We start from the raw sequence: 288,358 nt of genomic DNA, 5'->3' as shown, positions 1-288,358 counted from the left end.
GCTTTCTGTACATTCTCTTAGACATGGACTCTCTTTGTATTGCTTTTAATTAATCTGTTATTATATTTAAGGGTAGTGATATGGATGAAGGATTACCCGCAATGCAGCACAATGTAAATGTATATTATAACATTCAAAAACAAGTTCATGTTGTAAAATGTGACTTTAATAAATAAAATGTATTATGTCTGCTTTTCATTGTTTGTTTTAGCAGTTAATGGATTATAGCACTGGTCAACAAATGGCACCCCAAATGGATGAAATCATGGCATCCCTTCGTGGTAGGTATAAGCTTTCATTACACGGGTTGACATTGAAGAATAAAGTTTGTTCCACAATTGTCATAATTGCCATATTCTGATCTGAAGTCCCATAATCTCAGGTCAGCTTTTACATTGCATCAGTCTATCCTGTGTCATAATAAATGTTAATAAAATACATTTGTTTTTCATTTAAATTCACCTAGAACTTCCAGAAATGATTAAAATAATGAAGGAGTGTGTCCACTGTATAAAGTCATTGAAGCCCTCGTTTGGGGGGACCCCATCATCCACAACCTCCTCTTTTGTCACTGAAGTTGAGATGGTACGTTACAATTAAAGAATAAAAGATACATTTATCATTGTATTATTTAAGAACTACATTAAATTCATAGCTTTTGAACGTGTACATATTGTATTTTGTTTTGAACAGGGATCATCCTTAAAGTTGTAGGTTACATATATGTTACATCATGTGAATTATCTTGTTAATGGGAACCTGCACACGAGAGATCATACCACTCTTCCATCTCCCTTTTTCTCTATACAGCAACCCTTGGCTGGCAGTGAAGTTTCAGTTCCAAAGAGGGCCTTCCAGCGACTGAACCGCACACGCATGACCATCTTTGTGCAGGAGCTGGCTGTCCTGGTCTTTACAAAAGATGTACTTGCCCAGTCCACGCTAACAGGGAAATCAGGAAAAGGGGCCCCTCCTAAAACCCAGCTGGACGTTGCCAAAGTGCAGGCCATAACAGGTGTGTAATTTTATCTACTTATAAAGCAATAAAAGAACCATGAATCTTCTTGAATCATAAGTGCAAAGTCAGTATGCATTTAATACAGTATGCAGCAGAAGTTGGTTCAATAGCAAATACAGGGAAATAAAATACAACACATCACTGTATTTGCATTAGTTAAGTGGTAAAGTATAATATTTTTTTCTATGTAAAAATGTTTGTATGTAAAATCATTATGAAAGCGCATAACAAAAAAATATAGGTGCCACAGTATGACTTTGACTGGTGACGTTAGTTGTCGGCCAGTATTTTGGTCCATCATCAGTCATCTAGGGTACCAGCTATAAATGTTGCCCTCCAACACCTATAACACGTATGCAGCCCAGTATCATCGCACTACCACCACTGTGCTTTGCTGTTGAGTCTATGACTTCTTTTTCATGTCTAGTAATATATAAAACACCAGGAGCGTGTTGAGTGTCTTTTTCGCGCTGAGAGTTCGGGTGTTTTTTTTACTCCTTATCATAGCAACCAAAGCGTCTCAACTGAAAACGCTGCGCTCTCAAGCACTCGCAGCTGGACATTTTCAGCAGAGCACCTAGCATTTTCAGCTGACAAAAAACACTTTGGTATAACTGAGGCCTCATTGCTGTTAATGGAGCTCTTTTAAATGTAAACATGCAACTTGTTCCCACGGTAACTGAACAATTTACAGACAGTAAGAAATATACTCATTATGGAGGACTACCTGATATTAGTGTGCTTAAACTGCGAGAAAAAGTGACCAGTGCTGAGCATTAGTGTCATTTTTCATATAGTTTCAGCACAAAGAATTATGGGTTGGGAAAAGTTTGTAATGGTGCTGTGCTAACCCAGACTTATGTGGAAACATACCTGTAACCATTACTGTTCTTAGAAATGTTTGGCCCAGTGGTGTTAAATTTCTGTATGTCAGTATGTGTATGTAAATCAAACCTTTTATGCTGTTCATGCAATTACAGAAAGTTTCAACAACTTGTGTGAATGATCATATGTGTATCACACATTGTGGCATTGAGTGTCGATAGAGAGACTGTATTAAAAATTCAGGCCCCAAAGTATTTGTTCATGAGATAAAGTGCTATGCTGTTCAGCTATATGTTGTCTTTTCTGTTAACAGATGCAGTTCTGCTGGAGTTTCCACAGTCAACAGCATCTGATGTGCGAGCAGCTATCAGACGCAAGTGCAACAATGAACAGTTCGTCCAGAAGAAGGTCTGATGTGTAAATATGTTTTTATTTACACCTCTGTTGCTGTTCGGAAGGTTCTCTGTGGTTTCTTTCTGTTTTTGCACTGTTGTAAAACATGGTAAATTTATTCTGTTAAGTTTTGAAACCAAGTTCCTGTAAATGTAAATAAAAATGTTTTAAATAGATTTAAATAAATACTTGTTAATAAAATGTCTTTATTCATGTAATTATTGTTATTATTTTTTATTGACTTTACAACATTCTGTCACGGTTTTACGCTGCCTGAAGGAATACGGAGTCGAGGATAAACGGAATAAGGCTTTTAATATATCCAACACAGGGGATATCCAACATAGAGCACAGAGGTAGACACACGTAAGTAGCAAGTAGTCACAAGTGAGTAACAAGTGGTAATGAAGACCCGACAAAACAGAACTGAAAGGACAAGGCTTAAGTACAAAGGATAATTGGGGAAACACAGGTGGATGGAATCATTAAATTGACAGGGACATGGAACACATGAGGAATAGAATGGACACACCTGGGAACTAATCAACCAAACACGGAAAGACGGAAACTGGGTCACGGGCAAAACACATTAAATGAGTCCAGGTGTGTGACAGTACTCCCCCCTCCCGGTAGGTGCGTCCTCGCACCGTAGAAACAACAGGGGGAGGCGTAGGTGGGAACTTGGGAGGAGGTTCCGGTGGAGGACGGACTTCCAGGAGGGGGCCAGCAGACAGGGACCACAGAAGGAGGAGCCAAGGAGGAGACGACGGAGGAAGGAGCCAGGGAGGAGACAGGAGCAGGAAGAGCCAGATGGTCCACCAGAGACCAGCCAGGACGGAGATCCAAGGTGGAGTCGACGGCGGGAGGAGCCATGGTGAAGGAAGGGTCGACGACACCAGGGAGCCGACAGGCGGAGACTGCACCGGTGGGTGAGGAGCCCAAGATGGAGCAGCACAGCCGCAGAGCCAGGGTGACGACGAGGTTCCGGAGGGCCTAGGTGGAGCAGAAGGCTCAGGCGACCAAGGCGGAGGCGGGGTCCTGGCAGACCGCTGTGGAGCCGGAGCGACCGAGGATGGAGGTGGAACCGGAGGGAAGGAGGAGCCTGACAGCCGGAGGGATGGAGTGACGAGGTGGAACCAGAGGAGAGGAGTCCCGAGGTGGCGGATGGTCGACGACTGACCAAGGTGAAGCCGGAGGGACGAGGGAGCCCGGTGGAGCAGGTGGGATGACAGGCCACGGTGGAGACGAGGGAGCTAAGAGCCAAGGCGGAGCCGCTGGGTCGAAGGACCGAGGAGGAGTCCAGGGCTCGGAGGCTGGAGGCGGAGACAGGGCCTTAACGCGCCAAGGCGGAGCTGGAGACTGGCAGTCCAGCGGCGAACCATCGCGCCCCGATGGCGCGGACTGAGGGTGAGCTGCGGGACTGACTGGCACCAGCAGGGATGGCGAGGAACTGGCTGGTCTAGGAGGAGGAGAGAGGAGAAGGATGGGAGGAAGGACAGGAGGATCAGGACTGGACGGAACCAGCGAAAGAGTAGAGGGACCAGCAGGCTTGGGGAGAGGCGGGAGAGGGAGGCTGGGAGGGAATACAGGAGACACAGAAGATTCAGGGCTGGGCGGAACCAGCGGAGACACAGAAGATTCAGGGCTGGGTGGAACCAGCGGAGACACAGAAGATTCAGAGCTGGGCGGAACCAGCGGAGACACAGAAGATTCAGAGCTGGGCGGAACCAGCGGAGACACAGGAAACTCAGGGCTGGGCGGAACCAGCGGGGAAACAGAAAACTCAGGGCTGGGCGTAACCAGCGGAGAAACGGAAAACTCAGGGCTGGGCGTAACCAGCGGAGAAACAGAAAACTCAGGGCTGAGCGGAACCAGCGGAGAAACAGAAGATTCAGAGCTGGGCGGAGCTACAGGAAACTCAGGGCTGGGCGGAACCAGCGGAGAAACAGAAAACTCAGGGCTGGGCGTAACCAGCGGAGAAACAGAAAACTCAGGGCTGGGCGTAACCAGCGGAGAAACAGAAAACTCAGGGCTGGGCGGAACCAGCGGAGACACAGAAAACTCAGGGCTGGGCGGAACCAGCGGAGACACAGAAGATTCAGAGCTGGGCGGAACCAGCGGAAATGGAGCAGAGGAAATGACTGGAGGAGGTAGGAGTGGGAGACTGAGAGGGTATACAGGGGAATCAGGGCTGGACGGAACCAGCGGGGAAACAGGAAAATTAGGGATTACCTCCATAGACCAGTCCATCAGATCCAGAACTTGCTCCATATGATCTTCAGAGACTGCATACAGCTCACCCTCAGTCGCAGGAGTGTGGGCAGGGCTTTCCTCCACGCCCTCGATCTTCACGAGGACTCCCACGATGCACGGTGTTGCCGGCTCACACACCTGGTCAGTCGCGCTCTCGAGATCCTGTTCCCTGTCGGTGAATGGCTCGGGCTCTGCGGCTGCGGTGGGCTCTGGCTCCGTGTAGCGAGTTGGTGGCTGGCTGGTCTCTGGGTAGGGAGTGGGACTGGCGAGATCCTCTACGGGGCTGACGGTGAAAGATGTGCCATTTCTCGCCAGAGTCCACTCCACGAATGCGGCGAAATCCTCTCGAGGACCATCTTCGGACGACAACGCTCTGCATTTGGAGTTCAGGCTGGTGTTGTAGAAGGTGCAGAGCGCGCCGTCCGGGTAGCTGGTGGCATTAGCTAATAGGAAAAACTGTCTGGTATGGTCCTCGAGAGAACGTCCTTCCTGCTTCAGCAGGAGGATGAGGAATTCGGGACGATAGAGGGGATCCATAGACACTAAGAAAAGAAAAGACTGTGAAAAAACAAAAGCAAAACGGAGGGAAGAACACGCAGTTTTCTATTTTCTCTTTTGAGGTCGGGTCTTCTGTCACGGTTTTACGCTGCCTGAAGGAATACGGAGTCGAGGATAAACGGAATAAGGCTTTTAATATATCCAACACAGGGGATATCCAACATAGAGCACAGAGGTAGACACACGTAAGTAGCAAGTAGTCACAAGTGAGTAACAAGTGGTAATGAAGACCCGACAAAACAGAACTGAAAGGACAAGGCTTAAGTACAAAGGATAATTGGGGAAACACAGGTGGATGGAATCATTAAATTGACAGGGACATGGAACACATGAGGAATAGAATGGACACACCTGGGAACTAATCAACCAAACACGGAAAGACGGAAACTGGGTCACGGGCAAAACACATTAAATGAGTCCAGGTGTGTGACACATTCAGCTTAGAGTAAATTAAGTTAACTTTCTGCTTAAAAATCATATACAATTACCACCAAATTATGTTTGTTTTTTGTTGTACATTTCAAAGAAACTCATTATGCATTTGTAATGTACTTGAAATACAAAGAAAAAAACTTTAATTTCATTAATCACAAGTAGTCCCTATAGACATGCCTAAAGTGTACTAAGCATACTTGAAGTTGTTCCACTTTAGCACATGAAAGTACACTAAATACACTTGAAATTGTGCTTTATTACAATTAAATTATAACTTAAATATATTTAGTACAAAATTAGTATTTCCAAAATAACACTCTTTAAGTTTGCTAATCAGTAACATACTTAAATTATACTGATCATTAGTCTGACTTTAAGTACACAGAAGTATACCAAAATTTCAATTATAATGTACTTATAATAGAAATAAAGCACACTTTAATTAATTAATCAAGCACATATGTTGTCCCACAGCCTATACTTGAAGTGTACTAAGCATACTTGAAGTTGTTCCACTTTAGCACATGAAAGTACACTAAATACACTTGAAATTGTGTTTAATTACAATTAAATTATAACTTAAACATATTTAGTACAAAGTTAGCATTCGCAAAATAGCACACTTTAAGTTTGCTAATCATTAACATACTTAAATTATACTGATCATTACTCTGACTTTAAGTACACAGAAGTATACCAAAATTTAATATACTTGGCATATTATATTTTCACCAGGGTATGTATACATATAGCGCTGGAGGAGATGAATCCATAATGCACATAAAAGCTTTCACACATATTGATCTGTTCTCCTTGAGTCTAAACTGGGCTCTTATGGCACTAAAGAGAGAAACTGTGTAACTGAGACAAACGGCTGGGTTAAAAGTTTCCAGGTGATTTTCAAGTAGATCTTATTATTGTTTATCCTTACAATTCTAAAAGTCTCAAATTAAATTTAACAAACTATATTTCTTCCGGATAACGCATTATGCAGGCATGTTAATATATGTTTTAATTATTTGATGCAGTGATGTGATTAGTTTTAAAGCTGTTCACAGACAGGGAGTTCTGCACTGTTATTTGAATGGCCTTTTTTCATTCAGGTCTCCTATCATGGTATATTTGATCTCAGATTTAGCCAGCCAAAAACAACAATTTTTTTTTAGTTGTTGTATATGTCGGTCAGATATACACTTCCTGTCTTAGTAGGCTCTGGCCAGAATAAGCTTTAAAGTGGACAATTTTACACCTATTCTTAGTCCGTCTCGCAAGACTAAGGTCCTTCAATGGTGTTCAATGGCTAACAAATCACTGCACAGCACTCTTTTTGGGGCCCTGTGGTATTTAATGGTATTGACTGGGTTGTGCTGTTTGAGAGCCTCTCATAGTCTTAATTAGCCAGTGTTTAGAGGGGAGACAGTGGGCAGTGTTTTATAAGCAGATCATTTGTGTATAGATAAAACCCACACCCACAGGCTTAATGGTGTCCCTTATGGAGCTAGATGTTTTCCAGACTCTGCCGGTCTTTATTATCCTTACTAATTTTATTGTTTATAAAAAAATCTGGACAGATTAAAAGTATTAAAACAATCACAATGAGATAACACAAGAAGATAACAACAGGGTCAGAGGACAAACACAGGCTTCCTTGAAGACAATGAGTAAAGGACATGTAACCTTGGAGCTATAACTGCAGTTGTTGTGTGTGGATGAGATTCCCATGAGGAGAACTCACTTGGGTGGAACCTAACAGTCTTCAACAGGAAGTGTGTGTGTGTGTGTGTGTGTGTGTGTGTGTGTGTGTGTGCGTGCGTGCGTGTGTGTGTGTGTGTGTGTGTGTGTGTGTGTGTGTGTGCGTGTGTGTGTGTGTGTTGTATCTCTGAACTGTTGTATGGATGTGTTTGTGTGTGTTGGGTGTGGTTACAGTGCATTACTATTGCAGTTCTAATCAGAGAGCCCTTCTGCTCTCTGATGTCTTATTAACAGTCCTTCTGACTTCTGGTGCATCATGGGAACTTGGGCATCTCAGGGACTATATTTTCCCATCACCCTCCTCCAGGGCCTAACTTGCCCACCAGCTGCAAAAACTCAATTTGAACACAGACTCCTTGTAACTATGTTCACACACACACACACACACACACTAGCCAATCTTTTATATGCTCAGGTCTTTTGCTACACCCAATCAAATTGTAACAAAAGTATTATGTTATATTATACACAATCATATTCTACTTAAAGGGATAGTTCCCCCAAAAATTTACATTATTTCATGATTTACTCACCCTCAAGCCATCCTAGGTGTATATGACTTTATTTTTTCACAATAATGCACTCAGAGTCATATTAAAAAATGTCCTGGCTCTTCCAAGCTTTCTGGTGGAAGTGAATAGTGGTCAAGGTTTTAAGCAAAACAAAGTGCATGAATCCATCATAAACAGTACTCCACATGGCTCCCGGGTTTAATAAAGGCTTTCTGAGTGGAATCGATGCATTTGTGTAATAATAATATCCATATTTAAAACATTATAAACCATAATCTCTAGCTTCGTTAACTGTCATACGTGTGTTCATGAGTGGTGTTCCAGTGGATGACGAAGGATGTATGCATAACATAAGCTCTGGTGAGAAATGACGAAAAAAAATTTAACTCAATTTTTTCCTTAATTTCTTCACTGTTTATGTGACATTTCACTTTCTCTATACAAGAAAACGATGATTTTGTGGCTTTAATATTTTATTCAATATTTTACATCATTTGAAAGAAACCAATATTTTTATTTAGCAAGTATGCATTAAAAATTTAAGACATTTACTTTGGAAGAATCCTGAAAGAAATAGCACAGTTTCCAAAAACATAATATGGTGCACAGTTGTTTACAGCATTGATAATAACAATAAGAAATCTTGAGCAGCGAATCAGCTTATTGATTTCTGAAGGACTGTGTGACACTGAAGACTGGAGAAATGATGCTGACGATTCAGAATTTCCATTACAAGAATAAATTAGTTTTTGAAATATATATTTGAAATATGCAAACATTTAGAGGGATTCTGACTGAGAAAGCTTCTTCAAATGTAGGTGCCTTTACAGATGATATGCTTGTTCATTGGAGAATTAGGACTGACGTGTAGTTTAATCCACAGTGTGCACTTTCTTAAGACTTATTTAAGATTTATTTAAATATCTGCTTAGGGTAACTTGTGGCCCAACGATGATGTTTTATCAAATTATATATTATAATACTTATAATTTTATACCACATTATACTTCAGTTAGAAAAAGCAAAAACCTGTCTGATAAAAAGTCTAAACAACCTGTTTGGAATCTCCTCAGAGGAAAAGTGTGTGTGTTGTGTGCTCTCTTTAATTTGCAAGTCAGTACTAGAGGCACTTGAGGATGAAGATCAGCAGATGGATTGTTCCACACCTCCAAGCCAATTCTGTCTGCCAGAGACAATCACAGACACAACGCTGAACACACAGCTCCAGCCAAATCCGATCACAACATTGATCTGAGACAGGAACAAGGAGAATGCCTACATGCACACTAATAAATATTACCCATTTACAATAAACCGACAAACCAATGTAAAAGTCAATATATAATATAGTGTTTAATTTTTTCTATTGTCCTGGCTAACAAAATTTCCTGCATTTTGATTGTGGGGACGTTTTCATCATGAGTACATTGCTTTAATAAGTAGAACATTATTTATAATTAAACATCAATTAGTCGTCCTCATGTCGTTCCAAACCTGTTTGACTTTGTTTCTTCTAGGAATCACAAAATAAGATATTTCGAAGAATGTTGATAACCAAACCACTGGATATCATTGACCTCCACTGTACTGTATGGACGGAAGATCTTCAGTTATGTTTGAAGAAAGTCGTACAATTTTGAAACAACATGAGAAAGAGATGATGGTGACAGAAGTGTTCCCCATTAGGTGGACAAAAGCTGTTAAGTCAAGATAAAAGAGATTTTTATGGTATTAGGTTGATTCCTGCATGTTTTGTAACACGTTTTAAAAGTGAAATATCTAGTGAGAGCCGCTAATAGCATGTTCAGTTTTATAAAAATCAGATGAACATATCTATATAGTATATACATTTTATAATGGCGGTTGTTGTACATATTGTGGCATTTTGAAAATTGAATGTCCGTTGAGAGGTGCTAAAATGTCTCATTTGAAAATAACAAAACACCTATACTAAACCCTAAGGATAATTAACAACAGCTAAACACATTTGCAGAAGCAACCATGCCATTTTAATTTGCTTCTACAAGTCTTTGAGCTCTTTGAGATTCGTGTTCCATAGGATTCGTACTCAAGTGCACTACATCACTGAAAAAAAAATGTTTTATTCATCCAATTCATCCAAAAAAAATTTGGGTAATGATTCACATCTATATTTTTTTACTTAAGTCAATGAAATATAAATGTGAATCTTTACCTTAATTTTTTTTTAATTGGATGAATAAATTTTTTTTTAAGTGATGTAGCGCACTATAGTACAAATGTTTTTTCAGTGTTTATTGATTGAGTGCTGTACCAGGTTAGCTACCAAGAAATTTCACTGTGTGAGAAGTAAAAGTGTTATCTATTGCAAATGCCAAAATGTATAAGTTTATAAACCATGCACTACAATACAACTGTTTTGAGGTCTAACATATTGTTGTAGGAGAAACAGCGCAAAATAATCCGTCCTTGTGGTCACAAATTGTGTGAAAAAGAATCAAATGTGTTGGTGTTTAACTGACAATTGTGTTCATTTCAGTATGTTTCAGTTCAGTATGTGGTGAATTCAGTGGATTTAGCTTGATTGGTTTATTGTTGATCCTGTGCTCACATAATAATACTAAGCTTTATTGGAATATCAGTAACATAACAGAATAACTTCCCACTAAACAGTAAGCATAGTTTATTTCTGAACTCCTCCGCTGATCTGTTTGGATGTAGCCTACATCCTGAAATGCAAGCCTAGCTAAAATAAGATAAGGCTCCTCGATTTAAAAAAAAAATCAGGCATAAATGTGCTGTTTTTATCCAAGTAGGTGAAATGTAATCAATCTCTTTCCTGGTCCTGGTTTTAAGGCCGGCTTGGCCTGTTTTTTTTAACATCCCGCTGGTAAGCATTTCCACTCCTGGAAGGAAAGAGATGGTTCTTACTCAGGAGGTCGGCACCCTCCCTACAAAACACACTGTAACAGAAATGACTTGAAAGAAGATGAAAAGTATGTTTAAGGCAATAAATATATTCTTGGCTTTCAAACAGAACAGGGATGGCCTGCTACACTTGCTAAAATGTGCAGTATTCAGACAGAGCAAATGAATACTGTATCCCATAATATAATGCACTCCAATTGACATTTAAATTCTAATTTGTAGCACTTTTCACAATACACATCAAGCATCTCTGCAGAAAATGCCATTTCAATGTTACAATCAAATTTCACTTAATGTAGCATACGTAACAAATATGTAGCAAGGTTTTTGTTTGTTTGTTTGTTTGCTTGCTTGTTTTTAGAATAAATTAAATAAATAAATAAATAATTAAAAGAAAACAATTAGACACCCTATTAAAGTGAAGGCCTGTTTTGTTCAAATAAACATTTTAATTGAATGTTTTAATGAATGTTGATGCATCTGTTCAGACTGGCACAAACATATGCATACCGTCAGGTGTTGAGGTGAAAGGTGTTCTAATCTCATTTCCACCACACTATGAAAGCAACTGTACAACCAAAAAGTTTTGTGCCACTGCTGTAAAAAACAAAAAATAAAAAAAAATTAAAAACTGTAAGTTGGTTCATAGTTTTTCCGCTAAGCGATAACAGAAAATCTGGAACCAGTCCTATGGACTATGGACTTTGTGACTTCCTTTCTTAATTTTAATTTTGAGTTTGCTTATTCTTCAGCCCATTTGTTGCTTTTATAAAAAAAATCCAACTTAATCTTCAAGCTGAACATTCGTGCTGGTTTAAACAGACATTTAAAGAAGAAATACTGATGCTTATTTATTTAACTCTCTCACTCTCATTCTTTTTCTCTCTTTCTCCCTTTTGTATATCTCTCACCCCATACCTTGTAAATCGACCCATATCGACACCAGAATCAATTGGCAGCCCAAAGAGGCATGAAAAAAAAAGATTCTAACAAACAGCTCCTGATTCTGATAATGAGGAGTAGGAGAAGAGATGGATTGGGGAAAAGGCGATGCAAAACAGGAAGGATATATGGACATTATGGAAACTAATGTTGATTGCTCTGGCGCAATGATATTTTTATCTGCTCATATTTTTGCTTGCTCAGCTCTCCCCGTTAAGAGATTTTAAGTTCACGACAGATTCAATTTGATGCATGTTGGCTGCAGTAACAGAGAGACAAAGATGTGTGGCTGAGAATGATGAGAGGATGAATCAGCACATTGTGTGACGGCCTCTAGAGTGCACGGCGCTGTGAGATGTGACTGTCTTGTGTGATGATGAGAGAGATCAGATCTCAGATTTAAGTCAACACTGAACAGCCTGAGCCAAGGGGAGCACACGCAAGGGAGGCACCTCAAAGTAATTAAAAATCAGAGCCAGAGATGTGTGTGTGTGTGACAGAGAGAGAGAGAGAGAGAGGAGAGGGGAAATGAGGAGGCAGAAAGAGAGAGAGAGAAAGGTCATTTTGATTCTTACGGGAGTTTTGGTTAAGAGCCGAGGTGGGCAGCGGTTTGTCTAGAAACCAAATAACAATTGTCTAGTTTTCCAGAGGGTCTAATAAGGCAGTAATACAGACAATTCTGGGTTATGTGCAACCTAATGTCCATGTACCACATCCGTGTTTTGCTTTCGATTAGCACTGGCAATAATATCAAATTGCCCCTGCAACTGAACAAACAGGAAACATGTTTACAGGAACACACTTATGGAAGCTTAGCATGGAAATGGGCAGTAACTCAAATAAACAGTTCAAATGTGCAGCTATAACACTACTGTATCATACTAGTAAACAATCATATTTAATGGTTAAGTGTAAGTACCATCATTGGAGGAAATTGCAAAATAATGATTGTTTGTGCACAGGTTTCCCAAACAAAGCTCCCCCGTCTACCATTGATTTACATGTTAAGTATGTATCTAGCTAATTTTAATACATTACCTTTTAAATTCATACACTCATTTCGACCTTGCACGTCCCTTCAAGTGAAAACGCTCCATAATAAAATACTTTTATTTAAATTTTTTTAGCATATTGGGGTTGTCGGCAATTTAATGAAAATGCACTCACATTCAAGTTATCCAAGAAGTAGATGAGTTTGGAGAATTTGGAGAAATTTAGCATAACATCACTTGCTCGACAACAATGGATCCTATGCAGTGAATGGGTGCCATCAGACTAAGAATTCAAACAGATGAAGAATAAAATCACAATAATCCACAAGACGAATTAGCATCTTGTGATTTTTTTTTTCACATCAAAAAGTTTGTACTATGTTTTTGTGTATTCTAAAACACATAAAATGCTAATATTTTTGGATGCATGAAATTGACATTATTTTCCATTCACATTTATGCTTTTTAACCCAGCCAACTTGATTTATCCTTATAAAGTATACATCCTTATATAGTGTTATACAATATTTTCTGTTGCACTTTATTTTACAGTACGTGTACTTACATGTACTTATAGTGTACTTACAGTTTATCTAAGAAAGTTCTGGTAATAAAAGGTAACTACATGGGTTAGGGTTAGGTTTAGGGGTAGGTTCAGGGTTAGTACCTAGTTATTACATAGTTATTTTAATAACTATAATAAGTACATAGTATGTAGATGGGGAACAGGACTGTAAAATAAAGTGCTACCATATTTTCTTTATAAGTAAATAAGTAAATATACTGTAAACATTATCCCCCTTTGTGCACACTGAAGGAGAATGAACATGCTATATATATATGTATATATATATATATATATATATATATATATATATATATATATATATATATATATATGTATATATATATATATATATATATATATATATATATATATATATATATATATGTATATATATATATATATATATATATATATATATATATATATATATATATATATATATATATATATATATATATATGCATGTCAGAATATTACTTGAACTCCTGACAAACCCTGCGGCACAGTCAGTCAGCTCGGTTTCACAGCCACGCCGCGATTCGGCTCATCTAATGTTCATTTAATGTGGTGCACTCAGGAAGTACAACGCTCATACACAGAATCAATCATTCACTCTGATTCAGATCGGCCAGTAAAAGAGCACCATGAGTCAGAGTCTCTATGCATTACGCTCGTTTCACTCTGCAGACAGAACGAGCAGCTGCATGTTTGATGAGTGAACGGTTACTCGTGATCAATTTTGTTAGATAGCACTGGCTCCCTGATCTGTTTGTTTAACAGGAAGCTGAAGTGAGTGCATAAAAGTCTACAGGGAATATGGGGAGATGGATTGGTACAACAGACGGCCGTTGAGTGGTATATATGTAGTGAGCTTGTGTGAAGATAAGGTCCATTAATCTGTTGTATGATATCTATCTCATACCCCTGACTGACAGTAATGTTAAATTGAGAGAGGACAGAGACTGGCAAGAATGCTGTAATACAACTATATATACAGTGTATGAATTCATAAGATATTAAAGCAGTCATTTATGGTAACACTTCAGAATAAGACTTCATTTATTAACATTATAACAGTGGGTTACTTTGGAAATGTAGGCTAATTGGTTACAGATTACAAGTTATCCTATTTAAAATGTAATAGGTAGTGTAACTATTTCAATTACTTTATATTTGATTACTTCTCAAAATTTCTAACAAATGTTTTCAACTTGCAATCATTTTCAGACATTTAAACACGGCAGGGTTGATTCCTGATTCCTGTCAGACTTTCAGAATCCTTCATCTCTTGAATTAGGATAATAATAAAATTTTAATTAAGACTATAATCTATTTTTAAAGCACATGCGACACAAAATCAGATTTTACCACCTTGTTTTACTTTGAGAATGTACTGAGATTAAAAACATATTTAAAATCATGACAAAAATTAGCAAATATTATACAAGCTATTCAGACCCCTTTGTAATTGTTAATATTTTCATAAGTAACTGTAATTTATTTATAAAAATTTTCTCCGTAGCTGATTACAGTTAAATTTATTTTGTAATTAACTACGTAATTACGGTATCCTTCTAAAGCATACATTAAACTTAGTTCATATAAATGTATTTTTATTAAGCAATGTTAACAAATATTTATAAATATTGTAGCAAAAATATTGTTCATTGTTAGTTAATGGTAGTTAAAAAGGATGACTTTATATCTGAATCATACAATATGGACATATTGACAGCTTCTAAAACATAAAGTATTAATGTTTACACATCTTTAAAAATGTACAAATATTAATAAATTACTTATTTTGTATTTATTTTATAAATATATTAGCATATACATATTTTTTGAGCCATACTTGCCCCAAACACTCCTCAACAGTATAAAAAATGTAAAAGGCAGATAAATGAAGTTATATACTATTATATAGATTATTTTATGATGATTGTCTAGCAACAGATAATAATGTACATTTCAGTGTCTACATTATAAACCCAAATGTTGTCCTTACTTAAATAATTAAGTAATATTGACTAAACATAAATTAAAATGTTAAGTTTAAGGTCCATAAATCAAAAACATCAGTTCGGTCATCTTGTTTACCAACAAAATATGTAAATTTAAGATTTCAAGTGTTGTCAACTCAAAATCCTTATTCATTAAAACAGCTCACTCTGGTTTCAACTTAATGTGATTGGCTGGGCAAACAGTTAGTTGCTCTGGGCAACAAAGAGCAACTAATGCACTGATTGGTAGATAATTACAAAAGTTGGGTCACTCTTACTTTTGTCTGTTAAAAAAACTCTCAAGATCCCAGCATCTTTACTTACCACCAGTTTGACTTAATTTCATATAAAAGTTATTGTTAAGCCTTACGAAGTTTTAGATGTTAATGGTTTTGTGGAAAGCAAAAGTTTAGTATATATGTCACCGTGATAGAGATCAGTGTTTGCTTTAGTTGAGGTCTTGACCCTTGATTTCTTAAGCATTAGAATTTCTCTGGTTGCATTAATTTTGATTGTTTTAAGCACATTCCTTTAAACAACAAATTCAATAGAAAAATCTGATCCAGGTGATATTGGTTGTTGTTGATGATAGTCTTTGTGTAGTGGTCTTATTCTCCAATCTTATTAAGAGAATAACCTACATTAGCTTCAATATATGTAAGAGTGCGTGAAATTAATACATTAAAGGGCTCATATGATGCTGCTAAAAATAACATTATTTGGTGAAACAATGAAATGTTTATGCAGTTTAAGGTTTAAAAAAGACATTATTTTCCACATACTGTACATTATTGTTTCTCCTCTATGCCCCGCCTTCTGAAACACATACATTTTTACAAGGCTCATCAGTCTGAAAAGTGAGGTGGGCTCTGATTGGCTAGCTATCCAGTGCGTTGTGATTGGCCGAATACCTCAAACGTGTCAAGGAAATGTTACTACTCTTAGCATATTGTGATGCCCTGTCCAGCCGGAGCGACGAGACATAAACATAAAATCCATTATAAACATAATATAAACATGATTTCTAGTCGTGTCCTCTTTTGGAAGGTCAAACGAAGTAGTTTTACTTTTTCAATGAAACAGCGTCACACACCTCGGCCTTGAGTGAGCAGAGGCCGACTAGAGACGTTTTAGGGGTGTGTGGATGAGTCTTAACTTTTATAAAGAATATCTTTTTGGATTTGAGTCTTTAGTCTTTGCAGCTTTTACAGATCTTCTTTATGCACCAAGACCTTGTAACACTCCAAAGAGAAAGGTAAATGTTATATGACATTATATGACCCCCTTAAGTACACATAATTATCTAAGTACAATACTTGAACAACAAATCAAGTGAACCTAAAAATTAAATAGACTGTATAAGAGCACTAATCTGAAGGAACTTAAACACCAGTTTTAGGAGACCCATTACCCAAATAAACTGAGGGAATGAGTTTACTCAATCAGTTGAATTGAGTCAACTTATTATGGTTTTCAGTGTATACAAACAGGTATGTGTTTTTCGTCACTTTTTTGAAAAATGTCTACAATTACATTGGCGATTGAGATGAATGGTATCGCTAAGCTTTTTCCCAATATTATAGATCTCTTCTTCAAGGACTCCTCCAGAGGAACTGACTTCATCCTCTAACAATCATCTCAGCACTATAGCTGGTTAAAGGTATTTGCAAAAATGACTCATTAGAACTCATGTCTACTTGGCAGTGACTGCTGTGACTAATTCTGTCTGATTATATGGATTACTGGCCAAAAATATCTCTATGAATTCATCCATCACATTAGCATAAAAGCCTTATATTCAGAATCATTCTCATAAAAGACATTGTGAGTGTCCAATATAATTTGCAATGTGAATAGTGCTTTTTCTCTTCATTGGTTTCTTTTATTTTTCCAACCCAGAGTTAGCTTACATCACCTAGTATGCTTAGCAATAGCAAACTCTGCATTCCTGAAAGTATGGAACTGATTTCTCTCCTGTTTTATCTGAAATGTGGTAAAGAGATTCTAGTTGGGTGGTATTTACTTCATTTTAACTTTTTTCATGCACAGGTTTTATGGTCTCATGGGTAGCAGCTATAGAGAAAAGACAGTCACAGCAGTGTTGTTAAAAAATTCCACACATAATGTTTCAGTGATGTAAAAGAAACCAAACATTATAACAATTTATAATAAAAAGTGTCAGTATGCAATTAATTTTCAGTCAATGAGGCACTGAGTTCCGTACACTCTTGAATGTACTATTATTATCTGGTTTGTGAGTGAGTTGCATTCAGATATGTCTTGGTACTTTATGACTGTGCAGTGACCTGCAAAGCTTTGGGCTTTACTCCTTTAAAGCTATCAACATCTATCACACTACAACACTTCAAGAACCTCCTCTAAACTACTCAGAAACCTCACAAAGAGCTTCTTTCTTCCAGCAGACATTGGGGTAATAGCTCACATTAGTTGAGCAAACAGGTGTTCCTGCACCAAAATCATGCCATCATTGTAGTAATTCACTTTAGCTGCTCAGGATTCTGAGAGATGTGCAGGATCCTCATGGTTGAGAGAAGTGAACTTTAAACAAACTATCTTAAACATTCATCTTCTGTAACCTTTTATTTTTATTTTATTTTTTTTACCTGTCTCAAGGCGTAGGTCTGTGTGAAGCATGCCAGATGAATGGAACTGCATTCATAAAGCCAGAAACACTCTTACCCTGTTCTATTCTTGGCTGCAGAGCAGATAACATAAAGGCTGGTATGGTAAAAATGGACAGGCTGGGAAATTAGCAAAAGTCTAATGACTGATGCTATCTCACTGCACTTTGAGAAACTAGCAGTCAGTAATTAGAACTGGTAAATTAGACCCCATTCAGGCTTAAGAAACAGCGCCTAAGTGCATTATCTCCACTTTTGATCTCTGTCGAGACCTTTTACATTTACATTTACATTGTCCTCATTTACATTTATGTTGGTGCCAACCAACCCCCTGCATTGAAATTTCACCGTACTTCAGTCATGAAGAGATCAGTTTCAGGCTTTGTGAGCGACTGGTTTCAAATTATACTTAAACATTTTTAATCATTATAATATTAAATGTTTTTGAAAATAAGTGTCTTGTATTAATGCTGCATTTATTTATTTATTCATTGTAACCATAAATATGAATAAAACAGTAATATGGGGAAGTTGTGGCCTAATGGTTAGAGAGTCGTACTCCCAATCGAAGGGTTGTGAGTTTGAGTCTGGGGTCGGCAGGAATTGTGGGTGGGGGGAGTGCATGTACAATGCTCTCTCCACCTTCAATACCATGACTTAAGTGCCCTTGAGAAAGGCACTGAACCCCCAACTGCTCCCCGGGTGCCGCAGCATAAATGGCTGCCCACTGCTCCGGGTGTGTGCTCACAGTGTGTGTGTGTGTTCACTGCTCTGTGTGTGTGCACTTTGGATGGGTTAAATGCAGAGCACAAATTCTGAGTATGGGTCACCATACTTGGCTGAATGTCATGTCAATTTCAATATTATAAAATATTATTGTAGTTTAAAATAACAGTTTTCTTTTGTGTAAATGATTTGACTAATATGTATTCTGATTGTGAATATATCAGTTTTTCCTTGCATGTGAATTATGTTTCATGCATTTGGCTATGTGGGAATCATTTTTGTGTGAATTATTATTGACACCAGTCTGGCTCCATTTCTGATCCTTCATTGGAGCAGGATAAGACCTTTTTTTTGGACAGACCTATTGCATGCTCTGAGCCATTCAAATTGGTCATGGTTGAACAATTACAGAATTAAGTGAATTAATCTTAATTAAGTGGTAAATGTAAAGAGAGATACAGTCATTCCAAACACACTGTGGAAAGTTTGAAAATGTTGGTGGTGTTTTAAATAGACACAGGTAATTGATTCTGACCTTCAGAAAGATTTTTATAAATCACCATGTGTACACTGTATGTAAATTAGCTCTTAGCCGTATAAAATGTGACCTTTAAACCTTTTTCTGGAAAATAAATAAATAAAAATATTATTGGAAATTGTGTCATTTACAGTGACAGATCTTTGCCAGCTTGCTTTGATTTAAAAAAAGGTTGAGTCTAAAAATAGTCTTGTCGCAACTTTTGAATTTAATTTTTAAAGTTTAAATGAAATTATCAAGGCAGCACACTCAATTGATGTGTTTGGTGCAATGTTGAACTTTCAATTTATAGTAACAAATAAAGAATAACTGATATAGCGTACCATAGAATCATTCTGACACTGTACTTGATCTCTGTGTGATGTACCTCACAGACTTACGTCTCCATCACATCATAAAACCTTGAGCAATCAGTCCACCTTCATCAGAACCTGATCATGTGCTGTATCTCAGTATTTATAGATTCAGTGCTGGGCTCCGTATGCAGATTGAGCATTTGACCTGCTGTGACCTTGTTAGCATGCCCAGACTGCCCTTCCCTGAAGCTATCCTTATTCTTCTTATAACTATTCTCTTTTGTACTTCTACTCAACTGTTTCTATGCACCTTCTTTATTATAACGCCTCCTTTCTTTGTGATCATAATTCCTCTCCTCTGCTGCAACTCCTCTCTAATTGTAACACATCTACTGGACTGCCTTCAAACTAATCAACACAATTGTACTCCACCCCTCCTTCCATCTAATAATAACTTCTCATACACACTTCCTTCTCAATAGCCATGACTCAACTATACCTCCTTTTTATTATCCCCTTTCCTTAGCTGTACAGTACCTCCTATCTAATCGTAACTTAGATGCTTGACCTTCCTTTTTTAGAACAATTACTCCTCTACTGTACCTCCTTCACTTAAATGATAACTGCTTGTATGCACCTTCTTCTTTATAAACATTACACCTCCTTTCCTTTTATCACACCTCCTCTTCTGTAAATTCATCCTATTAATTCTTATGCTACGCGCCTTTCTCTATGTTCATAATGCTTCTTCTTTATTGCACCTCCTTCCTTCTAATCATATTTCTTCTACTGTCCCATTTCCTCTAATCATAACTCCTCTAATGCACCTCCTAATCTTTCATCATTCCTCTCTATTGTACTTCACCTCCTTCTCAATAATCAAAACCCTCTCACTTCTGCACCTTACTCCCTCTAATCATAACTTCCTTCACAAATCCCTCTAATCATAATTGTAACCTCCTTCCCTCTAATACACCACCTTCTTTGTAATGAACTCCTTTCATCTGCTGCACCTCCTTTCCAGTCGCATCTCCGCTGCTTCACCTCCTTCCTTAGAATGATTATTCCTCTCTGAACCTCCTTCCCTCTAAGCATAACTTGTGTATTGCTCCTCTTTCTCTTTTATCACAACTCCTCAACTGCATGTCCTTTGATCATAACTGCCCTGCTGCGCCTCCTTCCTTCTAATCCTAACTAATTTTATGCTCCTCCTCCTCTATAGCCATTACACCTCAATAACACCTTTTTTATATTCATTAACTCATCAGTTGCGCCTACTTCTCTCTAATCATAACTCAGCTGCTTCACCTCCTTCTTTAGAATGATTATTCCTCTCTGCACCTCCTTCCCTCTAAGCATAACTTGTGTATTGCTTTCTCTTTTATCACAACTCCTCAACTGCATGTCCTTTGATCATAACTGCCCTGCTGCGCCTCCTTCCTTCTAATCCTAACTAATTTTATGCTCCTCCTCCTCTATAGCCATTACACCTCAATTACACCTTTTTTATATTCATTAACTCATCAGTTGCGCCTACTTCTCTCTAATCATAACTCAGCTGCTTCACCTCCTTCTTTAGAATGATTACTCCTCTACTGCACCTCCTTCCCTCTAATCATAACTTGCATATCGTGCCTCCTTCTCTTTTATCACAACTCCTCAACAATACTTATTTTAGTCATAGCTGCTCGACTGCACATCCTTCTCTTAAAACAGAACTCCTCTTATGCTCCTCGTCCTCCTCTATGTCATTACTCCTCAATTGCACCTCCATTTTTATAATCATTGACTCTTCTCTGCTGCACCTCCTTCTAATCATAAATCAGCTACTGCACCTCCTTCTTTACAACAATTACCCCTCTGTTGCAGCTCCTTCTCTCTAATCAAAACTCATTTATTGTGCTTCCCTTCCTCAAGTTTCCTAACTCCTTTTATGCTCCTTTACGCCGTCTCCTCTTTTATAACACCTGCTGTACTGCAAATTTGTCCACTTCTTTCTCTGCTCTCTTAACTTCTCTCCTTTACAGCACATCCTTGCTACTAATTTAATTTCTACTACTGCACCCCCTTTATACATAATTCCTTTATTGCACCTCCTGCCATCTGATCATAAATGTCTTCTCTATATTCATATAATCCTCTCTTGTCTGTAAATGTAACTTCTTTACTGCACCTCTTTTCCACAAATATACACTCCTCTGTTGAACTGCCTTCCCCATAACATAAATTCTCTTCTTCACCTCCTTAGTTTAAATCATAATTTTACTGTTCCTTATCCCACAGGTCGAATCACAGAATTGCCTCCACCTTCCAGTGTTAATTTCGTTGACTAAATATTTTCGTCATTATTTTCGTCACGAATATATTTTTGCCGACGAAAACGAAACGAAAACTAAAATAGAAGGCACTGATGGAGACTAAAACTATGACTAAATTGATTGACATTATCGTCAACGAATAAAGGACGAGACGAAAATAGACTGTGACGAAAATCAAATCAGCAGACGGGAGAGATGCGAGGAATGAGCAAAAGAACCGGCAAAAAAGAACAGACTGCATGAGAGAAGAGAACCAATCAGAGCCTGACTTATTGAGACGTGAAGCGAAGGTTTTAAGTTTTTATGAGCTCCCGGGAAGTCGGCATTCGAAGAGGTGATAGGGACTTTAAGCAACAGCCTCTGGTGGAACGGCAAAGCCATTCTGGCGTTGTATTGCCTGCGCGAATTTAACTGCTACTTTGTGACGTTCTAATTTAACGGTCTACTACGGGAGAACAGCTGATTTGCCAGAGTCGCTACAACGTGAGAGGTTAGGTAAATAAATGTTATGTTTTTAGACTTATTTACATCATACAATATTAAAAACTCCTCTTCTGACAAAAGATTGTCATTTAACGCCAAAAGCAATCCTTCTCCTGCTTTTTTAAATTATATATTTTTTTGGATCTCAATAAATGAATTAATGCTGCGTTGCGCTGTTCTGTTTTACCGTTGCTTAGTGACTTTTACGTTCTTGGCTACAGCGGTGTGACGGCAAACTTCCGGTCGCTGTAGCCGTTCCATTCGCAGCTGTTGCTTAAAGTCCCTACTGTCTTAAAAGAGCGACAAAATGTCCACAGCTCACTTCACGTTTGACGACGAACAAAACAAAACAAAGTGTAAAGCACGCAGAGCGCTCATTCGTGGCAAGAACACAACCAATTTGAAAAGACATTTACAGACGAGCCACCCGGACATTTTCTCAAATGTAATTTCACAACGATGTTCTTTTGTTTATTGAGCTAAGCAAAATTGGAATAGTGCAGTGCGTAGATGTTGTAGCATTAAATATTACGAACTGAAAAGTACTGTAAAATAGCCCCTTCTTCAAATTAGATGCGAGCACAATACTAATACGTAATATCATGATAAATACATTTGATTAATACTAATGTTTAGTATATTTTATAATGTTCCACTTGTTGACAATATCACAAATATTTCTATATTAGTCATGTGAAACATGAATGTTCACATCCTATCATTATACATACAAATCTAGCAATAATGTAGTATTTAAAACATACAATATTGCTAGACAAATGAATACCTTATAAAATCTTGTTACTTTTTTTATCCACCTAGCTGCCAACTTATTAAATATTTACTTTAAATGTATGCACTTATTGTTCAGCTCAGCTGTAAGCTTTAAGGTCCTGGACCTAACATTATTTTTCTTTTATTGATGGTCAATTGGCAGCTAGTTATTGTTTACATTATCATGACAGTGTTTGTTGCTGCATAAAAGCTTTTGAATCGAAATAAAGACACAGTTGTGTTGAAATAAAGTTGAATTTGTGTTTTATATATTTTGGTTAAGTTTGTTTCCTATACCAGCTGTAAAAAATTGTCTAGTAAATCTGTTATTGATTTTAGTCTTATTTTAGTCGACTAAAATACCAAGCAATTTTAGTCGACTAAAATACCAAGCAATTTTAGTCGACTAAAATAAGACTAAAATTAAAACAAATCAGATGACTAAAACTTGACTAAAACTAAAAAGAATTATAGTCAAAAGACTAAGACTAAAACTAAATTAAAATTTCGTGTCAAAATTAACACTGCCACCTTCCTCATTCTGATTCATCTTTTCTCCACCATTCCTGTGCTCAGCTCTGCCATCTCTACTTACCTCCTCTTCTCCTCACTTCTCTACCATTCACGTCTTTCCTCTACTGTACTGCAATGCAGCAGAGCAGAACTGGGCGCAGCTCTGGGAACCTGAGAGAGCAGCCCTCTGTCAGCTCGTCTGAACTTGCAAGGATGCGTCTTAATCATGAGAGCGCTGCCTCTCTCTCCTTCACTCTCCACAACAGACATACATTATACACCAAATCAGTTTGTAAACTAAAACTTATATAGATTCATAAAGATATGTGAATCATTTGCTTCCGAAAATGATGTTTCCACAGAACTCACATACTTTTTCACAGCAGAAGAGAGAAATAGCAAATAAGGCTTCTGTATGGTAAACTAGTCAATACATTTCAAACATAGTCCCACAAGGGATTTGATTTTAGTTGCAACCTGGGTGCAAGCAACCATGAATTGCAAACTCTTTTAAGAAACTAAGAGGAAAAAGTGTCTGGAAAGAACATAAAGGTTTATGCAGCTCTATGATAAAAGGCCTTTTTAACAGGGGTCTTAAAGCACAGCACGGTTCTTATCTAAAATGTGTTTCTGGCGTTGATAAGAGGATCAGTTGATTTCATCACAGGCAAATGCTCAGAAACTAAAATCTGACCAAAGCCTCCCTGCTTGAGAAATGATGAAATGGATTGAGGTCGGCCCTGAAGCCCAGTCTCGAAACCAAAGCGAAAAGTTTCTGATTTCATGTGTGTAACAGCTGAGAAAATATGAATGTATTCATGACACAAAAAGAGAAATAATGATATTATGCTAAAATAAAAAGATTTAAAAACAAATTTTCAATCATCCTGAAATGGCTGAGTACGTCTAATGTACATCAAAACAAACTGAATTAGCAACTTGGGAATCTTGCTTCATCTGCAGACTGCTGACTAAAGCTTTGGGCTTTAGTGTTAGTGAAACAAATAATGAATGCCATCCAAGCGTACATAAAGAAAATCCTTTAATATTTTGCACATAGATATATTCATATTTTTATTATTGTTATAATAATAACTGTAAGTCAAAAATAATAGTCATTATATGCATATAAAACTATTCCATTAATTTACTATATGTACTAGGCTGTATTTCTGTATATAAAACAACATGAAGAAACACCTCATTAGCTTATATACAGGAGCTTGGAGGGAAGGAATAATAAAGCCAATAAACACACACACATACACACACAGAATCAGTGAAAACACTGATGAGGTTATTCAGTCACTGACAACATGTACTGCTTTCAATGGTGTTCATAAACCGTACACAAAGACCTTGCACTGCTGTCAGTCATTTAAAAACAATCCAAGAGATGGAAAAACTAGCAAAGGTGATACTGATACTCCATCATAGAGGCCTGGGTGAAAAACGAACGATAGAGATATTTCAGTTAGCTTTGGTTGGAAAGAAACTGCATAAATAAACATCAAGGGCAGGGAAGCACCTTCAGAGAAGCCACAGCGTTTTGTTTCATGTGTCCTATTACTACTCAACATGATACAGAGAAACAGCGATATAGAGAGAGGGACGGCTCAAGTGTTTGATTACCCAAATGCAGTACTGTTTAACATCTCAACCACAGGAAACATTTAGATTCTCATAGCTGTGTGAGGGTGTGTCTGTTTCTGTGGTTTGTGTAAGCGTCTTCTTTCATCCCAACAGTTGGGGAGGACATACTGCATCTCGCTCTAGTCCCCTTTGAAATTATTGCACCAGAGGGTCCAAAAAGCAAGCTGCTGTTATGACAACTGAAATGGAGCCTGACTGCTTGGCCCATTGTGTACACGGTGAAGGGATGGAATATCTGCCTGGTGAGAGCGGGGCTCCCTGTGCCAACCCAAACCTCCAAGCAACAGCGTGGTCAAGAAGAGCCATCAAAACTGTGGAGACAGAAATTTAGCTTTAAGAGGTGGCCATTTCAAGCAATAAAACAGTGTTTAAAGACATTAAAATAGTTTGAAACTATCTGCAATATTATATTGTACGCCTAAAATTTGGCTAAATAAACTTTTATCCCATATATGCATATGTAGTCTTAAATGAATATATGGATGTACCCCTGCTGTTAAATGGTACGTCTAAAAATAAAGAAGTTACTTTAGTGCAAACTGAATGTAAATTTTTCGGACACTTAATTGCATGTGATTTACATTTAAAATAAATTGTGTTATAATTTACATTTACATTGTGCGCAATAAGTTGAACTTAAACGTGCTTTTTTTCTGCTTAAGTAGGACTTCAGTTCATCTTTTAAGTAATTTCATAGTTATTGTCCTGTTGCAATATGGTTACAGTCCACAGCCTAAAGCATAACTAACAATATACTTTATCTGTTCCTGACTAATATTATGAGCACTTCATTGAAAAAACTTACAAACACTCACCAAAGTTTGGTGTGTGTGTATGTGTGTGTGTGTGTGTGTGTGTGTGTTGTGTCATTATTATGTCACTATTATTATTATTATTATTATTATTTATGGTAACACTTTCAATAAGGTTGTAGATTATTTAATAGAAGTTAACATGAGCTAAGCATGAACAATAATTCTACAGCATTTATTAATCTTAGTTTATGTTAATTTCAGCATTTACTAATACATTATTAAAATAAAAAGTTTTATTGGTTAACATTAGTTAATGCACTGTGAACTAATATAAACAATGAATAACTGTATTGTCATTAACTAGCATTAACAAATATTAATAAATTCTGTAACAAATGTTTGGTTCATTGTTAGTTCAAGTTACTCAATAACTTAACTAATGTTAACAAATGACCCTATTGTAAAGTGTTACCGTTAAAACTTGTAGGACGTGGATTTATTATTATTTTCTAATTATGCATTTTTAATGATAAAGTTGAATTGGAGTACATTTAAAATATAGTCATTTGTGATTTGTAATAACAATGTGATATTGAATAACACACTACAGTTCAAATTATAATGAAGTACTTTACACGTGCTTTAATATTTTACTCAACACATCAGAATGGGAAAGGATATGGTCCACTAAAAGGAAATGGTCACTCTCTTAAAGTACACTTAGTGGTCTTTTATTTCATTAATATAATGTTATCTGCAGGTACAGTTTTTTCTAATAGACTTTTAAGATTTGAAGTACACTATAAGTGCATATTCAGTATTTTGCATTACACAGATTTTTGTCCAATCAAATGCCCCTAATACCAGCAACAGGCAACCAATTAGCTTTTTACTTATTCAGTAAGACAAATAGCTTTATTTGGAATTGTATACTAGCATACTACTCTAACTACTTATGCAATATGACATACATAGTGAGATTAGATTGCTATTCCGAATTTAGCCAGAGTCAACACTGGACAGAAAACTGTGGTCTTTAAACCCATGTGTCATCATTTACTAACCTCTGTTTTGTTCCAACCCTGTATTAGTTTCTTTCTTCTGTGAAACAAAACAACAACAAAAAGAGATCTTCAGGAGGGCTTTAGGTATTCATTCAAGTAAAATGGATGGTGATTTATACAGTCAAGCTCAAAAAAGGCACCATAAAAGCATCATAAATGAAGTCAATACGACTTGAGCTGAAGGACCTCTGCCATATTTCACGCTTATCACATGCTGCGTTTTTCAAACTTTCTTGTGTTGACTGAACGCAAGCATAAATAAGATTTGAGAACTCTAGCAAAGGGTTTTTTAGTAGCTTGGAAGTATATATCATGTTTTGTTTGTGTTTTTTACAGAGGAAAGGGAACAATACAGGGGTCTGAACATGAAGGTGAGTAAGTGACGACAACATTTTCACTGACAAACTGACAAAACTGTTCCTTTAATGACAGGTTTTACAAGAGGATTACATAAATCATCCATATATGGCATGGAAGGTGATGTATTTTTAACAAAATTACCACAAACAACAACAAACTGAAAATAAAGGGGGGTGGGCGGGGGGTTTTGGGGATCAGCATTCCTGTGATCATAGTGGAAAACTGATGAAACTGGTAAGTAATCCCCTAAGGATAAACGTCTACCTTTGAGCTATTAAATATTAACAAAGCCATTTTCTGCCCCTGATGGACAACTTTACGAGATCACGGATAGACATGATCACCTTTGCAGCTGCATTCATACACATATGAGTGCATGCATGCATGGATCATGGGGACATTTAGGCTCTGTTTTAGTAAGCTGCCTTCACTGTGTAGCGTGTACATTGGAAACGCTCTTCTTTGATAGCCCCCTAAATGAAGTAAAGATAAAAATGCTCTATCCAGGCAGCAACCCCATTAGTCTCGGCCTCGGTCATGCATACTGCACACCAAACTGGAAATCACTTGTGGAGATCAGATCAGGAAAAACTCTGACTGATTAACATTCTCTAGGAGTCTGAGTGAAGAGATCAGTCTGAAAGGAAACAAAATCATGTTTAAAAGGAACTTGGTTAATATAACGAGCACTTTGGTGGAAGAACTAGATTTGTTTAGTTGGTTAGGTATCAGATTTTTTGAAAGATTCTCTTTCTCTGCAACTTGATGTTTTCTGTAGATCTGAAGAACAATTCGAAGGAGTTTGTCGGCCTGTCATTGTGGCAACACAGATTTCCTTTGCCAAATTATGTGGTTGGTCATTTTAGATATCTGTCAGACAGATTCTTTTTTTCTTAGTGGGTGGTTCTTGGCCTCAGTGAACTTCAAAATGGACCTGAATGTTATTTTAGTGTTATTTATGTACTATTAGTATTTATTAGTATATTGATTTGTGTGTTTTTTTTTAAGTTTTAGTATTTATGTGTTTTTGTATTTATTTTGAATCATTCTGTTTAGCTTTAAAAAAATGCAGTTAGTCATTTTAGTACTTCAAATTATACTTTTAAGGCAACAGTTTGAATATATACATTTACACATCTATTTTCTTTTGTTTCAGCTTTATTTCAATGAACAAACATATAATTTAAGTTTTAGTTAACAATAACATTGTCTCAAATAAAATCACATACAATGCACAGATTTGGTAGGCTAGTTTAATCACTTAGCACTTTTTATTGATAATTTAAATGCATTCTATTAACAATTGCCATTTAGTGTATTTATTGAAAATCTGCATGTAATGTAATGTTGCAATGCACACAGTGTACACTGCTGTCTTAGATGTTGGTCAAAATAAGGTTTCTAATTTAGCAGCATAATTTAGCTGCCTACTGTTTTGGAATAGCCTTCACATCAGGGGCAGACGAGTGATGCCTAAAAATGCTGTCTATGTAGGCAGCTCACTAGGGTTTGGAACAGAGCCGGAGTCATTTGAGCAGAACTCACCTGTCCCAGAGCTTCACGTTCCTGCAGTTGTTGCTGCAACATCCTGCTGATATCAAAGCTGTGGAAGAAAAAAAAAAAAGATTTTTGTGAAGATTTTGTGCACAGCAGTCAGAAAAATAATGATAATTAATTTTCTTCATAGAGAAATACATATTATATATTAATGTGTGTGTGTGTGTGTGTGTGTGTGTATATATATGTATGTATGTATCCATGACAGAGTTTCAGTTGAATAGTTTTACATTGTTACCTGCATTTCTGTTAGATCATTTGTAGAATCCCTCATAAAAGACTCATTCTTTACTCATTCTTAGTTTTCATAAGCCTACTTTTTTTGCTATCAATCAAAGTTTGTAATATCATGATTTGTCTTGGAGTTGGGTGTTTTTTTTTCTATCCTCTTAAAAAATAAAGCTTCCGAATTTTGTTGTTGTTGTTGTTGTTTCAGCAGTGCCATTAAAGAACCATTTTGGGTCCCCAAAGAACCTTACAGTGAACAGTTCTTAATAGAACCATTTTTTCCTAGTGTCAAGAACTTTTTGATAATCTGAAGAATCTTTTTTTTTCCATTATAAATAATGCTTTACTCAATGGAAAGTTTCCATGGATGTTTAAGATTATTCATAGAATGCCAATGTTCGTAAAAGTGTATTAAGAAAATGAGGGGTGAAAAAAACTTCTGGAACGAAGGCGACTTAAATAGTGGGTGATTGCTGTTGTCCTTGAGATGAATTATAGCTGCTTATTGCCACAATACAGCGCTCAACAGTAGACTGTACATAAAGCATTAGGATTTGTCTTTTCCACAGAGATGTTGGGAAATTTCGATGTGGTTTGTGCACATTAAGGTTGACATTGAGGGTGGTCTGTAAGAAATAAGAGTCTTCTGACATAATTTGTTGCCCTCATAGCACATGAGCAGTTATTTTCTCTTTTTAAGGTTTAATTGCACACAGGAGGCCACAGGCAAACCCTGTTGTTTACCTGCTTTCCTGAGCCTGGAAATAACATTTTCTCCTGCATGTGTGCCCAGACTAAACCAACTGTGAACCTGTCTGCTTTTCCCATATGCTACTGCATCAAACACATATACGCAAGCAGACATAGTGACAGTCCTGTGGGCTGAGAAACCTCATGCTGCGGAGGGTGTAATTTACCAGAGTAAGAACATACGGTAAGATACTATTCACAGTGTTACAGACTGCTCTGACATACAACAAGCAGAACAGAAGCGAACCCTTCATTGGCAGGCTAATCGGAGGTTAGACAGCTTTTCCTGCACTCTAACCATTCAAAGTCATTCGATATTCATTCACAGAGAGTGATGGCACATCCATTCTGAATGAGCTCGCCTCCATTTAGCCCGCATCAATAGTGCTCTATGTTTCATTCACCGCTTCAGTTTTTTTTATCTGGTTATCATATTTGCTGCAGGCATGTTCATGCTGTCAGCCATTAAAGATTCATTCCAGTCTGTGGACTTCTAAGAAACACTTTAGGAGGCTTTAGCAGACGTCCTGGTCAGTTTATCCGCCAACATTCACAACGTGAAAGCAGATAAACACAGGAACGACCGGGAACGCAAACCAAAACTGATGTCCTGGAGAGAGATAAAAATAAAGAACATTATAAAAAGTATGAATTCTTTCATTTGGGTTATTTCATTCTTAGATCATTTATGTAAACCTGGCAGGAGATCCAAATCTCTTGTTGTATCCTACCATTAACATTAACAATCTTTATACAACATTATATTAGTACCCTAAGCATGCATTTACTTCTCGAGCTCGAATATTGTAATTGCATTGTGTGGGCTTTTATAATGTCGCTGCGCTTCTCGGCTGGAAGCTTATAACGTTCAGTCTGCCCTGAGAGCTCATGGACAGATCTGTCAGATAGAGACTATCCTGAGAGAGGCAGCGCTGAGGTCAAGATGTGTGATTTCATATTTGTACAAGTTCAAAACTTTTCTCAAGATGAGTATCTCTTTCACATTCTATCTCTATAGCAGACACACACACTAACACAGCACCACAAATGCAAAAAGACTTACAGAGTTCCATCATCGTGAAACAGGGATTATGGGAGAATGTCCTATATTTTTAGAAATCATGGGAACACTTAAGCTCTGACAGCGGGAGGGGGGTCACAAAATTCACTTTTCGCTGAGACGAGCAGCTACATACTTGCTCTCCTCACAATTGTTTATAAATAGATGCAGGCATCATTGGGTACATTTTCACATTAACCACACACTTTTTTAACAAATTATTGTTTTAATCACTGCTGTCATACAAGGACATCTGCTGCATCATATTTGTAGTGTAATTTTATCATTCAAAGGCGTAATACCAAGTACTTTCATAAGTACTTGCCTATAAAACACAGATATTGTAGTTCAGCATTTTCACACATCTGCACTCCTATGATCATAGTTGTAGATTCTGCATGTACTATAAAAATACAGCTTAGCCCCGCTCCAAATATCAGCCTTGGGCTCTGTTCACACTGCAGAGGAAATATAAATTATATGCTGGCAGTCGCTTTTACACCAGTCTTGAGACTTTAGTGATAGATGTAGCAAAAATGCATGAAAAATGACAATGTGTGCTGTATGCTTTCATTTCCTGTCACTACATACGGTAACAATTTCTGAGATTTTTACTGCCAGTCTGAACAAGATTTTAGACTCTGTTAACAGCAAAAAAAAAATTAAAAATTATAATAATAATAATAATTCTGCACCCATGCTGAAAAATAGCTATTTTTAAATTCTCTTTGAATGTTAATTATTTTGTCTGTTCATGTTAAAATAGCTGAAATTGCTTACAGCACATGTAAACACACTAGTGTCATACTGTATTATCCAAAGAATACCCACAATGCCCCTGACAGAGCATGCAAACTGAAGGTTATTGCCTAATAAAGCTCACTGCACATTCATGCATCTCATGACTGTGTTAAACCATATCCCTAAAGGGAAATTCACGTTCAGTTCTGCTGGCTCCACTATAGTGCAGATTTTGTTGTCTTAATTACACGCATAACATATTATTTTCATATTTAACAAAATAAAAAATAAAAAAAACAACTGGATTTTGCTGTGTGCTACTGCTGAAATACAAGGAAACATAGTCGAAATATTTCACATTCTCACTGCAATACTGCAAGTGCCGTGTTTCGGAAACCTGTTGGAAAACAGTTGTTTTTGCAGTTACATACTGCTAGTAGTGCAAAAACATGTGGTGATAGAGATGCAAGTAGAGTTGTTGTTTTGTTTTGTTTTGTGAGACGCACAATCCTCACACATGACTCAACAATCTGCTCTGAGCCTGTCGTGACTAAGAGCTCACTGTAATATTCTTTTCCAGGGAAATAAAAATACTCAAATACGGTGCACAGGGCAAGAATTATAGGACGTTTTCTCACTTAACAGATCCTGTTTTTGTTCACTTCATCTGCTTAAACCAGATCACTGCTGAAATGTTTAAACTTTAATAACAATTTGTTACTGTACATAAAATCTAATTAAATTTACTAAAATAAAATAAATAAAATAAAATAAAGCTAAAATGTAAAAAATCACTCTACAAAAATATTCTAAACTTAACTAAAAAATTAATAAAATAAAATAAAATGTAACCACTATACAATAATCTTTAAAACGTGTAAACTGTACTAAAATGATGTAATCTTTATGTAATTATAAAATAGTTTGTTAAATAGTTTCAACTTAAATTTGAACAAAATAAAATAACAAAAAAAAAAGTAACCTTTACCATACAATAATTTTGTAAACTTCTCTAAAAATAAAATATATATTAAAAATAAAATAATAAAATAAACTTAAAAAGTAAAATATAACTACTGCCTATAAATAATTTGTTAAAAGGTGTCAATTTATCTAATATAAATAAAATTAGATAAAAAATATATATAAAATATAATTATTAAATAAAAAAAAAAATTATAATTACATTATACAATAATTCATTAAAGGGTGTAGGCTAAACTAAGATAAAATTAAATTGAGCAAGGACTTGAGTTTCTACCTGATTATTGAAAAAAAGAATAAGACTGTGTAAGTAGAAGTGGGGGAAAGGTCTTTGCCTACTGTATGTGTGGAGGTAAACACTGAGAAAACCATCAGCTTCAGGGCTAAATTTAGAGCTGGAGTCAGAGGGGGGTATCTCCCAAGGTCACAGAGAAGCACACACAACACACCGTTCACGCTCACACTAACACACACCCACACACAGCAATTGAAATACTGTACAGGTCTGCCTAAACCACAGGCCTCCCTGGGGAATGAGAGTTTGAGTCTGAAGAGGTCTGACTTCTGTATTATCAGGACTTTTTTCAGGAGTTGTGTAATGGCCGCTTTGTCTCTTCTTTAAATGTCTCACTCTTATCTGTGGCATTAGGAAGGTCCCAGATTTTCCATGGTTTAAACTGAAGTGAAAGTAGCTGCGAAAGAAATCTCACATGCATAAGAGTCTCAAGAGTTTTGAAGCAAAAAAAGCTTAGATGAGCATGCTGAACATGTAACTTAACAGGCTAGAAAACATGATCATTTCACTGAGTTTATAAGACAAGAAGCAATGTCAGCTTCAAAGACAATTCAGAATCAGTTCCTGAAATTAGGAAACTGATTTGGCTCATGAGCTCACTGACTTACTGTTACTCAGTGAATAATATCCATTCAAATTAATTTCACAATCACACAATGCTATTGTAAGGCTTCAGTGTCACATGGACTACTTTTATGTTTTTGTTTTGTTATTTGAAGTGTCATTAGAAGTTTGAAAGCTCATGGCAGTTGCATTTGGTCTTCCCATCTGCGGGGTCAGCAAAAAACAAAAAGTACAAATATGAGCCAAGAGATAGAGCACCCATTTTTCTCTGCCCATAAAACAATGCCCTCATTTTTAATGTTCAGACTTTTCAAGACAAGTTTTCTTCAGCATAAAGCTGGCTATTGACAGATGTTGTCAGCTCAGTGTAGCCACATACTGTACTGAAAACAGCTTTCATGTGAAATCCAAAACCGGGAACCAAATTTCCGGCATGAGCTGACAGCATCAGCTACTGTACAACGTGATTCCCATGCAAAGTCCAAATAAAGCCGCCCTGCATCTTAACCAGAAAAGAAATGCTAGCAGCATGATGGCATAACGATTAGTTTAGAGGAGGTCAAGAGGTGCTTGTTTTCATGCAGGATTTCGGCGAAAAATGCTGAGGGATTGTCTTGTGACGCTGTTATTTAGATGCTCATTTAGATTGTTGGCTAAAGTCACTGTGATGTTTATAATCATGTGATTTGGCTTTTTGAATAAGAGCCACACGCTAAGAATGCAGAAAAATAATAATTCTCTCAAAACCTCTTTCAGGATTATCCAGAGCTTCAACATCACTACATCCGTACATCTATGCACAACAAATACTGCGTTTATGATTTGTAGTGATGCACATACTGCAACACACTCCATTAGAATGGATTTTTTTAATAACTACACAATGCAATGTCAATGCGATAATGACTTCCATCATGCCGGTCTGAAAAAAGACAACTAAAGCTCTTATGTCACGAATTGTGATATAATCCTGCTTAAACTGTGATATAACTTCAAAATGCCGTTTAAATTCACTACAGTTGAGTGAATAAAATAAATAAATTATATTTGCAGTCTGGGCACCGTGACTGCAACAGTAAATGCTGACAATGCTGATAGATTCTCTATAAAAATGGTCACTGGACAGGCATATCAATAAAAACAGATGTCAGAAAAATATCTTTGCTAAAGTAAACTGGTTCATTTTAAAGGGATGGTTCATTCAAAAATGAAAAATTCTGTTATTCACCCTCATGTAATGTTTTTATAGATATTTTGAAGACAAAACTACATTTGACCGCTCTGACTTTTTTACATTTATTTTTATATATATCGTGTTCTACGGAAGATTTTAAACAAAATAAGGGTGAAAAAAATGTTTCTAGATTTTGATTTTTGGATTGTACTCCCCTTTAATACCCAATACTTTACACACTACACTCTTACACTGCAAAGCATTTCAGAGTAGCATTAAGGTCGTTCAGGGGAAGACCTGGATGATCTGGTAGTGTTCAGGGTTTGTGGATGGGCAGTTTTCCCTTTGGGACCAACATCAGAGCAGGCTGTGACAGTGACAAATGTCTTCAGCAGCATTACAGACACGTAGGACAATGCTGAAACCACAGCATCCAACACCAACAGTCATCTTGTTAGCAATTACATTATTATTGTTAGTGCTTAGCTAAAAGCCATTCTATTAAATATCTTTGGTTTCATTTTGACCTTGTCAAGTGAGAGAACATTATTTCAAGAAGGTTCCATCTTAAACGTAACAAATAAATCTTATCTGAAAAGATTAGGAAGCTAATTCAACCCCCTCAAAAATCAGCTAAAGAAGTTCTTCTGTATTTTGAGTATTTTAAATGAGGACATCAATCTGATCTTTCTTGGCTCTTATTTCTTCTTAAGGGGGCATTTCTTGAAGCTAATGAAGTGAGTCACATCTTTCACCTTGAGGTGAGTGTTTTATGGGCAGCGTGAACTACAGGCTACTCAGCATGTTCTCTTGTAGAAATTGTTATTCTGCAGCTGTAGGATATGCATGTTAAGTCACATGACATAGCCAATATGGCGGATATAACATACTGCACACACACAGCAAAGAACATACTTTTTTAACAGAATCAAAGTTCTTCATCAAATGTAGTACCTACTCAGAAAGTATGCAATTACATATATATATATATATATATATATATATATATATATATATATATATATATATATATATATATATATATATGTTTTTTAGGACATAAACCATGGTATTTCCATAAAATTTTTGTACTATGGGGGTATATATCTTCTGAACTTTGCACAGAAATTTGCATGTCATAAATTAGGCAAAATAGGACAATGTCTGAATAGGGAAGTCTTTCACACTGTGTCCACTTGTGTGGTGATTCTCAATTATACCAGGCATAGATCTGGTATCTCTGGAGAAATAATTAACTGTTTCAAGGAGGCTGAGCCAATCATGAGTAACTTTAGCAGAGTCTGTGGCAATCTGACTGTGGGTGGCAGGCTAGTCTGAAGGAAACGGCAAAGACCTCGACAACAGCAACGTGAGAAAAAAAAAGTGTTTCGCTGCCTTTATGTGCTGTCAGAGTTATTGCAAATACGAGTTACCTAGACGGAAATTGGACCTGAATGGACTTGCAAAGCCATATTTACAACTGGAAAACCACTGGATTTTGATATCCAAGTTTCAAAGTTTAGTGGGCCATAAACTCCATGGAGGAAGAGAGAACCAACTATTTGTCCAATCCTGCTTCTAGAGGTCTGATGTACTGCAGGGTTTAGATCCAGCCTGTCCTAACACACCAGATGTGTCTAGAAATTTTTATTAGCTGTTTCTGGCTGTTTTGGAGGTAAACATAAGACAGGATTGGACACACCTGATCTAGATTGTGTTTATATGGTTGCCAACAAATGGGATGCACCATTTTAATCAAATTCTGTTGAATACTGACTAAAAATCTTGTATTTGTAATATGTAATCCTGTAATTTGTCTTTAATACATTTCTTTAAGAAATAGGCAAAGGTGAACTTGCCATTCTCCATGATTCCTATTATTTCTGACAACAAAGAGCTTGAACGTGACAAACCCATAATTACAACTTTAGAAGTGGAAAGTAGGACATAAAAACATGCACAATTTTTGATTAGACTCCTGAATGTTCTGTTTCTAATTTTACCACTTGCCAGATCATATGTTTGACTTATTCGCTAATACTAAATTGGTGACAGTGGGATAAAAATACAGCAAATATAAATATTTCTCAGGCATAAAAGCACACCTTTTCATATATGTGTCATTTTGGAAGTCAGACCCACCATTCACACCGTTGTAAAGGCTCCGATGGTGTGGTGACAGTTCGTCTCCTGCCAGTCTCCGCGGTGACGTCTCTCTACCAGGGCTGCCAAACTTCCCATGTTCAGGGCTCATGCTGTACTGGTGCCTCAACATCTCTGGACTACTTCCTCCCAGTTTGCATTTTTCATGGTGGAGATCTGATGTTCCTAGCAGCAGGTGTCTAGCTTCTGGACTCCCAGGCCCACTTCCTAAGCTCCCCCTATGCCTGTGGATGTAGAGCTCAGGACTCATTGGCTGTCCTGGAGCCAGATGATGCTTAGGATGAGTCTCTGGACTCCGGTGGCCCAGGGATCGACCATACTTTTCTGGACTCAGCCCTCTAATCAGCCGATGGTCAGTCACAGATATGGAACCACAGCGTGGTCGGCAGGGCTGTGGCAGTACGAAGGGATACTCCAGGCTGGTGCTTCTGTGCCGGACAGGAGGGTCAGGGCTGGAGATCTCCACCCGATCTCCTTCCCCTCTTTTCCCAGGACGAGACTTCTGGATCTCCGGGCTTTTATTCCCAGTTCCTCTGCTAGACGGCGGCTGTGGCTGCTTGTGGTGTGGATGCTCAGAGCTGTCTGCACTTCCTGCACTAGAAGTGCTGCTTCCGTCCCCCACGTCCCGCATCAAGCCAGGTACCAGGAGCCCACTCTGGCTATCAATGGAGTTACGACACCCAATGGACCCCGTCGCACTGTGGCCTCCTTCTCCTCCACTGCCTCCTTTCTCCTCATCCATCAGCAGACAAAGATCCCTTAGCTCCAGGTTCTCCCGAATGACCTCTTCCTGCTTGTGCTCCAGTTCTGTTAGCTTCTGAAGGTACAGTGCCACCTCCTTACGCATAACGCTGGCACTGAAGTGACCCAGACGCTGCCACTCAAGCGACACTCGCTTACCCTTTTGCCGGTCATCATCCAGGAAACAGCACAGGTCTCGCAGTTCCCGATTATCATCCTGCAGCTTCTGGTTAACCTCCTTCATCAGGATAGAGAACACACACACACACACAATAATTGTGTTTACAAAACGTTTTTACATATTTTAAATGTTGCTAAGACATGGGTATTCTGAGGCTACTCTAACTATATGACATTTATTTGATTTAATAATTCATTAATTAAATTAACTGATTCAATTAATCACTGACATAAATGATACCTATGATCAATGAAACCAAACTTTGCATTACATATAATGACTATTGCATGGCTTTAAAAGACTAATATAGTGCAAGTATCATGGATTTTTTAAATTAAGCTTGACAGATTTGGTCACTGGGAATTGTCTTTGTATGGAATAAAGCTGGAAACAAAATGTATTTTTATGTATTTTTTTAATAATATGTTTCTATAAAGGGTACATTGTGCATTTTTACCTCGTCTTATTTATATGCAACATTAATTTAAACAATTGGGGAATGCGCATATTCAAACACAACATATGTTTAACGTTAGTTCAAATTTCAAAAATATGATTCTTGACTGGTATGAAAAACAAAACTAATAATTGCTAAAGCTATATCAGTGCTTTTTTTCACAAGCTTTTTGTTTTAATCAGAAGATAAGCATGTATACAGAAAGGAAATATTCAAGGCGTTATATATTCCAACAGGAAGAATGATGTGCACAAGTGCTTCTGGCGCATCCTCAGAGAGCGCAGGTGTGCTCCAGACACCCATGATCTCATCTGCTCACCTTCAGCCCCCGGATCTCGTTCAGATGCAGCTGGAGGCTGCGGTTCACCTCCCGAATCAGATTACTGTGATCCAGAATGGCGCTCATTTTATCGGCTTCAGTTTTTCGGAGTCGCTGCACCAGCTCCTCTTTGCTCCACTGGAGGAGCTCTTCATCCGTAAGGTTGGAGATGTTTTCTGCTGGACTTTCTGGCGCCTTGGATCCAGGCTGTGCATGTAGAGATTGCGCTTTCTCCATCAGGAGAGGCGAGCGGCTGCTGTGATACCAGGTGCTGATCAAATATTAATGAGACAGGCAGCATCCGCTGTATTAGGAGGAGTCAGGGAGACGGAGGACGCATCGCTGAGTGATGCCCGTATCCGATGCCCTCAGAGTGGGAGTCGCCTCGACTTTTCCCAAAAGCAACAGCTGATGCTGCTGACGAGTGACGAAGGGCGGCATACAGCAGAAGTACGCCCAGATTATTCAGCATCGACTCCCATTCATAGTTCTTGTAAGTTTGGAAAAGTGACGGTAATGGTCAGCCGGTGAGATATGGGTGGTTTCAGGAGGCCCGATGCGCTCGCCTCCGTCCGCCTCTGCGCGCTCCAGCATCCTCGTGGAGATGAACGAGGAGAGACGACAGCATCCTCAGACACAGCTCGGGAGAAATGAGCGTGACTGCAGACTGAGTAAATTTTCTCTCTCTCTCTCTCTGTGTGTGTGTGTGTGTGTGTGCTTGTGTGTCGTGCATGTTTATGTGTGAGTTGCCAAGTGGAGATGCTGTTCAGAAAGCAATTAAATTTGCGCCATCTATGGACATATTGAGGTACTACAGATGAATAGGCTAACTTTTTTCCTTGTTGAAACGGTATGTGTCAAGCATTGACTTACGGTAAAGTATTTATGTAATTAGAGTATAATGTAGACCCTTCACTGTATGCATATAGGCTACATTTTATTATAGCTGTAAACTGTCCACCTTCATTGTACATTTTGATGTAAACCCTTTATGTTACGTGCCTGCATTTAATTTTTCATTGAAAAGAAAAGTGTTCATATTGGCCTCTGAAACAGAAAACCTTGAAATATCAATATAGTAGTGACAAATACAAAAAATTAAATACTTTTTTGACATTTAAAATTCTTTAGCACGTTATTGAAAGTATGTGAGAAATTTGGGGTCACGTGTTTACGTAGAACTTATTTGCATCAGATGCTGCTGCTATAGAAACCGCGCAGCGCAACTACGCACAAAATTTCGACACTGCGGGGTCACGTTTCCTTGACGTCATACTGACGCAGCCAATCCAAGGGGCAAGGAACTCGACCGGAAGTTGAAGTCGGGTGGGGGCTGCCATCTTTTAGCAGAACTTCACTTGCGTTAGCATTCCCATTGACTCCCATTCATTTTGGCGTCACTTTGACAGCGAATAACTTTACATCTGAGGCGTTTAAAGACTCTGTTTGTCCATTATTTATTTCTAAAGATACACGACAATGTATAAAGTGCTCCATTACCTTCTATGTTACATTATGGCCCCGTATAAACAGTTTTTGTAAAAAATAGGCTAACGATTGCGTCATAACCACTCGGCTCTCTGTCGCATTACCGTACAGACAGGTGGAGAAGCTCGCAGGCAATTAACTAAATATGGCGTACTGGCGTTACATTTTAAAATACTATACAAAATAATTAATCAGAATACTTACTCCTGCTCACTCACGACAAAGAACTCCCCGCTTAAGCTCGACGTCTCTGCAAGATTAACGATGGCAGTTTTCACGCACAGCCACTTAGAAGATTTACATCTGGCAGACAGGTTGCTGACGTCGTCAAGCTTCGTTTGAGTCTGCGCGTCAGAAACGGAAGTGCTAAAAAACGCTAAAACTGGGCTTCATTTAGCTAAATTGAGTTCCAATGGGGTCGCTGTGTCCATTTCTTTTACTGTCTATGAGCCAATCGAGGCGCGCGGAGTGTGTAGTAACACGTCACTCTTCGGAGCTTCAGGAACCGGCTGGAGACGAATCCTGGTCGACGAAGTCATTTTCACTTCTCGATGGTCGTGTGACCGCGGTCATCATATTTAATTTACTGAAGCCTCGTCGATTAAAGAAGGTACGTCTATCGCTGTGTTCTAGTAATCAAGTCGTGGTTCGTTGATGTGTTAGATTTAAACCCCCAGACCCCGGATAAGGTCGGCGGAAGTCAGGAAGATTGCTGTGGGTGAACGGGCTACACGGGTGTACTTAGTAGTATGTTTTTGTATTAATGTTTGAGATCTTTAAATAATATAACTGCCTTACATCTTGCTTTCTTATTCTGTGGTATATTGAGAGTGTGTTGGTTTTAGCAAGCGCGAGCTTGACCAGTATAATTTAGATGTACGCGTGACGTCACGGAGATGCTCTTATTTTGACTAAAACATGTAAATAATGTAAAGTAATATATCGATACCAATATGTGTAATATCTTTAAGAACCTTCTATCAGTTGTTATCAAGCTGTGTAGCGTGCTGATCATATCTTAACAATTTGTTGGTATCATTTAATGTTATGTTTGAGGTTTTTGTTATTGTGGCTTTTGACATGTACAGTCTGTCCAGAGTCGTTTGGAACAGTTAGTTCATGTCTGTCCGGGAACTCTTATCGTTGTGCAACCAAACAGTCAACACAGGCATTGGACCATGGTTTAGTGTTTAGGACAGGCATGTCCAGGGATCCCTCTGATTCAGGGTTATCAGAGGCCAAAGTCTCGTCTCATACTTCGAAGTGCTTTGTGTTTAGTCAGCAAACCTGGATACTGGAGTTGAGTAGGAATTGTAGGACAGGTGTGTCTCAGCAGTGGTACATTCAGCCTTAAAAATAGCATCTGGATTTGCTCCTTGACACATCTACGCACATCTCTAATCAACAAATTCTTAATGACGTTTTGGGCTTGGCAAGGGTAACCGCTCATGTCAAGTGACAGTTGCGCAAAAGAATTCCTTCTGTCACAGAAAATATAAAAGAATGCAATATCCGCCCGCATTGCTGACATGGGCGAAATTGTTCTTGTCACTCTGGTATTTGCTGTTAATTTTAGGCTCTTCTATCCTGCTTGTCCAGTTCAGAAACACAACCCATTAGGTGTGGTTTAGGGTTAAAAAGACTTGGCAGCTCGCTGTTTACTCATTTTGCTGTTTCTGGTCGTTCACAGTACACACTGTAATGTCGACCTTCCAAGAGTTCATCCAACAGAACGAAGATCGTGATGGAGTACGCTGCAGCTGGAACCTCTGGCCTTCCAGCCGCCTGGAGGCCACACGGCTAGTGGTTCCTGTTTCCTGCCTCTACACCCCCCTCAAAGAGAGACCGGACCTGCCTCCGGTCCAGTACGAGCCGGTACTGTGCAGCCGGGCCAACTGCAAAGCCGTACTCAACCCACTCTGGTAAGGACTGAATCACTTTTCCAGAAAGCATGTTTCTGTTTGTTTTTTCAGTATAGATAAATATCATGATGACATTGATTTCTGAATTATTTATTAATTGGTGGACTGGAGTTGGAATGGAATTTGAGTAACAACTTGCAGTCACTGGAAAGACAGTTAAATTAAACATTGGTGCCGTATTTCTGTTGCAGTCCATTTAATCGTTTATCGTATTTCTGTTGCAGTCCATTTAAAAACACAGTAAAGCTCATGGTTTAGGGTTTTATGTGAACCAAATTTTGCCCGAATTGGATGTACTTTGGTGTTGACCTTTTATTTTAGGGTTAGTAAAATCATGTTTTACTTAGGTGGAGGTTTGGGGTTTTCCTCTAGTTTCCAACAGACTCGCTAATTAAATTATTTCAGAGCTTTTTAAATGTAGAAAGAATCTGTTTTCCAACATTGTCATTGTGTTAACTGGATCAGGTTAGTTAACAGCTAATTGTTTCCTTTAACCGCTGTGACCTAGAGAAAGATAATTGTTGTGCTGATGACTTACATTTTAAAAGGTTTTTTATAGACAAGTTTAGCACCTTTAATGCTTGATTTCCTTTTGTAGTCAAGTGGACTTCAGAGCTAAGATATGGGCCTGCAACTTCTGCTTCCAGAGGAACTCTGTGAGTATACATTACTGAAACTCGTTTTCATTCCTGGCTTTGCTCCATGTGCTTCTTTAACGTCAATCACACCTGTCACTGTGAGTAAATATTCATCTGTTTCTTCACAGTTTCCTCCATCATACGCTGGCATTTCAGAAGTGAATCAGCCCGCAGAACTAATGTCTCAGTTCTCCACCATTGAGTACATAGTGCAGGTAAATTTACTTTTACTCTGTACTGTACAAAGGCATATTTTACTCTACAAACATATAGATTAACTACAACTCCTTTAGCTCACAGATAGCTGCTCATCAAAAGCCACGTTGTCATTCTGTCATGAAACAAGTGTATTTAAACCGTTTAAATAAATAGTTTTCCTTGCAATTTAAAGTTTGTAATTTCTGTTTATATACACTTCCATTCAAAAGAAGTATTTGCTCACCAAGGCTACACTTATTTAAGTAGCAATACAGTAAAATGGTAATATTGTGAAATGTTTTTTAATATTAAAGATACATTTTGTAACATCATTGCTCTAGTCTTCAGGTCACATGATCTTTCCAAAATAATTATAATTTGCTGATTTAGTCCTCAATAAACATTTCTTATTATACTTAATATTTTTTCAGTATATTTTTAATGAATAAATAGTTAAAAAGAACATAATTTATTTGAAATGCAAAATATTTAAAAGCATTTCTTTTAAAGAAAAAAATCTAACTCCAAACTTTTGAACCATAATCTATATATGTTTTAAAAAAAATACAATTATTAAATTAATCAAAGTATTTATTAATGAAAAACAGTGTGTAATATTTTAATTAGCGTTATGTAACCTGATTTATTTCTCTTCAGCGTGGACCTCCAACCCCTCTCATCTTCCTGTATGTGGTGGACACATGTCTCGAAGAGGAAGACCTGCAGGCTCTGAAAGAATCCCTTCAGATGTCTCTGAGTCTCTTGCCGCCCAATGCCCTGGTGGGTCTCATTACCTTCGGCCGCATGGTTCAGATCCATGAGCTCAGCTGCGAAGGTATCGCCAAGAGCTTCGTCTTCCGTGGCACAAAAGAGCTCACGCCCAAACAGATACAGGTCAGTGATCTATATTTATTGTTTGATTTAACATTCAAAGAACTATAAAATAGCTTCTAAGTGACCGGTTAACGCCAGAATTGTCAGTGAAATTGATCTGGCGTGTCATCTGTTCGCAGGAGATGCTGGGACTGATGAAGCCAGCCACCTCTGGACACCAAGGCAAACCACTGGCCCCTCATGACGCTGCTGCTTCCTGCAGGTATGAGATGGTCATCTCTCCTTAGCATGCACATACAAAAGCTTTTACAGAAGATGATGATGTACATGAAGCCAGCTGTGCTCATTTTATTTGCACCTGTTTTAGATTTTTGCAGCCTGTGCAAGCAGTAGACATGAACCTGACCGACCTTCTGGGGGAGTTGCAGAGAGACCCGTGGCCTGTTCCTCAGGGGAAAAGACCTCTCCGTTCCACGGGCATTGCTCTTTCTATTGCTATTGGCCTACTGGAGGTACAGGACATTATTCATTTAAAAGCCCATCTTGTATGGAATTATAAAATCTCTGTATGACCAGGGAGAGATAGGAGAGAATGTAAAAAGCTGGATGTATAAGTAAAATTTCGGGAAACGCTTGGTTTTAGATGATTATATTTAGTAATACATCCTTAGAGCTTTTGCACATCTCCCTTTCCAGTTTTTCACTACACTGTGGAAGAGAATTCTTGAAGAGATTGTTTTCCTTTCATTATAGTGAATGGCAACGTGTCCATAAAGCTGGCTGTGAGATTCAAAGTCCACTTCAGTTGTCATGTCATATCAGAAGAGCTGTACCTAGTCCTTGACCCAGTCAATGTTCTTACATAACTCTATAGATAAGAGTCAGATTACCTACTGGACTCTTGAGTTTGTTTGATAATAAGTCTAGCATGACTGATTTAATTGTAGCGTACATTATTCCCTGTAAAAGTAAAGTTCATAGTATGTGGAAAAAGCTACCTTATTTCATTTAGACTGGAATCCATGCTGTAATCATTAACTAAATCTACTTCAATTCAGTTTGGAAAATATTTAATACTAATTGGACTTTCATTCATTCAGTTTCTCTCTGTCATTCTGCTTGTAGGGCACTTTCCCTAACACAGGGGCCCGTGTGATGCTGTTCACCGGTGGCCCCCCAACACAGGGGCCCGGCATGGTGGTGGGAGATGAACTGAAGACCCCCATCCGCTCCTGGCACGATATTCAGAAAGACAACGCTCGCCATCTGAAGAAGGCCACTAAGGTGATTACAGATTTTAAGGATCTGGTGATAAACTCGTTGTTTTTATGGTTTTCCATAAACATTATGTTCCTTTCCTGAAAAGCTAACTAAGAATCTCTGTTGACATCTATGTAGTATTACGAGGCTCTGGCAAACCGTGCAGCAGTGAACGGACACAGCGTCGACATCTACGCCTGTGCACTGGATCAGACGGGACTGCTGGAGATGAAATGTCTGTCCAACCTCACAGGGTGAGCACTGATTGAAGATCATTGATCTTAATATATCTTACATGCCATTCAATGTCCTTAAAATCAACAAGTTATTTCTTGTTTTGTTCTAGGGGCCACATTGTCATGGGCGATTCCTTCAACACGTCTCTGTTCAAGCAGACCTTCCAAAGAGTCTTCAGCAAAGACTACAATGGAGAGTTCCGCATGGCTTTTGGTGGCACTTTGGAAGTGAAGGTAACATATTTTGACTTGAACTAAAAGTTTAGGGAATGAAATTAATAGTTTTCTTCTGCAAGGCTGCATTAAATTGATCAAAAGTGACAGTAAAGATATTATAATGTTACAGAATAATTCTTTATTTGTGTTCTTCATTTAAATAAATGTAAAAGCATTATAATAAGCAGCACAATTCTTTTCAACAGAGATGATATTAAGAATGATTCTTGAGCACCGTATCAAAATAATAGAATGATTTCTAAAGTGATCATGTGACACTGGAGTAATGGGTGCTGGAAATTCAACTTTACATTACAAGAATGGAAAACAATAGTATATTACAATATTACTGTTTTTATGTATTTTTAATCCAATATATATTCTAAAACAAAGAAAAATCTTGCAAACCCCCAATCTTTTGATCCGTAGTGTATGTCATATTCAACCCTCTAAACCTATTTGCCTTTTTCTTCTCAGACCTCAAGAGAGCTGAAGATATCTGGTGCGATCGGGCCGTGTGTGTCCCTCAAAACCAAAGGACCCTGTGTTTCAGACAATGTAAGTCACAATCATGTAACTTCCCATTGCATGCCAGCTTTTGCAATGGAATCCAATAGGACTTTAGACGTGTACACATATGTGAGGTTTTTTTTTTTTCTCCAGGAAATGGGTGTTGGAGGAACATCTCAGTGGAAGATTTGTAGTCTCACGCCTGCCACCACCCTGGCCCTGTACTTTGAAGTAGTAAATCAGGTATATTATTATATAATTATCAGTTCTTTGAGTGCTTATGTTTATGCTGATGTATCAATAACACTGGTATGTTATACATTTTTGTAGCACAACGCCCCGATTCCTCAGGGTGGAAGAGGAGCTATTCAGTTTGTTACACAATACCAGCATTCAAATACACAGCGGCGGATCCGTGTCACCACCATTGCCAGGAAGTGAGTCTTAGTTTCAGCTTTCAACCTCACGGAATTCTGTGATGAGTAGATATTATATTGAAGTCAAGGTCTTAGTAGTTTCTTTGATTTATAAGATTGTACCATTTATTGATATCAACTTTTATATTGTACAAAAAGGTTATCTAAAGTCAACATGTCTCATGTTTCCATGTGCTATTTGTGTTTGCTGTAGCTCAAAATAGATCTATTTGCGTAAATATGCATAGCTCTGAATAGCTCTTCAGTAGCTCAAATTCTTGAGTGTTCAAATTGTGCGTCATTTTTTCTTGACAAACCGGTTCTTTCTTTTGTCACACCTAGTTGGGCTGACGCACAGTCCCAGGTCCAGCATATTGAGTCGTCATTTGATCAGGAGGCCTCTGCCGTTCTCATGGCCCGGCTCGGCGTTTTCAAAGCAGAGTCAGAGGAGGGGCCAGACATTCTCCGCTGGCTAGACCGGCAGCTCATTCGCTTGGTGAGTATCACAGCTATGTAGAAGGAAATGGAGGTCATTGTTTCCATTCATAAGAGCCTATATGACAAATCATTGAACCATTATTATAATAATGAAAGCAGAAGTTGCATCACACTCATGTTTTGTGTGTTTGTTTGGTTTCAGTGTCAGAAGTTTGGCCAGTTCAATAAAGAAGATCCAAGCTCCTTCAGATTGTCTGAATCTCTCTCGCTGTACCCACAGGTAAAAAACACGGACTCCTTCAGATAAATGCTGACACTTGTGACTGGACTGGGTCCGTAAAAAAATCTCTTTAAACACGTTTTTAAATAACTCCTAATTTGCATTTATTGATATATAAGTACATAAATCAAAGTCAGTACATATGTATATATTGAATAAATCATGTCTTGGGTATTTTAAACATTTGCAGTTGAGCGTGTGCCTGTTTAAATACCGATTGATACATGAAAGATGCATGATTTATTTTTAGATTGTATTGTATGGACAAAGAGTATTAATTTGTGCAGGTCTTGGTTGATAAAAACTCTGCAGCTGCCCTGTTTGAGAACAACACATTTCTAATATTAATACTTGTCTATTTTTTTGACAGTTCATGTTCCACTTGAGGAGATCCCCATTCCTGCAGGTGTTCAATAACAGTCCGGATGAGTCGTCCTACTACAGGCATCATTTTGTGCGTCAGGATCTGACACAGTCGCTCATAATGATACAACCCATCCTCTACTCCTACTCTTTCTATGGCCCTCCAGAGGTGATTTGAATCCCATTCATGCAACATTATAGTGCAGAATGCTGTGTAATTCTGCTCGAACTCATCTCACATCTGTCTGGTTTTGTAGCCTGTTCTTCTGGACAGCAGCAGCATCCTTTCTGATCGCATTCTGTTGATGGACACCTTCTTCCAGTTGGTGATTTACCATGGAGAGGTACGGATCAAATGCTTGTACTATGTACAGTTTCTTAAGATAATGATTTCTAAGGAAGATCTTACCAATAAAATATTCATGCTACCTTAAAATCTATCCAAAATGACACTGAAAGCTAATTCTGCACTTATGATGCCAAAAAAATTTAACTAGGCAGGCAGCTCACTAGATTTTGAACTCAAGCTGTTATTTTCAGGAGGTTCCTCAAATGTTAAATAATGTTTCTCAGAGCATAATGTTCAGTTTACTGATGGTGTTATTCTCATCTGCACAGACGATCGCTCAGTGGAGGAAGGCTGGATACCAGGAGATGGCAGAGTATGAGAACTTCAAGCAGCTCCTTCAGGCTCCTCTGGATGACGCTCAGGAGATCTTGCAGACACGCTTCCCCATGCCCAGATACATCGACACCGAGCACGGAGGTTCACAGGCACGCTTCCTCCTCTCCAAAGTCAATCCCTCCCAGACCCACAACAACCTGTACGCCTGGGGCCAGGTACACACCTTTAGATCTGACCGAGCGTTATGTGTTCTTAGGTGCTTGAAATGAATTCAGTGTTGACCGGAGTGTCTGATCTCTAATATTATATCTTTTCCTTGTAGGAGTCAGGAGCTCCAATCCTCACCGACGACGTCAGTCTGCAAGTTTTTATGGACCATCTCAAGAAACTGGCTGTTTCAAGTGCAGCATAAACTTTCTGCAGAAGATCAGTGAAGGATGTACATTTACAGAGTTGAAGGAAATAAAAAAAAGAATGAACTTTAGACAATCTTCTGAAAAACCTCCATATCCAACCTTGACACAACAAGGTGATCTCGATGTTTGTTTAGGTGGTCTTCCAGAAAAAGGTTATTGGATGTTTTCTAATTCTCATCTACCCAAGTAATTATAATTTGTCTGTCTTGTTTGTTTGTTTGCTTATTTAATTAGTTTAGTTTGGTTTGTGTCTAACAGAAAGTGTTACGTGTTAAACTTTAATAACATGACATCTGATTTCCCAGAGAGAGAATGTTTTCTGCCATCATGTTGCTTGTCGCTCTTTCCCAAGCATGTTTAGACTGAAATTCCTGTTAATGCTTATTTGCAAGAATCCTCTTGTCTGTTTGTTCTTTTTTGCGTATGTTTTTGTTTTGCACAGATTGATAGTCTTCTCACTTTCATGAACTGTACCTGTGATCTGCTTCACTTGCGGGGAGAAACAGTAGTTTATAGTCCTGTTCCTCCAGTCCTGTAATTAAATGAAATGAATATTGTATGTAAAGAATTTGAATGTGACTTGTGACCCACATTCCAGTTTTATCTTGATCTACAATTATGAACTAATGCTATGAATAATATTTATATTGAAAATATCTTATAGGTTTACTTCATTTCAAAGGTAAAGACGAAGTTGAGCACCTTGAAAGTGCAAACTCTGGTCTTGCTCTAAAATAAAACATTACAAAATAACAAGACTGAAACATCTGTACCTATTTATGTCTGATGAAATGTGGAATAATTAAAAATAAAAAACACTTTGTACTTAAGCACATTATCATTATTTAACTAGATTTTACTATATAATGTTATGTGACTACCATACAATGATTTACAATTTATTATAAATATAACGGGAACACTTTTGTGAGTAATTTAGTTTATTTTCTGAACAAGGTCTATCTATATATCTCTGTCATATTACATTTAATAACTTTGTATTATTATTATAGAACATCATTACAATATCATTAGATATTAATTAAAATTACAGGTGAGTATAGCTTGCGTAATATAATATTACAGGATACAGCAGAAACATAAAGAAAATAATGGACAAGTAAACATTCTTTGCTATTTATCAAACTTAAAATGTATGGAATCTGGCGTTCTCTAGTGGACATTAAAAAACTGACTGACAGAAACAAAATTCTGGCGCCTTGAGGGGGTTTGTCAAATATAATATTAGACTCGCATTTAAATGTAATGTTTTGGTAATTGAACTCTACATTTCTATTAAATGTATTAATAGCAATGATTGTTAAATGATATTCAAATAAATATTTATGAAATGTTTAAATAAAATCCATTAATCTAATCACAAACAGCTGCGATTAGAGTCTATTAGCCAGCGCTGAGAAAAGTAACAGAAACCAAGTGACCGTGCTTTTATTTACTACTTAATCAAAGGCTTGGACAATTATATATTTTTTCTTGAATAATTACATATTTAGTAGTATTTGAAATAATTTTAATTAATAACATTTTGATTAATTCAATAAAAATGTCAGCAAGCGGAAGTATTTAACTCCTAACTCGTTCTGATTGGTCACTTTTCTAACAAGGAAGTGACACCACGAGCAGCCGCGTCCTTGTGAATGCTGCCAGCTACTTTATTTAATATCCTAATCTTTTGACATAATATTGCAGATATGAAGATAGATCCTGTAAAATGGAACCGAAATGCGTCAATGGCCTATGCTGTTGGTGTATGGACCATGCTTGGTTACGCATATTACAAATACACGCTCGGAAGCGACAAAGGTGAATTATAACAGGACATGTCATAGCAGCCGAAAAAATCACAGTGGGATTTTTTAATTCTAAATAAATGACAATGTCTCATAATTAGAAAACTGCATGAAATGTATTATTGCATATAATATAACGTTACCGTTTTTGTTTGTTTTGTTTTTAGTTGAAAAGGTCGTCGAAGACATCAGACCTAATGTGAAGATATATGAAACAAAACACACTCGAACTACAATTATCTACAAGGACCCGGAGGATTCTGTGCCATACACCACAATGCTTTTAAACTTCTTCAGAGGTACATCTGGGAGTCCTCAAGAGAGGGAAAAACAAGAAGAAGAGAAATGAGCAGACTGTTTGTTTGTTTTCCGACAAAAAAAGTACTGTCATTTTAAAATGGAATCAGAAAACGAAATGAATGTTTTGGGACACTGAACTCAGTTGCAGTTTAAATGAGGCAAGAAAGCTCACTGGCAACATTAATATAATATTTTGATAATTGCCTTATGAGTTAAGCAACTTTTCAAAAAATAAAAATAAATGTGCTGAATGGTTTACTCACCTTCAAGCCGTCCAAAATGTAGATGAGTTGCTTCTGGTGAGCATTACATCACTTACTCATCAATGGATCCTCTGCAGTGAATGGGTGCCGTCAGAATGAGAGTCCAAACAGCTGATACAAACATCACAATAATCCACATGACTAATTCGTCAATTAATATAATGTAGACTGAAAAGCTGTCTGTTTGTAATAAATAGTTTGTAGCTATACCTCTAATACTGTGGTTTTTATTTGAAAAAGAGCTGGAAATACAATTTTGGAAAAAAATTATAGAGGATTCGTATGCAGTTTGGAATTTGATTTGAGTAATTTCCAGATGTATGTAAAAAATAAGGCCGAGTATAATTTTTTTTTTGCATTTACATACCTTTGCCCCTATTAAGTTTTCTGTAATAGAAAATCAAGAATTTAATTTAAAAAATGTGTGTTTTCCTGGCAGCTGTTTAAAGGTTCTTTAGTGATTGTCAAACACAACTGAATGAATTCAAGATGCACTTTTACATTATAAAAAAATGCAGGTTATAAGAATTTTGGGTTTCTTCTCACAATATTCATAGCACAGTATGACAGAGCCTCTAAAAGGATCTTTGCAAAAAATGTAATAGCCAAATTTGAACTTGGCAAGTAAAACAACTTGTTGTGTGTTGGTGTGTTTTATTGAAATGTATTTTTTAATGGTTATGTAATATTATTAGGATTTTTTAATTATGTTGATTTGCACTAACTAACAGAAACCCAAAACAGGCTTATAAGTAAGGTGGTGTTGTGGTTTTAACATTTACAGTACCAGTCTAATGTTTGGCCTCGCCTCACATACAATTACTACTTTACACATTTGAGAATAATAGTAAGGTGCTTAAAACTAAAAACACTCATTTAATACAAACTTTCAATGTTTTTTTCAGTACCCAATTAAATTAATTATAGTCAGGAATATATTTCAAGGGAGTTAATCATTCTAAATAATAAAAAAAAAATGCTTTATTTTCGTCCACCAGGGGGTGGAAGCGTCGGTGTGCGTGGTTGTGCGCAGGCGCTCGGAGGGGCGGGGCTTCGTAGAACCCGGAATCATAAAGTGTTTGAGTGTTACACGTGATTGCAGACAAAAACAATGAAGGCGATCGTTCAAAGAGTTACAGCGGCAAGCGTAATGGGTACTGCACAAATCTCATCATTTCACAGAGAATCTTGCTGTCAGCTGGACGCTCATTGTAATACTGTCAGTTTATTTGTTTACACGATAATGAAAGCGGCTGACAGGCTTGATACACTGCTGTCATGCGCGCTCCATGCTGTAACACCTTCACTCTGCTGACTTGTTAGCCACATTTGAAATGTGCGATTTAAAATATTCACAGATGATGAAGCCTATGCGTCAGACTTAACTGTTCAGATCAATACTAAGTATCCCTCACACTCTCTCTGAATCAGTTGGGGAGGAACAGATCAGTTCCATAGGCAGAGGACTCTGCGTCTTATTTGGCATCTCAGTGGTGGACACGCAGAAGGATGTTGACTACATGTAAGTAATGTTCTGTTCCAAAACGAGTTAGCAGTGAGCTCATATGTGATATAATAACATATATAAAAATAACTATTATAATTATTAATAATAATACATTTCTTTCGTTACAATTTATAATAAATACAATTTATTAATTCGTATTTCAAATATTAATATTATAAAACCAGTTTCTGATTTTGGAAATCAGATACTTCATTCATAAAACTATCCTGAAAAAATTACATGGATCTTAGAAAAGTATTGTCATGTGTGATCTTTCTGTTATATCCAAAGATGTTGCACTGAAGCTTATGCCCAGATACTTGTAACCTGAAATAATTTTCAAAACTAATTTTTACAGTTTTCAGTTCTATACTGTTGTTTATATAATAGACAGCTGTGTTGCCTTCATAGCTGTTATCCATCTTCAGCAATGACGATAATTAAAGTGCTCATATGACACTGTTAATAAGAACATTATTTGGTGTAATGTAATATGTTTATGCGGTTTAAGGTTAAAAAACACATTATTTTAAACACACTGTACATTATTGTTCTCCTCTATGCCCCTTTCTGAAGCTCATCGATTTTTACAAAGCTCATCGTTCTGAAAAGCGAGGTGTGCTCTTATTGGCCAACTATCCAGTGCATTGTGATTAGCCGAATGCCAATCAGAACACCTAAGCAATGAGACAAAAACAATACAAGGCATTTGTTGCATGCAGTGGGAACGTAACTACTGATTATTGTGACAAGAGGAGAGGGGCCGAAAGCCGTAGGAACAAAGCGAGGCTGGTGGAGTTAATGAAGATGCATCTTGAGTCCCACGGAGGAGCTCAGGAAGGATAAGACGAGATGAAGTATATTGCTTCAGATCAGAAACTGTGTTGTTGTGATTGGATTTGACATCGCTTGGATGAGCGGCCACAGTTCAAATACAGTTTAGACTGAAATAGATGTAATTTATAATTTGATCGGCATGAAATTTCAGTTAAATTGGTGAAAAGAGACAAGATCACATTAACTTGAAGGTCTGGCTGAAAGTATTTGTGAGTATTTGTTTTTGAAAGAAGTCTTACTGGAGCTACATTTATTTAATCAAAAATGGAATGTGAACTGTAAATACAATTTTAAATCACTGTTTTCTTTTTAAATATATTTTATATTTAATTTATCATTACTCCAGTTTTCAGTCTGACATGATCATTCAGAAATCATTCTGATATACTTATTAGAATTCATTCACACAAAAATGATGAAAATGTATTTCCTTATTTGATGGAACACAAAATGAGATTTTCGTTTTCATGCTGCTCACAGTGACTATCTCAAATATTTTCTCAGGGTACGTAAGATTCTTAACTTGCGTCTGTTTGAGGATGAGAACGGCCGTGCCTGGAGCAGCAGTGTGATGGACCGAGAGCTGGAGGTGCTGTGTGTGAGTCAGTTCACTCTGCAGTGTATCCTCAAGGGAAATAAGCCTGATTTCCACTCTGCCATGCCGGCTGAACTGGCCCAGCCCTTCTACAACAACATACTGGAGCAGCTGAGGGAAGCCTATAAACCAGAACTCATCAAAGGTGAGGCTAGACCAGCCGACTGTTGATGCTTTGATTCGTCTGATTGGGATTTGCTCATCGTTTAAGATATTTGCTGCATTAAATGGATCGTTTATCCAAAAATTATTTTTTCTTGCTCGTTATTTACTCGCTTATGTCATTCCAAACCTGTAGAACTAAAGTATTCTACTTTAAATTAAACTTTTTCTGACAATTTAGTTAAATAATCGAATACCTGATGACAGACAAAACTGAATGCCAGTAAAATATATATATATTTTTTTTTTTTTACATGACTTATAGGTCATATGTTTACTTGAAATTACTAAATTAACATATAATGAAAAATATTTTATATGCTGAAAATGTTTATTATATCCTATACTCATATATTTATTTCACAAGGCTAGAGTGTTGTTTTTAATTCAAACAGCTTGTATTGTGTTATAGATGGGCAGTTTGGTGCAAAAATGCAGGTACACATACAAAACGATGGCCCTGTGACCATTCATCTGGAGTCTCCTGCTGGCCCTACAGACCCTAAACTGGTATCCAGCTTTGATTTGCAAGGAAATACATGCCTTAAAATGATCTTCTGCAGAAACTGTAGATTCGTTAGTTCTTATTACTGCATGAATTGTTTTGGGACTCTATAAACCCATTAATCTGTTTGCCTCTCTTCATTTTTTGTTGATTTTTTACTCCAGCTGTCTAAACAAGAGAAGCAACAGCAGAGGAAAGAAAAAACAAGGTCAAAAGGCCCTTCGGAGTCCAGCAGAGAAAAGGCAGCGCTGCGCTCGAAAGCAGCTCCCAGCGCCAGCAGCGGAGCAGAGGGAGATGTGTCCTCTGAACGGGATTCATAGAGTACCTCACTGTGAACTTACAACCACAGTCATTCCTCTAGTATCTTATTTATCATAATTCAATGATTGAATGAATCAAGCTCCAGGGGTTATTCTTTGGAGACTGACACCAAATAGCACAGTTTGCTCATTGTATTTCTTTGTTTTTGTTTTGTTTTTTTAAAGGTTTTTTTCAACTTGCAGATGAGTCCAGCTTCCAGTGGAATGCTGCTGTCTTCAGGGATGTCTCTCAGTGCAGCTCACAGTCCCTCGCTTATTACAGTCCCTGTCGAATGTCTAGTTTGTAAGTTAACACAAGAACAAGTGGCAGCTCCACAGTTACCAGTTAAAAAAGACTCGGGCACATGTCAGTGGTATTTTACCACCACTTTAAACACAATATCTGAATATTTGCCATGCTATCTAATTTATTTAAATGTATTCATCTCTGTGATGTGTTTTAATAAAAAAGGAAAGGAAAAATGCATGTAATTGATACTTATTGCATAGCTGGAAAATAGTGTTGATCTTTTTATATAATGCCATCGCATTTGAAGATGCTGTTTAGATCTACCAATCTGAATCATTATTTGCAAGTATATTTTCTATTGCTTCAGAACTAGTGCCAGTCATTAGGGTCATTAGGGATTATTATTAATGCCACATCAGTAATACCTCAGTCCTTTGTCCACTTCATTTTACTGGTTTGTTTACAAATAAAGCACAATTCGACACTTCAGAAATATTGAAACTAAAAGATGATGCTGTAGCTATTTGATTATATTGGATGGATCTGAAAGAAATGTGGCACCATACAAGAGTGAGTTGTTTTTATTATATGGTCACTATTGCTTTGTTATTACAGATCGGCTGATATGTACTATCTATGCGTTTTTAACCTAAATCACAACAGCGTCCATCTGTGAAGGATGAATGCTGTCAAAAAAACGCAACTGGTAGCCAATCAAAGCAGTGGGCGTTTACATCTGAGTCTACAATCTGCATCTGGAGCATTCTGATGAGGGGGTCCAAACAGGATAGAAAATAGCCTATTCTAATCTTATTATGTTTTTTAGGTTGATAAAATTGTACGTGGTCCTCAGAAAACAGTTCCAAATAATAATAATAAAAAGTTAATGACCCCTTTAAGAACAGCACAGTCTGAATAAGGGCTATTTTATCATAGCAAGTCAATGTTTGCTTAAGCAACCGAGGGAGTTGCACGAAGTTTAGCCCTTTTATTATTCTTTTCAACTTATACCCCCAGTGTAGTTACCATATTTAGCAATTATTCTATTAAATTATTTTGGATGCCTATACCACCCATGACGTGCAGCGTCGGTCACGTGATCATGTGACCGCGGATTGTTGGTGTGACGCGCATGTTAAACTGTCAGAGAGTAGTAGAATCCCTGGACTGTCATCACTGCAGACGCATGTGCTGATGTGCTGGCGGGACTCAGAGGTAGGTTTATGTGATATCAATTTTCTATTATAATATTATTGCATATTTAGTTAAGTTTTGAATGAAGTTGTTTCTGTTCGCATTGGGCTTGCTATTTTGTTCTGTTGAAACGCTATTTTGTTTCTGTTTCTCTGATTTTATTGACGCATTAAGCTCTTTTTTTCAACACTGTAATTTATTCCAAGTGTTTAGACTTTCAAGCTGCTACTTATTCATATTCGTCATATTTACTTATTGTTTACATGCATAACACGATATGCAATCAAACATTACGGAGAGTTGATGGAGGAAGATGTGTTCGGCATGTGGCGGATGATAATTGTGTTATAATAGAAATAAATAAAACATTTTGCTAATTACTTGTCAGCAAATGTTAAATATATTCCTCTCTAGGTTAGTAAATGCACACACAATATATATATATATATATATATATATATGTATGTATGTATGTATGTATGTATGTATGTGTGTGTGTGTGTGTGTGTGTATATATATATATATATATATATATATATATATATATATATATATATATATATATATATATATAGTCTTATTAAATTATATTTTCTATTCTATTTTTTTTAATGCCTATAATATTTATGAAGAGAGCTTTTCAAAATAAATACAGTGCATGATATGAACTCCGTAATCTTTGCAAGCTTGCTTTACACTCAACTATTACAAAATGATTTGTGCGTTTTAATGTTCCACTAGTCAATAACACGGTTACAGTGAGTACAATCATGGTTCTAGTTTGATTGTGGGATCTCCAGCGCTGGTGGTGCCAGCATGTACTTGGTTTGCACTGAGGGCTGATGCAATGATGTGGCCCATCTTTGTCAGGAATTTTTCAGCATGTATCACATCAGATTGCTTCTATGCACTGTAGTGACAGAAACAAACATGAAGAAATGTGTGCTTGTGCACAGAAAGAGGGTTAAAGAGGGTAGGGAGCTGTAGAGCATTCACCCTCCTGCAGAAAACAGACTTTTAGCCTCAGACCTCACTGCCTTTTGATAAATGTTTCTATGAAATATGCATGTGTATTTCTGTGGTTTGGGTTATTAAGAATTATGTTTTTACACGGGATATGGGAACATCTTTAAAATCCTCTGGTCTAAATGTCACTGGTGTGTGAAATGGATTACAGTATGTGTAAGACATGCTTCCTTTTTCTGTGTGTTGGTATTATTAGCATACTGGCTGTTTATTTGTACTTATAAATCATCATTAGTCTGCATGACCATATTTTAGGTCCCTTAATCCTTACCCAAATTTAAACTTAACTACCTTAAAAACTATTAATAAGCAGTAAATTTTGAGTTTATTTAGGGAAAACTCTTAATTAATAGTGAATGTGTTCCCTATTGTAAAGTGCCACCGTATTTTTTTTTATAACTGAGTGTATTTTTATTGACATAATAAAAATGTATATACTCTATATATTCAATTATCCATTCATCTATTCAAAATATATTTCTGAAAAATACATAAATGAATTCTATATATTATTTATATAACGTTAACTTTCCAAAACAATATTTAAGTTATGTAAATTATTAATAATAATTTAGATAATATTATTAATAACATACAGTCTTTCTTTTTCAGTGTCAAAGCCTTGTGTATGTATTGTGTCCAGCACACATGGCAAGTTTTTCAGTGTTAAAAAAAATTAAGTTGTTTGAGAGAATGTCCACTTGTGTATGTGACAGAGGGGATTTTATATACTCTTTAAAAACCCTCTAACTGTTTTTTTCAAAGCCAGTATATTGGTCATATCACATGTGTCTTTGTCTGATTGCAGCTGTGTTACACACTCACACACACACACACTAGTTTCAGTTCAAACTCTCGCCTGACTATGTATGCCCCAAAAGACAGAATCAATACTGTGAAAAACACAATGCTCCATTGTTATTGCAATGCAGAAAGCGAGAGGCATGAGTTAACACCTGCTGCTTTCATAAACAGGATAACTTCCCTGATCTGTAATTAAGAGTCCAGTCTGTTCAATAAAGCTATTTTGCAGGTGACCTGGAGTGTGTAGAATATGATTATACTGTATTTTATATATAGTGCCTGTACTAACCACACAGTGTTGCTCAAGCTCAAACTAAGCTGTGTTACTGATCTGACCACTGACTTCACTGTGTATGTTCCTATGAATAACTTCTGCAAATTGTGTTTTAAACAGCTTTGAGGAAATGATCTGTTTAAGATATTGTGCTTGCATCTGTCTGTATATGTGTGTGTGACTATATTTCTGTGTACTTCTCTTAGTGTTGTATAAAATAGTTAAATCATCTGAACCAACAGCATGTATGTTAGACCCTATGTTAGACCATCTAAGTTCCTAAAAGAGGTATTTTCCAGAAGTCATAGATCCTCTTCTATTATTAATTCCTCATTGTCATTAGGATATGTCCCCAAAACCTTCAAACTGGCTGTTATTAAGCCTCTCATCAAAAAACCACAACTTGACCCCAAAGAACTAGTTGATTATAGACCAATCTCAAATCTCCATTTTCTGTCCAACATAGTAGAAAAGGTGGTATCCTCCCAGTTATATTCCTTCTTAAAGAAAAATGGTATATGTGAGGATTTCCAGTCAGGATTTAGAACTTATCATAGTACTGAGACTGCTCTCCTTAGAGTTACAAATAACCTGCTCTTATCATCTGTTTATGGTTGTAACTCTCTATTAGTTCTATTGGATCTTAGTGCTGCATTTGACAAAATTGACCACAACATTCTTTTTGCATAGACTTGAACACTTTGTTCGCATTAACGGAAGTGCATTAGCATGGTTTAAATCATATTTATATGACCGCCATCAGTTCGTAGCAGTGAATGAAGATGTATCATATCGATCACAAGTGCAGTATGGAGTACCTCAAGGCTCAGTACTAGGGTCGCTACTCTTCACGCTTTATATGTTACCCTTGGGAGATATCATCAGGAAACATGGTGTTAGCTTTCACTGTTATGCTGATGATACTCAGCTCTATATTTCTTTGTGGCCCGGTGAAACACACCAATTTGAAAAACTAATGGAATGCATAGTCGATATAAAAAACTGGATGACGAGTAATTTCTTACTGCTAAATTCTGAAAAACAGAGGTGCTAATTATAGGACCGAAAAACTGCATTTAATAACCTAGATTATTGTCTAAGTCTTGATGGCTGCTCTGTCAATTCTTCGTCATCAGTTAGGAACCTAGGTGTGTTATTTGATCGCAATCTTTCCATAGAAAGCCATGTTTCTAGTGGAAACTGCATTTTTCCATCTCAAAAATATATCTAAATTACGGCCTATGCTCTCAATGTCAAATGCAGAAATGTTAATCCATGCATTTATGACCTCAAGGTTAGATTATAGTAATGCTTTATTGGGTGGTTGTTCTGCCTGGTTAGTAAACAAACTACAGCTAGTCCAAAATGCAGCAGCAAGAGTTCTTACTAGAACCAGGAAGTATGACCATATTAGCCCGTCCTGGCATCGCTGCACTGGCTCCCTATCAATCATTGTATAGATTTTAAAATATTGCTTATTACTTATAAAGCCCTGAATGGTTTAGCACCTCAGTATTTGAATGAGCTCCTTTAACATTATAATCCTCTACGTCCGCTACGTTCTCAAAACTCAGGCAATTTTATAATACCTAGAATATCAAAACCAACTGCAGGCGGAAGATCCTTTTCCTGTTTGGCGCCTAAACTCTGGAATAACCTACCTAACATTGTTCGGGAGGCAGACACACTCTTGCAGTTTAAATCAAGATTTAAGACCCATCTCTTTAACCTGGCTTACACATAACATATTAATATGCTTTTAATATCCAAATCCGTTAAAGGATTTTTAGGCTGCATTAATTAGGTAAACTGGAACCGGAAACACTTCACATAACACCCGATGTACTTGCTACATCACTAGAAGAATGGCATCTACGCTAATATTAGTCTGTTTCTCTATTATTCCGAGGTCACCGTAGCCACCAGATCCAGTCTGTATCCAGATCAGATGGTGGATCAGCACCAAGAAAAGACATCTACATTCCTGAAAGACAGCGGAGACCAGGACAATTAAAGCCCCAGATACAGATCCCCTGTAAAGACCACCAGGACAAGACCACAAGAAACAGATGATTCTTCTGCACAATCTGACTTTGCTGCAGCCTGGAATTGAACTACAGGTTTCGTCTGGTCAGAGGAGAACTGGCCCCCCAAATGAGCCTGGTTTCTCCCAAGGTTTTTTTCTCCATTCTGTCACCGATGGAGTTTCGGTTCCTTGCCGCTATCACCTCTGGCTTGCTTAGTTGGGGTCACTTCATCTACAGCGATATCGTTGACTTGATTGCAAATAAATGCACAGACACTATTTAAACTGAACAGAGATGACATCACTGAATTCAATGATGAACTGCCTTTAACTGTCATTTTGCATAACTGACACACTGTTTTCCTAATTAATGTTGTTCAGTGGCTTTGAAGCAATGTATTTTGTTTAAAGCGCCATATAAATAAAGGTGATTTGACTTGACTTGACTTGCTGTGTATACTAATTAAACATATCGCTTCAGAAAATAACTGTTTAATAATTTCAAGAAGTGTCAAGCAGACAGGGTCTTCGGTGTGTAATTGTCTCTTTGAGGAAAAAATTACAGCTTCTAGACACTAATCTCAGGCTTACAGACAAACCATTCATCCGTTATCATAATAACAGACATTTCAGAGTATGACTGAATATGAAGGGAGACAAGTGTGCAGCAAATACAGTAGGAATGAATGCATCAGTCATACTGAAAACAGATTTTACAACAACAATTTTATATCAGAGTCATCTTATTTAGTGATCCCCATGCCTCTTATGACTTGCAGGACTTTAAAACAACAAGAGCAACATGGAAATGAAATCGTTATCACAACCCAGCCGGATGGACAGAAGTGGTAGCTTTCTTCAGGTAAGATGATCTTTCTGTGAACATTTCTATATCTGCACTTAAAATTGAGCAGGATCCTGACAAATCAAGGGAAGCATTTGAAACTTTGAACATTTTGTTTTCCACTGCGTACATTCACTGGCTGTATATAACAGTGTGTGTGTGTGTGTTTGTGTGTGTGTGTGTGTGTGTGAGACTGGACCAGGACTTGTTGCCCAAACAGGACCATTCAAGCGTCCCATAATAGATGTTTCATTTTTGCAGCATATCACTCAACATTAAAAACACAAGAAGTTGTCAGGGTGATTCAGAATATTTAATTGGAGTCAACATATTGCAGTCACCAAAGTGGCATATTGCATAAGTATTGGAAACATTTCTTCTTTTTGAAAGTAGTTTTGTTCAGAATGCCACTAACAGACTGCCAGGCACAGCTCATTTTATGTTATTTATCTAAAAACTGGACAGTTGTTTATACTATGCAGAATCTTTAAATGTATATAATGTAAAATAGAGGCTTAAGTAATCCATATGAAAATAATCCTGCTCCATTTGTGTAGTGGACATAAATGTTACACCAAAGCGTGCACTTTGTTGAAAAGAGATGTGCTATTACTTTTTAAAATGTGATCCTATTAACTTTTCGCCCGTTAGGACAATTAAATGTGCCCAAAAATCCAATAAACTTACTTCACATGCATATGGAAGCTTCTTTCCGGATAATATAGGTAAATTAAAAAAATTACAAGAAACTTTTTATCTCACAATTTTGACTTTAGTTTTTTCCTCACACTTCAGGTTTTTTTTTCAGAATGAGATATAAACTCAGAATTGCAAGAAAAAAGTCAGACCTGTGAGTCAAAAAGTAGCAATTACCTTTTTTAATTTGTTTTACTTTAAAATGGGAGAAAAAACTACTGTGAGATGTAAAAAGAAAGAAAAAAAAGTAAGATTTGTGATATTGAAACTCAGAATTATGAGTTTATAACTTGCAGTTAAAACACTTTTCTTATGTCTGTAATGGAGTTTATTTGCATATCTACTGTCGTCATTGAAGATCACATGTAAATACTTGCATAAAGTAATGCTCAGATGGTTGGGTTGGGTTGTGTTGCCATGGTAAATCCCATTTCCTGTTGGGGGAAATAGATTAAGAACACAGGAAACTTTCTTCCTGCTCATGGATGGATGTCCAGCGAGGCTGAAGCGGTTTCTCTTGTTTTGGTCTCAAATAAGCCTCTCTCTGCTTGTTGTTGTTGTTGTTGTTTTCTTTCAGCTTCCGTTTTTCCTTCACTGTTCTCTGCAGGTTTCCTGGCAGTTTCCCTTTTTTTCAGATTCTATAATATCTAAAGGAATATTGCTAAAGTGGATTTAAAAAGACCACTACATTAATTCACCGAGATGTTTTCTGCTGGGACAAGTAATATTTGACTTTTTCTGTCCATGTGTAGCTTGTCGATGCATTTGCATTGTCACTGGGTGCATTGGAACAGCAAATGGTTCGTGCTGCGCAGAAAAAAGACAGAGATCCAGACAGAGATCCAGACATGTCTGTGCTCATAGAGTGAGTACACATTAATATACAAATATCAAGAATGCATTAAGACCATCATTGTGCAGTAAGCTAAATAACAGAGCATTTGAATTCAACAATAACTATATTATCTGTACTTTTAATAGATGCATTGCTGTTTATGTACTGTAATATTAAAGAACCTCTGTATGTTTTGTAGTAGAGTCCAGTAGAGGACGCCAGTGTCTAGTCAGTCTTTCTAATGCCTTTTCTTCCTTTAAAGGACATAAAAGACATCTCTATCAAAACAAAGACAACCCACTACACCAATTTTGTTCTCTGTAGGATAGAGGGAGAGATGAGCGCTTTGTGTCTGCATTATCCTGCAGATGATGGGGATGGTACGAGTATAAGTGTCTGTGTCTTGGACAAACTGATACACACACACCCCATCTGGCTTCTGCTTTCAATCGACCAGCAAGAGGCCACTGGCATCCTACTGCAGCAACCAGCTGGGGTAAAATATGTTAGGGAGCAGCGAACACAAAGACACCAAGTTTTTTTTATTTTTTATTTAAGAAATAGTCTAAGAAATTAAAACGATAACATACTTTTTGGTGAACTGTCCTTTTATTAACTACTGCATAAGCATTTTTTTTCTTTCCTTTCCAGGTGTTTTTAGTGTGGAAATCATCTGTCCTCCAAAAGAAGGTCCTGTCATTCCACATGGATGGTAGCTCAGACTCCACCGTCATTCACATCCCTGTAAAGGAGAGTCAGTACAGTACGTCAGATCCCTTATATCATATTAAGCCATAACTGTTGTTGACAGCTCACATCTAGCCGTATTTATTTCTGTGTTCTATATCACCATCAGCTCAGGATGTTTGCCTGTGAAAGATATGTGGGGTTTACTTTTATTGGGTGTCTATCTTTTTTTATTGTTTCTTGATACCAAGCAGCATGTTACTTTCACGTGCATGCAGTGGTGAGGTCAAAGACCACTTGGGAGTGACTCTACACTCATGCACTTTTGATATCATTTTATAAATCTATGTTTTGAGTCAGAATGGGAAGTTTTCCCCTGGTTTCACAGGTAGTTTTAATCAGTCTTCAGTTACTTTAACCTGAGCAGCTATGTGCAACTTGCTTGGTTTGAAACAGAGGCACCATATTTGCAGCTAAACATCACAATAGTAGCCTGGCAGCATTTCAGGTATTCAGCAGCTCCAAGAAATTCTGCATGTGAAATATCAGACACACCCTAGCGTTTTTGGCCCGGGCACAATCCAGCTGTGAATTTCCTCTGTGCCTTGGAGCTGGATGTGGTCTGAAAGGCACTGAAGGTTTGTGAGCACTTTCCCTGCCAAGTTCAGAATCAGTTCAGAAATTTCCCAAAACATTTTCAGAAAATTCCCAAAAAATGAAGAATCTAGAGCAACACTCAGTGCTATTATGCTGAATGAAATTGTGAAATTTGCTTGGAGATTATAAATTCTTATTGTATTGCTCTTTTTTTCCTAGCATTTTCTCTACAGGGCTCAGGAATCAGTTTTGCTGACCTCTTTCGTCTTGTGGCCTTTTATTGTATCAGCAGGTAACACTTTTGTAATGACTGATAATTTAATTATTTAACTTGTCAATTATTAGACTGCTAAGACAAGATTGTTAAGACAAGCATCATTATTGCTATTGCTAATACATATAACTAGGAAGATGAACAAATCCCTAACCCTAAGCACTGTGGTTTTACGCATAACACTCAACCGCTCTCACTCTCACATTTGTAGCATATAGAAACAATCCACTATGAACAATTTGATCATCTTTGGAATGGATGAAATCTTTTATTGCTATCTTGCCATCCTTACTAGGGGTGCTCCGATCACGATCGGCCGATCGTTAATGCGCATCTCGTCAGTAAAGCCGGTTCTCTAATCAGCGGTTAATTCCATCAGGTGCGTGATTTCACATAGAGCAGCTGTTACTACACAGAGCCGTTGTTAACTGAGAAGATGCGCAAATCCACTTCATTTTCAGCGTTTTTTGTCGCATCTTCTCAGTTAACAACGGCTCTGTGTAGTAACAGCTGCTCTATGTGAAATCACGCACCTGATGGAATTAACCGCTGATTAGAGAACCGGCTTTACTGACGAGATGCGCATTAACGATCGGCCGATCGTGATCGGAGCACCCCTAATCCTTACCTTCTCTACGGTGCTAAAGTGTGATAAATGAGTAAAGAAACTATGAATGATTGTGAAGAAATTAAACCAACGCTCATTTAACACAATGATATCCATCACCTTATCAGCAACAGGATAATATATGGCCCTAAGTAAAAATGATTGATTTGATATCATCCATAAATCAGTTCTCCATATGATGCTTGTTTTTTTTCAAGCCTAAATGTGATGTATAATTTGACCTGTCACCATTAATGTAGGAAAACAGTGAATCTCTCCTCTTTTCATCCTCTTTTTTACCCTCTTTCACGCCCTATTTGTCTGTCTGACTCTATTTGTTTCATATTAGAGACATTCTGCCGTTTACCCTGAAGTTTCCTGATGCTATCCACTCAGCTGAGACCCTGTCAGATCTAGATGAAGTGGCTCAGCAAGGAGCAGGTACTGGCCTAACTAGTCTAATCCACTTAGAATAATGATAAATATTTAATTTAATATAGACACAATTATATATATGTGTGTGTGTGTGTGTGTGTGTGTGTGTATATATATATAGTATTATCAGAAATGTAAAATGGCCCTTTTTCATACTGTACAAATTATCAATATCAAATTTGCTTCGTTTTATTAAAAAAAAAATAACATAAAAGTTTTTAGGATTAGAACCCTGGTCCCCATGCACACTAAATGAAAACAGCAGTAGCACAAACAGATTAACACTTCTGACATTTGTTAAAATTTCTGTCTTTTTTTTCCTTCTTGCTTATGTCTCTGACCTAGGGCACCAAGTGAGTCAGGTCTGCCACTGGTGCACTCTTAAAACAGCAGGGGTGATGTGATGTTAAGTGTGTCAGGAAACCAGAGCTTTTTTCAGTATACTCAAGCATGTTGCATGTACAAGTAATAATTAGTAATTCAATATTTTTGTATGTTCTTACATGCTTCAGACTATCTTGAACAAGTGTCAAACATTCTTTGTCACATAATGAAGAAATATTCCAATGTTCATAGAGAAGAAGGAACCTTTGCTGTGACTGTCTTGTGAGTAACTATGTGTTTGAATCTCTCCATCCACCACAGCTGTGAATAAGCTGGCCTACTATTCAGTTCCATGTTATTACTAGTCCAGCTGACATTCCAGATAATGTGTGAGACTATGTGAGCTAATCAGAGCATAGAGGTCACTGAGGGAAAGAGTGTGTGTGTGTGTGTGTGTGTGTTTGTATTTGTATTTGTGTTTGTAGCGACACGTGTCTTCCTTTGTTCCTTAACAGTGATAGTTCCATTCTTCCTTAAAGACAGCATTTTTGAGAAGTTAGCAATAAGCTAAAACAACAACAACAACAAAAACACTTGTATCACCATAGCAACACCCATCCAAAACACCCTATATATATGTACACTAAAGTTGCCACAGAAAAACTATAACTTTGAATCATTAATTTAAGTCTCTTTTTAAATAATATAATATCTATTCTTAATAGAAACTGGTAACATAAGTAGAAACCATACTGAAATGAGTGGGGAGAGAGACAGAAAGCATGGGGAGGAGAAAGAGGAGGGCTTTGGTGTGGTCTGTGAAATCAGCCTCCCGATACACACTGTCTGTTTGGATAAATGACTCAGTTTTTGGCCGGCTCTTTGTTGGGAGTGTTTGAATGGCGTTTGTGAATCAGGTTTCTGAAATGCACGACTGAGCTTGCTTAATTTCTCCAAGAACTTCAGTGGGCCTGAGAACAACAGAAGAGAACAGACGCTTTTGCCTGGCTGTAACTAGGTATAGCCACACACACTCAAATTCACATGTGTGCTGACAATGTGTGGTGGTCTATGGTAGGAAGCAGGAGTGGGTGTGTTTGTTGCTTTTGTGGTTGTGTCGGTATGAAGTTTGTACTTGTGAGTTGTTAACCATTAATCAGATTCTCTCTTTTATTCCAGCATTCTGGGAATCTTCTTTCAACAAACAACAAGGGACAATCTTTGCCCAAGAAAGGTCTCTGGTTCAGGACAACTGCTATGATGTCTTACAGATAAAGGATCAAACCTCCACACCAAATGGGAAGCTAAATGTCCCACTACCACTGACTAACACCTGCCCTAATACCTCAGAGGTTGTAAGAAGTTGCTTCAGCAGTGCTTTGTCTTTTATCAACCCTGTCTTTCTCAAGACACAGCAAGATGTCACAGGAAATTCAGAAACAGTGATCTCAAAGGACCCAACAGCAGAAAACGGAAAATCTCGTCCCCCTCCTCCACCAAGACCACCTCCTCCTCGTATTTTAGTTCATAGTCCTACTGCATCCCCAGGTCCGAGGACTATGCCTTTGAGTGCTGGCATTACCAGAATGAGTCAGAGACGCAATCCTCTACCACGACAAGCACCAGACATTGACAGCTACCGCTGCTCTATTGCGTTAGATGACGAGACCATCTCTAGAGCCCTTTCTCAAGCCAATCGGAACCATACAACGCCTTTTAACCCGACCAGCAGCACCATCCTGCAGCAATGGACTGGACCCGAAGAGAAAGGGCGAAGCTCAAGTGGTCAAAGCTTGTCCACTTCCTCATTGGATTCTTTGGATTCTCCTCCTCATCCTCTCCCTATGGGACTATCCCAAAGTGTTGGCAAAGGCCTCTCCACGGATGACAGCAGTGATGAATATGACGACGAAGAGGACAACTACGGTGTGGGACTTGAACGGGATCTGCATCTTCGCCTTCGTGCTTCCCGCATGTCAAAGAAACTCCTGACGGTCGAACTAGTGGGGGCTCAACCGAGGTCTCTTGTTATCCCACGAGCACTAAAGGGACACTTTCGTAAGGTCCAAGGTGTTTTCAGTGTGCTGGCTACACCTGAAAAACGCATCTTGCTCCGGATTATTGAGTTGTCTCAAGACAAAACTTCCTACTTTGGGTGCCTGGTGCAGGACTATGTGAGCTTTGTGCAGGAGAATAAAAACTGCCCCTCGTCCAGCCAGGATCTTCTGCAGACCATCCGGCAGTTCATGACCCAGATGAAAGCTTACCTCAAACAGAGCTCAGAAATGGACCCACCTATAGAGTCGTGCATACCTGAGGATCTGATAGGTGAGTAGATTTCAGTACTACTCTTTTTAGAGCCATGTTGAACCAGAGTCATTTTAAAAGCACTTTTCTGTGAGATCAACCTATGAACGGCTTGCTTTGAGGGAAATCTAATCCTGTTCCCTGGTGGGTCACTTTCCTGCAGAGTTTAGCTCCAACACTTATGCCTGGAATTTCAAGTAATCTTAAAGACCTTAATCAGGCTGGTTTAGGTCTGTTTAATTAGGGACAGAGCTAAACTCTGCTGGTGACTTTCCAGGAGAAAGAATGGGCTTACTTAAGCCCCTTTCACACTGCGATTCCGGCAAATACACGGGTAAAGTGTTCCGGCAATAGTTCCCAGGTATTTAGATTTTGCACTCTCACACTGCCAGTGATTGCTTTCACACACAACCCTCAAAGGTCCCGTAACGACACGTGACGCATGACATCAGCGCGTGATGTGTAATGTTCGAGTTGAAAACGTTAGGCACGTTATACTTTCACTGAAGCTGGCAAACGATGTCGTTGTCAGCACGGTAAGTGAGGAACAAACTGATCTCTGCTTCATTACAGTTTGCACATATTTTTTTGTCGCGAACGTTGATCTTCCTTCAAAACAGCCGGTAAAAGAGTCGCGCGATAACGTGCATCATCACTACGACACGGCATTACATCTGGCTTTTGTTCACAAAGCGCTCGTCCTGGGATTGAACCCGGCAATGTTACTAGGTCCCCGACCCGGGTTCAATGCCGGAATCAATCTTGGGATGTGTTTGCTTTCACACAAAAGGCGACCCGGCAATGTTCCGGCAATTTGCTGGGTATGACGTGCAGTGTAAAAGGGGCTTTATAGTTAAGGTCCTGTGCCCGGTTGCATGAAACTCCTTAAGTGAGGGTTTGCAATACAAAAGAACCATTCCATAATCAGTCCTTTATGGGAAGTCTGAATGGCTCATGGATAAATTATAACACCTTTTTATATTGTATGTGTTGTCATGATTTACTTTTGATAAAAACAAAGGTTTATTATTATACTGTATTCGTTTTTTTCATTTCATTTACTGTATAACGTTACCCTTTAAATTGGCTTATTTGAAGCACAACCACAGCAGCAGCAGTAGCAGCAGTATGGTGTAACATTTATTTAAAACACATGTATTTTGTATTTGCTACCTGTACTCTTTCCTTTCATTCTTTTCGTGTCTTTGGAAAACTTGTCTCGGATGTTTCTCTACGTCATTTTTGCCTAACTCTGGGTCGTCAACATGCAATTTCTTTCTAGGAATTAAATGCTTTCTCTCAATCTTTAAAGTTTCTCTGCGAGCGATCGTACAGGTGCAGATATATTTGTGCCAGCTCAGCTATTCGACACTCAAGTGTATTCAGGAGATGTTGCTCTACTGTAGCACCTCTGCAAAATGAGGAACGAACAGGGGGGAAAAAATCACACTTCAAAGAAGTGTAACTGCCACGTACCAATGAAAACTCAAAGGTGTTTAGGAACCAAAGAGAACTCCCCCAGAAAGCTCACTTTGGTGAGCTGTTTCGAACTGCTGAAACCAACTCAAAACTTTGTTTCAGCCTTATTTTATTAGAAATTACACCATATCAGTTCGTTCTTCGATTTTGTTTGAAGTATACTGGGGCCTTAATTGTGTTGTGCTGATTGGGTGGGTAGGTTTGATCCACTGTTCATTTTACAAGTGTCTGGAAACTATTAGTTGTTGCATTTTGAAATGTTATCTTCTGTGTCTCCCAGATGTAACCTTAGCTTGCCTTTTTGTTTCCTAGTCTGTGCAAACTCATTGACATACATAAATTCATGGGGCCCTATTTTAACTATCTAAGTGCATGGTCTAAAGCGCACAGAGTAGATGCACTCAGGGCATGTCTGAATCCACTTTTGCTAGTTTAACTAAGGAGACATGTAGGGATGTTTATATTCATGTAGCCTACACAATAATAATTTTTTACATTTGAATCTTTTATTGTTTCATATTTAAAAATGTTTGTGTGCTGCTGCGCACCCCTCTGCATAATAAGCAAAGTCATCATGCATTATGGACCCGCCAAGGGGTGCATTTTCTTCTAATGTGCTCTTTAAATAACAAACAAATATTGCCCCATTGACTTTAGACTTTAGACCAGGTTTGAGTTGGTCTATGGTGCAGTCTATTTTCAGTTCCTCAAAATAACAACGCGCCAACAATGCGCCTTTTATAGACCAGCACGCCCATGAGCGCACAAATGGGCGAAAATGCATTTGCGATTTAAACAACACATCTCAGGACGGGAAAATGAAAACTGTGTAGGGATGAAACTAGCAAAAACACTTGCCCTGCGCCTTGCCCTACATATTGCCAGGTGTATGATAATTACTTTGACTTACCTGAAAGTTCAATAGTATATTATGTATAGTCATAAAAAGAGGAGCTATGTTTTGATATGCAATTAAGCCACTGTTATACAGTATACTGACATTTGAAAAATATTTTGTTTTAAATGTGAGTTTAGTCACCTGCTTTTGTTATACATTGGTAATGCAGGCAAAAGGTTGTTGATAGTGTGGTGGGAATAGCCACAATAGGAAACAAGAGCAACTGAGCAGTGAAAAGCAAGCACTATATCTGAAATACCTTTCGAGTTCAGCTTTCGTCTCTGCAGTTGCATTAAAAAGTGTATGAGGTTACAGTGCAAGGCTAACAATATCATATTAACTAGTCTGATTTGCATAAAAATGACAGTCCCATACTAGACTGCTATGGAAATGGTTGAAATTAGGTGCACATTTCACAATTCACACAAAGTAGCAGTCAATTTAATAGCAGAATATTGATTTAGTGCATTGTAAGACAAATATGCTATAATCCTGTTTTATAGTTCCTAATATATTAAGGATGTTAAAAAAAATTGTAAATCAGTTTAAAAAAAAGTTTTGTTTAGTGTTTTAGGACCAATAAAGAGAGCTTGAAGGCAGACATTTCATGAATACTTTAATCATACCAAAAATAATTCTTGCATATCAAACCTAAGGCAAGTAAGAACGTGTTCAAAGAGTATAAATTCTTCATAAGTGGAGCACTTAAAATTCAGCAGTTATCCCAGCAATAAGTTGTTGGTTTAGCTTAAAGAAATGCTTTCCACATTAATGGTTAATGTTTTCCAAAGGGCAGACTTTTCTTTGTTTGTTTAACTGTCATGTTATTACCTTTGAAGCTGTGTTGTGATACCATGGTTTCACAACAGTACATAAGGAACATAACTATAAATACAAATGAAAAAGGATTCCTTAAAAATAGGTTCCTTAATTCATACACTTTTGTATCTTTCAAATGTTTAGCATGCCACCTTGAAGAACAAAGCCTTTGTATGTACTCTTAAGCATTTTGGGTGGTTTTGTTTTTTACTGGTGCAGATATTTGTGCTGTTCCTCACTTTGGATAAAAGTGTCAGTTTGTATTATTCATCATAACTGTTCATTGGGTTTCTGGCACAACAAAGATATACAACTGCATTAAAGTTGATGTGAGATGGCAATCAATGTAAAGTGCTCTGGCTGTTGAAAATGCACCACAAATGCAATGATTGACAAGGTTGAGGTTTAAAGGATTAGTTCACCCAAAAAAAAGGAAAATTCTGTCATAATTTGTTGCTTATGCTTGTGATGCTCCAAACTTGTATCACTGATCTTCTGCTCTTTTCCATATAATTAAAATGAATAAAGTAATTAAATGTTTTATATATTTTTCTTTTTAGTTTGTTTTTATTTTATTTTTATTTTATTTTTTTGGTGCTCGCGTGCGAGCAAATAGGAAGCCTAATTCTGATACATGCAATGGCTATCCATTATGACATGTAGTAAATTTTATATTCATGTAGCCTACACAATAATAATTTATTACATTTTAATCTTTTATTGTTTCATATTTAAAAATGTTTGTGTTCTGCTGCGCATCCCTCTGCATAATAAGCAAAGTCAACGTGCATTATGGACCCGCCAAGGGGCGCATTTTCTTCTAATGTGCTCTTTAAATAACAAACAAATATTGCGCCATAGACTTTAGACCAGGTTTGAGTTGGTCTATGGCACAGTCTATTTTCAGTTCCTCAAAATAACACACGCCAACAATGCGCCTTTTTTTAGACCACCACACCCAAGAGCGTAAAAATGGGCGAAAATGCATTTGCAATTTAAACAACACATCTCAGGACGGGAAAATGAAAACTGTGTCTCTTCAAATCTCCGTCACTTTCACAGATCCAGTGTTGGAGAAAGCCATGCATAAGTGTGTGCTGAAACCTCTGTACGGCTGCTTGCAGTCTGTGTTGCGTGACTTCCAGGAGGCCGGTGGAGTGTGGCAGAGGCTGCGGGAGAATCTGGCCCTGGCCAAGGCCAAACATCCTCACGAGCTAGGTGTGAATGGAACCCGGCCACCAGACGCCCACGCCATCCACAGGATCCACCGAAAACTCCGAGCCATGTGCCAGATGTACTCACCTGAGAGGAAGATTATGGTGCTGTTAAAAGTCTGCAAACTCATCTACAACATTATGCAAGACCATGAAGGTGTGTACACGTGGAGTTATATCTTGAGGGTTTATTTAAAGGCTTTATATGTGATTTATGTTTTAGGTGTGTATGAGATCAGTAATTGAAAGACAATCTAGTGGAAGGTACTTGCTGGAATGGATAATTAATCAATGTTTCCTCTGTGTGCGTCAGTGCGGATGTTTGGAGCAGATGATTTCCTACCCATGTTGACATATGTGTTGGTCCAGTGTGACATGCCTCAGCTGGACACTGAGATCCTGTATATGATGGAGCTGATAGATCCCACATTACTGCATGGAGAAGGTGTGTTAACATGTTCTCATGCTTATGTGATAATGATACATAAGCAGGAATTATTTAAGAAAAATGCAAAAAATTAAATGATTCACTGTATCAAGAGGAAAAATTGAAGAGCTTCAAAACTAAAACAGGATTAGTTTCACCTTTCCAACATTTAATGTGAATTCTCTTTCATTGTTCATAATGACAGAGTAATGTTAACAAAGTTAATAACTGTGCAGTATTCTAGTATCCAAACTGTGCGAGGAGTTTCAGAACGGACAAGCATTTTCCATGTGTGACGAAGTTCTGTTCCCCACAGAGTAATTTCCTCCTGGGTGTGTCTCTTATACTCAGTGAGCTCATTGTGGCAGTACACACACAGTCAGGTCACAAATCTAATGTGACAGATAGGATGATCCTCATTATAGTGCTGATTTCCCCTTTTTTGTCACTTTAAAAATTCCAGTACTTCCAGTCTGGTCAGTAAATAATGCATGTTTTGAGAACCTAGTGAACTGCATTGCTGTCTGGTGTTGCCTATAGAGGGCAACAGTCAGGTTCTGGACGTGAAAATGCCATTCATTTTCTCCATAGAGAAATTAACTGAACTGATAAAACTTTTAAAAAAGACCTGTTAAGAGCTCAGAGATTGTTAATTGATTTCATATACTTTTGTTGAACCCAATTATTTGTGTTAATTCAACTGACTTTTAAAATTATTGCTTAATAGCAGAATTTGTGATGAAAAACTATACCTAAGATTCTGTAGAGACAATTTCACCAGTCAGAGTTCTTTAACTCCGCCTACTCCCATAAAAATACATACCAACACATTTAAATGCTTTTATATTTCTCAGTTGTTTGAATGTTAACAAAAGATTTATATTTCAAATAAATACAGTTCTCCCTGCAGATATCACAGTAAAAAAAAAAAGATTAAGCAGTACAACTGTTTTCAACATTGACAATAAGAACAAATGTTTCTTGAGCAGCAAATCTGCAGACGGGAAAAATTCAGTTTTAAAATACATGAAATTGGAAAATTACAATTGTAATAATAGTTCACAATATTAATGTTTTTACTGTATTTTTATCAAAAAAATGCATCCTTGGTAGCTTATTTTTAAAAACATTTAAAAAATAATAATAATCTTACCGACAACAAAACTTTGAATGGTAGTGTATGTTTTTCCAAGCAGATTTTTTATAGCAATATTTTATGGAACTAAACAAGTTTTTATTTAGGTTTTGGATGGTTCCCTGGGTGTTTGAACTGTTTATTAAGGTGCTCTTTTTCTCTTGATCCTGTACAGGAGGATATTACCTCACCAGTGCATACGGAGCAATGTCACTGATTAAGAATTTTCAGGAAGAGCAGGCATCACGAATACTGAGCTCTACAACACGCGACACACTCCACCAGTGGCACCGGCGTCACACACTACAGAGAAACCTGCCCTCAGTGGACGACTTCCAGGTAAAATCCTGACCTCCAAACAGGCTCCAGTCAGCTTTTGAATAGTTTCAGACTGTATTTTATTGATATGGACTATTTTCATCCATACAGTTTCTTGAGTGGTAAAACAAAACTCACTATAATTTCTGTCTGTCTGTTTGTTTGTTGGTGTGAAGAACTACATGCGAGTGGCTCTGCAGAAGGCAGATAGCGGCTGCACGGCTAAAACCCTCCAGGTGCAGCCCAATGCCACGACGGAAGAGGTGTGCCGCCTTTGTGCGCTCAAATTCCACGTGTCTGATCCAGAAAACTACGGCCTCTTTCTCTACACAGATGACAGCAGCCAGCAGTTGGCCGCAGACACACACCCACAGTGGATAAAGGCAGAGATACATAGTCGACCGAACCGTCAACACTTTTACTTTGTCTACAAGTCGATACCCAACATGAACTGTTCGACTCCTTCGTCTTGAGTGCTGGACATTTCCTGAACACTCAGTAACTGGAAAATGTTTAATGAAGGTGTGACTTTAAGGAATGTGTATAAAGATAGTAAAATGTAAAAGTCTCATGTACTCAGTGGCTCAAGAAAAAATGATGTAATTGCCACTTTACATGAATAGAAACATTCCACTGAATGACTGCAGTCAATCTGAGTAAAAATTAGAATTCACAATGGTTCTTTTCTTATTTTTATAATTACCGTATTTTTCTGACTATAAGTCGCACCTGAGTATAAGTCCCATCAGTCCAAATATACGTCATGATGAGGAAAAAAACATATATAAGTCGCATTTATTTAGAACCAAGAGAAAACATAACCATCTACAGCCACGAGAGGGCGATCTATGCTGCTCAGTGTAGACTACAGGAAAATGAGCAGCATAGAGCACCCTCTCGTGGCTGTAGACGGTTATGATTTCTATTGGTTCATTTATCTTGGTTCATTTCACTCGGTTCATGTCAAATTAATTTTGATAAATAAGTCACACCTGACTATAAGTCGCAAGACCAGCCAAACTATGAAAAAAAGTGCGACTTATAGTCCGGAAAATATGGTATTTACCTATCTTTCCCATTAAAGGGGTCCAAATGATGTTATTTATTGGGTATCAGAATTTTTGGAAATATTGTTTGTTAGTTGTTGTATTTGTATTTTTTTTAATGTGGGAGAATTAAGTAGCAACAGGCTTTCATGCGAAATTCCAAAGACTGCTAAATTTTATTTTGGTTTGAATAATGACAAATATTCTTAGTTTCACAGATTCAAATTGTAACGTTAATTCGTAATTGTATGATAATATAAATACAGTTGTTCATATTACAAATCTGAAAATATATATTTTTATATACGAATTGTGAGACCGAAGTGTGCTATATTTTTAGAAAATCACCTATATGCATATTACATTATGTAAAATAATGTTTATTCACATTAAGTTTTAATTTGAATAGAAATGTTTACTATAAAGGGCATTTATTGGGTATTGTAAGTTACATGGTATTGAACATGTCAGTATATATATTCTTTCCTTTGATTCAATATGAATTCAATGTAGCATATTTCCCCAAAAAAGCCAAGACTGCAATGAAAGCCATATTATGCCACTTTTCTGCATGTACAGAGGTGTCAGGGATTCTCTAGTTAACCTATAGAGTTCTGTATAGAATCTTTAAGCTATTTTTGCATTCAGTCGAGTGTGTGTTGAAGTATGCATCAGAAAATTGTCTCCTCTGCCATCAAGAGACTCAATCAACACATCAGTGTGAAAATTCTTTGAAGGAAGACGCTTTCATAATGTGAGCTTCAGAAGAGATGATGCTTGATCACGTGGTTGCTTTTTCTTTAGCACAATAGAGATGTGTCAGTGTGACCTTGCACACTGTTCAGTTGGCTAGAGAAGCTTTTTTCCTCACTTTGTTCTTCTGAAATAAGAACACTTTGCTGTTTATACTTCAGCCAATGTCTAAATGTGCTACACTGTAAATGTTATATATTTTTTTGTACCATAACATGTACAATGTACAGAGAATGTTTCCAGAACACTGAACTTGTGCATGTTTTATTCCCTTTGTGATTATGTATAAATAAAATCTTTATTCTTTTTATTAACTCAAACAGTTTAATGTTTTTTATGTTAGACTGTAAAACTGTTTTTTTGAGCAACCTAAAATATACTTCATACAGGTATTATTACTTTTTTGTGAAATATTATTAAATATTAGTATTTTAAATAATTATATTATTCATTTATTTGCACCTTTTTTTATATTTCAAAAATTCTTAAACATTATTTTCCATAAATAAATCAACTATACTACATTACACCACAAATTGTATTAATATAAGCATTTTAGATAGTTATATAATTTATTTGTTTGTTTTTAAGATATTTAATAATTATTTAAATGAATATTGCAATATATTAGGTAAATTATATGAATTTTGCTATTGATAGGTAAAATAGAAACTTTAAATTTCATTATTTTAATGAATTATTAATGAATTATTAAATATTAGTTTAAAAAAGTCTTGAGTATTATTTAACAAGAATGAATCAACCAGACTACATTACGTTACACCAAAAGTTATTAATTTAGCATTTTTAAATAAATCAATTCATTATTAATTAATTATTTTTTTCATTTAGTGATTATATTAATGTTGCAATATATTTGGTAAATTATATTAATATTGCTATGTAGAAGGTAGGTTGTTAAAGATAAGGTCAGGCAGAAATGGCAAACAACTGTTGTTTTCCCTTTTTACAGTACAGTCAGCGCCCTGCGTCTCTCTCCCGTCAGTGTCTCGCCCGGAGAGGAGGACAAGACGCCTGACAGCATCTGGATGCAGCATCTGCGCTGACTGCGTGCCCGTCACCATGGTGACAGTGCAGCATCAGCACCTCCGCTGTCATCCATAAAACCTTCATTTTAGCCGGATCTTATTTCTTCCTTTTCATTACCAGCCTCCCACTGCCTTTTTTTCCCAAGTATGACAATAACGTTATTTGATTTTAAGCTTCACCAGCATACGATCTAAACCCAATAATGAATGCCTCACTGTTCTGAACGTGACTTGTTCTTCGTGTCAGTGTGTGCAGTCACGCTTATAAACGTTCGTCGTGCGTGGACGTGGTGACGATGAGTCCACGCCACCGAGCCGGGGAGGGGCGCGAGCCCTGATGCTGATGCGCCCGAGTCGACGAGATCCGCGATCCGCGACGCATTCTCACCGGTCGAGCCGAAGATGGTAGCGGTGCACGCCTCTGCGCACTCCGTGGCCTCCTCAGAGTGGATCATCTGCCTGGACAAGAGGTGAGAGACACCAGATCACGTCCGAAAGCGATCTTTACATCCGTTCATTAAATGACCGGAGGAGGAGCTGCAACAAGGTGAAAGCAGCAGAACGCGCGTTTGTCTGTCCTGCGTCCCCGATGCATCACCTGCGTTTGAATCCTCATCATGTGTAAAGTGCATTTTGTTTTCTGCAAGGATTTTGTTGTGAAATTGTGTGGAAGCTGCTCTGTTTATCCGTCAGCGTCAGCGAGAGTGAATGGCATGCTTCTGCTGGTGTCACACCATGTGAATTTCTTGCGTGCATCCTATTTTTGAATGTCATATTTTAATCAATTTCTTTAAAAGGTATGCTGCAGCATTAAATCTGCCTGTTTATGACTGTGTAAGAACAATATGCTGCGGGCTATTTAAAACAGAGTTAATAATTAGGCTGCTTTTGGAAGCTCACTTTTTGGTTCTGAACTTTAAGGTGCATGAACATATTGAACATTACTAAGAATATTTACCTTCTCCCAGCCCCTCCTAGTCCAGACACAGCCCTGCAGGTTACCATGGCGATGGGAGGGAAAAGTGAGATCACCTTAATGGGTGTGATGGGATTTCAGAGGCTGATGTTTTTTAATGGACTCTTCAAACATGGTCGAGCACATCGTCTTCACACTGATCAATGTAATGGTTCTTAAAGATATCCATGGTCTCATTAACATCCGGCAACAGGATGCATTGTAGAGATCAATAAATGTGCCACACATAAAGAACAAAACAGACTTGACTGTTGGATGATACTGTAGTGCACTGTGCTGCTCTGGCAGTTTCTACAGATCACTGACACCATGAATAGACCATACTGACTGAAATGACTCTCTGTCGTGTCATTTAAAATTAGGAGCAGGTGGTTGTCTGGTGCTCTATTCTGTTTAATATGCTTGATGATGAAGGGGTTAAATTTTGCAGGGAAGACAGAAAGAGTTAAACTTTCTGTTGCCTATTACCTTCCCTTCCATTGATGTTTATACTATGCAAAAATATGAAGTCAGAATAATGATCCCCCACTGAACTGATGCTGTGAGAAAGTGTTATTTTAGAATTATTTATATAATATTCTATTATTTACTCATATGTTGCATTCGTTTTTGCGTTCATATGCACAGTTTAATTTAAATTGTAGTTTAAGTTTATGTTTTTGCCATTTTATTTTAGTTCTACTTAGCTTTCATTTATTTGTTATTTCAGTTGTTTTAGTACTTCAGTTCAAATTTATTTTATTTCACCAAGGCAACATTTCAATGTTTCATCTAACATTTATATTTTATTTCAGTTTTATTTAAATGAATAAAAAATAATAATTTTTATTAGTCTTTGAAATGGTCACATACTGATTCATGTCAGATTTTCATGTTTAATTCTGAGCATTAAATATCTATACTGTAAGAATAAATCTGTAGAAAAGGGTTAGGGTTAGGTGAGCTATGCATCTAAACTGAAGCCTAAACCTGATGCAAAATTAATAATCTGTGACTCTTCCAACATTGTCAAATTTAACACCTGACATCATTTATTGTATTTTTATCTCCTCCAAAAGCAGCAAGAAAGCCAGATGCATTGATTCTGACAGGGTCTAGCATTTAAAAAACTGCAGTTTTAGAGGAACTAATGCCTCTAAAACTGCATCTCTATTGCCTACTGCAAAACCTCTGGAAACTGGTAAGGCAAAAAAAAAAAAAAAAATCAGATACAGAGAGACACAAAGGGAGAGGAAAGTGCTTTTTCAAAAGACTCTTTAGAGAGCTGAAGAAATCTTCACAGTGTGCTGGAGCTATATGAGAAAAAGAAAGAAACATGGGTGAAAAGAGCGTGGACGAGACTTTGCTGTGCACCGGCGGCCTCTGTGATGCAGTGTCCATTCTGTGCCCAGCAGATGTATGCTGGTAGTGTTTTTTCCACTCCACTGAGTCTCTGCACATAAAAGTCAACAGCACTTTCATCCTCTCACATCCACAGAAGCACAGGCGGACTAGTCCGGATCACACGAGATCGACCTGGCGCTGCTCAGCATAACCTGCGGGCTAATAATAAATATAGAACTAGTTAATGTAAATGAAGCTCATCTGGTCTAACTGGATCTGAGTGATGCTCTGAATACACACACACATATATATATATATTAGGGGTGTAACGGTTCACAAAATTCACGGTTCGGTTCGATACGATACACTGATGTCACGGTTCGGTTCGATACGTTTTAGATACAGCAAAATGTAAAAACATCTCAACTTTTCAGAATGCCGCAAGCGCACCGCGGGTCATGTGACAAGAACCAACCAATCAGCTTCATCCTTTCCCGTAACAAGGTTGAGAGCTCAGCCAAGATGAAGGAACAGCTGATCATAGTTGTATATGGATTGCGATTTTGAAATAAATTTAGTAGCAGAGCTACTGCAAGCGATTTTTAGAGCTGCAAATCCATTTATCCTTCGCTGAAATTTCCGCGTCTCATAAGTCATTGTTGCTTAGCAAAGACAGACGCCTCATGAGCGCTTCTGCCCGAGCGCTTTGGAAAGGAGGAGAAAGACGCGCTTAGCGTTTTCCACGCGTTTTTAGGAGCGATATGTGGTCTCGCTCACTCAGCACGCGCTGAAGGCTCGTTGCAAAATGTCTAATGCATTTAACAGACCAGAAATATAAGATCCTAAAATAACCAACAGGTCTGGTGTTTGGGTTGGATTCCCTGTAAGCTATAGTGTCTAAATGCTGCAGGGATAGTTTGCTGCGTGCATGTTTCTCCTTTTTTTCGTCTTTTCCCAGATAGTACTGACGCATATATCCCAGATATTCCCGCTGGTGTTTTTTTTTTTTTTTTTTTTTTTTTTTTGTATTCCCGCTGGTGTACCCTGTCATGTTGCAGATGCGACATACCGTTGTTTTTTTATCCACCACTCTCTTGCCATCACCATTATAGCTTAAAGGGAATCCAAAGTGCACCCAAACACCAGACCTGTTGGTTATTGGAGGATCTTCTCATTTCTAGTCTGTTAAACGCATTGGCCATTTTGCAACGAGCCTTCAGCGCGTACTGAGTGAGCGAGCGCCTGCTGAGTAGCCTAACATAAACATATAAGATGGTGTTTTTTTCTTCTTCGGGGGTGTCAGGGGCGTTGCCTGTTACGTTGTTTGGGTTATTGGGCTACCTTGTTGAATGCATATCATTATATTTCTATCTCTCTCTTTTTTTTTTTTTTTTTCCAAATATAATTAATTACTCCAACGAACCGTTCGGTATACATAATGCGTACCGCGTACGAACCGAAAGCGTCGTACCGAACGGTTCAATACGAATACGCGTATCGTTACACCTCTAATATATATATATATATATATTTGTGTGTGTGTGTGTGTGTGTGTGTGTGTGTGTGTGTGTGTGTACATATATATTTATTTATTTATATATTGTATATTTCCATATATTTTTGTTTCATAAGGGATTACTTAATGTCAGAAATATCTTGTCAGTATATAGTCAGTGGTACAGATATTTTTATGTGTTGTTATTTAGCATCTTGAGAATCTGATAATCATAATAAAAATATTTAGAAAAAAAATAATCAGCTTTTTTAAAAAAGGTTTTGGTGATCTTGGTTTGTTGAAGTTTCGAGACCTGTACTAACAGAGCAGGTTTATTTATTCATTTGATATCTCCTGTGCAACTTCATTTGCTTGATTAGTCTCCATGTGATATTTGTCCCACTGCCCTCGGTTTGAAAACAAACAAGCAAACAAAACAGGTCTGTGAAGTCTTAATTTCCTCATGCTGTAATCTCCATAGCAACAAGGCATTTCTGTGTAAAAGGGTCTGAATTACAGCATGCTGTTATTGTTAAGAGAGGCACCTTGTTCACTCAAGTGTGCAACACACACACACTCACACATGTACCTGTCACTTAATGAGCTGAGAGGTGAGAGCATTGCTATATTTGAGCAAAATGTGAAGAGGATCTTTATATGCTTGTCATACAGACAGACTGTCATAGACAGTCTTTCAATCCCTCATACACCATTGGAGAAAAACGCTGCATGACTGAACATATAACTCATATAAAGATGATATACTTCTGTTTACTCGGGTATGATCAGAAACCAATGCAAATACTTCAACAGTTCAAAAGCTGCAAATAATTATACCAGTTTCTCTTCAAAGATCAATTATTAGTTCAAATCAAGCAACTGTAGTTCTACATTATTTTGGGAAACACTTGTTTTATTAATGTGTGCGTGATTCATAGCTTGTATTTTGACAGGGCAGATGACAAAAACATTCATCTTGATCACGTTAACACACAAGACAGCACAATGTGCTTATAGTAATGGACACAACTTCGTCTGTCCTTGTTATTGTCACATGCATCGCTGCAGGTCAGGATTTTCTTGTTGGTCGCTTTGATAAGAGAGCGTCTACCCAGACCGTAATGTCTATTTGTCTGTTTTTGTAGACCAGCAGAACGCTCTGGTGAAGATGTGGATATAATTCTGGCTCGGATGAAGGGTGTGAAGGCCTTCGAGAAGTTTCATCCCAACCTGCTGCAGCAGATCTGCATGTGTGGCTTCTATGAATACCTGGAGAAAGGCATCACCTGTAAGAAGCACATTTAGAGCTGCATTTTTAGCATGATGCTTCCAGATTTGATTCCATTATAAGGTTTTTTTTTTTTTTTTTTTTTTTTGAGACCAGTTAGAAAAAGTGTTTTCAGGTGGCTATAGGAAATAAATTAATTAAAATTATAGGGTTCTTAATATGTCTATATGATTATTTAGAGATTAAATAGATATTTGATAGTACACTACCATTCAAAAGCTTATTTTCTCCAAATAAATGAATACTTTTATTTAGCAAGGAGACAGCAAAAATAATTATAATGGTACAAAAGATTTCTAATTTCAGGGAAATGCTGTGCTTTTAAACATTCTATTCATCAAAGAATTCTATATTCACAGTTTTTAACACTAAGAATAGTAAGAAATGTTTCTTCAGCACCAAATCAGCATATGAATGATTTCTAATGACTTTAGTATAAAGGCTTGTTTCACAGGAATAAATAACATTTTAAAAGATATTAAAATAGAAAACAGTTATATTAAATTGTAATAATATCTTACAATATTACATTTTTTACTTTATTTTTGATCATAAATGCAGACTTGGTGCACATATGAGATATTTTGAAAACCTAAAAAAAAAATCTTACCAACTACAAAATTTTTAAAGGTTGAGTACATTATAGGTTCTTCATTGGATTCTGGGTAATGTAAAGCATACATAGATGGTTTACCTAATAACTAAAAATGAAATATTCTCTCTGGAACCTGAAAATGTTCTCCTATGGTTTCAGGCTATAAAACATTTTTATGTTCTAATCGATGCTATTGTTAAGCATGTGGTCCTGAAAGTTGAATTTGCCACCTAATGAGACAATAAGAAGCACATGTTATATCAAGGAAAATAAGTAGTTTTCCTGCTGACATCACAATGAAGAATTCCTCTGCAATTTGTGGATAAGTATTCATAGACTCTGTGTTTGCCTGCAGTGTATCGGCAGGGTGACATCGGTACCAGCTGGTACGCGGTTCTGTCTGGATCTCTGGACGTGAAAGTGTCTGAGACAGCCAACCATCAGGTAAGAGAGAAGCCTCAATCTGCTAGGAGCCCGCTGATATAAGTAGTAGCTTAGCCTACGACCATCATACAGAAACTGCTACAAAGATCCCTGCTGTGAGCAGGCGAATGGTCCGCGGCTGGCCTTGATAATAGTCTGATATATGAGGACGCTGATGCAGTGCTCCTGGGGTAGGAAGCATCTCTCTGTGAATCCACTGGGAACACAATGAGTCACACTGTCAGATGTGTTTACTGGCCCTAAAGCATGCATCAATCCCACACAACTGAAGAGGGATTTCCAAAGATTCCAGAAGCTCAAAATCCAAGCTCTCATAAACTCAAACCTTTCTCATCAATTCTTCCAAAATCTCTTCTACCCATATTCACATTTGACAGCTTCTGACAGTATGTCAGCAATCATAAGATTTGTTTCTATTTGTATATTTTTTCAGGAATTGACTTAAAACAAAAAAATGAATGTTCTCCTGTACTATGAATGAGTAACCTCTGAATAATATTTCCCCCTTTGAGTCTGTATGTATTGTAGCATTCATATGTAAAGCATTCTAGTTGTACTTGATTACATGCACAGAACTGACACAAGGCATCACGTTATGCTTCTCCTTCACACTTCTGCTGTTGCCCTGCAGCTATGAATGTCCTGTGTGCAGCTGAATGTGTGTGTGTGGTTTTGTCTGCATACAGTATGTGCCTGTGAGAATCCCTGTTTCATTGATGCAATATTAACGGCTTGTGTGTTGCTCCAGATTCATGGAGGGATCCGTTGGGCAATAAGCTATTATCACGCTGCTCTGATTAAATGAATGTAAAACGCGAGAAGAAGTGTATTTGTGGATGTAATATGATTCAGTTATGAGTATGTGAGCTTGTGTTTTACTGATCTCAAATCACTTGTTATGTGCAACAACCTTTTTGAACCTCACTAAGCGTATTCCCTTAAGGTGTGCATATATTTACATAAATTACATTAATTTGAACAGTATTTAAAGGAATAGTTCACCCAAAAATTACAATTAGTTTCAATGCTATAACAATATAACAATAAAGATTTAGGGGTATTTTACAGCCATGTAGAACTTTGAATTTTAAGGAATAGTTGACACACAAATAAAGATATGCTGAAAATATATTCATACTCAGGCCCATCCAAGTTAGAAGAGTTTGTTTGTTCAACTGAACAGATTTGGAGAAAATTAACATTACATCAATTGCTCACCAATGGATCCTCTGCAGTGAATGGGTGCCGTCAGACTAAGAGTCCAAACAGCTGATAGGAACATCACAAATAATCCACACGAATCCAGTACACCAATTAACATCTTGTGAAGTGAAAATCTGCATATTTGTAAGAAACAAGTGTATTTTTAAATGGTCATTTCTGGACAAAATACTGGACAAAAGTCAGTAATCTATTTCTTCCTATTTTGAACGGTTTTTAATTGTTTCTGCTTGTAAACTGTAATTGATCTGTGCAGATTTCTCTCCTGATTCAGATCGGATGACTTTTTCAGAAAGCAGATTTATGGGACTCATATTTTAGCCAGATGTAATAGTTCATTACATTCATTTCATAAGACATTAATTGATGGACTGGAGTCCTTGTGGACTCTGACGGCACCCATTGACTGCAGAGTGATGATGGCACAGATTTAATTTTGGACAAATCAACATATCTATTCCTGAAAGATCTTTATAATTACCTTGCAAATATGTTATGGTCTTTCTCTCTGTTTGTTTTGCACTCTTCTTAATATATTCTTCTTTTTTCTGTAGGATGCTGTAACGATCTGTACTTTGGGAGTGGGGACAGCATTTGGAGAATCAATTCTGGATAACACTCCTCGACATGCCACGATTGTCAGCCGAGAGAACAGTGAACTTCTGCGCATCGAGCAGAGGGAGTTCAAAACCCTGTGGGAGGTATGTGTGTGTGCAGGTGTTACTGCTACAGCTACAACTAAAATAACATCTGTAAAAAGCTCAAAAGAATCTGCCTATGGGCAGCTGAAACTGAGTTTCCAGTCTTTGGAAGGCAGGGTTTCGGAGAGAGGCTGCATAATGTTGATGTAATTCAGTGGCTAAGTGTGGCAGAGAGTAGCAGTATGACTAATACTGGCATCTTGAGTTTTGAATATTTTGAATGGCATATGACCATACTATATTTGCAGTTTTTTTTTATTTGTGCAATGGATAGATATTTTACAGTTGCCAAATTATGAAGTATACAACAGTACACAATTTGTATAGATTTCTTTTAAGTGTATCAATTTTAAATACATATTTATTTTTGTTTAGGATGCCTATTTATTTATATTATTTGTTTTATTATTATTATTATTATTATTATTTGCATAATGCATACTATTCTACATAATCATACTATTCTACTCATTACTTTTTTAGGCTGCGTAATATTTTAATATGTAAAATACAAAATGAATTAATTAATTAACCATTTAATTTCATATAACATATCCAAGTCCTGTGACAAAATGTAAAATGCTACTGTTTTTCATTGCACACTGCATATTACTTTACATTGCCATACCATTCTATTCATGACTTTTTTAGGCTGCCTAATATTTTAGTATGGTCATGTGACAAAAATGTTGGATCCTATTTGCATGCGCATGCTGCCTAATATTTTTTATTATTTATTTATTTTAGTAAAATTGGATGTAAATATATTTAATTAAACATGATGTAACCGTAAGATCATGTGACAAAAATGTTGCATGCTATTATTTATCATTGCATACTCTTCTATTCATATTGTTCTACATATATTATTCTACTCATTAATATTTTAAGCTGCCTGGTATAAGTCGTGTGATAAAAATGTATGCAACTTAATTATTGCATCATGCATAGGATTCTACTTATTTTGTGTGTTGTTTTCTTTCTTTCTATTTTAAGTAGTCAATAGGCTATACACATAAAGTGTAGCATTGTGCAACTATTCGATTCTGAACATATCCATTGTGATTGGAACAAGGCACTTTTTCAGTAGTAATCACTGAGCATCAGTAACACGAGGGGGCGCTCTCTGATCTGCGAACAGCTTGGTTGGCTCCTCTTGTCTGTTCAGTACAATAAGACAGTGGTATGCATGGGGGAGGGGGTACTCGAACCCCTGTCCCTTTAATCACAGATGATAAAGTGCATTTTTCGTTTGATCTAGATGCCCCCATTTCTATTTCTATAGAGAGCACCTGGAGGGCACGCAGATCCACCCCCACACACACACCATGAAATTTTTACCTGTATTAATGTGTATGTGTGTGTGAAAATCAATTCAGTAGTCATGTGTTAGTCTTTGAAGTTTGACTCATTAACCTAGCAGAGAATTGGGAGAAAATGTATTGAGATAATGTAAAAAAGGCAAGATATCCGTATTCATCTCCTTAAACAGATTTAACATGGTTGTTAATTCCCAGTCAGAAGCTTCTGAGTGTGTTTAGGACTGTATGGATGAAACGCATTACACACACACTTTGATAAAGTAGTTTATGCGTGTCCTCATGCATGCTTGAATCTTTCCAGCATGAGGAAAAAAGACATTGTATCAAATACAAAATTGGTTTCAATCACTTATCTATAATATAGATCAGTGGTTTCAATCCCTCCCTCATAAAGCCTTTTTCTTGATATGAATGAAATCTCATATCCTTCAGCATTCAGTAATGCCTCAGAGGAGTCTTAGACTCTCTTATTGGCTGTTATTGAAGGTGTTAACATGAATTATAAAAAACAACAACATGATAACATAAAAGAATATAAATATATAAATATAAATATTTATCAGCCTCTGTATATGCTTCTGCTTATTATGCATCTTCATAAGCAATAGTTACATTTATAAAAGTGAATATTCTGCATTTACCTCATATATCATTCCCAACACTTTTCTTTAAATATTTTTGGCTGCCCTTTTTTTTAAAAACAATTGTATGGGGACAGAGGCTGGTGAGGTTCAAAATTGTAAAATTATTGTAAAATAAATACAGTAATATAGTCCATATTACTCTTTCACTATATCAAGTCTTCTAAACAAATACAAAGACCATATTTCATTGAAAATCTTCCTCCAGCTTTCAGCTCTCATCTATGTTCATGTACATTTAAATAAGGGACAACTTGACAGGTCAAACTTAGCAGTTATGAACTTGTTATTTATGGTATAGATTTCAGAGTTATTGATGGTTTCAGAATTCATATAATCTGCACATGTAGACTCTGTAATATATATATAACAGCTGAGTATTCAGCTTTGCCAACATGGTTAGAGTTACTATATCTGTGAACTCCTGCTTCTTCTGAAGAATCTGTCTTCAGTGCTATTGTATTATGACTGATGTATTGATCTAAACATTAATAATGAAGGGATGTGTGACTCAGTGTGTGAGAGACACAGAGGCTGTCAGGCTTCTGTCATTAGCGCTGCATGCGTGTGTAGATAGTATCACCCGTGACTCAAAGCTCGCTAGTGACCATATGTGCATTATTTTTGTTTCATATCTCACACATGCAGCTGAACAGTCAAACATACAGTATGAATTATATATCATCCCTCTGTCTCTCTCTACGATATTCCTCCTCTCTCTCTCGTAAACCTCCTCTCATTCAGGCGAGTGCTCATAACACACTTTTTTGTTTGTATATGAGTAGTGTGTGTGTGTGTGTGTGTGTGTGTGTGTGTGTGTGTGTGTCAATGAGGGAAAGGGTGATAGAGTTCAGATTTGTGTACATTGTGTCATCCACCACTTCAAACCCTTTCAAACTCCTCAGCCACAATCACAATATGTGTACTGAACTCTCATCAATACAAATGGCATAAAAAATGTTCTTATAAACTCATATACATTTAATAACAACCCAATCCATCTACAGACTTTAAACCTCATTAAAAGTTGAAAAGTATGTGCCAAGTAAACAACATTTATTTGTTGTGCTGGTTAAGTATTAAATGATTAAAATCCTGGAATTAAACGTGTTGTGATCATGCTGCAATAAATATAATACAATTAAAAAACAAATACATTTTAAAAACAAGCATAATATATTTAATGTAACAAACTTGTAAGAAGATGATTGAGAGATAATAATTATAATATATCTGTTTTTTAGCAAAGGTGAAGAGAAATCATATACTGTACAATTTGAGGAGGGCTGAGATAAAACACAAAAATAGACTCTAGAGAATCAGTACATAAAATTTACTTCAGTAACTTACTGACTGCTTGCTTGACAAGTGTGTTTTTTTTTCCTTTTTTTTTCTGAACAACAAAACTGATCACATGATGTTTATAAGTTGGACTTACAGTGTTGTATTTGTTAACTAAAACTAAATCTATTTTAAAAACCCTTTTTGTAAAGAAAATAAAATAAAATAAAATTAAATTAAAACTTAACTCAAATGGACATTATAAATGTTGCCTTGGTAACTAATTAAACAAATAAGTTAAAAGTAAAATTACTTTTTAAATAAAATAATAAAAAACAGAATAATTAAAATAAAGAACAATTTATTTTTAAAATTATAAAAAGAACAAAAGCACATTTCTAAGCACAAAATTACTAAAAGTTATTAAAGTAAACTTAAATTCAAATGAAAACTGAAAAAAGATAAATTAACATTTAAAAATATATATACTATAATACTAAAATGACACTAGACTGACAGACACAGTTCAAATGGATTGGACTTGACTGGAATATGCAACAAAACCGTGTCCTCTTAATGTCATAAAACAATATTAGTGTATACCTGACTGGAAAAGGGCTGAACTAACTGATACTCAAAGACTGTCTACCTTCCTCTCTAATGTGATAACGGTGACTTCACTACAACTGCAGGACACACACACACACACACACACACACACACACACACACACACACACTCACACAGCTGTCTGTTTAGTGTGAATATAATTTAATACTCTAAATAATTGATAAAGCCACAAGCTTTTGAGAGCCTTTTAACAGCCCATAGTTCCCTCTCTCTTACTCATGTGTAATGCTGTGATACAGGGTGAATTGAGTGAATGCAGCTCTCTGATTGGCTGCAGCTATTGCCTGGCAACGACGACTGAAGTCCAGTCAGATGCTCAGACAGGAAGATCTGAATCACATTATCCATACGTGTGTATCTGGAGCGTCAGGGTGTGCGGGTTTGAGTTCATGTCTTTGAGCATCTGACTGGGAAGCACTGGAGATTTTGCTTGATGATGCTGGGAAGCATCCCTGTCAGTCTACACTCCACAAACTCTTACCAGGGTGAGTCACGTTGGATCAGTGTCTTTAATTGTACCACATGCACAAAGATTTTATGCTAATTTCATAGTTTATAATCAAAGAACTCACACGTATAGATATATTAGTACCTGTTCAGAACAGTATTAATATCAATGTGGGTTTTGAGGTTAATGATCTCAGAGGTGTTTCTTTGGAGGAGATAAAGAACAGAATTGATTCTCACTGGTTCTTTTCTTCTGTACCTTCCTAACATCTGATGTTTGAGAATGTAGTATTTCTGAAAGGATGGTCATGACTTGATAAAGAGGCCAGCGGTGTGAGGTGAATATCAGCTGCTGAAAGCCGAGGAGGTGCGCTGAATGTCGAGGGGCTTCTGTCTCTCCAGGTCAGCTCTGTGCCAGGCTGCAGGGGGCACCGCCTGACCGGTCAATGAGGGAGGAAGTACTCTTGTTTTGGTTGCTTATGTGCTGTTAATTGCATAATCCTGGCTGAATTACTTAACCTATGTGAAGGCAGCCAGCTGGAAAGAGCAACAATGTATTATATTGTTGTGTGTGAGACCCCTAATCTCGCCGTATGTGGTGAAGGATCCTGTGGAGCTGCAAAAACCCTGCCAGACATCATTTATTTTCAGCCTTTAAGATGCTTTTATATTATGGCTTAGTTTGTATTCTGGAAAATACATCATGTTCTATTCTATTCTATTGCCTAATAGCATTGTGGCAGCAGCTAAACATAAACTACCCAATTTTTTAATGTACACATTGCATAAACACTAATGTTCAAAGTTTGGGAGCCGGTAAGTTGATTTGCTTGTTTATAATTAATTTACCTGTATTTATTATTTCTAAAGAAATTAATGCTCTTTATCAAATTAATGTATAGCCTTACGAAACACTAAAACTCAAAACATTAAAAAACTCTTTTCAGTCCCAAACTTTTCAATGGTGGTGTATGTGAATGTGTTATTAGATACACATATTTCTATATAAGATTTGTGATCTCATTCATGTTTATGCAGAATGTTATGGATGGTGTGAAAGTGTCATCATATTCGTACTTTATAATAATAAGTGATGATTCTGTAGAATCCTTTAGACTGATGATTGATTGAGAACTCACTTGTAGTTGAGGAAGTGAGAGAGACAAATCAATTGCTGAAAGGTTTAAAAACCCAATAATTAAGCTTAAGTAGTAATTTAAAAACTTCCTAATAATTTATTTATATCACTATTTTTAAAATATCAAAAAAAAATTAAAACAAAATGTGTTTACATTTTTAAGTTTACAAGATAACGTTAAAAATTGTGTAAAAATATTAATACTATATTTAGGATGAAGTGTATCTTGAAATTTGTTTTTATTTAAAAAAAAAATACTAGATTGTTGAATTATTTTTTAAGAAGCATAAACCTCACACAATTTTGGGTTGCACTTTATTTTACAGTACGTGTACTAACATGTACTTATAGTGTACTTACAGTGTATTTATCTAAGAAAGTTCTGGTAATACAAGGTAAATACATGGGGTAGGGTTAGGTTTAGGGGTAGGTTCAGGGTTAGTACCTAGTTATTACATAGTTATTGTAATTACTATAATAAGTACATAGTATGTACATGAGGAACAGGACTGTAAAATAAAGTGCTACCCAATTTTGTTTAGATTTAGTTTCACTTTTTTTTCTTCACTTTTATGGGTGGTTGGAAATATTATTTTAAAAACAACAAAAATACTGATTAAGAAAATATTTTTTTGCAATGTGGTGCAAGTGTGGTGAACTCAGGCCTTCTCAACTTCTCAGTCATTTTGAGAATATCTACACAGATTTCCATCAGGTGCAGTATAATGTGTGCGTGTTCGGGCCAGTATCAGGGTCTCATTCATTGCCTGCTGTTCCTCAGCTGCATGTGCCACCTCGTCACCATGGTGACAGGGAGAGGAAAAGAATGAAAACATCTGAATATTCATAGTGATCGTTGCCAAGCCACAAAAGGCTTTGATCTGATTGGTGGAGTTCAATGTTCTTACCACACAGCTTTCACTTTAATGATGTGAAGGAAAATGAAAATGACCCTTTTTGAAAATGTCTCAGTGCACGTCTGAGATTTTGAGGTCTTAGAACACATTTTCATTGTGTTATTCTGTGTTTTGCAGAAATACAGGCAGTGCATGGCAGGGCTTCTCGCCCCGCCGTATGGAGTGATGGACAGCGGGGCTACAAATGATAGTGAGTATCACTCATAAACATACACACTCACATAACACATCAGTCATTATTTCTCAGCAATTTTCTGTTTGATGCAGGAATGCCGGACAAAGAGAGCCTCAACAGTGACCCTCTCAATTTTATGTCAAAACACCTGAATAAGGTACGAATGATTTAATATCTATTTACTTACACCTCATATAGTGAAAGTTGCATCATGTCCCCATTCATCACAGTTTAATGCGTTGTATAGATATAATAAACGTACAGTAAAACAGTAAAATTATTTTTATTACAATTTATACAAATACCTGTTTTCTATTATAACATATTTTAAAATGTTTGGCATTTTTTTTTGTGATTGCCAAGCTGTATTTTCAGCATCATTACTCCAGTCTTCAGTGTCACATGATCCTTCAGAAATTATTATAACGTGCTAATTTGCTGTTCAAGAAATGTTTCTTATTATTATCAATGGTGATCAATGTTAAAAACAGTTGTGCTGCTCAGTAGTTTTATTTTTACATTTTTATTTTTATTTGAATTATTTGATGAATAGAAAGTTTAAAAGAACATAATTTATTTAAAAAAAATGTGTGTATGTATATATATATATATATATATGAATTATATTTATTTGAATTTGTTGAAACCTCTGTAATTTGGACTTGCCGTGTTCAAAAATCAATATCAGTGTTCATAAATCAATATTTTAATTATTTAATTTTTGACTAATTATTTAAAGTGACTCAAAAACTGTTTTTGGTGATTAATTTGACAGTAATTCCCATTACCATGCACATAATTCAAGACCGCAGGCACCACTTTTAGACAGATTTATGCTAATTATGTGTAATTAATTGAATTTAAAACACCATCTGCGAACAGATGCCATTTACACTAGCAAATTGAGTGCAGGCCATTGAATGTTCTGCTTCGCAGATCAGAAAATAGGATGTGCAGGAATGTTTTTCTGTGCCTCACTCTTAACTTCCTCTCTCTCTGTCCCGGATTTTGATTCAGGTCCCATCAGAGAAGATTTTAAGGGCAGAAAAAGTCTTACGTAATGCTATACTGGCCAGAGCTCCCCACATGATCAGAGATAGAAAATATCATCTGAAAACCTACAGGTGTGTGTGTGTGTGTGTGTTGCCTATGAAAAATGTCATATGGCACAACTTATGCATGGTTTATTCAATTTGGTCATTACTAATATATGTAGAAACAAGTACAGTGCATGTGTTGAGCGTGATCTGTGTATGTGTGTGTGTGTGTGTGTGTGTGTGTGTTTACAGGCAGTGTTGTGTGGGCACTGAGCTGGTCGACTGGCTGCTTCAGCAGAGCTCGTGTGTTCACAGTCGGGCTCACGCTGTGGGAATGTGGCAGGTGCTGCTGGAGGAAGGGGTCCTGAATCACGGTACACCAGCTTAACAGACGGGTCATTCCTGCTATGCAGTACCTTTTCACATCTCAAATTAAACTACTTAAATTGGAAATTATATTACTTAGATTTATTTTATGACAATTAAATGATCATATTGATTGTTTTATTTTTTAAGTTCACTACACTGGTTTGAGTATTTAATTTATTTTAAGTATTGTAGATATTTCTTTTTTTTTCTCTCTGATTCTCTCTGAGATTTATTATATTATTTTAACCTGTGTTGGTTTAGTATTATTTAAATACTGTTATAGTATTATGAGTATTTTTAATTATATTTAATTTTTATATTTTCATATATATATATATATATATATATATATATATATATATATATATATATATATATATATATATATTTTATATATTTTTAAAATTAACATTTTTTGTGTGTGTAGATTTCAGGTTTAGTCATTTTTTTATGTGCTTTTGTCATTTTTATTAGTTTTTTTTTGTTAGTTTTTTTTAGCTTCAATTATTTTTTATTTAATTTGACTAGCTTTAGTACATAAACTTAGACTTTTTTCAGTCAGTTGCCAATGCAATATTTAATTCTTAGGTTTTTCAGTTTAATTTTGTATGTAATATTTATATTTGATTTTATTTTAGCTTTATTTCAATAACAAATGTAAAAATATAAAAAATGTACTTACAGGCTGTGAGTCAGGTGCTTTCACAACGACACACACAGCATCTCCATGACATGGCAAGGGCAGCAGCATACTACAACGAGAATAAAAGTTATGCCTTATTTCTTTGAGTAAACATCTGGGCGGTGTTATGCAAATCTTCCCACATAGTGAAGTAGACGTGGGGGCGTGTTTAAATGAGGCATTTTAAGGGGATGTCTTAACTTTGATAAAGAATATCTCTTTGGATTTGAGACTAGTCTTTGCAACCTTACAGATCTTCTTTATGCACCAAGAGTTTGTAACACTCCAAAGAGAAAGAAATTTTTTAAATTGCATCGAATGACCCCTTTAAAGAAACGACTCGGCTACTAAAACCCAGTAATAGCTTGATATTTTTGTTTAAATGACTTTAATTAGAGCTTCTGAAAAGATTCATGCACCAGAACACGCTGTATTTTATGTCTGTTCTTTCTTTTTGTTGATTTGACAGTTGACCATGAGCTCAACTTTCAAGATAAGTACCTCTTTTACCGCTTCCTTGATGACGAGGAAGAAGATGCGGTGTTGCCTAGCGACGATGACAAACGTGAAGCTGAGGAAGAGCTTCAAGAGATCCTGCTCTTTCTTTCCCAGATCGGCCCTGACGCACACATGCGAATGATCCTCAGGAAACCGTGAGTGGCCAACAGTGCTCCCTGCAGTATTTATTCATATGAAATGTGCATTTGGGTCCATCAGGACATAGTGCTGTTACCGTATACTTCTTAAGCAATGCGTTCATATACAATTCTGTTATTGTCTGTTTTTACTCCTCCTGAACTATTTTTATGCGTCTATCTTTTTCCTTTTTTTTCTTTATAGGCCAGGTCAAAGAACAACTGAAGACCTGGAGATTATTTATGATGAGCTGCTGCATATCAAAGCTCTCTCTCATCTGTCTAACACTGTAAGTCGTCTGTGCCTCATTTCCACAGTAATGCCTGATATCCTCAGCACTGGTCTGAACTGTGCTGTGCTGTGCTCTGCAGGTGAAGAGAGAGCTCGCCAGTGTCCTCATCTTCGAGTCACATGCCAAAGCAGGCACTGTCTGTGAGTTTCAGTGTCTCTCTACTGCTCTTTAAGTTCTGATAGCTAAATTATACACACTTGGTACAGCTAAAAGATATATAATCATAGATACACTATTGTTCAAAATTTTGGTTTCAGTAAGATTTTTTTTTTTAAAGCGCACCAAAACTCACTTGTGCTTTCCGAAGCTGTATTTAACTATTTATTATTTAAACTATTAACTATTTAAAATCTCCACAATTAAAAGAACCAAAGACAGTCTGTGTGCATTACATTTATTTAATACACATTTCACAATTTGAGTTGAATTACTGAAATAAATGAACTTTTCCATGACATTCAAATTTATCGAGAGACACCTGTATCTGTATATATATATATATATATCAGGAAAACCACTTAATATTGCAAAATATTATTACAATTTAAAATTACAGTTTTCTATTTTTATATATTTTAAAATGTAATTTATTCCTCTGACAAAGACGCTGAATTTCCAGCAAACATTACTCCAGTCTTCAGTGTCACATGATCCTTCAGAAATCATTCTAATATGCAGATTTTCTGCTTTAGAAAGCTTTGTAACATTTTTTACTGAAAGTATGTCTGCTGCTTAATATTTTGTGGAAAACATGATACATATTTTGTAACATTATAAATGGTATTAATGTCACTTTTGTTCAATTTAATGCGTACTTGCTGAAAAAAGTATTATTTTCTTCAAAAAAGCCTAACTGTTCCCAAACTTTTGAGTGGCTATGTTTGTCTATGCTAGTTTCAACCACTGTACTTGGGTCTTAGGACCCTATTACGAAAATACAGAATAAAAAAATATAAATATTTTTAAAATTGCTATTATTTAATTATTTAATTTATTTAATTAATAAATAAAAAAAACATTTTTCTGGCACTCGCTGCCTCCAAACTTTTGAACAGTAGTGTAAACACTCATAGGTTGGCTCAGTCATGTTCTCTGTGTGTTTGCGTTCTATATTTCAGTGTTTAATCAAGGGGAGGAAGGCACTTCTTGGTATATTATCCAGAAGGGATCAGTAAATGTTGTTATCTATGGCAAGGTAATGTCAACTTACATGAATTCTGTTTATTCATGTTAATGTGAAATGGCATACAGTTTCATTTCTTTACACATTTAGATGATTTCAGACTGAGTCCTGTGTGTGTTTAGGGTGTGGTGTGTACGCTGCATGAAGGAGATGATTTTGGCAAACTGGCCTTGGTGAACGATGCCCCCCGCGCTGCTTCCATCGTACTCAGAGAGGACAACTGCCACTTCCTGAGAGTGGACAAAGAGGACTTCAACCGTATACTCAGGGTACACGGACATCTATCAGTCATCGTTAAGACGCACAAGCACCAGGAGAATGAGTAGTTAGTCGATCTATGAACCTAGTGTCAAAATGAAATCATTGCATGTATTTTGGTCTGTGTGTGTAGGACGTTGAAGCAAACACTGTGCGTCTAAAAGAGCATGACCAGGATGTTCTGGTACTACAGAAGAGTCTCCGGCCCTCCAGCCATGGAAACATCCCAGCCCACTTCAAGTATATGATCACATCCATCAGTCTTGATCCATTAACCATAAATGAATCCATCCATGCATTTATTTACACAAATTACATTTGCTATGTCTGGGTTTGCTGAACAGATACACTGTGATGTCAGGCAGCCCAGAGAAGATTCTGGAGCATCTGCTGGAGACGATGCGTCTGGACATTCATTTCTCTGACCCAGGTACTGTACCATCTCATTCATCGCAAAATTAAATTAATAACCTAAAACTTCCTATCGAAGGAACAGTTCACCCCAAAATAAAAATTGGTCAAGAATTTACTCGGGCCATCCCAGATTTTGGCGGAATTTAGTAGTACATCAGTTGCACATCTTAGGATCCTCTTCGGTGAATGGGTGCCGTTAGAGTCCAAACAGCTGATAAAAACACTACAGTAATCCACAAATAATCCTCACCACTTCAGTCAATCAATTAATGTCTTGTAAAGGAAAAAGATGTGTGTTTTTATAAAACGAATCCATAATTACAGCATTTTTACTTTAAACCGTTCTTTCTAGTGGAAATTTGAGTCCATGATCTATAATAACGCCTCCTCCAGTCAAACGTGTCCATCCCCTGTTGTCCTGTTTAGAATTATTTTGGACTGTTTTTTCTTTTAAACGGTGCTTGATCTGTGCATACAGTATTTCTCTCCTGATTTAGACGCGATTACTTTTTATCACTGGAAAAAGCAATATACCGTATTTTTCGGACTATAAGTCGCACCTGAGTATAAGTCGCATCAGTCCAAAAATACATCATGATGAGGAAAAAAACATATATAAGTCGCACTGGACTATAAATCGCATTTATTTAGAACCAAGAACCAAGAGAAAACATTACCGTCTACAGCCGCGAGAGGGCGCTCTATGCTGCTCTGTGGTAGACTACAGGAGCAATGAGCAGCATAGAGCGCCCTCTCGCGGCTGGAGATGGTAATCTTTTCTCTTGGTTCATGTCTCTTAGTTCATTTCTCGTGGTTCATGTAAAATTAATTTTGATAAATAAGTCGCACCTGACTATAAGTTGCAGGACCTGCCAAACTATGAAAAAAAGTGTGACTTATAGTCCGGAAAATACGGTAATGGTTAGAGGGCTGTTTGAGGTTAAAAATGTATTTTTAATGGATTTTTCATACAAACACACAGATTGGTACATTACAAGATCTTATTTGATGGACTGGAGTGGTGTGGATCATTGTGATGTTTTATTCATCTGTTTGGACTCTCATTCTGACGGCACCCATTCACTGCAGAGGATCCACTGGTGAGCAAGTGATGGAATGATACGTTTCTTAAAATTTGTTCTGATGAAGAAACTCATCTGCATCTTGAATGGCCTGAGGAAGAGTAAATTCTAAGCAAATTTAATTGTTTTAATAAATTATTATAATTTATTTTTTAACTAATTGAAAAAAAATTATAATTTCACCCACAGACCCAGCTCTGGATGATTTTGTGCTTATGCACTGTGTCTTCATGCCCATCAGCCAGCTGTGCCCTGCCTTTCTGGCCCAATATCCTTCTAGTGGAATCAATAAACTTCTATCTATCTATCTATCTATCTATCTATCTATATGTCTGTCCGTCTGTCTGTAAGAACACCATGCTGTTTTCATAAGTATGCATATGTACCTTAGCGCGTGTGTACCTATCACTCTCAGGCCTCTCAGGGCTCAGAGCAGGAGTGTCTAGACTACTCTGTTGCCAGCAAGAGACGGGTGTTCAGCTTGGCTCTGCGCTGGGCTACCCTGCAGGGCCACCATCTGTTGGAGGATGACACGGCGCTCAGCTTTCTGGGGGTTAGAAGCATAGACAAACAAACATACACATGCTGGCGTAGAATCACTTCCCACCATTCTGCATGGAGGTTTGATAGTCTAATGAGTGCATGAAACCAAACTGACTATTATGCATGCTGAATGTGTTTCGTGTGCATTCAGGAGCTGCACGGGTACGTATCTAATGATGCAAGAGTTTTGCGTCCGCTGAAGGAGCTACTGCCTGAGCTGGAGAGGATCTTGAAACAGTAGTATGTTTTTAGTCTGTTGTGTATAGGTCTTTTGGGCTGTTAGTATTAGCATAATCTGCCTGGTTAATGTTACTGATGTCCACCTGTGTCTGTTCCTTTTGTGGTCTCAGTCCAGATGATGCACGAACCTCTCAAAAAAAGGTAATAGTTTCAGATCTACTTTATATATGTTCTATATTGGATTGTTTTTTAAAAAAAATATATACATATTTTGCCATGTTCTTATGCATTTTTTTTTCTCAGCATAAAGTCCTCCTGCGACAGTTCAGCTCTGGAGAAGAGAGGCTTACAAAAAAGCAGCCAATAAGGAGCTTTGATGACAGTGAGTATACGTATATAACTATATGAAACGTTAAGAATTTGGGGAATTATTTTTTTTTATTAAAATAAAGAAGTTAAGTACTGCTGTTAATAAAAAATAAAAAAAAAATGGGGACCAAATACTAATAAATAAGGTATTCAGACATGCATGTTAATTTATAAATTCGAAATTTTTATTTTTATTATGTTAACATTTCACTTTTTCTTGTGACAATTTCAAGGAAAAAAAAAAAAAAAAAAAAAAATATATATATATATATATATATATATATATATATATATATATATATATATATATATTTTTTTTTTTTTTTTTTTTTTTTTTTTTTAAAGCATGTAGTCTCAGACATTAAGACAATCCCAGCTAACTATAAAATATGTTTCTAAGAATGTTATGAAAATTCAAAAATTTATATTCTCGGAACAATCAAAACATCCAGGTTTTTAAATGTTTTAAAAATGTCTATTAAGGTTAAGGGAAACTACTGTTTTATCCATTATCATTTTTATCATCACGGGAATGTTACTTTTGAATGCTCTCTGAACATTGTGAAACAAATTTTATTTTACATCAAACTAAAATTTTTACGATAAAGGATTCCATGAACAATGTATAAATAATCTTTTTCTGCTAATATTTTGAAAAAAATGAATCAATATGATTGAACATTCTGTTGATGAATGTAAGAATGTTTCTTCATATCTTTGAGATTCTTTACAGAGTGTTTCTGAGAACATTCCCTGTGGTTGGGATATAAAATATAAAATCTGTTTAATTTTTGGAATGACTAAGCATTCATCATACAATCAGACAGTCAGTCAGTCAGTCAATCAAATGTCCTCTCTCTTCTTTGTCTTTCTATGTGTGTCTAGTTCTCCTGAAGGTGTACTGCAGCGATCACACTTACACCACTGTTCGTGTTCCTGTGCTGGCCACGGGAAGAGAAGTGACCGCAGCTGTAGCAGATAAACTAGGATCCACTCAAGAGCTGCTTTTGATAAACCTCAGCGCATCTGGAGGTGATCCACATACACATTAATACATAATGAACAATAAGTTGCTCTTGGAGATGTGACAAACAAATACACACGAGACATTATAGATATTCAGCCCTTTTGTTGCTCTAGCAACATTCTGTATTGAGGCACTCTCTGTATTAGATAATCCACATCTAGATCAATTTCATACTAAACTTTTCAGAAGTATTAGCATGACTGTAAATCCGTAGTCTAAATATTAATGATAGGAAATGTAGTGCATTAAATCTATCATAAAATGTATTCGGTGTTGATTGTAGAGCTGAAAAGGTGTTCAAAATGTGGTTTGTGTTCTGGCTAATTCTAGGCTTTATTTCTGTGTAGAGAAGCAGATTTTAAAGCCCAATGATGTATCAGTGTTCCAGTCGCTGGGAGTGAACGGCCGGTTGTTTGTCTGCTCCAGAGAACAGCTTGATTCACTGGTGAGACTAAATGTGAAATATTCAGACACTTAAAGGAAAAGTTCATCCAAAAATGAAAATTTGCTGAAAACTTTACTAAACTTCAGGCTATCCAAGATGTAGATTACTTTGTTTCTTCATCAGAACAGATTCGGAGAAATGTAGCAATGCATCACTTGTTCACTAATGGTTCTTCTTCAGTGAATGGGTGCCGTCAGAAAGAGAGTCCTAACAACTTATAAAAACATCAGAATGATCCACAAGTTATCCACACCACTCCAGTCCATCAATTAATGTCTTGTGAAACAAAAAGCTGTGTGTTTGTATGAAACAAATTTATTAAGGCCATTTTAAACTTTAAACTGTCCATAATAACACTAACACAAAACAACATAAAATCCACCTGGACTGTTTTTGCTCGTAAACAGTGCTTTACCTGTGCATATTTTATTTCTCTCTCGATTCAGATGAGACAATTTTTTGCAAGAAGCTGTGGTTTAAAGTTAATGACGGATTTGTTTCCTATAAACACACAGCTTCTCATTTCTCAGGACATGAACTTATGGACTGGAGTGGTGTGAATTACGTGTGGATTATTGTGACGTTTTTATCAGATGTTTGGACTCTCATTCTGACGGCACCCATTCACTACAGAGGAACCATTGGTGAGCAAGTGATCTAAGTCTACATTTCTTGATGAGTTTCTTCTTCATAAAATGTCCTGATGAAGAAGCACACTCTTCTACAACTTGGATGGCCAGAGAGGGTGAGTAAATTTTCACCCAATATTTTTCTTGTGAAGTTAGTCTTGGTGAGCATAAAAGATCTTTAAAAAACGTCTTAATTATTCAGAAGTGTGAAAATATTTTTGTTGACTGGATATGTAAATAGTTTTGGGGTTTGTATTTGTGTGTATTTGGTAATGACTGTGTATGTGTGTGTAGAATCCGCTTGCAGAGCAGGAAGGTCCCTCCACTGGCTCTATGTCCAGTTTTGAGCTGATGAGCTCTAAAGATCTGGCCTTCCAGATGACCCAATATGACTGGGAGCTTTTCAGCTGTGTACATGAGGTAAAGATGCAAATACAGTGATACACACACACAACTGACACTTTTAACCCACAAAATGTGCAGTTTGACTGTGTGTGTGTGTGTGTGTGTGTGTGTGCAGTATGAACTGGTCTATCATACGTTTGGACGGCAGGCGTACAGACGCTCTACAGCAAATCTGGAGCTGTTTCTGAAGCGCTTTAATCAGGTGCAGCTGTGGGTGGTCACAGAGGTCTGTCTGTGTGGGACGCTCAGTAAACGTGTACAGCTACTCAAGAAGTTCATCAAGATTGCCGCCCAGTGAGTTCTTCAGCACACACATATAAATTCACCAGAACTCATCATGAAACCTATAATGTGTTATATAATGTGTTATATTGAATGGATAAGCACTTTATATATGTGTGCTGTGCATCTTATTCCCTCAGCTGTAGAGAGTTTAAGAATCTAAACTCTTTCTTCGCTATTATAATGGGCATGTGCAACCCAGCCGTCAGCAGACTCAGCCAGACATGGGAGAAACTGCCTAGTAAATTCAAGAAGTTCTACACAGAGTTTGAGAGTTTACTAGTGAGTCTATTTCTTCTAGCTCTCTTTGTTTAAAGTTGTTATTTTGTGATTGAAGCTAATTGCTTGTTGATTTATGTGTTTCTATCAGGATCCATCCAGGAATCACCGTGCATACCGCCTCACTGTGGCTAAGATGGAGCCGCCAATCATTCCCTTTATGCCCCTCCTCATTAAAGGTGTGGGCGGGGCCTAGCCCCTATATTCTGGATATGAAGTACTTGCTGTCACAAATTTCTTTTCTACAGCATGAAATATTTCTTGTATTTCAGACATGACATTCACTCATGAGGGGAATAAAACTTTTATTGATGGACTGGTGAACTTTGAGAAGATGGTGAGGATCTCACTTTTATCAGTGCAGTGTTGTTGTTGTAGTAAATACTATCGTAGTCTTTATTAATATTTTGAATTTACTTTTATTTTGATACTATATATATATATATATATATATATATATATATATATATAAACATTGCAGCTGTATTTCAACAACAACACTGAATCTGTGACTTATCTGTACCATTATCTTACTAACTAGAACATATATACTTACACTTCATTCTCTCCTCAGCGGCTGATCGCTAACACAATCCGAGCGGTGAGGCACTGCAGGAGCCAGTTGTTCAGTGAGTCATCTACACTCCAAATCTTTACAGCCCTAATTCATTTCTCATGATCTGCCCGTTTGTGCTGCCTAGTTAAAAAACAAAAAGCTACATCCCAGAGTTCAGTCAGTCATATCATATTCATAACAATCTGAGGTTAGATAATCAGGAAAACTGGTCGTGTCTAGAAGTAAAAGAGCATGAACGGGCATTAAATCACAACAATTTTAAAATGTCTAAATGTATGTTTAAAAATATTGTAAATAAAATCCCATAAAATTTACAGTAAAAAAATTTTTAATTCTGTGACAGTGTTTCTGGACAAAAATGGTATACTGGTACCTGTATATTTTACAAATTCTAACTTTATATTTCATCAATTGATATAATGTTGTATTCCAAAAATAAATACCATAATAAAACAGGTGCACTAAAAAAGCCATGTGATGAACAAGAGTTCAACGTGATTGGTTTGTCCATAAACATAACCAATGGTCTTATACATAGATGATGCATACACACAAAAACAAAACGTCATCAGGGTAACACACATGACTCTAAAATAATGCAATAAACACTTATGATATGTAACATAAACCTCCTGATGAACATAACTGATAACATACTGTAAATAAAAAAAGTAAACGATTTGATTAAAAGGTAATTATACAGCATTACATATGTCATGCATGGACACAGTTTTCACTGTTTTCTGCAATTGGTGTCATCTAGAAAATAAAAAAGGGTTATTTAGTATTCAGTACAGTGTTATTTTTTTATACGCAGTCCATTTAAATAATTTTTAAAGAGCAAAAATAGCAGCTTTAATCACAACAGGTTGATTTGTAGAAGGTCAAGTCAAACATTGTGGTTTAAAATATTCCACACAGTGTACTGAAGCACTGGTTGTTTTAACACTGTTCCCACCTCCATCAGATGCTGAGGTGTCTCCAGCTAGCAAGAACCCACAGGAAGTGAGGAATTATGTGCGTCAATTGAATGTGATTGACAACCAGAGAACCTTATCCCAGCTGTCCTTCAGACTGGAGCCGAGGCGAGGCTAAAAACAATGCTCAGACTTTTTCTCTCGCTTTTCCCTCTCCACTGTATATCCAGTTTACAACAGTACAACTCAATTTCACGTCTATCAGCTGCTAGAGCAGCTGAATGCTGACTGTATGTTCTATCACTGCCAACTGAACTACATGTGCAAGATGCATTCTCTTATTTATGATTGTTTGTGTGCGTGTTTGTGAGTTGCTGTTAATGCCTTCAGTCATGAAAACCACCCTGGTTGACTGTGTGTGTTTGTGTGTGTGTGTAAGCAGAATGCACTTGGTAAAAGTATTCATCCGTCATGTGAGGCTCTAGTTCATTCCCATGATACGACCGTGTAAACCTGCTGCCTGTGCTCAAGCCTGCATTTCTATGATCCTATGAAATATTCAGAACAATCCTAAAAATTAGAGTTTAATGCAAGCTACATATCATGCATACAAATAACAGTGCGACTATATGATCCTTTGCCAGCCACAAAAAAATGAATTATTGGTCTCCATAAAACCTTCAAAGGCCTCATTGTCTTATGGTATGTTGTTTTAAGTCTTATAAATGAAAGTATTCTGGCTCAAGGACTATTTTTTACCACTGGTTAAATTGTATGCTAGTAACTTACCTCTCGCCATAGCCTGTAGCATTATTGATGTCATTTTGTACATTGAGTTATATTTATATATTATTGGGTCAGACCCATTTTGCTAAGTTATCATTATCGGTCTGAGAAGGCCTTTGTTTGTTCTCATCCTGCCTTTTGGAAAGTGAGACACTGTGTGTAGGGCACTTATTTTCTTTTAGGAAAATGTCTATGCCTACCTTGTACATAGTATAATCTAAATAAATGTGTCATTAAACATTTGGTGTTGGTGTGATTGGACTTTTCCCTCAAAACAAGTGTTTTCCTCCACTTGTTCCTCGATTTTATTGCCTTCTGTCTCTGCTCTGTTTAGCTCGTATTTGTTCTCTTCAACAATAAAGGCTTGGTTTACCCCAAATGAAAATCCTGTCATTATTTACTCATATGTTTCAAAACCTGTTCAAATTTATTTCATAAGAAGAACACAGAAAGACGTAAATTAGTTACTTTCATTTTTAGGTAAACTAATGCTTTTATATTTGACGCATAACAGAACAATATTCAAATATTATATTGAAATGATAAATTAATATATAATAAATTAATATATATAAAAAAATATAAATTAATTCCATACGAAAATCCAATAGAGTATTGCAACTGGTAAGTACAGGTAAATAAAGGAGATTTCAATGCGGTATTTATACATTTTCAAGGCAATGATATGTGCATGTGAATATGCGTCATCAATATATATTATTTTATATATATTTTCGATCCATTTCTAACTCTCTTGAATGTAGGCCTACATAAAATGTGAGACATTTAGTGATTAATTATTTTATGAATATAATTAGTAACAAACATTAATTTATCTATTTAGTTACTTTTTAAACCCTTTCATTGCCTGCCTGTGTCCGTGTAGAGGCGCTGTTGTCATTACATTTGTAATGCTTGGCTAATTAATATTAATTACGTAAAACGTCTAGCTCATTGGCGCTGGGGTTTGAATCATGAATATTAATTCGGTTACGTATTGGCCTCTCCGTTTGGTTTCCGCTTAACGTCAGATTGTCGTAATTCATATTCATAATTCAAGCCTTTACCGTAGTAGGATTCATAATTCGTCCAGCCGTCCCAACTTCGAAGTGTCCTGTTATGGAAGTGCGGTAACACGAGACATGGGGCTCCGCATATTATTTTATGACTGGGATTGTTCAGAGTGCGACAGGCAAACGCGTTTCACCGGACCGCACGGAAAACACGACTAGCAGGTAAGAAACCATGCTTTTAAATGTTTATCAGAACACACATTATGCTATGTATGTGTTAATAGTAACATTATTTGCTATATCATTGCGTGGGATGAGTTTTAACTCTGCAGCTGATTCTTCAGGAGAGTGTGAGATAATGTTTGTCATTTATGTTTTTTGCTTTTTACAGAATCTTTTATACAGAAGTATAATATATTGCACGTTTGTACAAAAGTTTTCCAGACTATTCCAAAGTATTTAACCTCAAATGGAGGGGACCTAAAAATATTAGCAAATCATAAAGAACAACACTGTTTACAAATTCCTTTACAAAGAACATAAATATGTGCACATATAAGAACGTGTGATGTGGAAATACTGCAAATGAATGATTTAATTTAAAACTTTATATTCATATAGCCTCCTATTTGCTGTTTATTTACACAATAGATAGATAGATATTTAGATAGATAGATATTTAGATAGATGGATAGATATGTTAGGATGTTTTTTGGCAATGAATCAAGTCCGATGTATGAATGAGCGGTTTCTAAGAATAGTTAACTGTGTGACACACTTGACTCCTGTTGGCCCCTGATGTGACAGCCATCGGGCCCCAGTGTCAGTGATGATATGAGGGTTGTTTTTAGAGACCGAGCGCTCTTTATGTGATAGACTGTGGACATACAGGACATAGGTTGGTCACTCTAAACTAGGAAAGCCAATCTGAGTTGAGGTCATAGATTTCAGGGAAGAGTGACGCATGTGCTAGTAATGTATAAGAAACCAGACCCCATTAACAACTACAACAGCATCAACATTTACTACATTAGAGGTGAAAGCTAACATGAGCCTGGGCTGAAAGATAAGTATTCAGAAGTACACTCTTGGATTTGGAAATACTGGCAAATTCAACTTGTGTTTGTTGCGACTGGTTTCGTCACACTTAATGGTTAGTTGAGGTCAAGCAGTAACTGCAATGTCCTGCAGTGTGAGTAAGTTATACTTCATTTATAACAACATTATTCTAATTCTTGTACATGCATTTTTATAATCTAATTGAGAGACAATGGAAACTATATATATATATATATATATATATATATATATATATATATATATATATATATATATATATATATATATATATATAAACTTTAATTATTAATTTATTAATCAAAATATATTATTCTAAAAAAACATTGTCACATGGAAGTACTTTTAAGTTTAATTTAAGCTAATACACACTTATTTTTTTATTTCTAAACAGTTCTAGTTTAGTATTCTCCGGTTTGTGACAATAATTGAACCCTTTTTGGTGCTGAACCCTTTTTTTATTCCATAAAAACAAATACATGATTTGAAAGTAAAACTTATCGGTGAACTTTAATGGTGTAATAAAGAACCTTTTTGATAATTGTTCATTGTTAACAATTTTCAATGATAGAAAATGATTTTGAGTTGTAAAAAAAGATTACTAGAGTAAATAAAAAATCTCTACCTTTCTAATTCAAAATATATTGTTTAATTCAATGTGTGTAATTGCCATTATGAATTTTCTTAACACTTTCTGTTTCTAAGTAAATCTCACAAGCCTAAACCATATTTATATAAATGTGTGTGTTTGTGTGTTTGTGTGTGTGTGTGTGTGTGTGTGTATATATATATATATATATATATATATATATATATATATATATATATATATATATATATATATATATATATACATATATATATACATATATATATACATATATATATATATATATATATAGATATATATAGATATATATATATAGATATATAGATATATAGATATATATATATATATATCATGTACACAAGCAATCATACTTGCATCTTTTGCTTGGCAAACTATGAAATAGTGAAAATGTCCTTACAGCCCTCATGACCTCAGCCATATCTAGGTGACAGAAAATGCTAGAGACATAAGGGTGGGCTCTTTTGAGGCAATGTACAGAACCCCGTGTGGGGCCTCCAGCCATATCAGAATATCATAGAGACCTGGGAAATCATGGGAGAATAATCAGACCAACTCCAACATTGTGACAACATGTTCTGGACAAGCAAGGGACAGGTTATAAATATCTGGTTCATTGACATGAGTTCAAACAAACCCATTAACATGTGCATAGTCATATCAGTGCTGAACTTTGTTTAATCCTCTGCACCCAGTTCAATAAAAAGATTTAGTGTAGTTTAGTGTAGACAAAAGTGGCAGGAGTCCAATTACAGATGTAGCAGAGCACACCAAAGGCACATGTACTGTAAGTTGTTCTGCAGTTATGTGAACATGCAGAGGGCAGAAGTTTCAAATAGACCCCCACCCAACTCAACTCCTCTCATGCTCTGATTGAATAAGAATCATCATAATTCATCATTCTTACAGTTGTGCATGACTGTGTAGCATTCTGCTTTAGAGGTGTTTTAATTGTTCTACATACAGTGCAGCAGGAATAAATCTTAAAGCTTGAAAACATGTTATCAGTTTTACACTTCTGGTTCCATCGTTCCAAAGTAAATGTGTTGTTTTTCTCATTGAGTCATTGGGTGGTTAAATGCCTGAAATAAAATTTGTCCTAAAACAAAAATTCATGATATTTTCATGTTTTATTCTACAACATTAAAATACAACAGTAATAATTCACTTTTGACTTTAATAAACTTTTACTAGTAAATAAGTGGCTAGATGGGAGTACAGAGATTGTCAGGAACATTAAACGTTGTCATGCCAAACAGGAAAACTCTGTTCTTGTTGTGTTTATACTGGCATCCTGAAAACTATTCTAATTCAAAAGTTTCCAACTTGTAGAGTTTAAATAAAGATTGGTGGCACTGAAGTCATGCGTCCCTGGTGTAGTTTAGAGCATCTAAAGCTTGACTATTTTGAATTACTTTTTATTTTTATATTTTCAGTGCCATTTTAAGACTGGTCATTTTGTTATGTGCTTTAAAATTATATATTATTATTTTCAATTTAGTGTTGGTTTAGTATTTTAGTTATCCAGCTTGACAAGGCAACTAAGTTTTTTTAAGTGTAACTTTTTCATGTAATATTTATCATTAATTTAAAGTTGTTTAAATTTTTAATTGTATTCTACTTTACAGGAGTCAAGAAACTCACTCACTAACCAAAGAAAACCTTTCCCCAAGGCCCATCCACACAAGAGGTTTGTATCTGCAAAACTGAACAAAACAAAAAGAAAACTTGGGGGAAACTCTTGCAGCACAAATCCTGATCAGCAAAAAAAAGATATTAGAAATTGAAAAAAATTGATATGATTGACATGTCCTCCAAGTTGTTCATGTAATTCTTTCTTCAGTTGAAAAGTGATTTAAGGTTTTTGAGGAAAACATTCCAGGATTTTTCTTCATAGTGGCCTACAAATGTGACCCAACGGGTTGAACAACCAAATTGCAGTTTCACTGAAGCTTCGAAGGGCTCTACACGATCCCAGCCGACGATTAAGGGGCTTATCTAGCATTGTACAAATTTTTTTTAATGTAATTATACTTTTTAACCACAAATGCTCATCTTGTCCCAGCTCAATCTCACACATAACGTCATCACATTGGAAAGGTCATGCGTGACATAGGTGAAATCATTTACGCATTTACGCACAGACGATTTAATCCAAAGCAATTTACAGTTCATTCAGGCTATACATTTTTTAACCTAATATGTGTTCCCTGGGAATCAAACCCACAACCTTTTGCACTTTTAACACAATGCTCTACCACTGAGCCACAGGAACACATCAAAGCAAGTCAAATGATCCCCAATATCTTGCTTTTATGCTCAGCACCAAAAAAATCTATAATACAGGTTTGGGACAACATGAGAGTGAGTAAAAAAATTACAGAATTTTAATTTTCCTTAAAAATATTTTGTTTAGCTGTTTACTGAGTTTATATTTTTGTTGCAACTTTTATTTCTATTATGTTTTTATTATTAATAATATTATAAAATATATAATTTGTCACATTATACTGATCACTTCATTGGCCTAATATGTTTATATATATTAATCTGCTTTGTCTCTCTCTTTCCTCAGCAACAGTGAATGTCAGTATGAGATGTCGTCCCTCAGCGCTAGCTTCGTTCAGATCCGTTTCGATGACGTCCGCTTCTATGAGAACTGCGGCGGCGGGAGTTTTGGGAGCGTGTACCGGGCACACTGGATCTCACAGGACAAAGAAGTGGCTGTCAAAAAACTGCTGAAGATTGACGCTGAGGTTTGTTAGACTCACAGTTTATTTAGTGTTTATGAATGTATTGTTATTTCGGGAGTTTAAGTGAGCCAAGTCAAATATTCTTTTACAGTGCATATTGTTTCAAAGCAGCTGTACAGAAAATCATGATGTGTATGTTTATAATATGTTATTCATGCCTTATATACATATAATGCTAAATGCAATTTATGCAAATAGAGTTTTATAATCAAATTTAGTACATAATCTAAATGCTGAGAAAGCTGGACACAGTATGTGTGTACATAGCCAGTGTTGTATCATTTCCTGTATTCCATCCATCCATTAAAACTTGTTTATTGTCAGGACTGAGGGGGAGTGTAAGGATGCACAGTTTCCCATGACCATCTCTTTCCCTTCATATCTCCCCCGCCTTTCTCTATTTCTCTTTGTCTAAAGCAAATTTGATATACTGTAAGTGTAAAATGTAGCATCTTAATGTTGGTTTGCAGGCGGTGTGTGTTGCTGTCAGTATTAATGAACGCTCAGCAGCACTGACACAGTCTGTCCTACAGAGTTTAGCAGCTTTCCTGGCTGAAGCCATTCAGAGTCCCAGCGGACATGTCCCACAATACTGTTAATAGCTCCATGTTCGCGCACATTTCTAGCATAGTATCTGACCTTGACATACTGTAATGAAAAAATAGTTTGATGACATTGATGCAGCACTCATTTGAGTCTGAGTGTTTGACCGCAGTCTGTGACTTTCACCTCGGCATCTGTTTTTGTTTTTTTCCTTCGCCTCATCCAGGCTGAGATTCTGAGTGTCCTGAGCCACAAAAATATTATTCAGTTCTACGGAGCCATTCTGGAGGCGCCTAACTATGGCATTGTCACAGGTAATAATACAATGTGCTCTGTTTCTGTTTCATAACCAGTTATATGTTTTATTGCTTTAATAAGACAAAAAAAAGTGATGTTTCTCAGTTATTGTTGAGATCTCAGAACTAGGGTTCTTATGCAGCATGTAACTCAGAGTTTATATGATACCTCCTCTTGTATCCCTCTCTTAAAATGCCATGTTGTTGTGACTGTAAAAAGCTTTGTGGGTAATCAGGGGGTGAGGATAATTCATCAAGAGGACAGATGCACATTTACACGCTTTACATGCTTACACAGTTGTCTTGCTATTTTTTAAACATCCTATTGTGATCTTTTTCTCCAGGGATGGAAATGCGCTTATGAGCAGATTAATGTGGCCTAATCATTTCTCGAGAGCATGTCTGTCAGTGGCTTTGTCAGCTGTATATTCAGTAAATTCCCTGACTGTTGCCAGCATCTGCTCCCTGTGTGTCTGTAGATGTGTGTGTGTGTGTGTGTGTGTGTGTGTAAATGGGAAGCCCTGAGTGTGCTAAGCTGTGTCTGACTTCACTCGAGGGTTGGTGATAGATGATCTCATGTGTTGATTGACATCTCGACATGAGACAAACTTTTTGCTGGTTCAGCTATTCTCTCTCACTCCTTTCTGCTTCTCTGTATGTAAACTGGTTACAATGACAAGCAATACACAAAAATGAGTACTTTTAATACATCCGACAATAATGTATTGAATTGACTTTTATAATGTTACTAAAGATTTCTATTTCAGATAAATGCTGTTCGTTTGAACTTTCTATTCGTCCCAGAATGAAAAAAGAATAATTGGTTTCCACAAAGATATCATGCAGCACATCAGTTTTCAACATTGCTACTAATAAAAATGTTCCTTGAGCAGCAAATCAGCATATTAGAATGATTTGTAATGTATCGTGTGACACTGTTAACTGGAGTTTGCATCAAAGGAATGAATTACATTTTAAAATCTATTAAATTCGAAAACATATAGTTGAATAATATTTCCCAACATTACTTTTTTTTACTTTATCTTTGATCAAATAAATGCAACCTAAAAGACTTAAAAAAACATGCAAATATCTTACCGACCCCCAAGTACTGTATATATGTTCCAAACAAATGAAGCTATCATCTTAAGGATATATCAGCTCCACAACATTTAGTTGAGACATGTGGTGATATGTATATGGTTTGTGTGTTTGTATTGTAGAATATGCCAGCAGAGGATCACTGTATGAATATTTGTCCAGTGTTGACAGTGAGGAGATGGATATGGATCAAGTAATGACCTGGGCGATGGATATTGCTAAAGGTGTGTGCCTGTATGAATACATGTTTTTATGGAATGAGCTCAGTCGCATTTCCTTATGAGCTAATGGCTGGTTCTGTGATTTGTTTCTCTGTAGGAATGCATTATTTACACGCCGAGGCTCCTGTGAAAGTCATTCACAGAGACCTGAAGTCAAGAAATGGTGAGCTGTGAGCAATTTCACAAGCAAAAAATTCAAAAATTATGATTATACACCAATAACTATTTATTTTCTCTCCATTAGTTGTGTTAACTGCAGACAATGTATTAAAGGTATGTTTCCTTCGTAATTAAATCTTAGGATTTAAACTGTGCTAATTAATATCAATTTAACTGTCCCTGTTTGTTGGTGTCAGATCTGTGATTTTGGAGCATCTAAGTTGGTTTCTCACACAACGCACATGTCTCTGGTGGGCACCTTCCCTTGGATGGCCCCTGAAGTGATCCAGAGTCTGCCCGTCTCAGAAACATGTGACACCTACTCGTACGGCGTGGTAAGTACTTATATTTTTATGACTTACATTTGTAGTATAAATGTGCTGTGATCACGTTTTTCTATCTCTGTGTCCCTGGATTAATAATAATAAAATAAAAAAAAAGAGTTCATAAAATGGGATAGTTTAAGAATTCAAATTCTGCCAGATTCAAATGGACTTTCTTCACATTTCTGGGTTTCTCAGCTGCGGAAATCGTCATAGTTGGGTTAACTTGAAGAGAGCGAATGGGAGAGTACCGCAAACATATTTTTGCATTTGCTCAAATCAGTGTTAATTTCGTTGACTAAATATTTTCGTTATTATTTTCGTCACGAATATATTTTTGCGAAAGAAAACGAAACGAAAACTAAAAAAGAAGGCACTGATGGAGACTAAAACTATGACTAAATTGATTGACATTATCGTCAACTAAATAAAGGACGAGACGAAAATAGACTGTGACGAAAATCAAATCAGCAGACGGGAGAGATGCGAGGAATGAGCAAAAGAACCGGCAAAACGGAACAGGCAGACTGCATGAGAGAAGAGAACCAATCCGAGCCTGACTTATTGAGACGTGAAGCGAAGGTTTTCAGTTTTTAAATGAGCTCCCGGGAAGACGACATTCGAAGAGGTGATGTCTAAAAGAGCGACAAAATGTCCACAGCTCACTTCACGTTTGACGACGAACAAAACAAAACAAAGTGTAAAGCACGCGGAGCGCTCATTCGTGCCAAGAACACAACTAATTTGAAAAGACATTTACAGACGAGCCACCTGGACATTTTCTCAAATGTAATTTCACAACGATGTTCTTTTGTTTATTGAGCTAAGCAAAATTGGAAGACTGCAGTGCGTGGATGTTGTAGCATTAAATATTACGAACTGAAAGTACTTTAAATTAGCCCCTATCAAGTTAGATGAGAGCACCATACTAATACGTAATATTATGATACATACATTTGATTAATACTAATGTTTAGTATATTTTATAATGTTCTACTTGTTGACAATATCACAAATATTTCTATATAAGTCATGTGAAACGTGAATGTTCACATCCTATCATTATACATACTAATCTAGCAATATTGTAGTATTTAAAACATACAATATTGCTAGACAAATGAATACCTTATAAAATCTTGTTACTTTTTTTATCCACCCAACTTATTAAATATTTACTTTAAATGTATGCAGTTATTGTTCAGCTCAGCTGTAAGCTTTAAGGTCCTGGACCTAACTTTATTTTTCTTTTATTGATGGTCAATTGGCAGCTAGTTATTGTTTACATTATCATGACAGTGTTTGTTGCTGCATAAAAGCTTTTGAATCAAAATAAAGACACAGTTGTGTTGAAATAAAGTTGAATTTGTGTTTTATATATTTTGGTTAAGTTTGTTTCCTATACCAGCTGTAAAAAATTGTCTAGTAAATCTGTTACTGATTTTAGTCTTATTTTAGTCGACTAAAATACCAAGCAATTTTAGTCGACTAAAATACCAAGCAATTGTAGTCGACTAAAATAAGACTAAAATTAAAACAAATCAGATGACTAAAACTTGACTAAAACTAAAAAGAATTATAGTCAAAAGACTAAGACTAAAACTAAATTAAAATTTCGTGTCAAAATTAACACTGGCTCAAATAGCAAAAGAAAAACTCCACGATAGTGTTTTCATGACTTTCAATAAAAGGAAAAAAATTGAGAGAGACTGATAACAGCAGTCAGAAGAGAGAACGATGTCAAATTAAACCTTCTCTCCCGCAGACATTAGAAACACCCTCGCTTTAGCGTTAACAGTTTTTTTGTAATTTAAAGCATAGGTGATATAATACGAAGAATATTGTTATAAATGTACATACATTTTTTTAATATGCAAATACGAAAAACTTTCAAGGAATTTCGATGCTGCTGACCGTTAAAGCTGCAGTAGGGAACTTTTGTAAAAATATATTTTTTACATATTTATTAAACCTGTCATTATGTCCTGACAGTAGTATATGAGACAGACAATCTGTGGAAAAATCAAGCTCCTCTGGCTCCTCCCAGTGTCCTATTGCCATTTGCAGAAACTCCATCGCTCCCGGTAAAAAACAACCAATCAGAGCTGCTGTCCGTAACTTTGTTTGTGTTCAAAATGTAGAAAAATTTATATAATAAGCGAGTACACCATGAATCCGTTTTCCAAACCGTGTTTTTAGCTTGTCCTGAATCACTAGGGTGCACCTATAATAAGTGTTTATATTCGGACTATTTTAGATTGCTTCGGGGGTACCGCGGCGGAGTAACCCAGTACCTTTGTGATTCTTCATAGACATAAACAGAGAGAAGTAGTTCCGGCTACGATGTTCTTCCGCAAGACACAAGCAGTTCTGTTTATTAACCGCTAGAGCGTTTTGTTTTTTCACGAGCGTTTTGAAGAATTTTGACGTACACGATTTGTATACTTTTATTTGGCAAGGATGCATTATACTAATTAATCAAAAAGGACATACAAAAAGACTTTTACATTGTCACAAAAAAAAAGTATTGTGGTTTCCGTTTCATTGTATAGAACAGAGCAGCCAGGACATTTCTATAGATATCTGCTGTTGTATCCCATGGAAAAAAGAAAGGCAAATGCTGAGGCTTGTATTTTTAGTAAAAAAAAATAATAATTGTTTGTTCATACAAGTATGTTTATTCATATAAGCAATGATTGTTCATACTAGGGTGTGTGTGTGTGTGTGTGTGTGTGTGTGTGTGTCTGCGTAAACTGCATTCCAAGTGTTGTTCAACCCATATATGTTTGTGTTTGTGGAATAGGCCAGATTTGTTGTAGAGAGCAATGCCAGGACATATGCACATTTATTGTCTGATTTGTGCTTTGTCCTGCAGGTATTGTGGGAGATGCTAACCAGAGAAGTGCCATTTAAAGGTTTTGAGGGTTTGCAGGTGGCCTGGTTGGTGGTGGAAAAACATGAGGTACTACACAGTATCCCACAATCCCTCAGTGTTCTTAAGAGAGGAATGCTAATACTGTAAAACCACCGAATGAATGTAATTTTAGTATAGTCACATTACTGTTTAAGTTTTAAAGTCAGTTCAGCAGTGAATATGTCTTTCATACATTGTCAGTAGTGTAATAGTTAACTTTGGCAGACTCTTTTCCTGGCTTTGTTCCAGAACTTAGTGAACTGCCTTCTGTCCTACATAGACAGCTGCATCCTCACTAGACTGGAACCTCTGTTTAACCTCTGTTTCCCACATAGAATCTGTGCCAACAAAACTCATTTGTGTTTTCATTTATCACATTTTGGTGGAGTTTATCATGCTTTCAGCTACGAATGAGAGTGTTAGATCCATCCAGAGAGTGACATAATTGTACATAAGCAACAAATAGCGAACCTTAATTAGATTGAACTTTTTAAGCAATACTTTTAAATACCGAATGCATTTGTGAATTCTGATGTGTATAGAATCACTAGCTTTCTCTCACTAGCTTTGTTTACATGCACTCATTTTCTTCAGTTTGACTGAATCCAATTGGATTTCAGATTCTGAAAGTCTTGTTTATTTGAACCCTAAACTTTGCAATCCAATTCACATATTTGCATTTACATGTGCATTGCATGTATTCTCAACAAAACGCATGTGTTATGCCCAGTTGCCATTCAGAACTGGACATTTTGCCTGACACATGTTAAAAGAATGCTGACATAAAAGATGGAAGCTAAGATGTAAACAAGCAGTGCTTCCTAAAAATTTGACCTAAAGAAATTAAAAGTAATGATGGGGATTAACATTTGGAACAGACTTTGCATGGATCACACCTGATCATAATCTTTTTGAACAGTTATGTTTCTCGTTCTTTCTGTGGGACGGAACGGAGCAGTATGATAATGGATTCCATTGCTTGCTTTAGCTGGTTATTTATAGCGGGCTGATCCAGAAGCTTCCCTCTATATGTGTACAAGACCCTCTGCAACTTTCATTGAGCACTAGCACACATTACAGAGATTTAAGATATATTGTAGATCTCTTGTATGCGTCTGCAGAGAAGCCATCAAGTGAAGACCACAGGGGTTTTAGTGCTGTAGGGGGTTGTCATGAAACCTTTTTAGATAAACATCCCAGCCTGAGACAGAGAGAAAGGGAGCAAGTACTGTTAAGAGAAAATGTTGGCAAAGGGGAAGTGGGAGAGGTCAAAAGATGAATGAAAAGATATTTTGGTTTTATGTTAAATTCCCAGTGGGAAGGAGCAGTTTCCATTCTCTCGTGGACTCATGATTATGTGGTGTGCCATTGCTGTTTGTCAGATCTAATACTGTGCCGCTATAGCTACTTGGACAGTATTAGGTTCCTACATGTGTGGCTTATCAAATGAGATTCGACAAGTCTCCATTACAGCATCTCTCCTCACATGCTCTTAAAGTTCCTTTATCTTGAGTGAGAACTCCGTTTTATCACTTAGCCGTGTAAACAGCACCCATGTAAAAGCTCTTTGTTAATCCTTATATGCTGGTTATTATATATCAGACTCTTTGAAAATGGAGATATACACTCTATTTGATTTGTGATGTAAACTTAACCCAGAGGAACGCTTTGCAGCCGTTGCTTTTGAGAGTTTAAACCAGACTAAAGTGCTAAAATTAGAATTTTATGCAATGGCTGCTATAATGGGTTTTCGAACTGGATTCTAATGCGTGTGCTTGTGTCTGTGGTATTTGTATGGGTCATGTGTTACAGAGGCCGACCATTCCCAGCAGCTGCCCCGCTAGCTTTGCAGACCTGATGAGACGCTGCTGGATTGCAGAGCCCAAGGTACGTGGTGGGATAGAAAGGAAATTCAGCTCATGATGTTCAGGATCACTGGAATCCTAATGACTGTCTACATTTAGTCATTCAGCAGATGAGCCTTGCAAATGAAGGAACATCACAAGCAGCTGTTCTGTTCAAATGAAGTCAAGATTTGAAACTATGAAACTATGCATGTTTGTGAACATCTTCAGATTGAGTCCGAAATAACTGCAATAATCATTTTAGATTGTTCTCTTTTGTCAGCAAGTGGAGAATTAGTGTATCATTATTATTTTTTGCAGAGAATGGTGATTCATAATCAAATTCAATGTGAACGGTGTAAAAAATTAGGGCAAATTATGCCATTTATTCTTACTGACCTCAGTGTGAAGTTTTCATGAGTTCTCAAATTTGTTGGTAGGTATGTGTGTAGAAGGTTTATGAGCTAACATTTTAAGAGCTAAATGAGAAAGCAACCAAAAAAAGAGAGTGGATGAGGTTTTTATCATTTTAATGAATGCTTGAACAAAAACTGAAGAATGGCCATAATAAACATAATAAAACTTTCATCTCCAGGAAAGGCCACAGTTCAAACAGATCCTGAGCACCCTTGAGACCATGAAAAACGACAGCAAACTGCCCGGCCAGTGCAACTCCTTCTTACATAACAAAGCAGAGTGGAGGTACGTCCAGTCCAGAACCTTCTAGTGTTCGCAAGTGTTAAATTAAATAAAGAAGTTATAAGCATGCTCTTCAGTTCAAACTAAAAATTGCCAACATATTGAAGGGTTTTGTATTCATTTGTACAAATGACAAGTGTGATTCATATGGACACATATAACCGAATCGTAAAAAGTGTATACTTTAGAAACAGGAACTTACAAGAATTAAAAACACATAAAGCATACGTTAAAAACCCAGATATGAAACAGGAAGTAACTGTATGTAAGAGCCATGAACAATGTGGAAATTACTGCAAAAAATTATTTCAGTTTGTCTGTTGATTTATCAAAACTAGCAAAACATGCATGTGCGTTAAAGTACACCATGATAAATATATATAAACTTATTTTCTGTTAAGTTTATCTTGCTTTGAAATTTTGTGGGTATCATGTTTTTGAGGAACTATAATAGAAGTAAAAAGTGTGTAGACTAGGTTTTGACTAGATTACAACACAGAAGTACGAGTAAGGAAACAAACACAATGAATGCTTGACTTCGGCAGAGCTGCAGTGCATGAAGAGAGATATGTCAGAGGAATGGAAAAAGAGCGTGGAGCAGAAGGGGGAGGAAGAGGGAGGGTGAGACATTCTGGAAACGCTCCTCATGAGAGTGGTAGAGAAATCAATTCTAGCAGGAGGGCCGTTTTGAGAATGTGTGTGGAGAGATTTTGGCAGGGGCTGATATGGCTTTTGAGGGCGGAGGGGGGCATTCTGGCCTTCCTTCACATACCTGTTAAAAATAGCCAAAGGAAGGGCTTGGAGTGGAGGGTTGTATGGTTTAGCATACAGTACCACCTACTGGCACAGACAGGAATTGCAGATAGCTGGCTTTTTTTTTAGGTCAAAGGTGCATTTCGGTTTGGAGAGAATGATACACTGTGTTAATCAAACTTCTTGTGTCTTTTCTCTGTAAGGTGTGAGATTGAGGAGACGCTGGAACGCTTAAAGCAGTTGGAGATGGAGTTGAGCTGTAAGGAGCAGGAGCTGGCAGAAAGAGAGAGACGACTGACAGAGTGGGAAAACAGACTTATGGAAAGATCCAGATCCTGCACTCCTGTGAGTCCTCATTTGTGCTCTGCTTTTAACCCATCCTAGTGCACACACACACACACACACACACACAGTAATGAACACATACCCCAAAGTGGGCAGCCCTCCCCAGGATCCAGGGAGCAGATGGGGGTTCAGTTGCTCAATGGGTCTCACCTTAGTCATGGTATTGAGGGTGGAAGAGAGCACTGGTTATTCATCCTCCCCACCAACAACTCCTATACCAGACCTGAGACTCAAACCCACAACCTTCAGATTACAAGTCCAACTCTCTAACCTCTAGGCCACGACTCCCCTTACTGTATTACAGTTCGGTTTGATGCCATTAGTGGACCCTACACTTTTTTTGAGCATGTCAATTTTGCTCCACTAGTGGGATCTATTGTAATATGATGACTATAAAGAGTATTCTCAAACTCCCCTGGTCTGAAATTGGACAGAAACACAGATAAACATTTTCAACAAAAACTCTGAGCTAAAATTGCTGTGTTGGGCTGGTCTTGATAGTTTTGATAGTGTCACTGTGTTTATACTTTCTGCTGCAAATCCACCTATGAATGGTTTACTTATAAGTTGGCTTATGTTTACTTACTTATAATGCATGTGAAGCTGAGATACTGGAGGAGAAAGAAGGAAGTATACACTATGGGCCTAATTCACGAGCAGAATTAATTTGTGTGTGTGTGTGTGTGTGTGTGTGTGTGTGTTTGTGTAAATCATCTGTAAAGCCACTGGATTTACTTATCTTTTTGGATTGATGACAATGTTCATATTTTCAAAATGTTAGATGGAACACGAAAAATATACGCCTGCTCCAAACCATGTGTAAATGATGCGTAAAACCGTTTGCGTTTCTGATGCGTTTTCCGCTTTCCTTCAGACACTGAGTTTTGATAGCTCCAAGTTTGTTTGCCAAAATAGCTAGGTCAACTTTAAGACATTGAGGTTAAACATAGTTGGGTTACTGTGGAGTGTCTTTTTTGGGGTTTTGGGGAAGTTCCATTTTACATGCCTGCTATTCCCAATTTATTCATTTATGAAATTTTAAGACCTATTAAACTATTTTTAATCAATTTAATTAAATGAGACACCAATGCACAGCTTTTTTAAGTTGCAGAATGCGGACATTGTCATGTTTTCATGTTTTCATGTGACATGCATTATTCAGATAAAGTAGGAAGTCACTCAAAGGAGAAGTGAAACTTCAACAAAGTGTGGTCTAAAACAAACCTTTGAACTGTGTGCAACATTACTGGTTGTGTGCCTTAATTGTGTCAGGCAAATTTTGGATAGCATAGAAGGTTATTACATTTGCATAGAGAAAATCTGCAATAATACAGTGTACACAGTAACATGAGCTCATGGTGAAGTGTGAGAAAGAAGTATACATGAGCATACTTTTAAGTATTTATTTTATATTTGTAATAAAAAAAACTGTAATGAAGTTGCAGCTTAGTATTACATACAGTAGGCTATATTAAATGTAATACTGAATACCACACTACAGTTAAAATATCATAAAGTACTTGTGCTTTTAGTCAACACATCAAAATAAGTCTCTTCATTAAAGCATGGCTAAAATAATTAAACCTAATGATTTAAAATGCACTTTAAAGTTTAAGTTTTGATTTGATATTATTACAAAGTGCACTTAGTGCAGTCATTTTCAAAAGTGTTAAGAAACTAATAATAATGTACTCTCATTAATTACACTGAGGCCTTTATTTCATTAATATTATATTATCTGCAACTTTTTTTAAAGAACACTACAAGTGTTACATTACATTATACATTATAATACTTATATATTCATTGTTACACCTTTAGAAAGTATTAGAAAACATTTAAACATAAACAAGCCTTTAAATATTAAAATGCATTTTATTTTCAACTAATGTTACAATTATTTATGAAAATATACAGTGCATTATACCATACATTTATGAGTACCTATATAATGCATTTTAGATAAAAGCTTTAAGTGCCAAAGTATTTTTAAAAATCTTAGAAAATCATGCAGATTTGCAGGCCAGAAGGAATAGGACTGCTGTAGTTTCCATTTAACGTAATTGTAGTGTAAATGTGAATGTACATTTCCACCTCTAATTCAAATAACTATCTACTAACTTTCAGTTGACTTTGTTCTTTCCGCAGCTGTTTTCACATATTTCCCCCTTGGCAGCTACTCTCAGTGCTGAGTCCTTCTATGAGGCTCATATAGAGGAGAGCAAAAGCTCGGAGGTCAGCTGTCAGATTTCATCAACCTGCAGTAACGGGGATCTGGGCCAGGCCAGCCTACAGAAGCTCATGCTGGGGTTCGGGAGCGTCTTTGACATGGATATGAACATTCCCAGTGGCAACCTCATCAGCCAGTCAGGGATACAGTTGAATATGCAAGCAAAGAAGAATTCCTCCAAGTCCTGCAGTGTTCGTGAGGGACGCAAACTGAACATGGCCATCACCATGAACCACTTTGGCTGGTCTGACGACGACAGCGATTAGTGGAGGGCAGCACGGTATGATAGGGTGGGGTTAGATGGGGTCAGAGCCGGTTCAAGCAAGGTCAAATGATTAGAGTCAGAGCTAGCAAAATCAGGAATCAATAGTTGAAACTGTAACGATTGATCTGAATATTTGAAAAAAATAGTTGAACTCATTTGTGGTATGTTTCAGTGCGAAAAAAACCCAAAACAAAACATGCATTACTTTATCCAGAGCAGAGTATTACGCTAACCCTTTAGCGGTAGGGCTGCAGGTCTGAATATACCGGCTAACCAGTATTAATACCTTTTGATAAACAGCAAGCACGATGAATGACACTGCGGTCTAATTGGGAAGATACGGGGTACTGCATATATGCCCATAAATGGAAGCATTTACCATTGGTGGGAGGGGTTTATCTCTGCCTGCTCTGAGGGAGATACCAGATCATGCTGAGATTTCCCCTGTGAGACACATTTACAGTATTTATAAAGTGTGATGTGAGATTTAATGGGATTTCTGAAGCTCTTTTTGTAAAGCCCTGAAGTTTTTATAAAATAAAGGAAATACTGTACAACTTGTGTGAAATGGGAAAAAACTACAAGGGAACATTTCCAATATTTATATTTTTAAAAATATATGTCAAACAAAATATTATAATTCACTCACTGGAGTTCTTTCTAAGCCTCCATCATTGATTTATGTCTTTAGTTTTATCCTAAAACCACTTAATACGTGGGGCTTGCTAAGGCTAGACTATTACTATTGCTCAAACATGGGTTTATGGATTTTAACAAACTTCTTACCCCAAGTATTAATTTTCAGCACTGAAGTTGTTCTGCATTGTTTGTGGTATTGGCATAAATTATACATCATATTATGTGATAGATGACAAAACAGGTAAACTTGTTTCTAATGTTTTATTAACATAAATTGAGAAACAAACAGATTATTATTTAGGGGGGGGGGGGGTAATTAATTATTATTATTTCTTAAATATTTTTAAGATTGTTTTTTAGAACAGATTTAAGAACTTTTTTATTTTGTTTATAATAGCATTAATATTAATTGTATTACTATTTGTTTGAATATTTTAAGTCATCCTGCACACTCCTGAATGCTCATAAGAGTTAAAAACCACTCAGAACAGCTTAGCAATCTAAAAGCAACTCCCTGACGTTGTGGATGTAACTTTTGCATTTAAACTTGTTTAAATCTTACATATAGCCCATGCTTGTGGTAAGAATAAGGAGTTCTTTCACTTGTTTGCAGGGGATCTGAACCACTGTTTCAGCCTCTTCACTGAACTGTGTGTGACAGATAAGCTGAGTGCCAACTGCAGTCAGAGCAGAGGCCACTTTGTAGCATACACACTTTTGCACTCCATCCCTACGTCAAAAAGGCACAGGAAGAAAATAGGCTTTTAAAAAGGGATATTTGTCTGCTAATTCTGCTAATTATAATTCATATACAGTATTGTATAAACATTGCTTGTTCTGGTAGAACACAGTTGTATATTTAGCTGTGTGTGTGTGTGTGTGGCCACTGTGACTCACTGGAGGTTGAGATGTTTGGGTGTGTTTGTTCCCTATAGAGATCCGGCTCCGCTGTTTCACACGCAAGACAAACACATAACCCTATTCATCATGAGTGCATGTTTAATCTGTAAACTATATCCAAAGCAGGAGACTGGATAAGAAGATTAGCCTGTGTCGAAAATATGATGTAGTTTGGTTACATGGCTTATAATACAGAGCAGTATGAGTCAAATGCCTGGACATGTTTGACATTGTAGTTTTCTCATGATATTATTTCCAATGATTTGGTTTAAATGCTTCAAATTAGTTTTGCAGATAAATATAATCATGGGAGGCTTTTGAAATACTGTAGTAAAAGTCTGACAGTGACACCACAAAAAAAAAAAAATGGTTGTTTGTGCAGAGATGAAATATAGGAGATGTGTCTTTAATGTGCTTCAAATTGAATATTTTAGTCACTTTATAAAAGCCAAAAGGTCAAGCATTTCAGAAAAAAAGGATAATTACCAAGTCCTACTTTTTTTTTTTTTAAAGTTGACAACTTCACAATTAAAAAATTTTTTTTTAGATTAGGTTTCTTAAAAGTAAAATACCTGTATTATAAGCTTTTTCGGTCTAGTTTCCAAAATAGGTTTAAAATCCTTCACAGTATAGCGTGTTAATTTATCAGCATTTTAAAAGCACAAACAATACTGCTCTATTTTTGCATGCCTGTGAAAACCCTTCTTCCTTTTTCTCTTACACTAGTGAACACAACATGGTTTCTAACATGGACACAGTAATACACGTCAGCTACTTTAAGCTGTGAGACTTTGGCAAGACTCAGTGTCTAGTCTAGCCCGATTTCGTTTTGCTCCTTTGACAAAATCATACAAACATATTCTAAATTTTATAGAGAGAAAAATAAAGACAATGGTAGCAGATTATTTTTGCATTTTTATTTGCCCCCATAAAAGGAACATTTTTATTTCATGGAATGTGGTTTCATAACAGAACATTTAACATTTTAGGTCAGGCATGAGGTGCCTTGCTTGGTTGTGCAAGGGTCAGCAAGCCATCAACTTAATACTCCTCTCCTTCTTCATCCTCTTCTCCAACGCTGTCTGTTCCCACCTCTTCGTAATCCTTCTCCAGAGCAGCCATGTCTTCTCTGGCCTCTGAGAACTCACCCTCCTCCATTCCTTCACCCACATACCAATGAACAAAAGCTCTCTTGGCGTACATCAGGTCGAACTTGTGATCCAGACGAGCCCAGGCTTCAGCGATGGCTGTGGTGTTGCTCAGCATACATACAGCTCTCTGCACCTTAGCCAGGTCTCCTCCAGGAACCACGGTCGGTGGCTGGTAGTTGATGCCAACCTTGAATCCAGTGGGACACCAGTCCACAAACTGGATGCTACGCTTGGTCTTGATTGTGGCGATGGCAGAGTTGACGTCTTTGGGAACAACATCTCCACGGTAAAGCAGACAACAAGCCATGTACTTGCCGTGACGAGGGTCACATTTCACCATCTGATTGGCTGGCTCGAAGCAAGCATTGGTGATGTCAGCAACAGAAAGCTGCTCGTGGTAGGCTTTCTCTGCAGAGATTACTGGGGCGTAGGTGGCCAGAGGGAAGTGGATACGTGGATAAGGGACCAAGTTGGTTTGGAACTCAGTCAGATCTACATTCAGGGCTCCATCGAAGCGCAGGGATGCTGTGATGGAGGAAACGATCTGCCCGATCAGCCTGTTGAGGTTTGTGTAGGTGGGACGCTCAATATCGAGGTTTCTACGGCAGATATCGTAGATGGCCTCATTGTCTACCATGAAGGCACAGTCGGAGTGCTCGAGAGTGGTGTGGGTGGTAAGAATGGAGTTGTAGGGCTCCACCACTGCGGTGGACACTTGAGGAGCTGGATAGACCGCAAACTCAAGTTTTGACTTCTTTCCATAATCAACAGAGAGGCGTTCCATTAGAAGAGAGGTGAATCCAGAGCCTGTGCCACCACCAAAACTGTGGAAGATCAGAAAGCCCTGGAGCCCAGTGCACTGATCAGCCTGCAAGCAAAAGATAACATTAAGATGGGAGATATATAACGACAACATAGTAATTATAACTAAATTAACCATTTGATTGTCTTGTGAGTAGCAGTTTTAAGGCAAACTTGTAAGTTCTGTGATCTTCCTAACTAATATCTAGTTTATAGGTAAGATTGTGGCAGTATGTGCATCTTTTACCAGTTTGCGAGTCCTGTCCAGCACCAGGTCAATGATCTCCTTGCCAATGGTGTAGTGCCCACGGGCGTAGTTGTTGGCAGCATCTTCCTTGCCAGTGATCAACTGTTCAGGGTGGAACAGCTGGCGGTAGGTACCTGTGCGCACCTCATCTGGAAAAGAGAGGAACTTCTTTTAACTACAAGTTAAAACAACTAAAGTTGCTCCAAAGCTCAATTTAAAAGCTGGGGACAGAAAATTTTTTTTATAAAAAATTATTACCAATGACAGTGGGCTCCAGATCGACAAAGACTGCTCTAGGAACATGTTTTCCAGCTCCAGTCTCACTGAAGAAGGTGTTGAAGGAGTCATCTCCACCCCCAATGGTTTTGTCACTGGGCATCTGACCATCTGGCTGGATCCCATGCTCCAGGCAATACAGCTCCCAGCATGCATTGCCCATCTGGGCTCCGGCTTGGCCGACGTGCATTGAAATACATTCACGCTATAGCAAGAAAAAAAAGAAAAAAAAAATTAAGGTTAGGTTAGCATCATACTTGGAAAATTGAAGAAAATTTGTGTGCTCATGTAAAGAAATGTTATTCAATCTATTAAAATCTATAAAAAATGGAAACATTACTGTACAAATTTTTGTTCAACCCAGAAAACGACGTGACTGCAGCTAACAAACACATTACATCCTTACAGGAAACAAAGCAGAACGCGCAGGATGTTTACTCTTTTCATATGGAAAGCTGTTGAATGGTGCCTCTGAATGCAGTGACAATATACGTTTTTTCACTGCATCATTACACATTCCTAATATTACAGACGAGGTATGTGACCGGTAGGGACTTTCCTTCAACTCAAATGATGTCATATGTCAGAAACCTGCTCAGTGCCCAGTAACGGAGAGTAATGCCTAAGATGACCGGTTTCCGAAGATCAGTTTCTCTGAATGTGGATCAATACCCATTACCAGCTCCGAACCAGCCACACTGCAGCGGTTCCAGTCATTTTTTATTTGCAAGAAAGTATTCAGGCTTGAATGCTGACTTGGCCCAACATTTAGGAAGAGTAAAATACACCCATTTTGCTCCCTTATTTTCATTTTCAAAATGTGAAGTACTTATTCTTATATATGAAGCATAGAACTCGTGACTTATTACCAGGGCTGCACACTGGTACTCACAATGAGCGTAGTGGGATTCATTAAATATAAATATTTTAAAAAATCATTAATAGTGATAACAGTATAACGGCATTTATTTATTTTGTATTTTAATAAAATAAGCAGTGTGATAATACGATTGTTAAAAATTAAATGGAGTATAAAATTAAAAAGGCACTTTATAATACAATGAAGTCAATTTATTTACTTTTTTTTATTATTATTTTCATTTTCGTATCTAAAATCAGCAAGCTTTTATTTTGGCGGGATGCCGAGATGCGAGTGTTTTCTCTGCCGGGTTTAGCTCCGTCGAGTGTAGCGGTGAATGAAACAGCAGTTTTGCATTTTGCCTTCAACCGGCAGCGCGTAGCTTTGATTGATTGTGAATTGTAAACAGTATTAGTTCGTCGATCTTAAACAGGAACTAAATGTGCATTAGCAGCGGTCAAGAATGTCCGTATACAAATGAGCGGTCTGAACACATCCCATTGTTATATTTTGGTCGCGCATGCGCACCGGTTTTGCGCACCCCTGCTTATAGCTGTAGAGAGCCAAAGGGCAGGGCTGGTCCCTTCCCCCACCCACCGGTACCACCTAGTTTTCGATATTTTTTTATCAGAGGATCAAGAAAAGGCGCGATATCTGTCGCGAAATAACAAAAGACTTTTATGCGCGTCTTTGAAATTCTGACCTGTCTGCTCCTCCGCCCCGTCGCGAATCTAGCAAAAAAACATAACCTATAGATTTATAATTTTAATACTATTCATGAATAACTAATACATGTACCTTAGGATGACGTTTATCAATTTTCTACATGAATCAGTTCGGCTTTGCCGTTTTCTCTTTGTTCGGCGTGTCGTTCGAAAGTGCGCCACATCCCAAGGCTCCTGCGCGTGCGTGCGTTCGCGCGCTTTTGTCTTGCGCCCGCCCAAAATGCGTTAACGTTAAATGCTTTTAAACACTGCTACACTCTAAGATTAAACGAACGAACATTGTCTTATATTTTAAGACAGGGCGGTAATTCAGATTTAATAAAAAATTATAATAATTAAAGTCATTTCCACTAAACGAGAAACATCTCGGGCTGTAAAATAACGTTTAACATACAAAAAACAGTCGTTTAGTGCCATTTACTGAAAATCGACGTGAAAATAAGACTCACCATTTTAACGGATTTTCCTTCAGACCGAGGTTAAGGGTTCGGAGAACGAAGGCGGAATTGCGGCGGAAGGGACCAGGCTAAAGAATATATAGCGGCGCGCGACCGGATGCAGGAGAGGCGGGGCTCTGGCGGGAGCGACAGTTAGCGAGCCGCCAAATAAAAACCACCGAAGAAGAAGACGACTGCCTGCTCATGCTGGAGTGGAAGGAAGTGAGGAGCTAGACAAGATAGTGAAACACAAATACTGACATACATACATATACACTTGAGTAAATCAGAAATTAAAGGTTTCATTAAAGTAGCTGTCAGAAAGACATTGCAAAAGAGATGCTATAAAGGTAACATAAGGCTATATTTGTATATTAGGCTATATATAAACAAGTAGGCCATGTAAGAACTGCTTCATAGAAGGGATGATAGAGTTATATCTCGACTGAGAATTGCACACTCTTAATAAATCACTCCAGAATATAGGAAAACATGAATCTGGTCTGTTTAATCATTGTGGACTTCCAGAAACTAAGTCATATGAAAGGGAAAGAATACAGTTAAAAGGGAAATAAAAATATGCTGGCATTAATTAATATGACGACATTACAAAATCTGTTAAACAGTTTTCATTAAAGTTATAAAGCTTTTATTAATTTTATGAAAAGAACAAATGTATATCATAAAATATAGGCAGATGTTATATATATAGAGAGAGAGAGAGAGAGAGAGAGAGAGAGAGCGAGCTATATATATATATATATATATATATATATATATATATATATATATATATATATATATATATATATATATATATATATTATCATTTCCCTTGACATCACTGCCTCACACTCCATCCCAGTTGGTGGCGGAATATGCATCAAAAGATGGCGCCAACGCCGTAAAACATCAAAAAAAAAAAAAAAAAAGAAGGAAAAACGTATTAGCTAAATATATTTTAAAGAATTGTATTATTATTATTATTAAGTCTTTGATATAATTGTTATTGTATTTGATTCTTATTTTGGTTATGTTGTTATATCTTGATACTTTTTTTTTTTTTTTACTTATTCTAAATCCCTCTTAACAGATTGTTGATCGTTGCTAAAGGCAACTTTTTTTAATAGAATACTAACTTTTTTTAATAGAATATAACACTATGTTTTCAAATGTCAAATGTTACTGGCAAAATGTTAAAACAGGGTTTACAGGAGTATGAATATAATAATAAAATATCCATAACTAAAAGATTAGCATCTAAATTGTCCATATATGTTGTTGAAATTGTTGCTGTAATAATAGGACTAACAAGAGGAAGTAAGACCAGACAGATTAGTGCTCTGGCTCTGCTTCTGTTTTAACTTCATTGATTACTCGGGATGATTACTTCTAGAGAAATCTATTCCAGATCTGCTCTGCAGGAAGCCTCAGCAGATGTTCTCTAAACTGGAAGACAATTTTGTACAATATGTTCACATTCAGCAGACTGAATGCAATGATGCTCTCTCACTCTTTATGTTCTAAATGTTCAGAGAAGGGATCAGAGAACAATGTCTGGAATGCCTGGTATAGCTGGGTGCTGTTTAAGTGGAGGGCAGGGCATTTGTGTCAGCATGAGAGGAAAGAAGCTATGAAAGTGTCAAATTAAAATTGTGTGATATGTATTATGCTTCCAAATGTGAGAGACCATAAAAAGTCATCTGGTCTATTGGAAAGTCTGGAAAATGTTTATTGTCCTCCTGCGTCAGACGGGTGGGGGCAGATTTGTTGAAAAAAGTTGAATGAAAGGACCTGTAATGAACTGTAAACTGCTTGCTTTGAATCCAAATAAATTCTCTTCAGTGTAAATTAGAGCATTGTTTGTGGAATTTAACCTTGTGGAACTACTGGCAATCTCACCTCACATTAAAAAAAACCTTCTTAAAAAGAATTAAGTGTTAAAAATATTTAAAATATGTACAAATAAAATTAAATATTAGACAGAAAGTCTTAAGTCCATTTTTACCAATTCATTTACTTCTTTTTATACACTCTAAAACTTATATGATCAGGAAATCATAAATTTTTTACATTAACTTATCAAAAAAAATAGAGCTATTTCTTTATATTTTTTAAATGTAATTTACATTAAGATCAAGTTGATTATACTTAAATTTAAGGTAGCAAATGATGTGAACTTTTTATGTTGAAATAGGTGGAAGTTTTTACAGCTTAGTTTTGGAAAGGCATTTGAGTTTTGTCTAAAAATTTTGTAAAAATTTAATTTATCCCAACAACTGATATGTTTCAAATTTCACTAGAATTTGGTATAACATGATTTTAAACTTCAAGTCTGAGCAAGGACATCTCAGGCATGCTGAAACAGACTTGACTGACTCATGATCTAAAGGCATAACAAATTGTGATAGAATATAAAACTTTTGTTGATTGCTACCATGGCACCCTTTCAGTGTGTTCTCAATTTGCATTCTTTCAGTCTTTAGGCTTCGTTCGACACCATAGATCATGACATACTACTAGATAGATTACAAAACTATACAGGTATTCAAGGAAAGGCTCTAAGATGGTTTAGATCCTACCTGTCCGATCGCTACCATTTTGTTTACTTAAATGGTGTGTCATCTCATTTATCATCAGTAAAATATGGAGTGCCACAAGGATCCGTCCTAGGTCCCCTTCTATTTTCAATATACATGTTGCCCCTTGGTAATATTATTAGAAAATACGGAATTAGCTTCCACTGTTATGCTGATGATACTCAGCTATATATCTCAACGAGACCAGATGAAACTTCTCAATTATCTAAGCTAACAGAGTGTGTTAAAAATGTAAAAGATTGGATGACAAATAATTTTCTCCAATTAAATTCGGATAAGATGGAGATATTAATTATTGGACCAAAAAACACTACACAGATTCTTGTAGATTACAATTTGCAATTAGACGGATGTACAGTTACTTCCTCTACAGTCAAAAATGTTATATTAGACAGCAATTTGTCTTTTGAAAATCATATTTCCAATGTTACAAAAACTGCATTCTTCCATCTCAGAAACATTGACAAGCTACGAAACATGTTATCTGTTTCTGATGCAGAAAAGCTAGTTCATGCATTCATGACCTCTAGACTGGACTATTGTAATGCACTTCTAGGTGGTTGTCCTGCTTCTTCAATAAACAAGCTACAGGTAGTCCAAAATGCAGCAGCTAGAGTCCTTACCAGGTCAAGAAAATATGATCATATTACCCCAATTTTACAGTCTCTGCACTGTCTACCTATTAAGTTCCGTATCAGTTACAAATTATCATTACATACCTATAAGGCCCTAAATGGTTTAGCTCCTGCGTACCTAACTAGCCTTCTACCACGCTACAACCCATCACACACCCTAAGGTCACAAAACGCTGGACTTTTGGTAGTTCCTAGGATAGCAAAGTCCACTAAAGGAGGTAGAGCTTTCTCACATTTGGCTCCCAAACTCTGGAATAGCCTTCCTGATAATGTTCGTGGTTCAGACACACTCTCTCTGTTTAAATCTAGATTCAAAACGCATCTCTTTCATCAAGCATTCGAATAATGTTTCTTTTTAATTGTGAGTGTAGTTGCATCTGATCAAAGGTGCATTTTTATTCATTAGCTTGGGTTAAACTAATTTTACTTTGTTGGATCAGCAGCTATGCTAATGATGTCTATTTTGTTTCTATGTTTTGCCACAGGATTTACATCCCGTGGTAACTAGGATTTACACAAGCTCCAGTCTGGCTGACTACGTCTTGTATTAATTTTTTTCTAAAAATCCTGTCAAACGTGCACAAACTGACAGTCACCACCATAAGCTACTACTAAATATTGTAGAAACATTATTTTCTGTAAAGTTGCTTTGTAACAATTTGTATTGTAAAAAGCGCTATACAAATAAACTTGAATTGAATTGAATTGAATAGGCAATAGAATTACAAAGACAATACACACGCAGTCTATAGGTGGCACAGTACTGCACAAATGTTTTATTCTTACCCCAAGAAAACAAAAGTGGTCAGCACTAATACTCCTCTCCTTCTTCTTCTCCTTCTTCTCCAACGCTGTCTGTTCCCACCTCTTCGTAATCCTTCTCCAGAGCAGCCATGTCTTCTCTGGCCTCTGAGAACTCACCCTCCTCCATTCCTTCACCCACATACCAATGAACAAAAGCTCTCTTGGCATACATCAGGTCGAACTTGTGATCCAGACGAGCCCAGGCTTCAGCGATGGCTGTGGTGTTGCTCAGCATACATACAGCTCTCTGCACCTTAGCCAGGTCTCCTCCAGGAACCACGGTCGGTGGCTGGTAGTTGATGCCAACCTTGAATCCAGTGGGACACCAGTCCACAAACTGGATGCTACGCTTGGTTTTGATGGTGGCGATGGCAGAGTTGACGTCTTTGGGAACCACATCTCCACGGTAAAGCAGACAACAAGCCATGTACTTGCCGTGACGAGGGTCACATTTAACCATCTGATTGGCTGGCTCGAAGCAAGCATTGGTGATGTCAGCAACAGAAAGCAGCTCATGGTAGGCTTTCTCTGCAGAGATTACTGGGGCGTAGGTGGCCAGAGGGAAGTGGATACGTGGATAAGGGACCAAGTTGGTTTGGAACTCAGTCAGATCTACATTCAGGGCTCCATCGAAGCGCAGGGATGCTGTGATGGAGGAAACGATCTGCCCGATCAGCCTGTTGAGGTTTGTGTAGGTGGGACGCTCAATATCGAGGTTTCTACGGCAGATATCGTAGATGGCCTCATTGTCTACCATGAAGGCACAGTCGGAGTGCTCGAGAGTGGTGTGGGTGGTAAGAATGGCGTTGTAGGGCTCCACTACAGCGGTGGACACTTGAGGAGCTGGATAAATGGCAAATTCCAGTTTTGACTTCTTTCCGTAATCAACAGAGAGCCGTTCCATTAGGAGAGAGGTGAATCCAGAGCCGGTGCCACCACCAAAACTGTGGAAGATCAGGAAGCCCTGGAGCCCAGTGCACTGATCAGCCTGCAAGATTAAAGGAGTTATTTCTACAATCACTGGCCAGGATTTTTCAGTTGTTCTTCTGTTGACCCTAATGCAACACTGAAGATAAAGCCAACTTTTGACTCCAAGATTGTCTTACCAGTTTGCGAGTCCTGTCCAGCACCAGGTCAATGATCTCCTTGCCAATGGTGTAGTGCCCACGAGCATAATTATTGGCAGCATCTTCTTTACCTGTGATCAGTTGTTCAGGGTGGAACAGCTGGCGGTAGGTACCTGTGCGCACCTCATCTGGAAAATCAGTCCATGTACTTTATTTTTTATTAATTATATTTTTGTATTTTATATAAGTCATTTATTTGCATCATATTTTTATCAGATTAATCTTTATACAATGTGCAACAAGTACAAGTTAGTAATTTTCTTAATTCGAGAAAAAAACGAAGACACTTTAATTATACACTTTTGAATTATACAAAGAGAATCAGTTTAATTACCAATGACAGTGGGCTCCAGATCGACAAAGACTGCTCTAGGAACATGTTTTCCAGCTCCAGTCTCACTAAAGAAGGTGTTAGAGGAGTCGTCGCCCCCACCAATCGATTTATCACTTGGCATCTGACCATCTGGCTGGATCCCGTGCTCCAGGCAATACAGCTCCCAGCATGCATTGCCCATTTGCACACCTGCCTGGCCAACATGGACTGAGATGCACTCACGCTAGGGTACAATGAGATGCATATTTAAAATTGTAGAAGTCAAAGCCATTTAAATTCTACTTAGGAAAAATACCTTTCTCTTTACATTTTTTATATAAACTCTAAAACTTACAATCATTATCAAGACAATCAAAATCTTAAAAATAAAACAAACTAATTATTGACAAATGTATTCATAAAGACTAAGACTGTTCTATAAAAGTCAAAATATCGTTAAGTGTTACAAATAATGCATCAGACAAATAAATAATTTGAAACATCCTACCATTGTAGAACTTTCCTCTGGCCGACGTTAAGAGTTCAGTTGAGAAATGTTGTGAATGTTCTCTGTGACAACATCATCACTATTTAAAGAGCAAGCTGATGCCATGGTAACATGGTTTGTTGTTGGCAACTTAAAGGGATAGGTACAGTTACGTGAATGTCAATCATAGATGACCACAGTACACTGAACAAACAGGCTTAGTCACATCCCAGTGTTTCTTGTTTCCTGCAAAAGACACACTCTAACAGGTCACACTCGTCCACTCACCCACAGCCATTAATATTTAACCCTGCACTGGTGGATCACATCTTCGGTGGGGTTCATAACTCCAGTGAAAGAACAATCTAATGTGAACTTAATCTTCGTTCCATCATTGATCTACAATATTGTTATTATAGTTGTAGTGTGCATGGACTGTTCTCTTGGAATTAGAGCTGTTTTAAAGCATTGTGGTTGTATTTGTTTAAATATGACATGTAAACTGGTATGTGGTATAGGCATTAATGTCATGCATCTTGTTGTGGAGATTAATATGATCATATAAATCAGACTTATGTTTTTCATTCTCTACATTTTTCCAATCATTTTGTCTTCTCCATGTGTTTTAGCATTCTTAACAGCCAAATCTACTTTTCACTTCATTTCTGTCTCTACATAAGCAGTGCAAACTGACCATGACACTCACCCGAAGCACTTATTATGTCATATCTGAATACTAATTAAGCCTGTAAACTATTGTTAACCATCTGGGTGGCCAGGGAGCCCAGGAACAAACATTTCTCGTCTGTTCCCATGACAATAAATGCACAACAAGTCAGATAGGGGAAGCTGGAGCTTTGTTTCAATTTCTAATAGCTGTTATATCCTGTGTTATATATTCTGAAACTCACTGGCTTACATTTTTGTTGTGCACGGAATAAGATGGCTTTCGAAGTGCTGTCAGTTTAGTGTTTAGTGTTTTGTAATATCACATTAAAAGTAGTATAGGAAACAAGTGAGGCTTAGCTTTAAGGCCCTTTAAATGGATCCCATTACAAAGCATATTTAGGAAATGAATGAGAGGAAGCTATACACAAGTTCTGTATGATTTTAATTTAAATATGCTTCTCGACAGGGTGTTTCTGTTAAGACAGAACATCCTAAGCTACTTTAGGATGAATTTTATATATAGTTAATGAGATACAGCTCAGTTTTCCACAGGCTAGTTTTAAATATCAGGACCTTTTTAATTCAGATATTTGGAGTAACTTTCAACATTCACACATTTTTGTTAGAAGGAACCGTGAAAAGACTAGACATCTTGCAGGTTACTGTTTGTTCAATTGCCTGATAAATATTTTAATATTCAATACTGATCTGAAGAGATTACTAGGTAAGAGATAACAGCTGAGCTCTGATATCTAAACAGGTCAGAGAGAGCTATATAAACTCTAGATTTACACAGTAAACAGACTGACAATGTCAGAGTCGAAAATACTTGAGAATAACAGTTCACAAATTAGCAGCTACTTGGAAGATTCTACGCTGTTTTGGCAAAAGCAGGATCCCTGTTTATTTGATATCTGTTTATGTATTAGGTATTAAAACAGAGGGCCGAATTAGTTGCAACACCTATGCAACTTTTCAACCAGTCCATTTTATTCAGACGCTAAATGTGCTGAAATACTGAATGTAAGTCATTTAACAATACAGTATAATTTCTTACCTGATGAAATTAACATTTGAAGAAGACTTAAAAGAGATTTCTATCGAGCATGGCAGTGGTAATTCATCAAATGACAAGTTTTATTAAGTCCACAGTGGTAGAGTAATACTGTACAATCTCAGTAAAGTGTGTGAATAAACCCAGCTCAATTCATTCAGTGTTTCCACCTTAACGTTGCTTGTCATCATAGTATCAGTGCATCACAGACTACATTTTCCAGATCGATATGAAAATTAAAATCTGTATTTTTGACATTATTTTCTATTTTATTTTCATGATTTGTCTGAAGCTCTCCAGTTCTTTAAAGAATAAATCCTTTGTGCACCCGTCTAAAAGAAACTATAACACATTCATGCAACATGACAAATGATTAAACTCTTTGATTTTAAAATACATTGCAAAAAGTGTTTCAAACTGATGTTCATATATTAGCCTACAACACAGTGGTTTATCCCTTTGCATAATTTTCATAATCTTTGGTGGCATATACCTGAAGATCTCAATAAAAATACAAAGAAAACATAAATATGAAGTTTTTGATCATAAAGTATTGAGATGAGCCTTTCACATGCAGTGCTAGAAACATCTAAGGAACATGTTAAAATATTGTTGCCATAAAGGGTTTCACAGGAGAATCTAGAGATAATAAAACCAGCAAAATAATAATTTTTAATATCCCTGCCCACAAGATATTTTATCTTTAGAACAAATAGTGTATTACTTCTATTTACACTTCATGTATCACTCGCTGTACTTGTAAACAAGATGCTATTTGTTTCTATTTATACTTGGTGGAAAATAGTCTCTAGCTGAATTGACTGTATGTGGAACAAGCACTGAAGAATTGTGAACCGCAAGCATGTTAAGAATTTTGTATTTCATGATGACTTTAAGCAAAAGAGTTAAAAATGTCATGCATGAAAAAAACTGATGCTTTGGTACTAAAGAAACTTCCCAAATGATCCCAGTGACAAACACCAATCAGATCGGCCCCAGTCATCCCTATTAGGGACTTTTTAATTGTCTCATGGCCAATGTATGTGTACAGATCAGGATTAAGCACTAAAAGGTGAATTGACAAGCTAGTTTAGCTGCAAGGGTGGCCCATATTACTTCATGAAGTTTGGTGTAAAGCATACTGCTGCAAATACAAGTGAGCACAATAAGTAGAATAGAGCTGTTTTGTGCTCGAGAAGCCCTTATTTTCTAAGTTTTCTTATAAAAATGTTATCACAGTAAAGTGGTGAGAAAACAAAGGTTAAAAACAGGTGATTCTGAGAGGGCTGTTCTGTTACAGTTTCTGGGTGAAGTTTTCAGGGAAGACTCCTTTAGCTAGGAGGTTTTTATTCTGAAGCCAGTGTGACTCTTTTACACCCATTAACCAGCCATCATCCTGCGCACACAAACAAAAAGACAATGAGTTGTTGTCCGGTTGTATGCGTGTGTATATTTGTATAAACATGGGTCCCATGAGTCACCTGATCATCTGGGTTGGCAAAGGGAAGCACGAGCACAATGTCACCAGCCTTTAGATCAAGCTCATCGCTGTCTGTTGCTCCGTAGTCATGCAATGCTTTCACCTGCCAAAAATCATTTGAGTGAATTCTATTTATACACATAAATGATTATTCAAAAATTTGGGCATAGCAAAAGTGACAGTAAAGACTTTTACATTGCTACAAAATTTTTTTAATTTCAATTTCAAATAAATGTTGCTCTTTTGAACTTTCTATCAAACGTTTTTCATCAAAGAATCCTGAAAAAAATATACCATTGTTTCCAACTTGTGAAAGGGGTCATTTTTATCTCTTGTTAAATGTTTTTTATGTGAAATATCTTATTCAGGTCAGTAATAAATAAAAAATAACATGCATTTTGTATGATCCCTTGTATTTTGGTAAAATAATTAACATCTTGCAAGGTTCATGTAAACTTTTGACCACAACTGTATTACTGATTGGTCAATGTTTTTGAAAGAAGTCTCTTTATTATTTTTTTTAAAATCAAAATACAGAATTTTTTAATAAATAATATTGTATGATAAAGTAAATGCTACCATGTTAAAACTCAGAGATCTTGGGTTCCTATAGTGCAACTTGCCTTATAGAGAACAGATGGAGGAAGCTCTGCATCTGATGAGCCATTTGTCACTGTTGGCGTTTCATTCTAAATACAAAGAATAAAGAAAACAGTTCATTACACCTGAGCAACTCCACATAATAAAACAAAATCCTGCTATACTTTAGGGACATTTAACATGACCACTATGGAAACCATCCACACCCACAGAACAATATGATCTGAACCATCGTAACTCTATGACATCACTCCACATTACAATCACGATTAATCTCGTTCCTCTTACACTTTGAAGCTCCTCCCACTGAGGCAGCTCTGACTCCGCCTCCCAAGCCTGAGCTGTAACATGGCCCCAGTTTGTATCTGCGTCTTGCTTTTGCCCTACCTGGGACCCTTCCTCGCCCCAGTGCTCCACACCATCGCCCTCCCAGTGTGGCTGCACAGGCGTAGCTGTTTCATTGCTCCAGCCTGACTGTGCAGACACACTGTCCTGCTCATCCCAGCGGGGAGCTTCAAACGGCTGAACAGCAGGAGTGACCTCGTCCTCCCATTGAGGAGACTCATATGTCTGCTGGCTGTAAGGCTGAGCAGCAGCTTCTTCATCCTGGTCCCACTGCTGGGAGGGGTCTGCAGCAGGGCTCTGACCAGGCTGGGATGGGATGGGATGGGGAGGAAGGGTCGCCAGGATATTTTGTTGGATTTTGGGAAGTAAAATAAATGCCGGGAGAAAAGGGCAGGCAATACGGCAAAAGCCGCAAATAATTAGCAAAAAAAGGGAATAAATGAATGAAAAGATGATGAGATGTGAATTATTAATTCTAAATTGCTATTTTAGACTTATTTATAGTTTTTTATTAATATTTTGAATTTACTTTTATCTTTAAACTTTCAGTTTAATATTTACATTTTATAAAAAAAGTCATTTCTATGTTTTAGTTTATTTACAAATTAGTATTATTTGTAGTTTTTCATTTTTCATTAATATTTTGAATTAACTTTTAAACTTTCAGTTTACAATTTACATTTTATTAGATTTTTTTTTTACAAATTTTCCTTTATTTTTTACTCCAGTTTTATGTTCAGTTTTTACTTTATTTTCAGTTAGTAATTTTACTGCTTCAACTCAAACTAAACGAAAGCCTTGGCAAATAACTGATATAAATGTACGTTTTTCATCTAAATTTCTATTATACTTTAGGTTTATTTCTATTAACAAAAATTGTAATAGCTTTATCTTTATTTTAGTTAGGGTTAGGATTAGGATAATAACATTGACAATTACAATACATTATTTATTTAATTTAATTAATTACATTTTACAGTGTAAATCTTGTTAGTCCAACTATATGGCCGAAAACATGAATGAAATCTGTTATTATATAATTCACCACATAGCAAGATTTACACACACACAAACCCAAGAGGTGCATGTGAACCCCTGAGCAAAGTAAACTGTGCATGGTATTTTCTTTTCTTGTCTATATTAAGATCTAACGTCTTTTTCTTGTTTTTGTAACGGACTTCTGTTTTCAGCTCACAAATCAACTGAGTAAATAATTTGGCTGAACTACTGAATATGGTTTAACTTTTGCTAAATCTCTGTTAGTTTGTGTGTGGTTTTGTTTCTAATTTGTCAATCCAAAGACTGTAGAAGACTTTCATCCAAAAGCCCTGTCAAATGGTTCTGCCATGATCAATCAAGACCACAAAAATCACTGATTATATCAAGAGAGTACCAACTGCAAGAGTACAAACACAGCACAAGATCTTACCTCCCATGAATCCCATGAAGCCTCCTTCCATGAGGCAGCACAGGATGACAGAGTGAGATAAATGCTAAGTACGACTATCACCATGTCAACAGTGAGAAGAGAGCTCTCATAAAGCCCTCTTACAGGAGCTTGTGCTCAGAACAGTGTTCAGAGATTTATTATTGCAGAAACAGGAGAGGAAAACATTTATTAAAGGTGAAGTGATCTAATAGTCGATACTGGAACACCATGCAGAGGAGTAGAAAAAAAATAAAAATAATAATAATATATATATAAATATATATATATATATATATATATATATATATATATATATATATATATATATATATATATATATATATATGTAAATAATCACAATGAATGAGCCCAGACAGAATTATTTTTGGGGAATATTTATGGAATTCTATAGAGTGAATACATTTGTTCAAACAAATTTTACTGACCTCAAATTTTTGAAAGGCAGTGTATGTTTTATTTATTTATTTGTCTGTTTTTTTTTCCGTTCTGAGTATGTCCCTGGGCCTTGTATTGGAAGCTAGTAGAAAGCATCATCACATGCATGCAGTTAATGCATTACATTCTGAACCAAAGTGGCATTTCAGTTCCCCAAAACACAAAGGGGAAACATGCAGAAATTTAATTTCACTTCAAAACTCAAGAGGCTGACCTTTTGCATGCATGACCTTTAGTGCTGAATTCAGAATTGCATACTAGCATACTACTATTACTACTTTTACCATATATTTCTATAGCATAATTAGCAAAGCAGTATGCAGTCTTTGAAATTCAGCAAAGTTTTTTCTTGTCTCTGAGCCCTGACCTTTACCCTTTGCCATCCTTGCCCTTCGTGTCCTCTGACACCCAGCTGGTGGGCTGAAGCTTTGCTGATTGCCTGCCAAGCATCCAGATCTAAATCCTGCAGCCTAGACACTACTGGACCATTACACCACTGAGCACAGTATAAAACACCAGCTGTACTACAGCGATGACATTATTTAGTGGGATCACTGGTTTGCATAAAGAGAAGATGGTAATGTTGACAAACTCAAAAGCCAGTGATATATTGCTATGTGCTGAAGCACAGTGATACTTCAGCTGAATAAGCAGAAAGAGAGTTAATAATAGAGTGGCAACGGAAGGTGGAAATGGAGGATGAATGTACTAATTAAGAATGAAGATAATGAATAACTGAAATTGAGATGAAGCCAAGAAGAGATTGGTATGAGTGCTAAGAGGAGCATGGGAAGCAGTCATTTGACCTCTGACCTGTGGCTGGGTTGAAATGTTAATGTCAGGCACCACTGCATCCTCAAACAGGTTAATGATGTTCTCCTGTTTCACCTCCTGAGATGAAGCCGGCCTGGGCGACTGTGAGACCGGCGGTTTTTCTCTGGACTCAGTGGACTGCCACACCAACACACACATGCAGATGCACACAAAGACACACAGCACACTCAGGGTTAATAAAACACCAACTCATAACTGCTCATGATTAGATTTTGATAACAGTTTGCTTACACACACTCATGCTTACCTGCTTATCTATAAATCACAGACTCTATTGTAAGGCAGTGTTGTTGTTAAACTAAAACTACAACTAATCATTTTCATTAATAGAAATAAAATTGAAATTAAATAGAATATAAATATTAGATGACAAATATAATATGCAACACTTTTTCATCAGAGGTGAGCTATCACTATGATGATTCACAGTACAAAAACTCACTGCAATGTATGCCGTATAAATGCATTAAAAAAAAGCATTTAGTTTGTTTATTTATTTATTTTGCTTTTTTAGTTTCATACATACTGTAAGACAAACATTACATAGAGCACATAAAAACATCAGCTTTCTCAAAATACCTTGGCTGGTGATTTAGGGGCATCTGACCCAGACTCTGAGAGGTTGTGATTGGCTGCTTCTTCACTGAATGAGAAACGCACATTGGTAAATGCATTGTACAGTCATGAGTTTCCTGACTGAAAGTGCTCACTAGGTGGAAGTAGAGATCAGTGTTAATGACTGCAGGCAGATCGGTTTAAATCACTACCATGCACAATTACTGCATTTCAAAGACATTCCAGACATGCAGTTATATTTTTCATGTACACGTGGTCCCATGCAAGCAGCAATTTTCCATAGCAAACAAGTGTTAGTGAATCTTTAATAATTCAGTTTTTTTGTTAGTTTTTTCACATGGAGAAAAAAACTTTTTTCAGCTGAAAGAAAATAAATTGCATATGTTTCTTCAGGAGAAGGCTTGAGAGACGAAAAAGTGTTTTTACTCCATGTGTTAATTTTTTTTTCAAATCTTGAGTGCAAATTTCTGAAGTCATTAAAAAAGATTCACACCAAAACAAGATATTATATGAGACAAGAGTGTGTGGTTTAAATAACCTTGTTGAAGTGCATCTTTAATGCAATGAATGTTGCATGAACACACACATAAAACATGGGAGTTGTTACCTCTTCCCAGTGCTTGCTGTCGTGACACCTTTTCTGTGGGTTATTTGGGGGAGGGTTGGTTTAATTTACAGGGAAAACAAGAACTCACACATCCGTGAGCTAAACTACAGGAAACCAGAAGTGTCTCTACAGACAGGAAATATCCCAGGATAAAAGCACTCACTTGGCTAGACGCTGCTCATCCAGTTTGGTCATAATATCACTCAGATTCTGGTTCAGCTGTGAGTGAGAGAGTGCAACATACCCTGGTAACCAACAACAATAATCTCATTTATCTCTTGTTAATAAGTCTCTTATTATTGCTCACTTTGCCCATGTCCCTGTGAAATTTTTCCTCCAGGCCGGCAACGCTCTGAAATGTGTTAACATACAAGCCAACACGACTGCAGAGAGAGAGAACAGTCAACATCAGTTCTTTTTAAAGAAGAAATACACCAAAAAGTTATATTCTCACTAAAACATACCAAATATGTATATTCTCTTATTTACTTGTTGTCATGTTATTAAAATCATTCTCCTTTTTTTTTAACATAAAGAAGATCATTTGCATAGCTTTTCATATAAAGACAGTTCATTATGATCTCTCAAGCTCACAAAAGGACTAATAACAACATTAAATATCATAAAAATAGGACTCATGCTATATTGCAAGTCTTAAGCCATACAAGTCCACAGTTTAGGGTCAATAAGATTTTTTTATTTTAATTATTTAGCAAGGATGCATTAAAGACTTTTGGAATAAAGAATCTTAAACAAAATGCATCACCGTTTCCACAAAAACATTTAACTGTTTAGATAATAAAAAAGTACTGGAATGATTTCTGAAGAATCATGTGACTTTGAAGACTGGAGTAATGATGCTGAAAATATATTGAAATAGTAAACAGTTCTTTTAATTTGTAATAATATTTCACTATATAACTGGTTTCACTGCATTTTTGATAAAACAAAGGCAGTTTTGTGTTAGTGACAGAAATTTAAGACAAAAATGTAAGTCTTCCTCTCTGTCGTAACTGTTGAATGGCTTTTATGTTGCAATATTTGTCCTTTTTGGAGCTTGTCAGATGTGATCACTGTGAACTTTTATTATATGGAAAAGAGCTATGTGAAGATCCTACAAAATTAACCTTTTGTTCCCTTTCGAAGGGAACTTCGACAATACGTCAACGACGCTATGGGGAACGCCTCAGGTGTGACAGGTGTCTGAAATCAAATATCAACTCACAGCAATCATGCTGACCGGCGACAGCCGTGAATCATCAGCTTGAATGATGAGCGTGCGACCTGGATATAAAAAGGGCGCCTTGAAACCATGACAATATCCTTTTCGTCTTCAGGGACTGTTTTGTCTGATTTAAACGTCTGCTTACAGCGAAAATGAAACGCACATCTAAGGCAAGTCCTAAAAGTTTTGTGAAATGTGCTGACCCGTGCCCAAGATATTTGTCGCCGGGTGACACTCACGAGATGTGTGTGTACTGTTTGGGTGAAGAGCACGCACGGGATGCTCTTGAGGGAGCGTCCTGTGCAAATTGTGAGCGTTTTCCTATGAGAACGCTCCGCTCTCGTCTGGCTCTCTTCTCGAGGGAAGAGAGTTCAGCGTCTGGTCCTCGCGGATCGGGTTATGATTTAGATCCTCAACCTCGTCAGCCATCCTGCCCTGTGTACGCAGAGTTGGTGGAAGTTATGGAGCGCGCCACTGACAAACTTCAGTTGCCATGGCGGCGCGCTCAGGGAGAGATCGTTCGCGGTCGTTTGGATGATCGGTTTCTCCCTGAACATAGACCACCAGCTCAGCAGAGCCTTCCATTCCTTCCTGATCTCCATTCAGAGATCGAGAGGGCATGGAAGAAACCGTACTCTGCCCGTATTCATCGACATCAGCGGGGTAACTTCGCTGATGTTGAGGGGATCGGTGAGTAAGGTTATGTGTCGATGCCGCCCGTTGACGAGACGTTTGCGAACTATCTCGTTTCTGGGCGGGTGTCGACACTAAAAGCTCCGACTCTGCCATCCAAGCCCCTTAAAACCACGGCTCGCTTGAATGGCAGAGCGTACACGGCAGCAGGTCAGGCTGGTGCTGCCCTTCATACCATGGCAGTGCTCCAAGCCTACCAAGCTGACCTGCTGCAGGATCTCGACCAGGGGGCAGGGCTGTCCCCTGAGGCGGTCGCTGAGTTGCGCCGGACCACAGATTTGTCCCTCCGGGCCACTAAACAGACTGCTGCCGCGATCGGCCGATCGATGGCGGCGATGGTGGCCACAGAGAGGCATCTGTGGCTCAACTTGGCTGATATCGGGGAGAAAGAAAAGTCCCTTCTCCTTGATTCACCAGTTTCGCCTGCTAAACTTTTTGGCACCTCCGTTGAGGCGGTGGTTGGGAAGTTTAGGGAGGCGAAGGCGCGCTCGGCTGCATTTAAGACCTGTATACCGCTGAGATCCGGGCCCCAGCCCAGGCAGGCGGGAGGACCTGGTCCGTCTTGGTCTGAGGACCGTAGGCAGGACCAGAGGTCTAGTGTCGCCTCTCGTGCCCCCCCTCCATGGAGGAGTAGGACACAGAGGAGGCGAGCCTCCCGCAAAAAGAGGGACTTAAGGGAGGTCATTCAGCACAAGCGCTGCAACGCTCAGCGGAAGTAGGGTCTGATCTCCCTGGAGGGCTTTTTCTACCAGCCCTCTCCCTCTTCTTGACTCCCCAGGCGTTTACGTTACACCAGCCCTGGGGATGGGCCTTATGATGAGAACTATGTTCTGATGGGCCGCCGTAGCAACTGGTTGATGTGAGCGCCTCTTTTAGGCATGTAAAAGTGGTGGACCCCAGATTCATTGAGAACTCTCTGGCGAGTCTTCACTCCGCACGCCGCAGGTGAACTTTTGGTTTGTAAAATTCTGTGTGTATAACTAACACTGATTGTATTTCTCTACAGACCCTGTTCCCTGTATAGACCTAGGGGGTCATTCTTAGAGGAGCAATTAAAGTATGGACTTTAGGGCCCTGAAGCCTCCCCCAGTTGGTGGCTAGAACGAATTAGGAAGAAGCTCAAAGAAGATTTGGCTTCTGTGCTGAGTATGTGATGGCCTTCCTGTCATAACATTTTATATGCGTGGTGGGCCACCGCTCATTTCTGTTTAGCCTCAGGGCTATTAGCCACTCAGAGGGTAGAGTAGTTGGTCTTCCTAGAGAAAAAAAAAAAAAACTTTTTTGCTTTAGGTTTAGACTGACGCTGGCGCTTCAGATAGATCTTCAGATAGATGTCCTGCCTATCGGTTTGTGACATTGGTATCCTGAGTACTCACTCCCCTGAGCTCTGTTGGGTTTCAGTAGGTTGAGTGTTTTCACGGCCTCTCAATCAAGTAGGCTGTGGCTCCTCCGAGCCCTCAGGTAGATCTATGCTTGTAGGTCGGCCCTCATCCGGGCCGCCTCTGTAGCTGGCCTAGGCTATGCTAGGGATGTTGGAGGCGTGTTGCTAAGTATAGCTGCCACATTCATTATGTGTTAGGCTTCCTCCCCTTGATTTCAGCCTCCTCCCTTAAATGGGAGTTGTTGGCCAAGGCCCGCCCCTTTCTCTGCATTCAGGGGTGATAGAGTAATGCAGGGTGGTAGCTGAGGTAGGATCAGTCTGGCAGGGTTAGGCCATCTTTCGCTCTGCGAAGTGAGAGTTTGTCAGACCCTGCCGAACAGATATGTTTTTGGGCCTCTAGAGCTGGCTCCACTCAGCCCGTTGAGCTAATCGCTCGACCGATGGGTTGAAGTGGGTTGGCTTGCAATTTAGCCCCCCCGCTCCCCTAGGCTGGGCGCAGGACAAATCCCTGTCACCCTTTGGAGCCACTTGCAGGCCTGTTCCCTGTCTAACATTGCAGGGGCATATGGTTGTTACTCCCCCGCTAACTCAGGGTAGTTTTGAGTAGTCCATTCTCAGCTCTGTGTGTATCTACCTCACACCACGATGGCTCCGGTTGAGCAGGGAGTTCTAAACTACATTCCATTCCGGTTTTTGGACTCCGCTCCCTTTGAAGCCAGAGCATTGCCATGGGCTGATGCCTATGCATTTAGTAGGTAGGCCCCTAATGGGGCCTCCACTAGGCAGAATGGCGTATGTTGTACTCCCCTGCTATAAGGGTATTGCTCTTTGCTGAGTACACTGCCTCTGGCAATGTGATTAGGTACCAGGATGCTGTAGCAACAGATTTCTGCCGCGAAGGCTGCAGTTGGGTAGTAGGCCCCAGCAGGCCTCCTTGACGGAATAGCCCCCAATAGGGCTCCTAGGCCAGCTCACCTTCGATGGTTGGCCCTGGTAGTTCGGGCAGAAGGCTCACTGCTGATTAGTAGGCCTTAACAGGCCTCCTCTGAGGTGGGTCGCAACATTGTGGAACATACACTTGGACAAAACTATAGGAAAAGTTTTTAATAGTATGGTTCCAGCAGTGTTCGGTAAAGTAGCAGAATAGACTCGCTATCAGCTAGCAGGCTCGCCCAGGCCTCCCTGTTAGGCGAGTCCCCAGCAGCAGTTACATCCAGCTGATTAGACTGTTTCAGGTAGTAGGCCTCTTCAGGCCTCCCTGAAGGTGGGCTCCCACATTTTGTGGTGGTCAGGTAGTAGGCTTTACTAGGCCTCCCTGAGGGTTTGATCCCACATACTGTGGTTACTAGGTGGCAGGCCCCACAGGCCTCCCTGGAGTTGAATTCCCGCTTCTTTGAACTGTCAGGCAGTAGGCCTCATAAGGCCTCCCTGAAGGCAAAGCCCCAAAGACAGTCAACTGGACTGCCAGTCTGGCTCCCTATCAGCTATGGTTTTCAGGTAGTAGGCCTCTCCAGGCCTCCCTGAAAGTAAGCTTTCCTGCACTGTGTTTATCAGGTAGTAGGCCTCACTAGGCCTCCCTGAAGTTGAGCTCCCACATACTGTGGTTGTCAGGTGGTAGGCCTCACCAGGCCTCCCTGGAGTTGAGTTCCAAATGACTTTCAGTTTCCACTTAAGGTGGTTATCTGGTAACAGGTAGTAGGCCTCTCTAGGCCTCTCTGTAGGTGAACTCCCACATATTGTGGTTATCAGATAGCAGGCCTCACCAGGCCTCTCTGAAGGTGAGCTCCCACATACTGTGGTTGTCAGGTAGTAGGCTTCTCCAGGTCTCCCTGGGAGTAGTTTCACGGTGATGCTGGGTTTCGTAAGCTAGTGGCCACTTACTTTCAGTTTAGCAGTCCTTATCAGGCAGCTACTGGAGGTGAGTTTGCGCCCTGGCTCGGCTCAAGTTTTTATTCTCTGCTACGGGTTCCCTCCTGGAACCTTTTTATCCTGCTACAGCCTGGTTGCCTACCAGGTAGATCTTATGCTCCCCTCACTGAGGGTCAATGTGAGTATGTGGTCTCCTGAGTCTGGTCCGGCGGTCGTAGGCCTCTCATGAGGCCTCCCAGTTAGATCAGTCCTAAGGCCCTCACAGGCCTCCTCAGTGTTTTTGAAACACAAACACTGGGTAGATCCGTGGATCGAGTAGAGAAACTCCCCTCGCTGGCAAGGGTTGTAAAGCACTACGCTGAGTCATACTCTCCAGGATATCCCGTCTCTGAGATCCGGGCCGAGTGGTTCACTGCCTGCTCCGCAGTTTCTCGGGCTGGATGCCTTCCTAAAGGCAAGTGTCCAGAGGCTCTGTCTTCGGACAGACAGGAAGTGGCCAGTCTGTAGTGTCTTATGTAGTGACACCAGGTCAGGCCTGCCTGGTGGCTTTTCAGGTGGTACATTCCCCTGAATAGTGACTGGCTGGGGTTCCCTCGGGTTCCCTAGCCACATTCCCTAGAAGGGACCCCTTCTAAGAAGTTGAAGTTGTGGTCCTAGGCCCTTGAGCAGGCCCAGGTAGACCTTTCACTAAACTATGTTTATGGAGGTTTTCTGTGGTATCATATAGCTTGGGCTATGACCGTAGGGAGTGCTGTCACTGACAGCCCTGTGTGACCTGAGGGTGAGTGGTTCTAGCGTTCACTGAATGCTGGTTCTGACAGTTGTCACTGCCATTGGGCATGCACTCCCTTTAGCATGGCGGCGTGGGTATTTCGTTCCCCATAGCGTCGTTGACGTATTGTCGAAGTTCCCTTCGAAAGGGAACGTCTCAGGTTACAAATGTAACCTTGGTTCCCTGAGAACAGGGAACGAGACAATACGTCTCCCAGCCATGCCTCAGGGTCTGCCTGCCAAACAGTCCCTTCAGACGAAAGGATATTGTCATGGTTTCAAGGCGCCCTTTTTATATCCAGGTCGCACGCTCATCATTCAAGCTGATGATTCACGGCTGTCGCCGGTCAGCATGATTGCTGTGAGTTGATATTTGATTTCAGACACCTGTCACACCTGAGGCGTTCCCCATAGCGTCGTTGACGTATTGTCTCGTTCCCTGTTCTCAGGGAACCAAGGTTACATTTGTAACCTGAGACGTTTTCCACAGAAAAAAACAAAACAAAACAAAAAAAACATTTGTTTAGAACAATGATGGTTATTGATTTTTAGGTGAACTATTCCTTTAAGATGACAGAAAGGGGAAGGAATAAGAGAGATACATAGAGAGATCATGAATAAGTGGTTATTACCTGTCCCACAGGGTGTTAAGTTCCTCCTGGAGTTCATAATTGATCTCCTCAAATACCTTCTGAGCTCTGCCCAAATCTTCCTCGGCCTAATCACACACACAAACACACACGGTCATTAGGCAAAAGACACCATAATTTATGAAAATGAATATGCAAAGAATTTCACATTCAACCCTGTACTGACTGCGGACAAATTAACCAAAAAAAATGTTTTCAACATTAGCAATAATAAGAAATGTTTCTTAAGCAGCAAATCAGCATATAAGAAAGATTTCTAAAGGATCATGTGACACTAAAGACTGGAGTTATGATGATTCAGCTTTGCATCACAGGAATTCATTTAAAAATATATTCAAATAGAAAACAGTTAATTAAAATTGTAATAATAAATGCAGCCTTGGTGAGCATAAGAGACTTATTTCAAAAACATAAAAAAATCTTCCTGACTCCAAACTTTAAAACAGTGTTCTTTTAAACAAACATAAAAAGCATGAAGTGAATACACCTGAGGAACACAGCACGCTGTGAGTGGGTGTGGACTGTGAGTAGATGGGTGGGGTTATGCAGATTAAGGGCGGGTTTACAAGCTGAGTCACCTGGTTTCTCGAGAGGTTAGTTTGAGCGATCTGATGTGCTGTGATTATTCCCTGAGCCCAGCCGGGAGCAGCCATCTCCATCAGAGACAGAGGCTAGACATGCAGCAAAGACAGATTGACACACACAAAGAAGAGAGAACAGCGACAAACACACTCAAGTGCTGTTGTTAGCTCACAAAATCCCAGCAGGCAAGATAAAAGCTTGTGTAAACACACACATACACTCACTCAGACATTTAAACTGACTGCAATACATGAATTAGTTAACAAGGTTTAAAGACAAAAAGCTAGACAGTACAGCATCAGCATTAACATGCCTCTGGTACCTTGGCAATTTTGGCTTCATCCTTTTTCTTGCCTTTCTGTATAGAGGCAAAATGATGTCTGGCACTGTCAAAATCTACCAGCTTCCTCTCACGTTTAGCGATGCGAGCCTGCAGAGGGAGTCAGAGTCACAAGTCCATCTAACATACTGTAAATAGACAATGGCCATAAATGGTTGCTAGGGAGTTGTTATAAGCTTGTGAGGGTTGCTAGGGGGTTCTTGCCATGTGATGCTCCTGCACATCCTGATTATATTCTGGTGTTTAGATGTGGCGGGAACCCTTCTTCTGTGTAAAGCCCTATTTGGGCACTAATTGTTTCTGATGGTGGCGTTGGTAATAATATATTTTCATGGCACATTGGTGATAGAAGTCATGCATTGGTACAGCGATTTACACAAGCTCCTGCAGCTGCTCTGGGGAAACTGCGGTGGCTGAGTCAGCTGAATGCCCTCGAATCACACTCGTGGTAAAGTTAAATGTTTTTTTTTTTTACAGTGTGTAACTTAATAGCTTATAATAAATATTTTACAAATGTATTGCATACCATAATAATGACTCATTTCAAAATTGTACATGATTTTGTTCTTTTTTTTTTTCTTCTTAACAGCTCCTACTTATTGTAGTGGAACTGTGACAGAATATTATTCTTATAAACATTTTCCAGCATTTTAGTAATGAACATGTCCATATTTCAAATGGGTGCACATTTACCACAAAGCACAGCCATTACTGTACGGTGCTTGGCAGTGGTCAAAAGACATTTACGAAACCACTTTTCGATAGATCTCTTCTTGTAAACTCAGAGATGTGGATTCACACGGCAATTCAATTACCATGCAACCTTGGTGTTTGTCAAAAACAGTATGTAGTTTAGCTGGGGATTTTACGCGGGTGGAAAAACACAGACATTCTGGAATCGGACAGCAATAAAATAACTAACTAGCTCCTGTAAATGTTGAAATGCTTACATGTATCACTAGTTAAAGCAAAAACAAACCTTTATGTCTGGAAATTGAGCCAAATATGTGTCCATGGAAATGAGGGCATTGTCCACAAGATTCTGGTGGAAATCTTGCCACAGGAGGTCAGTGTCCTGTAAAACAAATGTGATCAGACATGCACAGCAAGACACATATTCTCAGGCTGTCTCTCTCACACACATATGTGCACAGAACTATTCTAGAATAGAGTTCACCGCAGTAGCATACTCTAGCATCACCAGCAGCCGCAGCCGCTCTAGACTAGACCTGTGGTCTGGAGATATCATCGATCATGTTTACCTCCAGATTATTATCCATTTCTTTCTCTATCATCTCCTTTACTCACAGAGGGATGCGTGAGTGGAATCAAAGAAATGTAGAAAACAAAATCAATTTGCAGAATAATGAGAAAACATTTTTCACTTGCATACAGTCTTAAAGGGATAGATCACCCAAAAAGTATGAGAATACTTTTTGTGAAATTGTTGAATAGTCATTATTGTGGTTTTCTTCGTACACAAAAAGTATTCTCATAGCTCAATAAAATTAAGGTTGAACCACTACTGTCACATGGACCATTTTAACGATGTCCTGACTAACTTTCTGGGCCTTGAACGTGGTAGTTGTGTTGCTGTCTACGCAAGGTCAGAAAACTCACGGATTTCATCAAAAATATCTTAATTTGTGTTCTGTAGATGAGCCGAGGTCTAACGGGTTTGGAACGACATGAGGGTGAGTAATTAATGACAGAATTTTTTTATTTTTGCGTGAACTGGCCCTGTAAAATAAAAGTTCACCCAAAAATGAAAATGTGCTGAAAATAGACTCACCCTCAGACCATCCAAGATGTAATTTAGCATTAAATCACATGCTCTCCAAAGGATCCTTTGCAGTGAATGGGTGCCGTCAGAATGAGAGTCAAAACAACTGACAAAAACAATAATCCACACTTCTATGTTGTTTTTATCAGATGTTTGGACCCTCATTCTGAAGAAAGAAACTCATCTATGTCTTAGATGGCCTGAGGGTGAGTACAAACTTAGCAAATTTTCATTTTTGGGATTTAGAATTATAATATACACTTTTGTTTGGGGTCGGTAAGATTTCTTAAAAACTTTTTTTTAATCTCTTATGTTGACCAAGGCTGATTTATCTCATCGGTAAAAACATCTATATTGTGTAATGTTATTATAATTTAAAATAAAATGTTTATAGTTTAATATATTTAAAAATGCAATTCATTCTCGTGACACAAAGCTGAATTTTCAGCATCATTACTCCAGTCTTCAGTGCAATTTAATCCTTCACACATCATTCTAATATGCTGATTTGGTGCTCAATAAATGTTATTTTATTATTAGCAATGTTAAAAACAGCAATTCTGCTGTTACTTGTGGAAACAGCGATGATTCTTTTCATGAACATTGTACATTTCTTTACTGTCACTTTTGATCTATTAAATGTGTCCTTGCTGAATGAAAGCATTTTTTCTTTAAAAAAAAACCCCAAAAGAAATTACTGGCCCCAAACTTTCGAATGTTAGTGTATATTTAAATACTGGCAGATTTTGGTTCCTTAGTACATCTGAAAAAATATGAGACTTGATTCAATTGAATCTAGTCTCCTCTGATCATTTACATTTTCCTCTTGTTTGGCAGTTGGTTTGAGATATTACTGAGATCTCAAGAGACACATTTGATATTACTGCGGCCCTTTTTCAGGAGGCACTGGTGAGAATCAAGAAACAACTGACATATTAAAGAGATTTTCCTTTCCTATGAGATTTTTCACATTGAAATCACTAATGTCACACAATCCAGACAGAGTATTTTGCTCTGCCAGTGACATCCTTACACACCTCTGCGATGGAGTCCACCTCCTCTTTGCCAAACCACTCAGGGTCGTACATTTCTGCCAGACAGTCCTGCAGACGCTTCGAACACTCGTGCATTGCTGCGGAAACAACAAAACGGGTCAGCTAGGAGACAGGCATTGACACAGATGACGGAAAAGGCTCGATCACTCCACCAAACACGCATGCATACTATTTCTCTTTGTGTCTTTCAGAGAAGTGAAAACTGCTGTGGGCACAGGGGAGGAAGCTGAGGGGAAGGTGTTCTGCGTTAGAGCAGCACTCTTACAGTCTGCTGTAAAAGGAAGAAGGCCGTCTGCTTACTTTGCATTTCTTTTATGTACTACCACTCACCGAGGGTTAAGGTGGTAGTTCATCCATAAAAAAAGTGACAAAGATTTGGAATATAGTGTACGGACTGTTTTTATGGTGCTTTTGGAGCTTGACAGATCTAATCCCCATTCACTTTTAATGAAAAAAAAAATGCACCAACATTTTGTCAAAATTTTATGTTCCAAGAAAAAAATTTAAAAAAGAAAAAAACATGGGGAGAGTAAGTGATGACAGGATGAGGGTGTGTAAATGATGAGACTGTTTAATTTTTCAGTGAACTATCCCTTTAAGAGGAAATTAATATGGCTGAAAACACTTTCCACATGTTTACAACCTATGAAGAATTTGTGACTCCCTTATCTCCCTTAACTACCTTTTTACACATGGAGGCAGTAGAGCTATAGATACAGGACTGAGAATGTTCAGTGAAAATCATCTTTTGCTTCCTGTATTTCGTCTGAGAAAAGGCTGCATTTGAATACAAAGAAGCATGAGAGCAGGATACTTTTGCCTTTATGACCATACTGAGCAGGTGTTTTTAAAGTTTTTGCACATGATTGTGTTTGCATTTTCTTTAAAATTTACTAGATTAGCTTTCAGTTTGCTTTAAATAATGTCATATGCCACTAAAATGCATTAAAATCATAGCTCATCCGACCATAAAAAGAAAATACCGTCATCATTTACTCACCTTCAAGTCGTGTAAGAAAAATGTTGTGACTTTCTTTCTTCTATGAAACATAAAAATATATTCATTTCGAATAATGTCACAGTGTTTTTGTTCCAACAATGAAAGTCAGTGGTTACCAAAACCATTTGGTTACAAAAATATATTCTTTTGGGTTCCACAGTAGAAAGAAAGTCAAATAGGTGATGACTGAATGTTCATTTTTGGTGAACTATCCCTTTAAAACTCTCCTTGTTCTCTTTCATTTAGATACATACGCAGACACACAGTAAAGGCCTGTTCACACCAAGAATGATAACTATAAACAACAATTAAGATATAGTTATATTTAAGCAAAGCAGAGCTCGCACCACAGCTATAACAATGACAGCACAGAGAAACAATATCTTTGGAATCACTTATTGTTCCATTAGAGTCTTACTTTTGACTGCCGCCAAATATGCCTTGAAGTCTTTCTGCAGTTTGCTGCCATCAGCCTGCGGATAGAGATCAGAGAGAGAAGAAACTATCACTAGATATTTAAGAATTACAAAAAGGGTCAAAGGTCAAACGATAAGTCCAGCACTATATTGGGGGGGGGGGGGGGGTGGGGGGGGTTAGAGAGGATGAAGGTTTTAGGCTCTTACCAACTGCTTGTTGAATTTGGCCACTTCCTCCTCAAATGCTGTGTCTTTCGTTTCATCCGCCTTTCCCAACTTCTGCAACACCTATCGGAAAGAAACGCAAAACAGCCAAAATCTTACATACTGTAACATAGAAACACATACTGGTACAAAACTTCTGCAGAAATAGGGTCTTAGATCCCCGGCCACCACAAATGGTGCTTTCAGTATCGGTTCCATGTTCCTCTTCCCCATGAAGAACGCTGACATACAGTAACTGTTCATCAAAAATGAAACTTATTCAAGAAGGGCTCATGACGAGTTCTCATGAACTTGTCTTGCCACACACACATATACAAACACCTGGCAAAAGTTCAAAGCACAGTGTCCTTTTATTCCATAGGGTGTTTCCATTATACAAGACATAACAATTTCCGAGCAGATTTAATTATGCACATTTCCTTTAGTTCAGTTTGGCCTACTTCCTGTCCAACATGTATGAGGTGGTGCTTGAATCTGGTTCTATTTATTCAGAGGTCATTTCCTTTTCCTTCTGCTCCCCCACATCACTTCTCGCAGCATGTTAAACATGCCGTGCCATTTGTGACACAGAGATACTGGTTTCCTTCAGACTGATACAGGCAACAGAATAGCACTTTCATAATGTCAAAAGGATTCAAGATGGAAGGATGAAGTTTATAGAATGGTGCATCCCTGAAGGGTCTCACATTTTGTCCTTGTTAAAACACTTTATAACAAGTTTGGAATTGGACAGTTTGGCTGACCAATGGAAGACAGAACACTCACTTCTCTACAAATAAAAATTTCCTAGGATTAAAAAAGGCTACACATAACAGGACACTTTGTGCATTGTGTTTTAATACATTTCAGATATAACTAAATGATAAATACAGTAAGTTCCACTGGTCTAATAGAGCAAAGGAATTCAATAATGCTCAAGGGGAAATCACAGTAACCCTTTAATCTCCCACTGGCTGTGTCAGCTGTGCTCTTCTTGAAGAATGTATGAATGTGTTTTACTGTAGAGTGAGTGTTTGAAAGCTGATCCTGAATGGATTGCAGCAGGACCCCTCCCTCGAGCCCCCCGACATCTTAAAATACAGCGACCAGGATCTGTGCCATGATGACCTGTGCTCCCTGTGCAGTCGAGCAGAGCTGGGGTGAAGGCATTCTCTCTGACTCAGAGGTCTTTCAGGAACACTGGATATGACTGTACATCCACTGTCAGGCACTGAGATAGTGGTCGAATTCAATGGCTGAGGAAATATCTAGAGAGCAGGTGGATGATGAACGATATGATAAAATAATACAGAATTTATTTCACTCACTACTCGAAAGTCACTTTAAAAGATCTGAAACAGAGCAATTTCCACAAATATGACTTTTAGTAAATTTTGGAATGAGTTTATACTTTTGTATATCAGTCAAGCAGGTGTGGTTATTGATCAATAAAAAAAAATGATTATTCAATTAATCAGGCTGGCTTGTATATCAGTTTTTTAAACAAACAGTGCTATTATTCATTAGTGTGGAGGCTAGCATACGTACTGTTATAGTTATTGTTCTTGGTGTGAACGGGCTTTAAGAGTGCCACCCAAGCTACTGGGTCTGCATTTACTTTATTAGGTTTTTGGCTTTTTACAGTGCCTATAGCAGCTCTCTGTTCGTGCGCATGTAGAATTAATCAATAACACAAATTAATCAATACAAAAATGCATTCAAATATTCATATTTATTACGTTTAATGCATATTTGTCAATGTTAAATATTCCTAATTTATCCTTAATGTAAATAAGTTGTTATTAAAATTGTTATTTCTACAGTGATGCTGTCATTCAGTGTAATGGATGACACTGTAGTGTTACAGAGAATTTGCATTACATCACATGACAAAAACATTATCCTGAGTGATGAAACTTCTACTTCAGCTTATAATCAACTGGCCACCTGTATCGAACAGTGATCTTGGCCAGGAAATGTAATCACAATGATTTACAACATCATTACAACGTTCTTTTTTTTTTTTTTTTGGCATTTCACTGATTGGCGTGGTTTTGTAACTTTGGATACCACACCATGAAAAGGTGAAATTAATTAAATATTCAAGAAAAAAAAAAAAAAACAGACAGTCAAATGAATATCAGTTTTTATATGATTTCAGAATGGCTTCTTGTTCCTGTTACAGTGAATGACCTCTGACAAAGTGCATTTTCGGGACAAAAGTCCCTTGGTTGTTTCATCACTCAAAAAACCCAAGACATAGTACTTTTAATATAATACACCCAACAATTTATTTTTCTTTCTTTCTTTTTATTTTTTGAAAATGCCAAGACAACAAATGTATTTTTTAACTTGGTATTTTATGCTTATTTAAAGATGTAGCTAAAGATAAAATCAAAGTTCCGATCACTACATTGAATGACAATTTTTTATTTTATTTGATTTATTGGTAACACTTTAGAATAAGGTTCCATTAGTTAATGTTAGTTAACTACTTTTGTTAACATGAACTAAGCAAGAACAATCCTTCTACAGCATTTATAAGTCTTAGTTCATGTTAATTTCAACATTTACTAATGCATTATTTAAATCAAAAGTTGTGCTTGTTAACATTAGTTAATGCACTGTGAATTACCATGAACTAACAATGAATAACTGTATTTTCATTAACTAACATTAACGAAGATGAATAAATACAGTAATAAATGTATTATTCATTGTTTGTTCATGTTAATTAATACATAACTAACATTAACTAATGGAACCTTATTCTAAAGTGTTACCGATTTATTTTTTACATTATTTCCCCCATATTTTGACATTAAGTTGTTTTAAAGTAAACTTTTTACTTGCATTTAACATCCTTTTATGTATATCAAATTACTTTTGTGAACTTAATTTGATGTGGAGACAAAATAATCTTATCTTTGGTTTACTAATTGCATACTATATATACTAATGTGCTTATTGTATGCCAGAAACCAACAGTTATCATCACTTGCCCACCAATTAAAAATGCTTACTCCTGCATGTTGAAATAAACAGGAAAAAAAGAGATTGATGACTGAATGAGTTTTAATAGACTAACAAATTTTAATGGTAGCAATAACTAAATCAGCCTTGAAATTAATTTTCTACACATTTCAAATTAAGAAATCGTTATAATGCAGCTGAAGGCAAGTTATGAGAAACATAATTGATAAGTTCACCGCCAGAGACACAAGTCTTTCATTCATTGGTCATTTAATAGCCATAAAATAAACTAATCATTCATGAATGACCATCCAATCACAAGAATAAACTCTGTACCACACGGATGCACTCTACTGAAACTTCTATTCTGAGAGCACCATTAAAAAATATTTTAAAAAATCCGGACTTTCTCAACTTCTCTGCACTTACACTTCTGTTCTAACTGCTTTACTCTTCTGATTTACTATCGAAACTCAGTATTGAAGTACTTCTAATTGTATCATCCTGTATGTTTCCTCATTGGAAACCGGCCTTGCACAATGTGTTAATTTCCTAAAAACTGCTTTAATTATATGGCTTTAAAAGACTAATATAGTGCACAAGTCGTACGACTTCTTTTTGGAATCCCTAGACATTGTATGCTTTAATTTTGCATATGAGCAGCAGGAACATTTTACAAGTTTCGTCCTCTGTTTCACAGACAAAGAGTAATATGGGTTTTGAATGACATGAGTAAAAGATGACAAACTTTTTATTTATGGGTGAACAATTTCTGAATCAGCATGTTTAATTTATACAACCCTGAGCAGACCAGCACAGACCATTTGCCTGGCAGCTGAGAGATTCCTCAGTGTGTGTGTGTGTGTGTGTTTGTGTGTGTGTGTGAGTGAAACATTCGAGCAACTGAGAGGCAAGTTTATACTAATTGATGCAGTTATCGAAATTAATACACTTACATGATCTGACGATGTACAAATGCAAATTAATTCTCTCTTTCCTATACAACAGCATAGACTTCTATTGATTTATATACTTTAAAAGAAGGTCTTTTGGATTTTTAGGATGAAAAAGGACGTTCCTACATGTACCCAAATGTTTTGTCAGACTGAGCTATATTTGGGTCAAATCTGTCTAAAGTAAATGCACACCCACACTTGTGGCGTGGCAAGTGGATGGGCTTAATTAGTGCGTCTGAGGAGCTTTAACTAACAGGTTAAAGGAGCTTACAATGAGAGAGATTTGGAAGTAGCATGTAAGTGTGTGTGCAAAATTATGACCGCATTCTCCCAGGTATAAGCCAAATGTATCTTCATCTGTGTTTTATAAAGGCCCCTGGTCTTTACTTCTGGTCGACGTGTGCTGGTGTTCAGTTACAGCCCCAAAAATACCCCAGACCACGGCCATTGGCATTCACACACACCAGGGTTTGTCGCACAAGGGGTTTCTGGGGATTAGCTCACAGCTACAGCCTGTCTGCTATTCATAGCCCAGTCCACACACTGCTCTGTAGCTCTATGAGGACGGACAGGTGTGTGGGTGGAGTGCGGAAGAGGGGTGTGGCTCATGCTTGAACTTCTGCTTTTGAGTGACAGATTGCCTGTCCAATCAGAGCAGAGGTCAGGAGAAGACGGAGGACACCTCCTTAGGTTTTCAAATGTGAGTAAAGGAGATTTTTGTAACTGTGCACCCATCTCTTCTCCTCCAGGGTCGTTATCACCGGCACACTGCTGGAATGTTTCTACAGAAAAAAAAACGGGTGACTCAAGAATAACCTGCCTTGATGATCCAAATTAGTGACAAACATCATCTAATGAATGACAGACAGATGGATGAGGGAGAAGTGGGGAGTGGGAAAATAATGCAGAGATGTGTGTCGTATGCCACTAAAGGATCATGGTTAACTTTCCTCTACTTGACTGAGTTTCAGGGGGGAAGAGAGAACTGCGAATATATTTCAAGGGTTTCATGCTGATGGCCAGAATATAAGGAGTGCACACACACGCATACAGATACTTTTGAAGTGAGTCAAGCTTTTTACACTCCTAAAGAGGGAGAGACAGCTGAGGACTTAAGCCACCATGAAGTACAACTAAATGTAACTAAAACAAGTGCTGACAAATTATATTCAGGCCTATTGTAAAGTCCACAGAAAAAATCACTCATTCCAAAAATGTGTTTAAGGAATAAATAAAATTCAGGTGATGGAGACATTGGGGTAGTATGTTCATTCTGCACTTTTCCATACAGGTGCCAAATATGACTAAAGCAACATAAGAAACAGTAGCAAAGACTTTAGATATACAGAGACTATTACTTATGAAGACCAGCTCTCTGAGTCTATCATCCAGGACAAAAGAGGTAGAGAACATCTATATGATTACAAAGTAATGAGCCAGCTTGGTTTATAGAAGCAGGAAATGCTAGAACTGTCTTTCCTAGAAATCTCCTATCCAAGTCATCTAAGCCACTTATACTTCCACAATATGAAAGAATTAGACTGTGAGACAATATTAAGGATGAAACGACTGAAAAACTAAAATGACCAACATTCTAAAAGACTAAAATGAATTGATTTCTGATGTTTCTTAAGCAGCCTCTCAAGTGAACAAACTGTTCCTATAGTGCTAGTGCCACTGACTCCAACTAACCAAGTCTCAGACCCCAAGGCTCTGGCGTCCAGCTGAGTGCTCTGAGAGGCAAGCAGTCATTTGGAGTGTTTAGCGTGGAAACGACACTTCCTGTGTAGAAGCTCCTGCTTTCAGCTGTGGGTCTGTTTGTGTTGATGCACCACTTACACTCTGACTGAGACTTGAACTCTGCCACAACATCACCATATTCCAACCTGCTTCAAATATTCCTGAGAGCCAATGATTCATTCATACTGCATTTCGTTGCCTTGTACCTACATGTGCAGTGACAATAAAATTGAATCTAATCTAATGTAATTCTGCAGTTGTTTGAGAATATCTCTGATCCATATATGTCACAGTTTTAAGTCCTGGTGTATGTTAAAGAGGACATTCTAGGCTTTTCTGTGATACAAAACACTATGGGAGAGAGCAAAAGTTGGGGTATGAAGAGGTTGTCATAAGGATTCTGTTGTCAAGTTGTCACATGTGTAAATTTATAATTATGTGTCATTTTTTCTGTTTTATGAATTGTTTCAGAATAATTTTACTGTTTACATTGTAAACAATAAAAACATTACATTAATAAACAAAACATACAATGTATGATGAGAAGGCCTTTTCTAAAGTATTTTTTATAATTATTTCAAATCAGTGTTAACTGCAGCTTCTATACAAACATACATACATACATACATACATATATATATATATATATATATATATATATATATATATATATATATATATATATATATATATATATACACACACACACAAATTTATTTTATATAAATATACTTTAAATAAATATACTTTTGTATATTTAAACTGTTTTTGGGTTGTGATTAATCACGATTAATCATATGATAGCACTTTAACTTGATCAATGACAGTGGAAATGTTCAGTTGTTCAAATTTATTTTATTCATTCATTCAGTCAAGCCTGACTTTCAAATTAAACATTACCCAAAAAATATTCAGTGGAGTACAAAGTATGACAAATAGCCCCAGTTTCCACTATAATATAATATAATATATATTAACAAGAAAAAGCCAAATGTCAAAAGAGCTGTGGTCTCTACCAGCTGCTGTTTAATGCACTTCATCTCAAATGACCAAATCAGTTTCAAACTTAGCTCCAACTGGAACTGCTCTTGGAATGAGAAATAAAACCATCATTTCCAATGCAAAAGAGCATGACAAACACATGAGCGAGTATTGCATGAAGCGTTTCAATGTGGTTCAGCTGTTGTTATTTTTTTTTTACATTTCCCTCGTACAGTAAACAGTGTCAGACTATTAGACACTTTTAGAACACCTATTCAGCCGGTCGCAGTCGAATGTGGGCTTTATATATAACAATACCACAAACAACAAATAGATACATGCTCACATCAAAATAGTATTTGTAAGCACGCTTACCTTCTCTTGTGCTCGGGTTATCCTCTTCTGTACATTACTGGCCAGTTTCCCGGCGTTGACACCTTTCCCTACCTCTGCCATGTTTGAGTTTCCACTAGAAGTTTCCAAAGTGAATAAATAAATAAATAAACCGTTATGAATGAAGTTACGCGCAGAGAGACAGGCAGGAGATACAGAAGAACAGTTACGTTATGTCTGTGGGTAAATCTTCTTAAAGAGAAAGGGCGCGAGTTTAGAGTCCTAAATGTGGACACGGAGATTTATTATTAGACTAAACCCTTATAAACTACACTATCAAAAAGTTTAAACTTAAAACTGTCAAACAATACGGTCTAACGGGGTCCGTTAATCGCCTCTGGTGACAAGCGACTGGAGAGAGAGAGAGAGAGAGAGAGAGAGAGAGAGAGAGAGAGAGAGAGAGAGAGAGAGCACGCGCAAGCGAGCGAGCACTGGATTACGTTTCCACTACTTATTATAGACACTCTCTTAAAGGCACAGTTAAAAACGATCACGACATAATGCTATTTAATTTTATTTTTTTCGAGGAAAGTTATAAAATGTCTTATCGTATAGTTATATCACGGGTTTTCAAACTCCTAGGAGTTGCAAGAAAGTGCTAGAAAGTGCTAAAAAGTAAAAATAAATAAATAAATAAATAAATAAATAAATAAATTAGCTAAAATGGATTTAAATAAATAGAAATACATCTAACAGTACAGAAGTAGTCGGTATAAAACATAGTAATGCAACATAATAGTTACTAAATATTAAACTAAATATATTTATTAAAACTAAATATTTACCAAATAAGATTTGACACTTTTTAGTATTAATTGTTTACAGAATAAGTTTGTTCTTTATACATGAAAATATACTGTTAACTTTTAAATCTTAGAATGTGGAGCCCTTGCAACATGATTAAATCTTACACCTAGAAAGGACCTCTACTGCCCTGAAAGACAGCGGAGACCAGGACAACTAGAGCCCCAGATAAAGATCCCCTGTAAAGACCTTGTCTCAGAGGAGCACCAGGACAAGACCACAGGAAACAGATGATTCTTCTGCACAATCTGACTTTGCTGCAGCCTGGAATTGAACTACTGGTTTCGTCTGGTCAGAGGAGAACTGGCCCCCCAACTGAGCCTGGTTTCTCCCAAGGTTTTTTTCTCCATTCTGTCACCGATGGAGTTTCGGTTCCTTGCCGCTGTCGCCTCTGGCTTGCTTAGTTGGGGTCACTTCATCTACAGCGATATCATTGACTTGATTGCAAATTAAAACAGACACTATTTCAACTGAACAGAGATGACATCACTGAATTCAATGATGAACTGCCTTTAACTATCATTTTGCATTATTGAGACACTGTTTTCAAAATGAATGTTGTTCAGTGCTTTGGCGCAATGTATTTTGTTTAAAGCACTATATAAATAAAGGTGATTGATTATTATTGGGGGTCCGTGGCATCTGAAGCAAAATATTTCCAAAAGTTGGTTACACCGGTGCCATTTTAACTGGCATTTAGCAGATGCTTTTCACCAGTAAAGTGTGGAATAATAACACAACACAAAAGGTTCATCATGAAAAGTCAATAACATTCGAAGTACATTTCTATAAGATGACAACAATAAAGCTTGTGATATGTCATCCCATTCAACCTAAGGTTTTGATGTCTTGAGAATTTGAAAGATGAGACTAGTTTAAATGCCATGTTTGGATGGTCTGATTGGTAAGAGGAGAGTTTATCCATTCACTGGTGTCATATCACATGCTGGGTGGGATTCCTGTTACATTAAACCCATCTGAGTTCTCTTTCACTCTGTACTGTTCATTTCACCAGCAGGGAACAATTACATAGACTGGTTCTAAACAAGTTTTTTATTACAACAGAGGTCAAAATCAGCTTAGACAGATGGGCCTTCCAATAATGTCTTGGTCAAATGGGGGATCTGGAGTCAAGAAGGCTGAGAACTACTGACACACACAAAACATCCAACAGATGACAAATGAATGAATTAAATAAACTGTAATAGCCAGCAAAGAGCAAATACGAGACAAAATAAATAATTTGTGTGAAGTTTAATTTAAAAAATAGATTTTTAAATACTTTACCCGAATACCTTACATTATCTTAATGATATTACAAAAAACATTTTTTTTCAATATTTTAACAGACTGTCTTAAGACTAATGACAAAAGAGACCGGAATAGCAAACAAACATAAGGCACAGAAAATGGTTGGTCTCTCCATTTTTTTCTCCAAGTTTTTCAATGTGAAATACTTTATTATTATTGTTATTCATCTTCTTAGCTTATGCAGAGACAGCTATAAGTATAATGATTCTCCCGAAAAGTGTATTCACTGATTTGCATGAACACAGCATGTCTGTAAAAGTGGGCTGGTGAGTAGATGAGTTTTCCTGTTTGCCGTGATATCTCCCATTTAGACTCTTGTTAGAAATCACCTTTTTCAAAACAAACAAAAGACATGTATTACTGAATGCCAGAGAATAAGATGTGGAAATATCTTGAACTTGTATTAACTACAGATCTAATTTCAGGCTTTAACCAATAAACCATCTAAAAAAAAAACATTGACTGGAAGATGGACCTGGAAGTGCTAAAATGCTAACTCGTTTCCGGGTTTTGACCTACAAAAGTAGGTAATCTCGCAGCACTTTATAGAAGTGTATGTTTTCTGCTTCAATTTGAAAAAGAGTTTGGGTAAATGGGCAAATTATTTTTGCAATTCTGCTTGGTGTCACTTTTTGCACACTTTAGTCATTTAAAAACTCTGCTTTCGGCACATATTTCGCCTAACTTTTTATGGGTGTTGAGACTTGGTCTTGTAACCTGAAGGTTGCAGGTTTGAGTCTCGGTGCTGGCAGGAGTTGTAGGTGGGGGGGGAGTGAATGAACAGTGCTCTTCCACCCTCAATACCCATGGCTGAAGTGCCCTTGAGCAAGCACTGGACCCCCAGTTGCTCCCCGGGAGTTGGATCTATAGCTGCCCACTGCTCCGGGGGTGTGTTCACTACTCACTGCTGTGTGTGTGTGCACTTGGATGTGTTAAATGCAGAGCACCAATTCCGAGGTCTGGTTTACCATACTTGACAAATGTCATGACTTTCACTTTCACTTAGCGCTATCCCTTTAAGTCATAAACCCTGAGCGTTCAGTCGTTTACATCTGTCAGTCTTCCCACCCTTCGCTCATCTCTGAGTTTGTTTCAATCCATCATCTTTCATGATCTTCTAAAGCCCAAGGGTGGAAGAGTTCTGAGTCTAGCAGTAGTGTTCCCACACTGAGTAGGACCTGAGAGTACCAGTGTCGGCCGTTCTTAAGGATCTGATCTGGTCCGGTCCAGCTGTACAAAAGGCGTAGAGGTGCAAATGCCCGGTGAGCTAGCTGCGGTTCATTCACCGCTGCGTAGCATGAGGTCATCACACCATTCACCAACAAAGTCCCATGGGCAGTAAGTGGGGCGTAAGCCCCCTGGTCCTCCCGCACCTCCACTTGAGAGATCTGTGAAACACGCATCCTGAGTTCGCCTTCATTGACGATCAGCACACACTGCCCTGGCTGGGCATCACTGGCAAATATTGTCCGGAGCGATCCACGCTTTGTCTGGCCACCGTTGGAGCAGTTTCCAACCCAGACAAACAGTAAATGAGCTGCCGTTAAGGAGATGCTGGCCCCATCCTCAGTGCTGATCACATAAAAGTGCTTCTGAGTAATGGGGCTACGGTCCAGGAAGGTGAGGACCTTGCTGTAGACGAGCTCACCAGTCCCGTCACTTCCCATCGAGGCCAGAACAAGGTCTCCTGCTCGTAAGTCTCGGATTGGTCTTCGAGTGCCATCCTTCATTGTCACCAAAGCCCCTCCAGGAAAACAGCCACCCGTCTTTGCTGCTACTGAGTGCTCTGAAGAAAAGTTTGAGGAAGGAACGGAATAGAGAAATGGGAAGATGGAGAAAGAAAGGAACATGAAAGGAATTGTTTTGTTAAGGAAATAAAGAATGGATTCCATGCCCAAGCCCCTGTTTCTAATCTTCATTTATGATTAATATACCTCTAGTCTTTTGACCCTTCATTCATTGGTTGATCCTATGATGTTTCCCTCAGTGATTGGTTGAGTTGGTAAATATCAGTGTGGTGTGCTTAAAGTGGGACTTTTACATCTTCATTGAGACCTTGGTGTAGGAGCTCCTCCTAGTGGACCGATTCTGATTTGACTGGCACTGCCAGCAATCTTGCCTCTTTAGACTAAGTTTTTGTAAAAATTACAATATATACATAAGGATATACAATATATATATATAAGCTATATTTAAAAACTCAGTTTTATTATGTCAGGGTCATCTGACTTGCATAACGATCTGGGCAGGAAGGACAGGAGAAAAAGGAATAAAGAGAAATAAATAGTGGGAAAAACAGATAATGAATATTAGAGATTTTATTATGAAATTCAATGTAAGAGACACAATTGTTCATCACACCTTTATAAGTGGTCGGCAAAGAAAATAAACTAATAGCTCGGCTTTTAAGCTATCTCCAGACTTTTTTTTTTTTCATTTCATTTCTGTGATGTTTTGGAAGAAAATCTGCAGAATGCATTTAAACATGGTGAAATGCTTTAAACATAAGTACTTATTCATATCTTAATTAATGGTTAAAATATTTAATAAATGAGCATGCAGAGCTTTCTCAATGACAAATGTTCCAGTTCTGCCAAATCTGTGGTGTTTTCTGAGGGTTCTGTGCGCACAGATTACATTTACATTTATGAACTGAGCAGACGATTGTTTGTGGGCCTGCTAATGGCCTATGCATTTCACAATATTATGTTGCATTGAAGTCTAAAAGGGAGAATGACTTTAGTCTTACTTTGTTGCTATATTATTACCTAAAAAAATGTAAATAAATAAATAAATAGCATATTGGCTATAGATGCTAAATGGTAGATGCTAAAGTTAAATGAAGCTTGTGTTGACTTAAAAAATAAAGATCAAGGTAAAGCATAGCTGGAAAAAGTAAGAAAGGTGAAGTAAATGTTAGAAATTGTGTGAAAAGAAGTGTGCATTCATCAGACGGCCCAGTGCTGCAAGACAGTGCTGTTTTAATCTAATTATGTGAAGCAAACAAATTACATCTGATACCCAAGATGACTCAAACATGGCTCTCTACATCAGACAGCTCATCAGTCCACGGTGTGTCTAGTGTGTGTAGAAACAGGAATCTAATGGGATTCCCTCTGTGTCCACAGACATGCTCTTGCCCTCTTCTTCTCACATTACATGGCTGTCAGAAGCTTTGTTAGTTATAGTTAGATTTAAAAAATAAATAAATACAGTTGCATTTACTTGATCAAAAATAAAGTGAAAAGGTTAAAAGGGGAGATTAAATAAAATAAATTAATCATAATAACATTGTGAAATGTTAATTCAGTTTAAAATAACTCTTTGTAATTGTAACTCATGTAATATTGACTCTAATCTTCAGTGTCACATGATCCTTCAGAAATAATTCGAATATGCTGATTTTGTGCTTTAGAAACATTACCTTTTAGTTTAATAATGAAAACAGTTAAAAGAGTAATGCATTTTTAAGGATTCTTAAAGGATATTTTATAACATCATAAATGTATTTACAGTCAATTTTGAACAGTTTAATGCATCCTATCTGAAAAAAAAGCATTATGTTATGTTATTTTCTTTTTTAAATCTTCCTAACCTCTAATTTTTTCACAGTAGTTTGTCATGCCCACTTGTCTAAATTCAATGAAATTAGTCTCGCCCTACTGTTTTCTCATTGAATATCCTGTTTCACTAAGAAATACATCCGATTGCAGAAATACAGAAATGCAAATGATGTTTCATGTTGACTTGCTAAAATGTTTGTTTCCCTTTCCTTTTCCACCTTTTATTCTTAAGGACTAGTCTGTTTCTCGCTTGACCTCTTTCCCCCACACAACCTCAGCACAAACACACACAGCTGCTCTCACCTGATTTGACACTGCAGTGTATGTGGCCTTTGGATTCGTAGTAGACCCAGTCAAAGCCGGCCTCCACTGCCAGACGAGCCAGCATGGCGTACTTGTTCCGGTCGCGGTCCGAGGTAGTGATGTCAACCGCCCTGCCCTCATAATGCAGAGACTCTTCAGAGTGATGGCCGTCTTCATCCCAGCCCTCCGTCACACGCAGACGCACGCCAGGCCACAGATTCATCACTGAGATGGCCAGGGAGTTCAGCTTATCCTTACAGCGCTGCAAAAAAATTACGAATGAGAAAGACTTACCAGAATTCACAAGTGTGAAAAGTGATTAAATGTTTAACAGGTAGCAGGGTTATTATCATTAACTTAAACTAAAACCATTAACAAAACATTGGTATTGTTTTCACATTTATAAATAACAAAGATTATTACTGTTTTATGAGAAAATATTTCAGGGTTTCTACCTAAAATTTTCATGCTGTTCTTGCTGTTATTTTGTAATAAAATGTAAAATTTCTTAGCTATTTTTGAGTGAAAATTATTTCTCAAATTATATATATATATATATATATATATATATATATATATATATATATATATATATATATTATAGTAATATAAATAAAAATATTAATTAAAAACTATAATAGTGCATCAGTGATAATAAAATAACATTAGCAACTAAAGCAGCAAGTGCAAGTGTTTTATGATCTGTTGTTCTTCAAGGCTAATGAACATGCATTTCATGTGAAATATCAAGGTAATTTGTCATGTCAAATATTGCAGTAACCATGATTATAGTGAGAACTTTTTACATTGGGGAAAAAAAGAAACTTAACAACATGAGTACAAAGCAAGTTTGTCACAATGTCTCACAATGAAACAAATGTACTTCTGGTGGTTTATGTAGCGTTAATGGCCATACTGTGACAGTATTTAAACCCAACTGAATGTTGCGCTCCGATACATAAGTTACCAATTAAACAAACAGAAGGAGGCTTTGCGTGCCTGAGTGAGAAAGGACACACGGCCATTGTCTTGACTTTGTGAATTTCCTGCAAGAAATATGGATTTTAGTGGGCTCATGTCAAAAGCCTGTGGCAAGCAGTTGCTAGGTGAGAAACGCGGTGAGCAATGGCAAATATAATCCTGACAGCCATCTGTAGAACTGACGCATTTGTGGTTAGCACAAACACACTCAGCCCATGGGCTGATAAATCCCTGTCTCAACCAAAGGCCACGAGACATGCAAGGTCACTGGATAACCACCAACTAAGTGGTCACAAATTGCTTACTGAGTGACGGCAGAGATTCTTTGATGTCGCCATCCTAAGTCCTCACTACATAGTTGTGCCATCAAACCAGCTATTTCTGTTCTCCGAATTGGAGACCTACCTTTCCACTCAATAGCTACTCTACAAAGCTCTGCGGACTGTCTGTTTAAATCTCAGTTCAGTGATTCAATGTCTCTGTGCTATTAGGATCCATCTCTCAGAGCTGAGTTTGTTCTGTACAATCAGCATCCAGAGGCGGGTATGGGAGAGGAAAAGTGATTTGAAAATACAGTGCCAGTGAGTTTTGTTACTCTGTTGAGTCTCTGAGGGTCACTGAATCCAAAACATGTACAGCAAATGCTTAGACTACAGTCAAAGTCTCAGCAATGATAATACACTCTCCCACACTCAAATACACTTATTTGTATGCAAACCCCTATACATGCAAACCCTGAGCTTGCTTTCCTCCATGGAACCCAAAGGGAGATGTTTTGAAGAATGTTCACACTGCTCTTTCTCAAATAATTAGAATGAAAATGTAAGAATAGCAGATACCAAATAAATCATCATAGAATGTATCATAAATATGGTACATATCATTCATGCACTATATTTCAAGTCTTCTAAAGACAAACAGTACAATGGCTCTAATAGCACAGAGACATTGTGGGAAGATCAAAAATGAAGTTGTTATTCACTGCAAGACTCCTAAAACCTGGACATGACTTTATGGTTCCATTGTCCTAAAGTCAGTGAGTTTTATGAATGGGTTTTTGGTTAAATGCCTGGAATAAGGTCTGTATTTAACACAAACTCAGTGTATTTTCACCTTTTTATCTACAAAATAAAATTCTAAAAATTACCACTGTGATTTTTTAAAACTCTTTTCATGTTTTGAAAGGTGGTTGCTAATATGTGGCTAAATGGGACTACAAAGGTTGTTGTGGATTTTAATTGTCATTGTGCCGAGCAGAAACATTCATTTACTCACTAAAGTCCACTTTCATGGCCTCCTGGTGTTTGTACATGCTCTGGCTAACTTGTTGAACTCAAACTTCACAACTTGTAGATTTTAAATTAAGACTAAAAGAGGTGTTGTATGTTTAATGGTGGTGACATTGAACTCAAGTGACTGTGGTGTACTTTGCTTATAATTTAACTTTAGCTTTTCACTTCTGGAGATGCTTCTGCTGCTAACTTCTGGGTTGGAGAAAAAAAATATATTAGCATCAATGCAGAACTCTATAGATTTAATTTTCGTTTGTACACATTTAAACTTGTAGGATAAGACAATGCACACCAGGTTTAACATCAGATGCCAAACTCTGGATTTCACACGTCTCATAACTGATTAGGATAAGTTTGAATATGCAGACAAGCAAATTATATTTGAATTCTACAGCAAAGGCCAAGATTTTTTGTGAATGATTCCATTATATGGAATAAAGCAGTGTTAACTTTTTCTAATATATCTCCTTTGAAAATCACATTGGTTTGGAATAACAGAATGACAGAATTTTCATTTCTGGGTAAATCTTTCTTTGAAGAACAAAACCCTTAGTGTCTCCTGTAAAATGTAAGGGAACGAATAGATGCATTTATCCCACTCCACATAAGAGCGGAGCTAACTGACATTTAAAAATGTCAAGTCTTCCCCATTTCAAAAGTTAAAACAGCGAGCTCCTGGACCTTGAAGAGTTTCCAAAAGACCAAAATCGATAACCTCCGAGACTGTAGAAACCAGTTTATGGTGACCTTCAGTAGTTTATGGTTAACTAGAAATATGTGCATTTGGCATGATTTCAGAAACGCCATTCTGAATGGAAAACTATGTGTTTTTAGTTTTAGAATACAAATATATATATTTATTATGAAGACATATTTTTGAGCACGTCTCCGGATTGGACGATAAGAATAGCGACGCGGCGAGCTGTAATAGATGCCTATTCACATAGCAGTGTGGACTTCAGCTTTTTTCGTTGTGGTTGCAAAAGTGAACTGGACTTCATAAATCAGCCCGTGAACTCTGTTAGCTTTGCTTTCAAAGCGGAGATCGACGGGTTTTCAGGAGGAGAGCCTTCACACTAACCGCGGCCTACACAAACATTCACCCCGCGTGCACCGACGGCGCGGGGCCCTGAACACTCGCGCCTGTATGAGAGCGCCGAGGCCACTCGCCGCTGAATCAAAAATAAGGTGAAGAAAAATGTGTGTGTAATTAAGGCTTAAATGCATGTGAAGCCCACTATTTTTACACACGTATGCCACAAAAACAAACAAAAAAATAACAGGATAAAAAGGAAAAACAGACCAGAGGTTGTCTCCAGCAGTCGCCACAGTTTGGCCCTCATAAATCGCGTGAAGGTCAGGTAAACGAGCGCGGCGCTCGCCGACGAGGTGACAGGTAAAGACGGGGTGAGATCTACGAGCCCCTCCTCAGTTCCCACACGGCTCTCCTGGATATTAACATGTGGGCATTCAGGGGAAAAGAGCTGATATAAATACTTTTAGGTGAGGGGGAGATTGGAGTCAAATAAATTCCACTCGGTACCACATCAACGTCGTAAAAAATATCTGACTATTCGAAAAGGGGGTGAATGCCGTTAATCACCAGCGGTCGTGTTTAAGCATACGGGTAAACATTAAAACAGTCACAGGTCATGCTCAATCTGCAAGGGCAGTTTTAATGTTTTCTTTTCCAATCGCGCTTAAAACAGCAACTGCACTGTTTTAATTAAACGTTTCAGGTTTCCCTTCCCTTCCACTTTATTGACAGTCACCCCTTTTTGCGTTCATTCATTCACATAAATTGAGCAAGAGCCCCGTGGGAGAAAGTTCAAATATGCGGTTATAAAATAACCCGACGACTACTGTGTCTTTAATTTGATAAAACCTGCCCCCATATTATGTTATGAAGACTGAAAGACATGAAACCTTGAATGAACTCAAGGATCTTTTGGTGAAAATAAACTGTGGTCTATTTCCTCGCATTCATCAGCGTCCACAAGCATTTTTCATCTATGAGACAGTAGGCTAGTAGAAGAAAAGTGACATGAACAAAGGGTCCTCCATTGATAGGTAACTGCACAAGTAATGCAATCTTGTCTGCAAAAGTCTGGGAAGGTAACTTAAGGGTTGTAGGTTTGAACCCCAGTTACTGAGTCATAAACTCAGTATACAACTGACACTGAAGCACATGTTATTCCAGGAGGTCTTTCTCTGTCGTAAGTGAAGTTACTTTACTGTAGATGAAAGTCTCAACTTTGCAATGAATTAAAAAATTTGCATATGTTTTTAACTATATCTTCAGAATTATCTCAAGTACTTTCCAAACCAAATCCCTGACATTTATTGATCTCCACAACAAATTTGACAATGTAATAGTACACTGATTTATTGGGCAAAGACAAAGGACACAGTATGGTAAATAAAGAAGCATTAGAAATATTAAACTAATGACTGTCTGTGTTGAAGATCTGGGTTGGTAACTGTAGGTTCAAACGTCACTCATCTTCATTCTGTCACTGATAAAAACCATTATCCACATGCTGAACCAGATGTTATGAGTGATGTTAGTTTGAATTCATTTTTTAGCTAATAATTTACAGACCTTCTTAACCATATTTTCTGAATTATTTCAAGGATGCCTATTTTTACTGGTGTGCACTACAATTTTTTAGCCTAAGTGACCGTACCCTGAACTAATGCACTTGATCTTGAAAAAGACAATTTTGCTATAAAATTATATAGTAGGAGTAGTAATAGTAATCCACTGCATGCAAGTTTTAGTTACTAGTGACTTCATTTGAATAGAGAGAAAAACAAAGGCTTTTCAAAATATATTGTTTTATGTTCAACAGAAAAAGGAAAGCCGCACAGGTCAGAAACAACATAGGGTGGGTAAAGAATTGTCATTTTTGGATGAACTAATCACATATTACACTTTCAGAAAGGTACACAACTATTACGTTTTGTACATTTGAGTATACTGCTGTTATAACCTTTGTGAGTGTATTGCAGGTAGCTATAAGTCATTTTGGATAGAAACTTCTACTAATAAGTAATAAATTAACCATTAGCCGAACGAACTGCTCGAGGAAACATTTCCGCGCGTGTCTGCCTCACCTGCGTCATCATGCGGTCCGCACCTGTGTTCTCCTCATCCTTGAAGATGATGTCTGGGTTGTAGTTGGGCGTGAGCTCTTTAAAGCGCTCGGAGTTGCGGGTTATCTTCCCCTCATATCTCCCACTGGCTCCCAGCGTTTTTTCGGCAACGTTTGGACTGAACTGCTTATAGGCGAGAGGCGTGAGTTTTCTCGGAGTCCGTCTCTTGCCGTGACCTCTGCCCGGTCCACAGCTGTCGTACGCCGGCGAGAAAGCCAAGATGAAGCCGGTGAGGAGCGCCGTCGCTGTGGAGAGTCTCATGCCAACCGGTGCCAGCGGGCACTCCAAAAGATGGAGTGTCAAAGATGCTGAAGATGATGGTAAAGCGACCCTCCTCCCCCCAATCTCAGCTTCAGTCCCCGCGCAGGATCACCGGAGGGGGAGGAGGATCAATCTATTAGGACACCTGGCGCTCACCATCCTTTTACGCACAGAAAGACACCCCGGCAAACGTAGGGTTCCTCAAGCGGCGAAATTGGTGCCAGCTCGTCGGTTCACCTCTCGGGTCTGCAAAACTGTCTTTCTCTCAGTCCAAGCGGAGACAGGGGGAATAAATAGAGAAGTTCCGTTTATCTTGGCACGCGTGTTTAGAGTCGCCTGCAGGCGGGTCCTGGTTGCGCAGAGCCGCGGTCAGAGTGCGCGTCCCCGCAGCGGTTTCTGGCTCCCGGCTCGGCTGTTTGACTACTGCGCTGTGGCGCGCGGCTCTCAGTTGAGATGGAAATGGAAGTGACCCGAGCTCAGATGCTACTGAAGCAGCCGCACCCTGCCAGTCCTGCCCTCTGCCTGTCTCTGCCCTCCTCTCCACCCCTCCGGGCAGACGCGCTTTATCAGCCGCTCTCCCCCTGTACCGCACCCGGCCGCGCATTACAGAGGCGCATTACAGAGGTCTGGACTCTCGGACCCTGATGTGTCCATTCATTTGAACCTCAGCAGTAATGATCCGCTGCCTGTCCACTGTACGTCAGCACACGTACAGTAAACACACACACACACACACACACAATCATTTGAAGACGTTTGCTATAATTCTAAGTTTTTATTACTAAAATATAACTTTTTTTAATATATATATATATATATATATATATATATATATATATATATATATATATTTATCAATGCCAATTATTAATCCACAATAATGCAATTATTATATTAGTTATTCAGTTTATCTCCAAATTTTAATCCCCCACTTTTTTTTTTAGCTTTTTTTTCTAATTATTTTTCTTTTTATATATTTGTGATGGGACACTTTATATTATATATATATATATATATATATATATATATATATATATATATATATATATATATATATTGAAGTGATGAAGGTGTTTGGAACTGGGCAGATGGTTTATTACTGGTGCAAAGTGGTCTTGAGGAAGGTCCAGCAGGTCATCTGTGGCGCCACAAGCTTGTAGTCTAGCTGATCCATCATCTAAATCAGCTTTGACCAGTTGCACACCATAAATGACCAGCTTGGTGTATGCAAGAAGTCACTTTAAACCAATCACTGCAATATGGCTGTCAAGAAATAGCCAGGCTCTAGTATTGGATGACATGTTTTATTTTATTTTATGTTAGCTCATAAAACTGTGATGATTGATGATCAAAATCCATCAGAACAATTTTCAGTCCCACTTTTCTGGATGTCAAAGATCATTGTGCCAATTATCAGCTGACTGTTAACTGCTTATTTGCTTCATGTTATTTAAAAGATGATCAAATATGATATTCATATGTCCCACTATTTCTGAAAGCATTTTTTTCCAATCACTGGCTTCAGCAATTGTGTTCAACTGTTTAATACTGTAAAATAAAACAAAATTAAATTGGTGGTCAGGTTTAGTTTCACTGACAGACACTGGAGACAAGACATGAAGTGGCGTCCCTCCCAGGAACTCTAATGTCTTTAAAATAACACTAATGGCTTCTCCACTGAAGACGAATCACCAGTTAAATGCCAGAACTATTACCGAATTATACTGGTAGGAAAATTATGACAGTTCTGTGTCTCCTTCAGTGGCGCAGACATTTTTTCTAGTCCGCTGTGACCGCACTCTTGACAGCTTGAAGATGTTACTGTATTGCTGAATACATTTTAATTAGAGAGTGTTTTGGCCAGGCATCAGAAAATAATCTGTGGACAGCAGAAATACTAGAGAGAGAAGGGATTAACCAGAGCCTTCGACCAGTCTACAACTAGATTTAAAGCATCATGCACTTCATATTTAATTCAGCAGTTTTTAGAGTAGTTTCACAGAGTCAGACTGTTGACTATTTGCATGCCGTCTCCTCCACTTTCCGGTTTATTCTAGCCTGAATTAGATAAGAAGCAGGCATATGGCTAATAGGTAAAGCTAAAGCTAAAGCTTGAATGTCATGCTTAGTGATGGATAAATCAATAATTCTAGGATAACAGAATGACATGAGACAAAGTGGTAGCTAATTCTAACAAAGCCTAAGCCAAAACCAAAGAAATTAGTGGAATATGGATGTTGGGTTTGTGGTCAGAATTTCCGTCCATTCAAAAGTCCGATGATTTTACCGAACATGACCAGGAAAATGAAGCGGAACCGACATTTGTGCTTAAGCATATCACATTTACTTGCTAGTAATGGCCTCAAACTAAACTCTGGATATCTAATGCCACAAACCTTACAAACTTTCTTGTCAGACTTTCATCTGGCCTTCTATTTGTAGCAGTCAGTATCCTGTAAAACACAGTGTTATGCCCCCAACAGACTGACAAAAAAATATGTAAAAGTAGATTTGAATTTGCAACTTACAAAACACATATTATGAATTATTAGCCATCATTCTCTGTGCTTCTGTACTTTTTTCACAAGCTGCCGGTTGGGGTGCAGAGAACTTGTATTAAAAGGAATGCAATATTTTATTAATTTCTTTTAAAACACGAAACTTTAAGATGGGCATACAGACTAAAAACCAATAATAAAATGTCCACAATCACTTAAAATCCAACCTAAGAAAAATACAAATATTTTTTAAGCATTCAGAAAATTAAAGGGTTCATATGTGCACTATTCTGATTCAGAGGCATCAATTGTCACCGAAAAAGCCCCACTACTTTCTTCTTCTTTGGCCGTGAGGTGGAACGCTCCTCAGAACCTGCAGCAGTAGTTGATGGTAACAGGACAGTCTGAAAGAAACATTCAGAAGTGGTTTTAGTTCCCTTAAAGGAATAATCTGGGTCCAAAACCACTCATAATAGAAACTTTAATCTTTAGCATTTCTGTTAATTGCCACATTAAATGATTTTGACTCTTAGCTCAATCTGTATCTGCAAGTCGATTTGTAGCCCCATATACTTCCATTGTAGGCAAATATTTGCACATGCTAGCTTAGTTTATATTCAACCCAGAATGTTACTTTAATTACATGAAGGCGAGCAACATTTTGTAGCCTGTTGTTTAAAGTCATTTTCAGTTTTTGGAGGTTGTCAAACACAGGTCAAACTCTAGCAAGGCTCAGCAATGGTGGGTTTATTGTAGACTGAAGATTAGAAAAGAGCAGTTGAAAAGATTAGCTAAACCAATGGGTTCATGGCATGATCGTTCTCTGAACGAATGAATCAAATATTTATTTTGTTAAATGAAAAGAAATCTAAAGAGCGAACCTGTTTGCTGTGTGCCACCTGAGGTCTTCCTGATGATCCTTTGACATCATTCTGTTCTTGAGAAGCCAGTGAAGAACCCACATCTGCACAGAAGAACAGTCATTATTTATTCACGCTCATGTTATTCCAAACTGTGAAATTGACAGAAAGCTTGTTGTGCATTTTATGCCTAATGTGAAATTTTATGTGAATGTGAAACAACACCAGTTCACTCGCTCATTCTATGGAAAAGAGCAACCAGGACATTCTGCAAATCATTCCTTTTGTGTTCTACAGAAGAAACAGAGACATACAGGTATGTAATGATTGAAGCAGTAACCTGTGAGGACATCAGTGCCGTGTTTGTGATGTTCAGAGACGAGGTCGTGTTCTGCCACAGGGCTGCTGTCAGGAGAGCGTTTACGTTTCGGACCCGTTTTCCCTGAGCTCACGGCCACGTACAGCGCCTGCAACTCTGAGTCAAAGCCCAAACTGTCCAGCGTCACACCCATCTGTGGAACAATCTAGTAGACAGAAAAGAGAAAATGACCACACCATAAAGAAAGTGGGGACATTTAATTACTTATTAGTTCCACAGAGGAACTGTCTAGGACTATTAGTTTTCTGAGTACTATTAATTTCTTCAGATGGAAAATGTTTTAAATGGAAAAAATTACTTTTGTGATATTATATTTTTGGGCATGTACAGTATGTGATGGCAAACATGAATTTTCAGCAGTCATTACTCTAGTTTTCAGTGTCACATGATCCATCAGAAATCATTCTAATATGCTGATTTTCTGCTCAATCGTTTCTAAAAGTTATTTTTATCATGCGTGCAAAAAAACTGTTATTATACACATATATAAATGCATATGCATATATATATATATATATATATATATATATATATATATATATATATATATATATATATATATACACATACATATACATATATATATACATACATATACATATATATATATATATATATACATACATATACATATATATATATATATATATATATATATATATATATATATATATATATATATATATACACACCAATACAATATAATGAAAAATATAAATAAATAACTATGATTACAGTGCAGCATTACCAATCCCAACTTGTAGGCCTGCTCATATTTAAAAAATATATTTAACTTTTCCAAAGTGTAATGTGCAGCATCAACATTTTCAGTTTTTAGACCTGCTCAGATTTAGTTATTGCGTTGGACCGATGGGAATTAAGAGCAAAGGTCTGTTTAAATGCCGACGGGAGCTGCGTTTGAATTACAATCGTTTCTTTCCTAGTTGTAGTGATGTTCACACTGGCGTGATGCCTTTTGAAAACCTTAGGCCGGTGACACTGGCATATTGCATCTATCAAACATAGTCTATTTTGCTGTCAATACTGTTGACAGTGTCCTTTATCAGTATGCTTTATATTTATGCTCAACATGAAGTACAGATATTGTTGTCGTCAAGACAAGATCCTGGTCTGTCGGCGGTCTCCCTCTATTTCACCTACAGTAATAGCAGTGTCAGGCACAGTTCTTGTGTGTAAATTACACAGAAAACGCGAAGCAACCGTCACGCAACTGACATGCAGCAGAAACGCCACACTCACGCCATGCAGCCAGTGTGTCACCGGCCTGAGAATCAGCTGCAGGGAGGGATTAGCGCTGAACGCGGAGACTTCCGCCACTTAATATGTTCGTTGGGAAACACGAAAATGTACCTATGTTCCGCACACAAAATATTGCACTCGGTACACACGTGCACCGTACCGAAAGCCCTGTACCGAAACGGTCCGGTACGAATACCTTTACACCCCTAATATATATCTAGGGGTGTAACGATACGCGTATTCGTATTGAACCGTTCGGTACGACGCTTTCGGTTCGGTACGCGGTACGCATTATGTATACCGAACGGTTCGTTGGAGTAATTAATTATATTTGAAAAAAAAAAAAAAAGAGAGAGAAAGAAATATAATGATATGCGTTCAACAAGGTAGCCCAATAACCCAAACAACGTAACAGGCAACGCCCCTGACACTCCCGAAGAAGAAAAAAACACCATCTTATATGTTTATGTTAGGCTACTCAGCAGGCGCTCGCTCACTCAGTACGCGCTGAAGGCTCGTTGCAAAATAGCCAATGCGTTTAACAGACTAGAAATGAGAAGATCCTCCAATAACCAACAGGTCTGGTGTTTGGGTGCACTTTGGATTCCCTTTAAGCTATAATGGTGATGGCAAGAGAGTGGTGGATAAAAAAACAACGGTATGTCGCATCTGCAACATGACAGGGTACCAGCGGGATTACAAAAAAAAAAAAAAAAAAAAAACCAGCGGGGATATATGGGTCAGTACTATCTGGGAAAAGACGAAAAAAAGGAGAAACATGCACGCAGCAAACTATCCCTGCAGCATTTAGACACTATAGCTTACAGGGAATCCAACCCAAACACCAGACCTGTTGGTTATTTTAGGATCTTATATTTCTGGTCTGTTAAATGCATTAGACATTTTGCAACGAGCCTTCAGCGCGTGCTGAGTGAGCGAGCGCCTTAGGGGCCGTTCACATATCGTGCCTAAAAACGCATGGAAAACGCTAAGCGCGTCTTTCTCCTCCTTTCCAAAGCGCTCGGGCAGAAGCGCTCATGAGGCGTCTGTCTTTGCTAAGCAACAATGACGTGCTCTCTCCATGAGACGCGGAAATTTCAGCGAAGGATAAATGGATTTGCAGCTCTAAAAATCGCTTGCAGTAGCTCTGCTACTGAATTTATTTCAAAATTGCAATCCATATACAACTATGATCAGCTGTTCCTTCATCTTGGCTGAGCTCTCAACGTTGTTACGGGAAAGGATGAAGCTGATTGGTTGGTTCTTGTCACATGACCCGCGGTGCGCTTGCGGCATTCTGAAAAGTTGAGATGTTTTTACATTTTGCTGTATCTAAAACGTATCGAACCGAACCGAACCGAACCGTGACATCAGTGTATCGTATCGAACCGAACCGTGAATTTTGTGAACCGTTACACCCCTAATATATATATATATATATATATATATATATATATATATATATATATATATATATATATATATATATATATTAATTTATTATAAATTAAAAGTAATCATTAAGATATACATAAAGACGTAAGATGCAACAAGAGATGAAGATTCCAGTCATATCAGTTCCCTGACAGAAGCTGTTTAACTCTACATAAGGGTGGCGACCATATTAAGATCACATGACCTGTCAAACACCAATCACTTTATCTCCATTAGCTGCAGAATAAATGAATCATAGTTATGCCTGAGATAAGGGTGTTTCTACATCGGCACTGGTAACCAGAAACATTTACATTGCATGCTGCTGTAGTCACATTGATCGGTGCCAGTATAAAGTCCACTGCTGTTATAAAAATAATAATAATAATAAATATTTAAATTAAAGTACATAGTATTCAGATTAAATTTTGCTTTAAGAAAATTAAGCCTTTTTAAAAACAAGACATTAAAAGTATGCATTATGTCAATTTAGAATTTTGGCAGTGAAATGTTCTTAATTGTAATGAAAAACTGTGACAACAAAGTCTTGGTAAACGCTGGGTGACAACAGGGTGATGGTAAAGATGACTGCATTCACACATTTCCCAAAACACATTCTCTTTCACAACAGAGAGGACAAAGTCTCAAAATTAGCTTGCCAAATATTGACCTGGCGAGATTGGTGACCACTGGATGAATGAAGGGCCCCTAAATATACCTGTAGACATTTGGGGTTTACATTGATTTATTTTTATTATTTGTTTGTTGAAATCTCATAAAAATAAATGAAAGCTTTGAGTTCCTCTTTGGGGACAGAGAGGGCAATGTGAGGAGAGAAGCCACAGTTCATGAGTGTGCACTTCCTGTCTCCCCTCAAATCATTTCTCCGCTCCCCATCCTTTCATTTTTTTTCCATCTTCTTGTCATATCAGTTGAGCAGTTAATTATTCTTCTTAAACTTGTGGGATTTAAAACGGAAATTGATTACCAGGTCAGATGATCTCCAGGTATCATCCATCATCATCATCAGTGTGTGTCAAAGAGGGAAGTGTCAGGAAAAGCGGTTCATGTGTTAGTGCATCATGTTGATGCATCTATTCATAGCTGGTAAACATCTATTCATAGCTGGTTTGTGGAGAACCTATGAACCAATGGACTCTAATGGAAGATTCCAGAGAGTGTCCTGATTCTTGTTCTGTGTTCAGCACAGGGCAAGCATGTACTTTTGAGTGTGTACTAAGATATTGAGACATACTACCGCATCACAAAACTGTGACTAGTTCATTACCTGTGAAACGTACCGTTACTTACTAATTCATTCTCTAGGTTTATACATTTAAAAAATGTGGCAGTTATCTATTACAATCTCATATGTGTAGTGGTTCATTATTTTTATTGCCATGTCAGCATATAACGTTATCTTCATGCAAAAAAATAAAATAAAAATGCACGAGTAACATAAACACAAAATACAAGCCAAATGAACCCAAAACTACAGCAGTTAATTATTTTATTTATTATTATATATAAAAAAAAAAAATTAATGAACATATGATAAAAATATATTTTCTGGTAAAATCTAACTAAACAAGTCCCGATTGAGTGTATTTGATAAAAAGTGGTTGGTACACCCTACAAAACTATGGCCCAAAGACAGATCAGTGCCAATTAATGAATTTGACATCAAAGCAGCGTGATTCTTTGTGAAAATTAGTTACAAGTATTAATATTGTGAAATATTATTATATTTTAGGATAACTATTTTGTATTTTAATATATTTTAGAATTTTTTTATCTATATTTTATAAGAAACTACATTTAATAATTCACCAAAAGAAACATACATTGTAAGGAAATATCAAAAAAAAAAAACATTGGCAGAATCACTAACATTAAATATGAATAAACTGTGCATATTTTCCTTATTACCTGATTTTAAGTACACACACACTGCAACAGTCTCACACACACAATCTATAGGGAAACAAATAAAGGCAGGTGAAGTCTTAAAAAGGCGTCATGCATTAAACCCAGAGAAGAGCTTCATTTTACAGTCCTCTATAAATCTATCCTCACTCTCATTCAGGCAAACCCCCTCCTAAAAATATCTATTACCTCTTCCTCTCAGTTCACCCTCTGTCTCACACTCCCTAGATGTCTTTATTAGTGGTGCGTGCAGTTAAAAACGGGTAAAACCTCCCATAGATGTACAATGAAGGAGGGACTGAACCATATTTCACAGAACACCCTAGCAACTGCATAGCAACACGCCAAATACCACATCACAACACTTTGTTAAATGTTATCAGCTGCTTCCTTTAAAAAGTATTCAAATGTAGCGGTTATCTCTTTTTGCTTTCTATTTGTATATTTTCTAAGATGTTTTCATTCCATCTATGACATTTACGAGAGGGACTGGTGTTTGACGGGATGTTACTCTTGTTCTGGCTGCCAGGGCAGCTCTTTTCAGGGCTTCAAAGTAGGCAGAGTAAACCACAGCCCAGCTACAGCTAACTAATTACAGATCAGAGCTCACCCGGTGGAAAACTGGACCAGAGCTACGGAGGGAAAGAGAGAGAGAAGCAATAACAGAAAGAGAGACATCTGACCTCGAGAAGCAGTGTTGAATGGGTTTCATGGTTATCAGATTGAGGTGATTATAAAGGCCAGAAGCCAAGAGCTTCAGTTACGTCTTGAGCTTTAGCTGGAATTAAGGCATGAACACCTGACAGATCTTGGTGTCTAACAATAAAACACACACTCATTGGGACACGTTTGCCCTACTTTACCCCATGAATTTGACTTTACAAAGCTGAATTATTTTTGCTTAATAGAGATGCAACTATTTGAAAATCTAGACTCTTTGAGGGTGCAAAAAAAATCTAAATATTGAGAAAATCACCTTTGATGTTGTCCAAATGAAGTTCTTAGCAATGGATATTACTAATCAAAAATTGTTTTGATATATTTACAGTAGGAAATTTACAATATAGCTTCATGGAACATGATCTTTACCTCAATATCCTAATGATTTTTGGCATAAAAGAAAAATCAATCATTTTGACACAAACAATTTATTTTTGGCTATTGCTACAAATATACCCCAGCGATTTAAGAATGGTTTTGTGGTCCATGGTCACATTTCAGTTCTTCTGCTTTAAAATTTCATGTTTAATTGCCATTTCTTTGCAGTTATTTGTGAAATTCTTCTGTCGTTTTGATCAAATAAATGCAGCCTTGGTAAGAATAAGAGACCCCAAACTCTTGAACATTAGTGTGTGTGTCTAGATTTGCCCATACTTTAACTTGGACTAAAGATATGTCTCAGATAGAGGATGGTTTGGGGTGTTTGTAATGGTCTTTCAGTGTGGCAATGGGAAGGGTCACTCCATCAGTGCCAAACCCAAACTGGTTTCTCAACTCACCCAGTCAAATTTTCTCTAAGGCCTCAACTCTAAAAAACCAACAGTTTGCGTCAGAGAAACACTTTCACACATAAATACATTCAACCCCAAAAGATCTGCTAAGAGGACAACATGCCCACTAATACGGACCCTAAAACAAGTCTTTGTGTTAATCAAGCAAAGTACACACACCCACTCAAAACACAAAGTAAACGTTCACCCTCTTCTCTCCCCTCAAAAAAAACCTAAGCATGTCCCACCAGTCTGAGGTAGACATTTTCAATCTTTCAACCTCAACTTTACAAACTCACAGAACATGGGGCCAACAGACATCACTTCAAACAGTTCTATCCATCTATCCATCAAACAAACTCTCATCACGGCTTCTACCAATCAGGAATCTCAAGAACGGACTCCATTTTTCCAGAGACTTGCTATGTTTGTTTGACAGTTCACTGAGACATTTTTCCAAACACACCTTCATTTTAATTCTGACTTGAGTCTTAAATGATTCTTCAGTGTGGAGTGGAATTTCCCATTGTATTGTGAGACAGTGGCAGTCAAATGACTTCGATATGTCCAAATAAATCAAATAATGTGCAAGCTCACATTTCAATAGGCACAACAAGTATTGAAAAAAAATCTGGAGGCCTTTCAAAATCATGGCCTAGGAGGTAGCAAATGTTGTCCTTTTTAAAGGGGTCATATGATGCGATTTCAGTTTTTCCTTTCTCTTTGGAGTGTTACAAGCTCTTGGTGCAAAAGAAGATCTGTAAAGTTGCAAAGACTAAAGTCTCAAATCCAAAGAGATATTCTTTATAAAAGTGAAGTCTACCACACCCTTCTGAAACGGCTCATTCTAACATACCCCCACATGTCTGTGTAACGATGAGGGAAGATCTGCATAGCGCCGCCCAGATGTCGCAAAGTAAGGCGGCGTACCTTTTATTCTCAATGTTGCCGTCACCGCCACCATGTCGTGGAGATGCTGTGTGTTTCATTGTGGAAGTGGAACTACTTTATTTGGTCTTCCAAAAGAGAACACAACTAGAAATCAGCGTTTAAGTTGTATTTCAACACTGTTCCAGAACCCAAATATTCAGATGTGTGCAATGCATTTTACGGAGGACAAGGAATGTTTCCTGGGAGAGTAGCCTAGAATGCCATCTGTGTTTCTATAAAGTAGGGCAATTCCAACTTTGCGAGGACAGTCTGGTGCTTTTGACTCACAGTCTGTAAGTACGTTTTCATATTTAAAGAATTTTCCACTGATGATTCAAACGTGAGTTTTGAACAGTGTAGTGTAGCGCTTGCTGTTTGTCATTTTTCCGATCACAATTGCAGACATAATTTAATTGTTGCGCAGTGCGATACACAAAACAATGTGTAAAAAGACAGGACAAGTCATTAGAAGCAGTAATTATGTCCCCACTGGATGCAACAAATGCTTCGTTTATAAAATGTTTTAATGGTTTTGTCACGGCATCACAGTATGTTAAGGGGCGTAACATTTCCGTCACATGCTCGAGGCATTCAGCCAATCACAATGCACTGGAAAGTTGGCCAATCAGAGCACAACTCACTTTCCAGAACGATGAGCTTTGTAAAAATCGATGCATTTCAGAAAGGCAGGGCACAGAGGAACAATAAAGTACAGGCTGGAAAATAAAGTTTAAATTTTTTTTTTAACCTTAAACTGCATAAACACCTTTCATTATACCAAATAATGTTCTTTTTAGCAACGTCATATGACCCCTTTAAAAAGTTTCTCCCTTTCTGCTATAGAAAATAATAATAAAACAAATATAAAAATATGCGTAGACACAGAATGTGTGTAGAATGACCTTGAATATCAAATTGAAAAAACCCATGCATGTTACTCAGTCTTGTAAAAAGCTTTTTATTTAAACCTCTGAAAATGCAGATCCTGTTGTAAATAATAGTGAAAAATCACTTTTTAAAATTGCTGTTCCATTATTCTCCTTGGAATATTTTATCTCCCTCTAACTCTATATATTAGTTATGTATTAGTCCATGGTATTCACAGCTGATTGATGTCTGATGATCAGATAATATAATTAATGACATTATCTGATCATCAGACATCAATCAGCTGTGAATACCATGGAGTAACACATCTAAAACTGGTGTCACTGTGGGATGGAATTCCTTCAGTTTAAGGGGCGACTAGTATATCAGTGATTGGTACGGTGGGCGGGTGGGCGACTAGACTCATATCCTTTTCTCATACCACCAAGTCAAGCCACACATATCTGCCTGCACATTCACCAGGCCAGTGAGAAATACTGCTGGATTCACACATACACACGGACAGAGATCAAACCCAGGCCTATCAAAGGACTCACCTCACGCAGAAAACACGGCTGCCAGCACTGAAATTAAAGCTCATGCCTGAATCCAATAAATATCTCACAGCCACAAGAACATTACTCATCGACAGAACAAAAAGTGGCCCATGAACACACAGTTCTGGTCTAAATTATGAATGTGGGTTTGTCTCCTCCCACTGTGGTTAGTGTAATGACCGTAAGGCAGAGCGGTCAGAAGCGTGACTGACTGGCATTCTTGCTTAGGGATGGTGGTACAACCAAAACCCTGGTATGAGTATGAGAGTATGTCATGATAAAGCTATGGTTTTGTTCAATATTCTGTGAAAAAAAGGCTTTAAAAATAACTTAAAATATGGTGACCATCAGGTAATTAATTAAATACTTTACAACTGAAATCGCTTGATGTTTGAAAATGAAAAGATCAGAATATTCTAAGAAACTGAATCATACGTCTGGCGTTAATGCTAAAACAGCTTCAGATTGCTTCAGACACTTGACTCAAAAGTGCAAATTCAAAAATATCAAATAGGTAGACCAGAATGAGCCATATTCAAAGACAGTGAATTGTTTTCCATTTGTTAAGTCCAACACTGTTCACACTGAAAATTTGGGATCAAAAATCTAAACAACATGAAAATAAAATGTAAATTTATCAGTAAAGTTTAGAAATGTTAAATATTGTAAACTACATGACAAAATGTACAAGAAATATTTAAGATTCTTAATTATTTCTACACTAAGTTTGCATACCCCTTTAAGAATATGCAGAAAAGAGGGATCATTAAAATTGCATGGTATGGTACGGTCTTGAAAAAGCTATTTCACATAACAGTTGTATATATATATGTGTATATATATGTTTTTATGTTTTGTGATGGTTGTTCATGAGTCCCTTGTTTGTCCTGAACAGTTAAACTGCTAGCTGTTCTTCAGAAAAACTCCTGCACATTCTTTGGTTTTCCTGCATCTTCTGCATATTTGACCGCTTTCCAGCAGTGACTATGTTTTTGAGATCCATCTTTTGAGGACCACTGAGGGCCTCGTACATAACAATTACAAAAGGAGAAAACATCTGATGATGCTCCAGAAGGCAACACGATGCATTAAGAGACAGGGGTGTCATGAACAACTATATTAAGAGTCACAACCATCACAAAACATAAAAACAGTCATGGATCATCCAGGAAAAGACACACGGTTTAATATTCAAGGGGGTCATTTTTATAAATTCAGTTATTATTTTGTCTTGTGGAGTATATATAATCATCCGTTATGTGAAAAAGCTTATTTTAGACCGTACTAAATAAATACAATAAGATGCCATTTTCATGATTCCTCTTATTTATTTATTTTTGTATTATTTACATTTTGCATATTCTTCTTCATATTCTTCTGTAAACTTATGAGCACAACTTTAAGTACATTAGTAACATTGATCACTAATACATATTTGTATCAATGCAATTTAAGTACTATATTGAGATACTTTTAATTTTAATTTTAAAGTTTTAGAAATGTGTGTGTGTGTTTTTAGGGGTTTTACTGTTGGATCCACATTTAGACAATATAAAAATCAATATTGTTACATTAAAAATCAGATTTAGTCAAGGTTTACCACTTCATTAATACAGACATATCAAACTTTTTACAATTATGCCAAATTATGATACATTTTATATACATTTCCAGGATTCACTGTAATCATAATCTGGCATAATAGCTATACAATTATGCCTGATTATGATTACAGTGAAACCTAAATATTTTTTTATAAATTGTTAAAAAGAGAATACTCGCTGTCAGCATTTTGTTACCTATAATTTACTTCAAATATGTATATCTGCAGCAAAATCAGTGTGTGTGTCTGTGCACGCATGTTTAATGAATACTGATATAATAGTTTAACCATTTCATTTCTGTTTGTGTGTCTGTGAGAGCATTCTCCACTGTGGATGTCTTTTAGTATCAGTCATACATTTCTGGTTGGCATAGACCCTAAAGCTTAAAAAGGCCTTAAAGCACTCGAACCCCGATAATCACTGCTTGCAGATATATAGACATTTTTATTACTCTTTTTTTATTTTTTTTTATTTAAATATTTATTCATTTTACCTCAGTTTAAGCCATTTTAGTACATGAAGTTAAATTATTTTAAAATATTTTGTTTCATTTCTGTTGACATTTTATTTTGCGTTGCGGAAATGTTTTTATGGTTTGAGCTTTAGTTAACTATAATTACCCTGCTTTGTTCAAAAGGTCAGAATTCATTGCTTCCATTAAAGCACAGATCCAGTCATGTGAAAAAATAAGTCATGTGAAATTCTAGATTCTAGAACTTTATTGAAAATGTAAAATTCAACATTTGACTCCAAATGTTAAACTGATAACATATTTTGTAATTGAAAAATAATAATAATAATTTAATTAGAAAAATGTCAAATCCTTCAAAACAATTGCAAACTTAAAAATCTATCATGGTATAATTAAATGGTATAGTTTTATCATCCCACTCATTACTAAAAAAGCAGGAAATACTCCCTAAAACATTATCCAGTCAACAGACAGTTGAGTGTGAAGCAACGCTACAACTGAGCTGTCACTGCAAACAAACCACAGCCTAATTATACACTGTGTGTGTATGCATGTGTGTGGTGACCTAGAGTCAAACAGCGATCCAGTCTCTCTTCCTGTCTAGCTTTCGCAGTTCTCTCTCCCGTAACAGCAGAAGCAGCACCGGGGCCTGGCCTCTGAACATACATCTGACTGAATCATGTCTCACATGCATGCTAGTCCTGACGGAGCTTGTTAACACTGGGTAAATTTAGCAGGAGACTGAATGTAAAAATGTATCGCACCTTTGTGAAGAAGTTCTCCTTGTATTTGTGCACCTCAAACGGCTCCGTCTGTAGTCTGGCTGTGTTGGCAGAGTTTTAGATGAGAGTGAGCTAAAAACAGACACAAGAAAGTATGCAAGTAAAACTGCACATGCGATTGTTACCTCTAGTTAGCACAGCTCCGTTCTCCTGATAGTCCTGTATCTCTGCATCCTTCCGAGCCAAAAGTGCTGCTAGATCCTCCCCTTGCAGCTGCAGGACTCTAGTCACCGCCAGCAGGGGGCGCACCAGCTGCCTGCACACCTGATTTACAAGCAGAAACATACTGTATATGTATATGACACATGAATTTATAAGGCCTGGAGATCATCAACATGATCCAAATTGTACACAATCTACTACATGCCTTCTGCACTTTGGTTGTTAGTTTGTACCTTTTTAAAAAAAATTAAAAGCCCTTTTTATTATTCTTCAAAACTTTTGAAGTTGAAAACTTGAAGTTGTCTTTTTGATGAGAAATATTTATATTGATTTAACTTAGATGAAGAATAACTTTCATATTAGTAGTAAAATTACACTTACTGGACTGAAGCAAATTATGATAATCAACACATTTGTTTAGTTATTTTTTTTATCTGATTAAAATTCGAGTTACCCATCATGCTTTTGAGGAATGTTTATTATATCTGATATCATTGTACTGCACTGCACTATATGTTTTGACCTTGCAATAATAACTACACAACTTTGATAAAACTAAGCTTTTAAATATCATCTTACTAAAACATTAGTAAAGAGTGATAAAGAGTGACAACTGATATTTAGATGCATTTTATGTACGTAGTCTATTATACTGATTAAAAAATACAAAAAAAAAATCTCATTGTTTTACATTACAAGGTACCAGATTTTTATATTTTTGGCCATATCAATATCAGGGCCTCTGAATAAATGAGAGATGTTTTTCCTTCCTCAAGTAGCTCCATATTCTACTATATCATATTATATGAGCCATAAAAGTCTGATGTTTAAAATACGAGTCAACAAAAACACATCAACAAACATTACATCCATCCATCCGTCAACAGATACTGTCTAAAGATTGATGTTCCATTTTGAAACAATTACTGACTATTATTTCACGTGTTGGGCTTTACAGGGTTAAAAGCATAGGTTAAACTCTTTTTAAAACCACGTGACATCACAGTTGCAGATATGATTTTATGAGATCAGGTTCATACCACGCCAACAGGTGCTGCGGTGCAGCGAAACTCCCAGTAGAACGGCAACCCAGCCAGCTCACTCTTGAGTTTGACCGTCAGATTGTCACCACACTGTTCAAGAACAACGTGTGCTGCAGAGGTCTGACCATCATTTCGACTGGAGAAACAAGGCTTTGCCACAGAACAAAGATGAGAGAAAAAAGCCTGTGTAGGAGCCCTCAGACGCTTATTCAGATCCTTGCACACAGAGACAGAGAAACGAGATTAAAATAAAAATACATTTAATTCTCATAGGTTTTGGCATAATTATATAATTCAGAGTGACTTAAATTTGCCATATGGTTTGCCACTTCACAGCAATTTATTTAATGCTAAAGAAAGATATAAGAGCTAATACAGCTCCCATGTAAAATCAATTCAACTAGACCTGTGCTCGACTCTGGATGTCATCTGCACTCATGTCTTCTTCCCACACAGTGTTCAGGTCACTCAGCAGAAGCCGGTACTTTGTGTCACCGAACCAGGCTTTAGCCAGAAGATCAGAACCACCGATATTCACTGGCACCCATGGGAGAGTAAACAGGTCTGCTTCCATTTCCCCACAGCACACTTTACACAATCTACTTCATATGAACAACAATAACATTACACTCAGCAACCATAGACTGGATAAAAACAGGACAGCAACCATTGGTTAATGCATGTGTGGTTTCTCGCCGCCTTTCATTCTTATATTAATGTGAGCATGCTTCTTATAAACAGATTATGTTTTTTTTAGGATAAAATATATTATTTTAAAATTTTAGAAATGAGATAAAGCAGTTTTTAGCGGTCCCAAAACACTTTTTGTATCAGCTCACCAAACAAGGGGCCGTTTCGACTGACGCACACTCACCGGAAAAACAAACGACGATTAAAACGTTCCGTGAGGAAGAGTTCCGGGTACTAGGTGCCTCGGGTATTAAGAGTACTGTAGAAGTAAAAAAGAAAATACTCATTATCCAACGTCTTTATTGAGACATTCATAAGCAAACCATTGACATGCTTTTAAATGTTATGTGCTCTTATGTATAAGAGATCAAAAACTGCTCTTAACACCACATATTTGTATAATCATCTCTCTTATTCTTTCTGTGGAAGAATGTGTCATAAGTTTCTCTTTAAGGTGAAGTTTCTTTCTGTGAAGTATAGGAGTCATGGGTTTAAAACTCAGTGATTACATCTGAACAAGAACTTTAATTTGTGTGTTTACAGGGCTCCATCTACATGTTTGCACTCGCGCTGTGGTTGGTTTTCTGATTCCTGGTTGTTGTTTTTTCAGAGGTGATTGAGGCTCTTGTCTCATGACCAGTTTCTACAGAAACTGAACAACATCTTGCTCTTTCACAACTTTTTAATTATTTTTTATATACAGTTTGCACAGCCTGGGGGGCATCAACAGGGTGATCTGAAGAATCTGTGCACAGCTCTTTTCAATATAAAAACGAGAATTAATAAGGGGTCTTTTTTACCCCTATATCTTAAAATGAATATTTTACGTGGCATCATTTTTCAGAAATTAATGGAGTAAAAAGACCCCTGCTGATAAGGAATATTAAAAAAAAAATATATATATATATATATTCTTTAAGTGAATAATTATTAATTGTTATGCACACACACACACAAAATGCATGCATATATATATATATATATATATATATATATATATATATATATATATATATATATATATATATATATATGAAATGTCATCATCAGCTCACTTACATTTACATTTAATTATTTAGCAGATGCTTTTATTCGAAGTGACTTACAGATGAGGATAATGGAAGCAATCAAAACAAATCACTTCAGTTCTTATCCAATAAAATATAGTGTCCCCAAATATTGTGCAATTCGTTTTTATTTACTCATGTATTGTTTTGCACTAGATATAGGATAGGCTTAGGAATTTATTATTGATTTATTTTTCCACTTGTTCCTCCACAGTCCTTTCAGGATGCTTCACCTTAAGAAAAGCCACAATGGCATTATGACTGGTTAATCATTCCAAAATGCTTATGGCCAACTGATCATAAATAGATCATATATAGAACATTACAGTGATCTTAGGTAATATCAATGACTTGATGAGAATATCCAGAACTAAATGACCCATATGTTATGGCCATCTCAACATCTAACCTGCAAACGACCTACAATCAAACAGAAAATAATATTTTCTCTTTCACACATGAATCCAACAAGGCACTTTCTAAGACCAGAGCCCACTTGGGTAATTTTATGACACTTTTTAAATCATTAGATATCGTGCTTTTGTAGTGAGAACTATTTGATGTTAGATAAACAATTATTTAACATAAATTTTACATATCATGAAAAGGTACCAATTACATAGTTATGATTTATACTTTTATTTAGGTTAATTCAATGTTGATTGCTAGAAAATGCATTAAATAGTAGAATTGTAATAGTAAATATACAGTATATATACAGTACAGACCAAAAGTTTGGACACACCTTCTCATTCAAAGAGTTTTCTTTATTTTCATGACTATGAAAATTGTAGAGTCACACTGAAGGCATCAAAACTATGAATTTACACATGTGCAATATATATATATATATATATATATATATATATAACAAAAAAAGTGTGAAACAACTGAAAATATGTCATATTCTAGGTTCTTTTGCTTTGATTACTGCTTTGCACACTCTTGGCATTCTCTCGATGAGCTTCAAGAGGTAGTCACCTGAAATGGTCTTCCAACATCTTGAAGGAGTTCCCCGAGAGATGCCTAGCACTTGTTGGCCCTTTTGCCTTCAGTCTGCGGTCCAGCTCACCCCTAAACCATCTCGATTGGGTTCAGGTCCGGTGACTGTGGAGGCCAGGTCATCTGGCACAGCACCCCATCACTCTCCTTCTTGCTCAAATAGTCCTTGATGACTGCAGTGTGACTCTACAATTTTCATAGTCATGAAAATAAAGAAAACTCTTTGAATGAGAAGAGAAGGTGTGTCCAAACTTTTGGTCTGTATTGTGTGTGTGTATGTATGTATATATATATATATATATATATATATATATATATATATATATATATATACACACACACACACACACACTTTATGCTTAATAACATTTTCTGAAGGTTTAGCACTTCCTTTCAATGATTAAATGAAAAATGTATTCAAATTATTAAGTAAAAAAATTATTATTTTTTGAAATGTTGCCCCTCCAGGGTTATTTTCAAAACTATACAGTTTTGCTACAGAAATAGAAATTTCTCCAGCCCCAGAGTATTGAATACAAATATTTGCTGAGAGCCAAATAAACAAGAGCATAATGAGTTTTCAAGGTAGCATTAAAATGTAATATGCATAGAATTTCCTTCAAGATACTACACATACATATATTCATGATAAATTGGTATATTTATCTTTGGACAGAAAACACACCATAAGCTTTTTCAGCAGGTTCAAAGCCCAGGTTTCATCTTCTCTTCCTCCTGTAGAAGTTAAAATCCACACTTACAATAACTTTTATATGTATCGATTGTATAGCTTTTGACTTTTGGATTGTGAATACATTTTACCACAACAATGGTCTGGATTCAAGACATGGATTCCAACATTCAAAGAACAATGTGTTGCTGGTTCCCACTGACTTCCATACTATGGAGAAAAAAAAAAACACTACGGAAGTCAGTGGGGACCAGCAATGCAGGTGAACTATCCCTTTAAGACAAGCTGGCAAGTAAGTAGACATGTCCAACACCAGACAAAATGATTCTGATCATACAAACAACACCCCACATATCTGACAGACATTTTTATTTGCCATTAAAACAAGAGAACGTCTTGTTATATGAAACATAGTTTTTTTTCTTTTAAACGTAAATAGAAAATAAAACACTTTTACTTTCAGGATAGCATTAAGAGAAAAAGCTGAAGAATAGTCAGAAAAACTGGATTTATATGTGTGTGGCTAACCATCAGATTCCCCAGATCTCTTCCCAGGCATTTCATAGAACATTCCCAGCATCTTTCCAGGACACGGTCTCTTTTGAGTTTTATATCGTCTCTGCTTCCTCAACGCAGTTACAATACTTGTTGTCATAGTTGTGGTCGTAACAGTAAGTTACATGGTGAAATGCCTTGTGTAATCATATTCTATTGTAGGAATGACAGCTTGCACAAATTTCAGGAAAATCAGAAGATACCTGGAGTTAGGAAAGTTAAAGGAGTGTTTTTTTTTTTTTTTTTTTAAGTTACTCATGAAACAACATAAACATCAAGAATAAATCTACAAGCTGCTTGTAGTTTAAGCATACTATGAACCATACTTTTCTGAATTTATGTTTCCTATGATTTTAAAATCCTTTTGACCAAAAAGAGTCCAGCATACATGGGGAATTCTTCATTAGAGTTTAAAAACCCTCCCAGGATGCAGGGTACACCAGTAGCCAAGAACATTTAAGATAATTTTTTTAATTTTAATTAAAAATTTCTTTAACGCATATAAAAAAAAAAAAATTCTTGAACACCAAATCAGCATATTAGAATGATTTCTGAAGGATCATGCGACACTGAAGACTGGAGTAATGATGCCGAAAATTTAATTTTGCATCACAGGTGCATAATATATATTAAAATAGAAAGCGTTTTTTTTAAATTGTAATAATATTTCACAAAATTACAGATTTTACTATATTTTTGATCAAATAAATGCAGCTTGTGTGAGCATTTAGATTTCTTAAATTTAAACTTGAAAAAAAAAAATCTTACAGACATCAGACTTGAACAATAGTATATGTGCGGATGCATATAATACTGTACTACAACCCACTTCTTTTTAAAGAAAGGATACATATGGACCCCAAGCTCTCCTCCTCCTTCCGCTACGGTTTCAATAATCTTTTTCATAACCTCTGCATGTCTGACAAATGAAACCAAGAAAGCATCTTTTTAGTTCACTGACTGTAAATGAGAGGTAAATGCATGTAAAATTTGTATTTACCTGCATGGATGCACAGAGCACATAGCAGGTGGAGGCAGGTGGGGATGATTCTCAATGGTGACGGTCTTTTTAACATGATCCTGGCTGATATCTTCATACATCTGATCCACCGTTAGAGGCTGTCTGTCCTAAAAACAAATGAGCACAACATGCAGGGTTCAATCAAAATGTGTTTTAAGTAATGGGAGTAATTCAGGAAAGATATGGCCACAATATTACATCCTAAAGCAAGATCACCTCATCATATCCAAACAGCCATAGTCTTGGGGTCTGGTAATATTTATCATATGTGATGTAAAGATCATAAGTTCTTGTCTGTAGAATGGCATCTTCCCCTCCAGCTTCTGTCTTGGTTTTACTTAAATCTGCCATTTTACTTGTGTCAAGAGTGGCCTAAACAAAAAAATTGAAATTTTATTTTTCCAAATCAAAACATGTTGTTGAATAACTTGTGTTGAGCATATTTTCTTACTTCATCAGTCTCCAAAAGTCCACTTTCTTCATATTCTGCAATATGAATATACAATATCCAGTTACCAGAGGTGACTGTTATTACCAACTGATAATGGGTCATGAAAACTAAAACAAACATGCAGAGCTACCTTCCATGTCTGCTGCATCTCCTTCATCATCATCGTCATCACCGTTTCCACTTGCACCCGTCTGCACGTTCATATTCATATTGTCCTTCACATGCATACAAAACTATATATACACTCACATTTATATACACCTAATATGATTAAAAGAACAGTTAACCAACAAATAAACATTTACTCATCCTCAGGGCATCCAAGATGTAGATTAGATGCACAACAGATCTGGAGAAAGTAAGCATTACATCACTTGCCCACCAACGGATCCTCTGCAGTGAATGGGTGCCGTCAGAATGGGAGTCCAAACTGCTGATTAAAAACATCACAATAATCCACCAGTCCATCCCCTGTTGTGCTCTCACATCAAAATCCACCGGCCTATTTGTTTAGAACTGTTTTTTTTTTCTTTTGTAAAGAGTGCTTGATCTGTGCATATTTCGCTCCAGATTCAAAGATGGAACGGTTTCTTTCAAACACACTGTCAATCTAACGGCACCCATTCACTGCAGAGGATTTATTGGTTAGCAAGTGATGTAATGCTAAACTTCCCCTAATCTGTTCGAATTAGTGGTTTACCGATATATCGGCCGATATTTGGTATTTTTTTTCAGAAATATCTGCCAATATTTTCCATTTTACAAATATCGGCATCGGCTGATAAGTTTTTCTGCTTTGCCTATGTGTTTGAGGCGGGACTTTTATTATGACAGCACTGAGAACTGTTTCTTTAACAACTTTAAACCAAGTAATTCATCATTCCATTCTTGAAGTGGTCAACACAATGCTGCCTACCTTATTATCCAATGAGATTTCCTGAACTGCTTCTGTCACCCCTGTAACACCTAGCAACACAAAAAACAAAAAACATAAGCGTAGAAAAAAAACATGCTTTTTAGAGCCACCCGATACTGTTCGTTCAGATTGGGTTTAATACCAGAGTTGTGATAGGTATCCACCCATCCCCCATCTCCATCATCCTCTTCTATAATGACCTCCAGCTCATCGGAGTACTCCATCTGTTTACAGCGCTTGTAACATGGAACTGAGCACCAAAACAACCATATTGTGAGCACAATCATCAAAGCTCCACGCAACGCAGCACAGCTGATTTATACTACATTTCAGAAACTGACTAAGGTTCTCAATTCCTTTACCATTTCGGGTAAATAGAAACTGCTTGTCTTTGGGCAGATAGGGCTTCACCTTTGCTTCTTCTCCAGACGACCTTAAAATAAAGAAAACATTCTTACTCTAAAAAGCCACAAGAGAGTATGTGCATAAAGAAGTAAGCTCATATGAAGTCCTTCAAAAAAGCACTGTGAAGCTCAATTTTTAAAAGTATTCTAAAAAAAATTACTTTTCCAGAGCTAGAAATTAAACTTGTAAAATCCCCTCATATATCAATGTTTTCCAACACAATGGGAATTCTGGTGCTTAACTAAAAGCTAATTGAGAGAGCAAAATTAATTAGGAAATATAACAGTTTACATTCAGATGTGTGTGTTTTAGCTTAGTTTAATGCTTGTAATGTCTTATTTTAAAACATTTCAAGTGATCTTGCACCCCCATTCTCCCAATGGCCAAGCTGTGAAGCCTTTACAATTATTTTAAGATGTCTAAAATATTTATAGTAATAAGGGAAGAGTGCATTACAATATATTGCAAACTTCTGATTGGTCCTGAATACTCTTTTGCGTGTGTACATACCAAGCCATATTTTGGAGACAAATTTGTAGCCAAAAGTAAGCTAAATATGATAAAACCTCCCTTTGCAGACATTTGTAAAAACAAAAACAAAAACAAAAAACACAAAAACAACAACGATGTTTGCACATGTGTTTGTGTTCTTGCCATTTCCATGTGGGGCAGTGATGAACCAGATGATCTCCTGCTGCAACAAACTGCACAGAACACAAAACATGGTTGTGCTTGAATCATTGTGTGTAAATCCTACTAAATTGATAATTTCACACCATAACAAAATCAAAATGCACACTCACCTCCTCTGGAGTTATAACCCCAGTTTCTTTAAATTTAGATTCCTGGAAAAGGGGGACACATGATAAGATGTTATATTTTCTAAGTAGTTTTAATATCAGGGTTCAACAATGAAGATGGTCTGGGTGTCAGTGAGCTTTGCCATCTCAAATGCCAGCTGACAAACCACACCTTCCTTTTTTGATAATTTAAATCGGTCCCCAAACTGAAGTTGTGTGAATTTATAGCAGTCATGGGGTAACGGAAAATGGTAGCAATGCATTCACATTTGATTTACATTTATGCAGTTTGCAGACGCTTTTATCCAAAGCAACATGCATTGCGTTAGCAGTAGCGTCTACTGAACTGTGGCTCATCTGACAGGTTTCATGTGTCGTGACATGCATACATGGCTGGGACTGATCTCTAATGACATCAACAGCATTGGTTGAGTAGTTCCTGCTTACGGGTCAATGCAGCTAAAATTTTACGCCGTTATTAAACCCCACATTTAATATTTAATGCTGCAGCTACTGGATACAGACCACAAATAATGCTAACACTCATCGCCTTACCTTCAAAACTGGCGTTAAAAACTCGGCCACTCCCAGAGCAGTGCCTTTCACCGAGTTAATGACGTTCTGCATGCTGGAACAAGACTCTCCGAGATAGATTAATTCGCGAAGAGATTCAAACGAATTATGCTTGAGACACACTACATACAGAGTCTGTTTAAATAACGTTTTTTATCGGGCTACGCCACATGACCTACATCAGCTGACAAACACTTCCGCATCCCAAATATCACGAGATTACCTGACACCTATTGGCCATTGCAAGCAAAACGTATAAAAACTTCTGTACGGTTAAAGCTTGCAATTTATTGTATTTCTGTAGACGTTTGATTTTATGCATATAGAAAGCCTTGAGAAGAGCTTTGGTCTAACAAACAATGAGACAAAAATATAAACGGTTTAGATCGAAATGCAATCTGTTTTTAATTTACAAAAAATTTGTAATCATACAAAAAACATTTATTCGACCATTTCATAATGCAAATAAATATTTCGACTTGAAAATTTAAATTAGTTTTCACCATAGGTTTTCACATATCGTGAGGGACAGGAGACGACATTATGGTGTAATTACCATAGACTGTATAAAAACAAGTATTTAACGAGATATATATATGCCATGTTTTATAAACCAAGCTTCAGAAGACTTGGGATCAGGGCTGCAACTACTGTTATAATAATTGACTAATGTATCTGTTTTCTTCTTCAATTGATTAAAAAAAAGCCAAATTCATTTTCAGTATTTTTTTTAAAAGTTATTCTACATCCTGATTTCACTCCACAAAAATTTCCTCTAAATTGAATGTTATTCAGAACAGAACGAGGAAGAAAAATGTAAGAATAAAGCAAACATGTCATAAAATAGCTTTTTTTTTTTTTTTTTTCTCATTTCTGAGATTGACAACTTCACTCCCCAATTCAGTTTTACTGAATGGACAGGCACTACTCAGACATTCTGCAAAATATCTCTATGTTCCACAGAAGTCACGAGAAGTCCAACAGCCATAACCAGCTATTTGTGTTTTTAAAACATCTTTGTGAGATGATCAAGCAATGGATCTGCTGCCTCTTCAAACATATCTCTGGTCTGGATTTGGATGACTTGCCTGTGCGACCGGAGTCTACCATTAAAGTTTGCAAATGGATTCTCACTCCGTTGACCCCTCATTACAGCCAGCATGCTGACGCTGGGAGCCATTGACAGGTAAGGAGTATTATAAAGAGAACACATTTGTATCATGCAAACTCAATGAGCCAAACACTTCCCAACAACTCTTATTGTTCTATAAATCAGTTTTATATTCAGGAGTCTAGACGTTAAACTCTGCATCCTGTAGCTGAAGTACTATTGAATGGTTGCTTTGTTGTCTGGTTGTTTGGCCCTTGCTGCATTGATTTTTAGGCTTGGATGGTGTGGATATCTACAAACCATTAGAAAACAGACTAAAACAGGTTTTTGAAAGTATGCATGGCATCTTGATCTAATGCTTTTGTATATTGTAAGGACTTGCAGTTACGTTATTTATTTAATTGCATGTTGTTCCAAACCTAAATGATATGAACAAAATGAGATATTTTGAATAAATATAGTGTTAATAATATAGTGGTATAATAATATAGAAAAAATAGAATAAAGAGTGTTCATTTATAACTAATGAATTAAATTGAATACATGTGATCTTAATCATTATTTCCAAATAAATTTGTAAATATATTTTTCGAAGTATTTTATTTTTTTTTACAAATATCAAATAATACATATAAAATATTCATTCGTATATATCATGTTAACTGTTATTGACCAGTCGCACCTCATGATATATCCCGAACTAACATGATCTTGCCATAAAAACTTAAATTAGCTGAATTCTGAAGTCATCTGAAGTCATGTGATAGCAAACCAGGTCAGATCAAAATTTAAGTAATTAATCAGTAAAAATGTTGCTCTTTAGGTGCCTTAAGATCATTATTAAATAATTAATTTGAATAAGATTGGTTTACAATTAATTGAATGTCCTTAATGTAACTTTACATACAGAACATACAGTTCTTGAAATGTCCAGAATCATAAAAATTATTTTGGTTCATTTTCAACAATCCCAGAGTCTGTTAATCGAGGCAAGACACCAAAGGTGAGTGGGGGAAAAATATAAAAGATATTACCATACTACAAAATTTAATATGCACTCAAAAACATATGTTTCCAAAGCAACAATTCGAGCAAATTCAAAGCCACTGAGGGTTTTCTGGATATTTGTTTTTTATCATGTTATAACTTTGAAAATATTGTCAACAACCAGGAAAATTTAGATTTTCACCATGTTTTTAGGAATAACATTAAATAATGTAAATTATAATCTTAATAATCCTCTGTAAAAAAAACCCTTCAGAATAAATACTGGAATAAAACTAGAAAAACTTAGAAGCAGAGATTGCAGTTTACTTGGTGCAAAAGAAAACACTCATTTTGAGAAAATGGCCTTTAAATAAATAAATGGTAATGTTTTTTGGGGTTTTCATTCAATTAGTATAAAACAACACATCAAGAAAATACAAAATTACATGAGTTTGCGTGAAATAAATTTGTTTAAAAACCACTGCTGTAGATACAACCGCTGTCAGGTGTGATATCATTGACACTGTTCACAACACATGCAAAAGCTATTTGAGTTTATTGACAAAATTGTTCCTTTTAGGTCAGAGTTAAAACAAATCGATATCTAAAACTAGGTTTTGTGTTCTGTCAGGTACTATTGCTGTGCTGTTCTTGACATTCTACCCTATCAAGATCAAGGGGAAAAGAGGTATGTATTAGTAGAAACTTAATTTTCTGTCAAGCTGCTTTGCAACAATTTGTAACATGAAAAGCGCTATACAAATGGTTTAAACCAAAAAAATTATATATATATATATATATATATATATATATATATATACACACACACACTCAAAACAAGTCATTTTAGCTCTTCAAGGGAAATAGCTCTTTTTTCAGTTACATTTCCAACTAATTCAAACAAATTACGTATATACTCGAACAGGTGAATATTTCTCAGAATAGTTTTATTAAATAAATTCTGTCTAGGAACATACCATAAAGTCTTATCCACAAAAAAAGTATATTCTCAGGAAACATTTCCGGGCATCTTATAACACTACATTGGGTAAGTTGTCACAATGAGAACCTGCCATTAAATAACATTTAAACAGTTTAATAACAATTACCATTAATGAGCCGTTTTAAAATATTATTTTTTGCAAACAGACAATAAAATGAATACAAATGGATTAACTACATTCATAACATGCACATGACAAATTGCCCCTTTTTTTAACCCCCAAAAAGTTCAAGTTCAGTTTTGTTTTTAGCATTGTTTACATATTTCTCTGCTTTTAAAAAACTGTGTATCACTTTGTCACATTTTTGTGTCATATTTACTAAGTCACACATGGCCAATCGTGCCTGATTGAATACAACTATGAATAGTGCAGGTTTAGACCTGCAAAAAAAACACTATCCATTATGAGTGCAAAGTGGTGCTGTTTCAAGCACAGAGCTAATAACATTGTAAAACTACATTGACAATATTTAGCCTTCTATACGAGTCACATGGGGTCATGATACTTATATAAAATATATATATATTATTTAAATTCCACATGCAGGTGGACATTTTATTATCTTTTTTAATATAGCTGTATCCTATATTGCATTTCAAGGTGTAAACGTTTAGTATTCTTTTTTTCAACCATTTAAATTATTGATTTAAAAAACACTCATTGCTCATTTCCTTTTATATCTTAAATGTCTTTCTGATAATAAACAGCACTTGTATTTCTAAATCTGTTTCTCACAGTGGTCTGTATGTAAAGATGTCTAATGATTAGTGTCTGCTGAACATACAGTAATTTGTATGATCTTTCATTTGGATATTTTTACATGACTGCTAGACAAAACTTTTTTTTCTCCATTTTTTGACTTTCATATGCGTACTCCGAGGAAAAATAAGTATAATATATAAAATATTGACAAACACCCTTTAGATAAAACTTTTAGATAGGCTTCCATAGAATAGTTCCAAACATAATACTGTCTCAATCAAGGAATAAAAAAAGGTTTACATCTTGTAACTGAGTTTAAAAAGATAAAAAGGTAATATATATATACTCAGAATAAAAAAAAGAAAAAAAAAAAGAAAAGCAATATTCCATACTATATATATGCAGTCTTTCTGATGCTGGTACTAAACTCATTCATTCATCATTCTCCTGTCCAGAGCTGTCTGATCGATCTCCTTCAAAACGATCTGTAAACAGTACAAAAATATATATCTGTAAACATGCATATAACATAATCTGAGACTGTTATGGGGTTTAATCAGACCTGTTCTGACGTGGCGGAGAGACGCCAGCATTCTCAGCATGAAGGACACTGGGACTGTGATGGTATTTCTGGTCTCTTCAAACATCCGCTCATTGCAGAGAATTACCTGCAGAGGGAGACAACTTACTCAGAGCAAATCACGGTGCACTAACGCCAGGATTACGTCCTTGCCTGAATGTAGATCATTTATGATCTTTAACTGCATGCAGCCAGATTGGCAGACAGAATTAGAGAAGAATAGGGTAATGAATGAACAAACTAAGATTGCACTCACCTCTTCTGCCAACACTCTGTTAAATGATGGAGACTTCTGCGTGGGCGACCAGATTTTAATATCGTAATCAATTCCAGAGGAGGCAAGTACTATGATAGACAAACTAAAATTATGAATTCATTATGCAATCAGAGAAAATGCATTGTAACAAACTAAAGCATGTAAAATGCATTTTCAACTAAAAAAATGGAAAGGATTTAAACTTATGATCTTTTTAAAACCTTCCTCAATCCATTACAACATGCCTGCTTGGCAAAATGTCTGAAAGCCCAATTTCAATTTCTTGTTAGGACAAAAACCCTGGATAAACTCACATGGCTCATATGGGTGAGGCTGCAGACAGTTGACGACATGATTGTCAGCTTCCATCAGCATCACATGCTCTCCTGTGTGTCTGTCCCATATAAAGATATGGCCACAGTCTGATCCGCTCAACACAAAGTTATTACCCCAAAAACATGCCTCTTTGGTCTAAAGAAAAACAGAAAATCAGTGTGCAATCCAGAACATCTGAGATGCCTTAAAGGGGTCATATGATGATGCGATTTCAAGTTTTCCTTTCTCTTTGGAGTGTTACAAGCTGTTTGTGAATCGATAGGATCCCTAAACTTGCAAAGACTGAAGTTTCAAACCCAAAAAGATATCCTTTATAAAAGTTAAGACTCGTCCACGCCCCCTAAAACGCCTCGCTTAAACACGCCCCCACATGTCTATGTCACAATGTGGGAAGATTTGCATAACACCACCCAAATGTTCCTGCAAAGAAAGGAAGAGTAACTTTTATTCTCACTGTTGCTGCCGGCACCATGTTGTGAAGACGCTGTTCATTGTGAAATCGAAAATACTTTGTCCTTCCATAAGTTGACACAACTAGAAATCAGTGGTTAAGTTGTCTTTACAAAACTGTTCCAGAATAGTTCAACCCAAATATTCAGATGTGTGAAACATTTTATGGAGGACTGTTTCCTGAGAGAGAAGACTACAATGCCGGCTGTTCTGACTTACAGTCTGTAAGTACGTTTTCATATGTAAAGGATTTGTACGCTGGCCGAGAGAGCTCAATGCGCTGCAACTTCAGAAAACAAATGCAAATAGAAAAAGCACCAGCAAATCAAGAAAATTGACAACACGCGCTGCAAATGCTCACAACACATCCAAATAAAAAACACAAGCAAATAGAAAAAACACCTCTAAATTAAGAAAACAACTTCATCAATTTGACAACACATGCACTGTATTTTGCAGTGCTTTATTTGGTTGTTGTGAGCATTTGCAGTGCATGTGCTGTCAAATTGATGAAGATGTTTCCTTTTTTTGCAGGTGTTTTTTCTGTTTGCAACGTGTTGAGCTCTCGCTGCCACTGTAGATTCAAACGCGAGTTTTGAGCAGTGTAGAGCTTATTTTTTGTCTTTTCTCCGATTACAAACGCAGACATGGTTTTATGTATGCAACGCGTAAAAACAGTTTAAGTCTTTATAATCTGTAATTATGTCCCCACTGGATGCAACAAATGGCTTGTTTGTAATGGTTTTATTGTTTTAGTCTTGTCGCGCCTCTCTTTTCATAGTAATAATAATACAATTAAGAAAACAAATTATTAAAGTTATAGTTCACCCAACCAAAAATGAAAATTCTGTCATCATTTACTCACATGGTCCAAAAGAGTATGTGGAGTAACTTGATGACCAAAAATATTTAAGAGAGCTAAATATTATATGTGATAGAATATGAGAATGTTTTCATGAAAAAGATCAAAATTAAATTATTGACTTCACCATTGTCCTTGAGTTACGGTGGCCTTCATAGGTCATTTTTACAACAGGTCTCTTGATATTGAGTGCCTCGACCTCTGCCATCTCTTCCCGCTCTTTTCTTCGCCGGAAAATATCCTGTATCCGAACAGCTGCTGTTCGCCTACCAGAAAGATGTGCATATATAAGTTTATGCTTATGTTAAATATTATGAATATTATGACTAAGAACTGCTTTCTATGATATTATATTTTAAAATGTAATCTATTTCTGTGATCAAAGCAGAATTTTCAGCATAATTACTTCAGTCTTCAGTGTCACATGATCCTTCAGAAATCATTCTTATATAATGACTTTCTGCTCAAGAAACATTATTATTATTATTATCAATGTTAAAAACAGTTGTGCTACTTAACATTTTAGTGGAAACGGTCTTAAATGATTCAGGATTCTTTGATGAATAGACATTTAAAAAAGACAGCATTTATTTGAAATAAAAATCTTTATTAAAATAAAAATGTCTTTACTGTCACTTTTGATCAATTTAATGCAGCCTTACTGAATAAAAGAATCCCCCAAAGTTTTGAACGTTAGTGTATATATTATACATCACAAAAAGATTTATTGCCATCTAATGACAGATTCAGCTTTGCATCACAGAAAAAAAGGCATTTTAAAATATATTAAAATAGACAGTTATTTTAAATTGTATTAATATTACATAATATAAACGTTTTTGCTGTATTTTACAATTATTATATATTTTTGTATATACATGTATTATATTTTAATCGCTTTATTGTTTTAAATGATTACATATTTGTTTAATAATATTCTTTCAAAAACTTTTGAGTAGTAGTGTATGTACAATATATTTTTCACCTCAGAACTCGTTCACCGATCACTGATTCCCTGAAATTTAATCTGAAAGCAGCAGACCAAAAAATTAAAAAGTGAGTGGTAAATTACAACAGCATTGTGTTATTAATGTGATAATGACAGGCTTACTGTACAAAATAAAACCTGACAGGATGATCACAAGGCTAGTATCCCCCTGAAGGAGTTTATTTGCTGTCTGAAACATTAATAAGATGAACCTCTGTGTGAGTGGAGGCTGGTTGTTTGTTGAGGACGTGTGGTTGGTCTCCTCACTGTTGTCGTCCTGATCTTCTGTTGGCTCTCCAGATGTGCTGTTTTGTCTGTTTGTGTCTTCAGCTGTTGACAAGTTCACAAACTTGATTGTAAAGTTCACAGCAGTGCGACATGCATGCTTTTCATTTCCACAAGGCCTAACCTGGATCCGCCTGTCCTGAGCCTGGTTCTCCAGAGCTGCCTTCCTGTCCACTGATACCTGTGCTATTGGGACGTCCACACCTCGGCCCAGCATCAGTCCTGTCAGAAACGAGCGGTACAGACACAATGAAAGACCACCAGTCAAAAATGGAGAAAGCAGATGCAGTGAATACACTAACCAATGACTGGTGAAGTCCAGTGTGATGGTGCTGGTAGAGGTGCCTTCTGGACTGTAGTGCAGACTAAGAACAGGCTCTGCTGAGGCACTGCTGACAGACACAGAGGAAGCGCCCCTGTCTGGATATCATGGGTTAAATCAAGTTAAATCATGGTTCCTACACATTTTCCATTTTAAAATGCCATACTTTTCCAGACCCCTCAGTAGATCTTTGTAGAGCCTGACCGATATATCGTTTTGCCGATATTATTGGCCGATATAAGCCCGTTGCAGATATATCGGTATCAGTGAATATGCCACCGATCTGAAAAGTATTTATTTTTATTTTTATTTTTTTTACAGAAGAGCACGCTCCATTGTTTGCTGCTGGTGACCCTGGTCAGTATAGAGATGTGCGGATGAGCTCAAACTTCACCCGAGTCTGCTGCTTCAAATATATTGTCCGCCAACCGCCTGCCACCATCCGCACCTATATTTAATCATCACATTACAATGATTCTAATCCTTAGTTTTGCATGATGATACGATGAAAGGATGGCTCATTTTTAACAGCAGATTCAGTGGCGCTAGAGCTGATCTGCGCATCACGGCATGCTTCTGCGGCGCATACGGCTCCACAGCCACCAGAGCTGATCGCGGGAAATCAGTCAATGCTTATGTTTATACCGGCCGCGCACAGAACTCGTGCTTATCACATCAGTCACATCACATTTCCTAACTAGGTGTCTACACAAGACATAAGCAGCGCAACAAAATACAATAGAACCCATTATAAACAGTGTTCTCTCTACACTGGATGCGGCCTGACACGGCAATAAATCCTGTCAGTAAACTGATGCCTCGTTCTATTTATAACGTACTGACACAAAGGAATAATTATTTTCACCAGTCACTTTGTCACGTCCGGTGTAGACATGGTGTGTCAGCATAGTTTGTCAGTACAGTCACATTTACTAGACTCAAGTAACTTATTTGCATATCTAGACTTTCTATCTTTTTCTTTCTTTTATTCAAAATGAAAAAAAAAAAAAAAAGTTAAAATATAATTATCGAATATGATCCATCAGACTTTTGAGGAATGTTTATTATATCTCCTCATCATAGTACTGCATTGCATTACGTGTTTTGCCCTCACAATAAAAACTATTGTGTTGATCATAAAACTAAGACATATTATTGGGAGATATAGAGTGACTGATATTTATATGCATTTTCTGTAAGTGGTCTGCTATACTGATCTTCATTTACATTACAAGCTATCAGAATTTCATCTTACTTTTAGGACATATAAATATCAGCACCTGCACCAAATTGTGTATTTTTGCTCAATTTGCGTCTCTGAATATATCTGAGATGGTTTTTCCTCCTTGAATATGGTATGAGCTCCATATTCTCCTATATCATACTAAATTGCACAGCCTGATGCATCAAATATGATCCTCTCTATCTCTATATATTATATATATATTTTTTTTTTTTTGTTTTTTTTTTTTTTTTTGTTTAAAGGTTCAATAACATTTAAAAATGTAAGGTTTTACAGGGGTTAAGAATGTGAGCTTATCTGTAAAGATGCTATTGTAAAAACACATGAGGTTAAGGATGTACCTTGTGGAGTAGATGACCTGGGATCTGCTGTGTCTTGTGCGTGGGTCAGTGTCTCTGCACTAGGCTCAACTTGTGCTAGTTCAGAAGTGGTACTTCCTGACAAAAAAAAAAAGAATTAACATAATATGTTTGACCTCAGATTTTAAAAATGATACTTTATAACAATGAGAATTCAAGGAAGATGAAAGCAGCTTTAATCTCACTTCTTGTGCGCGAGTGGGGTTGATCTCTGTTACTCTGCACTTCCTCGTACCACCTGGAAAACATGTCTGACATTCTCTGCATCAGTGAAGCACTGGAGCTGGTCTCTCCTGATCAAGACAAAGAAACAGTTCTGTTTCCACCACTAAATAAAAAGTTCTCACAATTCTGACTTTATTTCTCAGAACTGTCAAGATATAAACTCCCAGTTACCTTGCTTTATTTTTTTAAACCGTGTTTAAAACTTGAGAATTAAAAAGTCAGAATTATGAGTTTATGCCACACAATTCTTAGAAAAATAAAGTCAGAATTGTGAGATAAAAAGTAGCAATTACCTAATTTTTTTTTTTTTTTTTTTTTAGTGGTGGAAACAGGCTTCCATAGCGAGGGGTGTTTTGACCAATCACAGAACACATTATTGTCACTAGAGATGTGAATCGCCTCACAATTCAATTTGATTATGATTCAGAGGGTAACGATTTGATTCTAAAACAAATATTCTGATGCATCACAACACATATTTTCCTCCAATTCTTTTATTAATAATATTTACTATGTAAATCATAATATAGCTATTTTTGTTATTTTATCTTTGTTATTTAAAATAAAAGCAAAGATGGAAAAAACTGTAGAATCATTCAAGTAAGAAAAACAATAATCAATAGTCTTTAGCGTATTCATTACAAATAAATTAGTGATTCCCTCTTTTCTTTTATTGCTTCTTAACATTGAGACAGACGGCCTATTTATTAAGATAACTATAATGCACAGATCTAATATGGGCATCATATGTTGTCTCCCAACAGTTAACCAAATGTTCACTTAAGACATAACAGATTATGTTTATGTGAATCCTCACCAAGACAGATATTTTGAAATACTGTAATTCTTTGTGCTTGGGTATATCATGATCACATGCTGTCAGAGAAGCGTCTTTGTGCACACGCTTCAGATGTATCAGTACTTTCCTTTTCATGGCTTATTGCTCTTAATAACTCTTTTTTAAACATCAATAAAGTCCGTAAATCCCCACAAATTCAATTAATTTACTTGAGTGATCAAATCGCAGTGGTTACCAGCTCACTGGAGGTGAAGACTAACACTGAAATAATAATTCAGTTTGTTGCATTAGATTTCAGAACACTTGAAATATACAGTAGCACAAAAGTCTTATGAACCCTGTTAATTCTACTTTTATGGTGCTTTATGCAAGCTCCAATTTATAAATTTTAAGTGCATGGTGAGTAGAACGACTAGCAATTATTCAAACTGTTCCACAGAAGAAAGCATGTCATAGATAAATAAATATTAGAGAATTACATTTTTGTATCACCTGATATCCAATCTTCCATACAGTTTACCATGTTTAGTTTTGATATTGGTATGGTTAGGGTTGGTATTCCAAACATGTATCATGAGTTAATATGCCTCTTACCATCTCGCTCCCTCTCGCTCTCTGGGCGTGCACGAGGTCCCGTGTCTGACCAATCACCTCTTATTCTGAGACGCTTCACAGGAGGGTGTAGCAGCTGAAGGTGACATCAACAGTCAGTCAGTCAACACACAGCAACTGCAACACTGACAATGACCCTCTAACTGGATTAACACCGCAGAGTTAAGGCTCTTCTGAAAAATTCTAAATTCACTGTAAAGACATGACAGCGCATTAAAAGCCAGACCAAATTATGCCTGCTCTGAGACATCTCAGCCGCTATTAGTATACAATTGTAACTGCTGTGTAAATGCCTTTGTGCCACCACTGAGTAGCATTAAACAGCCATTGAGTAGCAGCGGTTCTCAAACTTGTTTGACCACGCCCCCTTTTAAAACTACATGAAAAATTGATATCTCTGTGGAAGATTGTTTTTCTGCCACAGAATAAAAACAACAAGGTAACTGCTGTTTTTATTTCACAAGTCTGATGTTTTTCTTAAAATTTCTCGCAAATGCAAGTTTACATCTCAGACTCAAGTGCAGTACTGCAGTTTATTCCCTGAACAAATACAACCAGATAAAGCTAGACTATGGACAACGAAACATGAGGGATATTTTTACACACAGACACTTATCCCTAACAAGAGACACCTGGAACAATCAAGAAAAGGGCCCAATGAGAACATAGGACACATGAATACAACAACCAATCACAACATGACACACTGACTAGGGGAGCACATGACAAGAAACATGAAGGCAAGGAATCAGATGATAAACCAGTAAACATAACCACGGCTAAACCACTAAATAAAATACATGAAAACATGAGCATGAAACAAAAACCATCGTGACACAATTCTCTGCCTTTTTTTTTTTTTCTTTGTCTCAAAATTCTGTTTACGTCTTGAGATATTGACTTTTTACAGTGAATAATCAGTTTACATCTCACAGTTAATTTTTGTTTCTGCCACAAAATAAAAAACAAAAAAAAATTTTCACAACTGAAAATTTTCATTTCACAACTGCAAGTTTATATCTTAGAATTAAGAAAAAAGTCAGAATTGTGGGATAAAAATACAAAAATGTAAAAACAAACAACAAAAAAGTTAGAATACCGAGATAAAAATCTGCAATGACCTTTTTATTATTATTTATCCTGTGGTATTGCACTTCTGGTTTATTTGTGTCTACAGTAGACGGTCATGTAACTTCTAATGCTGTTTTAGGAAAGGCATGCAAGCTCTGCCCAGCCTGAGTTACACAGCTGAGAACACGCTAGGCATTCTGGGAAAACATAAGGATAAGCCCCTGGTACAGTATGTTCTTTACACAGAACCCCTGTTATCATGTGTGTTGAGTAATATGGTGTTCAAGATGGTTTCAACACTATTTGACTTGAGCAATTAAATTGCTTCATTTAATTTATTACTCAACACCAGCAAATACACCAGATTTAGACCACATAAAAATGTTTCTCAGACTCACCCCCTCCCGCTTGTTTTTTGGCAATTCGTTTAATTTAGCTGCCTTGTCATCTTTAGGGTCAAACAGGTAGATGTAGTCTGAAGAGAAGCTGGCGAGTATTTCTCGGCCATCAGAGCTGTAACACAGTGAGGTCACACGGCACGACTGTCCAGTCAGGTGAGGAGGCACAAAACGAACACAGAAACCCGTAGCTCCACTGCTAGAATGGCATCCTGGGGAAGATAATAGTATCATTAAAAGAAAGATCTACCTGATTTATAAAATTATAAAAAAAAAAAAAAAAAAAAAAAGATTAAACAAAATGCAAAATCAAGCATTTTAAACAAATAAAAAAAATGCTATTCTTATGCAGATGGTCAGATGTGTTTTTCATGCGTAAAACATTCTTATGCTGCTATTAAAAACATAGAGAAGAGACTGTTAAGACAAAAGAATTGGCATCTACAAATTATTTCACTTTTATAATATTATGCACTTACAAGAAAAAAAAGTACTTAATTTTATCCATTAATAACTGATTAGATTAGAAGGAAAAGGGGTTGGTGAAATCCATCGAGACATGACAAATAATATTTTGTGTGTATATATGCATTTGATTAAAGATTACAAAGACATCTTTGTCTTAGAATAACATGCACTGATAAATCAGACACATGAGAACTCGAATCTGAATTAGGAAACTAAACAGGGTTTATTATGATTTCACGTTGACTTTATGCCAGAATACCTGTAAATATGGTTCCCAGCATCCTCCTGTCATATATGCGGACTGAACTATCCGAGCAGCCCAGGGCGAGATAATATGGCTCAGTGGGCGAAACAGCCATAGAACTGACCGCCCTGCGACAGTTAACCAAAATGTCCTGGTTCAACCCAATAACAAAAAACAGAGACAGCAGAAATAAATCAAATTGAATGTGTCCCAGCAGAGCATGACCTTTCTTGCTATTTACAAAAAGAGCTCAGTCCGTACATCTTTGCAGCTGCTTTTGCCACAGCCAGTTTTTACTCTGACATCAAACCATCGAACTGTTCCATCTTCTCCACATGAGAGGAAAGAGTTTGGGTCGCTGGGTATTGTGAGAACCTGTAAATAACAACAACAACAACACCAATAATAATAATAATAATAATAATAATGTAAAATCCTGATAGTGAAGTGGAAAAGTAAAAAAAGTTCCAAATTAATAAGTTAAATATTTATATATTTATTTATAATGTAAGAAATATTTTAAAATAATATAGAAATAAAATGTATTGAGCGATAGAGAAATAGGAATATATAGAAATAATTAATATTTTACACATATTTATAATCTTTTCACTTTTTTGTGAGAAAATGGGGATATATATATATAGGATAATGTATTGCTGATGTTATATTTTAGTAAGGGACTCCCTAGCAAGCGGATCATCATATTTGGGGGTCCATGCCATCAAAAAGTCTAAAAACACTTGCTAAAACATTAAGAGTCAATGGTCGTGATGCCCTTGTACCTGATAGGCTGTCCCGTGGTGGCAGGTATATTTGTACTGGATGAGCTCAGGGCTGCGGGAGATGTTGGTGTAATGAATATTTCCATCTCCTGCTGCAGAAACAATCCAGTGATCGCTGGACCCAGGCATAAACCTGGCACTGTTGATGCTGGCACTATGGTTAGATGGGACCGTTACAAGCACCTACAGAGTCCAGAAGAGACAGAAGAGACCATGAGGTTACATGTGATTTCGTACGGAATGAGTGTCAGAATAAAAAGAATAAGTAGGTTAACTCACCTTCCTGCTGTAAGGATCTGTGATGATTAAATTGCAGTCATCTGATCCAGATAAAATATATTCACCTGTGTCATTCCAACATATAGTATTTACCTGAGAGAGAAAAAAAGAGAGTATTATTAGTATTATGTAGCCTACACTGTACTTTAGGATTACAAGTATACTCACACAGCCATTATGCACATCAAGTGAAGCTTCAAGTTTCAGTCTCTGGACAAACTCCAATCTGTCTAAGAACAAAAACAACAACTAAAAAGTAGTAGTTCTAGTCATCTAGTGATTTAGGTCCTGATTAAAAAATATAGTATATATATATATATATATATATATATATATATATATATATATATATATATGTATATATATATATATATATATATATATATATATATATATATATATATATATATATATATATATATATATATATATATATATATTCTCTAAATAATACAGCAAGTATTACGATATAGTTGTCTTACCTAAATAGTTTGTTCGTATAAAGTTGGTTCTTTCATCGACACCGATAGAGCGTTTTCTTATGTCCCAAATAAGTTTATTCTTCCGAAACATAGTCAAACAGTTCTTTCAAAACTGTTATACAGCCTGTTGCTTTGTTTACGCTCGTCTAACTCTTGTCTAGTAAAACCCAGACAGCTGTATTCTCGTATATTACGCAAAACCTACTGGCGTAACGATATAGCCTGCAGACTGACTGGTGAATAAATCTTTTGAGTGAACTGTTTCAAAAGATTCGAGTCACTGAGAGAATCAACATTAACCATTAACTGTCCAATATCTATAGCTGAAAAAGCCAAAACCTTCAATTGCCATTTTCAAGATGCTTACACTGTTGTGCACTAAGAATGTATACAACAAAATTTTTATCTTTTACCGCAAGCAACCTCTTTAAAATAATCTCATGTTCCGGTAATCGCAAACGATTGTTATTAGTCCATCTACAACAGCGCTGAGAAAAGTAACATGAACCACTTAAACTTCCCCCAGCGGTCTACTAATTTATCTGAATTAATAACAGAAATAATAATCTTATTCATTAATGTAATATCTTGGAATAATGGTTTACTTTAGCAGCTATTAAGTGAAATCATTTATTAATTGTTCATGCCTGCCACCTTGATTTCTTGAAAGGCAGGCCTACTCAATAATCATCTAACTATCCATAATCATTGCTTTATATTTATTTTACACTATATATTTCATTATGCATTATATGTTTATTTATTATTACATGTCATACCCTCATATTTAAAAATTCTCATGCAGTGATTGTTATGGATTATGTTCTTAATATCACTAGGCTACTTTATCATAGACAGATTTCAGGAGGCTTGGACCCGATCCAGCCAGCTAAAGTGTTCCTTTTAAAGCTAAACATACATCAGCTGCCATCATTGTTTAAAGGGCTCTTCCCATTTCCCCTTCCTGGAATACTCATTATCTGGCCCTTATTTAATAAAATACAGCTTTAAAATGTTAACATGAAGCTGCCCATACTGCTCCCCAGCACTCCAATCCCTGTTACACTGACATTTACACACCATTTACTCACAGCACATGCTGCTCCTCGGCCACATTCAGGCCTTCATTTAAGGCCATTTCCTCTTTAAAGGCTGTGAGAACCTTCTTTCTGAAGCAATTTTTGTGGAAAAGAAACATTGTCCATTATGTTCATTGTGATGACAGAATGAATTAAACACAATGAAGGAATCAGGATGGTGAAGTCAGTGAAGAAACAATTAGAACTAACTAGTCTGGTCTTTATTTTTTCTTGGATCATCTCAGGCATCAAGACAAACTTTGTTCTCATTCCATTCTGAGGTTTCTGAGAAATTCAAGGTGCTTCTATGCTGGATGAGATGACAAGGAGACATGCAGAAATAGAAGCACACACAGTTACACACATATTCAACTGTTTCTTTGCAAAAGAGCAGTTTTAGTGAAGGAGCTTCATTTGGAGGAATGAAACGCTTCAGCAATCACATCACAGTTCACCTGCTCGGTTTGACAGCTACACACACACACACACACACACCTTTTATTAAGGATGACTGTTCTCGTCAAACAAGAAAAGAAGAAATATGGACAGAACAAACCTCTAGTTTAACAGAAACCTTTTAATTTTCGTCAGCACCTACTACTTAAACTGCTCTTAAATGAATAAATGGGAAACTTTCATCCTACATATCTCAGAGTGAGTTATGATGAGGATGAAGTTTTTAATATCCATGTGACAACAGCAGTCGATATTTCATTAAGATGAACGTAAGCAACAGTCCTGAGATGTCCCGTGACACACGGGTGTCTGTGAAATAAAACAAGATGTGCAGACGGACACTGAATGACCCGCTCTGCCTCACAGCACTGATGAGAGAAATAATATCCAGATCAGTCAAGATTATATCAGAGCTGACACTCGCACAGAGGACACAAGTGATGATGTTGAGATTTCTGTGACTCTGAGGCTGTTTTTGAAGAGTTTTTCTCTGTCTGTGTGTGTGGCGAGTGACCTGAAGTCACTGAGAAGAGAAGATGCAGCGGTGTGGAGCTTCTGCTGCTGTCAGAAATGAGAAATGCTCTGTCTGTCCTTCTCAATCCATTATGTCATGTCCATTCTCCTTATGTGTCTTACCTTCAAGTAGAGACACGGCACAAACACATTTTAGAAGATCACTCTTGTCAGAGCAAACTGAGGGGAGATGAACAGTTTTATTGCACTGATCTTCACTTAAGAGAGAAACAGTGTTTTTATTTGTGTTTCTAAATCTCTGGAGAATTTGTCTTATTTTTAACTTTTTCTGCTGGAGGCATCATGAAGCATCAGTTTGATATGAAGAAAAAAAATGAAATATGCTTTGCATGATTCTTGAGACTCTAAAGCCATCAACATATGTCTAAAATGTGAAATAAATACCACAACAAACATAATAAATGCATTAGTGGTCCTGATTGGTGTCTTTAGATGGAGTTTGATTTGCATAATCAATAGAGTCGGTCATGTCAGATCAGATTGGTCTAATCAATCTTGAATTAAACACTACTGAGAATCTCATCCCATAATCCCAAAAGGGAGACTCTTACACAATATATCGAAATAGTACTGAGCCCTCTCTTGTTGAATATTATTAAAAAACACAACTGGTTATTATAGAAATGATCAAGGTTCACATACAGAAAATACCTTAGGTTTGTCTTCAGGAATATCTGAACATTTTTGTAACTCTAAGTGTTTCCTCAGTAATTGAGCATTTGCAGTCTTTGATGTACGGTTGAAGTAAGCAATGCAAGGCTGACATAACGAGCTTTTTCATTCTCAGAGATACACTCCAGAACGCTCTGCCTCATGAATGTGAGTCTGGGCTCAGTGAAAAGGTTTCTCTTTGAAGAATTCCCTCAGGAAAGGAAACGCCAATGTGTTTTTCACCGATAATTATTTATAGGGATTCATTCTCAACCTTCTGGCAGCTCACCTTGTCTGCTGTGGCCTTTGTAATCTTCTAAAACTCCTGTAAACTCAAAACTGTTTAGAGTTTGGAGCTCGTTGAGGACAGTGTGTTATTATTTTTTACTGGTGATCAAACTTGTCAGTTTTGTGTGGTCCATGATAACATTTCAGTTCTCAGTTTATCGTTCTATCATTCTTTCTATCTATCTATCTATCTATCTATCTATCTATCTATCTATCTATCTATCTATCTATCTATCTATCTATCTATCTATCTATCTATCTATCTATCTATCTATCTATCTATCTATGACACAGGTCTGTTGTTTTGAGCAAATGTTTGACAGGTTGACAGTTGGAAATGTACAAAAGTTGTACAATGTACAAAAGTTTATATTGTCAGCATTTAAAAAAAAAGAGAACTATCATAGATTAATGGATGATTCCATATGTATGTAATTCAAGACTGAAATGAAACAACTGTCTTGTTGCACTGTAGCAAACTGCCACCTTGAGCATATGTCTGAAAAAATCTTGTTTGTTCTTTAATTCCACAGCAGGTGGAAAAGAAAAAGAAACGTTTGTGCATATATTTACATATTCTATGAACTGGATATGTTTTTTTTTTGTTTTGTTTTTTGTTAATATACAATTTACAGAATAAGAATGCTATTGTATACCTATTTGTTTTTCTTGTCATCAAATTTTTAATTTGTAACACCCCTAACCTATGTTTTTCATTCTTCTATTTTGTCAGATGTTTACTCCATTTGTTTTCTTATTCTATTATAAATATAATGCCATAACATTTTGTAGCTGGTTTCTTGGTTAAGCAGCACCGTCCAGTTGTATTTTTTTCTGGTTCCAATTTGAAGATTAAAATTTCCAGCTCTTCATTTGATGCTCAGATTTATTACATTTCTAATTTTAATGATTTTCCCCTTGGGCCTATTCTTTTTATCATGATTATTTATTTAAATAAACGATTAAACATATAGTCTTACATTTTTCATTGGTATTCCCAGTTTATTAATAAGCAAGTTCCAACTTCTAACATTAAATTTGTAATGTTTTTTAATCACTGTGTTTAATTTGCATGTTTCTTTCTGATGGGATTACTCTGTTATGTCATTACACACAGCAGCTGAAAATTAGTGTAATTGGGGTCCTGCCAAGTACAGCAAATTGTAAAGTCGACATGTACATGAAAACAAAATAGACACTTACATACTTAATCATGTTATTATTGAGCAAGACACGTCAGTGCAAACTATTATCAAAATAAAAAATAGTTTTCATTAAAAATAATTATCAAATTTGCTTTGAAATGACTTTTCAACTGCTGTCAGATATTCTGCTTTATCCCACTGTGAGACAGTCAGGTATTGGTTGAGGTAGTAAGTGAGGCAGGCACTCGGACAGACAGACCAGAGCAGTCAGTGTCAGTAGCCTGAGGCAGACAGAAGGTGGCGCCACTGTCGCGCTGTTCCTGGATCAGATGAGCGACACGACACGGCCCTGCGGGAGTCATTAGACTGTCGCAAAAGAGGAGAGCACGAGTTGTTTATTTAAACACCACCGAGCCACGAGCATTGTGCAAGTCAATATTTTTAAAGCATATTTCATTAGATTTGTCTTCATGACTTTCTTATGAACTCAGCAGAGATGTAATATAAGGAATTTGCCTTGGATTATTTAGGAAATTATTGATTACCCTGATTCATTTCCTAAATAAGCCACTACACGTTTTTTTTTTTTCATCCAACTTTCCTGAGGTTTCACCATCTTCTGACTCAGAGAATCACACGAGCTTCCCACATTGTGCCGGGGAAAGCAGAGAGGGAGCAAATTAGGTGGCTATTTCAGTCCTCTGTAGCTGGAAAGGCGATATCTTCTGCATCCATCTTTCTGAGCAGGTGAAAAATTAATTAGGGAGACTTGTCTGGTGTTGCTGGAAGCAAACGGTACAATGCATAAGTCAAGGGATAGACTGCTGCCTGTCACTTGCACAAAAAGTCACAGTGCGAGGCTCATTAATGGCATTTATAGATTTGCCAGGGGAAAATACCAAAGTGTGTGAGGATGACAGTCTGGACATGCTATTCCCACTCACTGTCTGAAACTGGCTGTTGTTTTTCTGTTCCTCACACACAAGCAGCGGTGGACTGCTGTCGCTGCCCCATATCCACCTCCTCTGCCGAGAACAACACGATAGATATCAGGGTTATTATCGCATCTAAACATTTTCAGCACAAATAAATAAGGTACATAATTAATGGTGTATTACATCAAATTACTCTGTATGTATTTATATATTATGTAGTATGACAAGTAGCTTGTGTTGTTTTATTGTCACTGGGATAATATTATAATTTTTTATAATATTTTGAATCTGTTCTTATTTTTATATTTTCCATAGTCATTTTAATTTTCTTTAAAGTTTTAGTCATTTTTAGTAGTGTTAAAATTTATATAATTTTTATAAAAATTATAATAATTATTGTTTTAGTACACCTAATTAAAATGAAGAATCTTACTTTGGCAAATCGTTGAACCCCCCCACACCCCCCACCCCCACCCCCCCAAAAAAACCAACAAATATATATATTGTTTTATAATATATATATTTATTTGTATATTGAATTAAAAAAAAAAAAAAAATCCGTAAAATATTAGGTTAAAAAACAGCAGCAGTGGTTGCAGGAATTCTACCAAAAAAAAAATATTGTATGGTAACAATATTTTAGGTTTTACAGTTTTAATTTAAGTTTACTGTTAAATACTGTAATTGTATTAACTGATATAATGTTAATAAAACAACTAAATGAAGTATCAAAGTCTATTTTGTACCTTTGTAATACACAGATAATCATCAAATGCAGGAGGTGATGAGAAAGTCACGTGCTCAACCAAAGCCAATCACATGCAATATTTAAATAATAACACTTATAGAAGGTGCAAATCGTTTAATATGTCTCACCATCATGGTGAGACACATTAAACTGAAATATGTAATAAACATTAATTTAATATACACTATATTTAACATACAATCCTAATAAACATAACAGATAAGAAAAAAACTAAGAAGAAATAGTTATTTCAAAGAAAAAACATAAAATTCAAACTAAATTTGAAATGCAATGCAGTGAATTCTGGGAACATCAGTCTACGGGTTTACCCTGTAAATTTTACAGGAACTTAATTTCATTAAGTGCCTGCAATTTAACAACTAAACATTAACAATTTAACAGGTTTGTATTGTAGCTTTTTCAGTTTTTTACTGTTAAAATCAGTTTTTTTTATAGTGTACACTCAGAAAAAAAGGTACAAAATCTGTCACTGTGGCAGTACCTTTACAAGTCAAGTCAAGTCACCTTTATTTATATAGCGCTTTAAACAAAATACATTGTGTCAAAGAAACTGAACAACATTAATTAGGAAAACAGTGTGTCAGTTATGCAAAATGACAGTTAAAGGCAGTTCATCATTGAATTCAGTGATGTCATCTCTGTTCAGTTTAAATAGTGTCTGTGCATTTATTTGCAATCAAGTCAATGATATCGCTGTAGATGAAGTGACCCCAATTAAGCAAGCCAGAGGTGACAGCGGCAAGGAACCGAAACTCCATCGGTGACAGAATGGAGAAAAAAACCTTGGGAGAAACCAGGCTCAGTTGGGGGGCCAGTTCTCCTCTGACCAGACGAAACCTGTAGTTCAATTCCAGGCTGCAGCAAAGTCAGATTGTGCAGAAGAATCATCTGTTTCTTGGGGTCTTGTCCTGGTGGTCTTTACAGGGGATCTGTATCTGGGGCTCTAGTTGTCCTGGTCTCCGCTGTCTTTCAGGGATGTAGAGGTCCTTTCTAGGTGCTGATCCACCATCTGGTCTGGATACGTACTGAATCCAGGTGACTGCTGTGACCCTCTGATCTGGATACAGACTGGATCTGGTGCCTACGGTGACCTCGGTATAAGAGAGAAACAGACTAAAATTAGCATAGATGCCATTCTTCTAGTGATGTAGCAAGTACATCGGGTGTTATGGGAAGTGTTCCCGGTTCCGGTTTACCTAATTAATGCAGCCTTAAAATCCTTTAACGGATTTGGATATTAAAAGCATATTAGTATGTTATGTGTAAGCCAGGTTAAAGAGATGGGTCTTTAATCTAGATTTAAACTGCAAGAGTGTGTCTGCCTCCCGAACAATGTTACAAAAGGAACACCTTTGTCAAACAGTCCATATTGGTACCTTAAAGGTACATATAAGTACCTAAAAGCTACAAAAGTGTACCTTTAGAAAAGGTACTCCCTCTTTGACTGCTTTTGTACCTTTTATTTCTGAGAGTGTAAAGATATCACACACACTGCTGTTGAATAGACAAGACCTGGATTTCCTCATTCAGAATTTCATTTTCCTTTCATCAGCCTTAATTTTGTTTCCGAGCTCACTTCTGTAGTCTATTTTGGGAGCCCATTTCTGGAGGTTTCAGGAGATTAGAGCTGTGAGGATTGAAGCTCATAACAGCTCATCTGTGCATTACCACATACAGCTCACCAGAGACCACACACGTCTGCATGCACAGACCCCTGCCTGTCCACACACATAGGTTCTGTCATCTGGAATGTTTCAAGAGAAACCACATCAGAGATCAGACAACATTTTTCTTTTAGCAACATATCACTGTAATGACAAGCTGTAGACAATTCTATTGGAAACCTAAACTGTGTTGACATGGCTGCTATTCAATCATTTATTTTAAATGGTCCTGCGGTGCGACAAATGAATATTTACAATAAAAAAAAATATCCCATGTAGTCTTTAAACGAATACAAGAGCATGAAGCATAATTACATAAAAGAAAATTACCAAAAAGCTGTTTAAAATAGTTTAGATTGAATCAGCACTTCAATACATTGTCACCTATGTCTATATAGATCACTGGCTGTCAAGTACAGATATAATTTGATATAATGTTATAGCCTAATAATTATGTACACTGTAAAAAATGACTGTGATTTTAATGGTAAAAAACTGTGAAAATGCAACAGTACAAACCTGTTAAATGGTTAATGGTAAAACCGTAAACTGACGTTCACAGAATTCTCTGCGTTTCATTTCAAATATTGTTTGAATTTGATGTTTTTTCTTCGAAAAAACTGTTTCAGCTAAAAAATTTTCTTATCTGTTATGTTTATTAGGATTGTATGTTACATATACAGTAATGCATATTTTAGTTTAATGTGTCTCACCATGATGGTGTTTAGCGCTTGTGTGAATATGACTGTGCACCTTTTATGTATCTTATTGTTTATAAGCTGCTTGTGATGGGCTTTGTTTCATCATGTGACTTTCTCATCACCACCTGCTTTTGGGGGTTACCAGTGTATTAGAAAGGTACAAAACAGATTTCAGTACTTCAATAAGTTGGTATATTAATATTATATCAGTTAAATTACGGTATTAAACTGTAAATTTAAGGTAAAACCGTCAAACCTAAAATAGTGTTACTGTATTTTGTACGGTATAAAACCGTTAAACCTAAAAGAGTGTTACCGTATTTTTTATGCTATAAATCTGGCAACCACAGCTGCCATTTTTTTTTTACCATATAATTACAAATTATTTTTTACAGTGTACACACACACATATTTAATCATCATACATTTGAACTGCATGGAAAAGAGCCTCTTTAACATTCTGATAAAACATCATGCTTGGAGCAAAATGAACTGGTGCTAATTTTTGTCAGATATATAATACTTCTTTATTTGACTCAATAAGTACACTTGGAAAACAAATCAATTTACACCTGTAGTTGTGACCATGCAAACATCATTCTCATTCTATTAATTTCATTTTTAATATCTCACAATCTCACACACTTTACAAACCGAGAAAATCAAGCAAACATAAAAAGATTCAAGTAGAGAAACTGGTCAAGTCAGACTTTGTGTATGTACACATGTCCCTTATTTTAACATTTTCCAAAACAGAAGAACAAACAGAGCTGTAAAAACTGGATCAACCATAATTTTCAGTCAAATAACATTCAGCTGTTGCTCCTCTTAGATCGCATTGACTATTATAGTGGTATTTAGTCCAATCAGTAATCATTAATGATCTTTTGGTCTCCAGTGAAGAACGATATCTTCCACATTAAGGCTTTCAACTGCTTTAGATAGCCATATTGTGATGTGCAGAATAGACAATAAAGCTGTAGGGGGAAACAAGTTTTCAGTTTCTTCAGAATGTATTAAAACTTTACTGTTGCATTCAAGTTTTTTTATGGTCTTAAATGAGCCTGGGTTCACTGACCATCAGACACAAGAGGAGGAGGAGGAGACCTTTTAGAGAGGATGAAGATGAATGAAAATAGACTGAGGCTATGTTCAGAACAGAATCTTGCTTAATGCCTATATTCTGCAAAGTACAATAGTAAATGATACAGTATGCATTATGTACAATAAAAGTTTCAGTAGTATGCTACATTGCTGTCATATGACAGTAATTAATTTAGAACCAGAAATATTATTTTGCAGTTTATGTTTAATTGTGTGCAAAAACGTTGTAACTTTTGGCAAACCAACAACAACACAATGAGTCAAGAACTAGATGTTTAAATTTAAGATTGCTAGATTGCTATTGCTGTTAGATAATGATAAGGCAATAATTGTAATCATATTATGGATGATATTAAAGTGCGATACAATTTTACCTAAATTATATGAAAATAATGCAACAAGTGAATTTGAAGGCGCAGTCTGAAATATTCGAAGTACTGGAAATCATTGATTCTTCTCAGACTTGATGCTAACGCAGGTTGACAGATTTAAGACATGCAACAGGAACGAGCACAATTGACAATTTATCTGTGTTAATTTATCTGCATTTTAATATGCCTCTGGTCATAGAGCTGTTTAGATGGATGCCAAAGCTTTTTAGGTCGAGTAGAATCTGTGATCTCTCTCCCAGTTTGTTTGCTGGCTTCCATAGCTTTAGAACGTTTTTTTCCACCAACTGGCAACCCATGTTGTCAAAATACTGTTACAACAAATGTATTTTTTTTGCGCTCCCAAAAAATGTACAATAATGTTTCTATGACTTTCTATTTTTTTTTTTAAGTGATAGATTGATTATGTTGGCCAGAAGAAAGAAACATTTCAAAATCGATGTCACTCCCTCAAAAATTACACAGCAGTGTTAAGTTTTCTAAATTGTATTGGTAATCTAAATATAAAAGCCAAGGAAATGTATTGTTAAAAACCCTAAACGATTCGGCAGTGGACAAAATCACACAGACCAAAACAAAAACAGACTTTCTGACAGGGATTGCACATTTGAAAGAAAAACTGGCTGTTTTTCTGTGAAACATTTAAATGAACTTAGCATGTTTCTTATACATCTGTAAACATATTATGGTATTTTTTGGCTTTAGTATAGTCAAAATTACATAAAGCACCTTTAAGCATCACAACATTATAGCACACAATAGGAAAATGGATATTAATTTTGAAATTTGTAAATTATTACATTTAACAGTGCTAAGGAGCCTTTTTCACATTTCTGTGGTTCTGGTCATCATAGTTGGGTACACTTCTGAATGGAAACTACAACAAAATTGTTTTTGCACTCCCAAAAATCCTACAATAATGACTTTCCAAAAAAATAATTATATATATATATATATATATATATATATATATATATATATATATATATATATATATATATATATATATATATATATATATATATATATATATATGTATATAGAGAGAGAGAAAGAGAGAGAGAGATTATGTTGGTCAGATAAGAGAAAAATGCCAAATTTGATGTCACTCCCTTAACACTTAATCAGTTTTCTAAAATGTAATGGTAATTTAAATGTTCAAACCTAGGAAATTAAATGTAAAACATCCTCAACATTGGCTACCCATTATGGTACCGATATATTGTGCATACCAACTTAAAGTCACAGCGAATCTTCTGTTTTATTGATCACTCTGGGAAAGGTTGAGCGCGAGCGTGATTTCACCAAGTACAACATGTTCCTGGATCAACATCCTTGTTGATTCTGGAACAACATTCCAATCAACCAATCAGAACTGAGATATAACATTTCAGAAAATATCTGTTTTAGGCTTACAACCAGAGTTAGGTGCTTCTAAGCCCTTTTTAATCCGCTGTTATTTCCCACTGATTTTAGAAATAAATTATAGGTAGGGATTGGGTTAAGTCTATATTTTTGGACAGTAATGTTGATCCAGGATCATGTCTTACTTTGCAAAATCTCGGTGACTGTGAGCACATTGCACTCTATTTGCTTGCAGTTGTTCTCTACTGATGGGTTGCAATCCTAGGGTGCTCATGTAGAGTTGTGGACACAATGCTAAATACAAATACTAACACTATAAAGCCTACTGTATCATATTGGATATGCAAAAAGCCATTAATTGAAATATTTATTATCTATACATTATATATATAGCTTTTTTATTTTTTAGAAAAATCATATTAAACCTGTTCCATAAATAAACTTTTTCATTTAAAAAATTTTAATTTTCTGACTATTTCATCTTTGCAGGGTTAAATTGCAATTATTTAATGATGCATGGTTAGGACAGAAAAATAAATAGTCTAATAAAGTTTTAATTTAGAGTGACAAACAAGCACACATCATTGCCAAGTGAATAGTAAGTGGAAAGTATATGCAGGTGAAGCATATACTGCTTTGAGCCATTCACACAATGTGTTATTGTGCTCCATCTGTGCTATTTTTAATGGACTGAGCTATGTAAACATGCATCAGATGGACATATTTGGCCATTGCACAACATTTGTCAAGTAAAAAAAAAAAAAAAACTCCTTCTGCATTTGTTTTGCTCCATCTAGCTGGATCTTCCTGTTAATAATTTTACACACTCGTACAGGTTCCAAAAGAGGCTTTTAGTAACAATGCAGTAGAAGAACCAATTTTGGTTCCCCAAAGAACCTTTCACTTAACCTTTTCTTTAAAAAAAATGTTTTTCTTAGTGTAAAGAACATTTTAAAATCCAAATCACTTTTTTTCCACTAAAAAGAACCTTTTGTGGAATGTAAAGATTCCAAAGATGTTAAAGGTTCTTCACGGAACCATCAATGCTAATGTAGAACTTTTCTTTTTAAGAGTGTACATTGATGGTTAATGCAGGTATATTAACAAAAAGGACATTTCTGCTTCAATACAGTACACAATTTTGTTTCTGTTGTAAGGCTGGAAGAACCTCAGACCCTTTGAGATATGGACAGTACAAATAAAGTGTATTAACATAAAAGCATCTGTTTTCACAGCTCACTGACAGAGAATGCAGGACAGTTTTTTTTACATTTGTTCTTTTTCCCCTACTTCCTTCCCTTCACTCAGCTCGCTCAGAATGGTCAATAGCATAATCTAATGTTCTTTGTGAATGCAAGTGATATTCACATTCATGTTTGGCATGCCTCAGTGTGACTGGTACAATGATCTTAATCTTACAAGTAAACTAAAAGGTAATAAAGATCCTAAAAGTTTAGATGTGTTTTGCTTATTGTACATGGTGTGCCATTAGTGACTTCCATGCAAATTACCATCTGTCCCCAAACGGTGTAAAATCTCCACGTCTAGGCCTTGATCAATGCAAATTCCACATTTTTAGTTCCTGTCTCCATTTGGAGGCTGTTTGTCTTGGTCTGAGTACTTAAGGAAATGTTTCAAGAAGATCAGGGTGATTATGGTTCTTTTAAGAACTGTTCACTGAGAGGTTCATTGGGGAACCAATGGTTCTTCTATGGCATCATTGTGAAAACCACCTTTTTGGAAAACCAATTTTAAGTGTGTAAGTTAGTAAGCGCAGTGCGTAATATGAACAATATGCCTACTACATACTACCACGATAGTAAGAGTAATGTTAGTCTGAACACAGCCAGAGAGCACAGCATCACCACCGCACCACCTGGCTGCTGTAGTCCTCCGTCACTCCAGTTAACTCCATATTTTCCTGCTCCAAGTCTTTTTGTTCGTCATCCTCCTGTTGTTGAATCTGCGATGCTTTCTGTTCCTTCATTCTCCTGCGTTGTTGTCGTTTCCTCTCTCTCTCCTCCTGCCGCTCCTGATGGTGGCAGTACTGCACGCGCTGTGAGAAAAGCTCCCGCGCGTATTCATACAACTGCATGTCTAGTGCGTTCAACTCCTCTATGCGCCTCCGGGTAGACGTCCCAACCGTGACCCCGGCCGCCCGCGTCCCGTTAATCTGAGTGAAGGCGGTGATGAAGTGCAAGCCGAACGTCCTCTCAAAAAGGAATTGTGTTTTACGCTGGAACTCAGTTAGGCCGAAGAAAGCCATGTGAAGCAGGTTGCGCTTGGCGCTGCTGAGGAGCAGCTCGGCGCGCCGCTCTTCGCTCATGGAGGACAGGTTGTAGCAGCCCACCAGGCTGAGATCAGCCAGCATGCGAGTCTGCCGGTTGTTGGCCAGGTTTGAAGGACAGGCCATGAACTCCTCCAGAGACACGCCGGTCCAGTCTTCACTGCTGTAGCAGGCCGGCAGCTCGTCTGGAGTGGGAGGACGTCCGTCACACATGTGAAGCGCTGTCTTCCATGTGGCGCCGCGCTGCACGTGCTTCCACTCGCTCAGGTAGCGTGACACGGGGTCCCGCAAGAGCGAGATGTAGTAGAAGTTCCTATGAACAGAACACAGGAGGTCAGAAATCTAGAATTTAAAAAAACTCCCCGACAACATTAATTTTTTTTCTCATAGAACAACAAAAATGTATCAGTCACCTTACTGTCATTTTATGGAAAAGAGTAGCCAAGATATTCTTTAGAATTAAAATTCTGCGACCCTGTTACATATTTTCATATACTACTGTTCAAAAGTTTAATAACTGTTACCCCGTCCCGTATACGGGACGCCTACATTTACTTCACTATATTACAATTAAATCTAATCTAATCTTGACAAACTATATATTGTTGGAAAGGTCTAAGACTCCCAAATATATATTTTATCAATGTTTTTTTGTTAAAAATTATGTAGGAAAAGTAATAGATCAATTTCTGACAAGAGTGCACCCTCAAAAATCTACATTATAACATGAGTTTTGACTTTTGTTGCCTCTTTCTCTAACACACTTTAGAAATCTTCAGAAATTAAATATCAATTGAAAACTTAAAATCTCAAAATTCATCCTTTAAAACTCATTTTAAAATCAGACATTGCATTACCATGTAAATGGTACATCAATATCATGTTACAAAATGTTTTCATTCATGAATTATAAAAATTTAAGTTTGACTCGTGCACTATAAAGTCTATGTTCAAAAACGTGAGTTACAGTTAAAACTGAAATAATAATTAAAAATGATAAAATTAAGACATTTTTTGTCTTTTTTTCATGGAACTCATATTCAAACAAAGCAAAGAATAAAAAATGCATGACAAAAAGTATAAATTATAATAATTGTTAAATGTGTGTAAAATATTATCATGAAAATATTTAGTTTCTATTAGGTTGAACTTGACCCTGTATCCTTGACCCTTTTCTAATCACCATTAGAGTACTTCTATGTAAAATAAACCTGAAGATAAATATAAAATTATGACTGTAAATAGAAAAAAATGTCATTAATCTCATAATTTCCCAGTGTATAGAAAACAATTCTGTACATTTTAACATTTATTTTATCAATTCACATTTCCACAGACCTCAAACCCTTGTTTCATGATGCTTAAACATTATATATTTTTTGGCGTAACACTTAATTTGGATAGTCCACTTTAGAAATTCAAATACCTATAAATAACTTTGCAACCACATGTCAACTAGCAGTCATGAGAGTATTAATAGACTGTTTGCTAAATATCTACTATCACTTTATTTTGATGGTCGCTCAACAAACATTTTACCGACTATAAGTAACTTTGCAAGTACGGCAACCTGTTCTACAAACCCTAACCTGACAGTCTACAAATGCTCTAATGAGAGTTAGTTAATATGCAGTTTCAAAGTTACTTAAAGTTAGTAGAATGTTAAAAGTGGACTATCGAAATAAAGTGTAAACTTATTGGCTGGCTTTTTAAATAAAGCAACATGGAGAAAAACAGAAGACCAAGACATGACCCAAAGGTCCCCATGAGCACAACTGTGCAGCAGATCAACACACAACCCTCTGCGACAGAGCTCCGACAATGTGCATTTTACTGAAAAACAAGACATAAACACTTGATTATAAAAAGTATTTTTGGCAGTGTTCCTCATTAAAATGAGCATGCAGGACTTTATGAGCACTTCTTGTTAATTACACTAGTATAATTTAGTGATAGACGACAGCTAATGATTCAGACAGAGAGAGAGGACAGATATGGTTGAGGACAGAGTTCATGTCGACAGCCTGCTTTAACCACACTATATTCACACAGTCTGAATGCAGCAGAGAAACCATACAGATGATAGAAACTTCTGCCATTAATACTTTCCCAGCCTCAAAGAGAAAACAAGCTTCCAAATGATATTTATCAGAAAATGAGAAAAACAACCCCAATAAAACAACCAATTTTCTCGCTCGGCAATGAAATCGCTCAGCGCTCAAAATAGCGTGCTCATGCTGGAGATGTGGTCTGCGTATTGTCACAGAGTTCCTCATCATTTGTTTCATTTACTCTTTTTGGGATTGTTACCTCCTGCGGCAGGAGAGCATTATTCCCAATCAGTTCATTAAGAGCTGAGCCTATCTCTACTGACACATGGACACGAGTCATCCAAGAGATTACTGAACTCAACTTGCAACAGATGTGACGTGCAAAAGCAAATGCTAAAAATAAAGTGTCTTGGGCATGAATCTCATATTTTAGCTTGTAGGAAACTGTTAAAATTTCTGGGTAAAAGGATACGTTGTCATGCCTGGAAACTTGTCCAAGATCTATTGAGTTTTCTGCCACATCACGGTCAAATTACGGCCCAGAATGTCATACTGGCTATGGCATTATAATGCAATGAAATCAATAACGCTCCACTATGGTAATCCATCTGCTCTTCAGCACTGACCTATTGGAGAAACACTGTCAAATGTTAACCCGCTCAATACAGTCAAGCCGGGCAAGTTATGATTTGATAATGAAGGTCAGATCGCTGATCACAGGCTGCACAGAGGACAGTCTGTTACTGCATAACACATCCATGAAGCATTCAAAGTGTTTTAGAAGTAGGCTATACATATTTTATATACATTCTGAAGAAATGTTTTCGTTGCAATTAAGCCTTTTCAACCAAAATAACCTTTTTAAATGAATTTGGTTTAGTCTTTCCAAACTTTAAATTAATTTGGTTATTTCTAGATGCAATTAAAATCTGAAGGACTGAGCGAGATTCAAACTCAGTTCGATGGCACGCATGAACCATTCATTACTATATGTTCATTATCTGTGTTGGTCCTCTGAAAAAGTCACTGTATTAATACTGTATTAAAAATAGGTTTGGAAAATAGATTTCACTAAAATATTAGAATTCAGATAATTGTTAACTAGGTTGATTATTATTTATTATAGCTACATCAAATGGGTCCTAGATGTAGTGGAGTTTCATCACTTCCTCACTCTGCAGTGAATGGGTGCCGTCAGAATGAGAGTCCAAACAGCTGATCAAAACATCACAATAATCCACAAGTATTTCACATGACTCCAGTTTATCAATTAATGTCTTGTGAAGTGAAAAGATGAGTTTGATTTGTGTAAAAGATTACTTATGGATTATTGTGATGTATTTCTCAGCTGTTTGGACTCTCATTCTGACGGCACCCATTCACTGCAGTGGATCCACTGAACAAGTTATGAAATTATAAATTATTGCAAATCTGTTCAGATGAAGAAGAAAACTCATCTACATCTTGGATAGCCTGAAGCTGAGTAAATTTTCAGAAAAATTTTCATTAATATGTCAAGAGCAACACAAAATCCGCTCTACCCCACAGCTCAAAGCCTGAAGCCGATCACATCTAGAAAGGTGTATACATTTCAAATAGAAATTTCCATCCATGACTTCTAACTCTAATTTCCATTTATTTTCCAGGCCTTGAAGTTTTCCAGCACTGCGGGAACCCTGTAAAAGCATGACTGAGCGAGAAAGACAGATTTCCAATCTATTGCGACAGAGTAAAAGCTTCCTCCCTGACTCCGTGGAGGTGTGCTAATTAATCTCATGAAATTGTTTTTTAAGCACACCATTTAATTAGTCAACTCAAAGTCTATTAGTGTTGCTCAGAGGAAGGCAGTCTCTTCTCATTACTGATATACAATCAGTGACAGTAATACTTTCTCTCAGGATAGCAGTCCAGCAGATTACAGAAATGAATCACTATAATGAACTTCATCAATTCATTGAACATTCACTGATAAACTTACACTTTTATAAAGTAAACACACATATATATGAGATTGGTGCTAGTTGTCACACATTTAGCTGTGAATATTTTTCAGGGTAGCTTAATCTTTTAAAGTCACTTTCTGTTTGTACAGTTCATTGAACACACCGGGGCATGTTGTCACATGGTGGGGTAGTTTGTTAAATCACAAAAATTATTATAAAATAAAACAATTCATGCAAATTGTGAAGGGTATACAAATATGAAACCAAAAAAAATAAAACTGCTGTTCAAAACGTTGGGAGTTAAAATAAAAATAAAAAACTGAACCAGGATGTTACATCATTGATCAAAATGGACAGTAAATACACTAAACGACACAATATATATATGTGATATATATATATATATATATATATATATATATATATATATATATATATATATATATATATATATATATATATATATATATATATATAGCTTTTTTTTTTATAAATGCTGTTCTTTTAAACTTTCCATTCATTTAATAATTCTGAAAAAAGTATCACGTGTGTGTGTGTGTTTGTATATATATATATATATATATATTTATATACCGTTATTTTTAGCAAGCATAATCAGAACTAGAATAGACAGTTCAAAAACAAAAAGATAGTGAGATCCAAACACAATATAATAGAAAATCTTTTTTCTTGTAGAAAATATAAATGTGTGTGTGTGCATGAGGTGACTGCTTCACGACAAATCATATTTATTCCAAATACTGTATATATTCAAAATGGAGTGATCTCATGGTCGCTATGGATTGACGCTGCATAATTCAGAGTGATTGCAAACTGACAGGGAAAGAAAATTTCAGAAGTCCATTAGTTTCTGTGGGCCTAAGTGAGTGGTTTAGCGCAGATGCTAATTTAGTTAGCGAGAAAAAGGGTCTGTATGTGGTGGCTGACAGAGTGGCTAGCACATTAGACCACTTACTTAAATGACCAGAGGAGTGAGGGATAATGTGTTCTCTGCCTCCTGGAAAGCTGAAATACCTACTAATATCAATTGAATTGAATTACTGAGGAGGCAATGTGCTAGAATGCCAACTCAGTTTCTGTGCTAATGCTAACTGAAATTCCTTTCAACATAAAGTGCCAACAATGCAAATTAGTGTGAGAGCACAATCCCATAAAAGCACCAAGGGGAGTGGAAAGTTCTGTGGCTGATCTACTGAAAATGTGCATATTAAAGAACACAGATGCAGCCAGCGCATTTCCATAATGATCAACGTGGTCTACCAAAAGCAATGCAAATTAGTGTAGGGTCGCAAACAAGCAGAGCTGACGATAATCAGGTGTACACGGCCGCAAATAGGTTAAGCCATGTTTTTTGCAATGGTGCTATAGAATAATCAGCACTGAAAACCTGCAAGAAACATATCAGAATCTTTTACTGTAGCGTTCTCCTTGTGTAACATCAAAGGAGTGTTAATGGAAACAAAGATACTAAAGAAACAGGAGGCATTTAAAAATAAAAAATGTAATTGTTCTGAACAAGGAGTGATTCTCTGGTCCAGATAGGCTACAGATAGTAAACTGAAACCTTTAATAAATATTTCATATGGTTCTAATCTTCACTGTACTGTGCTGATGTCATCGCACATGGGAGCTCTGTCATTCTGTAGATACATTTATCTTGAGAACCCAGTTACCTGACACAGAACACAAGACGCCCCTGCAACCTCTGGCATTTGAAAATATTTGATATCTGTGTGTCAGAATGATTCATAGGACAGATAATATATCAGAAAAACCACAGTACATATGAATATTTCTGAGGGGTTATAATACAGGTCAAAAAATGTCATTAACAGTTCCTCTGTGAGGTTTATAGATCAATCAGTCGTATTAAATAAGTATTCTGCTTGAACCAGATGAACCAGAACAGAGAATTACTTGTATATATTTTCATTAAAGTTTACAAAATTTTTTTTTATATAATAATTATTATTTAGAATTACATGTATTATACTTTATCAGACAAAAACATGGGTATTTAAATATTACACTGTAGCTAAATAAAACATTTAGACTACAAGCTGATTTAAAATCAAGTTGTGCACCACTGTGAACTGAATTGAGAGTGACATAAATTCAATGACTGAATTTGAAATATAGTAAATAAGAGCAGAATTTTAAGATGAAAAAAAGTGAAATTCAAAGTTGTTTATTTCACTGAAGCAAAGTGAAATTAACAATTTGAAAAGCAAAGTTAGTCAAGACATGGATATATGGATAAGCCATTTCCTTTTGAGGGACTAGTTACCACAAATGGTCGGTTGACCTAATCAGCCTTTCACTTCAGTCAGATGCACACTCCGGTTTTATCGATTAGGACGAGTGTCCACTAAACTCGATGCTTAATCTCCTTATATCAGGAGGGGAGCCCCACAGAAAATCAATATGATCCAAAACTCTATTTTATTTCATTAACATTAAGGCCACCAGCGTAATTAAAGAGCAGGTTTGATGTGCTTACGTTAGCATGCTTTCAAAATTGCTTTCTAAAACAATGAGTATTCCTGAGAAAAGCAGCCACATTTAAGACAGCAGAAGCAGCATCTGCTCTGGTGCTTCATGCTCTACTGGTTAACATTAACTGATGATTTTAAAACCTTCTGTTTCACTAAGCAGGGTGTCTGCTTGAATGGAAAGCCATTTCACAGCACATTTAAACTGCTCTGATAAAGGACAGCAAAGCTGAGAGTCCACTTCAGGACATTGCAAGAACGAGAGCTTTAAGGGTTAGTTGACCTAAAAAAAAATAAAAGTTACACTTTAAATTTTTTTTTCAAAGTTATGTATAAAACGGGAGATTCAGATTACAAGAAAATATATATATATTTTTATTTATACATCAAACTTTTAATGTTTAATTCATTGGGTTCCTTGCCATTTCTTTGTATTTATTTGTGAAATGTACTAGCAATTCCTCAGTAAAAACTGTTTCATTTTTTTTTTAAGTATCAAAGGCAGTCCATTTGACTTATCCTAGGGCCCTATGAAATTTGTTTAAATTAAGTCTTATTTTCCCCCAAATTTCTTGTTTTCTATTTACATTTTTTGGTTTTTAATAATTGTTTTATTGGTTTAATAAACATGTTATAATTTTTTTAAATAATTTAATAATTCTGTTTTATGTTTAATTAAATTCTATTTGATTTCTAATCAACTAAACTTTTAGCGGGTTGTAGTGAAGACCTTTGAGATTCTATGTGTATCATTAAGTGTCCTCGTATAGTGAGACGACAGACGCTGAAAACACCACAAGCTCAGTTGAAGTCAACAGCTTTGAGAGTAGAACAGACAAATTTAAGTCATTGTTCTCTGAAAATCCTGACATGCAATGTCTGAATCATAAGCAAAACATTCTTTTGAGGTAGATCTTTTCCATGAATTGGTTGAATCTGAAAGATCTATTAATAGAACCAAGGAATCAAAAAGTCCTACAGGTTTGTAACAACATGTCTTTGTAATCTTTGAGTAAACTAGGCCTATTCCTTTAAGGTTATCCACTGGTTGGCTCGCCACGCCAGGCTCAGGAATACTTAAACAGATGGCAGATTTTGCAGTCATCAGGCATGCGGCGGCTCTAGTCATATCATCAATTGCAGAGGCTGTGGCAGGAACAGCTTGCCATTTCCATACAGACAGCAAAGCATGAACGCCCCATAGGCCGTTTCTGTCTGGATGTGCTGAGTCATCGGCCGCAGTTATCGCCAGTTACAGCTCCAGGCTCTTACACAAATGAGATTGGGTATAGATGGAGAAAAAATATAAAAGGATAAAAACCAAAGCTATAGAGAACTCTGTCATACTAGATTCACTTAATGCTCTGTGAAATCAGTGAGGAAATTTTAAATCCTCTAGTGGTGATTATGCATGACAACATTTTACACCTATCGACCTAATCGAATTGATGGTGACTTTTTACTTCATGACCACCATATGTCAGGACTGCATATTATAATTTGAGTATGCAAAATGGAGTTAGAGACAGAAAGACTATTAAATAAGCCTGCCAAGAGAGAGCACATCCTTACCAAATTTCACAATGATGGCAACAGGAGTGGGCAAATTTGCTCTTTTTTTTTTTAATTCAGGAGCTGGAAATGGAATTGCCCGAAACCCACAGGGTGCTGAATTGGAATTTCATTTGGAATGACAGGAAGAACAATTTACTGAACTGAAATTCAATGAAAGTAAATTGCATTAAAATATGTAAAGGTTAGACATTTCACTAAACTTAGATAAAAATACAGTCAAAACAATTAACATGATTAACTGAATTGAACTGAATTGTGTGTAATTATTTTTGCCATCCAGTACACACACACAGACACAGAACAAAATTATAAATGCAACACTTTTTTTTTTTTTACCCCAATTTTTTCATGAGCTGAATTAAAAAAACTAAGACTTTTTCTATGTACACAAAAGGCCTATTTCTCTCAAATACTGTCCACAAATCAGGTCTAATTCTGTGTTTGTGAGCACTTCTCCTTTTTCGAGATAATCCATCCCCCTCACAGGTGTGGCATATCAAGATGCTGATTAGACAGCATGATTATTGCACAGGTGTGTCTTAGACTGGTCACTCTAAAATGTGCAGTTTTATCACACAGCACAATGCCACGGATGTTGCGTGCAATTGGCATCCAGACTGCATGAATGTCCAAGAGAGCTGTTAACCGTGAACTGAATGTTCATTTCTCTACCATAAGCCATCTCCAAAGGCGTTTCAGAGAATTTGAATTATATCCAACCGACCTCACAACAGCAGACCACGTGTAACCACATCAGCCCAGGACCTCCACATCCAGCATCTTCACCTCCAAGATCGTCTGAGACCAGCCACCCGGTTTTCATAACCAAATAATTTCTGCACAAACTGTCAGAAACTGTCTCAGGGAAGCATCTGGATGCGGCAACTTCGCACAGCCATTGAAGAGGAGTGGACCAACATCCCACAGGCCACAATCAACAACCTGATCAACTCTATGGGAAGAAGATGTGTTGCACTGTCTGAGGCAAATGGTGTTCACACCAGAAACTGACTGGTTTCCATACTAAACAATTACATGCATTATTACAGTCAGCAGCTTTATATATTCCATTCCATTTTATTGATTTAAAATGAATACAATTGTGCATTCTGTTTGTCATCTCATCCTGTTTGTTAGCCAGCTATAAGAAGTTCTCTTTCCAAAGTAGTATGATGAGAATGTATGTTTTTGTTGCCATTAATTAGTCTGAATCTGTTTCAAAGTGTGTTCGTCATCTGACAACTGGTGTTCATTTCTAGATCCATTCTCTGTGTCATCATCTTGTTAAAAATTGGTTCTCATGTAATTACAGTTGTCTGCGGCATCCTTTGACAAAACCACCATAAATCAAATGCATTTCCATTATGAAAACCCAACAAACCAAAGATCAGTTTCCACTACACAGCTAATCATTTTCATTTTCCCTCAAAACTGCACGGAGGACAAGATGATTGTTAATTACAGCATTGTAAATCAAACTTGCCACCCTGTCATCTGTTCACGTACAGATGTTGCTAAGTAGCCTACAGAAGTCATGCTGACTCGATAGCATGATATATACTTTACTGCCACACTGTAAACATTTCATTTGACCATATCAGTTTAGAGCTAATTATTTTCTGCAATAAAAATGTTGTCGTCAAACTCACCCTCATGTCCAGAGCCTGACAGACATCACTATTAACTGACTGTAAGGAAAAACATTCAATGAACATTCTTCTCTTCTGTGGTGTATCATGGAATATAACAGTATATGGTTCAGAACTACATGAGGATGAATAAAGCATGACAGAATTATAATTTTGGGCTGAAAAAAAATCTCTTTAAGTAATGTTTATCTAACTTTTGTCAGCTAACCGACTAGAATGTATTTAACAAACCGCAGAAAACACTCAAACCCAAATCTTTGTGTTTATTCCTAATAAATTATGTACTGAAGTCGTGTACATTTATTTTTATTTTTTGTTTAGGTTGCATAGTACAATTGTCAGTACACAAACACCTGCAGAAAAAAAAACCTTGCACTAAAAGTGTCATTCAACTAGTAAAACACCAAGACAGACACCAAGAACCAACAGACTATCATGGCAGCATAACGGCTCTGCCACTTTTTCTCTGACTTTCTTGCTAGTTCCTAATCCTTACTAAAAGTTATCTGAAACAGGCCAAAAGCCAATAAAACTGCCAGGAATCAGGGCTAAACAAAATTGATCCTGTAGCCCCAACAACACAATGTAGGAAGGCAGAGGTGGAGAAATCTTTTACAGCCAAAGCAGCAACAACAGATTTGTAATTTGATGTGAGTTCACAGACTTCATGGAATGCTCCTGAAAACACAATATTTCCACAGTCGCACAGATCTGATGGTCCTGAAAAGCTGAAGGAAAGACTGCATGAGGATTCATAATAGCGGAAATTGTCAGGAAACTGTTGTTGGTTTTGCTATGACACATATAATTATAGCAGTATCTGACAACTGACATTCAGCTTAGTGTTTAATGCAAAGGAAATATTATTATATTATAACATATATTATGAATGTGTTATAATATTGATTCTGAAGGGTCATGTGACACTGAAGACTGGAGTAACGATGCTCAAAATTTAGCTTTACATCACAGGAACAAATTAAATTGTAAAATACATACAAATAGAAAACGGTTAACTCAGTAATAATACTATTCTGTTTGTTTGTTTTAACTGTATTTTTGATTAAATGAATACAGTCTTAATCAGCAAACATCTTTCAAAAACAGAAAAATATCTTACTTTTATCTACACTTTTTGAATGGTAGTCTGATTTTTTTCCCATCTACATAAGGCTTACACTGAGATGAAAATATCATTAAATATCATTATATTTTTTGACAGAAATGTTGCCTGGTCTTTCTCCCTGTGCTTTCTGTTTCCTAATACTAATTAAATAATTGTTTGCCATGTTTGCATTAATCCACAACCCTGTAATTTTCAATCCTGAAGCATTTTAATTTTAAAATGTCCAGTCTTTGATGATTTCACCTCCATTACTTTGGGCCTAAAATAAATAATAATAATAATAATAATAATAATAATAATATATATATATATATATATATATATATTCAGCAGTGTACTTTATAAATGAAAATAACCCAATAACACTGTGCCAATTATCTTTATTGTTTAAATGCATATGCATGTTTTACATATTTAGTTGCATTTTTTTAGTTTATGATTGGTAGTTTGTGACGTGAAATACAGCCAAGTATGGTGACCCATACAAATGCTCTGCATTTAACCAATCCGAAGTGCACACACACACAGCAGTGAACACACACACACACACCTGGAGCAGTGGGCAGCCATTTATGCTGCGGCGCCCGGGGAGCAGTTGGGGGTTCGATGCTTTGCTCAAGGGCACCTAAGTCATGGTATTGAAGGTGGAGAGAGCACTGTACATGCACTACCCCCACCCACAATTCCTGCCGGCCTGAGACTCGAACTCACAACCCTTCGATTGCGAGTCCGACTCTCTAACCATTAGGCCACGTAAGAATGAAAATGTGCTGAAAATATGCTGAAAATGTACTCAACCTCAGGGCATCCAAGATGTAGATGAGTTTGTTTCTTCACTGGAAGAGATTTGGAGAAATGTAGCATTACATTACTTACTCGGCAATGGATCCTCTGCAGTGAATGGGTGCCGTCAGAAATAAGAGCCTGATAAAAACATCACAATAATACACAAATAATCCATATGACTTAATGTCTTGTGAAGTAAAAAGATGTCTTTGTAATAAACAAATAGTCCATAAATCCATAATCCATAAAACTTCACCAAGTGAAAAAGTCCACCTCCTATTGTCCTCCAGTCTGTGGGAAATCCACCCACACATTTGTTTAGAACAATTTTTGGCTGTTTTCACATGTAACACTGCTTGATCTGTGTATATTTCTCTCCTGATTCAGACGAGGTGATTTTTAACTGAAGAAAGCAATAATATTTAATAATAATAATATTCTCATATTTTACCTGGAAGCAACATAAATTAAAAACAAACCTAAGGATGGTTTATTATAAATATGCAACTTTTCACTTCAACTTAATTGACGGACTGGAGTGGTGTGAACTACTTGTGGATTATTGTGATGTTTTTATCAGCTGTTTGGACTCTCATTCTGACGGCACCCATTCACTGCAGAGTGAGCAAGTGATGAAACTCATCTACATCTAATAGATTACCTGAGGGTGTTTTGTGAACTATTCCTTTAATGTAGATATAATAAATAATAATTAACTTTTTAGTTTACAATTATCTGAATTCTAATATTTTTGGGAAATCAATTTTCCAAACATATTTTTAATACAGTATTTATTCAGTATCTTTTCAGAGGATTGTGAACATGGTACTGAATGGTTCATGCGTGCCATACTATGTGTCAAACAGACTTTCAGATGATAAGGGAACATAAAAAGCTGTAGAAGAAAAATGTGCCTACACACATACTAAAATAGAGTACAAAGAGAAGATAAGGGTAGTGTTCGTTCACTCATTTAGCTCATTTGTGTAACAAAAGGCTTTGATGGAAGGAGGTTTGCTTTGATCTGTTATCATAACATGTGAGCTGCAGACAAGACGTACTGCTGTGATCCCCAGTGGTGCATGGGAAAATAGTCGTCAGTTCATTGCTAATGTGTGTCCCGGTAGTGTTTGGAAAATATCTGCATGTGTCAGCATTTTAGCCACAGAGGTACTCATTTTCCCTCATTGGCCCTTAACAGCGAACAGGTTTCCTGAGAGTACAATAACAAATAAAAATAGTATTTGAGAATAGTGCAACGAGGGGGAAAAAACAATTCTGACTTTTCTCTTAGTATTTTGTTATATAAACTCACTTTTTCAAGTTATAAAATCATAACTGCCTAATATAAACTCCCAACTGCAAGAAGTCAGAATTGTGAAATCCAAACTTGCAATTGCGAGTTCTAGAGTTAGAATTGCAGGATAGACAATTCTGACATTTTTTCTTGCAATTCTGACTTTTTTTTCCTCACAATTGTGTGACATAAACTTGCAATTCTGACCTCTTTTTTCAGAATAATGAGATTTAAACTGGCAATTGCAAGTTATAGAGTCAAATTCTGAGGAAAAACATTTGCAAGTTTTTGTCTCAGTTAGGACTTTATTTCTCAGAATTGTGAGATTATATCTCAGCAATAAATGTTTTGAATTGTGAATGAATGAATTGTGGCATACAAACTCGCAATTATGAATTTTTTTCTCTGAGATATAAACTCACAGTTGCGAGTTATAAAGTCCAGTTCAGAGGAAAATATTTTTATTTCCTTACAATTGCATTTTATATTTCACAGTTCTGACTTCATAATTCACAATTACAAGTTTTTATCTCACAATTCTGGTGAGGGGGGGGGGGGGGGGTCAATATCGATGTTGCAAGAAACAAGTCGATGTTGCAAGACGTAAAATATATATATTTTTTTTTATTTAGTGGCGGAAACAATCTTCCATAGTGCAAAGCCCAAGCAAAATGAGCAAAAAAGCAATAAATGTCTGATTCATCCCTTCAATGTTAGTGATGGATCATTTCTATACATTGTGCAAATCACTGCTGACGTTTATACATGTCTTTAGTGAAGTAAATAACTGTCTGGATGAATTATTATGGCTCAGGTTGTCGTGAGACTCTGTGCTGTACTGAAGTGCTTGTCACGCTGTGACAGATGAAATGCTCATGTTCAGTGCCACCAGGGCCCCAAAGTAAACAGTCTGTGCTCGAATTTAAATTTCCACTCAGACGTTTGACACTTCAAACTTTCATGACCTTGTTTGGTTTAATAATGTCTTGCTTATTTATTTACTTGTGTTTTGAAATAGTAATCACTGCAGGACTTCAGCATTCGCTCACAAGGGAGCTGTCACAATCAAAACACAAGTGCCCACACAAGAGCACTCAAATGTAAAAATTATTCAGGTATGAAAGAAAGGGACAGCGATTAAAAGTCTGGTTAGTTTGAATAACAAAACCTAATTATGAATTATTATTTATTAATCCCCATAAGTATGTATTTTATTTATTTGTTCAAAAGTTTGGGTCAGTAATATATTTTTTGTTTTTGTATATATTCCTTTATTCTTAGCCAGGCTGCATTTATTTGATAAAAAATACAGTAAAATCAGAAATACCCTGAAATATTGTTACAATTTAAAATAATCACACTATCATGTTCTCTGTCTCCCTCCTTCACTCTCTCCATCTTTCTCCTGTCCACCTACACTCATAGAAACCCATGTCTTTCTGTCTCTCTGATAAAGAGGTCTGCAAAGAAGTGATTTCTCAGGGCTGATGCCAACTGGTTGGCACTGGATTCCCGTCTAAAACTCATATAAAAGTTGCACAAAGATGCTGACACTCTCAATGCTGCCCAATTTGATCTGTGCTACTATTAGAAAAATGAGCCTGAGCCAAAGCCTCACTCAGAGATTCCTGCTCCACCTGGCACTGACGCTAAACTAGCGTTATAGACGGCAAATCATATCGTTCATATGCACACAGTGAGAGGTACTTGTGTTTTATGTGCTTTATTTGATTATCTATCAAGGAGATTCATATACAGTATCGTCAGATTAAAAAACGTAATACAGATATACTGTGCATTCCCAATATGATAAGGAAGCGTTCATATAAAATATTTAAATTAGCTTAAATAAATAAATAAAAATACATACCTTCCTGTGTCAAGTGGATAAAAATCTTAAATATACTCATGCATGTGTGTGTATTTATATATACATAATAAATCTATATAGAATACACATATATTATGTAAACACAAACTTTTATTTTGGATGCAATTAATCATGGTTAATCGATTTGACAGCAAAAAAGTACACACGTATCAGTTGCACTGCAGTCTGTACAGTGTGCCTTTACTGCTGATCCCAGACCAGAGTGCAGTCTATTCTTGGAAGAGGTTGGAAACCCCAGGAGATGCAAGACTGGAAATGGAGTAAAAGGAGAATATAACAAAGACAGTGTGTCTGCGTGTGCGTGTTTGTGTGTGTGTGTGTAAATGTGTGCAGTGTTTTCATGCATAAATCTGCTCCTGACTTTGCATAAGGACTCTGAAACTAGAGAGCATTTAAAAGCTCCAGTACCAAACCCCAAAGGCTCTTGGACCAGATTCAGCACCCCTGGCATCAGGCGCTCTGTGCTGCACTCTCTGCATAGGCTCTTAAGTTGATTGGTGGCCACATTACAGTGTGTCTCAAAGTTTATAATATATGATCCCTCCTGAAGTGTTTAAATGTATGCTGTGCCACCGGCCAACGTTATTTTATTGCCACATGTGATAGAGGCACAATCATTCAGACTGGTCTGATGATATTTGTGTCTGGTCACTGAAATATAATACATGATACATTCCCAGTTTTGTTTTCACCAAATGAAAAGGCCCTTTTAACATTGAAATTTTAAAATGATTATGAGTATAGCTGAATCAAAGTGAAATCGCTGTACTAACGTGAATTATTCTTGCTAGACAGCACTGATATGATTTATATTGTAGCTTTACATTCTTACTGTAAATAAACAACAGTTTTTTTCCTGTTTATATACAACAGTTTTTTATTTTAAAGAAATTAATACTTTTATTCAGTGAGTAGTTTATTCTAATTATCAAAGAATCCTGAAAAAAAGTGTCACAGTTTCCACACAAGCAGATAACAGTCTTGAAAATTATAATAGTTCACAATATTACTGTTTTTTTTTTTTCACAATTTAGTTTTTTCTCACAACTTTATACCTCACAATTCGTTTCTCATAAATCTGTTTTTTTTTTCCTTATAATTGCGAGATATAAATTCAGAATTCTTTCTTTCTTAAGATTCAAATTTTGCAATTCTTAAAAAAGAGTTGGGAGAAATAAAATACTTTTCCCTCTGAATTCTCAGTTTGCATCTCAAAGTTTTTTTATGTTATCATAAATGATAATTCACAATTCTGAGTAAATATATATATATATATATATATATATATATATATATATATATATATATATATATATATATATATATATATATACATACATACATACATATATATAAGCCGAAAATGTTAACTTTATTTATTTATTTTTTATCCCGTGGCAGAAACAAGTCTTCATATATATCTCATAAGGAATCTTGAGAGAAACATCTAAGACAAAGTTTGATACTTCAAGGAAACACAACTGAGAACTGATTGAAATAAATGTGCTTTTCAGATTTATAGCAAAATAACATTTTCAGCTGGATAAAGCTGGGAAGTATTACACATTGATGTGTTTGCATATTGTGCTGGTGCCAGTGATGGGTACCATCAACCTGAAAAAAAAAAACTCCATGCTCTGAATTCTCAAGGAGTGAAAGGCTACGATATATATAAAAAAAATATTTAGAATAAACCCACAGGAGCTAATGGCAGCAGGAGGACACACAGCTGGCATTAAGACAGAGACTTTTGCATAAATCTGGATGGTAATCTCTCACTCAGATGATTAGATTGACGCTCTCGCTTGCACTAATCCTCCTAAAGGAATCAGAAGATTACAAGCATCTCGAGAAAAACTTGCTGGAAGAGACTGATGTCTCTCTGATTAGTGTCTGATGGCAACTTGGGCTTAAACACAAGTTTGGTTTGTACAATGGGATTTATCTACACAAATGGAAGTAAGGGCGGGAGAGACAGAGAGATGGTGGCATTCATTTGGTTAAAATAAACAAGCCTTTCCTGACCCTTTTTTTTTTTTAGAAAAATCTCAACAAAACTATCCATTTAGCAACTACACATTTTGCACATGCATTCCTTCCTTCTGTGGAACTCAAAATCAGAATCAGAAAGAGCTTTATTGGCAAGTATTCTTGCGCATACAAGGAATTTGTTTTAGTGAAATAAGCTTCCAGTGCACAGAGACAACAACACACAGACAAAAATAAATAAATGCAAATAAATTGTATAAACAGTTATGCTATAGATGATAATGGAATAGAATTGAGTAAGACAGAGGGGTAACAAATAAATATAAGGATTTTGCACATTTTTATTGCGTAAGTGTGGAACATATAACTGTTCTTGGATGGGAGGGATCCAGAGTGATTTTCTGAGCCTTTTTCCTCACTCTGGATGTATACAGTTCCTGAAGGGTGGGCAGGGGTGCACCAGTAATCCTTTCTGCTGGCCAAACCGTTCTCTGTAGTCTTCTGATGTCCGATTTTGTAGCTGAACCAAACCAGACTAAAGTACGCAGGACAGACTCAGTGACGGCTCAATAGAACTGTTTCAGCAGCAGCAAGTACGAAGGAAGTACAACCTTTGTCTGGCCTTTTTAACAATGGAGTCAATGTGATTGTGACGAGTGGGGCGGGGCCGAGGGCCGTGGGCCGTGGGAACGGGTGAGTCCCATGGAGGAGATGGAAGGATATAAAACTGGAGGGACGACAGTGAAGGACGAGAGAGAACCAGGCCTGGGCTTTTAGTTGTGTTTTAGTTTTTATTTGTTGACAATCAAAATTAAACTTTAATAATTCAAAATAAACACAAAACAGCACATCAGCCCCTCACGGACGACTGATTCGCACAAATAAAAACCAAAACACAACTAAAAGCCCAGGCCTGGTCCTCTCTCGTCCTTCACTGTCGTCGCTCCAGTTTTATATCCTTCCATCTCCTCCGTGGGACTCGAGACCGGTGGGTCGAGCAGGTGTCGCTCATCTCCAATCACTCCACCGGCCTCGCCCGTTCCCACGGCCCTTGGCCCCGCCCCACTCGTCACAGTGATTGTCCCACTTCAGGTCCTGAGAGATGGTGGTTCCCAGGAATCTGAATGACTCTATGATGGTGAGTGGGGGGAGTTCAGGGGGGTTTCAACTGAAGTCCACTATCATCTCCACTGTTTTGTGCATGTTCAGCTTCAGGTTGTTAAGAATGCACCAGACCGCCAGCTGCTCAACTTCTGGTCTGTAAGCAGACTCATCACCGTCCTGGATGAGACAGGTGACCGTAGTGTCGTCTGCAAACTTCAGGAGCTTGACAGAGGGGTCTTTAGAGGTGCAGTTGTTGGTGTACAGGGAGAAGAGCAGAGGGGAGAGAACACATCCCTGAGGGGCACCAGTGTTGGTGGAGCAACTGTTGGACATTAATTTCCCCAGTCTCACTAGCTGTTGCCTATCTGTCAGAAAGCTGGTGATCCACTGACAGATAGAGCTAGGAACAGAGAGCTGGGTCAGTTTGGTCTGGAGGGCTGTTGGGATGATGGTGTTGAAAGCCGAACTAAAGTCCACAAACAGGATCCTCACATAAGTCCCTGTTTTGTCCAGATGTTGCAGGATGAAGTGCAATCCCATGTTGATTGCATCATCCACAGACCTGTTTGCTCGGTAAGCAAACTCCAGGGGGTCTAGTGATGTCCTTTAGATAAGCCAGGATCAGTTTTTCTAATTACTTGATGTTAGAGCCACAGGTCTGTAGTTGTTAAGTCCTGTTATCTTGGGTTTCTTTGGAACGGGGATTATGGTGGAGCGTTTGGAGCAGGAAGGCACTTCACGGAACTCCAGAGATCTGTTGAAGATCTGTGAAAAGATGGGGGCCAGCTGGTCAGCACATCATCCTCAAAGATTTGAAGAGCAGGAGGGGGGGGGATTGGAGGAGGTGTTATTGGTTGTATAGGGAGATGAACAGAATGGGTGTGGGGGGTTTCAAATCTTCAATAAAACTCTTTCAGGTCGTTAAAAAAGTCGTTGATCTGTCTCAGTGCAGGGGGGTGGTGTCTTGTAGTATGTGGTGGCTCTCAGCCCTTTCCACACTGAAGCTAAATCATTGGAAGTAAACTGGTCTTCCAACTTTTTATCGTAGGTCCTTTTAGCCACTCTAATCTCTTTGTTCAGTGTGTTCCTGGCCTGATTGTACAAAACACTCTCCCCATTTCTGTAGACATCCTCTTTGGCCTGACGAAGAGTTTTGCTGTAAACCATGGCTTATCATTGTTGAATGTTAAATAAATCCTGGTAGGAATGCATATATCCTCACAAAAACTAATATAGGATGTCACAGTCTCTATGAGTTCGTCCAGATCGGTGGTAGCAGGTTCAAAAACACTCCAATCAGTGATGTCAAAACAAGCTTGTAAATCCTGTTCTGTTTCGCTGGTCCATCTCTTCACATTCCTTACTACAGGTTTAACAGATTTAAGTTTCTTGCTTGTAAGTTGGTATAAGATGAACCAGGCAGTGATCGGAGAGCCCCACAGCTGCTCGTGGAACAGAGTGATATGCATCCTTTATTGTGGTGTAACAGTGATCCAATATATTACTGTCTCTGGTGGGACATGTAACATGCTGTCTGTATTTTGGCAGTTCATGGGAGAGATTGGCTTTATTAAAGTCCCCAAGAATGATTAAAACAGAGTCCTGGTCTTGTTGTTCTGTCTATGTGATCTGATCAGCCAGTTTCTGTAAAGCCAGGCTTACGTGCGCTTGTGAAGGAATGTAAACACTGACCAGAATGAACGAGTGAAACTCCCGCGGGGAATAGAACTGCTTGCAGTTAACAAAGAGTAATTCTAGATCTGAACAGTACATCTTCTTTAACATAGTTACATCTGTACACCACCGTTCATTGATGTAAAAGAATGTCCCGCCGGCGTGTGATTTCCCAGTTGATTCTGCGTCGCTTTTTTAAACAGCTGAAAGTCCGGCAGATAGAGCGCGTTGTCTGGATTGGTGTCATTCAACCAGGTTTCCGTGAAACACAGAGCAGCAGAGTGTGAGAAATCCAATTGTCCAAGAGAGCAGAAGGATTTTGTCCATTATGCTGGGTATAGAATGAAGATTTGCCAGATGGATGCTAGGCAACGGCATTCAAAATCTGCGCATCCTGAGGCTGACTAGGGCCGGTTCACTTTCCCCGTCTGTGCATTCTGAAGCGTTTGATCAGCATCACTGCTTTGCTGACAACAACGTTCAGTAACACATCCGTATAATTGAAATCACAAAAAAAAGATTTTGTGGTGTGTTCTGCCAAATGTTCAGCAGTTCATCCCTGGTGAAACTGATCATGTTTGTTAAACAAAAAAACTGGAAAAACAAACAAAAACAGTACAGAAGATATCCTGAAAATTTTTATTAACTATTAGGGCTGTCACTTTTAGTTCGAAAATCGATTGCACAATCGATCGGACCAACCAAAAAAAGTTTCGAAAATGAAAACAGGGAATCGATTTTGACCAAATATGTACAGTATTAATTTTTAAATAATTAAACAATTAAAAAAAATAGAGGTAACAAAACTCACAACCAAGCAGAAAAAGAAAAATAATTCCGAGAGTGTAGTATGCGTTGCAAAAGCTAGACAGAAAATACCAGCAATTTTACGCGCCTACAACACCCAGTGACGTCGAAAGCGACCTCTTATGCTGTGTTCACACGCGAATAGAGCGTATGGCGCGAATGATCTCAATGTTAAGTCAATGTAAAGATGCGTTTACGCGCGTCTAGAGGTCTCGCGGCGCGGTAGATGCGAATTCACCTCATCCACGCATCTAGTTACAGGATATTCTGAGTTATGAGAAGGACCATTGAAAGCTGACAGCGATACCCCACATTGCGCAGCTGTACCTGAGTGTACCTGGGACATCAGTGCGGTCGGAGCACGTCTTCTCAACAGCTGGACATACAGTGAATAAAAAACGCTCTGCTCTGGACCCCGAAATGTTGATCGACATGTTTTCCTGTCCAATACATTTTTGTGCGTTTCATGCCTGCCTAGTGCTGCCTAGACTAAGTGTCGGTTACGTTCAATAAAAAATGGACTGTTCTCAAGTCCATTTAAAGTTTAATTTTTTGAACAATTGTTTGAAAAGGATTGAATCATTGTTTTAAATAATCTTGGAGATTTTTGAATTTCCTAAATCATGAATGCAGCTGGGATGAAGCCTGCAGTGATATTCAGGAAGGAATAAATAAATTGGCAATGCAGCAAGCCTTCTAAATATCCCAGAAGCAGCTGGATTAATGACAGACACAAACAGAAAGCACTTCTATTGTGAGAATGACACACAGTGTATATAAAGGATTGTTATTCTATCGCTGCACTCCTTCATGCATTGCTAATGTAATGCCTGTAGTGCTCCATTTCCAAACATGTTTGATGCCTTATGCTGCCTTATGCATGCAAACACACACACACACACACACACACTCGCTCATATCACATGCATACTCATCATAGGTCATCTCTTCTCCAATGCACACATGAACAACTTTTCAAAGTCTTGCATCTTTACTTACAACACAACATCTCAAATGCCAACAAAATATACAAGATTATATGGATGTGCTTTGCAGAAGCACTTGTTTTCAAGAAGCACCCAATAAAAGCTGTTTATGTGTCTTAAGTTGGATCTCAGAGCTTGGTCTATAACATCTTGTTCTGCCTTTATCTGCTTAAATGCTGTAGTGCCTGCTTGACGAGGCATCGTGAACGAACAGAGGATTTAGAAGATGAGAGATCTGATGTGTGTGTGTGTGTATGTGGGGAGGGGATTAATATCCTGAATCGTGGCAGCAGATGGGATTTTTTTCACTATTGTCTGCCAAAGACCTCTGAACGTAACACGATCATGTAAATGAAACCACATCCATTGTTACATGTGGAAAAGTGAGAAGCTGTCGTGCAATACATACAGTGTTCCACTGCGTTTTGTGTTGCAACATTTCTGCATGCACATTTCTTTACACTCTTAAAATAAAGGTTCCAATAGAGAACCAAAAATATAGGAACTATTTTGGGTTCCCCAAAGAACCTTTAATAAGTGAACAGTTATTCACGCAGTGATTCTCAATTCCAGTCCTTGTGACCCCCTGCTCTGCACACTTTGTATCTCTTTTCACTTCAGATGTTTGTTCTATTGGACCGTAAATGCCCTGCAAAGTGGACTTCACAGGATATTCCAGCATTATTCCATTCCAGGACTGGAATTGAAAACCACTGCTTAAAAGAACCATTTTTCTTAGTGTGAAGGACATTTTAAAAATCTAAAGAATCTTTTTCTACAAATAACCATTTGTACAATGGAAAGATTCCATGGATGTTAAAGGTTCTTCATTGAACCATGGATGCCATTAAAGAACCTTTATTTTTAAGAGTGTAGATGCCCAGCCTTAATTATGTAGCAGCCGTTTTTGCATCACACTTTGACTATTTTGTCAAATTAATGAACAATGAGACTCAAATCAAAACTAACAAAAAAAGCTGTTTTACTGTTGTCTCAGTAATTTAACATGACTTAACAGGATGTTTACAGTTGTAGTACTTTGTCTATACTTGCCCATAATAACATTATAATGATAGAGTGTACAAGCCCTGTGCAGTGGATCAACACCTCTGACTCAGTCAGCTGAGAGTATTGATTTATGTTCTGTGGTAAAGAGGAGGATCATAAACATGCTCGAAGAAGCTCTGCAAGGCCACCTGAGACGAGGAGGGTAATGAGAGGGAATATTCATGTGGCTGCAAAGTGCAAACACATTTTCAAGAGGTGTGTATTTTATAGCTCATAAGAGACCTGGTAGCTTAAAGGTTTACTGGCACTGTCCATCAAGATGAATGCATCTCACTGTAATCACTGAACTGAAGTCTTAAATGGATAGTTCACCCAAATCCATCAAACCTGTATGACTTTCTTGAAACACAATAGAATATATATCAAAGAATGTTGTGGTATAAGCAACAATAGACCCCACTAACTTGCATTGTGCCTCAAAATATGTTCTTTAATAAAGCAAATGGCAACAGAATTTTCATTTTTGGGTGAACTATCCCTTTAAATCTCATTAGAGTAAAATCATACTGCATACATTCCATTCCTTTTAGCTTAGTTTGACATAAGCACTTGTGCAACATATTTACAGCTGTCTAAAGCTGTCTCACACATATTCAAAACTGCATGACTCAGAATGGCCCTCAGCAGGGAACTGATATTCACAGATGTGGATCATTTTAGACACAGACAGTGAAGAATCCAAACACATGACACCAGCAAAAATACTGCAAAGCACTAGGGGGAAATGTGTTGCTGCCAACACATATAGTTTCCACTCTATGCCAATGCATATATAATAAAAGGTAACAACTTATATTTTTACAAATGCATAGGCTTTACAAATCAGCTACTTATATGTCTTTCAAAGAACATTTGTTTGAGTATATGGGGTGAAATCACTATCATGTATGACCACAATCCTTCTGAACTGACTGTATATAGGTATCTGGTACATCAACTGTATAATGATTACTTTAAGCACATTCCATTACCTCACACAGTAAATGCATTTACAAAATTTCAAACATCTTTGTTTTTTATTGGTGTTACAGTAATACAGTTTAGTAATAAGTTCGTAGTAGGTTTTAAAACTACTATAATGTGTAGCAGACAAACATGTGAATGTGTTATAAAAGTTTGAAACGCAAAATCATTGGAGTTAGAGATGGTGAAACAAGGGATACACCCCTTACACGTTCTCCCCAACGTGAACTTTTGATGTATATTATATAATTGTGCTTAATGTATTATTAACTGCTGAAAGTTATTCTAAAGTCTCACCAAATTAACTTTTGATCAATTTTATTAGGAGCCACGCACACTTACCGCCTGTTCGATGGCGCATCTTTCTTTAGCTTTTTATTCATCACAGCAGGCACACAGTTCGTGAGCTCGGTCCAGTCCGCGTGCAAACCGCAACTCCAGCCCGTGGAGAACCGCGAGAAGAGCCACGACTCCGCTTTACCGGGTCGGTGACACGTGCATTTCTTCTGGCCGGAGCGGCAGTCGCACGGTCGCTCCAGGTGGATGTTCCGCACCAGGTGCTTCCCGAACGTCGTTCCTCCGGTCTTCTGGATGTGGAGGAACACGATCACGTCGTTCCCCTTGATGTCGAAATCCACGTGGCGTTCGAGGTCCTCGCGCGTGAAGTTGAATTTAGACGGGAATCTAAACGGAGCGTCCTCGTCCGGATCCGGAGACTTTCTCTTGACGTCTGCTGGATATTTGGAGAACGGAAAACTCTCTCCATTACCAAACCGACAGGACGTGCTCCCCGCAGGACAGACGTACTGATAGCCGATCATGACAAATAAAACGGTCAAAACAGGCACTAAAAGGAGTTTGTTGGATTTATCATCCATTGCAAAGACAATGAATCGTATGATCACGCCATTGGTGATGCTGTCGCCGCTGAATGAGCGATTTCCACGGATGATGCTCGCAGGCAAAGTCTGATCACAGCAAAGCGCCTTCAGTTAGATCATAGTTAAATAAACGACATTGTCGAATCCCAGGCAGAAAGGAAAAATTAGCCTTGCCTTTCCACATTGTACTAAACTTTGAACATCCATTTGCAGTGCAGATCGTCTCAATGTTTAAAGTTAATTTTAGCCGTCCTCTTCCGATAGATTATAACGTGAGGCTTTGCTGTGGAGATGAGATCCAGACCCGTTGTAAACACATCCAAAGATCCGCTCCGTTCATGCAGGTTTCCGAGATGAGCTTTAAGAAGTTGAGTTCCCGTTGTAACTTGCTTATCGCGTGAGGAGAGAGAGAGAGAGAGGTGGGATAGGTAGAGTTGATCCCCATTAGTACAGTAGGTGGGAAAGAACACATCCAATATACAAAATACCATCCAATTCTTGAGAAAAATCTGCTGCCTTCTGTTGTCAATGGGAAGAAGATTTACCTTCAAACATGACAATGACCCAAAGAACACTGCAAAACTGAACACACAGTGATTGAAGGAGAAAAGTTGAATGTACTTGCATAGTCAGAGTCCAGACTTAAAGCCCACTGAAAATCTATGGAATGACTTGAATGGTCACCATCAAATTTAACTGAACTTGAGCAGTTCTGCAAAGAGGAGTGGGCAAATATTTCAAAATGTGAAATGTTAGCAGAGACAAAAACCAACAAACTAAATACTGTTATTAAAGTAAAAGGTGGCTCAACAAAATACAGACACAATAGGGTGATTCTTTTTTTACAAAACGTTTTATTTATTTATTTATTTTACTTTTTTCTGACATGGTGTTATATCTTTCACTTGGATGCTATAAGTTGCATTGAGTAAATACAGCTGGATTAAAAGAAAAACATGTCTTCATTTCAGGCTGCAAAGTAACAAAATGTGATTATTTGAAGGGGGGGGGGGGGGTTATTATCTATATACAGTGTCAAGTCAATATATAACCAAATCAATTCTAAATGTACCCAAATGTGAAGGGATATTTTGCCTTTGGGGTCCCAAATCAATGGAGTGCCAGAACTCAATTGATGGGAAAACACTGGTGAAGAAAATGACGGAAATCTAAGGTAAAACCTAAAAATTTAAAATGAACCAAAAACAAGGAAAGATGGTTTAGAAAATGAATAAGATATTTTATGGAGTAACATATGGAAATGTTTAATCTTAATGGATATTTTAGCGAGAATTACCTACTTATTTTTCATTCAAGCTGAGTTAATAAATGGATATTTAAACCTTTATGTAAGCCTATGTTGGCAAAAAATAAAAAAACAGTCAGGTACAAGTAGCCTACTGCATACTAGTATTGGCTGAGAAAAAAAACTCCTGGGTCTGGTCAGAAGAGGGTTCTTAATGTTCTTCTTTCCAGTGTTTGGAAGTTCTTAAATTTTTCTTTCCATAAATGTATAATGTCAGGCTATATGGCATTTGTATTTTAATTGAAAGTGCAAGGAAATGTAAAATTTCCATTTCTTTTCAAATTGATTCTAGTAAACCCATTACAATACTCCCTGGGGTCTCTTACCCCAAATAGCCTCTCAGTCAGAGCTGTGGTGCAGAGAGTAGTGCATTGCTCCTGACATATGAAGCACTGTTGAGGCTTGTGGGAATCTGTCATGGAGCCTGGCCTGGGTCACGTCCCGGTTCTGTTCACCCTCTTTCTTCCGGTACTCTTCTGTTGCATCTTAACTGAGCTACTAAATAAAAGGCAAAAGGCTGATAAACAAAGTAAAACAAAAAAACACTTAAATCAGTATTAAAATCAACATTTAGGCATAACAGTGACTATTCAATAAGACTTGGATATCTTAAAGTGAAGAGATGACGTTATGTGCAAATAGCAACTTAGAAACTCATCATGATATTAGTGCTATCAAATGATTAATCGCAATTAATCGCATCCAAAATAAAAGTTTTTGGTTACATAATTTATGCATGTGTACTTGTTTGTATATGTACATGTAAAAAAAAATGATGTATACATGATATATACATAGTAAATATACACAGTTCACACATTAGATTAACAAAATTATATATTTTGGATGAGATTAATTGCGATTAATTGTTTGACAGCACTACTTAATATCAATCAATCCACTGTTGTCATAATACACTATGACTGTACTTTGAATACAATACAGAATTATTCTGGAGAGACTGATGGTTTTTCCACTTAAAAAAGTCCATGTTTAATTAAATGTGTTACTTGCTGTTTCTGTATAACTGTGTGTTAAATTTATTAGCAGATTTTGAGTGAAAGATTCACTGCTTTGCCATAATTATTTTTTTTATGGCATAGCAATGATGCAATCCTCCATTCATCCATAGCACATTTATTTTTGATAATGATTAAAAATGAAAAGATCGGTGTAAAAATTTTATATATTTTTTCTACCTGGCAACCTGGCAACATTTCAGAACCATGGACAGCTCTGAATAATAGACCTATATTTGCAGATACTTTCCAATGTCATCAAATCTGTATCAATATATTGTGATTTTCAAGACAATCTATTATTTAATCATGTATTAGATAATAATTTGAAAGATTTACCTGTCAAAGATAAGACAACAAAGCAATAATTCAACCATTTGGGTTTTGTTTAACTTAATTGAATGTCTATTTTTATCACAGGGCTCATGTTATGTAGAGCCTGTGGGGGTGGAAAAAACACTCCAACCATTTAAATGGAAGTTCATAACCTTTTATAACAACAATCAATAATAACCGGATAACTTCATAGTAACTCCACCTCAAAATGACCCCCGCTCCATTTCATAACAAAGAGACAAATCCTGAGCTAAAATGCAATCTTTTTGATGATGTTGGGTGAATGGTCAGAAGATCTGAGTCGAAAAGATTCTAGTTGGAATTACTTCAGTTCTTTTAGTTTGTGGAGAAATGGAGGGTATATTATTAGTTATATTCCACTACAGTTTTCTTCATATTGTGTAATACACAAGCACAGATAATTTATCCCAGGATAATTAGAGATGCATCTGGCTTTGACAAGCTTAGGATTATTAGAGAGTGTATGGCTATGTCTGTGTTCAAAGAAGAGGCTATCTTTGGAACTGCAAACATCTCATGAACACAGAGCTGGAAATGTATCTTTCTCTTGAGTGTATTTACATACATTAATCAACAAGCACCACAGGAGCCTTGACAACAAGATGGGGACAGTTATTTTCTCTTTTTTAATTTTAAAGGTACAACACTCTGGAAGCTATTATTGGTATAAGCTGCCTTAAGTGTCACTGTTGTCTTCTTGTGTTACAAAATGCAACATTATTTTTTCTTTTTTTTTAAATGTAAAATAAATTGATTAAGGTTTGAATACCTGCTCCCAACCACAGAACAGTGTTATTTTCATATAATATATACAATTATAGTTTTCCTTAAGATTTTGAATTAGATTTTATTTTTATATTTTATAGTTCAAGTTTTAGTAATTATGTTGTGTTTTTCTCCTATTGATTGTTTTTAAAATGCATAGATTTTTTTTTTTTATAAATGTTTTAGTTTTAGTTGTTTTATTTCTAGTTATTTTAGTACTTAAATGCATTGGAAACTAGCTAAAAAAATCTATATATAACATTCATATTCAGTTAGTTGTCTTATTATTATCTTCTTATTATTAAAACTTAATATTTACATTTTGCATCAAGTAAATTTATCTTAAAATTTGCACTGGAAAACAGAACAAAACTACTAAGGATTTTTATTTTATATTTTTATTTTTTGCAATGTATTGCATGCTACTTTCAATGTCGTGGTTTTGTACATTTAAAACATTCTGCCACAGTTAAATACTTTTTAAGGCCTTAATTTGTTGAGGAGAAAATAAAGAATTATTAAAAACCTGAGAAACCAACTGAAACGTATTAGAAAAGCAATGAAAATGATAAATTGTACAAGCCAAACTAACTGAATATATTTGTGAGACAATAATAGATGATTTTTCCTTGAAAATTGGTGAAAATTAAGCATTTACGTACAGTGTGTTACTGGCGAATAATACACAGTAGCTGTAAGAATGGATATGTGTGACTCACAGTATGAATTGATATCATAATAAAGCAAGAAGCATCAACACTGACAACATAAATGCTCCCATGCTCACAGTATGCTCTCCTGCTGAAGCAGTACCGTGCAAATGTTTAGGCCTGTGGTTTTGAGAGAGATCCATACAGGACTTTGATTAATGCAGCAGCTATGAGCTTTAGACCTGCATTCTCCCAGCTGAGAGAAGTAATCAGTGTTCTTGTTCTGCCCGCACAGAAAGACAAAGAAAAGAGACTACAGAGGCCAGTATACATAATCATGATGCTTTCCTTGTTTGTTTGATTATGTGGTTTGTAATGTCGACTATTAGACTTCCCAGGAGGCCTCAGAGAAAGTGATTGAAAATGGGAGGTTGCTCAGAGGGGGCTTTACTGACTTACTGCAACAGTGGAGCTCTTAACACTTCTGTGCCTCTGCTGCTTTTGAGGTTCAGAACCTTGTCATTTTGTCTTTTTGGAGACCACTACTCTAGATTACTTGTCTGACATTACAATAGCCAAGAAGATGTTTTTTTATCGACTGTTTATACTGACCTTGACAGTATTGGTATTATGAACTAAAACTAAAATAAAAACATTTATGTTAATAAAATAGCATTAAAAAGTTAAATTAATTAAATAAAATATTGAAAAAGGTAAAAAAAAGAAGAAGAAAAAAACTAACTGTTTACTTAGATTTTCAGTCACCATGGGACATTTTTATTTCTAAAATGAAAATGAAAAAAAAAAAAAATATATATATATATATATATATATATATATATACTGTATATATATAAATTGGGACAATAGTGAGTAAAAAAATGACAATTTTCTGAACTGTTCCTTTAAGAGGTGCTAGATATTACCCACTGTATGTGGCTAATTTCTTGAAACTCTGGGCTTCTCTGCCGTTTTCTGACAGCTAGATAAGGATTAGTGATGGAGCATTGCCGCCGGTTCTACTGTCTGTGTCTCATCACAGGCTGTTTGCCCGTTCTTGTAATGCACCATGATGCTCTCCGCTCTGCTGTGATTTTTATGGCGCTGTCAGCCAAGTGCAATGAGGAATGGTTCACCAAAGATCACTGAGTCAGCGTCTCTCACCATTGCAGATATTCAGCACCAAGGGTTCGGGATTATTTTATGTCGTCATCATCTTAAAACTTCTCAATGTCTTGACTTTTAAACACACTTTAAATATTTTTCAACAGTTGTTTCAGTGAATAAATAGCTGTAACCTTCTGCACAACTGATGAAAACATTTCACAAGATTTCCATAGAAAAGCGAGATTTTTATACAAAACTGTTTCATGAAATTTCTATAGAAAACATCCCATGTTATTTAAATCCATGGGATTGAACTGTTTTGTTGAAATACTATTTTTCTTTTATCATTTTGACTTTGTCAACATGCTTGAATGGATGATGCAATAGTGCATTTTAGGTTATGTTGAAGTGAGGAAAAAAGATCAAAAACACAATAAATACATGCTACACACAATTTGAACAACATGGTAGATTGAATCTGGACTAAGGTCTCCTGCAGAAGCATTTGGCTGTGACAGAGACAGCTCTAATATGATAACTGATAGCTGTGTGTGAGCTTGACAAAGAGCAGTGCTGACTTCAGATTTATGCTGCAGATCCTATAAGGCTGCTTTATATATTTATAGATTTTTTAAATTTAATGGTGCTCTAAAGGGTTGACTAGACTTTAAAGGTGCTTTAAAGTGTTTTTTGCAGAAAATAACCACATATCCAAAAATGACCTCAGTTTAAACTATGTGGGCGCCTGTTTCTGCCACAGAATAAAAAAGTTAACTGTGACTTTTTATCCAACAGTTCAGAGTGGGGGAGAAGAGAATACCCAGATATAAACACAGAGTTATGAGATATAAACTTTAATTTCTGAGAAAAAAATCAGACTTTTTTACCCTCACAACTGAGTTAACATTTAATTTCACAATTCTTAGGAGTTTTTTTTTTCAATCTTGCGATTCTGACTTTTTTTTTAGAATTCCAAGTTTAATCTGGCAAAGGTTTTTTTGTTTGTTTGTTTTCTCTTGGCCACGTAATAAAAAATACAATTTTGAGTTTTTATCTCACTATTCTTGCTCTTTTTCTTCTGCTTTATAGCTTACAATTCAGACTTTCTTTCTCAAAATTGTGTAAAAAAAAATAAATAAAAGATTTTTAAAAAGTAAAGAAAAAAGTGAATTTTTATTTCACAATTGGTAATTTTTTTGTAAATTGTATGTTTTTCTCACAGTTTATTTCATACAATTCAGACTTTTCTTCATAGAATTGCAAGTTTATATATATATATATATATATATATATATATATATATATATATATATATATATATATATATATATATAAATTAATAAAATAAAAAATTTACACACACACATCTGAACATTTGGTTGAATTGAATCCTAACTTAAATCCTAACTTGGATTTGGCACAAGGCCGTTGTTGCATGGGTTTGTCCCTGCCTTTCTCTGTTCTTTCTTAGCCTTCTGTGCCACCCTCCAGTCTCACACAACTTAGTTTTCCACCACCGCTGGCCTGGTTGTGTGCCAGCTCCATCCTCTCTACAGGGGTTGGCATGCTATTAAAGTTTCCTCACCCAGCATGCCGAACTGGTGTGGCATTGAGCCGGATCTCAGTCGGGCAAGAGTTCTGTGTCCACCCTGCAGGACGGCCTGGCCTGAACATAACCAGTGGTGTTACAAGGATACCATCCTGCAGTGGGCATTTGGACATGTATTTACCAATAATGAAAACCTTAATTTAAGATAATATTAAGCATATTAAAATAGACAACCATCATTTTAAATTATAACAGTATTCAATATTATTACTGTTTTTATTTCTGTATTTTTGATCAAAGTCTTTGAAAAAATCTTGCTGATCCCAAATAATGGTGTTTTTATATGCATTTTTATTTTCAATCAGGACCACTTCAATCAGAGCCATGCTTGGACAGAGTGGGGAGAGCAGCAAGATAAACCCCCCTGGGGTACAGAACAGAACCATTATCTGCAGACATAATTACAATTCACAATTACATGTGTTGTAACAAACATGGTAGAGAAGCTTCCGATGAAGTAACTGTAAAGAAGAACGGGGTCAGATTGAATACAGATTAGTTGGTGGAGTAGGGGATGGAGGAGGGAGTTCGTTGAAAGCAGCGATGTGATGAAAGAGGTGCAGAATGGGAATTTAAATAGACCGCTTGTGATAGGTGTTGATACCGGATTGGAACACGTCAGGAACAGCTAACTGTCAGCTGATGCAAGCGTGACTAACGTAACCTGACTGAACTAGCGCGATGCTCGATTTATTTCATGTCAACAGCAATCTAAAACTAAACTTCAATTTCACCGATCCCGCAATGCGCAGTAGTTCTGTATCTTGTCTGTCCATCATCAGTATAGTCTTCATTTTGACACATATGTTTGTAAGGGATCTGAAGTTTAGCAACCACATCTTGCTATAAGCTGGGCTGCCTTCTGCACATTATCATGGCTTTGGACTGAAGAGGAAGCCACACACCATGAGCTCCAAGCCTGAGAGAATTAACTTTACACATGCTTGTGCTACATTTGATGCAGTAAGATTGTTGGAGTGCAGAGCGCAAGTGTCGTAAGTGCACTCTCTATCCTCTTGAGTCAGTCTTAATGACACTGATGGCATTTTTACCCTCCCCTTTGGATCTAAAGCAGGCGGGTTGTAATGAGATTGCAAGCAAAGGATTTTTCAGGCTTGTGGGAAGCTTATTAGCATGAAGAATTTCTGAAGAAATAAAACATTATCATACAACATCATGAGCATCTCATAGTGCCTGAGAGATTATGCATGTCCTCCGACAGTGTGTTTATCAGTGCAAATAAAAAAAGTGTAAAAATAAGAATATTGTGTAATTCTCATAGAAATGTTCTGTTATATATATAAATACTACATTAGTTCAAGGAATATACTCTGTGAGCCATGTTTAGAAAAAGCCTGGGAATTAATTTCCTTGTCACTTGAAATATATATTTCTGACTACTGTCATATTTCCTCAGAGAATCACTACAAATTCCTTTAGAAATTCACTTTAGATCCACAAATGCAAATTTTATCCCTCATAAATGCATTTGATGCCTTTCAGAGTGATTTCGCTCCAGTTGAATAATCCTGTCCTCCAGTAAGTATGTGTTCTGTATAAAAAATTCTGTCAGCCCATTTATGTCACATAAACTCCTTTGCGGCTTGCATCAACCGCAAAAATATCATTAAAAAAACTCAGTCTAACAGCACGTCAAGTCTGTATCATCATGCCTAAATATCTGCACCATTGAATAAAAAGTAGACTGTCAAAACTCTGCTATGAGTCATTATTTTGTCTCAAAATAAATGAATGTTTATATGGGGAATTTTGAGTTTACAGGAGTTTTAGAAGATTACAAAGGCCACAGCACACAAGGTGAGCTGCCAGAAGGTTGCGAATGAATCCCTATAAATCATTATCAGTGAAAAACACATTGGGGTTTTCCTTTCCTGAGGGAATTCTTCAAAGAGAAACCTTTTCACTGAGCCCAGACTCACATTCATGAGGCAGAGCGTTCTGGAGTGTATCTCTGAGAATGAAAAAGCTTGTTATGTCAGCCTTGCCTCGCTAACTTCAGCAGACAACCGTACATCAAAGATTGCAAATGCTCAATTACTGAGGAAACATTGAGAGTTACAACTTACAACCCACTAAATGTTTAAATTATGTGAACCATAAATATCTCTACAGCAAGAAGGTGTAGATAAAAAATAGGATGCAACCAGAGGGTGGTATTGTGTAATACTCCAATATGTTGTGCGTGACATTCTCCTATTTGAGTTTGTGGGATGAGATTGATTCAAGATTGATTTGAGCAATCTGATCTCTAGCAGTGAATCTTTGCTCTCCATTCCAACTGGAAGTGAAATATTTATTATTTCCTACTGTGTGACAGTTTCTTTGCTCTGAAAACTGCTCTGACGATAAATATTCCCTTTGCATATACTTCAGAGTGCCCAAGTTTTTTGTGTTTTCATGGAGACATAAACAGTTGTTTGTATTCACAAATATCAAACCCAGCACTAGCATAATAATAACAGTACTACATGAGCTGTGGTTGCCTCCAGAATCCAATACAAATACTAACAATTATTGGACAAAGATGTCAATGCACCAAACAGTTACTTTTGCTGACTCGGTGCTCTGACTCACTGACACGGAAATGCCGAAAGTTACTTCTGGTCGTCGAAACTGACTTGAATGCTATCTCAAGAGCGCTAATATACAGTCCGGCTGCACTGAAACTTGCTCCGATTGCCTGTGTTTGCACATCCTCGAATGTTCAAAACACTGGCTGTGTCCGAAATTGCCCTTATACCCTTAAGTAGGGCACTATGGAGGACAGCCATTTGTAGTGGTGTCCGAAACCATAGTGGATGTTATGAAATGCACACATTCAATCCTATAATGCCTCGTAATAACAAGTGTACAATCGATGTACACTCAATGGCTATAGAATACCCATAATGCACTGTGAGAGTCGTGCCAAATGGATTTCCGCATAAAGGCCCCCGCAGCTGAATCATCCATTCATCCATTTTCCAATCCACTTATCCAAAGTGGGTACAGTGGGCAACATGGGCAAGCACAATATTTTCAATATTAGTACTTTGCAGCACTATATTTTCAGTACTTTGCACTTTAATGTAATCTTATAAATGTCTGTCTAACAGATGACACAATATAGTAATTGTGATGCTTCTAAATGAAGTTATAAAAAGCAGCTGCAAACATTTGACAAAATATACATATACCCATCTCTGCACCAATAAAAACTGCACCACTTTATATTTCATTACCAAATTATCTGTAATATCAAATTAATTTATCTGAAAAGTATTTCTCAAATTCTCACGATTGTTCCTGAACATGACGAATGTTGGTATTAGTGATAGCGTGAATTTAGTGTGTGTTAAGGTCACTGAGCTTTGGCATTTTTCGGGCTTGGTACAGTCTTGCACATTTACTTCCTCTCATGTGCACATGCTCTTAAGAGAACAAGACTGCAAGTGTGTGTATTGGGACAGTCAGTGTCTTAATGAGTGAGTCATTGAATAATTCACCCAACTGATTGGCTCAAAACATTGATTCATTCATGAATGAAGCACCACTACTCTAGAGATGTGCAGGTTCATTTTCTTGTGACTTCATCTGGAGCTAACGGACTTCATTTATTATGTAACTCAAACTCCATCTAAAGACACCACTCAGGACCTCTAATGCACTTATTATGTTTGCTGTGGTATTAATTACTCATTTTAGACATCATGCACATGGCTTTAGAGTCTCAGCAATCCACATGCAATTTTCTTTTTTTATATTTCATTTTTTTTTCTTCATATCAAACTGATGGTTCATGATGCCTCCAGCAGAAAAAGTTAAAAATAAGACTAATTCTCCAGAGATTTAGAAACACAAATCAAAACACTGTTTCTCTCTTAAGTGAAGATCGGTGCAATAAAACTGTTCATCTCCCCTCAGTTTGCTCTGACAAGAGTGATCTCCTAAAATGTGTTTGTGCCGTGTCTCTACTTGAAGGTAAGACACATATGGAGAATGGACATGACATAATGGATTGAGAAGGACAGACAGAGCATTTCTCATTTCTGACAGCAGCAGAAGCTCCACACCGCTGCATCTTCTCTTCTCAGTGACTTCAGGTCACTCGCCACACACACAGACAGAGAAAAACTCTTACTGTTCTCGTCAAACAGCCTCAGAGTCACAGAAATCTCAACATCATCACTTGTGTCCTCTGTGCGAGTGTCAGCTCTGATATAATCTTGACTGATCTGGATATTATTTCTCTCATCAGTGCTGTGAGGCAGAGCGGGTCATTCAGTGTCCGTCTGCACATCTTGTTTTATTTCACAGACACCCGTGTGTCACGGGACATCTCAGGACTGTTGCTTACGTTCATCTTAATGAAATATCGACTGCTGTTGTCACATGGATATTAAAAACTTCATCCTCATCATAACTTTATGATATAACTTTCATAACTGTTTTAGTAGCAAGTGCTGAAGAAAATTAAAAGGTTTCTGTTAAACTAGAGGTTTGTTCTGTCCATATTTCTTCTTTTTTTGTTTGACGAGAACAGAGTCATCCTTAATAAAAAAAAGTGTGTGTGTGTGTGTGTGTGTGTGTGTGTGTGTGTGTAGCTGTCAAACCGAGCAGGTGAACTGTGATGTGATTGCTGAAGCGTTTCATTCCTCCAAATGAAGCTCCTTCACTAAAACTGCTCTTTTGCAAAGAAACTGTTGAATATGTGTGTAACTGTGTGTGCTTCTATTTCTGCATGTCTCCTTGTCATCTCATCCAGCATGGAAGCACCTTGAATTTCTCAGAAACCTCAGAATGGAATGAGAATGAAATTTGTCTTGATGCCTGAGACGATCCATGAAAAAATAAAGACCAGACTAATTAGTTCTAATTGTTTCTTCACTGACTTCACCATCCTGATTCCTTCATTGTGTTTAATTCATTCTGTCATCACAATGAACATAATGGACAATGTTTCTTTTCCACAAAAATTGCTTAAGGTTTTTAAAGCCTTTAAAGAGGAAATGGCCTTAAATGAAGGCCTGAATGTGGCCGAGGAGCAGCATGTGCTGTGAGTAAATGGTGTGTAAATGTCAGTGTAACAGGGATTGGAGTGCTGGGGAGCAGTATGGGCAGCTTCATGTTAAGATTGATCATTTTAAAGCTGTATTTTATTAAATAAGGGCTAGATAATTGAGTATTCCAGGAAGGGAAACGGGAAGAGCCGTTTGAGAAATGATGGTCGGCCGCCGATGTCTGTTTGGTTTTAATGGGAACACTTTAGCTGGCTGGAGCGGATCCAGCAGCAGTGCTCCTGAACTTCTGCCAGGGTGAAATGTAAAAGACAGCGTTTCCACAATAGGAGATTTAGAACAAATGATGGAAACGCTCTCCTCCTCAAACCTCATGTACTGACATCATGATGACCGGATGACCTGGATCTGCAAGAGGAGGTCAACAGATCTGTAGGTCCTTGCATGTTTTAATGCGCTTTTGTTTTCTGAATGAATTGTTTAATGAACTGATTACTGTAGACAATTATAATGTGTGCCATCGAACTCAAAATAACAGTCATCTCTGACTGTGTCTAAAGATTCTTACTTCACGTTCATGTTAATGTGATATCCAGGTATCCCACAGCGAGAGCTGATGTAGTTTAGAGGCAGACCATTAAGCTTTCATGCGTAACTGATGAGCGGAGATTCATGTCAGAATTGATATCTGAGGCATTTCAAATTCTGCCATTATCTTAATCGTCATTACTTACTTGACAGGGTAGTAGCAAGCAAGCCAGGCTGGACTGATACATGACTGCTTTTAGTTTGACCTCCTCTGATGCGTGCTTTTTTATTTTTTTTTATTTTTTTTTTACATGCAGTAATGCTTTCTCTATTAAAATGAATGCTGGTATGAACAGACACTGAAACATTCCTGTGAGGAGACGCTTCTTTTTGCCATTGTGTAAGTTAAGTTCCATATCTAAAGCAACAGAATGAGGAACAGCTATAAGAGTAGACTAAAGTATAATTTTTTACTTTTGTTCATTTTTGATTGTATATGATTTTTTTTAATGAAAATGTTGTACATTAAAGAAAATTACTTAATATTTGTATACATCTCAAGACACAAATTCACTTAAGGTAAAATAATCACTTAGTTTAATTAAAAAACATTACATTCAACAAAAATGTACAACACTTACAGGTGTGCACACAAATAAGAGACAACATACACCACAACAATGGTGAGATTCACGTTTGAAAACAGAGGCAGAAATGCGACATCTAGCGGCCTTTATGCCGTGGCACGCGCTCTGTCAAATGGAATCAATGGAATCAGTTTATTTTAGACTAATAATAAGCGATTGCGAAATCAGTTTTAAAGCAGTAAATCAGTGTTAATTCAGTGTTAAAATGCGTTAAAATCGTGTTTTGTTCATTGTAAACTTAATTTGTTTGTGCATTGAAAACAAGATGGTCAATAAAGTTTAGTGAGATAAAAATCGAAATTATGACAATGATTATTTTCTCACATTTCAATTTTGAATTTTGACGTCATGTCGGCTTATCTTATCATTTTGCATTTTTATTCCATAATTAAGACTAAGTATGTCGTGATTTTAACTTCTGAGTTATAATTATGATTGCATGATATTTTATGTGGCACAGTGGCAGAAATGGGCTTCCATATTTTGACATTATCTTACTTAGTATCTCATAAATAAACTTTTTTTATGACCTTTTATCTGATCATTTTGACTTTTATGGCATAATTTAATATTTTTTATTGCATAATTATCAATTGGAAAAATTTAAAAATTAATTAAAAAAAATATTTTAAAAAAATTATATGTTAAACAGAGTTTAAGAGAAAAATAATCAACTGAAGATGTCATGTTCACACTGATTTTGATCAAATGCCTTCTATCCTCTTTATGCATTCAATGGGATTTGGACAAAGTTGCTAACTTAGTTTAACAACTATGGTTTTGGGAAACGCTCCCCAGACAAACCTTGACCCTTTGATTCCAACAAATAGAGCAATATTGAAAGTGCTGATATTTAAAGTGTTTACACTCTTTAGGCATTGTTTATCTGAACACGTCTAGATTAGTGTTAAAATGACTCGTCTTTCTTTTTGTATTTGACTCTTTATTTATTCATCTTGCATTTTTATGCTGGTAGCACTGAAATAGCAAAATGTTGTTCTTATTGTTAAAATATAAAAAATTAACAAATATTAATTTTTTTAAAAACTAATAAAAATGACAAAAACTGACTAAATAAAATGATTAAATTAAACCAAAATGAAAACTGAAAAAATTATACATTATTGTATATATATATATATATATATATATATATATATATATATATATATATATACTATATAATACTATATATTATAATATATTTCAAAATATTAAGGAGTAATATATTACAAATAATACTCAAATAACACTGGCATCACATCCGAATGCAGTGTTTGTATAACATATGTTCTACTTACATATCTGGTCAGTTTTTATAGGCAGCACAAATAAAAAAACATGCATTTGAAATATGGAATGAATTGACACATTTTTTATTTAAATATTTTTGATTTAATTTCAATTCATCATTAATTTCAACTGAGATACAAGCTGTTTTCATTTTATATTGCCTTTATTCTATTTATTCTAGATCATAAGACATGATGTTATAGTTAACTGGAAGTTTTTCAAAACAATTTTTTCAAAGTTTTTAAGTTTGAAACTATGGTTTCAAGCCGTAGACTCCAGAAGAAAGGTTCCAAAAACAGGAGGAGACAAACATCACAGTTTAATTTCATTTCATTATAGACTTGAAGCCTCTCAGCAGTACATGCACCACTCTCACCATAGTTTTTCCACACACACACACACATTTTCTTTCTCTGTTCATGAAGCTGGCAGCATGAGGCAGCGAACAGTGGTGATGTGTGTGGAGATCGGTGTGGCTGGGTTTTGAATTGTTCCACTCTGGCCACTGAGTACAGGATCATCTCTGAAAGTGCGTCTGTGGCTCTCAGTGCTGGAGATGACTTTTCCAACCTCTGGATGGACTGTGTTGCAGACACCACAGGAGTATCTGACTGTAAATACTACCCCTCCATGTTGGACCTGCCTGGTGAGGAAATAATCTGGCAGTAGTTCATGATTGGATATTAATGCAGGATCATTAATAGTATCTCTCTCTCTGGTTGTTAGTTTTCCTTCATGTATGCAGGGCCCTGGCTGCCATCTCGGTGATCTATGGCTTCTGGGGGGCTGTTCTTGCCCTCACTGGGATGAAATTCGGAGGCTTTGAGCTCATCAGTGCCAAAGTTACTTAAGCAACATTGTCTACGTACATGGCATCTGGTATGAAACTTATTTCAGTTGCTTCTTTCATATTCAAAGCATAAATTGAGTTACACACATGTTGCTGTCTGTTTTGCTAGATTTTGTGGTATGATAGTGTACTCCTGGTGGGGAAAAAAAGACACGCTCAGAATTTATGGGTCAGCATTTCTTAGAACTAAAGTACATAATTGTGACTTTTAAGTTGGTCATACTGTATACACACTATTGCACAATTAGGCTGACATTTTTGTGTTGCTATGCTATCTTATAGCTCCCTTCCTACGTGAACTATAAATCCATGTGAATCTGTCTGCTTAATGTATTCATGTAACTTTACAACAGATAATAATGTCCCTTAGTATAATGTTTAAAGAAACATAATACAATAGGGTTCCATTTTGTAGCCTTAGTATATTTTTTTACAGCATTTATTGGATTAATTTATTACTATATGGCTACTACTGATCATCGTGTTATTTTCTATTAACTGATATTCATTTATGTATCTTCAGATGTTAATATGCACTAGTATATGTCAAAATTAATATTACCTTAATAAATGATGTAAAGGTTTTATTCATTGTTATATGTTACATGTTACTGCAGAAGCAATAATGTACAGATTGTTTAGAGTGTCTCCAGTGTTAATTTTTTTTCTTCTCAAATAATGCATTTGTGGAAGATAGCAATCTTGTGAAATAGGAATCATGTGAATTGAATAAATAAATATTTTGCACATTACAAAAATATTGTCCTTTGAGGCTATATATATATTATTATTTACATTTGCATTTACTATTATTATCTAGTAACCAAAAATGAGGCAATCATTGGTTGATATTAGCTACAGTGAGCAACCTCAGGAGTGTGTGTGCATGTATGTGTGCATGCAGAGAGAGAGAGAGAGAGAGAGAGAGAGAGATGCTATAAAACATAATTACCAAATGCTATCTAAAAGAAACCTATTTGAAAATGCATTTACTTCCATGCACAATATGAAGAAAAAAGTCTCATTATGATTCAGGTCTATTAAGACTAAAATCTTATGGAACTATACTGAAAATGTTAATGTAGGGGAATAAGACCTTGCTTCTACTTCTTCATAATTTAATTAAAATTATTTTACATCACCCTACCTCTGCAAATATACAACTGTGGCGTGTGCCTTTATAATATGTAAGAAAGAATTACCTAAAATATTACAGATAGCAGCATGTTCAGTGTTATATTTGCACCCTGGTGTAAATTTTAATATTTCTGCATTCCACTTTTATTAGCCAGATTGTACAGGAACGTCGACGGAAGCTCAATCAAATGATAAATAACACAACTGAGGTGATTTGAGCACTTGGAAATGTTCTTCAAACATGCGCGAAAAGCACTAACTAATAAATACCACTGGATGGCGTCATTCACTAAGAAACGCTCAACTCATAACGGAGGAGATGTTTGATTTGGTAACGTTTAAGTATGGTCTCCTTTCATTGTGAGTATAGATTTAGTGTTAAACTGTTCTGAGCAGGTATACATTATCATACATTATAATATATATATATTAAAATATTTAATTTTAATTTTAATTTATATATATATATATATATATATATATATATATATATATATATATATATATATATATATATATATATATATATGTGTGTGTGTGTGTGTGTGTGTGTGTGTATGTATGTGTGTGTGTGTATATATATATATATATATATATATATATATATATATATATATATATATATATATATATATATATATATATATATATATGCTTTGTATTTTCAGATGTACACACACACATAAAATTTATAATCTTATGTATATTAATAATAATAATAAATTGTCTAAATATAATGGATGATGATGACATTGGTGACATTTTTTATTCTGCGATTTGATGTTGTTGCTTTTTCTCACTTTAAACATTCCGTTCTGTATGATAAAATATCTGTATAATATTATCAACGTTTCAAGTGCTTTTGAAAGGACATGAGTTTTATTATTTCTGTCCGGTTTGGAATCATATTTAGTTCCTTTTAGGCATCGTTTTAGTTGTCTTATTATTTTGGAAATAATCAGGTTTGAATAAAGTTTAATTGCACGAGAATATTTTTAATTATCTGGTAGTCAGTAAATGTCATGATTTAGGGCCGCCGCAGGTTTATCGTGGGGCCTGTGGATGTTCCTGTGGGACGCGCGCCCTTCCCCCTCCCCGGGCCCCAGAGATGAGATGAGGCTCGCGCCAGGAATGCGCTGTGACGTCACGGCGCTCTGGATCTCACACATTTGGGGGAATCATTTTGTTGGGCTCGAGTCTGCCTGTGTTAAAGATAACCGCAACCGTGTATCGTCAGTTTGATTCGCAGAGCAGGGGTAAAGCGGATTCTCGGATGGCCGGGTTTGACGTTCTTCTGCGTGGATTGTTTGCAAAAACTTCTTAACCGAGAGGTAAGAGCCATTGCATCTGTATTCCCCGTTACTCCGCGCTCGATGGGTGAGTCGCGAAAACTTTTTGGTTTGCTGTGAAAATGGCTGAAAACGACCTTCATGCTATATTTATCACTCTCTCCGTTTTATTTAATTGATATTGAGACTTTTCCTTCTGGTTTAACCAATCTTTCTGTCCCGTTCTCATGCACGAGTCCCCCTTTTGTTCGGGAACTGAGCTTGTCCCAACTTGAGATGTTTTGAAGGGCCAGTAATCTGAGAAGAAGACTGTTTGAAATGCTCGAGACGTTCAAGTTCAGTCTGTGTTAAAGAACATGGTCAAATCTCATGAAAATAAACCTTTCAGATCACATTTCACTGAAAAGGAAAAGTAAATAACCTTACCTTTTATATTTTCCATGAAGGCAATGAAACATTGAATATCATTAATATATAAATATTTACCTAAAATATATTTTAAAAAATTGTTGTGGCCTGCAAAATTAAACATACCAAATTTTAATCACCTTAAAATTTTAAAATTACAAATTATAAAAGTTAATTTATATAAATTAAAAATGGTCATGAAATTAGTTAACAGTGCAAAACTACGTTCCCTTTTTAAGTATTTATATTGCTGAATAAAAATGATTAATTAAAGCAAACATATATTCGCGTTCCAGTCGTTTTAAATAGTTTTCAAACGTAGTCATGAATAAGAAATATGCACCTTGTATGTGAAGAGAAGTGGATATTTTGGGATAATTAATTTTTAAAAGAAACTGTGTTCTGATGGTTATATCTTTTAGAAGAAGGACATTGTTCAAGATCAAATAAAGACAAGTCAATTTTATGAAATAACACCTTATAAACATGATCTGTTTTCTTGAGTGACATATAACAGGTCAAATACCTTTAACGTGCACGTGCTCTTCCTTTCTGTTCTCGTGCAGTGTGCTGTGTAAACTGGGACGCGCGCTCTTGTTTCCATAGAAACGCACAGGACGCCCTGACACTGCGAGCGCTCCGATCATTCATCAAGACTTCACAAACACCGCAAGATGGTAAGGAGACAAGCGACAGCAGGATTCAGCAGAATAAGGTGGAACTTATCATACATCGACGCTAAATTCGTTTTATTCTCGCATGTAAGCTGTTTAATGAACGCTCATATTCATGTGGACCCGTGTTGTTGCTGTTAGCTGGTACGTTAACGATTAGCTTGCAGCGGTGGAATCAATCAGGAATGTTTTTATGTGTGGCCTTTATTAATTAAATGTCACGTTGCTGGAATACACGTCTCTTTTTTGAAGAATTCACCTAGCTCTTTGTTTCCCCCTACAGCCATTTTATGACAACGTTTACTATCCATACCCGCCAGATCCCCGGGGAACCCATTCCTCAGCGGGAATCCCGTCTCTGTTGAGCTCTCCACAGAGTCAGCCCTCATCCGGCAGCCTGAGCAGACCAGCCGCATCCTCCATGTCCGGACCGCTTACGTCCTCCGGAGCCACCGGCATCCCTCCGCCCTTCAGGTTCAGAGCCCGGCGTGAGAATGTGGACTGGCGTCGGATCAGTGCCGTGGATGTGGACCGCGTGGCTTCCGAATTGGACTTCCACACCCTACAGGAGCACATCACAGAGGTGACGTTCTGCAGCGTGGAGGGCGAGCGCTGTCAACGCTGTCAGAGTCCCGTGGACTCGGCCCTGATTAAGCTCTTCCGGCTGGCCCAGCTGACCGTGGAGTACCTGCTGCACTCCCAGGACTGCCTCAGCATCAGCCTGCAGGCGGCCGAGGAGAGGCTTCAGACGCAGGCGCAAGAGAAGGAGCAGCTCTGCGTCCAGCTGCAGAAAAAAACCCACGATGCCAAGACATTAAAGGAGGAGCTGAAGCAGAGGAAGAAGATCATAGCCTCTCAGCAAGCCATGTTCAGCACGGGGATCGGTGCCAATTACCACAAGGTCTGTACAGCCCCGTGCTGGAGTGTGAATGTGTGTATTAGCATTTTCATTGTCGCTGTCACCTCCCCCTCAAGGCTAGACTCTATTCCTCTCCAGTCTCACACTTCAATGTGTATATAATGTGTGGTTTTCTCACATTTGATGGTGTGAAGGTGCAACATTAATGCTGAATCCCAATTTGCGTACTATCTTCCGATCAGTGTTTAGTTATTGTTAAAATCATTATTTATTGAAAATAATTTTCGTTCATTTAGATGAAGCTGAAAGAAAACATAAATTTTTCGTTAATTGAGATGAAGCTGAAAGAAAACATTAATATTAGATGGAAATTTGAAATGCCCTGGCATAAAATTATTTTAAGTTAAGTCATTTTAAGTACTGAAATTACAAAAAAAACGATTAAATCTAAAAATAAAAAAAAAAAATGATTAAAAACTATAAAAGCCCATAACAAAATTGCTAAAACTAAAATTCGAATAAAAATCTAAAATCTAAAAATATCTAATTCAAAATATAAGTAAATATAATACTAATATGTAAATAATACTAAAATAAGAATTTTTTTTTAATGTGTAATCTGTAAAAAAAAAAAAAAAAAAAAAAAAAAAAATATATATATATATATGTATACTGGCATCAGATAAGTGCCGTGGATGTGGACCAGGTGGCAAATTTAAAATCTAAAAATATCTCATTCAAAATATAAGTAAATATAATACTAATATGTAAATAATACTAAAATAAGAAAAAATGTTTTAATGTGTAATCTGTAAAAAACAAAACAAAACAAAAATATGTGTGTGTGTGTGTGCGTGCATTACCATCACTAGTGAAGGATGTGCTTTTCCTATCTTGCCAATGTATGTGATTTAGTATTCGTTCTAAATGAAGTGATGTCAACACTTTTAAGTCTATAATCAGGCCTGCAGGCCGGGACAGGATTAGCTAATCACCAGATGCTGTGTTTTTTGGACACGGCATTCAGGATTTGGTGAACGGAGCAGATGGTGTCAGCTGGTGACGATGACTTGTACTACACTTATAAAAGAAAGAAATCGAAGCACACCCCCCCCCCATCATCCCCTCCCTTCTCATCTCCTCAATGAAATTAAACAGCATGCTGCATTGCTTTTAGAAACATTTCGGTCTTTGTACCAAGGCTATATCAGCTGTTTGCTCATTTGCAATCATGGAACTGTCGCTCAAGGCAAGGCTATTTATTGTCGCCAAGGCAGCGCCTGGTGTTTCATGTGGTTGCTAGGAAAAGCACAGGCGCCTGACAGCAGAATCGAAATGAAAGTGCTGCTCATGGTTTACGGTTTAATTCAGGATCGAGCGTTTTTAACTCTGAGCAGTGAAGTGGTTACCTAAGTGTAGCTGGATCTGCCAAAGTTTCCCCTAAAATCAAAAAAAATGTTGCATTTTGCATAGAGACAATGAAGTCTAATTTAAGTACCAGTCAGATTGTTTTGCATTATGGTGTTAAAGTGACATTTCTTGTTTACTGATATATATTTTTTCTTTAAATGTGCATAAATAAAGGCAGTACAACAAATACTTCACAATGTGAAATTGGACCCATATATATATATATAATTTTTTTTTTTTTCAGTTTTCTAGAGTCTGCTCCGGTTCTGTATTACATTCTCTTGGTCTTTGTTCAACACCTGCTGAGGCTGCAGATTGACATCAGTGGATCCTAAACACATAATTAGATTTCACAGTTGATTTGGGAAGTTATGTTAATGCAGCAATGCGGTTATGTCACACAGAGGGTATCTTACAGAAACAGTCTTCCCTGTCTTGTTGCAGATAAAAAGACAAATGCAGAGCGTGTGTTTGTGATGGGTATCACTGGCAGTGTGGTTAAATTTGCATGAGAGTACCAGACGGGTGTTTTGGCTGCTAAATGCGGTGTATGATGTGCAGCGCTGTGGATTTTCTGCATATCAGTAAACTGGAGCGAGAGGTAGAGCGGGGAAAAGATGTAACATCAGCCCTGCACCAGCCGGTGTTTCCATGGCAACGTGCCCACACTGTCTCTTGGTATTATGGGTGAGTGGGGTGTGAGTGACAGATGTGTGGAGCTGTCACCTGAGCAGGGCTCGTGTTCACTCTGACCTTCAGCAACCATTCTCCCGGGCACATTCGTTTTTTCAACCCATTTGGTTTCATTACCATTAAAGAAAATAGTTCACCCCTGCCCACCCCCACCCCAAAAAAATAAAAAATCTTTCATCATGTACTTACCATCATATAATGACTTTCTTATTTCAGTGGAATAATAGAAAAGAAGCAAGGCACCTAAGAGTATTTATCTTCACAGATTTGATTTGTCACGGATATTAATAAAGCTCTTGATTTTGTTTGCTTTCCAGTGCCAACACTGTGAGAAAGCCTTCATGAATGCCTCTTTCCTGCAAAGTCACGTGCAGCGCAGACATCCAGCGGAGTTTGACATCAGTGAGTTCAAACTGTAGAATCAGTTCACGATGTGTGTCTGTCTGTTCTGCTTGCCCTTGTGGAGAAGTACACTCAGGCATACTTTTAACATGAAATTATGGAAAAAACATGCTCTAAAAGAATGCAAACTTAATGGAATGTTTCCAGACTCTTAACTGAATGTTAATTGTAATTAAATGAAAATGTATTCATTTTTTATAATACACAAATGTATTGAAATGTATAATTAATAAGTTAAATGAAATTGCATTGTTTTATCATTTATCGTTATCATTTATAATAAATAAGTTTATATTAAAAGCAATAAGCTGGACTTTAGAGTGTTTTTGACCTACTATATATACTATAGAAGTTAACTACTATATATATATATATATAAGTACATCTTTATCTGTAATTTTATAATTATTTCTACCTCTTTGAAATGTGGTTAAATTGTATAGCTAAATATAGTATTTATGGTAAACTAAAATATACTTTATTGTAATTTTTACTGCAACTTGTTATATTTAAATATATTTATAATTACAAGCTTTTAATGACAAAGTTATTTAGTATAATATAAAAATACATCAACTTTAACTTCAATTATATAACACTACAGTTTTTTTTATTGTGCTTTAGTATGTTAGTCCACACATCAAAATAAGTGTATTTCTATAAAGCATGATCAAACATTACAACATTCCATCGTTACAGAGTGCACTTCTTAAAAAAGAAACATAGTCTTGAAATTGTACTCTAAGTACGTTTAACAAGCATTTTATTTGATAAGGATTATATAATCTGCATGTGTGTATATATATATATATATATATATATGTATGTATACTCATTCAAAACAATTAGGCACACTTCTTCACAAGGATGATTCAAGCATCTCATTTTTTCAGGACTGATGACAGATAATCAGAAAAAAATCCAGACCATGAAGTTACAAGAGGAGATCAGCAAACTACAGGAGCAGCTGACCATGGTCACGTCCCAAATGGAGACACAGCAGAAAGACTACTCTGCTAAACAGGTTACAGGAGACAAAAGATACACCGTGTTTTTAATCAAATGATTTGTTATTTGAAACAGCTATTTCATATTTATTTTTCTCCAGGAGAAAGAGCTCATTGAAAGGCAGGAAGAGTTTAAGAGACAACTGGAAATATGGAAAGAAGAAGAGAAAATGCGAATGAACAGCAAAATAGATGAAGTCAAGCAAGCCTGTCTGCGGGACATGGATTCAATGCATCAAAAGAACAGAAACCTAGAAAATGTAGGTTTTTATTTCAGACAAAGCATGTTGGTCATCATTTAAATTAATAATAAATAAAAATCAAATAATTGTATTAAAATAATAACATTTATGCTATTATATACTATAATATTATGTAATATGCTGGATTGCCAAACTTTGCTGGATTTACAGATGTTTTTTTTTTTGTTTCTTTTACTTTTGGTACTATTTTCACAATTAAGGTGTACAGTATATTTTCAAACTGCTCACATCACAAAATTGATCTCATGCTTTCATTACAAGTATACATGTTTTCAGTCAACATAATCATTGTTTAAAAACATAAGATTATAGTAATATTTAGAGAACATTTGATTTAATCACCAAAACACAACATAGTGATCTTCTTTCGTTCAAGAGCAAACAATGCTAGATGCATGTTTCAAATCAGCTATGATGCTGAGATAATTACAGTAATAGAGGCAATACTTGTCACATTAGAAAATACACACACTAACTTGCTCACATAAAACTTGAATAAACATTTTGTCCCCATTTACAAACTTACAAAACATTGGTTATCATCTAAGATGAATCCATTTTAGTGTAAAAATAATTCATTACATTTGCTTATCCCTAAACTGCAAACAAGTTCTTTAGAAACTACATCTATTGAATCTATAGAAATCTATAGATGCACCAAATGATTCACTGATTAACCTTTCAGATGAATTAGATTAAATAACAGACTAATATATTAAATTACTGTCAATGAAACATTAGATGAAAAACTTATTTTGTGCAGTAAACAAGACGCTTTGTGATTGTGTGTATTGTACTAAGACAGCTGAAAATCTGCCAAAATGTTTGAAAAAGTACAGTTTTGACTATCTGATAGTTTTGAAAATGTACCAGTTGCTTGCGAAAATAGAACCAGAAAACCATAAATTAACATTTTAATTTAAGGATAAAATGCACTGATGAAAAAGGCAAACATTTATATTATGAAGTATTGATATTATGTGATGTGAACATACTGAAATTGCATTAAAATGGTAATTCTCTCCCTCTAGGAGCTGCTAAAATTACAGCAGGAAAATATGCAGCCGGTCCAGACACAGCCCAGTACATCAGCCAGCAATGAACACTGGCAGGAAGTTGTTAAACTTCAACAAAAACTCCACAAACAAGTAAGAGATTCATTCAACATTCACTCGATGTGGGACAGTCCAGTTTACCACACCTTAGAATGGAACTTAAAGCTGATGTTTTTCTTTACTTAGGAAGTGAAGTGGGCAGGGAAAATGCAAAAAATGAAGGAGGAACATGACGGTGAAAAAAGTCTGGTAGGTGTCACAGGCATCATGTAGCTGTTTGAATACAGGAATGGCTCATAGATCCACATACTGGTTTTATCTGGTCCGTCAGCTTCAGGAGGAGCTGTTCAAACTGCGCTCGGCCGTGTCAGAAGGACGGGAGGAATCACGACGACAGGTGCAGGAGCTGAGCCACAGGCTGCAGGAGCAGCAGCAGATTATTGCCTCTCAAAACAAGCAGGTCAGTACTGTACCCCAGCACAGGAAGAGGCTCGATTGTTCAGGATTTCCTGTATTAGTGCAGCGGCCTACAGCATGATCTTTAGGTTTGGACTGAAGGAGTGGTGGGAACATATCCGGACGCTTGTGTCATTATCATCACACTGATTATATGTTGTCAGCTCCTCATTATGCAAGTCGTCCTTTCAGTAAAACATTTACATTTGAAATGACGGCTCAGAAATAGTGTTACTGACTGAGTTTTATTGTTCTAAGAAATAACATGCAGTTTTGTTTAAATGACAGATGAAACAGATCTCATCAAAGCCACCAGCAATAACAGTACAGCATGAAGGTATGTAGACAAAAACGTTTTAATTCGCTTTGGTACTATTCTCACAAGCAACTGTTACATTTTGAAAACTCATCAAAATTGCACTTTTTTCAAACATTTTCGCATATTTTCATTTGTCCAGGCTTTTCATTTGATTTGTCTTCTCATTCAGTTTAATACATTAGTCTGTTATTTAATCTAACTCCTCTTAAAGGTTAATCAGTGAATCATTTGGTGCATCTTTAGATATCCATAGCTATAGTTTCTAAAGAACTTGTTTTTGGGCCCTATGGGGTAAATGAAAATAATTATCGTAAGGGAAGGTTTAGGAGTAGGTTTACAGTCTAGGGGGAGAGAATATACAGTTTGTACAATATAAAAACCAATATGCCTATGGAATGTCACCTATAATTATAGTAATACCTGTGTGTGTGTGTGTGTGAGTTTACCTACTTAGCCATATTTTGGAGACAAATTGGTACCCATAACTGTGCAAAACCTGACAAAATCACCCAAAACCTCTTTTGACGATGTCCTCATTTGTAAAACTGTGTGTTTTGTCATTTGTGAACACAGCAAGAGACAAATGAGAGGTACTTTTAGAGATTGATCAGAGATCTGTCAGAATAAGGGAGACTGATGGCATCAAATACAGCATGTTACATGACGTTATGCCATGAGATAGTAAAGACTGCACATTACTGTAACTCACCCTTCTTCTGAAGAGTTCAGATATAGTATAGATTCAGTCATATGGCAGAGGGAGGACATTTACTGCACTGACAGTAAACACAAAACCTTATGGCCACATCATACCGTCATCACATCTCTTGATTACACACTGGATAAAGACTGTTACAGACATGGATTTTATGGATGTCTTGCATTGTTTGCTCTTTAATGAACTGATTATTAAAAGTACTAAATTGAAAGAAGCTCATACTGTTGTGTTTCGGTGGTTAAATCAAATGTTCTCAGTATACAGTATATCACATTAAACTTGTTTTTTTAAACTTGTTGTTTTGAAACAGTGATTGCATGGATGAAAATATGTATAATCGTAATGATAGCATGAAATCAGTTTTTAGAAGAATGACTAGCGATCAGTTTGGATTTTTGTACTAAAAGTTTAGAAAATATACACTTTACTTGTGAATATAGTACCAAAGCAAATAATACCAGCTTTTTAATATATGAGAGATATTGTCTTTAGAATCCTAATCAATTTTTGTTTTATATTTTGGTTTCAGTGGTTGCTGCCCCGGCTCCAGAGACCAAAGCTAAAGTGGTGCTCAGTGGTAAGTCTCTGCATGATATGATGATTTAACACTTTTAGATAATGTCCAAATAATATTAATCCCTCACAGTCATTATTACCTTATTAGGCATGATGCTATAAATCGTCAAGAAATAAATCATTTTCGTAAATAATTGAAAGATTCATAACCAGCTGCAACGATCCAAGGTTTTGCATGTTGTAATGTCAGGCTTATGGAGCAGAGGATCTGCATGTTGCTTTATAACCAAAAAGCAAGATCAGAACAATGCCAAAATGGGCAAATTGTGTTTTTTTTTTTTTTTTTTTTTTTTTGTGAAGTGACATTAGTCCAAAATTATGCTGTATTTAAAACATTAAATATATTCTGATTTGCTGTGATTTTATTGCTTTGTTCAGCAATTCACTGTCAATAAGGACAGAAATATTACTTGAACTTAATGTGTAACAACTAGTTAGAACACGGTGTCAGACCTGATGCTAAACTACCAGTCAAAAGTTTGAGGTGGGCGAAGTTTTTAATGTGTAGTCTATGACAGAAGTCTCCTCACCTAGGCTTTCTTCCCCCCTTTTTTTTTTGAATACAGTAAAAACTGTTATACAAACTGTTTTGTTTTAGTATATTTTTAAACGTAATTTATTCCTGTGATATAAAGCTGACTTTCCAGCATCATTACTACAGAAATCATTCTTATATAATAATTTGGTGTTCAATAATCATTTCTTATTATTATCAATGTTGAAAACAGTTGTGCTTCTTCTTGTGGAAACCATTATACTTTTCAGGATTCTTTGATGAATAGAATGTTAAGGTTAACTGTGTATTTTTGTTGAACATTAGCATAATGATGGCTTTAAACGTGCATGCACTAACATAATTGTTTTGGGGTCTTTAAGCATATGAGTAATATCAGTGCAAATTGAGAGGTTTAGGCTAAGGGTTAGATTTGAATATGTCCATCCATAACCCCTGCCCTCTTCTCTGACCTCTTTGCACTGTTCTATTAGAGCAGTCCAGCTCAGTCCACAGACTGGATCCTATAGTGGAGCTGTCTGAGGAGGAGAAAGGTAAAGCAGTAGAGTGATTGAGTGTAGTCGTCTGTGGCATGCTTGCATCCCGTCTGCATGGATCTGTGGCTCAGGTCTGCGCATGTGCTAAAGTGAAGTGCTGAGCGCTATGGGCTATAGTCATGAGCTGGAAGATCTGTCTCCTCAGTAAACACAGATGTTACAGCATGCATGTAATTATTGGACAGCTCAGAGCAAGAGAAAGGGAATTTGATTGTAAAGATACAGTAAACAAGCATATATTTTAAGTGTTTGGCATTCTCTGTTTATGGGTTTTAAAAAATATAAAAGTCACTTTAAAAAAGTTATTTTTATATACTTTAATGTTGTTCATCATATTTATATTTTATATTATTTGCCATTTTTGCAAGGTCAAACTAAACCATTTTTTTAAGATATATATTTTTAATTATAGTTATATATAAAAAATAAAAACTTTCAAGCCTTGTTTACACCTGATATTAAAATCTGAAGTGGTCAAGTGACAATTGTTTATTATTTAAATAATTTAATTATACATTTATATACAGCGCCATATAAATGTTTGGGGTTAGAACGGGTTAGTTGTAGGGATGCAACGATACCACTTTTTTCAGTTCTCACCCAATATCGATACTTTTATTTTTGGTACTTGCCGATACCGATATTTTTATTGCATTTGTACGTTTTTTAAAATATTGGGTAGAGAAATAAAAAAAGAATATGTTAGTTGGTTAACTTCATTTATAAAGTAGATACAGTCAAACATGTGCGGTCAATCCACTCAGCGTGCTTTATCAGCTCGCAAACGTCAGCTATAAATGTGTTAATACTGAATGTTTAACATTATATTCATTGCAAAGATATCCTACAGACAACCTTAATCTCTAATAACTCCATTCTGCTGTCTTTTGTTCTGTTGTCTGTGTTTCTTTAACTGAATAAGGCACTTAACACTGTGCGTTATCGGCGTTTGGTATTGGGGGTTTTTAACGAGTACGAGTACAGGAGCTCAGTATTGGTGCATCCCTAGTTAATAGTAATTATTCAGCAAGGTCACATTAAATTTATCAATAGTGAAAGTAAAGACATTTATAAAGACTTCTAATATATGCGTTTCTTTTGACATTTTTGTTCAACAAAGAATCCTATGTATTACAGTTCCCACAAACATATTAAGCAGTGTTTTTAACATTAACATCAGAAATGTTTCTTGAGCACCAAATGAGCATTTTAGAATGGTGTGCGGTGATATTCTGAAATGAGCAGGCAAAGTCCTCAAAGGTTTTTTTTGTTTGTTTTTTTTTTATGTAAATTCATGTCCCAGTCCCATTTTCTTGGTTTAAAATTACAATAAAAACTTACACTATCAGAAAAAAGAAAAATTCTATTTTATATTTTAACATTAACAATGCAATCAGTATGTCTTTATTTAAACCAAGTATGAATCTCATCAGGTTTACATTTATTGCAAAATAATAAGTGAAGGCAATAACAATTAAACAATATATTTTATTTGTGAATTTATGTTCAGTGATTATCGGTCACAGACAGAGATTTACTTTACATTTTACCAATCTGATTACTCATTAAAAAATAATTGTCTTATTTTGACATAACAAAGTGATTATATTTAAATGTGTGAGTTGTTTACTTACTTTCTTAAATTAGTGTTCAGAACACAAGTCCAGGGGGCGTGGCTGGATGCAGATCCAACTCCTCCCACCTGACATATACCTAAACTTACCAGTCTCCACCTGTCTTCTCTCACGTGATTTTCCCCCATTCATTCTCAATTACCCACCAACAAACTCATCGCACGCTTTACAGGGGTCTGTTAAAACCGTAGAAAAACATGGTATGATATATTATGCCCATGATATATTAGGGGATGTGACAAGATCTCACGAGATCTGATGAATCTGAAAAATTAAAGAAAAAAATTGCATGTTTGACTTCATGAAGTACAAGTATATTTAAAAATGCAACTACTTCTTTGCATTTTATGTTTTTCAGTTGAAAATAAAATACTATTCTTCCCTATTTATTTAATCATTGAGGATTTCTAAAAAAAAAAAAGTATAAAAATCTCATCTCGTCTCTTCTTGTGGGATGAGTGTCTCATCACACCCCTAATATAAACATTCCTCTATGATTGTTTATGCTATTTCAAGTTAAAAAGGTTTGTTTTTGTTTGTTTGTTTTTAAATCAGTGGCAGTATCTGAATGACAGAAAAAAATTTCAGAGCATGTCACCTTGCTTGGCAATTGGGAGTTACCGTAGTCATTTTTCGGATATTTTCAGATTCCTCTAGCATCTCTGAAAGTCACACAGAGAGCCGGTCGTGGCAGCAGGAAGTGCAAGAGCTTTTGAAGAACCCAGGTTTGAGGCGAGACATGCGTCTTGCAGCTCAGCAGAACCTTGAAGATAGGCTACAGATCCTAGGCATCAAGGTAATGTGCATATATACATACACACACACACACACACACACACACACACACACACAGTACAGACCAAAAGTTTGGACACACCTTCTTATTCAAAGAGTTTTCTTTATTTTCATGACTATGAAAATTAAGGCGTCACACTGAAGGCATCATAAAGCTATGAATTAACACATGTGGAATTATATACATAGCAAAAAAGTGTGAAACAACTGAAAATATGTCATATTGTAGGTTCTTCAAAGTAGCCACCTTTTGCTTTGATTACTGCTTTGCACACTCTTGGCATTCTCTTGATGAGCTTCAAGAGGTAGTCACCTGAAATGGTCTTCCAACAGTCTTGAAGGAGTTCCCCGAGAGATGCTTAGCACTTGTTGGCCCTTTTACCTTCTGTCTGCGGTCCAGTTCACCCCTAAACCATCTCGATTGGGTTCAGGTCTGGTGACTGTGGAGTCCAGGTCATCTGGCGCAGCACCCCATCACTCTCCAAATAGCCCTCGATGCCTTCAGTGTGACTCTACAATTTTCATAGTCATGAAAATAAAGAAAACTCTTTGAATGAGAAGGTGTGTCCAAACTTTTGGTCTGTACTGTATATATATATATATATATATATATATAGAGAGAGAGAGAGAGAGAGATATTATTATTATATATATATATATATATATATATATATATATATATAGTTATAGTAGCATATATATTCTGCTGTTGGACTGCAGTTAAGAAGGCATGGCACTGTATAACCTCATTGACTGTCATGTTGTTCAGGGAGTCAGTGGTCTCTCTAAAGGAGTATATAAGAGCACTATGTCCCAGGTTATCACTGACCGTCAGAAGAGACAGGAAGAGGATCCAGTGTATCGGAGGATTCTGAAAGAGATCAACCATAAACTGGAGCAGAGAGTAAAGGAGAGGAACACGGAGCAGCCAGACAAACCCAAACATGAACAAGGTCAGGATTTGACTTCAGCGTTTCAAGAGTGAGAGCGAGACTTTAAATATATTTGTTACTTAAACAATTATTGAATAAACTAAATATTCTCTGAGAATTGTAACTGAATTTTAACTGAAATAAAAATGTATGAAAGCTATGTAGACATACAAAAAAATATATAAAAATGGCACAACAAAATGACAAAACTTTCATATTAAAATGAAAATATATAAGTAAAAACTAATTTAAAATATGAATAAAATCTATAATAATATATAAAGTATACCAAAATAAAACACATATTCCCAATGGAATGTGGCATACTGTTTAAAGCAAATATCTTGCGTTTATTATTTTAAAAATGCAATGTTTCACCCACTTTTTTGTAAGTGCTTTTTGTTTTTGTTTCTGAATTATGAATGAGTATCATTTGCTGCCTTAGGAGGCTCATGTAGACAGTAGAGCTCATTTTTGTCTTATTGCAGTAATTCAGTCCAGACCCAGATCCAGCAGTTTTCCATCTACAGTAACTCGAGTGGTGTCGGGCCCTGCTCCGAAACAGCTGCACACCCCACAAGCAGCTCCACGCAGCAGAACCAGCCCCCTGCCCAAGACCTCCACACCACTACAGCATCACAGGTACAGCAACATTTACTGTGGCCTTTAGGAAATCTTCAGATACATTACTAACAAATTTAAACAAAATTACAAAATAATTATATTTAAATAGACACTTTTATATTCGTATAATACATTATTTAAAACATATATTTTTATTATCTTTTAATTGTTTTTTGCTGACATAACCAAGGCTGGTATAGCAGGGTCTCCGCGGATACTTAAAAAGTATCAAAACGTCTTAAATAAAATATACGTTTTTTAAGGTCTTAAAATGTATTAAATTTCGCAAATTTTCGAAAAGTGGCATTAAATTTCATCTGGGCGGCATTAAATTTCATCTGGGCAGAATGAAAGAAAGATATCGGAAAAAACTATTTTCCATGCTAACGTAATTTCACCAGCGCACGTCCCTGTCTAAAGACAGCAAAAAGTAAGTAGCGTGTGCCTATAGCACAGGCATCATACTTAATTTAGGGGGCAGTGTTTTCCCCGTAGGCCTGTCATAGAAACAGACGAAGAAGTGTTTCAGCTTTGAGCGTGACAGACGCAAGCCAAGATGGGGAAGTGTAGGTTTAATGATAACTGGCTCGATGATGAGAAATATCGCGGCTGGTTACAAAAAATGTCGGAATACGAAGTGTGGTGCAGACTTTGCAAAAAGACGATACAATTGGGAACAATGGGCTGCAGAGCCCTTGATGCACATATGAAAGGGGAGAAGCACAAGCGCTATGCCGACAGTCAGGCAACAACTGTCCCCATTCAGTTGTTTGCAGCATCGGTATCTACTTCAAAGGCTAACGTTACACCCGCGTTGGTGTCTTTGGGTCCCGGTACAAGTAATGCCTTCGGTACATTCTCCCCAACCACTACACTGAAGGCCGAAATGCTGTGGGTTTTGCACACGATTAGCCGACATCACTCCTATATGTCCAATGAAGATGTGAGCACCGTCTTCAGCAATGTTCCCTGACTCGGAATGTGCAAAAACATTTAGTTGTGGCAAGGACAAATATGCACTGATTATTTGCACTGTTGCTCAAATACAAATGTGCTTTGTTAACCTGAACAGCTTTGTCGAGTGTCCTTTTATATATATATTTTTACCGTGGTAATGGTCTTAATTTTAATTCTTGAAGGTCTTAAAAAGGTCTTAAAAGTCATTAAATTTGTTGATCAAAAATGTGCAGATACCCTGTATAGGACCTGCATATATATATATATATATATATATATATATATATATATATATATATATATATATATATATATTAGGGGTGTAACGATACGCGTATTCGTATTGAACCGTTCGGTACGAGGCTTTCGGTTCGGTACGCGGTACGCATTATGTACCGAACGGTTCGTTGGACTAATTAATTAAATTTGGAAAATAAAAAAGGTGTGTGAAATATCATGTTATGCGTTCAACAAGGTAGCCCAATAACCCAAACGACGTAACAGGCAATGCCCCTGACACCCCCGAAGAAAAAAAAACACCAACTTATATGTTTATGTTAGGCTACTCAGTCAGGCGCTCGCTCACTCAGTACGCGCTGAAGGCTCGGTACGGAGCCCCGCACGTCACCTGTAGGAGAGAAAAAACATCAATCCGTGGCGACGGTTTTGCAATCCGTCCCCTCAGTTTATAAACCGTGCTCATGAATTAATAAACTGTTCACTCGGTTTAACAAATCGTACCCAGGATTAACAAACCGTGCCCACGAATTCCCAGTCCGTGCGTTTAGATTGTGTAAACCGTACCCTCGGTTTTTGAATCCGTACCCACGAATTCATAATCCGTGCGCACGCTTTCGCAATCCGTTCCCTCGGATTTGAAAACTGACACGCATTTTACACTTAACAGTGAAACATGCATCTAACTCCAGCAGGTGGGGTGAGGTGGGTGGAGCTTAGTATAATAAAATCACAAAAATAAGTCTTCATGTTAAGAAAGAATTGTACACAAGCATTTCCAAAACTGTCCAAAGGTTATTTAAAAATAAAGCAATTCACAAATTATTTTATGACAAATATTTTTACTGTCTTGTACTCATTTATTTAGCCTACAAATTAAAATTATAAAAAATAACTTTATTTTTATTTGTATCATTATTATATATTATTAAACAGGTTATGCATAAGAATCTTTTATCCAAAATAACTTACAAAAGAGGAAAAAATTACTCCAGAGTCAGTCACAATGCCAGGTTTATTGCACAATAATAATCAAGTGCTATTATAGATTATCAGCAATTGAACAAGATTTTAATGCGCATCTTTCTTATTAAATCTTTGTATTCCACCTCGTACTACACTTGATAGAGAATCACTTAAGACACTTTGCTGTAAACCTATTCCACATAATAATATTCAATAAAACTGTATGTTAACACGTAGGAGTTTGCTGCATGAATCCGTGAGTACGGTTTACAAATCCGAGGGAACGGATTGCGAAAGCGTGCGCACGGATTATGAATTCGTGGGTACGGATTCAAAAACCGAGGGTACGGTTTACAAAATCTAAGTGCACGGATTGGAAATTCGTGGGCACGGTTTGTTAATCCGTGGGCACGATTTGTTAAATCGAGTGAACAGTTTATGAATTCGTGAGTACGGTTTATAAACTGAGGGGACGGATTGCAAAACCGTCGCCACGGATTGATTTTTTTTCTCCTACAGGTGACGTCCCGGGCTCCGTATACGGACATCACCGCAGCGAATGGTGCATTTACGTTATAGCCGCGGATATGAGACCTTACTCTGTAGTGGAAAACGCAGGTTTTAAGAACATGCTTAATGTAATTGAGCCCCATTACAATATTCCTTCACGAGCCCATTTCAGACAGACCGTAATTCCTGCTTTGTTCCAAAAAACATAAGCCCAAATAGAGAACCAATTGAGTAAAAACACACTAAATATAAAGAGTTATAGAGTTCCATATAAAAAGAGTTACATCTTTGTATTTGTTCATAGCCACTACAACAATATTACATTTAATTTTTAAAAAAATTTTTTATAAGGAGCTATTTTTGTTTTATACAGTATGCTGCTAAGAAAACACCATAGAAGATGGGTAAAGAATAGCTCCATCATTGTTCAATGTAAAAAAAACACATACTTTGTTAGTTTTAATAAATAAAACATTTTTAAAAAAATCAAGGAAATTTATCTGCCAATTTTTTCTTTTTGCTGTATCTAAAACGTACCGAACCGTACCGAACCGAACCGTGACATCAGTGTATTGAACCGAACCGAACCGTGAATTTTGTGAACCGTTACACCCCTAATATATATATATATATTATTAATCCAATCATGTCCAATCAACAGTACTATTTTAGTTTCATTAATATACTTTTATACTATTTATAATATTTTAAATTTGATTTATCTTTAGATTTTGTGTTTTAATTTTGATTTAGTTACAATTTTAGCAATTGTTTTTTATTTTTTATTTGTAAGAGAAGTTAAAGTTTAAGAGTTAAGATAAGTTTTTGTTCTTATATTTAATAATTTAAGTTCCTCAATTTAAACTAAATGAAAATGATGCTTAATGTTAGAAACTTTGAAATGAAACATGGAAATTATTATTTTTTATTTTTGTAAATGTTTATTTTATTTTAAGCAACATAAAATCCTTATTTTTAATTTAAATTTTAATTTGAAAACATTGACAGTCAGGTTTTAAACAGAAACACGTCGCATTACAGAAGTGTGCTACGCAAATGCAGTTTCCAGTTAACTTTATTTTGTATGTTGTTTATCACTTTGCCTTAAGGGGTTAGTTCACCCAATAATCAAAATTATGTCATTAATAACTCACCCTCATGTCGTTCCAAACCCGTGAGACCTTCGTTCATCTTCAGAACACAGTTTAAGATATTTTAGATTTAGTCCCTCCATTGAAACTGTGTGTACGGTATACTGTCCATGTCCAGAAAGGGAAGAAAAACATCATCAAAGTAGTCCATGTGACATCAGAGGGTCCGTTAGAATTTGTTGAAGCATCGAAAATACATTTTGGTCCAAAAATAACAAAAACGACGACTTTATTCAGCATTGTCTTCTCTTCCGTGTATGTTGTGAGCGAGTTCACTGCAGTGTAGTGATATCCGGTTTGCGAACGAATCACTCTATGTAACCGGATCTTTTTGAACCATTTCACCAAATCGAACTGAATCGTTTTAAACGGTTCGCGTCTCCAATAAGCATTAATCCAGCGTGAAGCAGACCGACACACAGAGCATCTGAACCGAACTGATTCTTTTGGTGATTGATTCTGAACGGATTCTGTGCTAATGTTATGAGCGCGGGTAAACCGAAGGCTTGAATCATTACGTTAAACGCAAAAGAACCAGTGAACCGTTTTCTTCAACCGGTTTATTGAATCGAACTGTCCGATAGAACTACTGGTGTTCTTGACTCGTAAACGGGTCATTATCTGGCTCTGTTCGGTTTTCATCTTCAGTTTTCTCTTCACATCAGTTCAGTCAGTGTACTGTTTGAGTAAATGAATTACTCCGGGATATTGGTTTGTTTGAACTCAGAGGGAGTGTCAGCCACATTAAAAAAGTGAACAGCTTAAGTCATTTGTGGATTAATGCTTATTGGAGACACGAATGGTTTAAAACGATTCAGTTCGATTTGGTGAACTAGTTCAAGAAGATCCGGTTACATCGAGTGATTAATTCGGGAACGGGATATCACTACACTGCTGTGTTTTGAAATCTCACAACAGACCCGGAAGAGAAGACAATGCTGAATAAAGTCGTAGTTTTTGCTATTTTTGGACCAAAATTTATTTTCGATGCTTCAACAAATTCGAACTGACCCTCTGATGTCACATGGGACTACTTTGATGATGTTTTTCTTACCTTTCTGGACATGGACAGTATACCGTACACACAGCTTCAATGGAGGGACAGAAAGCTCTCGGACTAAATCTAAAATATCTTAAACTGTGTTCCCAAGATGAACGGAGGTCTTACGGGTTTGGAACGACATGAGGGTGAGTCATTAATTAAATAATTTTTATTATTGGGTGAACTAACCCTTTAAATGATAACTGATTTTAGCATGTTATCACTTAATCAGTTTTTGTTATTTGCTGCAGTGCCTTTTTCTGGGTTTTATGAACATGTGCATATTGCATCTCACCTGCAGAACTCCTCCTTTTAGCTCTGATGAAGAATCGTCTGAGGAAGAGGAATCGTCTGAAGAAGAAACCCCTCAAACACAGAAGAAATCTGCCCAGGTCGAGAGCAGCACAGTCAAAGCCCAGACTGCTAGAACCCAGCAGCGCTCGACCTCTCTCGCTCCTGCTCCTGCTCCTGCTGTGCGCTCCACTGCTCCCGTGATCAGCACAGACGTGACGGCTCTGAGCGAGAGCGACAGCGAGTGGACCGAGGGCAGCGAGATGGAGGAGCTCAACCTCTCACAGCTCCACAAACACACTGACCAGAATGGAAACGTGGCGAAGATTACTCACAGTAAGACTCGCTTCTAATGTCAGGGTGTGGAGCAGTTGTATTGCATTTGGAAATTCAAATTTTACACATTTTTGTTTGTGTGTGTGTGTTTCTGTAGGTAAAGTCAAAGCTCTTGGCAAAAGCCTCGAAAAACAGCTGGAAGCACGAGGCCCAAAGAAACCAGCAGGGGGCGTTAATACATTGCTTCAAAAGCCAACAGCTGTCAAAAATATAAAGCAAGATGTAAAGAAAGAGCTAAAGGTGAGACCTGCTCCTTTAAACAGATAAACAGTATACAAAGGTAAATAAATGTGACTTTTAATCTACCACAACAGAGAACGAGTGGAAAATGTCAACATTTATTTTGAAGTACATTTAATTAAAATCTTATTGAGAAGCTGCATGTTAAGGAGTGCTAGATAAATAATAACATTTATTATAAATAAAAAATACCATAAACACTTATTCACTAAGGTAATGTAGCTCATCAGCATAACTGTAATAAATATTGGAGATATACACTACTGCTCAAAAGTTTCGGGTTTGTAAAAAAATGTTAAGACATTTTTATTCAGCAAGGTCGCATTAAATTGATCATAAGTAACAGTAATATTATAAATGATTTTCTTACAGAAAAATCTAAAGTTTTCACATTTAATAATAAGAAATGTTTCTTGAGCAGCAGGTATACTAGGAAGATTTGTGAAGGATCATATGACACTGAAGACTGGAGTAATGCGGGGTTATTATGTAGTTATTTTAAAACTAAAAAACATAAAATAAAATAAAAAATAAAAACATTTTTTTACTTTAAGTAAAATAAATGTTAACTGAAACAAAATAAAATATAAAAACTTAAATATTTCAGTTTTCGTTCATTTCTGTTTAGTTTAACTTGATGTGCTTAAGAACTAAAGCTGAAATAAAATAAAATAAAAACTGTAGACAGAAAAAAAAATTTTGACAAAAAAAAAGAAAAAATGTAATCTACATTGAAAACAGAAAATTAAAAAATAAAAACGAATTCATTATCTTTATTCACTAACACTGATAAACACTATAATAGGATCTCAATGTTACTAGAATTACACTGTTATAAATCATTACCATTTCAGTAATGGTTACTGAAAATTAAGCTTTTCCATCACAGGGACAAATTATATTTTAAAATATGTTAAAATAGATTTTTTTTTTAATTGCAATAATATTTCACAATAATCCTGTTTTTGTTGCATTTTAATAATAATAAAAAATCAGCCTTGGTGAGCACATTAGTCCTATTTAAAATCATGTACTGACCCCAGACCTGTGAATGGTTGAATATAGTCTTGAGGTTAACTGGTTTGTGATCTCAGGTGTGCCTGTTCGTTTGTAGCTTTACATGTAGATCAGATTGTAGAGCAGGAACTAGCTGTTAATGAGTCATCTAATTCCTAGTACATGATCCTTTCCATAAAAACATACAGATTGGATGAGCAGACTATAATTCCATAAAGATTCTTATTTTTGCATATCTTCTGAAATCATTAGTTTTATTTCTATAGTAGATTTGTAATGGGTTGTTGTTCTGCCCTGTTGCTTTCAGTACACAGATGAAGATGATGAGGATGATGACTGGGATATCTCCTCTCTGGAGGATGTTCCCGCTGTAACCAAACCCAGCCAATGTCCTGCACCTGTCAAGAAGAGCTTGGACAAGAGCCTGGACACCAGCACGAGTGTGTGGGGCTCGTCCACGGGCAAAGGACAGAAGCCAGGTCCAGAGAAGTCATACAGTTAAATACAAATATTTTGCTAATGAGAAATCAGGACCATAAATGATTGACATTTTTGAAACTCAGATTGCTTTTTCATTAAATCTAAAAAGTACATATTGGCCAAACCATTGTCATAGTTTAGTTTAAATAATTTATGTAATACATTACTATTACTTTTTCTAAAAACAAACATTTGAGATAGTTGTGTGACCCCTTCACTTCTGAGCAGCAGGTCTTTAGCTGAACACCTGTTGATTTCTGTGATTCGGATCTCTCTCTTTGTGTTTTTCAGGCCTCACAGACGCAGGAACCGGCAGCACTCTCAAGAGCAGTTTAGTGAGCGTCAGCGACTGGGATGATTCAGATGAGATATAATAAAATGCAGCAGAGCAATACCAAAACATCCAGAAGCTAATATACCTTATAACTGTAATAGCCAGTATCTGTTGTAGCTCAGGCTTAGTGATTATTCAGGGACAGCCGTGCAAAAACTGTTTGATGTTAACAGTGTTAAAGGTACTTTCTATGAAATATAAAGGTACAAGAACACCTAATACTAAGGAACAGCCAAGGGATGTTGCACTTTAAAATGATTGCCTCATATTTTTTGATAGTTTATGTAATGTGTAAAATACTGTTTTATTAAATACCCTTTTTCAAACACTTCAAAGATTCTTTGTTTTGGACGTACAAGTTTACACTTATTTATTCAGCAGACAAAAAAGCAACAATATGTGAGTTCTGTGACTAGCATCCTGCTATATCGCAATAGATACAGACAACAAGCATTGAAATTGTTTCTAAATTATGTCTCGAAACATTGGGTTACACGGTTGAGTCTATGAGAGGCCTGACAGTTTCTCTGTTCATTCTGTATGATCGGTGTGAAGGAGGGATGATTTGCCCAAAAAATG

At 36.8% G+C, this 288,358-nt stretch overlaps 17 protein-coding genes across 43 annotated transcripts in view; 8 read left to right on the top strand and 9 right to left on the bottom strand.

The window, feature by feature from the left end:
• LOC113050940 (uncharacterized) overlaps positions 1 to 2,441 on the top strand; it is a 5,025-nt gene extending 2,584 nt beyond the window's left edge. Inside the window, exons 5-9 of the mRNA XM_026214422.1 lie at positions 72 to 113; positions 212 to 281; positions 467 to 585; positions 811 to 1,015; positions 2,157 to 2,441. Of these exons, the coding sequence (XP_026070207.1) occupies positions 72 to 113; positions 212 to 281; positions 467 to 585; positions 811 to 1,015; positions 2,157 to 2,257 (537 nt within the window). The 3' untranslated portion in view covers positions 2,258 to 2,441. The remainder of the gene's footprint in view (positions 1 to 71; positions 114 to 211; positions 282 to 466; positions 586 to 810; positions 1,016 to 2,156) is intronic.
• A 22,072-nt stretch (positions 2,442 to 24,513) lies between these two features.
• Positions 24,514 to 39,269, bottom strand: LOC113050938 (coiled-coil domain-containing protein 85A-like). 2 transcript variants are annotated; one of them, XM_026214420.1, is made up of 5 exons: positions 38,495 to 39,269; positions 36,776 to 37,775; positions 28,826 to 28,883; positions 26,921 to 26,957; positions 24,514 to 25,412 (listed from the first exon to the last, which is right to left on the bottom strand). In XM_026214420.1, exons 1-5 carry the CDS (start codon positions 38,729 to 38,731, stop codon positions 25,407 to 25,409), a joined length of 1,338 nt encoding a protein of 445 aa, XP_026070205.1. In that variant the 5' UTR covers positions 38,732 to 39,269; the 3' UTR covers positions 24,514 to 25,406. The 2 variants fall into 2 exon arrangements, with proteins under 2 accessions (XP_026070205.1, XP_026070206.1); XM_026214421.1 differs by lacking the exon at positions 26,921 to 26,957.
• A 1,168-nt stretch (positions 39,270 to 40,437) lies between these two features.
• LOC113050937 (protein transport protein Sec23A) lies at positions 40,438 to 49,164 on the top strand. Its single transcript, XM_026214419.1, has 19 exons — positions 40,438 to 40,592; positions 41,673 to 41,904; positions 42,503 to 42,560; positions 42,671 to 42,757; positions 43,398 to 43,634; positions 43,754 to 43,836; positions 43,942 to 44,086; positions 44,700 to 44,858; positions 44,973 to 45,088; positions 45,181 to 45,304; positions 45,764 to 45,844; positions 45,950 to 46,039; positions 46,127 to 46,233; positions 46,555 to 46,708; positions 46,853 to 46,930; positions 47,301 to 47,462; positions 47,551 to 47,637; positions 47,912 to 48,133; positions 48,241 to 49,164. The coding sequence occupies exons 2-19, from the start codon at positions 41,684 to 41,686 to the stop codon at positions 48,328 to 48,330; spliced, it is 2,301 nt and encodes a 766-aa protein (XP_026070204.1). The 5' UTR covers positions 40,438 to 40,592; positions 41,673 to 41,683; the 3' UTR covers positions 48,331 to 49,164.
• Positions 49,165 to 51,725: 2,561 nt separating this feature from the next.
• LOC113050936 (D-aminoacyl-tRNA deacylase 1-like) lies at positions 51,726 to 55,100 on the top strand. Of its 4 annotated transcripts, none has more exons than XM_026214416.1 (6): positions 51,732 to 51,862; positions 52,140 to 52,230; positions 53,557 to 53,792; positions 54,222 to 54,319; positions 54,479 to 54,635; positions 54,800 to 55,100. In XM_026214416.1, the coding sequence occupies exons 1-5, from the start codon at positions 51,820 to 51,822 to the stop codon at positions 54,632 to 54,634; spliced, it is 624 nt and encodes a 207-aa protein (XP_026070201.1). In that variant the 5' UTR covers positions 51,732 to 51,819; the 3' UTR covers position 54,635; positions 54,800 to 55,100. The 4 variants fall into 4 exon arrangements, with proteins under 4 accessions (XP_026070202.1, XP_026070201.1, XP_026070203.1 ...); XM_026214418.1 differs by having other exon boundaries at positions 54,479 to 54,645; XM_026214417.1 differs by having other exon boundaries at positions 51,726 to 51,859; positions 52,137 to 52,230; positions 54,479 to 55,100.
• An 873-nt stretch (positions 55,101 to 55,973) lies between these two features.
• LOC113050935 (ras and Rab interactor 2-like) lies at positions 55,974 to 74,869 on the top strand. 2 transcript variants are annotated; one of them, XM_026214412.1, is made up of 12 exons: positions 55,974 to 56,078; positions 60,967 to 61,049; positions 62,480 to 62,592; positions 62,887 to 63,058; positions 63,214 to 63,325; positions 64,066 to 64,138; positions 65,077 to 65,168; positions 66,666 to 67,814; positions 72,052 to 72,360; positions 72,517 to 72,648; positions 73,941 to 74,104; positions 74,260 to 74,869. In XM_026214412.1, the coding sequence occupies exons 2-12, from the start codon at positions 60,990 to 60,992 to the stop codon at positions 74,554 to 74,556; spliced, it is 2,673 nt and encodes an 890-aa protein (XP_026070197.1). In that variant the 5' UTR covers positions 55,974 to 56,078; positions 60,967 to 60,989; the 3' UTR covers positions 74,557 to 74,869. The 2 variants fall into 2 exon arrangements, with proteins under 2 accessions (XP_026070197.1, XP_026070198.1); XM_026214413.1 differs by lacking the exons at positions 55,974 to 56,078; positions 60,967 to 61,049 and having other exon boundaries at positions 62,191 to 62,592; positions 62,825 to 63,058; positions 74,260 to 74,868.
• Positions 74,870 to 77,187: 2,318 nt separating this feature from the next.
• LOC113050934 (rap guanine nucleotide exchange factor 4) lies at positions 77,188 to 104,288 on the top strand. 2 transcript variants are annotated; one of them, XM_026214410.1, is made up of 29 exons: positions 77,188 to 77,401; positions 81,871 to 82,013; positions 82,964 to 83,052; positions 84,828 to 84,974; positions 91,468 to 91,540; positions 91,618 to 91,682; positions 92,543 to 92,649; positions 92,815 to 92,936; positions 94,083 to 94,266; positions 94,454 to 94,538; positions 94,621 to 94,681; positions 95,660 to 95,736; positions 95,847 to 95,993; positions 96,116 to 96,222; positions 96,327 to 96,412; positions 97,668 to 97,746; positions 97,881 to 98,031; positions 98,173 to 98,261; positions 98,372 to 98,402; positions 98,505 to 98,583; positions 99,456 to 99,602; positions 99,945 to 100,042; positions 100,966 to 101,091; positions 101,192 to 101,370; positions 101,499 to 101,640; positions 101,729 to 101,816; positions 101,910 to 101,974; positions 102,212 to 102,266; positions 103,182 to 104,288. In XM_026214410.1, exons 1-29 carry the CDS (start codon positions 77,334 to 77,336, stop codon positions 103,307 to 103,309), a joined length of 3,018 nt encoding a protein of 1,005 aa, XP_026070195.1. In that variant the 5' UTR covers positions 77,188 to 77,333; the 3' UTR covers positions 103,310 to 104,288. The 2 variants fall into 2 exon arrangements, with proteins under 2 accessions (XP_026070195.1, XP_026070196.1); XM_026214411.1 differs by lacking the exons at positions 77,188 to 77,401; positions 81,871 to 82,013; positions 82,964 to 83,052; positions 84,828 to 84,974 and adding an exon at positions 88,967 to 89,333.
• Positions 104,289 to 104,971: 683 nt separating this feature from the next.
• On the top strand, positions 104,972 to 121,638 carry LOC113050932 (mitogen-activated protein kinase kinase kinase 20-like). 3 transcript variants are annotated; one of them, XM_026214408.1, is made up of 13 exons: positions 104,978 to 105,152; positions 108,264 to 108,325; positions 109,211 to 109,391; positions 110,158 to 110,245; positions 111,451 to 111,552; positions 111,647 to 111,712; positions 111,794 to 111,822; positions 111,906 to 112,043; positions 114,907 to 114,993; positions 116,758 to 116,832; positions 117,385 to 117,491; positions 118,445 to 118,586; positions 120,735 to 121,638. In XM_026214408.1, exons 3-13 carry the CDS (start codon positions 109,233 to 109,235, stop codon positions 121,080 to 121,082), a joined length of 1,341 nt encoding a protein of 446 aa, XP_026070193.1. In that variant the 5' UTR covers positions 104,978 to 105,152; positions 108,264 to 108,325; positions 109,211 to 109,232; the 3' UTR covers positions 121,083 to 121,638. The 3 variants fall into 3 exon arrangements, with proteins under 3 accessions (XP_026070192.1, XP_026070193.1, XP_026070194.1); XM_026214407.1 differs by lacking the exon at positions 108,264 to 108,325 and having other exon boundaries at positions 104,972 to 105,152; XM_026214409.1 differs by lacking the exons at positions 104,978 to 105,152; positions 108,264 to 108,325 and adding an exon at positions 105,843 to 106,126.
• Positions 121,639 to 123,518: 1,880 nt separating this feature from the next.
• On the bottom strand, positions 123,519 to 127,276 carry LOC113050931 (tubulin alpha chain). The gene is made up of 4 exons (XM_026214406.1): positions 127,129 to 127,276; positions 125,078 to 125,300; positions 124,820 to 124,968; positions 123,519 to 124,639 (listed from the first exon to the last, which is right to left on the bottom strand). Exons 1-4 carry the CDS (start codon positions 127,129 to 127,131, stop codon positions 123,662 to 123,664), a joined length of 1,353 nt encoding a protein of 450 aa, XP_026070191.1. The 5' UTR covers positions 127,132 to 127,276; the 3' UTR covers positions 123,519 to 123,661.
• A 3,822-nt stretch (positions 127,277 to 131,098) lies between these two features.
• Positions 131,099 to 133,121, bottom strand: LOC113050930 (tubulin alpha-1A chain-like). Its single transcript, XM_026214405.1, has 4 exons — positions 133,104 to 133,121; positions 132,617 to 132,839; positions 132,262 to 132,410; positions 131,099 to 132,143 (listed from the first exon to the last, which is right to left on the bottom strand). The coding sequence occupies exons 1-4, from the start codon at positions 133,104 to 133,106 to the stop codon at positions 131,163 to 131,165; spliced, it is 1,356 nt and encodes a 451-aa protein (XP_026070190.1). The 5' UTR covers positions 133,107 to 133,121; the 3' UTR covers positions 131,099 to 131,162.
• A 1,743-nt stretch (positions 133,122 to 134,864) lies between these two features.
• LOC113050929 (myc box-dependent-interacting protein 1-like) lies at positions 134,865 to 160,531 on the bottom strand. Of its 6 annotated transcripts, XM_026214404.1 has the most exons (19): positions 160,127 to 160,531; positions 153,105 to 153,185; positions 152,900 to 152,954; positions 151,464 to 151,558; positions 149,906 to 149,941; positions 149,623 to 149,718; positions 148,626 to 148,733; positions 148,300 to 148,392; positions 147,704 to 147,789; positions 141,440 to 141,515; positions 141,296 to 141,351; positions 141,133 to 141,165; positions 140,529 to 140,592; positions 139,929 to 140,066; positions 138,660 to 138,683; positions 137,174 to 137,536; positions 136,909 to 136,974; positions 136,287 to 136,388; positions 134,865 to 136,201 (listed from the first exon to the last, which is right to left on the bottom strand). In XM_026214404.1, exons 1-19 carry the CDS (start codon positions 160,205 to 160,207, stop codon positions 136,100 to 136,102), a joined length of 1,755 nt encoding a protein of 584 aa, XP_026070189.1. In that variant the 5' UTR covers positions 160,208 to 160,531; the 3' UTR covers positions 134,865 to 136,099. The 6 variants fall into 6 exon arrangements, with proteins under 6 accessions (XP_026070189.1, XP_026070183.1, XP_026070184.1 ...); XM_026214398.1 differs by lacking the exon at positions 149,906 to 149,941; XM_026214399.1 differs by lacking the exons at positions 141,133 to 141,165; positions 149,906 to 149,941.
• Positions 160,532 to 163,103: 2,572 nt separating this feature from the next.
• Positions 163,104 to 172,534, bottom strand: LOC113050928 (indian hedgehog B protein). Its single transcript, XM_026214397.1, has 3 exons — positions 171,516 to 172,534; positions 166,126 to 166,387; positions 163,104 to 164,045 (listed from the first exon to the last, which is right to left on the bottom strand). Exons 1-3 carry the CDS (start codon positions 171,813 to 171,815, stop codon positions 163,360 to 163,362), a joined length of 1,248 nt encoding a protein of 415 aa, XP_026070182.1. The 5' UTR covers positions 171,816 to 172,534; the 3' UTR covers positions 163,104 to 163,359.
• A 573-nt stretch (positions 172,535 to 173,107) lies between these two features.
• Positions 173,108 to 189,014, bottom strand: LOC113050926 (non-homologous end-joining factor 1-like). Of its 4 annotated transcripts, none has more exons than XM_026214393.1 (8): positions 188,919 to 189,014; positions 188,486 to 188,678; positions 188,077 to 188,295; positions 187,000 to 187,138; positions 186,857 to 186,915; positions 175,514 to 175,697; positions 175,195 to 175,277; positions 173,108 to 174,717 (listed from the first exon to the last, which is right to left on the bottom strand). In XM_026214393.1, exons 2-8 carry the CDS (start codon positions 188,651 to 188,653, stop codon positions 174,625 to 174,627), a joined length of 945 nt encoding a protein of 314 aa, XP_026070178.1. In that variant the 5' UTR covers positions 188,654 to 188,678; positions 188,919 to 189,014; the 3' UTR covers positions 173,108 to 174,624. The 4 variants fall into 4 exon arrangements, with proteins under 4 accessions (XP_026070178.1, XP_026070181.1, XP_026070180.1 ...); XM_026214396.1 differs by having other exon boundaries at positions 188,954 to 189,006; XM_026214395.1 differs by having other exon boundaries at positions 188,486 to 188,681; positions 188,954 to 188,970.
• Positions 189,015 to 191,881: 2,867 nt separating this feature from the next.
• Positions 191,882 to 196,462, bottom strand: LOC113050925 (ubiquitin-like-conjugating enzyme ATG3). Of its 3 annotated transcripts, none has more exons than XM_026214390.1 (12): positions 196,233 to 196,462; positions 195,681 to 195,722; positions 195,532 to 195,581; positions 194,835 to 194,905; positions 194,615 to 194,722; positions 194,473 to 194,522; positions 193,687 to 193,789; positions 193,557 to 193,591; positions 193,322 to 193,477; positions 193,085 to 193,212; positions 192,935 to 193,003; positions 191,882 to 192,287 (listed from the first exon to the last, which is right to left on the bottom strand). In XM_026214390.1, exons 1-12 carry the CDS (start codon positions 196,302 to 196,304, stop codon positions 192,206 to 192,208), a joined length of 966 nt encoding a protein of 321 aa, XP_026070175.1. In that variant the 5' UTR covers positions 196,305 to 196,462; the 3' UTR covers positions 191,882 to 192,205. The 3 variants fall into 3 exon arrangements, with proteins under 3 accessions (XP_026070175.1, XP_026070176.1, XP_026070177.1); XM_026214391.1 differs by having other exon boundaries at positions 193,687 to 193,771; XM_026214392.1 differs by having other exon boundaries at positions 193,687 to 193,747.
• A 2,814-nt stretch (positions 196,463 to 199,276) lies between these two features.
• LOC113050924 (DDB1- and CUL4-associated factor 6-like) lies at positions 199,277 to 211,428 on the bottom strand. Of its 2 annotated transcripts, none has more exons than XM_026214388.1 (19): positions 211,099 to 211,428; positions 210,785 to 210,846; positions 210,617 to 210,709; positions 210,338 to 210,520; positions 209,814 to 209,927; positions 209,568 to 209,703; positions 208,841 to 209,052; positions 207,354 to 207,447; positions 205,921 to 206,028; positions 205,718 to 205,813; positions 204,114 to 204,231; positions 203,936 to 204,033; positions 203,739 to 203,856; positions 203,524 to 203,565; positions 202,666 to 202,804; positions 201,205 to 201,361; positions 200,891 to 200,979; positions 200,617 to 200,722; positions 199,277 to 200,539 (listed from the first exon to the last, which is right to left on the bottom strand). In XM_026214388.1, the coding sequence occupies exons 1-19, from the start codon at positions 211,187 to 211,189 to the stop codon at positions 200,487 to 200,489; spliced, it is 2,109 nt and encodes a 702-aa protein (XP_026070173.1). In that variant the 5' UTR covers positions 211,190 to 211,428; the 3' UTR covers positions 199,277 to 200,486. The 2 variants fall into 2 exon arrangements, with proteins under 2 accessions (XP_026070173.1, XP_026070174.1); XM_026214389.1 differs by having other exon boundaries at positions 210,785 to 210,842; positions 211,099 to 211,424.
• A 10,463-nt stretch (positions 211,429 to 221,891) lies between these two features.
• LOC113050922 (heparan-sulfate 6-O-sulfotransferase 3-B-like) lies at positions 221,892 to 249,560 on the bottom strand. Its single transcript, XM_026214386.1, has 2 exons — positions 248,230 to 249,560; positions 221,892 to 224,778 (listed from the first exon to the last, which is right to left on the bottom strand). Exons 1-2 carry the CDS (start codon positions 248,763 to 248,765, stop codon positions 224,040 to 224,042), a joined length of 1,275 nt encoding a protein of 424 aa, XP_026070171.1. The 5' UTR covers positions 248,766 to 249,560; the 3' UTR covers positions 221,892 to 224,039.
• A 6,002-nt stretch (positions 249,561 to 255,562) lies between these two features.
• LOC113051061 (claudin-10-like) lies at positions 255,563 to 264,264 on the top strand. The gene is made up of 4 exons (XM_026214676.1): positions 255,563 to 255,694; positions 260,567 to 260,637; positions 263,493 to 263,713; positions 263,794 to 264,264. The coding sequence occupies exons 1-4, from the start codon at positions 255,563 to 255,565 to the stop codon at positions 263,916 to 263,918; spliced, it is 549 nt and encodes a 182-aa protein (XP_026070461.1). The 3' UTR covers positions 263,919 to 264,264.
• A 1,921-nt stretch (positions 264,265 to 266,185) lies between these two features.
• On the top strand, positions 266,186 to 288,108 carry LOC113050919 (zinc finger protein Dzip1-like). 8 transcript variants are annotated; one of them, XM_026214378.1, is made up of 19 exons: positions 266,186 to 266,431; positions 267,318 to 267,466; positions 267,709 to 268,326; positions 270,705 to 270,789; positions 271,683 to 271,813; positions 271,898 to 272,056; positions 273,091 to 273,207; positions 273,301 to 273,363; positions 273,446 to 273,574; positions 273,859 to 273,907; positions 275,137 to 275,184; positions 276,171 to 276,230; positions 278,515 to 278,663; positions 279,432 to 279,615; positions 280,083 to 280,236; positions 285,398 to 285,708; positions 285,806 to 285,948; positions 287,273 to 287,462; positions 287,737 to 288,108. In XM_026214378.1, the coding sequence occupies exons 1-19, from the start codon at positions 266,428 to 266,430 to the stop codon at positions 287,817 to 287,819; spliced, it is 2,826 nt and encodes a 941-aa protein (XP_026070163.1). In that variant the 5' UTR covers positions 266,186 to 266,427; the 3' UTR covers positions 287,820 to 288,108. The 8 variants fall into 8 exon arrangements, with proteins under 8 accessions (XP_026070163.1, XP_026070162.1, XP_026070165.1 ...); XM_026214377.1 differs by having other exon boundaries at positions 266,187 to 266,431; positions 285,383 to 285,708; XM_026214384.1 differs by having other exon boundaries at positions 266,189 to 266,385; positions 267,358 to 267,428; positions 285,383 to 285,708.
• Positions 288,109 to 288,358: the final 250 nt, after the last annotated feature.

This window comes from Carassius auratus, chromosome 31 (assembly GCF_003368295.1).
Source record: "Carassius auratus strain Wakin chromosome 31, ASM336829v1, whole genome shotgun sequence".
In the NCBI taxonomy this organism is placed as follows: domain Eukaryota; kingdom Metazoa; phylum Chordata; class Actinopteri; order Cypriniformes; family Cyprinidae; genus Carassius; species Carassius auratus.
This window is presented reverse-complemented; position numbering and strand designations above follow the sequence as displayed.

Bases quoted from the DNA above. Each gene is read 5' to 3' on its own strand.
- LOC113050926 (XM_026214393.1), bottom strand. From the start codon at position 188,653: ATGGAAGCAGACCTGTTTACTCTCCCATGGGTGCCAGTGAATATCGGT. The intron at 188,296-188,485 runs GTCTAGTTGAAT...TCTGTGTGCAAG, and splicing joins ACATCCAGAGTCGAGCACAG to GATCTGAATAAGCGTCTGAG. The intron at 186,916-186,999 runs GTAACAATCGCA...CTGCCAACACAG, and splicing joins CGGAGCTGTGCTAACTAGAG to CCAGACTACAGACGGAGCCG.
- LOC113050929 (XM_026214404.1), bottom strand. From the start codon at position 160,207: ATGGCAGAGGTAGGGAAAGGTGTCAACGCCGGGAAACTGGCCAGTAAT. The intron at 153,186-160,126 runs GTAAGCGTGCTT...TCTTTCCGATAG, and splicing joins TAACCCGAGCACAAGAGAAG to GTGTTGCAGAAGTTGGGAAA. The intron at 140,067-140,528 runs GTATTTTGAGAA...TTGGTGTGGCAG, and splicing joins CCCCTAAATCACCAGCCAAG to TCCACTGAGTCCAGAGAAAA.
- LOC113050932 (XM_026214407.1), top strand. From the start codon at position 105,082: ATGACTGGGATTGTTCAGAGTGCGACAGGCAAACGCGTTTCACCGGAC. The intron at 105,153-109,210 runs GTAAGAAACCAT...CTCTTTCCTCAG, and splicing joins ACGGAAAACACGACTAGCAG to CAACAGTGAATGTCAGTATG. The intron at 118,587-120,734 runs GTGAGTCCTCAT...TTCTTTCCGCAG, and splicing joins GATCCAGATCCTGCACTCCT to CTGTTTTCACATATTTCCCC.
- LOC113050925 (XM_026214390.1), bottom strand. From the start codon at position 196,304: ATGCAGAACGTCATTAACTCGGTGAAAGGCACTGCTCTGGGAGTGGCC. The intron at 194,523-194,614 runs GTATTAAACCCA...TTGTGTTGCTAG, and splicing joins GGATACCTATCACAACTCTG to GTGTTACAGGGGTGACAGAA. The intron at 193,478-193,556 runs GTAAGAAAATAT...TTTTTTGTTTAG, and splicing joins GACTTTTGGAGACTGATGAA to GCCACTCTTGACACAAGTAA.
- LOC113050938 (XM_026214420.1), bottom strand. From the start codon at position 38,731: ATGGAGAAAGCGCAATCTCTACATGCACAGCCTGGATCCAAGGCGCCA. The intron at 37,776-38,494 runs GTGAGCAGATGA...ATCCTGATGAAG, and splicing joins ACGAGATCCGGGGGCTGAAG to GAGGTTAACCAGAAGCTGCA. The intron at 28,884-36,775 runs GTGGGTCTGACT...TTTCTTCCACAG, and splicing joins CCTTTACAACGGTGTGAATG to CTTTGATATCAGCAGGATGT.
- LOC113050922 (XM_026214386.1), bottom strand. From the start codon at position 248,765: ATGGATGATAAATCCAACAAACTCCTTTTAGTGCCTGTTTTGACCGTT. The intron at 224,779-248,229 runs GTAAGTGTGCGT...TTCTGTTCATAG, and splicing joins GATGCGCCATCGAACAGGCG to GAACTTCTACTACATCTCGC.
- LOC113050924 (XM_026214388.1), bottom strand. From the start codon at position 211,189: ATGTTTCGGAAGAATAAACTTATTTGGGACATAAGAAAACGCTCTATC. The intron at 202,805-203,523 runs GTGAAAAATATA...TCTTTCTGGTAG, and splicing joins ATCGGTGAACGAGTTCTGAG to GCGAACAGCAGCTGTTCGGA. The intron at 200,723-200,890 runs GTGAGTGCAATC...CTCCCTCTGCAG, and splicing joins ACAGAGTGTTGGCAGAAGAG to GTAATTCTCTGCAATGAGCG.
- LOC113050937 (XM_026214419.1), top strand. From the start codon at position 41,684: ATGTCGACCTTCCAAGAGTTCATCCAACAGAACGAAGATCGTGATGGA. The intron at 44,859-44,972 runs GTGATTACAGAT...ACATCTATGTAG, and splicing joins ATCTGAAGAAGGCCACTAAG to TATTACGAGGCTCTGGCAAA. The intron at 47,638-47,911 runs GTACGGATCAAA...TCATCTGCACAG, and splicing joins TGGTGATTTACCATGGAGAG to ACGATCGCTCAGTGGAGGAA.
- LOC113050931 (XM_026214406.1), bottom strand. The intron at 124,969-125,077 runs GTAATAATTTTT...TCTCTTTTCCAG, and splicing joins TCTGGAGCCCACTGTCATTG to ATGAGGTGCGCACAGGTACC. The intron at 124,640-124,819 runs GTAAAAGATGCA...TTTTGCTTGCAG, and splicing joins TGGACAGGACTCGCAAACTG to GCTGATCAGTGCACTGGGCT.
- LOC113051061 (XM_026214676.1), top strand. From the start codon at position 255,563: ATGCCGAACTGGTGTGGCATTGAGCCGGATCTCAGTCGGGCAAGAGTT. The intron at 255,695-260,566 runs GTATTTACCAAT...AAATTGCTTAAG, and splicing joins TGCAGTGGGCATTTGGACAT to GTTTTTAAAGCCTTTAAAGA. The intron at 260,638-263,492 runs GTGAGTAAATGG...CTGTTCATGAAG, and splicing joins GCCGAGGAGCAGCATGTGCT to CTGGCAGCATGAGGCAGCGA.
- LOC113050930 (XM_026214405.1), bottom strand. The intron at 132,411-132,616 runs GTAATTAAACTG...CTGATTTTCCAG, and splicing joins TCTGGAGCCCACTGTCATTG to ATGAGGTGCGCACAGGTACC. The intron at 132,144-132,261 runs GTAAGACAATCT...TTAATCTTGCAG, and splicing joins TGGACAGGACTCGCAAACTG to GCTGATCAGTGCACTGGGCT.
- LOC113050935 (XM_026214412.1), top strand. From the start codon at position 60,990: ATGGAAATGAAATCGTTATCACAACCCAGCCGGATGGACAGAAGTGGT. The intron at 63,326-64,065 runs GTACGTCAGATC...TTTTTTTCCTAG, and splicing joins TGTAAAGGAGAGTCAGTACA to CATTTTCTCTACAGGGCTCA. The intron at 72,649-73,940 runs GTGTGTTAACAT...GATCCTGTACAG, and splicing joins CACATTACTGCATGGAGAAG to GAGGATATTACCTCACCAGT.
- LOC113050934 (XM_026214410.1), top strand. From the start codon at position 77,334: ATGGTAGCGGTGCACGCCTCTGCGCACTCCGTGGCCTCCTCAGAGTGG. The intron at 100,043-100,965 runs GTGAGACTAAAT...ATGTGTGTGTAG, and splicing joins GAGAACAGCTTGATTCACTG to AATCCGCTTGCAGAGCAGGA. The intron at 101,975-102,211 runs GTGAGGATCTCA...TTCTCTCCTCAG, and splicing joins TGGTGAACTTTGAGAAGATG to CGGCTGATCGCTAACACAAT.
- LOC113050919 (XM_026214377.1), top strand. The intron at 273,364-273,445 runs GTAGGTGTCACA...CTGGTCCGTCAG, and splicing joins ATGACGGTGAAAAAAGTCTG to CTTCAGGAGGAGCTGTTCAA. The intron at 285,949-287,272 runs GTGAGACCTGCT...TGTTGCTTTCAG, and splicing joins ATGTAAAGAAAGAGCTAAAG to TACACAGATGAAGATGATGA.
- LOC113050928 (XM_026214397.1), bottom strand. From the start codon at position 171,815: ATGAGACTCTCCACAGCGACGGCGCTCCTCACCGGCTTCATCTTGGCT. The intron at 166,388-171,515 runs GTGAGGCAGACA...ATTTTTTTGCAG, and splicing joins CGGACCGCATGATGACGCAG to CGCTGTAAGGATAAGCTGAA. The intron at 164,046-166,125 runs GTGAGAGCAGCT...ACTTTTCTTCAG, and splicing joins ACACTGCAGTGTCAAATCAG to AGCACTCAGTAGCAGCAAAG.
- LOC113050936 (XM_026214417.1), top strand. From the start codon at position 51,820: ATGAAGGCGATCGTTCAAAGAGTTACAGCGGCAAGCGTAA. The intron at 51,860-52,136 runs TGGGTACTGCAC...CTCTCTCTGAAT, and splicing joins AGTTACAGCGGCAAGCGTAA to CAGTTGGGGAGGAACAGATC. The intron at 54,320-54,478 runs GTATCCAGCTTT...TTTTTACTCCAG, and splicing joins GCCCTACAGACCCTAAACTG to CTGTCTAAACAAGAGAAGCA.